At 50.0% G+C, this 255,959-nt stretch overlaps 2 protein-coding genes and 3 long non-coding RNA genes across 6 annotated transcripts in view; 2 read left to right on the top strand and 3 right to left on the bottom strand.

Moving 5' to 3' along the window:
* Nucleotides 1-4,581: 4,581 nt before the first annotated feature.
* On the bottom strand, nt 4,582-12,334 carry LOC311588180. The gene is made up of 2 exons (XR_014776102.1): nt 12,182-12,334; nt 4,582-5,066 (listed from the first exon to the last, which is right to left on the bottom strand). It is a non-coding gene; the product is annotated as an uncharacterized lncRNA (long non-coding RNA).
* A 4,735-nt stretch (nt 12,335-17,069) lies between these two features.
* Nucleotides 17,070-20,100, bottom strand: LOC311588467. The gene is made up of 3 exons (XR_014776208.1): nt 20,077-20,100; nt 17,601-17,688; nt 17,070-17,165 (listed from the first exon to the last, which is right to left on the bottom strand). It is a non-coding gene; the product is annotated as an uncharacterized lncRNA (long non-coding RNA).
* Nucleotides 20,101-45,337: 25,237 nt separating this feature from the next.
* MICAL3 (microtubule associated monooxygenase, calponin and LIM domain containing 3) lies at nt 45,338-228,432 on the top strand. The gene is made up of 42 exons (XM_084766098.1): nt 45,338-45,495; nt 115,979-116,320; nt 118,148-118,355; nt 120,389-120,505; nt 120,882-120,983; nt 121,367-121,522; nt 122,605-122,705; nt 125,242-125,499; nt 125,703-125,818; nt 128,152-128,278; nt 129,700-129,796; nt 132,173-132,320; nt 134,310-134,506; nt 137,202-137,314; nt 137,411-137,473; nt 138,114-138,287; nt 139,766-139,849; nt 142,144-142,242; nt 143,937-143,993; nt 146,438-146,545; nt 149,175-149,282; nt 149,902-150,088; nt 156,205-156,293; nt 156,893-156,980; nt 179,741-179,936; nt 187,363-187,604; nt 189,062-189,151; nt 190,961-191,098; nt 192,478-192,540; nt 195,796-195,906; nt 196,797-196,943; nt 197,484-197,566; nt 198,554-200,354; nt 200,837-200,931; nt 206,164-206,214; nt 207,498-207,608; nt 208,521-208,614; nt 213,879-213,929; nt 222,157-222,222; nt 224,758-224,857; nt 224,998-225,071; nt 225,163-228,432. The coding sequence occupies exons 2-42, from the start codon at nt 116,057-116,059 to the stop codon at nt 225,345-225,347; spliced, it is 6,759 nt and encodes a 2,252-aa protein (XP_084622224.1). The 5' UTR covers nt 45,338-45,495; nt 115,979-116,056; the 3' UTR covers nt 225,348-228,432.
* On the bottom strand, nt 160,965-165,286 carry LOC311588466. The gene is made up of 3 exons (XR_014776207.1): nt 162,616-165,286; nt 162,376-162,457; nt 160,965-161,892 (listed from the first exon to the last, which is right to left on the bottom strand). It is a non-coding gene; the product is annotated as an uncharacterized lncRNA (long non-coding RNA).
* A 13,298-nt stretch (nt 228,433-241,730) lies between the features above and the next one.
* The window catches only part of BID (BH3 interacting domain death agonist), a 21,263-nt gene continuing 7,034 nt past the window's right edge, over nt 241,731-255,959 (top strand). Inside the window, exons 1-3 of one of the 2 annotated variants that reach the window (XM_084766803.1) lie at nt 241,731-241,879; nt 253,599-253,664; nt 255,448-255,658. In XM_084766803.1, coding sequence (XP_084622929.1) covers nt 253,653-253,664; nt 255,448-255,658 — 223 coding nt within the window. In that variant the 5' untranslated portion in view covers nt 241,731-241,879; nt 253,599-253,652. Of the gene's footprint in view, nt 241,955-253,598; nt 253,665-255,447; nt 255,659-255,959 lie in introns of both variants that reach the window. The other variant, XM_084766804.1, reaches the window with a different exon arrangement.

The following is a 255,959-nucleotide window of genomic DNA, read 5'->3' on the forward strand; positions in this document are numbered from 1 at the left end:
CTCACTTTCGGGCTGCTTTGTAGAGGTGCAAGAATAGATGCTGGAATACCTGGATGGGGCATTGATTGGTCCAAGGAACAGAGAACACAGGTGTAGATGCGATGGATGGAGTGGGGCTGCCAGCCCACCAGTAAATGACGATAGTAAAATGAAGCGAAAGCGAACTTAAACTAGAGCTCTGTGAGATCTAAGAGGAGCAAAAGGTTGCTGGTCTGGTTTAGCCGCACTTCCTACCACCAGACTTTCCACAAATGGACTTTCCACGATTTCAGTTACCTTTGGTTGGAAATTACTAAATGGAAGATTCCAGAAATAAATAATTCATATGTTTTAAATTGCTGGCTATTCTGAGTAGCATGGTGAGATTTCATACAGGCCCCCTCTGTCCCTTTGCATGAGTTATGCTGGTGAGATTTCATACAGGCCCCCTCTGTCCCTTTGCATGAGTCATGTGTCTTGCCCTCGTATGCCTGCTGTAGTGCATGTGTGTACAGTTACCAGCATTCCTCGCTGTGATATGACTGAAGATTTTTTTTTTTTTTGGACTGGCAGAAGCACTCTTCAAAATCAGGATTTCAGTCTTTTCCTGAGCCCTGATATTCTGTAGAGAATCCTGTCATGATGCCTAGAATGGGTGGCCCACAGGCAAGAGACACTTCGGGAAAGTGAAACAAACAAACAAACTTTGAAAGTAGATGGGGTGGAGTAAGACAAATCAAGGACTGTGATTTATCTGAGTCTGAGTTGTCTGATGGAGAACAGGAGAAAACAGAGAGCAGAATGTGGAGTTGAGTCTGAAGCCCAGCCAATCAGATGTGAGAGCCAGCATCCACACAGTCCTGCAATTCACCAGGCTGGCTGGATAAGACTCCTGAGGGGAGTGTGCACGGAGAGAAGGAACTCTAAAGTGGAAAGAGAAAACTGGGGCTGGAAATCATAACAAAGAAAGAGCTTCAAAGCCAAGCAGTGGTAATCCCAGCACTTGGGAGGCAGAAGCAGGTGGATCTCTGTGAGTTCAAGGCCAACCTGGTGTACAGAGTGCATTCAAGGACAGCCAGATCTACACAGAGAAACCATGTCTTTAAAAAAGAAAACTAAAAAAAGAAAGGAAAGGAAAGGAAGGAAAGGAGATGGGGGAAGAGAGAAATGAGAGAGAGGGGGAGAGAAAGAGAGAGAGGGAAGGAGGGAGAGAGAGAGAGAGAGAGAGAGAGAGAGAGAGAGAGAGAGAGAGAGAGATCTTCCAGCTAGGCAGTGGTGGCGCACGCCTTTAATCCAAGCACTCAGGAGGCAGAGACAGTTGGATCGCTTTGAGTTTGAGGCCAGCCTAGTCTACAAAGTGAGTCCAGGATAGCCAAGGCTACACAGAGACACCCTGTCTCAAAAAACCAAGGGGGGGAAAAATCTTCCTCCAGCTGGAATGTGAGCTGGGCAGGTAATTGACACAGATGAGAGCAGCTGCGGGTGGGGTAAGGCCGGTATTCATAACGATATTACTGAACTACTTATTGTTTCCTTTTTACTGAGGATTGAAGCCAAGGCCTTGACCACGTCAGAGACTCAGCTGAACCCCTCACTCTCCTTTTATTTCTTATTTTGAGGGAGTATCTCATTAAGTTGCCCAGGCTGACACTGGCCTTTCAATCCTCCTGCCTCAGCCTCCTGAGTAGCTAGGATTATAGGCCTGTGCCACACACTCTCTATCTCTGTCTCTAGATGTGCTGGAATCAACCCCCGTATTCAAGGTATGTATTCACCACTCAGCTATGCAACCCCCCCGGCCCCCGATTTTTCTTTAAGTTTAAATGATGAGAGAGAAAGAGAGATTAAGATTTTTTTTTTTTTCAGAGAGAACAAGATGTCAAAACCAAAATCTTGAGGAGAAAAGGGATGGGTCCCAGAGTCAAAAGAGAGGATGACAACAGACAGAAACAGACAAGAGCATAGTGAGTGCTGCTAAAGCAAAGAGCTGCCATCTGCGAGGTGTGGGGGGCGGGGTGGGGGGCGGGGCTGGGCGCAGGGTGTGTGAGTGATGGGAAGAAATAGGTCCCTTCTGACCACCTGGTTATTTTCCACAAAGTAGGAAGCAAGGTCCTTATCTCATGTGAAACACAGGGGAGGAGGCTAGAGATTTAACAGAGCGTGGTCCTGACCTCTCCAAAGGCAAGAGGGCTGACTGTGGCGGTGGAGTCTGGCGGGTGGAGACACTGCATCTCAGACTACCTCTCCCAAGGGCTGCTGTGCCACGGGCTCCAGTCATTTCAGTTGAGCAGATGTTTTGTGAGTAGCTTATCTGGGAAGGTAACTGAGTGCTGTAGGCATGTTCTAGTCTGTTGAAGAGAGAGTTGTTGTTGTTTGGTTTGGTTTTTCAAGATAGAGTTTCTTGGCTGTCCTGGACTCGTTTTGTAGGCCAGGCTGGCCTCGAACTCACAGAGATCTGCCTGCCTCTGCCTCCCAAGTGCTGGGATCACAGGCATGTGCCACCGTGCCCAGCAAAGAGAGAATTTTTATAATATATTAAATACCATTTACACTTTGAGTGCAAATAGAATCCTTTTTGGAGATGAAAAGTTATACTATCAAGAAGTGTACTCCCAAAGCAGAGGAAGTGGGGACTGGCCATGGGGTGGCCTTCCAGGGAGGGGAGTGAGAGCCAGGACTGGTGCTCAGATTTAAGGAGCAGGTTCTGGAAGCCCATCCTTCCCAACACCAGGGACCACCATTACCTGTAGCCGTTAGCTCTAGCCCCTGGACATGTCTCCACCCTGCGTTTTACCCCAAGAGTGCTTTCACCAGCCACCTGTTCTATCTGATGACAGGCCATCTATGTCCTCAGTAGATGCAGCAGCTAGAGCCCTCGGGAGTCTCCTGGGAGTTCTGTCAGGTCACAGACCGCCTCCTCCTAACACTGTAGAGCACATGGCAAAGAGCTAGCTGAGAGACTCGGGGAGAAACACAACCAGAAAGAACACGGTGACCCAGCCACACAGTTACTAACAATTATCCCTCACCTCCAACTCTGAGGCCTTGGGGACCCAGCCCGGCAGAAGACCTGTGTTGTGGCAGGCTAAGGAAAATGGCTGGAGGACACTTGGGTCTTCATAACGCACCAGAGAGAAGGAGGCAAGGCTTTGCTCTGCCCCAGCGAAGTGAATTCTGAGCCTGGACCTGCTGGTGAGGCCGCTTCCCTAAAAGGCAGCCCTAACCCTATCTTCGACTTGCCTTTCCCTGGAACTCTGGCTCCCTGCCACCGCCCTGCTACCAAGATTTCTTCAGATGTCGTGGGGGCAGGGTTTCTCTCGTCCACTCCCTAAGCTCCATCCTTTGACTCCCTCTTGACCCCTTGCCAGCCACCCAGGATAAGACAAAAGAATCACAAAGCCGCTCCGACCAAACTCTAGAAAGGCAAACAACGTCTCCTGTTATATGGAGTATGAAGCCCATAGCTTCGGGTTCTGGTTTAGTCTCCAGGATTCGGAGACACACACACCCCCGCCCCCCGCAAAATTCTTCATTCCATCCCAGGACTCTTTAGAACCTAAACCCCAGTGTGACATGGTCTCAGCATGTCCCTGGTCATCCCAGGTCTAGCAGGTCACTTGGACGTGAGGTGAGCTAGGGTTGTGACTCTAAAGCAGTGTGTGGATCAGAGCCTAAGGGAAAGAAGGCTCAAAGGTGCTGTAAGTCTCCAATCCCATGCCCTCTGAAAAGTGACTGAAAAACAGGAAGAGGAGGCATAAGGGGAAGTGTCGCCGTTGCCGAGGCCTCTGGAGGCTTTCTTGGGTACGCACTGGGATAAGGACAGTGCCTCAGTCCTCCTGTGTACAACCCAGCCTTGCTACCTTTCTCTTCCCCAGTGCTGCCATGTACCCCAGAAATGAAGTCTCTGACAGGGCTCCCTGAGTTTCCAGGTCCCAGGGTGGGAGTAAGAAACGGGAGGGGTTTTTAATGAAATTAAACTGATGACTGAGTTGGTATGTGCAAAGGGACTGGAAGAAGGGAAGCCTGTTAAAGTAGCGCGGGATGTAACCGGGCGTGGTGGCGCACGCTTTTAATCCCAGCACTTGAGAGGCAGAGGCAGGCGGATTGCTGTGAGTTTGAGGCCAGCCTGGTCTACAAAGTGACTCCAGGTCAGCCAAGGCTACACAGAGAAACCCTGTCTTGAAAAAAAAAAAGTAGCACAGGACAGATAAAAACTAGAGAGAGATGGGTGAGGAGTGGCCTCAGCTAGCAGCAGCAAGCTGTGCCTGGCCTGCTGAGCCACACAAGCTCGTGTGCGTGTGCGCGTGCGCACGCGTGTGTGTGTGGTTTATCCTCTGGTCAGAAACTGCTCTAGCTTTGCGGGCCTTGCACAAGGAACTGTACTCTAGGTGCTCTTGGATCTGATCTAGCACTTGCTTAAGTCTTTTTCTTTTCTTTCCTTTAAAAAAATGTTTTTATTATTGAGAATTTCATACAGTGTATTTTTGATGACATTCATTCCCTCTGCCAGCTCCTCCGAGATCTACCCCCACCTCCCGACCCGCCTAACTTCCTGTTCTCTTTTCTTTTTAAGCCCATCAAGTCCAATTTGTGCTGCCCAACTTTTAAAAATTTATTTATTTTTCATTTTTTGCTCTTTCATTGCCTGAAGGAGTTACACCAATCCCAAATTAAAAATGACTCCCAAATGGTTAAATTATACAAGCTGTGAAAGCTGTGAAGTTTTTTTTTTTAACCTGTTTTTAAGTACATGACGAGACAGAAGGGAACCCCCACTTAAGCTTCAGAGAGCCACCAGCACTCAAAAAACATGAGCCTTCAGCTGGCAGTCCTTTGCCAGGCCAAACTCCTCCAGAGCTAGCATGTGTTCTTGCGCTGGGCAGCCTGTTGCTAGGTTCCGCCTCCATATACCGGATGCTCAGTTGCAGAACCACGGCAGTTGCACTTCTCGAGTAGCTTCTCGGCTCGCTCCATATCACGGTCATCAGCAATACCCTGGACCATAGTCAGGCCTTGCTGCCCTTTCTCCGTGAATCCTCAAGGCAGCAGGAAGCAGGGCCTCACTGTTACTTGTATCCAAGAAGGATCTGAAAGACAATCAGAGGAGGCCAGGTGGTGGTGGTGCTGGCCTTTAATCCCAGCACTCTGGGAGGCAGAGGCAGGCGGATCTCTGTGAGTTCGAGGCCAGCCTGGTCTACAAAATGAGTCCAGGACAGCCAAGGCTACACAGAGAAACCTTGTCTCCCAAAACAAACAAACAAACAAACAAAACCATAAAGAAACAAAGACAAGAAAAAAATGGTCATACTGTAGATGTCTGGTCACTTTATCACCTTTTTAAAAAGGACAAAACTGGGGAGATAGATGTTTCTTTGCAAGCACAAGAACTTAACTCAATCTCCAGGACCCACATGTCAGCCACAAGCTGGGCGTGTGTCACACACCTTTAATTCCAATACTTGGGAGGCAGAGGGAGGTGGAGTCTATGTGTTCAAGACAGCAGGTTCCAGAGGTAGACGCTTGTAATCATATCAATGGCAGTGGGGAATGGAGACAAGCAACTCCTTGGTGGTCAGTGGTTACCTAGCTTCACCTGTCTCAATTAAAAGTGGGAGGACAAAGGTTGTCTTCTAACTTAGACAGACAGACAGACAGACAGACAGACAGACAGACAGACACACACACACACACACACACACACACACACACACACACACACACACACCTCAAAGTCTGTCCCCCCAAAAAAGGACTTTTGGCTTTGTCATTTTGGCATTGTCATGCCTGGGGAGTGGCATTTTTCAGAAACTATTCCACCCCGAGGACTGCAAATAATAAAACATCATGACATCTGACAAGTAAAAGAGGTAGAAAATGTGTGTCTTACAGGCAGACAAGTTCAATGTACCACTTTAAAAATAGTCATTGAATTATTACGGCCCAGGATGCATGACATCTGTACCGATCAGTGTCTGTCAATTTGACACAAGCCAAGACAAATCTGTGAGGAGGGGGGTCTTACTTGAAAAAAATGCCCCCATTAGATTGGCCTGTAGGCAAGTCTTTGGGGGCATTTTCTTAGTTAATGATTGATGTGAGAGGGCCCAGCCAAGTGGTCCTGGGTTGTATGAGAAATCAGGCTGAACGAGCCAATAAGCATTGGTCCTCCAAGGCCTCTGCTTCAGCCCTGCCTTGGCTTTCCTCAATAGGCTGTGACTCAAGATAATTACACCCTTTCTTTCTCAAGTTGCTTTTGGTCATGGTAGGTTGATGTAGTTGTTGTTTGGTTTTTCAAGACAAGGCTTCTCGTGTAGCCTTGGCTGTCCTGGACTAACTTTGTAGACCAGGCTGGCCTCGAACTCACAGCGATCTACCTGCCTCTGCTTCCCAAGTGCTGGGATTAAAGGCATGAGCCACCACTGCCCAGCTGGCTGATTATGGTGTTTTATCACAGCAATGGGAGCCCTAACTAGGAAACATCTCTCACTTAATTTATATTATAACACTTCATGGTGGGTTTTTGGTTTTTCCTCCTGCAGACCAGGCTGACTTTTAACTATGTAGCCAAGGATAACCTTGAGCTCCTGACCCTCCTGCTTCTACCCAGAACAACTGCTGCCCTCAGCCAGAAGGAGTATTTTGTAAAGAAATAAGAATAAACTTGCAGAAAAGGGTTGGCCCTGAATCCAGCCAGCCTGACTGGCCTGACACTGCACTGGCCTCGGTGTTCTGGCAAGCACACTTTGCCAAACTCCCCTTGAAGAGCCTGCCTTCCGTCCCTCTCCTGTACCCCCAAACCCTGAACTCTCTAGCAGCCGCTCCCAGAGAGATAGCTGTCCGGCTTCTAGAGAAGAGCAAACAGCTTGCTGCCAGGGTGCCCAGTCTGGCTTGGAGAATAAAGGGTGGAAAAGTGCCCCAAGGGGAGGGCTGGGCTGTCCAGATGAAGAGAGGGACCAGGGATGAGCAGTAGAGCCTTGCTGTTCTTTGTCCACACGGGGAGGGGGTGGCCCTGGCAGTTGGCTTTGGCCCTGTCCTTGGCCTCCACTTCACTAGGCTCTTCTTCTTGCACAGCTGCAGGCTTTCAGTGTCCTGTTTTCAGGGTCACATGACCAAATCTTTGCACAGCTGCCTCGAGGAAGAGAGTGCGGGGAAAGGCTGAGACAGAACAGCCACTCGGAAGCTAAGTGATTCTCCTGGGCATGGCTAAAAGCTGTCACACAGAGCTGGGAGTGTGGCACAGTATGACAGGGCTCATCCAGCGTGGTCCTGGGTCCAATGTAGTGCAAGGAAAAAAGGCTAACCCCAGAGCACTCTTTCTCTGATGTGTTCTCAGGGCACACAATAAAATACCTTTCCCCCTCCTACTCCTGGCCTGTTCACGCCCACTGCATTCTCTGTCCTTCACATACATGCTTCTGGGTGGTTGGTTGGTTGTATTGAGGCAAAAACTCAGGTTTCATATCAAAAAAGAATAAAAGTCTATTCTGGAGCCAAATTTGAGTGACCATGACTCAGCAGCACGTTTAGGTCTCTGCAAACGCCTTCCAACATGAAGGCAGTTTTATGGAGTAGTTTGGTGGTGATGATTTTTTGTTTTGTTTTTTTAAAAAGATTTATTAGCCATGGGGTGGTGGTGCATGCCTTTAATCCCAGCCCTCAGGAGGCAGAGGCAGGTGCTGTGAGTTCAAGGCCAGTCTGTTCTACAAAGCGAGTCCAGGACAGCCAAAGCTGACACCCTGTCTCGAAAAACCAAAAAAAAAAAAAAAAAAAAAAAAAAGTAAGAGATTTATTGATTTATGTGTGTAAGTACTCTGCATGTACACTTGCATGCTAGAAAAGGGGCATCAGATCACATTGTAGATGATTGTGAGCCACCATGTGGTTACTGGGAATTCAACTCAGGACCTTTAAGTGCTGAATCATCTCCACACACACACGGAGGTGGTTTTGTTTTGTTTTGATTTTTATAGTAACAGAACAAAGAAAGTTATAAATCAAGGCATTTTAAAAATACAGTGGTAGGAAGCTGGGCATTGATGGTGTACACCTTTAATCCCAGCACTTGGGAGGCATTGCTGTGAGTTCGAGGCCAGTCTGGTCTACAAAGTTAGTCCAGGACAGCCAAGGATACACAGAGAAACCCTGTCTCAGGGGGGAAAAAAAACCCCCCACAGTGGTAGGGGCTGGAGAGATGGCTTGCAAAGACAAGATTTGTAGTAAATAATTATTTATGGCCTTGGTTTTGGTTTTTTTCCCCCCAACATAATATTTTTATTGATTATTTGGGAATTTCATACAATGCACTATGATCACACTCAATTCCCATTACTCCTAGGTCCATCCTCCACCCTTGTGCCACCTCCACCCCCAAAACCCACCAAGTCCACTTTGAGTTACCCACATACTCCTTGGAGCATGGTCAACCTTCCAATGGCCAGCCCCTTACAGAGTCCTTCCTCACCCCCTCTGCCACCAGAGCCATGGAAGAGCTGGGGTTGCTGCAGATGGACAGTTCAGCAGTGGGAGTGCTTGACTAACCTGTCCTAGGCTCTGGGGTCCATCCCAGAACTGCAGAACTGAGAACAGCAAAGACCGGTCTTAAATACTCAAATGAAGTCTTGTGCACTATTGAGAAAGGGGGACACTGGCTCTATTCCTTCTCAAGGGCGCCAGTGGGAAAGCAGCATTCATTTAGAGGTGAAAATGTGGACGTAATTTAGAAACTAGTGGCCTTACATTATAGACATCTAAGACAGTTTTGAAACATAGAAGCAGCAAGGCTCAGCAGAACGGACCTGTAATCAAAGCTACTGTGTCTCCAAAATCAAAAGAGCTCGTAATGTAGCTAAATGTATTTGCTTTGTCATATGCAAGGCCCTGGGCTGAGTCCCTTGTGCCATAAGAGAGAAAGTGATGGGAGGGGTGAAGGTGGGAAGGAAGGGTGGAAAGAAAGAGGCAAAAAGAAAGAAAAGAAAAAAGAAGCAAACAACTAACAAGCAAATGGTAAAGGCTCCTTTGCTCAATCCTTGGTTGATCCATAGCAACTGTATCCTATATAATGTTGATTAGCAAATTCCAGCCATGGCCAAATCCTGATTTAGTGTTATCTGCAACCCAAAGATGGGTTTATGTTTAAGAAGTCAAAGGCAGAATAGTATTTCTTGACATGTGAAAATTAGCCGGGTGGTGGTGGCAGCGCACGCCTTTAATCCCAGCACTCGGAAGGCAGAGGCAAGCAGATCTTCAAGAGTTCGAGGCCAGCCTGGTCTACAAAGAGAGTCTAGGACAGCCAAGGCTACACAGAGAAGCCCTGTCTCAAAAACCAAAAACAACAACAACAAAAAGACATGTGAAAATCATATTTATCCCCAACTTCAGTGTCCACACATAACAATTTATTGGAGTGCAGCCATACTCCTTTATTTACACAATCTTTTGTTCCTTGTGCAAGAGGACAAGTGTCAAGTGGTTGTAACCAAAATTGTATGGCTCTCAAAGCCTAAAATATTCACTGCCTGGCCTTTTACCAGGAACATTCACTAACTCTGCTCCAGGCACTGCTTTTCAGTCCTTTGTGTCTTTGCGACAGGTATGTATGTATCATTTACAATGAAGCTGGCTTTTCTAGAAACAGAAGCCTTTAACCAGAGTGGCCTTCAACAGAGGGGCTTAGTTTTCTCTCACATAAAGAAGTATGACTGTGTTGGGCGTGGTGGCACGCATGCCTTTAACTTCAGCACTCGGGAGGCCGAGGCAGGCAGATCACTGTGAGTTCGAGCCCAGCCTGGTCTACAATGTGAGTCCAGGACAGCCAAGGCTACACAGAGAAACCTTGTCTTGAAAAACCAAATAATAACAACAACAACAATAATAGCAATAATGAAAGAGTGGGGGGGTGGGGGCGGGGGAGGGAGAAGAAGTGTGGATGAGCTGGGGGTCTGCCTCCATTGGGAAAGTAGTGCCAGGCAAGCATGAGGTCTTCAGTTCAGATCCACAGTGCTCAGGTAAGAAGCTAGCCACAGCAGTGTACCTACAATCCCAGGGGAGTTGGGTCTCTAAGATAAGCTTAGTTATATGTGTTTTAAGGCTTGATTCATTCTTTCCACTCTCCCAGATGAAGAGGGATGCCATGGAGTGTGACAGTTCCACTTCTTGTTTAAACTGCCCATGGTTCCCTCTAATGTCTTAGAGTAAAATGGCTGCCATTGTCCAAATCTGTATTTCCTACAAGACTGGATTGTGGTACACCCTGTTCTTAGGTTACCTAGGTGATATTGCCAACGAGGCAGTTGGGAGAGAGTCTTGGATATCCTTATTATGCCATGTAGAGTCTATATTTGGAAATTTCTGCTCTGCGGGAAAACTCCTCCTGGAGATAGCTGTATTTCTCAGATGACCAAACCTGCCCTTGTAACCATCCCCTTCCTTCCCCTGTGAAGAGGATGCTTCAGATAGACCTCACCTCAGCCCAGGTATAGAAGCTAGGATCCAGGGCTGGAGAGATGGCTCAGAGGTTAAGAGCACTGGCTGTTCTTCCAAAGGTCCTGAGTTCAATCCCCAGCATCCACATGGTGGCTCACAACCATCTATAATGAAACCTGGTGCCCTCTTCTGGCATGCAGGTACACATGCAGGCTGAATACTATATAAATAATAAATAAATCTTTAAAAAAAAAAAAAAAGCTAGGATCCAGAACCTGGCTCAGTTGTTCTGCCAGCCCCAGAGGCTCCTCCAAGAAGGGCTTCATGTCTTTCTTGATGCTCCTCAGCCAGTGCTAGAGAGCAGAGCATCTGCAATCTACTTACCACTCTTGTCCTACAGACATTTTAGGGATGTTTTCCTTTTATTTTTCTTTTAAAGATTGTTTATTTATTATGTATACAGTGTGCATTAGATCATATTATAGATGGTTGTGAGCCACCATGTGGTTGCTGGGAGTTAAACTCAGGACCTCTGGAAGAGCAGTCAATGCTCTTAAATGCTGAGCCATTTTTCCAGCCCTTGGGGCTGTTTTCTAGAGGGTTATTTTCTATGTCCTTTCTACGTTGTTCTAATTCTGAGGTAGACTAGGGATTGGGGTTAGGGGCTGAATCTTGTCTTCTCTTCATTCCACAGTTTCTTGTGATCTGACCCCTCAGCTGTCCCTAGGGCTTTCTGCCCTCCATTTTGTGGAAAGGTGGTGAAGAAGACAGGAGATCCCAGGACCTTTTATCTTGATCTCTTCTGTCCCTTTTAAAAACAGTGTGTATTAGCCAAGCGGTGCTGGCACACGCCATTAGTCCCAGCACTTGGAAGCAGAGGCAAGTAGATCTCTGTGAGTTCCAGGCCAGCCTGGTCTACAGAGTAAGTTTCAAGACAGTCAGGGCTACACAGAGAAACCCTGTCTCCAAAAACAAAACAACAACAGAACGATAGGATGAAAAGGGATGTATTAGTTACTTTCCTGATGCCGTGACAAAACACCATGAGAAAAGGCAACTTGTGGAAGAGTTTATTTTAGCTTACGGTCCCAGAGGGATGAGTCCACCAAGGCGGGTAGGCATGGCAGGCATGGTGGCCAGAGCAGTAAGCAGAGAGACATATTCTCAACCGTAAACATGAAGCAGAAAGCACATCAGAAGTGGGGCAAGGCTACAAACACTCAAATCCTTGTCCCAGTGACATACTTCCTCTAGCAAGGCTCCACCCCCTGAAGGTTCCACAGCCTCCCCAAACAGTATTGCCAACCGTGGGCCACGTGTTCAAATACCTGAGCCTATGAAGGACGTTTCTCAAATCACCCTGCAGGATCTCACTATGTATTAGAAATCTTCCTGCCTCACCTGCATGTGCTGTCATTGAAGACATACACCATCACACCTGGCTCTCCCTGGTCCTGTGTGTGTGTGTGTGTGTGAGAGAGAGAGAGAGAGAGAGAGAGAGAGAGAGAGAGAGAGAAAGAGAAAGAGAGAGAGGAGAGAGAGAGGGGGGAGGGAGAGAGAGAGAGGAGAGAGGAGAGAGAGAGAGAGAGGAGAGAGAGAGAGAGAGAGAGAGAGAGAGAGAGAGAGAGAGAGAGAGAGAGAGAGAGAGAAGAGAGGAGAGGGGGATCTGGTCACTTTTTTAAGGGGAAAGTAGTTAACCCCTCCATCACACAGAACACATTGTTTCTCTCTGAGAGGTTGGGCTTTTATCATTAGTGTAAAGGATTAAAGCCTATCGCACCCAGTCTTCTGAACAGCATAGGCTCCATTCTGCATCCAAATTGTCTCATCCCTGCTGCCTCCAAGCAAGTAATGCTTCTTCTCATATTCATTTTAGCCCCCAGAGCCTAGTGCCAGAGTTCCCATAAGGAACCTAAAGAATGTGCAAGACCAGCATTTAGTCCTCTGGGTAGGAGAAAAAAAGGACCTAAATAAACATTGACCAGGCTAATAGGGACTCTTGAACTTCCTCTGAACTCACGTTAGAGTCCATTTAAGGCAGAGAGAAAAATGACACAGGACAGTTTCCAGAAATTACAACCAAAGACTCATAGCCTGGGGATAGAAGTGTGACAAGCCTTCTGGAAAAGCTAATTGTACCTTCTGAGAGATAGTCAAATCCTGCGTCGGAAACTGGCCTGTGCTAAGGGGTACAAAGGTCACCCCAAGAGGGCAGGTGTTAACTGTAGCACTTGCCTGGCTGTGGGTCAAAACAATTCCTTTAAGAGGAAAAAAAAATGACCTAATAGAGAAAGAAATGGAAATCTTAATTTACTTAATTTAAAAATGAATAAAAGGGATTTATAAATAAATAAATATAAATAAGCAAACAAATAAAACCAATGTCTCGTGTAGCCCAGGCTAGCTTTGGAAAGGGTTTGTGGCTCAGGATAACCCTGCCTCCACCTCATGAGAGCTAGGATCTCAGACATCTGACACCATGCCTTGTTGGAAGAGGCAAATTTCATCCTGTTTACAGGAGTGTCACCACTTACAGAGGTGATAAATCAAACACCAGGCAACGTGAATATACAAATTTCGCTGGGGACCAGAGAACTGGGAGGAGACAGTTTGGTTCCTGGTCCAGGCTCCCAGGAGTGGTCACCCCAACTCTTACACCCTTCTTCCTAATCCATGGGGATCAGTCACAAATGAAGAGCAGTGGACAAGGAGGAGGGCAGCAGGTAGAGGCACAGGCCTAAACTGGACACTTTGTGGACAAGGCCTACAGACTAGGTTTGCTAACAGTTTGTGTGTCAAAAGAGGACCCTGAGGTGGGGCATGTCACTTCCCCTGTTAGCATACACGGAGTCTCTGGGTTCAACCCCAGATGTGCAACAAAACAAACACACACACACACACACACACACACACACACACACACACACACACACTAAATAAAAGCAGAGGCCCCTGCATACCTCAGCCTCCCAAGTTCCAACCCAGCTGGTCCTCTGCCCTTCACCTGACTAAGGGAGGAATGCTTTCAATAGGCTGCAAAGCAAAAAAAAAATCTGACTTCTACAGCAAAGCATGGAGCGAAGGCATGAAGCTGAGTCCAGCTGTGGGCAGCACTGCCTGACAGCTGCTGGGCCTCGAGCGTCTGCGTCCCAGGATGACCTTCCTGGGGAAAGACAGAGAGAAGGCTTGTTAAGGAGAAATATCACAATGGGGGGGGGGGGCTGCAGAGAACATGCTGTAAAGGCAGAGGCAGCCATGCAAATGGTGACTCAGAGCTGCTGTGTGGAGAACGGCAGGAACTAGGCTGGTGAGGCAGCCAGGGCCCATCAGGGACTTTGTGGTTTTCCTTTTAAAAAGTGTGTGTATGTGTATGTGTACATATACATACATACATGCATATACATCATATATATATACATTTAAGATGGACACCTGTGTTACCAGGCTGGCCTTGAACTCCTCTCAAAGCAATCCTTTTGCTTCAGTTTCCAGAACAGCTGGGACTATAGGCACATGCCACAATGCTAGGCAATATTTTGTTCTTGACCTTGAGAACAAAAGAATCATATTAAATATAGGCCCCCCCATTAATGTGAGGGGGGAGAAAATAGACCAACTGTGTTGGTGATGAGAAAATAGGAAGCAGGAGAGAGATTAATGCTCAAGCTCAGACAACCTCCTCCTCCTCTTCCGAGCTTCAGAATCCACCTCAGTTGGCCTAATCTTCATCCCTGGAAGGTGTGCCCTTTAGTGCAGATTTTGTCAGGCCAAGAGGAACCATCTGGGCGCTACAAGGCAGCTCCCGGGGCCTGAGGAGAGAGGGGTAGCATGGCAGAAGCCTGCACGGGTGGGTGGAAAGGCATGTAGAAACCAGACTTGTACATCCCTGGCTGGCCAAAAGTCATGGTGCCAATGGGAAGAAGGCGACAGGAGAGGCCCTTAAAGAATGATTAGTCAGGCCCCGTGGATGAGGGTGGACCAGTCACCATGATCTAAATCTGATGGAATTTCCTAAGGTCTTCCTTCAGCCGGCTTCCTTCCGCGTCGTAGTTCTTTTAAGGGCTTGGAGGTGCAGGTCAGTGGGAAAGCACGTGCATTGGTTGGGTGGTACTCTGTCCCCAGCACCGTGTAGATACCCAGAAGGATACGATTAGTCCAGGCTCGATTTGATTTGATTCTGAGACAGGGTCACACTTTGTAGCTCCGACTGGCCTGGAACTTACTATGTAGACCAGGCTAGCCTCTAACTTTCCAATGTCTCCGTGCCTCTATCCCCGGTGCTAGAATTGAATGCATATGACACCATATCTGGCTCAATTCAGATTTTAGTCAATCAGGAGACGCTTTTGTCCCCACTCGTCCTGATCTTTGCTCCACGTGTTTGTCCCCATGATAGCATCGTGGGTGTGGGTTCTCTCATAGGAATGAACTTCCTCCTTGATTTCTCTCTTATTCATGTGTGTGTGTGTGTGTGTGTGTGTGTGTGTGTGTGTGTACACGTATATGCCACATCCACACCAGAAACACTGTTTGTTCCTACAGAAAAATCATACCCAGACATGAAAACACAGACACAGAAGGCCTCTTCTCCACAAGTGCAGCAATTTATGACTGTGCTGCAACTGAGGAAACTGAGGTCCTCTTTGTGGCCTGTGGCTTGGGGAGCCAGGCCCTTCTCGGGCTTCTGGAAGCTGTAAGGTGGAACGGGGCAGGGAGCGCTTCACGGTTCTGAGGAGCAGGGCAGACAGATTAGGAATCTGCAAGGAGGCAGGCCTGTGAGATAAAGTCCTCCACTGTCCTGGCTCCTGGCTCCCTGCCACCACATCACAGAGGCCATTAGGACGGGGAGTGTCAACAGCTGGCCAATCAGATGAGGACTGAATGCTGATGGGGGAGGGGATGTAGAAACGGCTGTCCTGGAACCCTGGGTGGGGGTGGGGGTGGGGGGCACGGAGGACCTGTGTGCTTATGCAAAGCCAAAGAAAATCCTGAGGGAAGAGGAGGCATGTAGACTTGTTCTGTTTGTTCTATGACGACATGCTTCCGACTTTCAGCATCCTGAACGTAATGTCCCGATGAGTGTATATATTAGCTTGTCTACAGACACGCATTCTTACCTAGCTGCGTGTGTGTTAGCTATATGCACCCATGTAGAACAGCACTGACGGCGCACGCGCACACACACACACACACACACACACACACACACACACACACACACACACACACACTAATGTCCTCCAGGCAGCGTGGAGACGGCACAGATCTGGGCGCATGTAAACGGGTGTGAGGGCAGTGATGGGGGAGGGACAGGCTGCGAGCTACACTTTGTGTCAGTCTCACCTTGACAGTGTTTGAGCACAGACTCTTCCTGTTTGCTGGGAGGCTTCTGACTGCCTGTGACAGCGGTAATGCCTCTAGCCAGTCTTCCTCAAAGCCCCTCCCTGTTAAGGAAAGGAGGAGCTAAGGCACTCTAGCCAACTAGGGTTCAGTGCTCTGCTCAGAGGAGGGGGAGGGGCAGTGCAAAGGTGGAGGCTGCCAGGAGCCTGAGCCACAGCTCCAAAGTTTCCCCTTCGGACCTTTGATTTAAGGACTTTCGAATCAGAGCCAATTTTCTTGCTTAAGTCCATTGAAAAATCACAAACTCTTGCTCACTCCCAGTTCTTTCTTTAAAAAAAACAAAAAAACAAAAACAAAAAAAATACTTAATTTAATTTTTTATTGGTGTTTTGTCTCTATGTCTGTGTGAGGGTGTTGGATCTGGAGTTACACACAGTTGTGAGCTGTCATGTGAATGCTGAGAATTGAACTCAGGTCTTCTGGAAGAGCAGTCCTGTGTTCTTAACCGCTGAGCCATCTCTTCTGTCTCAAATTCGGTACTGCAAGCACGTTGGTCTGTTCAGTGACTCCCGGACATAACTGGAGAGTCCCCGCTCTGTGGCTCGGCTTGCTCCAGAATGCACCTGGCCCCCTGGCCCTAATTCCAAACAGCAGACCCTTTCCTCTGGAAGCCTTGGCAGATGGAGAGCAAGCTCTCCCTCCTCACTGAGCTTGTTGTCAGTGGCAGTGAGGTACTGGTTGGAGACACAGTTACCCAAAGCCGCCCAGGGATTCTTTCCAGAGACACAGGTGAAGGCCAGGCGTGGTGGCGCAGGCCTTTAATTCCAGCACTTGGGAAACAGAAACAGGTGGATCTCCATGAGTTCAAGGCCAGCCTGATCTACAATGAGAGTTCTCTGTGTACAAAGATACACAGAGAAACCCTGTCTCAAAAAACCAAAACAAAACAAAGCAAAAAACAGTAGCAACAACAACAAAAACCAGAGACGCAGGTGATGCAGGATTCTTGACTGTGCAACACAAGAGACTTTTGAGAGGAACCAGTGTGAAGCAGAGTTGAGCTTATTATAAAGAGAATTGTTGTTGGCTTCAGTCTCTAACAGACTTAAGCACAGTGGTTCATAGAAACAATCACAAACAAGTTACACGAAGGTGGGGCACTGCACTCCAGAGAGAGAGAGAGGGAGACAGAGAGAGAGAGAGAGAGAGAGACAGAGAGACAGAGAGACAGAGAGACAGAGAGACAGAGAGAGACAGAGACTTACTTAATTTTCTTTACAATTATCTTACATGAAAGTTTGGTAAGCTCTGAACTTACATCTTAAGGGGTTGCTAAGAAACTTAAGTGAGATGAAAGGGTGGCTCCTGGAATGTACTGGATGGAATTACATCTGATGAGGTACAACCCAAAGTCCTGGAGATTGCTGAAAAAGTTAAGAGATTTTCATTGTAAATAATAGTTTGCTCTTGTTTGGAAATTTTCAGAACATATGTGGGAAAGGGAGAAAGTCATGTACACTCGCCACTGTTGTGTTAGTATTCTTATTAGAATGTTTGGTTGTTTGCTTAATCTTATTTGGTGTTTTGAGAAAAGGGCTCAGTATGTAGATCTGGCAGGCTGGCGCTCACTATGTTGACCAGGCTTGCATCCATCCCCCCACTCCTGACTCCTGAGTTCTGGGGTTACAGACGTTCATGTTCGCATTTAGCTGAAAATATCTCTATAGAAAAAGAATGGCATCTGCTTGTAGGCAGCCTTCACAGTGAATTCTGCCGAAGTGCTGGCCTCTCAGCTGGCAAAAGACAAGATGACGGGGTTCTTTCCCCTCCCATAAACCTTCATTTGCCTGTATTCCTACCTTGCCTCTTGCCTCTTGTTTACAGGACTCTCACCACTAGCCAGTGGGGATCACAAAAGAGTTGCTTTCTTGACCATGTGCCCATCTCCTGAAAGCAGATAGTGAACTCAGCTTCCTCATCAAAACCTGCCTGTGTTGATCAGACACCCTGCTACTTCGGCTTTCCCAGGCCTAGAAAGTACCCTGTGTCTGTTTCAACCAGTTTCTTAGATCCAGTGCCATTCCTTTAAAAGGCTGTGCAGGCTTAATAAAATAATTACGATAAAAACATTGCCCCTCCAACCACACGTGCCCACTACCAACTTATAACCAACAGTTTACTGATTGTCTCTTTCTTCTTTGAAGTACCTCAGGAAGAAAAGCCTAGTGCCTCTTCGGTTTGGTTGTTGTTGTTGTTGTTTGGTTTGGTTTGGTTTTTTTTAAAGATAGCATCTCACTGTGTGGCTCTAACTTGCAATCAGAAATGAAAAATCAGAGTATACCCCACATAATACCTTAAGCCTGGCTTTTATGATCTGATCCATGAAGAAAAATGAATTGTCTCCAGCCCAGAGGTGCACAGAGGCCAGGATCATAGGATATGACTTTCTGGCTGGTTGCTTAAAGCCATAAAACCCCTCAGCTCTCCACCTCTCCGCCCCATGGGGCCTCTTACAATGGAAGATTTATCCCATCTCAGGCAAACCTGTGCACAATGGAGGACAGGATTGACTCCAGACTGTGTGGGAAGCTAACTGAAGGAGGATGGATCTCCCAGGGCACACCCTCTGTTTCTCTCGGTCCTTGAGTTTAGCTATGTCTAAGAGCAACAGGAGCAGGATTCCTGGCACAGACCTGTCTCTTCCACCCTGCCCTGGACAAAGCCCTGGGCAGGGCTGCATCCCAACCCTCTCTCTACCTGGCAGGAGATGTCTTCTTTAGAAAGCTCTTATTACTGGTCTGAGTGGGACACGCCTATAGTCCCAGCACTTGGGAGGTAGGGGCAGGAGAATCAGAAATTGAAGGTTACCTTTAGCCTGTTTAGGGCACATTAGATTTTGCTTGTAGAAAAAAAAAGCCTGAAGAGCTCCCATTATGCACCTTCCCTGCCGGTGACCTGCAATGCCACACCCTCCAGCGGCAGCTGGACATCCCCATCCACCCCAGCGGTGCAGCCCTATGGGGAAGAGGTGTCTAGAAAAGCCAAGGCCAAGAGGGAAGAACCAGTATGGAGTGAAAGGACAGGGAAGTGTTGGTAGGCTCTTAAAGCTAAAAGTGTTGAGATTCGTTTATTTTAAAACATTTACCAGCTGGTGTGGTTGCACAGGCCTGTAATCCCAGCACTTGGAGAGGCAGAGACAAGCGGATCTCTGTGAGTTTGAGGCCAGGCTGGTCTACAAAGAGAGTTCCAGGACAGAGAAACTCTGGAAAAGCCAAGATAATAATAAAATTAATAATAATAATAATAAAAACCACCACCATCACTACCACCACCCTCCAGCATTTTTAGGAAAATGAAGAGCTTGTAGGTTTGGAGAGGAAATTAATTGCTAAGTGGTATAAAAACAGGCCATAACCACCGCAAACAGATGTGAGTCACCCAGAGGCTTGGGCTGGTGTCTTTCATTCCAAGTCCCTGAGCCAAGCAAATCTGGGACCAGCTTGGACAACAGCTTGAGCCACCAAGGCCTGGAGACTGGAGCCCGGCAGGTCGATGTGTGTCTCCAGGGAACAGAGAGTGAATGGAAAGATGTGCGGTAAAGGAGACCCGGTACCACCTGGCATCTTACTATGAAAAGGCAGAAGTCAGGCTGGATTTGGGATCCCTAATTGATGAGGTGCACTGATGGACAGTGTGCCCGAGAGCACAGTACCAGGAGCACAAACCTAGCATTGAGTGCTTGAACTGAGTCTCTGCAGAAATCACCTAGATTTCTGCATCCTGCATCCTGCATCCTGCATCCTGAGCAAGTGAAGTGCCAAGCACTGTGGCTCGGTTTGTTGTTTTGTTTGCTTGCTTTGATTTGGTTTGTTTTGGTTTGGGTTTTTTTTTTTTTTTTTTCAAGACAAGGTTTCTCTGTGTAGCCTTGGCTGTCCAGAAACTCACTCTGTAGACCAGGCTGGCCTCCAGGGCAGAGATGCCCCTGGAGCCTCTCTGAGTTCTGAGTATGGTGTCCCACAACAGAAGAAAGCAAGCCCAGGTCCTCTGCAGTGCAGATGGGTTGAAGACACAAGCCTGCTCTGACAAGATGAGCGCATCCACATCCACATGAACGTGGTGGGCGCTGGCACCCACAGCCCACTGCAGGCCAACTTCAGGCTGCCTTGCAGAGAGATGGACCATACGTCCTTTCAGAACCAAGACTAAAACCCTGGCCAGGACATTCCTTCTACCAGAGCCCACCTCTTACTCATAAAGGACGAGAGATGGGGGGATGGGTGACATTCCAATGCTGCTTTTGAGAATGTCTGCTTACTTAAAACAATGAATACCCACCATAGATGAATGAATGTGTTCCTGTGTTGTTATTGGAGTTGACAACGAAGAAAGGAGTTGTTCCTGCTGGGAAGAAAGATTAGCACCCTGTATAGGTGTAGTCTTCACGCACACTGTTAACATTTCCTAGAAGAATAAGAATCGAACATCACAACAGCCGGGCGTGGTGGCGCACGCCTTTAGTCCCAGCACTCGGGAGGCAGAGGTGGGCGGATCGCTGTGAGTTCAAGGCCAGCCTGGTCTGCAAAGTGAGTCCAGGACAGCCAAGGCTACACAGAGAGACCCTGTCTCGAAAAACAAAAACAAAAAACAAACAAACAAAAAAAAGAATCGAGCATCACATTGTCTCTGTGTCCACACTGAGTGGCTTTGATTTACATTCAGTGTCCCAGGGCTGGTGAGTTGGCTCAGGAGTAAAAGAGCTTTGCCACGCATGCGTGAAGGCTGAGATAGATTCCTGAAACCCAGGATGGAAAACTCTGGGACGTAGTCCTCTGATATCTACACACACACACACACACACACACACACACACACACACACACACACACATACACACACACAAGTCCTCTTAACCACTGAGCCATCTCTCCAGCCCCATAAATAAAACTTTTAATAAGGACATTTTGTGGCCTGGGTTTTGAAGTCAGGCAAGCAGTCTATACTAAACTGTATCTCCAGCCCTGAGACATTCTCTTAAGGAAGTTAAACTCTGAAAACAATATAGTAACATTAAAAAAAATAACATTAATTTTTGTAATTAAAAATTCAATTTTTCATAGCTCTATTCTGTAGGAGGGAAAAAAAGCTATAAAATTTTACAGACAGTTTGTCCATTCCATTATCATCAATTGAGTTTCTGAGTTTACTCTGTTATCCAAAATTGCCTGACATTAGTCTTCTATTGAATATGGTTTTTCCATTCAGAACTTGACTCATAAGACAATTTATGAAGGTTCTGTTACTATGCCACATTACCTCCTAGCAGCTCTGCGACAGCCTTCAGCCCCAGTCAAGAGGCCAGCCTGGCATACACAGTGAGACCCTGTCTCAAAAACAGGGCTGGGGTAAGGAAGGAATATAGTTCAGTAAGTACAGTATTTGTCTACTAATTTCCCTCTTTGGGCCTGGCCTAGTTTTTAGAAATTAATTTTCAAAAGATTCAAAAGCGATGGCTTCTTTTTGTGTGTGTGTGTGTGTGTCTCACTTCCTGTGGTCATGCCCTTTCCTCCTGGAGAACTAATTGCTCAGAAGGCTTGAGGAGGTTGTGCGGGAGCGAGGCGGCACCCCGCTTCGGTCCTAGCCTGTGTGCCCCGTGTGCATCCCTGCTTTCTTTTCCTCCAGAGACCTACATCTCACCTTGGCACGGTCTGTGACTCGGGGCCAGTACACTCTGCCTCTTACCACAGAAAGCTCGCGTCATCCAGTGGATTTGCCTAGTAGCTCCATCACGCTCCCATCCAAGCCCAGCCCTTCCAGACAGCAGCCTTGTTTGTGTAATGATCGAATCAGTGGTAAACAATGAAATAAGAACATAGAGATAAAGCCGGGCGGTGGTGGCACACGCCTCTAATCCCAGCACTCAGGAGGCAGAGGCAGGCGGATTGCTGTGAGTTCGAGGCCAGCCTGGTCTACAAAAGTGAGTCCAGGACAACCAAGATAGCACAGAGACCCTGTCTCGAAAAACAAAAACAACAACAGCAACAAAAAAGAACGTAGATATACAGCTCAGGGTAGAGCCTGTGCTCAGTGCTCAGCTTGTATGAAGTCCTAAATTCAACTTATACACGCACACACCCACGCACGCACACATGAAGTTTAATATCAGAGGATAACCAAGGGTTAAACCAAGGGATTAACCAAGAGGATAATCATGTAAGATTTAGTGTTTTGTTTTGTTTTGTTTTGTTTTGTTTTGTTTTGAGACAGGGCTTCTCTGTGTAACAGACCTGGCTGTCCTGGACTCACTTCGTAGTCCAGGCTGGCCTCAAACTCACAGAGATCCACCTGCCTCTGCCTCCCAAGTGCTAGGATTAAAGGCGTGCGCCACTATGACTGGCTTAGTCTTAGTCTTAGTAATGGGTTAAGGGCATCACTTGAGTCAAAGTGGAAGAAGTGCCAAGACCCAGCCTCTGTGCTTTTCTTTTGGGACCTGGAAAAGCTCATTATTTCCTCAAAGCCACTTCCTCCAATGTTCCCTCCCTAAAACCTGTTCTACTGCTTCTTGCTTTTGAGGACCTTTAAACAATAAGGGAATGCATGTTTTTTTTTTTCTTAATAAACCAACAACAAACCTACGAACAAGTCACTGCAGTGTTCCAGAGAATTTTTACAAGATACAGTGTGGGCTTTCCAAACACATACGATGGCTGTACCAGTTTGAGGGGCAGATGGTAAGTGAGAAAGAGAAAGGTTAGAAAGCTTTAAAGTCTAAAAATGTTCATGCCAATTGGATAGAGTGGTACCTGCCTGTAATCCCACTACTACTTGGGAGACTAAAAAAGAAGAATTTTTGTTAAGGTATGGTCTTACTATGTGGCTCTGGCAGACTTGGAATTCACTATGTGGTCCAGGTTGTCCTTAAGTACTAGGAGTGTGAACGACCACATCTTGTTTTGAAGCAGAAGGATCAGGCCAACTTGGACTACATGGTGAGACCCTGTCTCAAAAACAGAGGAGGAAGGGAATGTAACTTGGTTTGCCTAATGATTTCCCCCTTTCTACCTGCCTTATATAATACAAAATGCATATGGAATATAAATTATGAATTATCACATATGTTAGGTACTGATTTTGGTTAGAGTCACTATTGCTGTGATGATACACTATGGCCAAAACAACTTGGGAAGGAAAAGATTTATTTGGCCTATGCATCAGATCACATTATAGATGGTTGTGAGCCACCGTGTGGTTGCTGGGGATTGAACTCAGGACCTCTAGAAGAACAGGCAGTGCTCTTAACCACTGAGCCACCTCTCCAGCTCCACCCAGTGCTTTCTTATAGAACCAAGACCACCAACCCAGGGATGGCACACCCACAATGGACTGGGCCCTTACCCCATCAATCGCTAATTAAGAAAATGCCCCCTCAGGCTTGTCTATAGCCCAATCTTATGGGATTTTCTAAGTTGAAGTTCCCTCCTCTAAGATGACTTTCGCTTGTGTCAAATTGACATTAAAGTAGCCAGGACAATATTACGCATCACTTTAAATAATGGTTTTGGTTGGTGTTAGGACACAGGTCCTATCCCCAACAGCTCCTCAGTTCCATCCAGTCTATCAATACCACATATATCAGCACAGTGGCATGCACCAGTCATCACATGATTTAGGAGGTGGATGCATTAAGAACAGAAGTGTTCAAGGTCATCCTCAGTGAGTTCATATTCCCTTTGGCCAAGTACTCTTCTAGGATTCCATGGCAAAGAGATGTGCACAAACATGGGCAAGAGTTATCAGGGGCAGAGGTGGGGCTCGGCATTCTTGTTGCCACTGATTAAAATTGGAAACCAATGTGTAATAGAAGAGAAATTATGCTGAAGGTTGAAATCTCAAAGATCAAAATTCCTAACATTACAATCCAAGGACCTCAGAAATAGAAACAGGAAGGTCTCTGGGCGTGGTAGCGCACGCCTTTAATCCCAGCACTCAGGAAGCAGAGGCAGGTGGATCACTGTGAGTTCGAGGCCAGTCTGGTCTACAAAGCGAGTCCAGGACAGCCAAGGCTACACAGAGAAACTCTGTCTCGAAAAAACAAACAAACAACAACAACAACAAACAAACAAAACAGAAAGAAACAGGAAGGTCAGCAGTTCAAAGCTCGACTGACTCTATCTCAAACTCGTGATCCTCACCTCTAACTCCAACACTAGAGGCAGAGGCAGGCAGATCGCTGTGAGTTCGAGGCCAGCTTGGTCTACAAAGTGAGTCCAGGACAGCCAAGGCTACACAGAGAAACCCTGTCTCAAAAAACAAACACACACACACACACACACACACACACAGAGAGAGAGAGAGAGAGAGAGAGAGAGAGAGAGAGAGAGAGAGAGAGAGAGAGAGAGAGAGAGAATAAAACGTAAGCCCACGGGCACTCTGAACCAAAGACCCTAGCTGATACAGGGCACCCTCAGCATGCAAAGCACAACAAATGACAATCTTCTCTCAGTCAGGAACTCAGCTATCAAAGCAGATAGATCTCTTACATTTCCCAACAAACGTGCATAGAAGTAGTTCAAAATGCACTTTGGCTAGCACTGTCCTCTCTGTTTTTTATCAGATATAAACAATTCATGTCCCGCAGATCTGAAAATTTTGAAATGTATTTCCTCAATCATGTATTAATGACTATACAGTAAATGACTTTATAAAGTATTTGAAGGTTTGGTGAATTTTGTAGAAAAAAAAGGAAGGGTTCATTTCAAATGAATCTGTAAATCATAATGATAGGTTTGGAATTAGGTATGAGCAAGCCTTTGGTAAATGAATGTCAAGGTATTACCAATAGAGTTTATTTTTGTTCCACTCAGCCCAATGCATTTGGCAAGTCAGATGAGGGAGGAAAGAAATATGAAAACTTCATGTAAACAAGCTTCATTTTGCCCAGAACTCATGGGGCAGAGGCAAGAAAACTCAAGTTTGAGATCAGCCTGGACTACATAGACTCTGTCTTTATTTTTTTATTTTTGGTTTTTCCAGACAGGGTTTCTCTGTGTCACCCTGGCTGTCCTGAACTCACTTTATAGATAGACCATGCTGGCCTCAAATTCACAGAGATTCTGCCTCCCCAGTACTGGGATTAAAGGTGTGTGCCACCACACTTGGCTCAGACTCTGTCTTTAAAAGAAAAGAAAAAGTCAGACATGGTGGCTCACATCTCTAATCCCAGCACATAGGAGGCAGAAGTAAATGGACCTCTGTAAGATTGAGGCCAGTCTAGTCCAAGACAGCCAGAGCTATATAGAAAGACCCTGTCCAAAAAAAAAGGGGGAGGGTGGTGGCAACAGCGGCAGCGCACCCCTTTAATCCCAGCACTCGGGAGGCAGAGGCAGGCCAATGGATGTGAGTTCTGAGGCCAGCCTGGTCTACAGAGTGATTCCAGGATAACCAGGCTACACACAGAGAAATGTTGTCTCAAAAAAAAAAAAAAAAAAAAAAAAAAAAAAAAAAAAAAACAACTAAAAAAAGAAAAAGAAAGAAAGAAAAAAAAAAGGACCATTTATCTACATTGGCATTCCACCCAGCTGATGAAATTCCAGGAGCTTCTAATGAATTAAAAGCTGCATTAGCCTGAAGAAGCCAGCCAAGTTTATAACTGGTTAGAAAATAATTATATGCACAGTAGGACAAGAAGCCACTTAAGCAACACTGTGGCTGCTCAATCACTAGCTTTGTTTCTGCCAAATCTGTGGTCTCTGTACGAGAGCACGCGGAGTGGATGCCATATGCCCAAAACAACACAGATGCAGGCCTGGGAGATAAGAACATTCGATAGGGAATGCTCCTGCCGCTGTGCATAAAATCATAGGGGAATTTTCAAAAGAGCCCTGGCACATGGACGATGGGTGGGGATGGATTATCTCAGGAGATCTGTGCGTCACCACGATGCAGGACTTTACGGTTAACGATCGTGGGAGGCAGGCAGCTTTTGTGGACTACTTGCGCGAAATTGCCCTTGATCTCTGTTTAATTATTTTCTTATTAATATTATTTATTTTGTGAGGAATATTGGGAGTTCAGAGGACTTAGGGTTCCATTCTCTCCTACCAGGTGGGTCCTGCAAATCACACTCAGATTGTCAGTCTTGGCAGCAATGACCTTTACTTGCTGAGCCCCTTGAACTATCCTCTCTCTCTCTCTCTCTCTCTCTCTCTCTCTCTCTCTCTCTCTCTCTCTCTGTCTCTCCTGTGTATGGGTGTTTTGCCTGCATGTATGTATGTCTATGCACTATGTGCACAGAGGCTAAAGGAGGGCATTGAATCCCTGAAACTGCAGTTACAGATGGTTGTCAGCCATGAGGTAGATGCTAGGGATCGAACCTAGGTCCTTAGGAAGAGCAGTCAGTGCTCTTAATCACCGAGACTTTGCTTTAGTCCTCTGATCTATTGTTTAGTTTTGTATGGTTTTTGTTTGTTTGGTTGGTTGGTTGGTTGGTTTAGTTTTGGTTTGTTTGGAGGCAAGGTCCCACTATTCAGCTCCAGCTGTTCTGGAATTCACTCTGTAGACCAGGCTGGCCTCGAACTCACAGAGAAAGAACCACCTGCTTCTATCTCCCAAGAACTGGGATTAAAGGTGTGCACCACTACACCTGGCTGGATCTATTTTGAAGTACACTTTTTTTTTTTATTCACCAAATTTGTCTTTAGTTTTTTGTTTTGTTTTTCTTTTTTCCCATTGTTGGATGTAGAATCCAGGGCTTTATACACACTGGGAAAGACTCCACCTATTGAGTTGCCTCCCCAGTTCCTCACTTAAAATTTTTTCTCCCTATTATTTTATTGTTGTTTTTAAGTTATCTTTTTGAGGGTCAGGAGTTCAAATAGTTAAGTTCTCCCCTAATTATTAATACACAGAAAATTCAAGGCCAACCTTTTGTATTTGTCTTTCTTCTTCTTCTTCCTCTTCTTCTTCTTCTTCTTCTTCTTCTTCTTCTTCTTCTTCTTCTTCTTCTTCTTCTTGTCTTTTGATTTTTCGAGACAGAGTTTCTCTGTGTAGCCTTGGCTGTCCTAGACTCACTTTGTAGGCCAGACTGGCCTTGAACTCACAGCGATCCACCTGCCTCTGCCTCCCAAGTGCTGGGATTAAAGGCATGGGCCACCATGCTTGGCTCTGTATTTGCCTTTTAAAAAGGAAAGAAGAAAGAGAAATCGAATCGTTTTTCAGAAAAATTATATTGTTAAGGGGTTAATCTTCCAGGGGTTTAGAATGTAGAACTATTTTATCGTTTAGGATTATGGCCTATGGGTTGTGTCTTTGGGAATCAAAGCCTGCATTCACCACCGTCACGATCATAACACTGTAACAAGAACAACTTAATTTGATAAGCATTTTCTAAGGCAACTTTGTGTCTTTCGTAGTTTAAATCAGAGCGGTTGAGAGACCTGCTCATCACCATCATGCTTGGTCCCCTTTCCTCGCTTCTCGAGCTCCTTCGCAGCTGTCACCCGCTGGGAGTTCTGTTTTCTAGAGGGATCCTAGCAAACATTCCGCTCTGTGTACAGCAGGATCCTCTGGGGCAGGGAGCCTCGGATAGTACTGGAATTTCTAGTCGTTAAGCTATTCCTATGTGTGTTGACTGGAGAGGGAGAGGAGGAGAAGAAAGACAGCAGCGGTGGTGTGGTTTGGATTTGAGTCTAAAGAACGTGTTGTCTGGGGGGTACCGTGCAGGAACTTCACTGTTTCGATCACTTGAGGCTCAACCGATGCCCAGGAGAGAGGCCAGTGCGTCATCGCTTACCTTTTCTCCACAGCCTTCCTTAGTCACCAGGGCAGGCGCCTGCTCCTGGTTACCGTGGCAACTGCGAGGAGCCCTAGCCAGCTCTGCGACGGCACTGACTTCTGCAGCCCTAGCTGAGATGCAGCGGTGAGGACACAAATCCCGGGTTCTCCTTTCCTTCCTCGCTGCTCCGGACCCCGGGAGAACAGGGGAAGGCACAAGGATGAAAGAAGTGTGCTTTGGGACCACCGGATGAGAACCTTTGGTGGGATTCGAGCTGGAAGGTGGAGCCGCCACACTTAGGATGCGTGCAGCCACAACAGCAGCACCTGTGTCCTGAGGACCAGCCAGGCTGGGGAGGCAAGCACTCACCGGCGGGGAAGATGCGTGTGTGAAACACCAGTCCGTGAGTACCATTAAATCTTTCCCTGGGTGAGCAAATCCCTTAAAGAAAAGGGTTTTGTGTCTTGATTGCCGCCTTAAAAAAAAAAAGTCACATCCTTCCATTGTTTATGCTTTGCCTTGCCTTTCTGATATATGGGGAATCTTAGAACAATTCTGTCCCCTTTAAATGCCTTGCTCTCTTAATCAGTGGGAGCTACACACCGGTATCGGCGCGTCCTTTACTGCACAACGCCCTACCAGCGGATACTATGCACCACAAGCACACGCCCCAAAGACAGAAACACAGCGTTCGGTTTCTCAGCCAATACCATGAAATTTTCTTTATGCTCTTACTGCCCAATCAAAGAAATAATATCCTTGGGCAAGGCAGTGGTATGCCAGATGTCAGAGAGCTGCCCGGGGATCCCCAGGGCTCCGTGTCCTTTCTGCGAGCTCAATGTGAGTCCATTAGCTCATCCGCAGGCGACAATTGTTACACTCCGAGAGACATTTCTTTCAGTCCAGTAGAGGGCGCCGGCGCTCGCCTACAATGCTCGGTAAACAGTCCAGAGATGCCATCCCGACACGCGTAGGCATGCACGTGCCCCTGGCTGCGGAGGATTCAGCCTCTGTCGATCGTTAACAAAGGGATGGTTATGTTGGGTCCCCTCCGCCCCTGGAAGTCGAGGGAAGGGCGAAAAGACTTCCGGAGCACTGTGTTTGTTTTCAGAACCGAGTGAGCGTGTTTCCAGGGCAAAGTACTTTTCTGTGTATCCATCAAGTACTCTCCATCCCGGTTAACCCCTCCTCTCCTACCCCCTAGCCCATTCTTAAGACCCTAGCACTTTGATGAAGTGTTTAGAATCTACAGTGTCTTGGGAAGTCAAGAGGAAAATGGGGAGACCTAGTTAGAATGAATGATAACCCAACCGCTGCACCGCTGGCTCCCGCAGTGGTCCGCCCGAGCTGCATATTGAAAGGCCCGGGGTCTCTCCAGCACCAGACAGTCTGACTTAGCTCCCAGGTGGTTCTGAAGCACCAAGATTGCCAGCCACCATTCCATTCCAATAGGATGACGTATTTCCAGGTGAAGTCGGTACTTGGTTTAGCCTATCAAATATGCTGCTGCTGGAGGGCGTGTGTGTGTGTGTGTGTGTGTGTGTGTGTGTGTGTGTGTGTGTGTGTGTGTGTGTGTGTGTGTGTCGGGGCGGGGGCTGGGGCTGGGGGCGGTAGGGGTATGTTATTACTGTCATGCCTGACTAGCCCCTTGTGTGGAAGAAAGCACACAGGACTTTTGACTACCTGCAGCAGCTGAGGGTGAAAGGGATGTTTCGAAGGAGGGAGGGCGCGACTCTTTCAGAATGGGCTCCTTCTCTGAAGAAAATGTTCTGACCTATAGTCCAGATCAAGGAGAAAAGGAAATGTGGGCCTCTGCCGCACTGTAGAGAGAAAACTGCAGCTGCTAGTGTAAATAAATTCCATGTCTGCGTGCTTACCAGCGTCATACCTGTAACTGTGCTGCTCTCCAAATGCGAGGAGCAGAGCGTGGCTTCTGGAAAGAGCAGCTGGAGGGGGCGTGGTGAGTCTTGCCTATAACCCCAGAACTGGGGAGGTGGAGGCAAAAGGACCATGGGTTTGAGCAATTAGTTGATCAACGGTTGAAGGCCCGCGTCAGCTATAGCAAGTTTGAGGCCATCCTGGGCTGTGGTAGACCTTGAAGAAAGAAGAGAGTATCAAAAGGAAGAGAGAGAAGGCAAGAATATGGTAGGCACTTGAACAAAGGAAAAAGCCGACAAAATGACCTAGAAATTACAGTCTTAGCCCTTTCCCAGACTGAATTAACTATGGCTTTAAATTCCTCCTGCACCTAAGGGAAATGATTTTTAAAAAAATTTTTTTTTCCCTCTCACTGAGAATTGGAATACTAGGGTGACTCCCTCTTCATAAACACACTTGCCGACCATGAAGCAAAAAAGCTTCTTCTAAACTTTGCCTTCTAAAGCTATCTCATGAATATTCATAAGTCATAAATGCCGGGAAGCAGGTGGGAGGCAGAACCTACAAGGCAAGTTCCCCAAAGCCTGCTGCCCTCACAGAAATTAGGTAAGGCCTCAAACTCCAAGCCTGAGAAGTCAGAATTGTAAACAGCTTACAAAGCCAGGCCACCGCCAAGGTGCTGCCTGCCTGTAAGCCCAGCGCTGGGCAGGAGTGGCGGGAAGATCAGGAGCCGTTCTCCACTGCATGTTGGGTTCTAAGCCAGCCTAGGCTACATAAGAGTCTCAAAACAAAAACAAAAACAAATAAACAAACAAACAAACAATGAAGTTTGACCAGGGGCTAGGACTTTTCCCATCACGATTTTCTAAGGCTCTCTCATTAATTTTGATTAGAATGAGAAAGGGTTAAAGTCTTCTTTTTTTTTTTTTTTTTTTTTTTTTTTTTTTTTTTTTGGCGGGAGGGGAGATGGGTGCAAATGACAGCCCTGCCTGTTCTGAAAGCCTGGCCTCTGTCATTCACTTCATAGATTGGAAGGAGAATTAAGTAGCCACATAAAGAGCACCCACCCACCCAGCCAGCTGGGATCACAAGGCTTCTTATGCCAGGCCTGGGGGGGGGGGCAGCGATACCCACACAGAATGGCCACAGCTCTCCCACATGCTGTACCAGAGTACTTTGTCTCCACATTCCCAGCTAGTGACTGAGACAAGCTACTCCTTGTGCTTACTTAGCAAGCAACTCCAAACAGTTACAAGCACCTCCTTCCTTCTTTTTACTTATTGTTCTTCTAGTCTTGTTACATCACACACACACACAGGCACACACACACACACACACACACACACACAGAGGCACACACACACACAGGCACATGCATGTGCGCAGGATTATGTTGCCCTGCTCTCTGGAGACAATGCCTCCACTGCCCCTGGGGCTCCTACGGGGTTTCCCCAGCACTCACCCAGCACAGGGGCCCACATGTGGTCATCCTTTGCCTGGGTATCTCTTAGCCTGGGCATCTCTTAGTTTTCCTCACTGACCTTGGGCTCTTCTGATAAATTCTGCCAGACAGGGTGGCTCAGGGAGGCTTAGGGTAGCTTCTGATCTCCAGCCCTAAGCCCTTTTTCTGACTGGTCACCTCAGAGATGACCCACCTCACAAGGCAGGACGCCTATCCGCTAGCTGGCTAAGGCAAGGACGGTTTATCTGTGTCTCATCTCTTGCCACCCTTCCCACCACACCCACCAAGAGCTACTCCCTGAAAATGCCAGCTTACGTACGCTATAGCTCAGGAGAGAGTGTGCAGGAACCTGGCTCCAAGCATACCTCAACTTACTCTCAGAAAGAGCTGCCCAAACTCAGAGGGAAAGCCCCAGGAGGCTCAGGTGCTTCATTAAAAGCACTAGTTGACAGTTTGGCAAACTAGACTGTTACTCATCAGTGCGCCAGGAAATCAATTTGGTGGGTAATAACCAGAACTTAAAAAAAAAAAAAATATATATATATATATATGTATATATATATATATATATATATATATATATATATATATATATATATATCCCAGTATACCACATACTGGGGGGTGTTATTTCCTGAAATTTGCTGGATTTGCGCATATGTATATTTGTTGTATGCTGAGTCATGAAGCGTTTGTTTTATTTATTGTTGGTCATAGGGACCATGCCCATACTAAGCCACACCCCCAGACACCACAAGTCAATTCTTTGCGAGGGTCACAATCCAGCAGTCACTACGATCATTTCTTTGCAGTGACCACGGAGGGAAGCTAGAACCAAATCAGGAATAGCGAGGAGCCAAATTCTGGAAGAGCTGACAAAAGATAGAATTAAATATGTTTTTATATTGATTTAGTGCTAGGAATTGAAGCCAGGGCCGGTGTATGCCAAGCAACCATTTTCCCACTGACCGTGGGCTGACTCTGGCCTTTGGAACGCCCAGTTCTGAGAGGCCTTTGTCCTGCTGCTGTGAGAAGTGTGAGTTTCCAGGCTGCAACCCTTCTGTGTACTCCTCTTTTGATGTGGATCCAACCCTCCTAGTTTGCTCGCTTCTTTTTTTGTGTAGAAGATCCCAGAACTGAACCGGGGCCTCGGCTGTGCTAAGCATCAGCTCTGTGCTGAGCAAAGCCTAGACTGCAGCAAACTTTTGAGAAGGCATTTTGAGTGGCACAGAAAGGAAATCCAAACATTTCACTATATTTTCACATTATGTAGAGAGGGACATTCACATGTTCCACATGTTCCACAGTGCTTTGTGCAGAGGTCAGGAGGCAACTTTAAGAGTTGGTTCTCAAGCCTGGCATGATGGCACTCGCCTTTCATCCCAGCACTCGGGAGGCAGATCGCTGTGAGTTCGAAGCCAGCCTGGTCTACAAAGTGAGTCCAGGACAGCCAAGGCTAACATGGAGAAACCCTGTCTTGAAAAACAAACAAACAAACAAAAAAGAGCTTGTTCTCTCCTTCCACCATATGGGTCTTAAGGATTGAACTCAGGTTGTCCACGCTTGGCCACAAGCACCTTTTACTCACTGACCCATCTTGCTGCACCTCATATAAAACATATATAATTCTATAACATTATAATTCTACGCATATCTACCCACTGCATGTTCTAGTTGTACGCTATTCCATAAATGGTTTTTATTTTTTACTTTTTTGGCTTTTTGAGACAGGGTTTCTCTGTGTAGGCCTGGCTGTCCTGGAACTCATTCTGTAGACCAAGGCTGGCCCTGAACTCACAGAGATCCACCTGCCTCTGCCTCCTGGGTGCTGGGACTAAAGGTGTGCACCATCATGTCTAGCCGATTGAGTTTTTAAAAAACGTTAGCAGGGGTTTGAAGTAGGAGTATTGCCACAAGTTTGAAGCCAGTCTGGCCTACAGACTGAAAGCCTGTCTCAAACAAAATATCAAAGCAAAACAAAACAACAAAAGCAACCTTATCACACAATGCTATGGTGTTTTAGGGTAAAACTATCTATCTATTCTGAAGTATTTTCTTCACTGGTACAGGTTGGAGGGGATGCAATGCGACACTACATAGGGAAAGCCTGGGCTACAGCCAGAGACAATATTTCAAAAAATAAAAGTAGCTGGGCTGTGGTAGCCCACAACTTTAATCCCAGCACTCGGGAGGCAGAGGGAGTTGGATCTCGGCCAGCCTGGTCTACAAAGCAAGTCCAGGACAGTCAAGGCTACACAGAGAAACCCTGTCTCAAGAAACTAAAAAATTAAAAATTAAAAAATGAAGCCAAAGCCAGGTAGTTGGTGGCTCATACATGTTACTCCAGCATTGGGGGAGCCAAAGGACAGCTGCTTTGAGTTCAAGACAGTGTGAGCTGCATAGTGAGTTCAAGGCCAGCCTGGGCTATGGTAAGACCTTGTCTCAAAAAAACAAACAAGCAAACAAAGAAAACCTCACAAAAAACAAAAACAAAACAAAACAAAAAAACAAGTAACAAAAAAGGCAACAAAGGAGGAGAAAGGGAGCTAGCCATCTCTCCTGCAAAGTAGCCGGTTTCCTTGTGTCATTTCCATGCATACTAGATTCTGGCTGACCTTGCCCTGTTTGTACCTCATTTTCATCATCCCAGAGAGGGAAGGATACCCTGGCTCTCTTCCTTCTGTGAGTGTACACTTATGTCTGCCTCATGTTCTTTCGTCCTCAGGGCATCTGAATTTCTTGGTAGACATTCCATAGAGGAAACACTGAGAAATGTCCCGGATTTTGTTTGTTTGGTTGGTTTTGGTTTTGGTTTTCCAAGACAGGGTTTCCATGTGTAGCCCTGGCTGTCCTGGACTGGCTTTGTAGACCAGGCTGGTCTCGAACTCACAGAGATCCACCTGCCTCTGCCTCCAGAGTACTGGGATCAAAGGCATGGGCCATCACACCCAGCTTGAAACAGGTTTTAAAGCTTGATGTGGGGACCATTGAGAGGACTCGCTGGGTAAAGGCTCTCGCTGTTAAACCTGAAAACCAGAGTATGATTCTCAGGACCTATGTGGTGGCAGGGGAGAACTAGCTCCTGGAATTGTCGCTTGACTTCCACAAGCATGAATGTGTGTGTGTGTGTGTGTGTGTGTGTGTGTTGTATTGTATGCATGTGTAATTGTGTGTGTGTGTGTGTATGTAGTGTGTGTGGTGTGTGTGTGAATGTGTGTGTGGTATGTGTGAACATGTGTGTGTATTGTGTATGTGTATTGTATGTGTGAGTGACTGTATATGTATATGTAGTGTGTGTGTGTGTTGTATTGTATGCATGTGTAATTGTGTGTGTGTGTGTGTATGTAGTGTGTGTGGTGTGTGTGTGAATGTGTGTGTGGTATGTGTGAACATGTGTGTGTATTGTGTATGTGTATTGTATGTGTGTGTGACTGTATCTGTATATGTAGTGTGTGTGTGTGTTGTATTGTATGCATGTGTAATTGTGTGTGTGTATGTAGTGTGTGTGGTGTGTGTGAATGTGTGTGATATGTGTGAACATGTGTGTGTATTGTGTATGTGTATTGTATGTGTGTGTGACTGTATCTGTATATGTAGTGTGTGTGTGTATTATATGTGTGTGTTGTATTTGTGTGTGACTGTATCTGTATATGTAGTGTGTGTGTGTATTATATGTGTGTGTGACTGTATCTGTATATGTAGTGTGTGTGTGTGTATTGTGTATGTGTGTTGTATGTGTGTGTGACTGTATCTGTATATGTAGTGTGTGTGTGTGTGTGGTATGTGTGAACATGTGTGTGTATTGTGTATGTGTATTGTATGTGTGTGTGACTGTATCTGTATATGGTGTGTGTGTGTGTGTGTGTGTGTGTGTGTGTGTGTGTGTGTGCTGTGAGAGAGCTGGGCAGTGAGAGAGACCCTGAGATTCTCTCTGGATATATATAGAAGCAGCAATCTTTGGACTAGATCAGGTGTCAGTTACTCTGTTCCCTTCACTATGTGGGTGTAATTTGCACTTGTAGGGCAGCCAAACTAACCAGTGCGCACCCCAGGCAGGCACTTGTGTGTCAGCACTTCCAGTGGCCCTAGAGAACTCAGAGAAGGCAGCATTGCTCACCCCAGTTTTCTCATCTGGAGTCCTTGCAGTTCTGACACAATAACATGGCTGGGGTTTTTACACAGAATATAGGAAGGCAAATCATCGCTCCCATCATGCCTTTCTACCAAAATTTGGGTTCAACTTCTGACCATGATACTCACCAGTTGTGTGACTTTGAGAAAAATCTATTAATGTCTCTGTAGCTCAATTACCTTATAGTACCTTGTGGGCAAACAGAGGCGCCAGTGACATAAGGGAGGTTAGTGGGGTGAGGGCAGTTGTTGGGAGTGGGTTGCAGACAACAGAGATAGAGGCTTAAGCTAACTTTTGGAAGGGTAAGAAAAGTGAGGGAGCGAGGCTGGGAATTGGCTTCATGACCCATACTCCCCAGATGTCAGGAAGGATGGGTACCTAAGCTAGCCAAGGGGATTCAAATAGGAAGACAACTTGCCCACCCCCTCAGCATATTCTTGGTTGGAAGAACGCTTTCTCGTTTTTCCATGGCTCTGTGCTTCCCACTCAAATTCTAGGGAGAAAGGTCAGGGTGCCTTAAGCCTGGCTACCTGCTGCCAGCTCACAGATAGGACAGCAGGACCCGGAGCTGAATGCCTACCTTGCGGAATTCAGGTCCCGTTACTGGGTGTGGTGGATGCCGGGTGGGCAAAAGCCACAAACATCCAGCACGAAGCCAATGCCAACAAACGTCCCAGTTCAGGAGTCAAAAGTGCATGGCCTTGTGAAATCCTAGGTCCGTGTGTCATGTTTCAGCACACACAGAAGATATTTGGACAGCACTCTGGGGTAAACTGGCAAGGAGATCCAAGAGGAAGATCCTGGCAGAGAGGTTCTGGCTACCTCTTACCTTACTGCCCCAGCAGGCCTGGGGACTGATGGCAACACTGTAGGGTACTGTTAGCAACCAACGGGGCAGAAGCTTGTTGAGCTCACGTGGTAAAACGTCAGCTCGTATGACCACTGCTTTTCTTCTCCAAAGTATTTTTCAAGTTGTTGCTTTAAATTGTTGAGTTGAGTGACAGTGGCGCACGCCTTTAATCCCAGCACTCAGGAGGCAGAGACAGGTGGATCTCTGTGAGTTCGAGGCCAGCCTGGTCTACAAAAGGAGTCCAGGACAGGCAAGGATACACAGAGAGACCCTGTCTTGAAAAACCAATAAATAAATAAATAAATAAATAAATAAATAAATAATTAGTTCTCTCTTTCCACCTTATAGAGCCTGGAGTTTGAACTTAGGTCATCAAGCTTAGTGAAGTGCCTTGAGCCATTTCATGGGACCTAACCTCAAGTGTCTTTTGTTTGCTTTGGTTTGATGATTTTTTGTGACAGGGCTTCTCTGTGTAACAGCTCTAGCTGTTTTGGAACTCCCTCTGTGGACCAGACTGGCCTCGAACTCACAACGATCCGCCTGCCTCTGCCTCCCGAGTGCTGGGATTAAAGGCGTGTACCACCACGCCCGGCTCTTTTTCTTTTTTTTTTTTGTTTTGTTTTGTTTTGTTTTTCGAAACAGGGTTTCTCTGTGTAGCCTTGGCTGTCCTGGACTCACTTTGTAGACCAGGCTGGCCTCGAACTCACAGCGATCGCCTACCTCTGCCTCCCGAATGCTGGGATGAAAGGCGTGCGCCACCACGCCCAGCTCGTTACTGAGTTTCTTACGGGGTCTGTCTAGACACGATAGATAAATATTTTGGGGCTGGAGAGTTGGCTCAGCAGTTAAGAGCACTTGTTGTGGGTTCAACTCCCAGCACCCACATGGCAGCTCACGACCGTGTGTAACTCCAGTTCCAGGGAGTCAAGCACCCTCTTTTGACCTCAGTGGGGCACTAAGCACACATGTGGTGCACAGACAAACATGCAGGCAAAACACTCATATACACAAAATAATAAAATATGTTTGGCTTTTTTTTTTTTTAAAGAAATGTTTCTGTACTCACCGGAACAGCTCTCTTCCTCAGAAACACATCCGCTCAGGGAAACCCCTGATCCTGCAGATGTCTCCAGAGCTGAGACAGTTCTGACTCACAGAGGACACCTCACTGAGTATAACTTGACAATGATGCTTGAAATGTGCCGGTGCCCTAGCATCCTTGGATGACTTGTAATGTGATCTAATAAGTCGAGGAATTTTTTACCAATTATGCTAAGTTCTTTCTTCTCCTGTCTTGGAGGATAGTTACAACATAAAGATATAAATATTGTGATGAGGTAGGCGTGTGATTTCAGAGGAAATCTAAGCACCATTTCCACCTCAAGGAGAACCAGTACAACACTAAGAAACAGACTATGGCTGGAGAGATGGCTCAGCTGCCAAAAGCTAGGCATATTCCAAAATATAAGGATCAGGCCAAGGCAAGATGAAGGGTATAGTGAGATACTTCGTTCATATTATTTATAGGGCATTTAAATCATTTTTCGGTAATTTTCTTTAACCTTCTCATCACACCTACTCTAAGTGTGTAACAGTGGAAGGAAAGAACATATGGCACCCTGAAGTTTCTCACATCTATTACCTAATTGTCTCCTTCATTCTGTCAATCGGTGTCTTTTTTAACACTTTTTATTTGTTTACTTATTTTTTTGTGTATGGGTGCTTTGCTTGGTTCCTGCTGAGGCTGGAAGAGTTGTTAAATGCCCAGAACTGGACTTAGAGATGGAGTAGCGAGCTGTCATGTGGGTGCTGGGAATCGAACCAGTGTCCTCTGGAAGAGCAATCAGTGCTCTTAACTTGGGAGTAGCAGTAAGTGCTCTTAGCCGCTGGGCCATGTCTCTCGGTCCAGTTGACTTCGTTTTTATATTTTTGTTATTATATAAAATGTATCTTTTGGTGGTTTGACTTTTTTTTTTTAATAGAGACTTTTTCTGGCTGACCTAGTTTTATTTGATTTTTATTTTTAGATTTGAACCTGTGTCAAAGAAATCATTCTGAGTTCTGTCAAATGCCACAAAAACATTTATCATAACAAACTCCTTGTGACTAAAAAAAAAGAAAAAAAGAAATCACATTATGTTCAAATTTAATGTGTCAAAGGATAAGGTTAGGGCCAGTGAGATGGCTCAGTGGGTAAAAGATGCTTGTCACCAGACTTAATGACAATTCCAAGAATCCACATGGTGGAGGGAGGAGAACTGACTCCCACAAGCTGACCTCTGACCTCCACTTGAGCACTATGGCCTGTGCCCCCTCCCCCCCACGAAAAAATAAATAAATGCTTAAAAAAATAAATAAAAGGGACAAATTCAGGCCAGCCAATCTGCATTTTAATAGGATTTATATCAGATTGAAGCCCTGGCTGGTCTTGAACTCACAGAGACCCACCTGCCTCTGCCTCCTTAGGGCTGAGATTAAACATGTGTGTCACTTTGCCCAACCTCAAAAGCATTTTAGATGAGGAACTTGCCTACCTAATTATAAACACAGTCACCCACATGGGAAGGCGCTGCTGAACCAAGAATGCTTTCCAGTGCCTCGGAGCTAGTGGGGTGTGATGGTCACTTGCGGTAGGTCACATTCCTGGCTAGTGTGACAGCTCTGAAGAATGTCCCTGTTGGGAGTCTTCAGAACCTCATACAAAGCAAGTCTCTGGTGAGTGAGCCAAGGATAACACGCCTTCATTCAGCAGCACCTCTCCTTGGGATTCTGCCTTGGGAGTGTTAGCATTTTTTTTCCCCACAATGGTAAAGCACACATATTAGATCTGAGGCATAAGGTACAGTACCGTGTGCCCATGTTGGAACTTGAGGTGGCAGCTGTGAAGGCCTCCTTGTCATTGACGTAGTTCACGAGAGAAAGCAGTTCTCTCATGAGGGCCAAGGACGGTCTCTGCATGGACAAACTGGAGGATAATTGCAGAAAAAAACAAAAAAACAGCTGAGACCTTTCCATCTGCTCGACTGCAGTGTCCGAGTGCTGCAAGGTATCCTGGGACAGGGTGCTGCTGGATAGGTTATTACACTATACCCTTAAGTTCTTTTCCAATGTTGTTTCAGATCACTCGACAATTCCAATACCTTTGTATTGTCTTTGGAAAAAAAATTAAGGTTTATTGTCCCCCCACACAAAGTGTGTGTGTATGTATGAATGACTGCTTCTTCTGCATGTAGGCATGTGCACCACTGTAGGTGCAGTGCCCATAGAGACCAGAAGAGGGCGTTGGATCTCCTAAAACTGGAATTACAGGTTGTTGTGAACTGTCTCATTCGTGCTGAGAGCTGAGAACTCAATGAACCCAGGACCTCTGGAGGAGTAACAAGTGCCATTGAGCCATCTCTCCATCCCTAGCCAACAAGATTTAACACCTTTAATTGTCAGGTCAAATGAACAGGTGAAAAAAGTTACCTAAGTTAAATATGCATTTTTTTTACTGGAATTTGGGGTAACAGTAATAATGATAACAACATCAACAAAAAATATCCCTTTTTAAAAAGTGTTCTGAGCTTTGGGTTCAGTTTTAAAGGATCATATGTGCTAAAGAACCAGAGTTCCTTCCCACTTCAGTTACAAATCTCCCACAATAACCAAAGAATCTCGTTAATTATGTTGGAAGGACCCCAAGGCTCTCTCCCTGACTCCATCTGGAGAAGGTCTTTAGGCATAGATGCCCCTAACCACATTTGATACATGGTCCTTGACACAGCTCCCTGCTAGCTCTCTCCTCCCTGCCCTATAGGATAATTAGGTACTGTGTTCCCATTCATATGATTGGAGCGTGCTGCCAAATGCAAAACAAGCACCTTTAAAGTGCCTGGTTTCAACCAATTATGTTCACCTATCCTGGAAGCCCCACCCCCACCCCAAGGGCTGTATAGCCTTTGTTCTCCCTGATTAAAGTTGCACTCGCTCCTGGAGTGGTTCCCGGAGTGGTTGATCTCCATCATGCTCACAGCCTTCCAAGCCCTGGGCCTCGTCTTCTGTTCCTCTTGCCTCAATGGGCCGGTGGCCATCAGGCCCCGCCCCCCCCCCCCCCCCCGTCCCCCTTCGCCCCAGAGAAGAGGAGAACCACATAATTTGTCAATAATTCTTGGAAGGCCACCCTCCTTGCCGTCCCAGATGGCAGTGCAGGAAGGGGGCGCTGCTGCCCACACAGCAGCACTTGGACATTCTCCCACAGCTGCGGTCCACCGGGCCAGCACTACTCCCGGGGCCATTGCAGGGCCCACAGGCCTGCTGCTTCCTCTGCACGCAGATCCTCCTCGGGGGGTCACAGGATTGCTGATATTGTAGCATAGGAAAGCGACCAGCAACCCATGCTGAGACTGTGGGGGAGTTCCTGCTGAGCCTGGAGGACACAGGGTTCGAACCAAGAGAGCAGAGTAGCCACCAGGGCCACACACCCAGGCATCGTGGAACTCCCCTAATGTGTTTTTGTTGTTGTAACTTGAATTTTGTTCTTTTTGAGACTGGGTGGCCTAGGCTAGCTTTGACTCTGACCCTCCTGCCTCAGCCTTTGAGTGCTGAGATTAAGGATCTGTGCCACTACTTATGTTTTACTAATGTGCTTAGATTTTAACACTTGATCTTATCCAAGAGGTAGACAGGCAACGTGTTCATCTTGGTATTATTATTCTATTTGCTATTTTGTGTATGTGTGTGGGCACGCTTGTGGAGGTCAGAGGAGAACTTAGGAGGGTTGGGGCCTTAGGGCTTGTGCCTGTACTCACTGTGCCATCTCTCCCACCCTTAGTGCTTTTATTTAAAGAACACTATCCTAAGCAAGTAGAATTGGAAACCCTTAACCGGTCCTCCCCCTCCTCATGAGGATGGGTTTATTTGTGGTCTCTGTAAGTACCTAGTACTTAGTCTGTAAGTACCTAGTACTTAGTCTGTATGGATGTGAGGACCAGGCACGTGTGTATCTATGAGCCCACGCCCATACTCAGCTATAAAACAATGTTCTGACATGCAACTGCACGTGAAGGGCTGAGGATGCATGCAGCTCAAACCCTTGGTTCTAGCCTCAGCACCACTAAAATAAAAACAAAGACGTAAGCCCAGGAAAACAAAAAAAGCTGCCAGAACCTGCTGGAGCTGGCTTTGGGGAAGTGTTTCTGGGAGGCTAATGGGATTCTAGGATTCTGCAGTGGAGGGTGAGGTGGCAGCTCTAGACTGCACAGTGGCTTTGGCGACCACTGCTTGCTACTGCACAGTCCCATCTTGGTCACACCCACCACTGTTGTACAGAACTCTTGACTACTACAAAGCATACGCGGGCTGGTGAGCTTGAGGAGCCCTTTCTCAGCATTGGGGGTTATTGTACTGTGAGAATTGGATGCAGACATAGACGTGTGATTTTTGTCAAGTTGTATTTTAATTTCCTTTCTGCTGTCAGGGTTAAAAAACTTGCGAGTTGGGAATTAAAAAGTAAAAGGTGGGTCGGGCATGGTGGTGCATGCTTTTAATCCCAGCACATGAAAGGCAGAGGCAGGCAGATCTCTGTGAGTTCGAGGCCAGACTGGTTTACAAAGCGAGTCCAGGACAGCTAAGGCTACACAGAAAAACCCTGTCTCAACCCCCCCTCCCAAACCAACAAACAAAATAAACAAAAAACCAAAACAAAGATGAAATAATTAGCTCAACCTGTATTTTCAGGGTTTTGTTTTGTTTTTTTTTAAAAAGATTTGTTTTATATATGTAAGTACTCTATCTTCGTGTACACCTGCATGCCAGAAGAGGGCATTAGATCACATTATAGATGATTGTGAGCCACCATGTGGTTGCTGGGAATTGAACTCAGGACCTCTGGAAAAGCAGACAGTGCTCTTAACCACTGAGCCATCTCTCCCGCCCCCAGGGTTGTATTCGAACTGCCAGCGGGGCTGGATATTTCACTAAGCATGTGGTTCCGAGGCAATGCACCCTGCTCTTCCTCATGCGCCTAGAACCCATCCCAGCTCTGAGCATGCAGGTGGCAGGAACACTTTTCCTCTGCTACTGATGGTGCCAACACGGCTGAGACAGAAGCTCACCCTAAGCACGCCTAATGCCACAGCCGCTGAACCTTGCAGCCCGCGCACTTTGCTATTGTGTATTTCTTTCCTCGTTGCTTACAATTGTTGCCTAGTTGTTACATGTTATAAAAGGATTGTGAGGGAGTGGGAGATTGCAGTGGACAGAAGGTACACTTTGGGAAACCAGGCTCCTTTTTTTTTTTTGGCGGTCTCAGGATGGAACCCAAGGCAGAGTGTACGGTCTGTAATGACTCTGCCACTGAGTACAGCCCAAAGCCCTGCTTTTTCCTCAGGCAGGATCTCAGAATGTACATCAGGCTGGGCTGGAACTTGCAATTCTCCTGCTTCTGCCTCCCAAGTACAGGAACCATTATTTGGCAGCCTTCCTAGCTTTGTGAGCTGTAGTGTCCTTCCTCGTGTAGACAAACTTCTGTCAGTGCTCCACACGGTCTTGTTTATTTGTTTGTGCTTTTATTTTTCGAGACAGGGTTTCTCTGCATAGTATGGCTGTCCTGGAGCTGGCTCTGTAGACCAGATTGGCCTCCAACTCACAGCGATCCACCTGCCTCTGCCTCCCGAGTGCTGGGATCAAAGGCGTGTGTCACCGCCCACCCGGTAGCACGCAGTCTTGCTTTGAGGTTCAAATGATATTACAAGCAGAGAAACCTAAGTTATGAAGTTATCTCTCCTTCGTCCCACCCTTGCTTTCCTTTCTCTCCCCTTCCTTCTCTTGCTGGGCGGTCAAACCTGGGGTTTCAAGTAAGCTAAGCATTCCCTCTTCCACAGCGCCCCACCCCCCTCAGCCCTGGCATCATCTTTTATTGGAAAGAAGTAGATTTATGAAAAATAAGAGACAACGTTTGTCTTAGTTTACTTTCGGTTGCTGTGATAAGACACTATGACCAAAAGCAACGCGAGGAAAATGTTTACTTCAGCTTATAGTTGTGATCCACCGCCAAGGAAAGTCAGGGCAGAAGCTGACACAGAGGCCGTGAGGGAGACCTGCTTACCAGCTACTCCCCCATGTTTCCCAGCCTGCTTTCTTACACACCGCAGGACCACCTCCCCAGGGGTGACACCGCCCACAGTTGGCTGGGCCCTCCTGTACCAATCATTCATTACTCAAGAAAATGCCCTATAAAGTTCCATACAGGCCAGTCTGATAATGGTCATCCTTATTTGATCCTGATCGTCCCTTTTCCCAAATAACCCTGGCTTGTGGCAACAAACCAAACCAAACCAAACCCCTACCCCTACCCCACACAGTGTGGTGCTGCAGCTGAGGCTTCCAGGGTGGTCACTAGAGTCAGGCCTCTCTGTGCCTTGTGCAAGTTAGTTTTTCCACACTTTTTTCCCCTTTCTCTCAGGAGGAATAACAGAATAGGAACAACGCACTTTGTAGCATTGATGTGAAGCTGGAACGAAGTGGCGCACACAAACCTTTCCCAACAGCACCCAGCACGTAAGACACACTACGTTTAGTCAGCCTCTTCACAGTTATGACAAAAATACCCGACATAGACCGTTTAAGGGAGGAATTCTTTTAATTCATGACTTCCGTCTTTGGTTCCTGGCTCTGTTGACTTGGAGCCCCTGCAGAACACCATGGCAAGAGGAACGTGTGCACCTCACGGTGCATAGGAAGCAGAAAGACAGGAAGAGGCCAGGGACAAGCTAACTCCAAGGCCTGGCTCCTAATGACCTGCTTGAGCCAGTCAGGCCCCACCTCCTAAAGTTTCCAGCACCTCCCAAAATAGCATGCCAGCTGGGGACCGAGCATCAAATACATGAGCCTTTGTGAAGGACACTACTTATCTAAACCATAATAGTTAATAAACACAAGCGGCAGCAGCTGCTGGATATGAGGGGGAGAGAGGGGTCACATCTGGGGCAGAGGGGTCGTGGGGCCACAGGGGAGAAATGGGCGTTCCTACATGCCAGTAGGTACGGTTAGTGCATCCAGGAAGGCCATCCAGGAAGGCCGCAGAGCAGAACTGGATTTTCTGGCTGTCTTTGGACAACAGTTGGAAGATGCGTTGTCTAGCAGCAAGATGAACTCTCAGGAAAGGCATCCTGAGTAGTTAACAGTTTGGGGTGCAGGCTGAAAAATTCTGAAACGAACTGGAGGGGCCTGTGAGTTTGATCCCCAGAACCCACGGCAGAAGGAGAGAACAGATTCCTAAAAGCTGCCCTCTGCCCTTCACATGTGCCCCAGCACCCCCACATCACCCCATCCCACGCCCACTAGTACGTTTGAAAATTGTAAATAGAGTGAAATTAGTCTGTGCTGGCCCTTGCTTCTCTGGAGTAAAAAGGAGCGGACTCGGCCTCCAGGAATGTTTGCAGGCTTTCAGCTAGACACGGAGGGTGACTGTCAGTGCAGGGAGCCAGAAAAATTGTGTGCTACAGGCTTCAGCCAGGAACAAATTCTTCAGCAGGGCCCCGGGGTCATCAGCCCGTGAGATTTGTTGCTGAAGGCCGGAATCCAGCACAGTCCAGCGGACAAGTAGAGAATTAAGTGATTCTGGAAGCACCGACTCTAGGAGGCAGGGACGGTCTACACACCCGGATAGGAAGAATGCTCTTCCTTGGAATATGAAACGGCCTCCAAAGACTGTTCAATCTGCCTTCCAGCAATAAGAGACTATATACGGTAATATCTGTAAAAATGTGGTGTTAGTAGGTCTACCGACTTTCAACCAAAAACTTTTTTTTAATGCCCGGAATTGAAGAGATTAGCAATCTCGAGAAAGGGATGAGGAAATAAGAAAAAAGGTTTTCTAGAGATCAAATGTGGTCTAACATCCTCACCGGGTTGAAAAGGAACCTGAGGTAGAGAGCTGGCGTTACCCACACAAAGTCAGATAGATACCTAGATTCAATTCTCAGAAGGTTTCTAGGGCCTTTCTCCCTAAAACCCAAGACTTCTCTACTTTGTCTTATCTGGATGAGATCAGGACAAAAATTCCAGCCTTGTTTTCTGGCGGCTTCTGAGAGCAACAAACAAGTCCCCTTTAAGGGTGTATTCCCGTCTCGTCTCTGGCCGGCTTCGCTATGCCCCCGGCGTTATCCCGTTGGCCGTTTTGTGCAGCTTCTTGCCCCTTCCAAGATTCCCAGCCAATCACCGCTTTCCTCGCCTACCCTGTTGGGCTTTCAGGAATATACCATATGGTCCGTGCAGAGGGGGGGGAAAGAGAGAGACCAAAAAAGAGGGAGTGGCAGCTTTGCATTCCTTTACTTTCTACTTGTGACCTGTGAGATTTTAATAGGACCTATCCTGGAGATGGCAACCAGGTCTTTGAGAACAAGAGGCATGAGCGAGCTGCGGGAGCACTGCTCACGCCCGCCCCTTTTGGGGTCCGTGGTCCAGCCTGGAAGGCCGCAGCCCCCGCCTTCCCAAGTATTGGCCCCGCCCCGGCGGCGCCGCTCCTGCCGCCACCGCCGCTGTTGCTGCTGCTGTTGCTGCTGCCGCCGCTGCTGCTGCGCCGGACGCTGCGGGCTAGCGCGCGGGGGCTGCGGCTGCGTGTCCGGGCGCGCGGCTGGGTGGCCCCGCGGGCCACGAGAACACAGCAGCATGAAGCAGAGGTGAGCGCGGCGCTCCCCGTGAGCAGCTACATCCCACCCACGCTGCACCTCGGTGTGCCGGGGGTCGGCGGCTCTAGCGCGGATGGCCCCGGCACCCCGATGCGTCGATGGAGAAGTCCCGCTCGCGTTGCCCCGGGGTCCCGGTCCGCCCTGTGCCCGGCGCCTCCCTCTGGCGAACGCGTGCGCCCGGAGTGCTGGTGGAGCTGCGGCTCCGGTGAGGAAGCCTCTCAGAGCTTCCCGCGCTGCCGGGCCCGTGTCCGGGTTCCTGACCTCCAGTAGTCGGGTGCTAGGTCAGGTCGCGCCCTAGGAGAACTTAAAAGAACCATCTCGCTAGTAGGAGCGGGACTGAGCGGTTTGGACTGGGTGTGCCCAAGGAGGCTTTGTAGGGGCGAAGACCCAGTCTAGGGAGTAGGACTGCGCTCCCCATTTCCCTAGTCTGGAGCCCAGCAGGCGCAGTGTGTAGGTTGCTGAAGTCGTTATGGCAGGTGGCCATGAGAGAACTCTTGACATTTCCGTCTGCTGGTAGACTGAATGGGGGTACAGGCAGCCACCGAGGCCTCTTATCTCAGTGCCGCCCCCCTCCCTAACTGCCTTACCAATTGACAACACTGTTGGAGCTCCCAAGTGGCACATAAGACATCCCAAGCTTAAGAATAACCTTGGAGAGCCCTACTCAGATATGGGCTTGTCTGGTATTCTCAGACAGCCGGCGTGATGGCCGATTGCAGGTTTCTGGCGTCTCTGCTTGGCTGGCATCGTCAGCTCTTTCACAATTGTTGCTGGGAAGAAGGGGTCCTTGAGGCGCCTCAGCGCAATAGGGGGCGTGGGTCAGCCTTGTATCTTGGCTAATTTTACTCTGGAGACAAAGTTATTTCCAAGAACACACACCGCATCCGTATTGCTTTGATTTTGGTGTTTAAGTCAGGCATTAATTATGGCTTCTGGGACACGGATTAATGCAGAGCAATGGAGATCATACAGATAGTGGTTTTTGTTGTTGTTGTTGTTGTTTACTTAAAGTGTGCCGTGGATGGGGAGAATAGCACTTAAATAACCAAGACATTCGTGTGTGTTTGGGCCCCATTTGGCTGCACGTACACAGTCATTTAGGCTGACGGGGAGAGAGAGTGAGATTTTATGATGAGAAAGACATCTTACAGATTGCTGCTGCCATCAGAGTAAGTTCACTCATGACCGGGTCACAAAGGATGCTGTTCCTCGTGGCCCGCCTTCTGTGAGCACTTCTCCCAGGGGCCTTGAAGAGGATATCATAAATTCCATGTTTGATTGCCACATGCACTCAAGTCAGTTATTTTAGCCCTCCAGTGAGCTTTTCTTATTCTTGAGGTTGCAAAAGTCTTAAGCTGGCTTTTAGTGGTGTACTAACTAGCACGTGTTGATTTTTCAGAATTATAGCTGAGGCAGTTTGGTCGGTCCTGCAAAGAATCGTCTAGAACTTGGGCCTGGTTCCTCAGCTTTTCTGTGTTTAGCACAGCACTAGTGTTTGAAAAGTCTAAGACTTGACTGCCAGCTGGTTGGGGTTTTTGCTCCACCAGGATGTTTGTATTGTGTGGTTTCTAGGTGTGGGAGAGAAAATGGCCTTGGAAATAATGCCGGGAAAGTGCTGAGCACAGGGCCAAGCACATAGTAGGTGTTCAGTTAAAAAAAAAAAAGACTTTTCCTCCCTCCTTGATTGAAGACCTGGGTGGGTATGGAGTTGGGCCTCATACCCGCTCTTCGTCCCCATCCCCCAACTGGGAGATCAGCTTCGCCCTCTTTTTCCCACTTCCTGGTTTCCAGACATTTTAGTAGGAGGTTGTCAGCGAAATACTTCTGGATTGGGAGAAATTAAACAAGGAAAATTGAGGTTTTTTTTTTCCATCTGTCTTGTGTATTTTCTTGTTATTGGTTTGGTTTTGGTTTTTCAAGACAGAGTTTCTCTGTGTAGCTCTGGCTGTATTTGAACTCATAAAGATCTGACTGCTCCCAGCACTCTGGAGGCAGAGGCAGGTGGATCCCTGTGAGTTTGAGGCCAGCCTGGTCTACAAAGTGAGTCCAGGACAGCCAGGGCTACACAGAGAAACCCTGTCTCAAAAAAAAAAAAAAAAAAGATCTGACTGCCTCTGCCTCCCAAGTGCTGAGATTAAAGGTGTGTGCCATCACTGCCTGCCTGGCCTTAAGTTGCTAAGTAACCCAGGCTGGCTCATTTTTTTTCTTTCTTTTGTTTCGTTTTGAGATAGGGTCTTGTATAGTTTGGGGTAGCCTTGAACGTCTTTTCTTCTTCTTCTTCTTCTTCTTCTTCTTCTTCTTCTTCTTCTTCTTCTTCTTCTTCTTCCTCCTCCTCCTCCTCCTCCTCCTCCTCCTCCTCCTCTTCCTCCTCCTCTTCCTCCTCCTCCTCTTAGATTTATTTATCCATCATTATGTATACAGTGTTCTGCCTGCATGTACACCTGCAGGCCAGAAGAGGGCACCAGATCACATTACAGCTGGTTGTGAATCACCATGTGGTTGCTGGGAATTGAACTCAGGACCTTTGGAAGAGCAGGCGGCTCTCTTAACCACTGAGCCATCTCTCCAGCCCCTAGCCTTGAACTTCTATACAGACAAGGAGGACCTACCTGATCCTGCTTTGTGGCAGTCGAGCTCCTGAGTCTCCTCCTGCCTCTGCTTCCTGACCACAGAGATTGCAGGTGTGACCCACTACACCCAGCAGCGTGTTGCATTTTACAGATTTATTTTTTTATTTTACAGGTATGTGCATGAGTGTCTGGTGTGTGTGCCACCTGTGTGCAGGTGCCCTTGGAGGCCAGAAGAGTGTATCAGGTCCTCTTGAGCTCTGGAGTTAACAGTGGCTGTGAGATGCCTGACATGGGTGCTGGTAGCTGAACTTCAGGTCCCTGGGAGAGCAGCAGCACGGGCTTTTAAACAGCTGAGCCATCCCTCCAGATGAGTGCTGTGCATGAAAGGATGGTGTGTGCGCCAGAAGAGATCCTAGCTTCCAACTCCCAGTAGGCTGGCGGGCGGGGGGGACACGGCCGACGACGACAACGACGACACCCTTTCTTTGATCTGTTGATTACGCCTGTAGGTGAGGGTTTTACGCCTCAGATTGACATGCCCCAGTGGAACTAGAGTCACCACTTCATGTTTCCAGGCAATGTCGTCTGAGAGGAGGCCAGGATGGCTGACGCTGGACTGGCAGGCAGGAGTAGCCGCTTAGCTTTCGTGGACTCTGCTCTGGGCTCGGCAAGGAGCCCACGTTTGCCTCCTCCCTTTATGCAACTGGTTGTAATCGCAGATTAAAAGGCTATCAGCGCTAATGTACTTGGAAAAGTAAGACCCATCATTGGTTTGTTTATGTTGTGTGATATTGGGTGTGACGTTTTTTACAGAAGCCAGACTCTGGCTTCAATTACTGCTTTTTTTTTTTTTTAAAGAAGTGAGCTTCTTTTTCTTCCTGCTTGGTCCTCTTTGGAGGCAGGTGCTTGGGCCTTTCTTAGCCTGGCAAGTGCTCTACCACTGAGCCACACTCCCAACCCCTAATGTATAGATGAAGAAACAGAAGCATTGTGATTGGCTCTGAGTACAAATTCTTTGATCCTTCCATTGATACCTTTGGAGGGAAACACCTGTCCCCACCCCTCTTGTTTTCAGGTGCTGAAAGGTTTCTGGCAGGCAGGCCACTGTACCTTCCTGAGTGCTGGTGAGCAGTGGCACCACTCTTTGACTGCTCATCAGTGCCTGTGCTAGGTGCACATCATCCGTTTACTCTTCATAGCTGTGTATAAGTTTTTCAGCCGGGCGTGGTGGCACACGCCTTTAATCCCAGCACTTGGGAGGCAGAGGCAGGCAGATTGCTGTGAGTTCGAGGCCAGACTGGTCTACAAAGTGAGTCCAGGACAGCCAAGGCTACACAGAGAAACCCTGTCTCAAAAAACAAACAAAAAACCAAACCAAAACAAAAAACCCAACAACAACAAAAAGATTTTTCTAGGTTTGACTCCTGTTTCATAGATGACAAACTATGGTCATCTATGAGCTCCCATGGCAAGGAGGAGACAGAAAGCTTTGGCTGAAGGCAAGGCTGGGGTCAGACTTAAGGTCTTCTGGCAGGCACGGTCCCAGCCCCATGTCTCTCGGTCGGTGATTAGTGGGTAGATTTGGGAGTCTTGACAGTTATCTCTTCTCACTGCCAGTGAGACAGTCATTACTTCAGAAAAAAAATAATGATAACCATAACTGAAAAAACCATTTATACCTGGAGGGTGTGACATACTTTATAAAACCGGACAGGACAATGAGGACCAGAGAGAATGGAAATAGTTTAAGGGTGGCAGAAGTGCTACTCAGACCTATAGCCTACCCTTAGTGCTTTTGCTATTTGGTTTTGTTTTTTGTCTTTCGAGACAGGGTTTCATTGAGTGGTCCTCCTGGCTTTACTGGAACTTCCTCTGTAGACCAGGCTGGCCTTGAACTCACAGAGATGCTCCTACCTTTAGGCATGCACCACCTTGCCCACCTGGCTAATGCTCAGGTTTGTTTGTTTGAGATAGGACTTCTCTGTGTAGTCCTGGTTGTCCTGGACTTGCTTAGTAGACCACGCTGGCCTTGAGCTCGCAGAGATTTGCCTGCCTCTGCCTTCCTGAGTGCTAGGATCATAGGTGTGCGCCACCGAGCCAGGAAAATTATTTATTTATTTTTATTTTAGGTAGATTGGTGTTCTGCCGGTTTGTATGTGTTTGTGAGGGTGTCAGATCCCCTGGAACTGGAGTTAAAGGCAGTTGTGAGCTGTGATGTGGTTGCTGGGAATTGAACACGAGTTCTCTGGAAGAGCAGCCAGTTGCTCTTAACCATTAAGCCATCTCTCCAGCCCTGAGACCTGGCTTTTGTGTTCAGGTCTACTTGGGTTTTGTAAGGCAGCTGCTTTTTTTTTTTTTCCTGCTTTAGCTGGGAAGTTGGACACCTGCTTCTTTTTTGGAGTTTAGCTTTCACAGATAATACAGCACATTATGGGAGTCATGTGGGAACTGGCGGGGAGGGCATTGTTTGGAAATTTACCTAAATTCATCGACCGGACTTTCCCTCCCTTTCCAGTCAACCCACTTGTCAGTCTTTGGCTCCATTGATCAGAGTCCTCTGATGCCGTGGGATTGGGTGGGGTGGGGTGGATGTCACACACCTAGGTGCTTGGCTGCACCGTTGGGCAGAATGGCATTGCAGTGCTGGCGAAGGCTCAGCCATGCGTCATCATCTGTTTTCTTCAGGTGGTTTGTGTGTCTGAAGGCACACAGAGGTGACCGCTGAAGGCAGGAAAGCCGTGCTCTCCAACCCTGCTATTGGATGAACTTTTTCCTCATTGGCTGCTTAGAATTGCCCAAGAGGACAGGGGACTGCTACATCTTAAGAAAGGAAAGGAAGGGGCCCTCAGAATAAAGACGGGAGAAGGAGGACTGCAGCCTTTACCTCCTCGAAGGAGGCGAGGATCGAGGTTTCTGCTGAGCAGCGGGAGCCTCTGTGAGAGCAGAGTTTTTGCGTCTTCCCTCTATAGTGTCTCGCTCTGGTTGAGACTGGCTGTGAAGTTGAGGAGAGGGGGTGATGGCCAGCAGGGGGGGGGGCTTTCGGCACTGGGAGGGTCTGCAGGTGCTGTCACATTGTCTATGTAACAAAAGACTCATTTTGGGGAACCAGTCACTGCTACGGACTTTTCCTTACAGCTTTAAAATAAATAACACAGGGCTGTGGGCTGGTCCTTGGTAGCCCACTTGAACCCCCGTTTAAACTGACAGAGTTCTACTTTGTTTGGCCCAACCTGCCCTCTCTTTCTTGCCTCTGCCTCTGGAGTCCTGGGAGAAGAGGGAGAGGGGAGGAGTACCTCCCCTCTGCTCCCCCTTCCTCTAGTGGCTCTGTGATTGGGGGTTTCAGGGTTCTGGAATGGGAAAGGGAGAGGTAGAGAGAGAAGCCTGCAGGAGCTTTGAGGCTAATAACAGTCCTAATAAGAGGTCAGGTGATCATGGTGGCAGACACTGACTGCAGACTCTGTCTTGAGTTCTCTGCAGAGTCCTAAGCCTGCCTGGGTGCAGCCAGCGTGGCTAGTGTTGACACATTTTTAAAAGCTTTTTTATTTGGGTTCTTATATCTCTACCTCCGTTCAAACCCTTTTCTCCCTGATCCCTTCCAACTCCTGGACACTAAGTAGGAGAGAAAGGCTAGAGGGGGAAGGTTGTAGACCTCTGCCTCTGTAGGCTACTTCCTGCTGCTAGGGATGTAGCGCTCCTTGAGACGGTCCAGTCTTCATTGTCAGAATCTCCAGCGGTCCAGCAAAACAGAAATCCAGCAATAGCAAATGCAACAACAGGGGCAGCAGCTGCTGCCACAGGCCCTCTCAGGGCTCCCCCATTTATACCCTCTCCAGAGTCTCCCGGAGGAGGCAAATCATAATCACCTGCTGTCAAACAGCCTCTTATCCCACAACCTGGGATTAAAGCAAAACCATATTCACATAACATAACTGGGTTTTTAAAGAAACCAAAGCTCTCACTACAGGGTTGGGAGCAGGCTGTACCATCCCTCTTTCGATTGGGAGGATGGTGGCCTCAGGCCTTTGGCGCTGCGCCTGTGCCCTCATAGACTCTCCTGTGTCTTTTAAGAACCGTAACCACACTTTTCCCTTCCCTCTACAGTCCCTTGACGGAAATGCCACTGGGCAGATGAGTTAGCTAGCATCAGATTTAGTTATTTATTTAATTATTTTCTTTTCCTTTTTTAAAAAAAGATTTATTTATTATTATGTATACAGTGTTCTGTCTGCATGTATACCTGCAGGTCAGAAGAGGGCATTAGATTACATTATAGATGGTTGTGAGCCACCATGTGGTTGCTGGGACTTGAACTCAGGACCTTTGGAAGAGCAGGAGGTGTTCTTAATCACTAAGCCATCTCTCCAGCCCCCTAACTTACTTATTTTCTTTGTGACAGGGTCTCACTATGTTATTCTGGGCCTGAAACTGGTTATTGTAGACAAGGTTGGCCTTGAACTCAAAAGATCCTCCTGCCTCTGCTTCCCAAATAAAGGTGTTGGGATTAATTGTGTCCCACTGTGTCTGGCCAGGTTTTTCTTAAGTGTTCCATTCTGGAGCAATTGGAGGACCGACATAGTCCCTAGCATATTTCTCAAAGGGCAGATCAGAGCAGGAGATGTTGAGTAAGCCCTATTCATATCGTTTTCTTCCTCTATTTGGACTCACATGAGTTTTTCTTTCTCCTGAAATTTTTCAGTGATTATATTTTCTGTTACTTCGTGTGTATGTATATAGTGGTTAGTGGTGTCGTGTGTGTGTGTGTGTGTGTGTGTACACACAAATAAAGGTAAGAGTTGGCAGTTGGCTGGCTCCACTCCAGTGGTCAGGTTTGTGCAACAAGCACTTTTATCCACTGAGCCATCTCACTGGCTGTGGTGTCGGTTTGTCATTCCCAAGGCTCAAGCCCAAATCGGTTGACCCTGCCTTAGTTTCTTTATGGATAAGAGGTCGTCTAGGGAACCCACCGCGCTGTGTACAATTAATTGGCAAGTGAGCATTCAGAGTGGAGCCTTTTACCCAGTTAGGCCTGGACCAGTTGAACTCATTTATTTCCCTGTGAAAGTGGAAAAAGGAAGTATTTAACTAGAGACTTGAATTCTGTCAGGCTGTTTCCAGAACAGATAGGCTGTTCTCAGGACCAGTCTTACAGAGGTGGGGGGGTGGGGGTGGCGGTCAACTTTATGCCTTTAGTGTTTGCCTCTGAACAAGTGTGCCCAATGGTCAGTGATAGGACAGCAGCCACCATATTTCCTAGTTACCAGAGTGACCATACTCTGGGGCGACTGCTTCATGTACACACGCCATTTCCTCCTTGCCCCATTTTACAGAAAGGATGCTTGCTGTTCCAGAAAGGTCATATCCATAAACCCAGTAACTTACGTAAGCTGAGCCTATAATTATCATCATACAAGATGAACTATTAAGGATGTAAAGGAAGAGGGGTTGAGGAGGAAATAGATGGTGGTAAACTGAGTCAAAAGCGTCGGGATTCACTGACTGCTGTGTGGTGGAGAAGGTACAAAAGGAGTGCTCCTGGCCTTTGTTACACTCCAGGGAGCCAGAGAACAAAGAGCAGAAGGGAAATTCCCTAAGGGCTTCTGGTGGTGACACACTCACATTTGATACGGTTTTTTAAAATTTTGTTTTAAGTTTCCATATTTGTATGGGGCAGCACAAAAGCAGTAAGCCATGCGGTATAGTGATAACGTGATTTAATTGGCCAGGAGCCCTGAACTTGGAATGGTGACCAAGCGAACTCTGCCGCAGCACAGTACCCTCCAAGGCAGGCTGGGTTGCTTGGTCTCTTGGCACGTTACAGTGAGGCGTTCCAGACTTCACCTGCCCCCTGTGGCTGTGGCTGGGATGTTTGTATTTTGCCGGCAGGGTCAGGTTGTTTTGTAGCTCTTCCCCCAGGACCTTGGTTGCAGGAAGGGCCGGGCCACCTCCCCTTCCTGGAGACTGCCATTGGGCCCATCACCACTGGCGATCTCTTGGCTGGTGCTCTTGTCCTTGTCCAGCCTCTGCTTGCCAAGAAGAGCGACAGGTAGTCTAATGACAGTGCAGGCCTTCCTGGAGGACATGTTGCCGGCCACACCCTCTCCCAGGTGTTCTGACATTCCTGGTCCCAAGGGCCCCCTCATGGTCACTTTGGGGTTTAGAACCGTGTTTAGTTCTGCCAGGGCGCCTCTCTGCGACACTGCCCCTGCCGTGATCACAGAGCCTGGGTGGAGCCTTTGGCCCTCCACGTTTTTGTTCTTTTGAGGTCACTTGCTATATTTGGAGGCTGATGTGGACAAAGGCCTACTTGGACACTCTTACTGCTGAGTGTGCTCAGTGAGACCCAGGTTTGCGTGCGTTTTGATCCTCTGTTTGCTAAGACCTTTGGGTCACTTCAGGCCCGTTGCAGTGGACATTGCTTGTACATCCTGGAAGCAAGCCAAGTGTCTTCCAGCCTCTCTGCTCCTCGTGGAATGACTTGGTGTCAGTTGGTGACCATGTTTGCTGCACCTGTTAGGAAGAGTTTTCACTGACCAGCGATCCCAGAGAAGTGCTCTCGGCCTTAAAATGTGCCCCCTCCAATGACAAAGTTCCTGTCTATACTTCTTGGCTTAAGTAGACTCATCACAGTAAAGGACTTTTGTGCCGTAATTCTTTCTGTAGTAGGAATATGGCAATTTTTTGTCTGTCTCTGACCTTCCAGCATTCTGATCTTCCACCACTGGTACCAATGACTGCCTTATCTTTTTTGTTTTGGTTTTGGCTTTTGAAACAGGGTCTTGCTATGTGGCCAGGCTGGCCTTGAACCCAGCTTCCGGAGGCCTGGGGTTACAGTGTGGCCACCTCCCCGGCTTGCCTGTCACTTTTGCCTGCCTTTCTCTCTTTATCCCACTGTTCCATATGCAGCCGCAGGGGCGCAGAGGCCGCTGGTCTTGGCCTTTGTGGCTTCCCTGGCCCCGGCACCTTGGCTTGCTGGTGTGGTAGAGCTAGGTGCCGTCATGGGCTGTCAGTCAGGGTGTATGCTGTGCTGGCAGGGGCTGGCTGGCCCAGCTTGTGCTCATGCACTATTCATCATCAAGACGCCAGAAGTTGTCTGTGCCATCTTCTCCGACTGTGCTCATGCGCTCCCCGTACAGTCGCCTGCCTTTTCTCTTTGTTTCCAGGTTATTTTGGCAAGCTCTTGCAGGCTCTAACTTGAGCATATGCAACAGGCAGGGCAATCAGGGGGCGTAGATAGGTCTCCCATAGTAAAGGAGTCCGAGGGACTTGGCTGAAAGTGTTAAGAGTGGGTTGGAAAGGGATCGCATCTCCTGGTGCCTATTTAGAAGTGCCCTTCATGTTAAGTATATGTAGGGATATGATACCCACTGAATAGGTTGGGAGTGTGAAGGCCTGATGAGGCGAGGTGACTCACTTGCCTGAGCTCTCTAAGCTGATACATAGTGATTTGAACTCAAGAGTAGAAGCACCAGATTATGTGGTAGCTAAAAGTGTGGGTTCTGGAACTAGACTGGATGGAGTAGGACCTCATGTGTGTTCCCTAACCTCTCTGGGCTCAGTTTCCTTATCAGCATCTATTAGACAGCATGCCTGACAGGCCCGCTTCATAGTTACAGGCAGGCAGAATTCCACCAGGCACAAGGTGAGCACATAGTGGCCTTCTTGCCCTGTGCTCCTGGAAGTTGGAGTGCAGGCCTGAGGCTCTGGGGTTTCCTTTCGGGTAGGGAACCGCCCTGGGCAGCATGCGTGTGTTCAGACTGTGCGGTGAGCTAGGAAAGGAAGCTTGCTTGAGCAGTAGCCGGCTGCAAGGAGGAGCTCACCAGTCGCTGGACCCCCTCCCTTGCCGTCCCACCCAAGGTTGACTCAACCCTGCTCCCTTCTCATTGCCTCCCACCTTGCTTGCTCTCTGATCCTCGTTCCCTGCTGCTCAGCATTCCCTCTCCTACTAGTAATCTTTTAAACTTCCTGAAATGATGTATTCATTAACTTATTGATCACACCTCTTGACCTGATTCACCATCCTGGGTTTTAAGGGCAAGGGCGGCTCTTGGAGATATATGTTGTCTCTGCACTTGTGTCTACCTGCTTCAGAAGATATGAGACTGACATAGACTGTGTGTGTATGTGTCAGTGTGTGTGTGTGTGTGAGTGTGTGTGTGTGTGTGTGTGTGTATGCATGAGTGTGTATATATGTGTGAGTGTATGTGTGAGGAGTGTGAATATATGTGCAAGTGTATGTGTGGGTGTGTGTATGTGTGAGTGTGTATATATGTGTGTGAGTGAGTGTACGTGTATGTGTGGGTGTGAGTGTGCAAGTATATGTGTGAATGTGTGTAAATGCAAAGATGCTACGGGCCATTGATTTGGGGGAAACAAGGATGATTATAGCTATAACCCTCCAAGAGTCAGGTGTGTGGCCAGTGCTTGTTAAGTGTTACATGCGTGGCCAGGTCTGTGCCATCTGAGCTGCACAGGTGAGGACACAGAAACCCCAGGATGTGTCTAAGGACACTTAGGACATGAGTTTGGACCTGCTCCACACTGACCCCTGCCCTACACAGGAGGCGTGGTTCATATGCATCGTATAAGCCATTGAGAAGATTGATTAGGTGACAAGAGGGTATTTTGATTTTCCTTTTAAATCTTTGATATTTTTTATATAAGCAGTCGCTCACTTAATAGTTACAGCCTTTTTCACACTTTTTAAAAAATTTGTTTTTTAAGAATTTTGTATAATGTTCTGACCATGTTCACCCTACCCCAACTCCTCCCATATCTGTATCGCCTTCTCTTCCCACCTACCCTCCTAACTTTGTATTCTCCCCATCAAGAGTATCTGTGTTGCACCCCCTTTTCCTAAGGCGCAGGGATCATGGCTATAGAAGGTGTGGGAAGAGTATGAGAGCCGGAGGCTGTGATGAATACAGGGAAACAGTGCTCTCCAGACTCAGGAGGCAGCAGCCTTATGAACTCCCAGCAGTTATGACAGTGTGCACAAGCTCCATGTAAGATCAAGCCAGACCAAATGCCAGCATAGTGAGGGGAGGTGGATGTAAATCCTACGCCCCTAGCCCAGGAGCAATTAGCAATGATAGTTTCTGGGAAGAGGACAATTTTAAGGGTGTTGGCCCTGGTAGGCTGACTGTGTTCCAGTATAAGACTATGTAACCATGTAGCACAGAGGAGAGGGTACATAATGTAAGAGGTACCTTAGCACCGAGGGCAAGCCCAGGACATCCTAGGCAGTGAGGGGCAGCCCTGCTTCCTGAGAGCTGAGCTCAGTACCCGTGAGCCTGAACCACTGTGCTAGGCTCTGCCTGGGTGCCTGGAGCTAAGATGCATTCCTCTCCCTGGAATCTTGGTGTAGCCGGGGAGACAGACACACAAATAGATGATTCCCTCGTACTGTGGCTGTGATGAGGGTAAAAGTAGGGTGCTGTGGAGGCTGGGTAGAGGGATCCAGGAATTCTTCCCAGAGCCTTGAAAGGCAGGCCAGTGGGCATTCTAAAAGACGAGAAGAGCCACAAGCAAGCACACGGAGCCAGTCTGTTCCGAGGGCCTGGGTATGCCTCAGCACACTTTACAGACAGTGAGTTCATGGAGGTGGGGTGCGCCCAGTCATGTTGGAAGTCAGGTAATAGGGCAGGAGAGATGAGGGAGCAGGACTGTTGTGGAAGGGGTCGGCACACTTTCTGAAGGGGCTTGGGGAGTGAGCACTTTCAGGTCTGCCTCTGTGACTTTTCCTGGCAGACTTTGACTCTCCAGGGAGACAACTACCGACCAAAGAAACGTCCTGTATGTTCGTCTTGAGAATACGCTGGGCTTGTAGGAATATCGCTCATCCCAAAACAGTTGCATCACTGTAAAGTTCCATCTCAGTAGGGCCGATGGCCTCCCCAAAGCTGTATCCGTGAAGTCCTGCCTCACCCCAGTCAGCCTTCCACTTCTGTGCTGCACTGTTTTCCCACCACACACAGCTGGGGCCCGATCACGTGCTGCTGGGAATCCCCCCACTTCCACAAGGGAGCGTTAACAGGCCCAATCTTGTGAGGGTCCCATTATGGTAATGGCTTTGCCCATACTTAGGAGCCTTCCAGGAATATTGTGAAAGGCGCTGAAGATAATGCAGGGCAGATGGGTGTGGCTAGAGGCCAGGAAGCTGTAATTTATGAAATATGAATTTCATGTAATGTTCATCTATTATAGAATGAATCTTGATTCCCCTCAATCTCCTCCCCCCCCCCCGGCCCCTCCCCAGGGTTTCTCTCTGCGTAGCCGTGGCTGTCCTGGAATTACACTGTACACCAGGCTGGCCTCAAACTCAGAGAACCTCCTTCCTTTGCCTCCCAAGGGCTGAGATTAAAGGCCATCATGCCTGGCCCCCTCAATCATTTAAATATGTAAAAAACATTGTTTACTTGGAGGTTGGATGAGTTTGCCCACCCCCAGCAGTTAGTAATAGTTCAAATGTAATCTGATGATGGTGGCACATGTCTTTAATCCCAGCGCTCCAGTGACAAAACTGAGTTTTTGTCTGAGGCCAGCCTGGTCCACAGACTTAATTCTAGGACAGCCAAGGGTACACAGAGAAACCTAGCTGGAAAAACCAAATAAATAAATTCAGATGTAGCATGACAAAGGCCTGGGCCAGATAAAGAGGAAGGGACCCGATGCCAGAGACCTTTTGGAAAGAGGATTCTGATTACATAGCAGCGAGGAGAGGGAGGAGGCCAGGCAGAGCAGAAGCTCTGGTTAGCTGCTTCCTGGCCCCTTTCCGTAAAGCCGCCTCTATTTCCATGTGCCAAGAGCATGTGTCAGTGCTGGGGAAAGCCCAGGATGGCAGTCTGTCTGCCTCCAGGTGCTTGTCGGCGACGTGTGACCTGCCTGATGTCTCTTTCATGCCTCTTTGCCTGTCAGCGTCTTTTGCTGTCTTGGTTTCGGGTGCATTGGAGAGGGGGTCCTGCTGTAACCGTCTGCTGGGGCTGCCAGGGGAGCTATAGGGGGGGGGCGGGGTATCTTGGCAAATTTTCCTATTTAGGAGGAGCTGCCGGAGCAGCACTCGTGTGAGTCCCTGCTGCCTGTAGTCTTGCTGTGTGTATGTTAGATCTCACTGTTTACATTTTGCCCCGGTTGCTTTACCATCGTGCCTTTCCCTTCAAAATGCTTCAGTGCAGATTGATCAAGAGTAAGATTCCGTGTTCCATGGCCACAGTGCAGGGCACCGTGCCCTTAGCATCCATGAAGAATTGTAGTCTGGTTGTTTTCGAAGCTAGTGCCCCTCCTGTAGCTGTCATTGCTAGATGACTGCCGTACTCAGACAGTAACAGACTTTCCTCACGGGAATGCCCGCCAATAGTCCTAATGGCAGGGATTCTCCTGTATGTCAGTGCCCCCCCCCCCACCAGGACAAGCAGTAGCTTGGAGGGAGAGCAGTGTGGGGCCGGAGGGTCACCTGCTATTGCTGTCTTGAACTTGAGCAGTCATTCTCGACCTTTCTAGTGTTGGTGACACCCCTCCCCCCACCGTAAAGTCACTTCACTGATGCTTCAGAACTGTAATTTTGCTGTTATGGATCATAATGTAAATCTCCGGTATGTGACCCCTGTTGGGGTCGTGATCCCCACTGAAGTTGAGGGTCAGTACTCTGTCTTTGCTCACATAGCTCCTGCCTTGTGAGGATGTGGCACATGAGATCTGGTGTAGTTGCAGCACATCTCCCTTTTTACTCTCTTCTCTTCCCCTGCATCTCAGTCTCTGCAGCATGACTTCTTCTAAGATGCACAACCTCCCCATCCCTCACCCCAGGCTTTATCTGAGAAACAAAGTGGAATTAAATTTCAGTAATTTACTTCGGAAATAAAGTGTATATGTGGGAGAATCCTAACATTTCTGACTTGGGCCCAAGTGATTTTCTTTTCATTACTTTAAAAAGACTGGCACGGAAATGGGGCGTTTAACCGCACGCCCCTTGGTTCCTTTGGGGTAGCTTGCACAGCTCCGTGGGATGTGACTCTGGGTGTTCTGCTTGGGTGGGGGAGGAGGGAAGGAAAGGAAGGTTGTCTTCTGAGTGGGAAGTAGATGACCGCTGCAGTGAACTGAACGCCGTCACCGCACTATCTGCCTTTGCCTTTGTAGATTTGCCCGGTGCCCTTCTCTGGGCTTAGTCATTACCCACCTCGTCAGAGCTTGTCATTCAGGCCGTAGGGAACACAGGTCAGGAGTCCCTGTCATATGCAGGGACCTGCCAGGCATTGAAAGGCTGGGCAGCCGCCCGTGAAGAGGGGGGTTATGGCACCTCTGCATCTTCTGTAACCTCTTTCCCCATTCCTGGTGCTCTGTGGAAAGTTCAGAAGTCACCTGGTGATTCTGTCAGGGAAGGTGTGGGCTACCAGATGTGAGAGCAAAGTCAGGCAGCTGTGCTCTGAAGCGGCCTGAAGTGCCCTTCGCCTGCTGCTTCCCCAACACAGATGGGGACACATGCTCAGCACTCAGGCAGGAGTGCTGGTGTCAGGGTTCATCAAGCTGCCCTGCATGTCCTCCCGCACCCAGTAGTCCACGGAGTCTGCAAGGCCACACGCATACATGTGGCAGCATCAACTTACCCAGAGGCTTGGGGATGGTGTGTGAGTGTGTGTGTGTGTGTGTGTGTGTGTGTGTGTGTGTGTGTGTAGAGGTTGTGGGCTCTGTTTTCAGAGTTCACAGCTCACTCTGGAAGCCAATATAACACAAAAGAGTAGCTAGTGAGCACCAGGAAGAACACAGAACCAGGTCTAACTTCATGGACATTAGCCTCAAAGGTAGCAGTTGCTGTTCCCCTTGCTCAAGTGACTTAGGTTTGCTTTGGGTAAATTCCTGGCACGCCCCTCCTTCAGGGCCTTCTCCTCCAACAGAAACAATCGCCACGAGACTGAGAACCTAAAAACTCCAAAAGCGCAGGCCACCCAGTTTAAACATTCAGTGTGTAGAGGTAGTGTACTGACTTGGTGCTGTAGCCCTCGCTACTACAGGAGGACAGTCGCCTGAACTCAGGAGATTAAGACCAGGCTGGGCAACTATTGCAGGGAGAAATAATCTTAGCATGGCGGGGCATGGTGGCACATGCCTTTAATCCCAGCACTCAGGAGGCAGAGGAGAGGCAGGCAGATCTCTATGAGTTCGAGGCCAACCTGGTCTATAGCTTGAGTTCTAGGACAGTCAGGATGACACAGAGAAACCCTATCTCAAAACACAAACAAACAAACAAAAAACCCATTTGTCTTACAGCCCCTGTTACATTCCCCAGAGTGCCAGAGTGCCAGAGTGCTTGCCACAGACTGGCATGCTGGATAATTTGTTATTGGTGTTATTGTTTTGTTTTTCAAGACTGGGTTTCTCTGTGTAGCCTTGGCTGTCTTGGACTCCCTTTGTAGACCACGCTGGCCTCAAACTCTCAGCAATCCTCCTGCCTCTGCCTCCCACCTGGCCGCATGCCAGCTAACTTCTTTACGCTCATTGACTCATTGAGAGGCTGTCATAGCTTTGGGGCTAGAGCAGAACCCTGGCTTTTGATCTTGCATTCACCATTTACCACATGTGTGACCTTGGTAGGTTAACTCCTCTTGCTCTGTCACCTCATTTGTAAGAATAATACGTAACTCCAGGTTTTTGTTAAGGGTTGTGGCTTGCTGCCGCTGAACCGCTTAGTCAGCACCTAGCACAGAGTCAGTGCTATGTAGGTGTTTGGTCAGGAGAGCTTTTTTGTGTTTCCTCCTGTTAGCATGGAAGCTTTGTGAGGTCATCCTGTCACCTAGTCTATTAGAGTGAGTTTTAGGACAGTCAGGGTGACACAGCCAGAACAGCCAGAAAGGAGGCTGAGAGGACGCACTGAGGGAGTGAATGGGCTGTGGGCCACCCTGGCCTGGCAAAGTGGCTGGGAGTGTCAGCATAGCCCACCTGGATGCCCTGCAGCTCAGCTGATAGGGGCTGGGCTAGCGGGCTGCAGCATGGGAGAAAATGGTGTGCAGTGGTATGAGTACAGCCAGCCTGGCTGGAGCAGCTGGAGCGGCTGGAGCAGCTGGAGCGGCTGGAGCAGCTGGAGTGGCTGAAGCAGCGGGAGCAGCTTCAGCATGCTGGTTCCTTTCCTTCCTTAGTGCCTCTGGATGAAGTGATTCAGACAAGCCCCGAGTCGAGGTTCACAGAGGGGGGCAGAACAAGATGTTGGGTAGACAGGTGTGGTGCCACAGAGCAGCCTGGAGCAGCTCTTGAGGCGCTGTATGTTGCTAAGCTTTTATGCTAAGTGGCAGGTTTGGACTTCGGTGTATGTGGTAGCCTAATTTTGTTCTAAATTTAGGGATGTTCAGGGCTAGAGGGATTCCTGTTTACTCCGTGCTGAGAGACAGATAGACCCATTTGCTTTTTACATTTTTTTTTTATTGTTTTTGAAAATTGATTTCTCCCCAGTATCACCTGTAAGGTATGTGTTGCATCCCTGGACTTCCCAGTGCCGCCTCCTCCTCTTCCTCCTCCTCCTCCTCCTCTTCTTATTCTTCTTAATTAAATAATTTGAAGTGAGAAGAGCCATCTTTTATCCGGATCTTTTGAGGTGAGAAGATTACTTTTAATCTGGATTTTTTGAGATGGAAAGATCCACCTTTAATCTGGGCCACACCTTCTGCTGTCAGCCTCTAAAAATAAAGGCCTTGGAAGAAGGAGGCTCGCTCTCTTTGCCTGTTGCTCTCCATATGGCTGCCAAGTCCATCCCTTCACTGGCATTGGAGCCCACTTCTTCGGGATTCTGGCATATAGTGAAGACCAGCTGAGACATCCAGCCTTGTGGACTGAACAACTGGTGGATTCTTGGACCTTCCATTGGTAGACAGCCTCTGTGGGACTAGCGGGACCACAGTCTGTAAGCCATTCTAATAAAGATATACACACTAATAATTCTAATAACCATATATACACATATGTATGTAAATTTAAGTTTTGTTCTTCTAGAAAACCCGAGCTAATACCGTCTCCCAGATGATGTTTTTTCCCTAATCCTGGGAATGGACTTGCTTAGTAAGTGTCCTACCACCAGGCCACACACAGCCCTATAGCCATTCTTAAATAAGAAAATAGCAGGTTGTGACGAGTTTCGGGAGGGTGGGCCTGGGGCCAGGAAGGCAGACCTGGCATCCCCATCAGCTGGGCCTGGGCCTGGGGCGGGGAAGGCTCTTTGCCTTCTGTAGACTGAGCTTGGATGAAAACTAGAGGTGGCATCCCATCTTCCCCAACGAAAGCTGGAGAACTTTGAGGACTGCCGTACTGCTCTCCTCCCCAGAAGACCTTACAGCTCTGAACAGCATCTGCATTGGAGACCCTGCCCCCACCACCCTATCGCTCACACCCTGGGCTTCTCAGGTTCACACTCCTGCCTAGGGGTTTTTGGTTGCTACCTCAGCTCACCCTCACCCCCACCCCACCCACCCCTTTGCCTTCCAGGGATGTGATAGTTCAGTGAGGGAGACGGGAGAGCACCTCAGGCGGGCAGCAGCCTGTGGGGGAGGCCAGGCTGGGAAGGGTGCTGCACGCTGTAGGCTATGGGCAGGGGTGACTGTTGCTAAATGATAAGGAAAGAGAAAAAAAAAAAAAAAGAAAGAAAGAAAAAAAGTGGGTGTGACCAGAGCTTGTGTGGGTCATGTGGCTGTCCTTTTTTTTTTTTTTTTTTTAAACAGACCTGTGGGCTGCTCACTCCCACAGGCATTTGAAGGCTGAGTGGAGAGGAAGGCTATAGTATTCTTTGGCAAAGCAAACACATGCCAACAAATAGCTGTCTACTTGGACAGGCTTTGGTGGTGGTTTTCAGTGTGCCAGCTGTCAGAGTGCCCTTTGCCCCCCAGGTATGGGTTACATGGGGTGGGGGCAGCCATGTGTAAACAGTAAACAGTAACAGGGTGGGTGTGACAGAAGGTGGTAGGGAAAACTGTCGCTTCTGATAAGAGAAGAAGGCCCCACAAGCAAAGCTGTGCCTGCCAGGAGTCCGTGCTTGTCAGTTCTGCCTGTGGGAAAACCCCCAGTTAGGGACTAGCGCTTCTCCCTTGATCATCAAGGGCAGTGAAAGGTGCCTCAGAAATACACGGTGGCATCTGGTATGGGGGCTCACATCTGTAACTCTAGCACTAGGGGCGTGGAGGTAGGAGAGTAGGAGATGTTGTCTTTAAACAAGAAGGAAAAAGGAAATAAATGATACTTTTTCATATCCTTTTGGAAGCCACATATTTGGTTAGATGCTAGGCCTAAGTTTGGGGGTGAGCTAGGCTAGGAGAGTGAGCTGAAATAGGGCTCCCATCTCTTTTAGGTAAGGACTCTCTTAATGAAAAGTCACTGAATGGCGCTACGGAGATAGCTCAGTGGGTAAAAAGCCCTTACCACGCAAGGGTGAGGGCCAGAGTTCAAATCCCCCAAACCTAAGTAAAGCTGTACTCCATAGTGTGCATCTGTAGATCTAGTGCTCCCACGGCAAGATCGGAGTCCTCGCCAGGAGCTCATGGGCCAGCTAGCCTGGTGTACAGAGCTGAGTACAACAAAGATGAGACTGAGCGCATGTGCACACAGACAGACAGACAGACAGACAGACAGACAGACAGATATTTCCTTAAAATAGTTATTAGTTGCATTGGGGATTTCTCTTAATGAATTCCCAGCACCAACATGTTGGCTTACAGCCTTCCGTAACTCCAGTTAGGCCCTCTTCTAGCCTCTGCGGGCACCTGGCACACACATGGTGCAAATACATGCATGTAGGCAAAACACTATATATGTATAGTGGTTTTCCGTGTATTCAGAGCTCTGAAACACTTACTGAAACCGATTTTTTTTTTTTTTTTTTTTTTTTTTTTTGTGATCCCCAAAGCAGCCCTGTACTGTTTTGCTTTCAAGGCTTTGCAGTGTTTGTTGCCTGGAAGTCTAGGGAGGTGGATTAGCCTCCACCAGGCTCCAGCTTTTTCATCTCAGGAACTTGTTGACTTGGATTTAGATTTTGGAAACTTAAAATCCTGTGCAAGCAGAACCGAGGCCATACAGATTTTTAAGCATCTTGCTCAAGAAGCCTCTGATAAAACAAAAACCAGGTGTAAACCGATTCCGGCTAAACATGGTGGCTGGGGGCCGGGTTCAGGGTTTAGCTGGGTTTGCGGTTGGACACAGGTGTTCTGAGGTGTGTGTGTGTGTGTGTGTGTGTGTGTGTGTCCCCAAACCTGGAGAATGGAGCATTGCTGTTGCCTGCAGATCCCTGAGAACGCTCATGTCACCTAATGGCATTTTCACATCACGTGCTCCAGGAAAATATACAGCAGCTTAGTAATAGTAAGTGCACCTGAGTTATGTGGACAAAGAACCAGAGTGAAAGCTTGAAACTATCTACGCTCCTGATCCCGCCCAAATACTTAGCAGTCCAAAGAAAACATGTCACCTACACAGTGACATTCTGCTGACTGTCATATTGGCTGCTCGCTTTGTGTCACATGGCCTGCTACGTTCACTAGTAGATCTTGGGTCCCATGCAAGGTGGGGAGAACTAGGGGTGTTCAGGAGAGGCTTCTTGATGTACAGGGTCAATGTAGCTCATTAGTAGGTAGGAATACTGGGTCCTTCTTTTGAGGACACAGTTGGGGTGACTTTTTTTTTTTTTGAGACAGGGTTTCTCTGTGTAGCCTTGGCTGTCCTGGACTCACTTTGTAGACCAGGCTGGCCTTGAACTCACAGAGATCCTCCTGCCTGAAGCCTCCCAGAGTGGTGGGATTACATGCCCTGCTTGGGGTGGCTTTTAAATGTGGTACTTCACAGTCTCATTTCTTCTGTGCCTCTTCATCTCTGTGCCTAAATTGGGATACGTGGATGCGTGGGATGCTTTTCTTTGCATGTAGTCTGAACAAGCAGTTCAAATCCCATAGCTGGAAAGCGAGGATGGTGGGGTATGTAAGGAAGAGGAGAGCCAAGTAAGGAGAAGGGCTGAGTACGAGTTCAGTCTCTCTGAAGACAAGGAAGTTGTAGCATCTGTGAAATAGGAAGTCAGTCACGTAGGGCTTGGGACAGTTGAAGTGATACAGTGCTTGGCTAACTAACATGCGTGAGGTCCTAGGTTCAGTTCTTAGCACAAAATAAGTAAATTAAGAATGAACTGAAGGGCTGGAGAGATGTTTCAGTGGCTAACAGTACTTGCTCATTTTTTTGGTTCCCAGTACCTACATGGCTTCTCACATCCACCTGTAACTCCAGCCCCAGGGCATTCGATACCCTCTTCTGGCCTTTGTGGGCACCAGGCACACATGGGGTGCACATATGTACCTGTAAGCAAATATTAAAATAACATTCCCAGGTTTGGTCATTTAGCGTAAGCCGGCAGGCGTCAGCATCTATGGAAGGTTGTTTCGCAGTATGATTTGAAGTGAAGCCTGGTCTCAGAGTCAACTCTCATTCCAATGGGAGCTGCTTCGATCAAGTGGGTGACAGTGGGTGACAGTGGCGTCCAAGGGGCCAGAACTTAGGACTTTCCATCCGGTTCTGTGATCACAAGGTTGACCTGAGTCTGACAGTTCTTTCCAAGAATCACTCTTGGGATGGCTTTGGCTTCTGTGTGTTTGGTGCCTGCCGGGGACATAGTTGCGTATGTTGAAGATGAATGTGACACAGTTAAGTTCGGAGACCCTAGGGTCAGACCACTTGAGTTGTTTCTTCTACTACCGCTAACTTGTGTGTCCTTTACACAAAGTGGCGACTGATACCCACCCTGTGACACTATTGTGAAGAGTCAGTGAAGTCATGCCCCAAAGAAGAGCCTGTGAACATGTGCCTCTCAGGAAGTAGGTGCCCATGGAAGGCTAGCTGCTTCTACTGTTTTTTGTTTGTTTGTTTTTTGAGACAGGATCTCTCTGTGTAGCCATGGCTCTCCTGCACTCACTTTGTAGACCTGGCTGGCCTCAAACTCAACACTGATCTGCCTGCTTCTGCCTCCTGAGTGCTGGGGTTAAAGGCGTGTGCTACCACGCCTGGTTGTTTGTTTGTTTGGTTGGTTTTTTGAGACAGGGTTTCTCTGTGTAATAGCCCTGGGTGTCCTGGACCTCTGTAGACCAGGCTGGCCTTCAACTCACAGAAATCTGCCTGCCTCTGCCTCTCAGAGTGCTGGGATTACAGGCGTGCACCACCACTCCTGGCTGCTTCTACTGTTAGTAAGCAGACAAAGCTTTAACACGGACACACAGCCTTCTCCAGCGAAGGTCCTCAGATGCTGTAGCAGTGCTGCAGTGACACAGAGTGAAAACAGCAGCGCCACTGCAGACATTTGTAGTTTGTTGAGCCTCCTCATGTTTTTTAGGACCCTTACCTCGGGCTTAAATGACTGTGTCCTCATTTAATTCTTGCAGCCATGTCTCCCCAGCCTTGCTGGAGGCGCACGCTCAGAGTTGGACGGCTGCTCGCACACCTTGCACAGCTACCTTCCTTGTCTGTGTTCACACCTGGAGCTTAGGAATAGGATAGTCATTCTCTGCCTAGAGCTGGGGAGCTCGGCTGCTTACGTGAGCCCTGCCTCAGAGGGAGGAGGGATTCCGAACCCTGGGTCTTCTCTGGTGACTATTTTGCCTTCTGGGAGAAAGTCTTCTGAGGACTCGTCTTTTGAAAAGCCCCAGGGTAGGGGTAAGAACGGAAGGGTGGCTCTTGACCCACCTCTCTGTGTCCGTGTTGTGTCTCTAGGGTCTGGTCTAGACTCGCTTAGAAGCTTAATTATGAAGGCTCCAGAAACAAGGCTTTTCAGTGAGGCTGTGTCTACGCTCTTCTCCTCTCGGTGAGCTGGGCCTTTGTTGTCGGTAGTCTTGGGTTTTTTTTGTTGTTGTTGTTTGGTTTTGTTTTAGCTTTTTGAGGCAAAGGTCACATGAAGTGCTGGTGGCCTTTTGAACTTGCTATGTAGAGAGTGACTTTGAAGTCCTGGTCTTCCCTGCCTGCCTCCACCTTCCAAGTCTTGGGATTACAGGTTTGCCCCACCGTACTCAGTGGGACAAGGACTTGATGCTAGGCTGTCCTTGAACTGCTGCCTCCTGAGGGCTGGAATGACAGGTATGAGCCACCAAGCTTGCCTTCTAGTCACCTTTTTCTTTTCTTTTTTAATTTGTATATATGCTTGTGGAGTTCGTTCTTCACTTCTACCATGTGAGTTCTGGAGATCAACTCATGTTTTCAGGTTTAGCCGCAAGCTCCCTTACTTACGCTGAGCCATCTTGCCCTCCTCCTCTTTTCATCTTCTTAGTGGCGTCCTTTGACGCCTGTCACTCCCCAGTTTCTCCATGTACAGTGAGGCTTGGCTGGCGAGCCAGCGGATGCTACCAGATGGGAGAGGCGGGAACGTCGATAGCCTTTAAGCCCACGTGCGCACATTTCTCTGTTTTTTCTTGTACGAACCGGCTGCATAAACTGTGGTCATCCACCCGACAGGGAGTTAAGATTAAAAAAACCCCACAGTGGGCAGGTGTGGGTGGAGGCAGGCTGAGGGTCTGCCAGGAAGAACTGGGGCCTGCCAAGCCCGTTGTGGGCCCGGTGCAGGCTGGCCTGGGCACCAGGTGAGCTTCACACCGCAGGGTGTGGCCCTGCTGGGCAAGTGCAGACTTAATGGGGGTGCCTGCACGGCAGGTATGTGGGGCTGGCGGGAGCTACTCGGTGTGCGCGTTGGCATGATAGGTTGCTTTGGTTCTGGCACTGCCAAAGGCTACATACGCTGACGGGTCAGGTTACTGTTGCTGTGGGAACCATGACCTTTGAATTTCCTGGCTTATGCCTGGAATTTTGCTTGCATAATGCTGCAGCAACTTGGGCTCCCCCCTCCCCCTCCCCCCTCTCCCTTCTCTTTGGCATCTTTGGTTTCTCTCTCTCTCTCTCTCTCTCTCTCTCTCTCATCTCAGCAAATCATGGCACTCTCTTCTTCCTCCTCCTCCTCTTGTGGCAAACAAGTCTTACCTGCTTTCTTCCTAAAGCATGTCAGCTGGAACTGCAGCCTGGAACCCTGGCACTGCCCAGTTCATACATCTGGTCTCCTAGGGAGAGCTGAGCTGACAATGGCCTGGATGTTGCTGTGTGTGTTTTAGGGTGGGCGCAGCTGTGCTCCCATGGATCTCCTGTGAGCACCTGTTCTCCCTGTTTCTGTACTTGCTTGCCCTGCCCCGTGTGCTTGCCCAGTGCCTTGACCATGCTACCCGGTTGGCTTAGCTAATTCTTTCCAGACTTCAGCTTCCACCTGGGGTCTCACCCTCTCTGGGGAGCCTGTTGACAAGTCTTACCTTGAAGGTACCCTTTCTAGTGAGCTGCATCATGCTAAAGGAGCCAGGTGTAGCCTTGGGATACGTCTTCTTGTCTCCGGTCCCTTTTATTTATATTTTTGGTTTGGGCTGCGGCGGGTAGTCGGGTTGTTCATTTCCATAGAGTTGTGCAGTTCTTGAAGGCTACGAGTTTTAGGCGTTGGTTTACTTGTTGAGTAGTCATCAGTTTATAGTTGATGTGTCTCTTATCTTCTCGCTCTCTTGTTTTCTTCTGAGACAGGGTCTCAGATCGCCCCCAGCTGGCTTTGAACGTCAAATCCCCCTGCCTCAGCCTCCTGAATGCTGAGGTCACGGGTGTGTGCTGCTGTGCTCAGCCTTTTTATTCCCCTGCCCTCTGTTTCTCTCCTGTCCTCTGTTCTCCCTTAGAGATGGGGTCTTGTCATGTTACCCAGGCTGCCCTGGAATTCCTGGGGTCAAGCAGTTCTCTCTCCTTGGCCTCCCAAGTGCTGGGGTGCTGTGTGTGTGCCGCTGTGCTCAGCAAGCATGTGTAAGTGTGTCTCGAGGAAGGCCTTGGCCTCCGGAGCTCTGAAGGACATAAGAAAAATGCTCGTATCCAGATCTTTGAGATGTCCAGCCTGGCCTCGAAGAGCCTCACCTGCCCTGCTGCCCTCCGCACTGGACTGTAAACCCACACTGGCTTTGTTCCCGGAAAGCCTGAGTCTGGGTTTACTGGGTGGCCTGGGCATGCGTGTTTCCTTCTACCTCCAGCTCAAGTTTCTGCCTTTGCTTGGCCCAGCCATGTCATGTGAGGCAAAGCAGCACTCCCCTTACACCTGAGCCAAGGAGGACCATCCAGGCCCTTTCCTCAGCGATGGTGGTTGTTTTCCTCAGAGACCTTTCAGGGCACACAGTTCTGCTTATAGGGAAGGGCAGTTTTTAAACTGGCTGTGCTTGTACCTACCTCCCTTTCTTTCTTTCTTTTTTTTTTTTTTTTTTTTTTTTTGGTTTTTCGAGACAGAGTCTCTCTGTGTAGCCTTGGCTGTCCTGGACTCACTTTGTAGACCAGGCTGGCCTCGAACTCACAGCGATCCGCCTGCCTCTGCCTCCCAAGTGCTGGGATTAAAGGCGTGCGCCACCACGCCCGGTCTACCTCCCTTTCTTAAGGGGAGAATTTTATTCACTTTGTGGGCTCAGATCCAACACAGTACCTTACACCCAGTGAACTCAGTGGATGCCGGGCGTGGGGAGTTTCTCTAGAACACACAGAGAAACGTAAGACAGCCAGCAGTTTATTTATGCTGCTTAAGTCGGCCAGGCTTCGAGGGGTCATCTGAGGCACCCCTAGACATAAAACTGAAATTTCGTTGACCTAGGCTCTCCCCCATCCCCCAACCTCACCCTCCTTTTGTCCGTTTTTGGCTTGTCTGAGAGTGATTTGAGGCAACCAGTGTTCTTGATTCACGAGGAGGGCGAGGCAGATTATGAGTCTGGCCTGTGGAATCCTAGACACTTGTTTTGGGACTCATTTTAGGACACTCAGTTTTTCCTAAACTCATAGAGTCGTTTGTGTGAGAGACAGCCTGGACTTCTGGCAGAGCAGAGAGATAGCAGCCCAGTTCCTCCTCTGTGTTCTGCATGTCCTGGCAGCTCGGGCAGCCATGTGCCTTTTTCTGGTTTCCTGAGGGATGCTCCTGGGCTCAGCCTTTCCCTCTGCCCCACGGGAGCTACCTGTGAGAGCCTGTCAGGAAAGAACCCGAAGGCTTGGTGAAGTAATGTCTATCAGGGTGGCAAGAAAGGCTCTGTGTGGCCAGTGCCAAATCACTAACCAGTGGGGTCACTCACCCTGGATCTGCTTGCTGCTGCCATGCCACCAAAAAATGCCAAAAGGAAGTGCAGTGGCCCTCCCACCCCTGCTGCCTCAGGACCTCCGGACACAGTCCTCAGACTCTGGTCCTGCATGTTCCGGGCCACAGAGCTCTGACAGCATCTCCCAGATAATGTCTGTCTGGGATCTTCGCTTCTGCTGCCTCCTGTTTACCCCTATAGTCTCAGAGCCATCCACACCATTTTTCTTAGCCTGAGGAAGGGGCTGGTGAGGTGTTTTTAGTAGTTCCCCCCCCCCCCACATTGTTGACCTGGAATCAGGTGTTGATGCCAGAGTTCTGAGTTTCCTATGTGTAGACTAAGCCTCTTTCTCCATCCGTTTTTCCAGTGAGCTGTTCACAGCTGTGGAGTCTGTCTTCCTATTCCTCAGCTAGAGGTCCTTTGAGGGTCTCTGTGCTCGGAACTGTGTCCATTTCCTTGCAGTGTCAGATCATCATATTTGCTGTTGCGTATCACTTTCCCCTAATGTCGCATAACCGTTTGCTGTTCCTGTGCGCTGAGGGTGACAACCAGGCCTGGTGTCTTGTCTGCTACAAAGACACTGAACCGTAGCTCACCCTCCACCTCCATCTGTTTTACCGCGGGGACGTGCAGGTCTGTCTGACCTGGCCAGGGAGCTGCAGCAGTCTGGAGCCTCCAAGATTTACAGTGTCTCCTGCCTTCCCTACCACTTGCCCCTGAGAACTGTAGTCTTGCAGTGTCGCACGCAAGGTCTCCAGGGTCACATCTTCACCCTCTGCTCACTGTTCCCTCCCAGGTAGCCTCAGTGTCCGGCCTGCCTCCTGTTTCTCTTCGCTTACTTTGATTCTCTCCTCTCTCGCCATACCTGACTTTGAGGGTCCTCAAGCGCTCCTCCTGTGAAACTTACTTATTTGTTATTTATTGTGATACTGGGCTGGAATCCAGGGCCTCTCCAGTGCTGGGTAGCTGCTCTACCACCGAACCATGTCCTCAGCCCATTTTGTTCCTTTTTACAAGCATTAAATGTGCGTGCGCGTTTTTCAGTTAAGCTTATTGAGGGGTTCGGACTGGTGGAAGTCGTTTGTCTAGTGTATGTATCTGTTTTTGAGTATGTTTTCTCCCTCCACCATGTAGCCTCTGAAGAATCAAACTCTGAGTCAGGGTTGGCGGCAAGCGCCTTTACCCACTGAGGCATCTGGCTAGACCCCTGTACGTCTGTTTGGAACTGATGTTCCAAATATCCAAGAGGTGTTTGTTCGGGGCTCCTCATACTAGGAGTGGTTAGTGTGCCCGTGTGTGTGTAGGGCAGAACCATCGAGGGTTACAGCTTGAGTGAACGGGTGTCCTAGACGTGTACGTCCTGCTCTCCTCACAGTGTGTAGAGAGGCCGTTGTGAATACCAAACCGAGGAGCCCGTGGGGAAATGTTGAGTCCATAGTAGCTTTTGATTGCTGGGCATTCTTCCAGTCAGCGGGCTGTAAGGAATAGTCTGTTCCAGAAAGATAAGAAATTGCTGATGGCAAAAAGGAGCTTTTCTGCCAAAAAAGGCTGGATTCTGTCGTGGCGCTGTCTGTCGTCCCTGCATGGTGGGTTGCAAACCCTGCAGTGTGACCTTTTCTTAGGGGATTGACGTCGCTTGGAGTACGGCCTTCAGCAGTGCCTAGTAGTCACAGAGCTGGGTCATGCCTCGGGCCTTATTTCCTCATTCCACTGGGGGATTTTTTTTTTTTTTGGTCTCAACTCATTGTTCTCTTTTTTAGTTTTTACAAATATCTCCCAACCCTCATACTTCCTTGAGCTAGTCAAATGGGACAGCAAGGCATGTTAGGGAAAGTGGGAGACATTGCGAATTGGAGTTAGAACATTCCTGTGCAGACATGGGGTGGCAGCAGATCTTTGGGGTATTGGAGGTGAGCCTTCTGCATGGGAGAGACAGGCTGGTGAGGAGAGCAGACTCGAGCCATCCGGTTTACCCTTCACCTTGTCTTCCTGGGGGTGGCAGTGGTGCCTGCTGAAGTCCCACATCGGCTGGTGGAACCTCCGAGTGTGCCACAGGTTGAGAAAGTGCGAGCTGTAGGGGGTCAGACAGCTTGCTGGACTCCTGGCCCTGAAGCTGCCTAGCTGGACGGAATCATCTTGCCTGCGTTCTTCCTATCTGTGGATTTGCAGACAACTGTAACCTCTCATTATGTGGTTTCTGGATTAAGATAGTAGCAGACACGATTCCAGAAGGCTGTTTAGTATATTGGTCATTGGCCATAGACTTCCCCGGGGTCAGATTCCAGCTGGTCTACCCCTCTGTGACTGTGGGCAAGTTATTGGATCTCACTGTGTCTCCCTTCCTTTCAGAGAGATCCAGGCTGCCATCTGCACCTCACAGAGAGCATCATGTAAAGGCCCGATGGACTAGGCCGCGCACGCACACACACACACATGTGCTTCTTCACACCTATCACATGTAGTATTTGATTACTAAATAACAGTTGCTTTGTAAAAGTTCTATTTTGTTTAGAGAGGCTCTTGTGTGACCTATGCTGGTCTCAAACTTGCTTCACAGCTGAAGATGACCTTGAACTCCCGGCCCTTCTTGTCTTCACCTCTCGGGGGCTGATACTGAAAGCTGGGGACACAAGCATTCAAGTACTAGGCCTGGCTTGACAGCTGCTGTTGCTGCTACCACTGGCATTTTCATAACCTCCACCGTACTCATATTTAGGGACAGGAGACTGAGGCACAGAGTAAACCAGGTGTGCAGTAGAAAACTGCCTGGAGCCATGGCAGAAGTGACGTCGTCTCGAACACTTGTCCTAACTTTGAAATTATAATCACACTGTGCTAATTTCAGAATCTTTAAAAAAAAAAAATCCAAGCCGGACATGGTGGCGCACACCTTTAATCCCAGCACTCGGGAGGCAGAGGCAGGCGGATTGGTGTGAGTTCGAGGCCAGCCTGGTCTACAAAGTGAGTCCAGGATGGCCAAGGCTACACAGAGAAACCCTGTCTCGAAAAACCAAAAACCAACCCCCCCCCCAAAAAAATTCAGATATTTCTGGGCACAGTAGTACATGCCTTTAATTCTAATGCTCCCTGAGGCACAGGCAAGAAGGTCTCTGAATTGTTGGCTAGCCTGGTCTACATGGTGAGTTCCAGGTCAACCATGGCTACATAGTGAGACCTGACTTTAAAAAAAAAAAAGTTTGGTTATTACTGAAATTCTTAATGTTATACCTAACCTGGCCATGGTGGGCCTGGCTCTAACCCCCATGTCCAAGAGTCTGAGGCTAGGAGTTTGAGGCCTACTTGGTCTACAGAAGGAGGTCCTGCCTCAAAAAACCAAATAAGGCAATCACATGTTCTCTCAGGCACACATGAGAGGAGCTCTCAGTCAGCAAGTGTCCTGCTCCAGGATATGGGGACAGGCCAGCCTCTGGACTTGCTGCAGGACCTCACACCCACACTGAGCCTTCCGCTCCTCTGCCTGCTAGCTGTGTGTGCGTGTGTGTGGGTCTCCTCTAGGCTGTTGACCTCTGTCTGTCCCAGTTCAGGCTGGCCACCTTTAGCCTGAGCAGTGTAGTCATACTCAGGCTGTGCAGCCAAAGGCAGAGCTTAAGGCCTCTGGGTTCCTGTTCTTGGCCTTGGAAGAGCAGCCATGTCTGGGTCTGGAATGTATCTGTGTAGAACAGTTCTTTTTTTTTTTTTTTAAATGAAACTCAAGTCATTGAACCTTGTCCTCTGTAGATGAGGTGAGAGTGACTTTCTGAGGATTGGCTCAGACTAGAAACCAGCTGCTGTTCAGTGGCTATAGCCCGTGAAGAAGGAACATCTTCGCTGTTGAAGCCTGGGGTCTGCGACCGTCGTGTGTACTGCAGCTGGTAGAGACGGATGACAGCTGGCACAGTTTCCGGGAGGCGTCATCTCCCAGAGGGTCAGCACTTCAGTGAGCTGATCCTCTCGACACCCTCTCCCACACAGCCGAGGTAGGGGTAATGCCTGTGCGCACGAACTTTGTGTGGAGACGCAGAACAAAACCCAAACATGTAGGTAACCCAGACACATACTTTAGTTACCAGGGCAGATGGTCATCTGGTGACCTGGTGCTAGCTGTGGTGTCCTGGGTAGAGGGATGTCCTCAGTTGGCAGCTGTGTTATAGATGACTTCAAGATTGGGCTTAGAGGGTATGCCTACACCGAGTGTGACGGGGACAGAAATGCCATTGGGATGCAATGGGAAGGCGGTGACAGCCTAGTACAGCAAAGCTGCTTTTCTTGGCTTTGCCATGCCAGGATTTCCTGCTTGAGCCGAGGAGGAGACACTGGGGTTGGCACTGTTGTCCAGCTCCTTGTGAGACACAGACCCCCAGTGCCCTTGCCCCACGGGGTGAGGTGATGCCACTTTGTTTCCTCTGTTCAGTGGCATGTGGCCTGGATTGGAGAGCTGGCTTACTCACTCCCCTTGGCCAAAAGCGTGCAAGAGGCTCCGGATTTTAACTGTAAGTTACAAATGCGGTACAGTGGGGAGTGCGTCCTTAACATATGTCCCTAGGAAACTTGTGCCCATATGAGTGAGCTGGCTGCCTGGTTGGTTAAGTCAAGAGCACCTGCCTGGAAAGGGGTTTTCTTTGGGCCTGGGTTTAGGTGAGTGGCGTCAAGATGCCTTTCCTGTCTCTCAGTGCTTTGGAGTTTCTCAATGAAGCCTGGCTTCCCCCAGGCACCAGCCCTGAGATGACACTGGCCTGCCCTTCTCAGGCTCAGATGAGTGGGAGGCCTTATGTGAGCCCCTCGGGGTATCTGAAGTCAGCTTGCTGTCCTCGCCTCTTTGGGTTCCCACAGAGGGAGGGTAGTGCCTGCCCATGTATTCCAGTTTGGATTTTGAGTGTCACCCCAAACCCCCCATGTTAAAAGGCTTCATCACCGGCTTGAGGTGGCAGAACCTGGAGAGGTGAGGCATGATCCTAGTAGTAGGAAATTAGGCCACTGGGGACATGCTGGCTCTCCTTTGCTTTTTATCCGCTGTGAGATAAACAGATTTCATCTGCCTCACGCTAAGGCTGTGACGTCTTGAAACACCACAGGGTCCAGAGTGATGGGGCCAAGTGATTGTAAATGCAAACCTTGGAAACTGGTTGATTTTTTTTTTCCAAGTCTCTGTCGCAGCAAAGGGAGGCTAACACCATGGCAGAGTGAGGAATGGGTTATAACAGACCCAGCGCATTAACAGTCACCCTGCTTTACTACTTGGGGAGGTAAGGCTTGCCGGAGCTGCTTCTGTGTGCATGAAATGTAGGAGAGAGAGAGATGACGTCACTAACATCTCATCTGCCTTCCCCATGTGAAGCATCCCCAGCAGAATCCTCTCTCTAAACCTTGAGTTCTTGGGAATGTCACGGATAAAGCACGTCATTGGCTAGAGAACTGTGCGGCTGCCTTTCTGCTCCCTGGGCAGGCTGCCGAAGGTACAGTTTTGTGGTGTGCCCTGTGCCACCCAGTCCACTCTTAGTTCTTTGAGAATCTGTTGTAATTGGTGCACAAAATTTGCTAGATGGCCCCCACACCCCCACCCCTTTTTGAGACAGAGTCTCTCTACATAGCCCTGACTGTGCTGGAACTCACTCTGTAGACCAGGCTGGCCTCGAACTCACAGGGATCCGCCCGCCTCTGCTTCCGAGGTGCTGGGATTAAGTTGTGCTCCACCAGGCCCAGCTGATGGTATTTTCTTTTTTAGCCTTGTCTCCCCATGGCTTTGATCTGGCCCGCCTTCATCCCAGCAACTGCTCATGCCTGCTTGATATCACCTGGCCACTTGGATGTTTCTGGGCGGTATCCTCTTGGCTGGGCTCTGGCCATGCTGCTGTGAAGGCCACTGTGCTCCCTGGCTCCCAACAGCCCTGGAGGAAGCACTTCCCTGTGCCTTGACTGTGTGACCCATTTTGTCCTGTCCTTGGGGATCCTGACTCACTAGCTTGGCACACCATCAGCCCAGTGCTCAGAAGAAAAGGTGCTGCTGGTGTGCCACAGCCCTTAGGCTCAATCTCTTCCTGGTTGGGAGTGGTGCCTCACTCTGTGTGTGCTGCTTTTGGCTGTTTTACAAGTGAGCGTCGAGCAGTGGCAGACGCTTGGTTGGGAGACCTGCCACTCCGCTACTCAGTGGCTGAGGAGACTGTCAGTGGGGAAGGACTTCTGGTCTACCTCCTTGCCTGTTCCTTTTCCTGTAGGTCTTTTAGTCTGTCTCAGTTTGAATGTTCATGCACAGGGTTGTGTGGAGCAGAGCAGTGTGTCTCCTAGGTGACTGGTGATGCTGGCTCCCTTTGCTCTGTAGATGGGTACTGAGGACCGGTCAGGGGTTGGTGCAGCGGGGTAATGTGGCCCGAGCCACTGACTCAGAAGTAACTGGCAAAGCCGAGTGTGGCTGGGGCATGAACTTTCTGGTTTGCTTTCTTCTCCCTGTCCCCTGCTCCTTTGCCTGCTCCCTGAGATGGGGCCACCTTCTGATATGTGGAGGTGTACTTGCCTCCTTCAGGAGCACTCAGGTGCCCGTATGGGAAGTGTGATGTGTGCTAAGAATAAGGTTTATACCTTTAGAACTCTGTTCTTCAGCCTGGTGTTTTGGGGTGGGGGTGGAGGTTATAGGGGTGGAGGGTTGACACAAGGTCTCTCTCTATAGCACTGGCTGGCCTAGAACTTACTATGTAGACTAGACTCAGAGACCCACCTGCCTTTGGCATGCTGGGATTAAAGGCATGTGCTCTCACACCCAGCCAGCTGTCTTGGCTAGGGCAGGTGAAAGATGGATTGATTTGGGGTCAACAGACATGTGGGAAGACAAGAAACAAAGTAGGTGGGAGGCTGGCTTGGCCTGCCCCACGTGGAGAAGGACCTCTGCCAGGGACGAGTGCCCTGCTTACCCAGGATTGACCTACTCCTCCACACCCTGGGAGTGCCAGGGTCAGCCAGCCCGTTCTTCCTCTAGCTGGCCCCAGCAGGAAGAGATGCTTGTGTGTAGTTAGTTTGTTTCTTCCTTTCTCAGGTATGTTCTTAGACCAAGACTGTCAGGAGGGTCATGCCTGTCACCTGGCCATACCTCATAGCCTGCCCCACCTGCCCCCAGAGCCACCTTCTGCTTTTTTCATTCTGCCTGCCATGGGCCTCTGCAGGGAGGGGCCTCTGTACTGGACAAAAAGCTAACACATTCATAGAGCCCCATCCCTCCCAGCCTGGCTGGCCTTCTCACTGACCCCGTTTCCTGTGGGGTGCACACTGCCCCTTGTGCTGCCAGCCCCATAACTTGCCCCTTCATTTCTCTGTGTCCCAACACTCCTGTCTGCCCCCCCCCCACCTTGCCCTCCTCCACAGTGTGTGCATGTTGCACTTCTTGCTAGGCCCTGGGTGTGCTTACGTGTGTCTCAGCTCCTGAGAGCCGAGCCTCCAGGGGTACAGAGTATCCACTCTTTTGTCCCTAGCACCTGACACTTAGGGGCTGGACACCAGGTGTTTGTGAAATCCTTGTGTGTGTTGTACGGTATACGCACATGTGTGTGGGTGTGTGGAGGCGGCGGACAACCTAGTGTTCCGCTCTTTTATCTTCTGTCATGTTCTCTTGAGACAGGCTCCTTCACTGAACCTGGAGCTAGGCTGTAGCCACTACATCCTAGCAATCTTTCTGTCTACCCCTTCACCTCCTGTGTTGGGGTTTCTGGTATGTTTGGCCATGCCTAGCTTGTACTGTGGATGCTAGAGATTTGAACTCTCAACCTGTTGCTTGTGTAGCATACTTTCTTAACTGCTGGACCAGCTAGCTACCCAACCCTGTCAGCTTCTTTCACAGACTCTGTTGACCACACGTGCATGCGGGTGCCCGCACGCACACACACATGTATATTTACACACACATATGCAGAGGCGTTCATTGCCTAGTGAGGAGCAGGAGCGGTGTTGGAGATGGAGGACCACCAGGAGGACTAGATTGTATAGCAGCTGGCAAGGAGGGAGCTGAAAAGATCCATCCTGCTAGCAGGACATAGTCCTGTTCCACAGCCCCAGGCCCAGAGCATCTCTGCTCACCGCTCTTGTATTCCTTCTGCTTCTCCAGGGGAGAATGGAGGATAAATGGGAAGATGCAGCCTCCTTGCTTAATGCTGGGCTTTTTTTTTTTTTTTTTTTTTTTTTTTTTTTGGTTTTTCGACAGGGTTTCTCTGTGTAGCCTTGGCCATCCTGGACTGACTTTGTAGACCAGGCTGGCCTTGAACTCACAGCGATCCGCCTGCCTCTGCCTCCCGAGTGCTGGGATTAAAGGCGTGCGCCACCACGCCCTGCTTAATGCTGGGCTTTACCACTGAGGGCCTGTTACATCACAGATGGAAGAGCCCATCTTGCTTTAGGTTTTCTCTCCCTTTTATTTACCTTTAGTTTTCTGTTCCAGGAGGATCCTGCTCACACACAGTTAAAAGCTTTTATTTCCTTAACCTGTCATGCTATGGTGATGATAAGGTGGTGGGATGAACTCAGGGGCCCCCAAACTCTCGGCAAGTGCCCTCTGTCATGGAGGCACAGCCCCGCCTTGACCTCTTGAATTCTTGCTGCCCCTCCTCCACTAGCAGCCGGCTACCACAGGCATGTGCCCCTCATGGGCCCACGTTTGGGTCAGTCCTGCCTGCTAGCTGCCGTTTGCTTGTGCTGTGGCCCATTCCACCAATGCTTGGCCAGAGTCACCTCCACTGCTTTTGCATTAAAGAAGAGACTGTGTTCCAGCCTCTGCAGAATGTGGCCGAGGCCAAGGAGGCTGGGCCTCATAGCCGGACTGGGGCTACAGGTCACTGGTCATTGTTTCCTGGCAGTGAGTTCACTTCATCTTTGGGAGCATTGCCTTTTAAGGAACCATGTATGGACCACATGGCCTGAGGCCCTAAAGTAGCCCTGGCCTGGCGGAGTCTCAGCCACAGAGTTCAGGAACCTTAGGCTAGAGGAGCTTCCTGGTGGCCAGGCTTTTCTGCAGGAGGTGACTGCAGGAAGCCAGCAGCCGGCAGTACCTGTGCACACTGCACATTGAGTCACCCTTAGATGCTTTGGGACCACAGTGTCTTGTCAGATGTCAGTCTCTCTGGTCTGTTGGGATATCTGCATGCATTCAACACTTAGAGCTTTGCACTTTGAAGCATTTCAACTTCAGGTTGTCAACAGGGGTGTGAAACAGTATTCTAAAGTTGTTGAGGAGCCCCTGGAAGTTTCCATTATTCAGGGTCCTCTCAGGAGGACACATCTGTGGTCTTGTGACATGTAAGAGTTTAAGTTGACCGAATTTCATACCCTGGGACATAGGATATTCTTCAGGTTACCTTATGGCCAGGTGTGGGTGCTGGATCCCCAGCTGTCTTATTTCTGTCTCCAAGGAAAACAAAAAGACAGGCGTCTTAGTCCATTTTCTATAATTTATAAAGAATAGAAATTTAATGAACTGTTTGTGGTGATGCACAGCTGAGAACCAGCAGTTCAAGGTTATCTTCTGCTGTGTTGCTAGATTAAGGATAGCCTAGGCTACGTGAGACTGCTCCCCGTAACCCCCCCCACACACACACACACAAAATAAAGTTTTAAAATTTTGGTTCATGGCTCTGGAAGCCAAGAACCATAAAAGTGACATTGGTATCTTTTCAGCAGCTGGTGAGAGCTTCTTGCCTTGTCATGATGTGACAGAGGCCACTGGGTAAGACAGAGCAGGCACACCAAGGAGACGCCAAGCTCTGAGTTTATCTAGTCTCAGTTTCCCTCTGGTGGTTCTGCCTCAGGGCACACGAGCTACCTTGTCACAAGTTTAAACCAGAGCAGGAAACAGTTGGAAGACAGATTTCTCTGGGACATGTGGATGGTTTGCTCTTTTAAAAGTTCTTTCTGGAAGACACATCCATGCCTGCTGTCTCATACCCGGTATCTATAGAACAGTCACGCTAGCCTCAAGGGAGGCTGAGAAATGCCATCCTTCCCCTCAGTTTTGTAACCAAGCAGCTTGCTGAGCTGGAGTTCTCCTGTAGTGCGTGCTTATGTGCTGGGCTTGGAGTGTTGAACATTGTCGCTTCCTGCCCTTCCTGGTTTTTCTTCTGTGTCCTCGAGACCTGGAGAGGACCCAAGCACACTCTTCATGCAGACCCACCGAGTCTGGAAAGCCATATCCCTCTCTTTTGTCCTTACGAAGGTCATTTGGAAGCTGTAGGTGAAGTCTCCTTGGTTGCCAGTGACAGTGTGCCTCTACAACTGCGTTGTGATCTGTGAGACCGGGTACCACTAAAAACACTGGAGCCACTGAGCACAGTGGCGCATGCCTGTAATCCCAGAGCTCAGGGAGGCAGAGGCAGGTGGATCGCTGTGAATTCGAGGCCAGGACAGCCAAGGTACCTGTCTCAAAAAGACAGAAGAAAACAAAACAAATCAACCCCACCCCCAAACAACCACTGGAGCCCCTTTTTGTGCTCCTTTTATTCTGCTTTGCATGTAAACAAAGTTTCCTAACACCATTTAATGGCCTAAAATACAGATTTATGGCTCAAACTGGAATCATTCTTCTCCCTGCACCCTGGGCCTTAGGAAACCTGGGCCCTGCACCTCTACTCAACTAGAAAAGTCTCAGGTGCCAGCCTTCTGTGACCTCAGCCTGGGGCTTGCAAGCCCGAGATGTGTTTCCACTTCCTACCACCCTTGAGGTGCAGAGAAATAGAGCTGTCAAGAGAAACTTGGGGTTCTGATTTGCCTTCATGAACAGTGCTCAAGAGTGGCCTGAGAGAGCGCCCACCTTGAGACCTATAGCATACTAGAGTGAGTTGGATGGCATGCTGGGCGTGGGCAGGGGTGTAGGCGAGGCACTGGGGAACACTGTCCCATGCGCCAGTTTCTTCAGTGAGTGGAAGAGGGGTTAGGCCGGTGTGTGTTTGACAGTATGGTGGGTGGGTAGGAGCTGGGCTAGACCGGAGAGTGACAGCTGCCCCTAGTAGCCCTTTGATTCCTTGCTGTGGCCACTTAGGGAGAGTGTGAAGGCACCGGCAGGGGAAAGCTAGGAACCCATAGTGTTCGTTTCTCAGAAATTACCGTGCGCTAGACATCCTGTGAGGATTAAATCATTGCCACTTATCCCAACAAGAACCAGAGAGGCTGAGCGGTTTATCACAGTCACTCTGCTTCTACAGAGCTGCACAAAACGATCCGAATCCAACTCCGTTTGACTCAAAGCTTTTGGCTTGAACCATATGGGATTTTTTTTTTTTTTTTGGGTCTCCTTTTCATTCAATCAAGCGTTCCAGGCACAGTTTCAAGAGCTAAAGATAACAGCAGCAAGCCAAGCAGACAAAAATTCCTACCCCCATGGAGCGTGCCTCCCTTCCCAACTCTCAGATCCCTCGGTCCGGTTTTTCTAACCCCACCGTTGGTATGAATATCACAGCCTTTCTCCAGTTCCTTAGGGGGTGTCTCTACCTGCATCCACTCAGCCCAGAGAGCATCAGGAAGGCTCCCACATTCTGGAGTGTCCTATGGGGTGTGGTTCTTTCTCAGCCATCCATGGAAAGGAGCTGCTTGGCCATCCCAGCATCCTACGTTAGGCTCTCAAGGTGGGGCACCCAGGGCTTGCCGTGAGCTGCTCTTGGGCTTATTTGGCAAGTCCACTTGCTGGTGCTTTTCCTTTGGGCCTGGGCCTTGTGGATAGAGGAGGTCAGTGACGTGGTTTTGTCCCTGTGGGGGGTCAGTCAGTGCCTGAAGGCTGGCGCTTTCCTTTGATTCTTGGACAGAGGAAGGGGTGGGCCAGAAGAGCACTTCCTGCCATCCTGTGTTCTAGGCCTGCTGGGTGAGAGAGCTCCAGGTTTGATTTTGCCCCCAGTTTGTTCAGATGTTGGAGTTCGACAGGAATTGTAGCTGTTGTCATCGCTAGCTTTTCACGTGTTACTACCTTCCTCTGAGGTGTTTTTCCCCCTTTAATTTTTTTTGTTTTAAGTCATGTGTATGGCTGTTTTGCCAGCATGCGTGTCTGTGTACCATGTACATGTGCATGCAGTACCTGCAGAGGCCAGAAGAGAGTTTGGATCTTCCGGCACTGGAGTAACAGGCCACCTTGTGGGCTCTGGGACTTGAACCCGGGTCCTCAGGAAGAACAGCCAGCGCTCTTAACCACTGAGCCATCTCTCCAGCCCCTCACATTGTCTTCTTTTGCCATCAGGAAATAGGTTAAGAATCCCCTCAGAGCCAGGCGTAGTGGCGCACGCCTTTAATCCCAGCACTCGGGAGGCAGAGTCAGGTGGATCGCTGTAAGTTCGAGGCTAGCCTGGTCTACAAAGTGAGTCCAGGCCAGCCAAGGCCAACACAGAGAGACCCTGTCCCCCCAAAACACTCCCCCCCAAAAGAATCCCCTCAGGTCAAGGAAGGCTCATGGTGTCTTCTGAACTTCACAGTCGCCTCTCACTTTTCCACCGGCACTCTCTAGCCCTCCACTGTGCTGACCAGCTTGTGGGTCGATTTTTCTATAACTTTGCAACAAACCACAAAATCTTAGGTAGTTCTCATGACACGATATTGTTGACTGGTGAGCATCTGAGCATCATTGTATTTCATTCTTCCCTCCTTTCCTTCGTTCCTCTGCCTCCCCTTCCCCCCCCCCCCCCCCCCCCCCCCCCCGGCAAAATGTCCCCAGGTTGGGCAGGCTCTGCCCCAAGGCCAGAAGTGCAGCAGGTTTGAACAGACTGAGCGGAGTGGGTGAGGAGTCTGAGGATGAAGGTCACAGCTTGTCTTGTGTCTTAGTTTATTTTCTACTGCGTAGTCAGTACCATAGCCTGGCACAGATCCTGAGGCCAGGAAGTCCCAAAGTGTGGAACCCAATCAGAGGGCCTTCCTGCTGCTGTATTATCATGTGGCAGAGGGATGACCTGGCAGGTACCAGTCAGAGGAAGCCAGCCCAGTCTTTTCTCGGGGACCCATCCTGTGACCATCACATTACAGTCATTCATAGCGGTGGAGGTCTTTTTTTTTTTCTTCTTCTTCTTCTTCTTCTTCTTCTTTTTCTTTTGTCTTTTCTTTTCTTTTCTTTTTTCTTTTTTTTTTTTTTTTTTTTTTTTGAGACAGGGTTTCACTTATAGCCTTGGCTGTCCTGGACACGCTTTGTGGATCAGGCTGGCCTCGAACTCACAGCGATCCACCTGCCTCTACCTCCCAAGTGCTGGGGTTAAGTGTGCACCGCTATGACTGGCTAAGAGTGGAGCTCTTAAAGGCCTTTGTTAGTTTGTTTGTTTTTGAGATGATCCATGCTGGCCTGAAACTAGTGATCCTCCTGCCTCAGCTTTCCTTGGGCAGGTATTGTAAGCATGAAGCACCACACCTAACCCCTAATCCACCCCTATTTGTGACTGTTAAGTTTCAACCACAGCCCCTGGTTCAGAGCTAATAAGTGTGTACAGAGAGGCTTGCCTGGGGAGTCCTAAAAGAAAGCAAAGGCCAAGTGTGGGAAGAGTCTGGAGAGGAGAAGGAGCTGCAGGGAGCCTGGGGCATCTTCCCGCTTAGAGCAGCTTGCTCCAGGTTGGAGGGGTTGGCTGCCTATGAAAGGTCCAGTCCCATGGATCTCACTCAACCTTCCTAACACTGTGGCCCCTTAATACAGTTCCTCCTGTTGTGGTGACACCCCCCACGATGAAATTATTTCATTGCTACTTCATAACTGTAATTTCACTACTGTTATGAATTGTAATATAAATATCTGATGTGCGTTTCACCCAAAGGGGTCTCGACCCACAGATTGAGAACTGCTGCTCTTACAGGAAGTGGCTCCAACCCCAGCATAAGGTACATGAGGGATTGTGGGGTCTGTGAGCCCTGGGACTCCCAGCTTTTCATTCGGCTCCACTTTGGGATTGCAGTTGTCACCCAATTCTTGGGTTGTATGTTTTTTGTCTCTGGCAGGGCACCCCTAAGAGATGTTACTATTGGATTTTTCTAGAAGTGAATTAGTATGGCTGTCTTACTGTACCATAATGGAAAAGCATTTGACATTATGATAATCTGTAGCAATTGTTTCTTTCCTCAGGTGGATTTGAGGTTGGCCTTGAATAAGCAGGTAGTTTCTTTGTGTTGAGCTTTTCCTCTTGAGTAGAAACTACTAAGCAGAGGTGGATTTGGAGCAGGCCAGCCATTTTTCAATGTCAGTGCCCCTGCCTCAGGTCTGTCTCTAATTCTTAGTACATATTCTGTCCCCAGGCCTTACCTCTTTACACACTGTGCACTGCTGGCTGCAGTGGTCTGAACCCTTGGGTAAGGGTAAATGCCACCGTCTGAGACAGTGAAGGAAGTGCTCCAGCCAGGAAGCTGACAGCATCACTAGATGGCAAGGCCGCTGTTCCAGCCCTTCTCCTGGGAGACTTGACACAGGGTGGAACCAATGATGGGGTTTCTTTTTCTGTTCACTTCAGACGGTGGGAGTTGAAGGGCAGAGAGCTCGCAGAACAGTCTGACTGGTGGCCTGGTGTGTGTGGAATCCATGGCTCTAAGCCTTGGTGCCAGTGGCGGGTGCAGTGGAATCCATGGCTCTAAGCCTCGGTGCCAGTGGCAGGGTGCAGTAGTTCATGTTCTATCTCTAAGACACTGTTGCTTGGCCTGTGGGCACCATGTACCGTGGTGGAAGTGCCCAGTGGGAGAAACCAGCTCTCTTCATGGTATCTGGGAAGCAGAGATAGGAAGGGACTAAGGTCTCAACATCCCTTCCGAGGCCATGCCTTCAATGAGCTAACATTCCAGCAGGTCACACCTCCTAATAGTGCCATAAACTGGTGACTAAGGCTTCAACACATGGCTTAGTCATGTCCAAGATCCAAACTCTACTAAGCAGGGAAACAATGGGTACATTTGCGTCTTTCCTAATATGCATCTTCCCAATATCTTTCCTACTTGGCGTCTTTCCTCCATGCCCTGAATGGTGAGCATTTGTGCCTTTCTTTACCCATGTGTCCTGTCCCCCGCCTTTCCCCAAGCCCTGAACGATGAAGCATGTGTGCTTCCTGTTCCCAAGGTGTCTTCTCTCCCTCCTCACTTCCCAGTGGTGCGCGCCGTCCCCTAGGTCTCCACACTCTGCTCCGCCCTGACTTCCCCATCCGTACTCCAGCCCCTTGCCAGGCAGCAGCAGGAACAGGCTTGTTAGAGCACAGCCTTGCATCGTGCCCTTGGACCTCTGGAATCCAACCGCGCCATGCAGGACACACTAATGAGTGTCCAGCAGCGTGGCCTGTGCAGCCATCCTGGGCTCTACTCATTTCTCACCTTTGATACCGAGTTAGGTGCAGTTTCAGTCTCTTATAGGTCCCTTTTGTTTGGGTCTCTGCGTCCAGGGCAGTCTTGGTACAGAGCAGGCCCCAATCAATACCTGCAAGTTAGCATCACCGTTTATTTTCTAGAACTCTATAGATGCATAGAGGTAGCTGAATGACAGATCATGACATGCGTGCCCATTTAAAAAAAAAAAACAGCAAAGAGTTCCCAGTACGTTTGAATTTACTGAGTGATGTTGTGTTGGGAGGGCATAGGCGCTAGGACCAGCCAGCCACCGAGTCTCCATTGCGTCATGGCCCTTGGGAGTTAAATGGTCTTTTCTGAACTGTAATTTAATTGCCGGGCCTCCAAAGTGAGGGTAACCCTATATTTTAGAGTGTTATTCCAAAGACAAAAATGACCTAATGCACGTCTAGCACACAGCGTTGTTTGGTACATAGGTGCTTTGTAAGCGGTAGCTGATGAATGTATTCATGCGCTCTGCTGTAACTGGTATTTTCAGGTACCTCAATCAGACCCTCGTTAATACTTGTGATACCTTCTGTTTTATAAAGGGAACAAAATAGAGACAGTCTCTGAGGCCACGCTCCATCTCTCTCTCTCCTTGTATTGTTTCCTAGTTTGAGAGGAGCAGGATCGGGGACTTGTGTGGTCACACGGTGCGGAGAGGAGCTCAGGCTGGGTAGTAGTCAATGCAGCCTGGCTGCTGGGTGAGGATTTGGGAGAGACTGAGGGAGAACATCCCTACCTTGCCAAGCTCCCTCTTAAGGGCATCAGTGTTTTGGCGAGTGCTCCCTGCCTTTCCTCTCAGAGCTGGCACAGAAGCAGTGCCATCGTTCCTCGGTGGCAGACACCAGAGAATGAGGGAGAGCAAATCATCAAAGGGTTTCTACCCCAGTGGCAAGTGGGGGGGGGGCGGGAGGAGGAGGAGGGTGGGCTGGTACTGGCTCCTGGTAGATCATCGCAGAGGTCCGTGGCTCGCACCTACCTGGCGTGAGCAGGAGTGAAGAGTTGCCTAGTTGGCACTGATGACTTCAGTTGTGTGGAGTTCGTGGCAGAGGACACAGTGTGATCCTGATGAACTCACATGTGCATTGCATGGTGCTTGGAGGAAAAAAAAAGTTACACCCGCCCGCTATCATTTCCTTTGCTCAAGGTTAAAAAGGAAATCCCATCTTATCTGCATGGTATCCATCTCCTTTGTTGTGCCTAAGTCTTGTTAGGTACTGCTAAAATCCTCTGATTCTCTTCAGGGGATCAAGGTGCCTGCATTTTCAGGTTTTAGAGTGCTGAGTCAGTCCGACTCAGCCAGGATGAACAAACCCCCTGCAGTCGACTATGGGGCGAGTCTGTGACAGCTGCACATGCGTAGAGCTGTGAGCTTTAGTGAAAGGAGCACAGCATGGTAAGGGGTCTAGGGCAGTGGCTGTCAGCATTCCTATGCTGCGGCCCGATAATATACTTCCTCATGTTATGACTCCCTCCCAACCATAAATGATTTTCATTACTACTTCATGACTGTAACTCTGCTGCTGTTATGACTCATGCTGTAGATATCTGATATATAGGATATTTATATGCTGTCCCTGTGAAAGGGTTGTTCCACCTCCAAAGGGGCCGTGACCCACAGATTTAAAGCCACTGATGTAGAGGATGACACCACAAGCTTCCTCCCTCCTCAGAGAACCACGCCATAGAAAGCGGCACCACCGCTGCGTGCCTGGAATTGCTTTCATCCTGTCCGGTGAGTGACTGCTGTCTTGGTGGGCAGAACCTCAGCTGCAGAACACAAGGTATAGTGTCAGTCACCGTGGGCAGGGATGGGGGGCCAGGCCGGAAGACGAGCTCGGCACCACAATGGACAACAGATATTTCGTGCACTGCTTCTCTATGGCCACGTCGTTTCTTGCCTTGTGAAGTTAAAGTATTTCTTCCCCCTGTTTCTGGTCGAGGTTCTCAGTCTATACTAGGAAGTGTGAGGCACGGGGAGGCAGTGCTGAGGCTCCTGCAAGCCCTACCTTCCTACTCAGTGTCTAGCTCCTGCTGGTGAGCAGTAGGCCAGAGAGCAGAGCGAGGGGCCTTCCCTGGGGAAGAACGCAGGAAAGACCAAAGGCTAAAAATAGGCGGCTGTGAGAACCTGGGACTGCTCTCTCAGACCAGCCTTGTACCTCCCATGATGGCTGTGCGCTATGCCCAGCTGTGCTTGGGAGCTTGTTAAATAATACCGCTGGCCCCCTAAGTGTAAGCTTTTACTGCTGACCGCCTGTCTAGGGATGCAGAAGTTCGTGATGTCCTTGTGCATGTGTCCACATGTGTGCAGCCGATGTGTCTGCGTGTGTGTGGCACCCAGAGGCCTTGCTTAATCTCCCACATAGCCACTTAATAGTGAGCCCCTCAGGCGCAAGTAAAGCGGTCCTCCGCCCCACCCCCCGGGCTAGGTTTTGGGAAATGTGTGGGCAACCTCAGTCATGGGCTGCTACACAGGGGGCCACACGCTGTAGAACACAGGATCAACGGCGTGCTGTGCTAGCTGTTCTAGAAAGTCTTGACCCACAAGCTGCCACGTTTCCCCACGTTTCCTTTAAGAAGTAGGGGTTTTCCCCACTAAGGTAAGGAGAATAATCAAACCTTCCCAGGCTTAAAGCAAGGTAACTAGACCTGCCATGGCTAAAATGGCAAGAGTTCTTTCTGCGCCTTCTGGCCATCTAGAGCTTTCTCTAAGGACATTTATTACAGCTCTTTATGACACCTGTTTTAGAGGATTTGCACATCACCAGCCTCCAAATGATAGAGTCCCCTGTCTTCTGTCCCAGCGTCCACGTCTGTGTCCTTCTGTGGGTCCGCCTTTCGCCCTAACCTGGGAACGTCCTGTTCTTCAGTTGGCTGTCCCTGGCTCTGCTCTGGCCTGCTGTGGCTTCTGGTGGGCCGACCCCCATGCCGAGCAATAGCTAAGCGCTTGAGCCGCGCTTGGCTTTGGTGACTCATCTCGTCTCTTTTATCTTGGCCCACTCACTAAATATAGCCTCCCTTTTCGCTCATCCCTTCTTTTCCCCATCTCTGGGCAGAAAAAGAGCCTTGTTTGGGGTCTTTGATGTGGTGGGCTAGGCTGACAGCATTCTTGGTGAGATTGGGGGGTGGTTTCACACTACTGCCGCCAGGCTGGTGTGGAGGACGCCTCAGTCCTCAGGTCTCTTGGAGCAGTAGGTCCCTGTTACTCAGGCCAGCCAAAGGTTAGGGTACAGCTCTTGGGGACAGCTGCCAGTTCTTTGTGAGACTTTTGTTTTATTTGGGAGGATCTTGGGGGCTCAATAGGAGTGGATGGTCTTAGTATAGGCTCGTTTGGTTTTTTTTTGTTTGTTTGTTTGTTTTGTTTTGTTTTTCTCCTCTTAGGGTAACTTGTTATTCTCACAGGGCCCCAGGGGGCTAAGAATCAGAGAGCAACACCAGCAGGTGTCGGTTCTGCCTGTCAGTGAAGGAGCCTCACCCTAGCCTGGGTCACAGTGAACTTCAGCTTGGGCCCAGAGCCCCGAGGTGTTCCTTCCCTCAGAGTTTCCCATGCATGGGTGTGTGAATGCAGGCCTTTGGATGGTCTTGTCGCATTGCTGGTCCAGCTGAGCTGGGGAAGTGACATCCCCTGTAGGGAAGACAACTTGAGAAAAAGTAACCACTGAGCCGAGAGTGTGAGAGGGAGCCAGGTCTTTCCTTTTGGGAGCTGTGGAGAATTACAGTCCACAGGGATCGGCCCTGAAGTGTATCACCTCTGTCTAGCTTGTAGTAAATATTAGATTCTATATTTATTGTCATTGTCTTTTTGTATTTCTGAGGCACGGTCTCAGTTATGTAACCCTGGCTGGCCTGGGGCTTGCGACATAGACCAGGCATCGGATTCTAAGTCTTGCTCTGCTCTGCCTCCCAAATGCAGGGATTTTAAAGGCATGTACCACACTCATACACTCAGCTACATGTTTATTGTTTTTTTGTTTTGTTTCGTTTCGGTTTTTCAAGAAAAGGCTTCTCTGTGTGGCCTTGGCTGTCCTGAACTTGCTGTGTAGACCAGGCTGGCTTTGAACTCACAGAGATCCGCTTGCCTCTGCCTCCCAAGTGCTGGGATTACAGGCATGTGCCACCTCGCCCAGCTTTATTTATTGTCTTAATTTTGCTCCTATTACCTAACTTTTATCATTGTTTATTTGTATTTCCAGTCTTGATCAAGTTGGCAGGGAACTCATTATTTAGGCCAGGTTGACTTCAAACCTGCCTCAGCACTGAGATTATAGGTATAGACCACCGCAGCCTGCTAGTCCTTTTTTTTTTTTTCCCCTAGACAAGGTTTCTCTGCAGAGCCCTGGCTGTCCTGGACTCTCTTTGTAAACCAGGTTGGCCTCGAACTCACAGAGATCCGCTTGCCTCTGCCTTCTGAGTGCTGGGATTAAAGGCATGCGCCACCACACCCGGCTCCTAGAAATGTCCCGCTGTACATGAGTAAAGACATTTTTATTTGATGACATTTTAAATATATATTAGTGGCATAGAGAGAGTTTTAGGAGCACAAAGGTGTACGGTGTTGTTAAGTATCTGAGCAGTGATATCCATGTGGCTGTTTTGAGAGCCCTGTTCTTGTCCAGCTGTCTTCCATCTCTCATCACCATGGGTGCTGTGTAATAACTTTCCCTTAAGGTGCTCGGCCGCACCCTGAAAAACACAGTTGCTCAGGGCCGAGGGTGTGACACTTGCCTAGCTTTCATGATTCTTGGGTTTGTTCCCTAATACTTCAAAAACTATAGCTAAAAATGAAGACAAGCAAAAACCAAAAGAAAGTATTTAGCCTGCAGGCTTTCTTCTGTGTCTTTGGTGGCCGGTGTGGGCCCATGTCTTGAACCTTGTTCCCTTCAGCCTGGCCGCTGCTGTCTCACACCCAGGAGTCTGTCTGCGTGGCTGCTGGGCAGATCACACAGAGTGCTTTGCCGAGCTCTGTGCTCCCTGCCTCTGATTTTATTGTATAGTGCTTCATGTAATAAACACTATGATGTCTTGGTGGCGGAGTGGGGGTGGGGATGCCGCTATCAGCACAGCTTTGCTCTTATAAACAGTGTTGCCTCTGTAGTTTTCTTCTGGAGCCCTGTGCCCGCTGCTTCTCTCTCTCTCTCTCTCTCTCTCTCTCTCTCTCTCTCTCTCTCTCTCTCTCTCTCTCTCCCTCCCTCCCTCCCTCCCTCCCTCCTTCTCTCCCTCCCCCCCCCACACTTTTGTATTCTAATTTTGGCCATATATCTTCATTCATAATAAGATTGCCAGGCCCCAGGTCCTAAGAACCTTCAGTGGTGATGTCCCACTGGAGACAGAATCTGTGTGTTGGCCATGTTCTCGTCCTTGTCTTCCCTCCTGCCTTTGATGCCTGGAAGCCCTGTTGAAAACACACCTACACACGTGCGTGAGCAAAAGAGCCAGCTTTCCTGAAACGCTGGCTGGCTCCGTGCCTGGCCAGGAGGAGCACTGGGAAAGATGTCACTGGCTGCCTCCTGGAACAAAGGCTTCCACTGTCAGCAGCAGGGGGGAGGGGACAGGTACGCTCCCTGAAGGTCTGGGCCGCACACCCAGGGCATTTTAGGTTTCTGATTTTCTTTTTCCCTAGTGAGCATCTCCGTGTTGCTTCTCAGCTTTCTTCTACAGTTTCACACAGAGACTGGGGTGGGGGTGGGGGTGAGGGTAGAAAATACCCACTTCACACCTGCGCAGCCATCTGACTAAGGCAGGGCAGAGCGCTGTTCACAGACAAAACCTGCTCCACCTTGTCTGTGGTGATTGGTGGCTGATGATGTCATGGCATAAAACTCAGCCTCATTGTTCCGTCTGTGGGAAGGCCCCAAGAAGCGGGCGGCAGAGCTCTTGCTCTTTTGTTCCCGTCAATTGGCTCCCTCAGCTGAGGTGGGAAAGGTGGGAGTGGAGCCCCTGTGGCTCCCTTTGACTTCATCCACAGAGCCCAGACTCCGATGATGCTGTAGATGCAGCTGATGTAGAAAGAGCTAAAAAGACGGTGCTGGTCATAGGAGTTCATCATCTATTGCACGGAGGAGATTTTGTTCTGTCTGTTTTAAGAGGAGGCAGGCCTTCTGAAAGAAGCCACAATCCTCTGGCCCAAGAAAGGGCAGGAAAGGGTGTTTAGGAAAATAAATAATAATTATTAATGTTTTGTTGTTGTTCTTTTTTTTTTTTTTTTTTAAATCCAGGGGGAGGGATACCGCAGCCTGGGCAGAAGGCCTTGTGTGCATGAGGCAAGCGCTCTATTGCTCAGTTACAACCAAGTCCTTTTGCTTTTTATTTTGAGACAAGCTCTCTGTAATTCGCTCTTTTGTTCTTGGAGGTGTTGCTGGTGACTGACTGTCTACGGACTTGGTGAGGTCTCCGATCCTTACTCTTTCATGGTCATGAGTTAGCACTCACTCCTAACAGCCACGTCCAGGTGGTAATTAGCAAAGCTACCCCCTCCCACCAAGTAGGCGGTGTGGGTGCATCTGACAGGCAGGCGGCTCAGTTGGCAGGACAAGAGGACTGGACAGCAGTCCCTCCCTCCTAACCCTCGGGGCTGACCTTGGTGAGACTCAGCTATATTTGTTCTTCCTTGGGTACCCACAACTTTGATTTATTTGGCGGAAGACAGCCCAGAGCTGGCCGGGCGGCCATGACGACTCAGTCCATGGTCTTCCTGCAACCCACATGGGTCGCATTGGTGCTGGGGCTCCTTTGCAAACCTACAATCACCGGGCTATCTTTGGATGTGTGTGTGGTGTAGCTTTGCCTCAAAAGAGACAGGATGGTACAGCTAGCTGGTTTACTTCTTCCTGAACAAAAAAACCCAAACCCAAATCATACAGGTCGTTTTCTTGAATTCTTTGGCATGTTGCGCAACAGTCGTTTAGGCGGATCTCTCCTGCGTTGCTGGTGTTTTCTGCCTGGAGGAAGCGGAGATTTGCTGAATGGGTGGTGATGTGTATGCAGGTAGAGATGCTTGGCTCCAGCCACTCAGATCAATGTGTGCTGTGTCCCCCTCCAATCCCCTCTCCTCCGTCCCCTGTCCCCTCTTCTAAGCCTGGTAGCTGTTAGGACTAGTTGGGGTGGAGAGAGAGACCTAGACCATGTCAACACAGAGATCTGGATTTCCTGGTCACTAGAGTTTCTGCAGTTTATGATTCTAGCCAACCTCATGTCCAGGTGGCTGAGCAGCCATTGTTTGTCTTTCTTCAGTCTTCACAGTGGATTTACCCCAGCAGTGGCATGTATAAAGCACAGCGGCAGTTTGGGCGGGTCCCTCAGTGGAGGAGCACTGTCTAGCATGTGAGAGATCTTGGGTTTCATCCCCAGTATAAATTGAACAAGGAAGCAAGCAACGTGGTTTTATTCTTTTGCAAATCGAGAATTGTTTCTGTGTTATAAACAGTGACCACTGATGCCTAACATGACCCTTGAAAAGCTCATCTTAACTGGTCAGAACTTCCGTCTTTGCTGGAGAGCCCCACCTCCCACGGAGAACCCAGCTGAGGGTGCTACTAAGGGTCTTTCTAAGCAGCTGGACTCCACCTCTAAGCCTCAGGCCCATTTCTCCAGAAAACTGGCATGAGAAAGTGCTGAAGACCTTGGCTTGATACCTTGCTGGCTGTCACCAGCTGATGGACAGGCAGGTCCCCCACACCTCTATGCTTGGTTTTCACTGTAGCTGATGTCAATGCCTCTATCCCTGTCTAATTGCAGTGTCTCTTTGGGATTCAGTCTTCAGAGTCTCAAGGCAAGTTCAGGCTGGAGAAAAGTCATGTGGAACAGTTGTGACCCTTTGTCCCCCGCCTGCCCCCCCCCCAACCACACACAATGAAAATGGGACTCGTGTAGGACAAGGGTCCCCACATGGTGAGCAAGCAGGTGCCTGTCCTGCAGTGTTGCAGTGGGCGATGGGGGGGGGGTGTGTCTCAGTTTTGCCCACTTATCCTTCACTTAACCTTTGGCGATGAATGGGGAGCAGTGGGCTGCCATTCTGTCACGGGGTCAGCTAGCTCGGGAGTGAACAGGGTTTTCGGTTTACCTTGCATAGCCCGCCTACTTGGGTCAAATAGTTCTCAGTGGACATCTGGTACCAGCCTGCCCTGAGATGTGGGACTCACAGCTTTTCCTGCAGGGACTCAGGCTCACGGATGTAGATGAGCTTCGGTTGATGACTGTGATGCCTAGTTCCCTCTCAAGCATTTGTGTTTATACATCCTTGGGTTTCTGTCGTCACTCTCTTTATGGTGGGTTTCCTTTTATTCTTTGCCCCCTCCCTTTTTAATTAAATTTTATTATTCAGATTACATCCCGATTGTTATCCCCTCACTTGTGTCTTCTCATTCCCCCCTCCCTCCCTCTCTCACCCTGTTTCCCTCCCCTAGACCTATGACAGAAGGGGACCGCCTCCCCCACCGTATGGCCATAGCATATCAGGTTTCACTGAGACAGCCTGCTTCCTCTTTCCTCTTGAGTGCCACCAGGCCTCCCCGCCAAGGGGAAGTGGTCAAATAGGGGGCACCAGAGTTCACGTCAGAGTCAGTCCCCACTCTCCACACAACTGTGGAGAATGTGCTGTCCATTGGCTGGATCTGAACAGGGGGTTCTAGGTTTACTGCGTGCATTGTCCTTGGTTGGGACAACAGTGTGTGCAGGCCCCGCTGGGCCCCGATCCGTCAGCCTTGATGGTCTTCTTGTATGGCTCCTGGACCCTCTGGGTCCTTCTATGTCCACATCCTCCCATACCACTCTTACCTGGAGTCCCAATAGCAAGTCCCAGCATCTGTCCCGATCCCCAGCTGAGTGAAGACTCTCAGAGGACATTAATGGTGTTGCTCACCCCCTTTTTATCTCTTGCCTTTGGATGTTCATGGGACCTAATCTCTCCCTGCTCCCCTGGAGGGTGTCTCAGAGGACCTGCTCTCTTTCTTACACTGCATGAGTTCTTTCCAGGCATTGGAATTGTGTCCAGTTGGCCCAGGGAGAGCAGGCATTAAAAGTGGAAGCTGATTGGTTCATTGGAAAAATCAGGCTTCAGCACTCCACTGTGGTGTTATGAAGTCCAGAGGCCATTTCTGAGGGTCTGAGGCCTATCTGACCTGGGAGCCACACAGGACAAGTGGCTATGGTACTGCGACGCTAGGGACACACGTGGCCTGCATGTATTTTTGGTTCTAGTGCCTTTCAGATTGGGTGTCCCTTGTGGCTTGAGTAGAGCGTCTTCCTGCAGTAGGCTAGATGTCGTGGATAGGCCCCGAGGACCGGGATTGCTTTAGGATAGTACAAAGATAGGATCCTTCCTTCCCAAGTCCCTCCCCTGACTTTCCACGTCTTTCATTTCTGAGTGTGGGAAGAAGTGTTTGTCTGGCTCCTTTAGACGTGGCTGAGGTCATCCTGCAGAAGAGGACAGATGAGTTCTTCAAACGCTGCTGAACCAGACCCTGGCTGAAGTCACCGCTCACAGTCTCATTCTGCCTGTGTCAAGACTCTGACCCTAACTTGTAGACAGGTCCACACTGAATTTGGTGACTCTGGGCCCCCCTACTTAAAAAAAAAAAAACGGAGCCCTCTTCTGAACTACAGAACGTGGCACAGGGAGTGGAGAGAGCTTGCTAGGCAGGGAGCGTGTTTATAAGGCTCACACCCCTGGCTCTGGTCAGAAGCCGCACCCCACTGGGCTCCCAGCTGTCTGCCAGATCATATGCCAAGCAGTGGGTCAGTGCTTCCCCAGTGTGCGATGTCCAGGGTGGCTGCCCTTCATGCATGCTGCTGGCTGTCCCTTAGTTGTGCTTGGGACACTTAGAAGATATCCACCTGCCTTTTATGTGCTTGCGTAGTATCCGAATTGGGTCTTGAAGAACTATTTTGGGTTATGTGTATGCATGTGTCTTTGTGTGGCTGGACACAGGTAAAAGCACAGGTGCTCGTGGAGACCAAAACAGGAATAGGATCCCCAAGAGCAGGAGTTACAGGTAGCAGTGAGCCAACCAATGGGGGTGCTCAGAAGAGAGCTCAAGCTTTGAGCAATGAGCCATCGTTCCCAGAACAGACAGGACAGGTCAGGGGAGCCAAGCCGGTGAGATGGTAGGGATGGAGGACGCGTGACTGGTGTCTGTCTGTCCTTCTGTAGTGTGTGAGGAGTTGGGAAATCGGGTCTCTAGACGTAGAGGCCTGTGTGTAGGTTTGAAGTTTTGTTAGTTTTTAATCCTTAAATAAGTGGAGTTATGCCATACCGTCCTCCTGTATCTGTCTTCTCTCATGGGACGTCAGTCTGTGTACCTCGTTTGCGTCGTTCTGTGTCACAGTGCAGGGCCTGATGTGCATGGACGTCCTCCTGTTCCCTAAGCGGTGCAGTAGGATATTCACTATGCACAGACTTAGTCAATATTCCTTAAACAACACACGATAGCCGCTATTCGCATAAGATTAGCATTGTGTTGTGCTGCAAGCTGTCTGGAGAGGATTTAAAATATGTGGGGTGCAGCTGAGCGTGCAGCTTGGTCGATAGAATGCTGGCCTACTATGCAGGCGGTCCTGTAGTCAGACCCCACCATTGCACACACAAACTGACGGGTAACTGTTCCAGGAGGTGGAGGCAGGAGGCTGCCGAGGTCAGGGTTATCTCACCTACGCAGCCAGTCTGTGGTCGGCCCGGGCTATGCTAGGCCCTGCCCTAAGCTGAGCAAACGAACGGATGGATAAATAAACAGTGGGTAAGTGAATAAGTGAATGAATAAATAAGACCTTTGGAAGGCTTCGCATAGATTATCTACAACTGTTGTGCTGTGGGGGACTCAGGTATTGTGGGGTTTAGCACTGGGGTGGGGGGGGTACCCTTGTTACTAGTCCTGCCTGGCTTCCAAAAGACAGCTGTCTTTTTTTCTTTTCTTTTCTTTTTCTCTTCCCGAGCCCCCCCACCCCCCTTCTAGATAATACTCTGTTCTGCGGTTTAGTTGCAGTGACTTAACCATTTTGGTTGCTGTTGGTCATTTGGGTTATTTCCGATTTTGGAGTACTAGAAGCAAATAACTGACATGAGAATATTACAATAAGTGACATGAGCATATTACTGTGCTGTCCTTGGTCAGCATAGACTTAAGTTTTCTTCTCTCCCTCTCTGCCCCATGCTACAGTTTTTGCCCTTTCTTAAGTTTTGTTTTTGTGTGTTTTTCTTAAGTGTTGTTTGTTTGTTTGGGTTTTTGCTGTTGTTGTAAGGTCGTTGTTTTAAAGTCTTTTTTTTTTTTTTTTGTCTTGTTTTGTGTGTGACCACTGGCCTGCTGCTCACTCCGTAGCCTCAGGCTGGCCTCCAGCTGAGTGCTGGGATCACAGGCCTGTCCCACCATGCCTGGCTCACACTCATCCCCGTTGCCTGTTTCAACAGGAATGGAATTGCAGTTTCAGGTGGGTGTATGATGGTTAGCATCCCTTGACGCTTAGCAGTTTCCCAGAGAGGTTCCAGGCCTGTGTCTGAGTTCTGGCTGCTCCCTCTCCTTGCCTGCTCTTAGCATCGTCAGTGTTAGTCATTTTCCCAACTGTGTAATAGGTCTCCTGGCTTGATTGACATTTCCTGATGTCAGTTGTTGAGTACTGTTTGTTCACGTATGTTGAGGGGATGGATGGTTTCACATTTCTACGTCCTTTAGCCTGTTTTCTACTTGTTCAGACATAACTGTAACAGCATCATTCAATCACCGAAAGGTACTCATTGGTGGGTGGATGAATGGATAAGCAGGAGGCAGTGTTGGCCATGGTGGAATTTTATTCCACCACAAAAAGGGAAGGAATGCAAGAAAACATACCAAGTCAAATGAACCAGAGGTAAAAGGCCAAATACGGGGGCTGGGGAGAGCACCCACTGATCTTGCAGAGGACCCGGATTTGGTTCCTTGAACCCAGTTCACGTGGCTTATTGCCACCTGTAACTCCAGTCCCAGGGGGATCTGACACATACCCACACATAGACACATAAAAGTTGCTCACACTTAAAAACAATATATCCTATTTTTAAAGGATGAATGCATAATTCCACATACTGGCAACACCTAGAGTTGTCAAGTTAATGGAAATAGAAAGCAGAATAGAGATTTCTGTGTGCTGGAGAGGTGAGGGAATAGTGGGAACAAAGGCTCTGGTGGGCATGATAGAAAGTTCTGGAAGCAGGCGATCATCATACATACAGTATAGCCCCTAATGTGCGCTTACAAACGGTTAAAATGATAGCTTTTGTGGTAAATCTTTCTTACCACCAAAGACAAACAAGCTGAACAACCATTCTCAGGAAGAGCTGCATTTAGGAGCCTGTGCCAGAGCTCAGGGGCTGGTTCAGTACAGTGAGGAGAGAAGAGGGGAGAGTCTGGGAGAGACGTGAGGAAAATGAGCAGGAGTGTCTCTTCCTCCTCACAGAACTCAGCCAAGCAGAAGCTAGACTCTGGGAGACATCACCATTCCCGAGTGTGGCCAGAGACGTCCAAGGCAGATCTGGAGAGAGCCCAGCTGGGATGTGCAGCTGCAGCATGCCCACCCGACCCCACCCCCACCCCTAGTCCTCTGCCACTGTGGTGGCCGAGGTGCCCGCAGCAGTGGCTACTGATACTGCCGCTCCTTCCCCTCCCCCGTTTACAGTTTACAGTGTATGGGTATTTTGCCTGCATGTATTTCCATATGTGTGTCCGGTGTCCATGGAGACCAGAAGAAGGCGTTGGTTCCCCTGTCACTGGAGTTACAGATGGTTTTGAGCCCATGTAGGTGCTGGGGACTGATCCCTGCGCCTCTGGAAGAGCTGCCAGTGTTGTTTTGTTGTTTGTTTGTTTGTTAGTTTGTTTGTTTGCTTTCGTGACAGTGTTTCCCTATATAGTCTTGGCTGTCCTGGACTCACTTTGTAGACTAGGCTGTCCTCGAACTCACAGTGTCCTCCTGCCTCCGCCTCCTGAGTGCTGGGGTTAATGATGTGCGCCATCACCGCTTGGCTGCTGTCAGTGCTCTTAACCACTGAACCATCTCTAGTCCCCACTGTGGTCTCTTGGTTGACCTTAATGGAGTCACATGGCCACTCTGGGGAACCCCCATTTCATGTGCTCGCAGGAGGGCAGATGGATGAGGCGCTGTGTCTCCATCCTCACGTCTAAGCCGTTGGCTTGTTCATTGGGTCTGTCAGGCCAGTTCAGGGCTTTTGATGTCACTGTCCCTTCCTCGCTGCTTTTGCTTAAACTTGTACATGGAACCAAACTGAGGGCCTGGGCCAAAGTCAGCCTCAGGATGCAGGACATCTGTAAGGCCCTGTGGCTGTGTGGCTGCATCAGTTAAGATGCCTCTGCCTCAGGCTAAAGCTCAAAGCACTCCCTCCCCCTCCCCCCAATAAATTTCATTGTGTTTCTTTGATCAGCTATTTAGCAAATTATGGGGCTAGGAATTGACAGCCTGCCACCGCCCTTCATTGTGCCTAAGAAAGTGTACAGTCGTTGGGAGGAAGGGACATCACCCGTTTGAGGCCTTATCTGACTGCCATGGCTCTAATACTGAAAATCTCTCGTGGTAGAGAGATTTGTGTAACACTCAGATTGGAGGGTAGGGGGTAGGGGCGAGGTGGCCGAAGCAGACAGGATTCTGTTTCTTTATTTTCTTTTGAGAGAATGTCTCTCTGCATGGCCCAGGCTGTCCTTGAATAGTCCTGCCTCAGCCTCCCCAGTGCTGGCTTCCAGGTGCATGGCCCTTGGCCCATACTAAGGAATTCTTTCTTTTTATTTGAGAAGCTCTTCTTCTACTACTTCTTCTTCTCCTCCTCCTCCTCCTCCTCCTCCTCCTCCTCCTTCTTAGTAGTTAACTTTTTAGCAGATTGCATCAGGCAAGGTAATTCAGTGGTAAAGGCGGCCAAGCCTGATGACCCAAGTTCAGTCCTTGGTATGCACACGGGGAAGAACTGTCTCCTGCAAGTTGTCCTCTGAGCTTTCCGGTGACCTAAAAGCAAGGTGCTCAGGTGCCGCAGGACCCAGAGACTAGTTACCCAATGTGGTTTGTTCAGACCCCATGATTCCTTTCACCATTGTCTCTGTATCTGTGGATACCAAGAGTCAGGTGTGTGGGATGTTTGGGTAACCTGAATTCTCACAGTCTGAGGGGATACTTCACCCTGTAGGTAGGCAGTGATTTCAGCTGTCCTATAAGTTCCCAATGTCTGGTCCCCCTCTCCATTGCTTATCCAGATGATTGTAAGCAAAGTGACACCTCTTTCCTGCCATCACCTCAGATGCCTCATGGCTCCCAGGGGGTGAGAATAGCAACTGTGGGTTGGTGTTAGCTTGCCACGGATGCTCTCTGCGGAGCCGTAGCTTCCTCAATGGCAAAGCTTCTTTGTTGCCCGAGCACACTCTTGTCATTTGCTGGGAGCGATGTCAGGAGAGAAACTCGATTGAGGAGAGGCAGGCAGAGTCCCATGGGCTGCCCTTTCTCCTCTGTTAGCCTGTGGCTCCTGGGCTCTGGTCCCACACTTCTGGATCCACTGGGACTTTTGAGATATCTCCGGTAACATGGGGTCACTTATTTTAGACCTTTGACAATAGTACCGTATGACAGTAGTTTTTATATGTGGGTCAAACACTGAGTTGAACAGCATGTGCCCTCTTTTCCCCAGGTGAGTAGTATTCCTGAAAGGTACCTGTTAAATCTGTACCTGAACTGGGGGCTAGGCACATTCAGGTCGGCTTGCCCATTCCTGGAACAATTTTCTAGCTGTGGTCCTTGGCGTAAGTGTTGATGCTGCTCAGGTGGCACATAGGAGGATAAGTGGTGGGGATGTCTGAGAGGGACCACAGTAGCTGAGAGGGAGTCACAGCAGTGACACTTCCCAACACCCCCTCTCCAGAACACATGTGCGCTCCTAGACTTCAGATTTCAGCCTATTGGACAAGAGTGTTCGCCCGGTGTAAACAGGAGCCAGCAGCATCCTGCTACTCTTAGAGTTTTAGAAAAGCAAGTGGTGGGCCACCCCAAACAGGGCCCTAGCCATCCGCATTGGCAATTTAGGATGTGGCAGACACGGACTGAAACCTGTTCCCTCTTCTGGGTCTGCGCTGATTAGTCTTGTTGGTAGCGAAGTGAGTCTCCCACAGAAACCTGGGAGGTGTCTGGATTAGAGTTCAGAACGGATGGAACTTTAGAACTCAAAGAGCACGGTTGACTTTTGGCAACTGGATTTTAAGAGAAAAGAAATACAAGTTTAAGCTACCCTTCAGTGTGGTCCTGGGGTGGGGGTGGGGAAGTCTTCTTCTAGGAGGGTCCCCGGCAGGAAGGGAAAGGTTGTAGCCTATGCATTTGCCATACCCGGGCACAGCAAGCTGGGGTGTCACTGTGGGAGCAAGAGCCCTGTGGGAATGGGAAGAGTGGAAGACAATTGGCCCCGACAAGCACTTGGTGCAGAGGAAACTTCTGCTTCCCTGGTGACATTGTGGGGACCCAGGCTTCGTTGCAGCTAGAACTGGGTTAATTCGGTTTGCAAGCTGTGGGTGTCACAGGAGACGCACGTGACCTTGCTGGGGCGCTCAGGTTTGCCCCTTGCTAGCTGCCCACCCCTGCCAGCTTTGTCCTCCCCTGGCCCTCCCTTCCCAGAAGCTTGCCTGTCCTGACTCTTCGTGTTCCGTCCTCTGCATCTCTAAGAAGCCCGTAGAACATTTGGATAGGCCTCTCTGTAGCCCTAGTATCGGGAAAAGTCCTAAACTGTCGGGTGAAAACAATAATCCTTTTCATAATTAGGGAACATCCTGCGTGCCTCAAGGAACTCAACTTTAGTCACTTCCTTGTCCTCTTGCCCCGTAAATCAAGTTAATAGCAAATTAACCATCATGCAAATGCCTTCCGTCCTTCTTACAGTTCTGTGACCTTTGACATTGCCTCCCAGAAAACCTTTCTTTCTTTTTTTTTTTCTGTCTCCTCCTCTCTGGTACCACTCTGGCCAGCATCAGCTTTTCTTTCAGAATCTGTAATAAGTGCAGATGTGAACCTGACGATTGGAGACACTGCCACAATTTGCCAGAGCTGTGGTGACTGTGCCGCCCCGCCTCCCTCCCTCCCTCCCTACTGGGAGAGTAGACACTGAGCAAGATGCCACTGGCTGCCTGGCAGGTGGTGGGTGGCATGTCTTAGTAGAATCTTGGACCCTCAGCAGGGGTTTCTAATGAGCAGGGAGGAGTGTGCCAGCACAGGTGTGAAGTATATCCCAGAAAATGTGACCAATGAAGTCTGTACTCTGGGAAGCACAGGATTCACGCTGGCACTGGGGCTCAGTGGGACCTTGATCTTTGCTGAGAGTCAAACTGTCTCCAGAAGGCAGTGGAGGAAGGAGATGCAGGAAGAGTGACCGCTCCGACATTATGTAGTGCTGGGTTGGAGAGGGGCTAAGGTGCTGTTTCAACAGTTCGCACTGGCAGTCTTGAGTACGTCATCAAGAGAGTACAGAGACGAACCTTACAGAGTGGAGGTTCTGGTGGGTGGAGTGAAGAGCAGAGACCAAGGTGACTCTGTTTCCACCTGGTGGGTGAGTGGTGGAGGCATTTGGTGAGGAGGAAGACGTGTATGACCCGGAGAATAGAGGTCTTCACTTTGGGACTTCTCTGTGTGGGTGCCTGATGTGGGGGGTGGGGTCTACATAGATGTACCTCAAAGCATTTGGTTTTCAGGAGCATAGGCAGAAGGGTGAAACTCAAGGTCATCAGGCTGTCCAAAGAGGAGAGAAGCAAGAGGCATTCCTGGCCTCACAGAGCAGGGCCGGGAGTTTCCAGGAAGAGCCATAGCGAGGGCACAAGGGAGATAATGACGGAGCCTTTCCTCAGAAAGCCACTGTCGCCTCTGTGGAGTGAGTGGTGGAGACAGAAGCCAGATTGCAGAGGAGATGAATGCAGAAGGGTTGTCCTGGGGACGTGGCATGAGAAGTGGTGACAAGAGCCGATGTGGTAGCCTAATCTCTCGGGAGCTAGCACTGGGAAGGGCCAGTGGCCCAAAGGGTATAGGGCGAAGGGAACCCTGGCATGTTAGTGTCTGAGGAGGAAGCTAGCATGAGAGGAGGTCTAAATGTGTGATGGTGGGTGGTGGTGATGGTTGCGTGTTATTTGAGTGTTCTTAGTGGGAAGAAGTTGGGGGAGGGGAACACATGGTAGAGATGACGGGGAACCGCATTCCAAGGAGACTATACAGGGGGATGAACTATATATTTTTGACAGCCTTCTCTGAGGCAGGTGTCGGGGCTGGAGAGCAGGGAGCCCTGAACCCACTTCTTCAGAGAGAAAGGGAAAAGGCCACAATCTTTTTGTGTGAGAGATGAGCTCACTGGGCGGTGGGGTGGGGTGGGGATGGAGCAGGCCACTTGAGTCCTAGGTCAGGAGAAGCCAGGGACCTAAGGAAGGACCACTGGGTACCATTGCGACCCCGCCTGTGGTGTGCCTGTGGCTCCTTCACTCATCATTACTAGGAGTCTGCAGTCCTGCACCTAGGCTGCTTCGTCTTCTGTCTGTCCTGCTTCGGAAGCCAGTGGTCCTGGTGTTAGCCGGTGGGCCTGGTGTTAGCCGGTGGTCCTGGTGTTAGCCAGTGGGCCTGGTGTTAGCGGTGGTCTTGGTGTTAGCTTTCTGTCTCATTTTCCAATGTATCAGAAGCTGAATTTTGAGATGCATGATGACCTTCCTGGAAAGACAATTCAGACGTGCCCCCCCCCCCAAGCTTATGGCAGTGCAGTGGGCTTTTGTTTTTGTTTTTTTTTCTGACACAGATGTTAAACATATAATTTGGAATTAGAAATATTGTGAGTCCTTCACTTATCTTATGGGAAGCCGGCTGGTGTTCAGCAAACACTGACACCACTATTGTTTTCTGGACGTAGGTTCTTTCTGTAGGGGCGGTAATTCCGAGGTGATTTGGCTGCTGAAGCAGAGCCGCTCCGGCTCCAGTCCTGCTCGCCACCCCCCGCCCCTCCCCCGCCCCCCTGCAACCCCGCAAGCCATCTCCCTTAAATTTCAGGCAGGAACAGGATCTGAGCCCGGTAAGGGGTCCTGGTGACAGAATCCCTTCTCCTCGTGGATTCCCAGTTTTCTATGTGTTCCTCCCAGCCTGGTGAGTTTCTGCCTAGACCCCGGCACCTTGGCACCGGGGCTGGAGTAGCTTGTGTTTTCAAGTGCCAGTTATTGGGTGCTGCTTAGGCCTGCAGCTGTTCTAGGCATGATGACAGGGCCTGCATTGGGGGTTGGGAGCTACAGAACAGCAAACAAGTGACATTTACAGCCTGTCAAATCAGAGTGTATACTTCAGAGAAAACCAGGGAGATGGCACAAAGAGTGTGGTATCTGGTGATGGCAGTGATGATGACCCCAGGCCTCAGCACATGCTAGCTGTTGGCTCTCCAACTGAGGGATATCGCCAGCCCAGGATAAGAAATTCTAAGCAGTGGTGGTGTGTGTGTGTGTGTGTGTGTGTGTGAGAGAGAGAGAGAGAGAGAGAGAGAGAGAGAGAGAGAGAGATGTTGCAACAGAGGAAACACGACAGCAGATCGAGAATCCAGCTGTCCTCTTGGACCCACATTAAGAGATTTGCAAAAATGTCAGACAAAGATACTTTCCTGTTTTAGAATAATAATCATTTTCCACATATATAACAGATTGTTGTTCTAAAGGAGGTTGTAAGTACTGACTTGTCAGTCACAGTTTCAAGAATAGCAAATATTGATCACCATGATGGGTCGAGAATAACTAGGCTTGAAGCCTGGCCATTGGGTTTGATAGTGTGAAAGTCAGTCAGGACCACTGCGCAATTCCTGTGCGGTAGCAGGGATGTCAGAGGAGAGTGGGGGAAGAAAGCTGCGGCTGCAAGCACAGACAGCTTGATCGGAATTGTTGTAGAGGGACCGGAGTGAGCGAGTTATAAGGAATGGGGGCATGGTTGAGCTTTCAAGATGAGAGGGCTTACGTGGATGGGAGTGGTCCCTGTTGTGGCAGAGGAACTGATGCAGGGGCCAGTGTGAGGTGCTGACGTGCTCAAGTGAACCATGGCTTCAGATAAAGCCCGAACACGGTTCCCCTTGAGTGTCACGGCAATGCAGAGGAGACAGGCATAGCCGCTGGTTAATAATAGAAGCTCATAGAAGAACATTATGAAGGTAAAGAAACTGGAGACTATGTCAAGAAAAATGGCGGAAAGAGCCGAAGAAGGTATGCAGATAGCTGTGTGTGGCAGTAACTGATAATGGGCCAATGTTAATACCTCCAACGGTAAATTTTGGAGTGTCGAGTGAAAACACTATGGTTTCCTGCATAACAACAGCATCCTTGAGAAGTTAGCATCTCAAAGTGCCCAGTGGCAGAAGAATCACTTGTCACTTGGGGCAATATATTGAGCATCTTGGATGAACCGAGGCATGTCTGCCAGACTGAATATCTCTCACACTTTCCAGCCTTGGCCGTGGTATGTTTTAAGATTCCATGGTGGTTGCCGGGTGTGGTGGCACATGCCTTTAATCCCAGCACTCGGGAGTCAGAGGCAGGTGCATCACTGTGAGTTTGAGGCCAGCCTGGTCCACAAAGTGAGTCTAGGACAGACAAGGCTACACAGAGAAACCCTGTCTCGAAAAACACAAAACAACAACAACAACAAACCCCAAACAACAAAAACAAAAACAAAACAAAACAAAAAAAGATTCTATTGTGGTCTTACTAGGTGGACCAAACCACTGAGAACCCCTATATTTTGTCCAAGTAAATTCCAGTTATTTTAAGCCTTTTTACTGCAAGACAGAGAGGCCATTTTACCTAGTTCTCCTTCCTCTTTTTTTTTTTCCTTAAAGTGCTTTATTTTTATTTCATGTGCATTGACATTTCATTGACCTTGAGTCACAGACACTTGTGAGCTTCCCTGTGGGTGCTGGGAATTGAACCCAGGTCCTCTGGAAGAGCAGCCTGTGCTCTTAGCCAGTGAGTCATATCTCTAGCCCCCAGAGAGGTCACTTTAAGGCAGTCCTCCTAAGGGCCCATGGCTCCCCCTTGCCTCCCAATGATGCCTTCAGGAGGTATTTGTGTCTCTGGAGCATGGCAGCTCTGTTCCTTGAAGTCTCCTCATCAGTTGCCAGCCTCTGTGTAATTAGAGCCACTTGACGGCCCACTATTCCACAGGACTTAATGAAGTATCTCTCTATTGTGTGCCTGGGACAGGATACATAGTACAGAGCAGATAAGAGCCGGCTATGTGGAGAAGGAAGCACTCAGAATTCTCTATTGCCCGTGTCCCCTGCCTCTCTCCCCCTTCCCCCACCCAGTGACACTGTCCCCAGTCAGGCCCTCCCACTCCTCTCAGCCTATGTCATTCTGCTCTGTGCATTTGACAGAAGGGCGGCTGAAAGTTCTGCCTGCCTTGAGTTCCTGCAGTGAATAGGGGTATATGTGCTGGAGCCTGCTGGAAAATGCCAACAGGTCAGTCGTAGTGTTTTCACTGCTTAGCCTTTCAACAGCCGAGAGGGGGATTCCTGGGCAGCTGGCCTTCCCTCGCTTCCATTCACGAGAGGTTCCATTTGTAAAGAGCAGATGCCAGGACAAACTGTGATACGAAGAAGAATCGTGGTTTTCATGCCCTTGCTAAATGGACTTGAAGCTGCATATCCAGAGATACGCAGGTTGATAACGTAGACAGGACACCAAAAATCCACCTTCCAGCAGACGTCCTGAGCTGAGCTTTTATTTCTAAAGCTGCACTTCCAAGTGGTTTTTAAACCGGCTAAGGCCATGGATGGGTTCTATAGAGGCAGTTCCACCTTGATCAAGGCTGAACTCCTCCTTGGGGCTTTTTGTTTGTTTGGTTAGTTGTGGTTTTTGTTTTTTTAACACATGGTTTCTCTGTGTAGTCTTGACTGTCCTGGACTTACTTTGTAGATCAGGCTGTCCTTGAACTCACAGTGATCCGCCCACCTCTGCCCCCCAAGTGCTGGGATTAAAGGCGTGTGCCGCCACCGCCACTCGGCTCCTTGCGGCCTTGTAATGTTGGTTTGAGTGCCTACCTGCGTATGCGTGTGCTGGGTACAGGAGGAGACTAGAAGAGGGGTCAGGTCCCTGCAATTGGAGTTACAGGTTGATTGCCATTTCCTATGTGACTGCTGGGAGCTCAGCCTGAGCCCTTTGGAAGCGCAACAGGGACTTTGAACTGACGCCTAACGCCTTTAGCCCCAGACTTCTTGAAGCTACGATTTACCAGGAACAGAATGAAGGAGCGAGGGCTGGGAGATTGCCCAGCGTTTAAAGCTCTTGCCATGAATGGAAGGTGTCCCAGAGTTCAGAGCTCACAGAACTCCCACGGGTGCTGGGTAGGTGTGGTGGGTAGGTAACTCGGGGTCAGAGGTGCGTAGACACAAGAGACCCCTGGAGGAGGCTGTCTTTTGGGACTAGTCTCGTTGAGGAGTTCTGGGTTTGATTGAGAGACCTTGTCTCTAAGAAGGTGGAAGAGCATGTGAAGATTTTTCGGTCTCAGCCTTGGGCCTCTATGACATCGACATTCAGCACTGTCACTGAGGAGACCTTGCATCTGCCACTTGGAAGAATGGCCGAACTCATAGGGATGTCATTCTTTTAGACCCTCCCTCAGATCGCCATCACCGCACTTTCTGGAACCAGCAGAGAAGACAGTGACAGAGCAAATGCAGTTTGAATTGTTTTCCTTTCCTTCATACCCCAGCCTGTCCACTCTCTATTTCTGTTACATAGGGTTAGCCCTTCGTGCAGACTGAAGATAACCTTCTGCTGGCTGAGGAGACCTCTCCTGTGATGACTACGCCTCATGGTCAGCCGGACTCAGTTAGACTCACTCGGGGGACAGACCTCGGTTCGTGGGGTTTCCAGAGAGTTTTAACTGAGGCAAGGAAGCAGACCCTGGATGTAAGCAGTTATCTTAGGAGACCCTGGATGTAAGCAGTTATCTTAGGAGACCCTGGATGTAGGCAGGTGTCTTAGGAGACCCTGGATGTAGGCAGGTATCTTAGGAGACCCTGGATGTAGGCAGGTATCTTAGAAGACCCTGGATGTAGGCAGGTATCTTAGGAGAGCCTAGATGTAGGCAGGTGTCTTAGGAGACCCTGGATGTAGGCAGGTATCTTAGGAGACCCTGGATGTAGGCAGCTGTCTTAGGAGACCCTGGATGTAGGCAGGTATCTTAGAAGACCCTGGATGTAGGCAGGTATCTTAGGAGAGCCTAGATGTAGGCAGGTATCTTAGGAGACCCTGGATGTAGGCAGGTATCTTAGGAGACCCTGGATGTAGGCAGGTGTCTTAGGAGACCCTGGATGTAGGCAGGTATCTTAGGAGACCCTGGATGTAGGCAGAGATCTCAGACTAAATCAAGAGGGAAGACAAGAGGAGGGGCTTCAGTGTTCACCTCCTGACTTTCCCAGATGTGAGCAGCTCCCTTGCCACAGCTGGGAGATGAATGCTCCTGCTGCTGCCTTTCCCACCCTGAGAGACTGACTGTGTCCTCTGCTCCATGAGCCACAGTAAACCTCCTCCTTCACAGGCTGCGTCCTGCCAGGCATCCGGTCACAGCACTGAGAAAGGCCGTCAGTATGCGTACATTGAGCTGCTAAATGCGGTTGCTGATTGCGCCTCGCCGTGTGCCTGGGGTAGTACATTTTATGTTCATCACCTCGGTTTCTTTAAAACTCAGATTTCTTTCATTTTTACAGATAAGAAAGCCGCAAGGCACAAAACTTACAGACATTTTCTTCTCGATGACTTAGTTTTTACGGGTTACTTTGGGGAGCATTGGCTGTTGGTAGTGGTTGTGGGTTTTAGGGCATTTGTTTCAGTGTGTGCTTTGGGCAGCAGAACCAGAGGCAAAGGTCAGTTGGTTTTTGGCTTACGTCATGTCTCAGCTGGCAGAGAAGCAATTTTAAAAAAACGTAGAGAAGTTATAGCAGAGATAGGGCTGTTCCTGCAGATTAAAGCCTTGAAAGAGAACTCAGAGGTCACGTGATCCCAGCTTTGGTGGGATATCTCTAGGGAAAGTCTGGTCTGTCACGTCTCCCAGTTCTTCTTGACCATCTTCTCAGCCATGAAGGCTCAGATACGTGCTTTACCATAGGGTCACTCCCGTCACTCTGTCGAAGCTGGGGCTGCGTGACTCCTGTCCTATACCAACCAGCTCCACAGGGATATGGCGTGCACCCATTACAGATCAAGCTACGGCCACCAAGACGTGGCTGCGGTTGTGAGACAGCTTGCTGTTAGTTAAGAGATGTCTAATGATGTGTTTGCGGAATGGCAGGGCATTGATGGCTACCAAGTGTGAATAGGATGCACAAGACGGGGCGGGGCACCACGGGGCCGGGCACCACGGGGCAAGACTGCTTTCCTGTTTCTTAGTTCTGTTGGACGTGAATTTGCTGCTAAACAGCATGAAAAGCCAGAAAAGATCCTACAATAGAGCACATTTGAAACAAATAGGTGTGGTTAGGTGACATCTCTGAAAACCTTTAACAAGCTAGGAGCAGAAACTACCTCAGCTTCAAAGAAGACACACATGGAAAAACTCACAATAGATGTATATCACCCTCACTAGTGAGGACACGGTACATGCTCACTGGTGAGGTGACTACACAGCATGCTCACTCTAGTGAGAACACAGTACACACACACCTTGCTCACTAGTGAGGTCATAGTACATAGTGTGCTCACTAGTGAGAACACAGTACACACACACCTTGCTCACTAGTGAGGTCACAGTAAATAGTGTGCTTGGTAGTGAGGACCGGGAAGCTCTCACTGCTAAGGTCAGGATCCAGGCTCAGCTGCCTACCCCACTGTTTCTGTCTAGTGTAGTGTTGGAAGTTAACCAGGGCAATTTGGTAAGAAACCGCCCACACTGAGAAGGTAGGTGATAGACTCTCATGCTCAGGGAACCACAGAGATCCCACCAGCAAAGCGCAGGAGGAATGAGGGACTCATGAAAGTAGCCGTGGAAGGCCAACTGTGTCTCCACCCTATAGGGAATGACCTGAGAAAATTACAAAAGCAATTCCATTTACAAGAGTTTTAAAAAGAATGAACTACTTGGGAATTAACCAAGAAAGGAAACACCACATACAGTGAAAACCACAAGACATTATTGAACGACCATAAACGTAAGTGAGAGTCTGCCCTACATTCTTGTGTTGAAAGATTTAAGATGCCAACATTTTCCAGATAGATAATTACAAACAAAAGCCTAAACTTTTTTATCAAATCCTAGGGGCCCTAAATATCCAAAAACAGTATTCCTGTTCCCCTATTTTAGAAATTACTACAGAGCTACAGCAATCAAGCCAGGCCTGATGGCACACACCCATAATTCCAATACCTGGGATGTGTAGGAGGCAGGAGGATCAGCGGTGTAAGGCCAGCCTCGGTTACATAGTGAGTTAGAGATAGCCTGAGCTAAATGAGACGCTGTCTCAAAAAAACAAAAACAAAAACAAAAACAAAAAACAAACAAACAAACCAAAGAGGCTGAGGCAATGGCTCAGTCAGTGAAGTGTTCTCCGTGCAAGCGAGAGTCCCTGTGTTCAGGTCCTTAGCGCCCGGGAGCCTTGGTAGCTCCACCCTGTCTAGCCAAAACTATGCAACCACCAACGCCATGCATCTGTAACTCCATTTCCCGCCCCTTCAGGCCCTAGCAGCCACTGTTGTGCTTTCTATGTCTGGTTTTCCTCTATCCTAAATATTTCACTGAAATGGAGTCATGGAGCAATAGCCTTTGATCATGGCAGTGGTTACGAGAAGGGAGTCACGCGTAGCCGAGGCTGGCCTAACCTTCCTGCCTCCCAAGTGTTGGGATAACAGGCATGCGTCACCACTCTTGGTAGTATGTGCCTTCTTGTGCTTGGTTTATCTTCCTTTATCCATGTTGTGTAGTATATTCCAGAATTCCCTTTTCAAGATTGAGTAATAATAATAATAATAATATAATATGTGCTCGCACGTGTGTACTATTTTCTTTTCTAGTCATAGTAATAATAATAATAATATATGTGCTCGCACGTGTGTACAATTTTCTTTTCTAGTCATCATGATGGATATTGGGTTTTCTTCCATGTTTTACCCATCGTGAATAACACAGCTGAAAGTAAGAGCACCCAGATCTTTGAGATCTTGCTTTCAGTTCTAAATTGCGTCATAAAATATTTCTGCTTCTAATTCTTTGAAGAGCATCCATACTGTTGAATTTGAGCTTGCTCCTTGGAGCCAGAGCCTTATCTAAGAGCTGTGAGCTGCGTAGCTGAGCACTTAGAGGAGACAGGAACCCCAGCCCAGAGGTCCCCCAACCAGGCCTCTGGCTGTCCTCAGGCCAGACAAAGCTTCATTGTCTGTACCCTGCAGCCCAGTCACTCAGCTGCAGACAAACTGTTTGAGAGCACAACCATCCTGGAGACTTGGGTGCTATTTCAGAGCCAGATCACAACCACGGAATAATCTGAAATGCACTTGGTGCGTGTTTCCTCCTAACAGTGTTCCTGGTCACCTCCTTCCAAGATCTGTTAGGACACATTTGTGCCCATGGAGTGGACCTGAGAGAGGAACGCTTCCTAGATGGCCTTTTGGGTTCAAGATTTGTACACGTGCTGGCACAGGTCCTTGAGGTGGGCCTCTACGCTTAGGCTGTGATTCTTTCCCCCACCCCCTTGGTGTTTTCAAGACAGGGTTTCTCTGTGTAGCCCTGGCTGTCCTGGACTCACTTTGTAGACCAGGCTGGCCTCGAACTCAGAGATCCACCTGCCTCTGCTTCCAGAGTGCTGGGGTTAAAGGCGTACGCTGCCACCACCACCAGGCTAGAGTGTGTTTCTTATTTTTATTCTTATACTTATGGTTTTCTCTCCCTGTTCTATTTTTATGGATCCGTCTCCTCCCTCACCCTCCCTACCATCTGTTCTAGGAGCCAGGGCAACCTTTCCTGTTAGGACTGAAAAGCACCCTGCTGTTCCCTGTGCTCTTCCAGCCTGCTGCCTCCCCAGGGCTCTCCTCCACAGCCCAGGAATGTGTAAACGACTGAGTCAGCAGTCGGCTGCCTCACGAGACAAAACACACAGGGTGTTGTCATGTTGTCGTCGGCTGGCAGAGCCACACAGATGCTCTGGGAACCTGAAAACCTGGCCTCTTCCTGTTTCTTCTTCCTCGGGCTCCTTACTTCCTTGCCGCTTTCTGCCACACCTTTAGCCTTTCTACCCCTTCCCCGCCCCCAGGAGTTCTGGCACTTTCTAGCCAGATTTCCTGCTCTCTAGGTTCCTATGATTATGAGTGTTGATTTTTCCCAGAATACTAGGGTGGGTGGCACAGTGGGTGAGGAGGAGGCAGGAAGGCTTGATGCAGCTTTGACCTTCAGGACGAGGGAAGTGACGCTGAACAGGCTAGGTCCATCTGTCGTTCCTCCTGGCCCTTTTCAGTGTGAGTCACAATGCTGGGCAAGTGCCCTGGGGAGTGAGACAGCCCTGGTACAGCGTAGCATAGGTGTATTAGCCGGGCAAACAGCGCCAGCCACCCTGGGCTGCCTTCCTGCTGTTCTCACCTGGCTCACAGAGGTGGAAAGGAAGGCAGCCCAAGGGACTGTGTCTCGTGTAGTCTTACCCTGGGTGCCTGTTGCATTGTTCTGAGAACCGACCTACTTCTGTTTATCTGGTGTCATTAGTGCCCTGCAGGTCACGATCCCTTAGCCCGGGCACCTAATACTTTGCCTGCCACTCCAGAGCAGACACTGCACCCTTTGGGGAACTGGGCTGACTATGCTCATTATTAGCGTAGTGTTCTCCACTCAAAGAAGGACTGGGATGGCTGTCCGTGAAGGTGTTCAGCCCTGATGAAGTGACCCTGTGGTGCTCAGCAGCTCCAGGGAAGGGAGTATTCACTTGAGAGTAGGCAGTGCTCAGCCCGGGGAATGTCAGCTCTGTGCCTAAAGTTGTTGTCATGGCCAGCATGGTGTTCAAAGGGAAGTGTGAGCATAACGGGTACTTTAGAAGTCAGTGGTGTGAGCCGGGCTTAGTGGTGCACACCCTGGGAGGCAGACAGAATCAGGCGGCTCTTTGTGAGTTCGAATCCAGCCTGGTCTACATAGTATAGCCAGAGCCAAATAGTGAGCCTGTCTCACAAAAACAAAAAGAAAGAAATACATGGCGTGGAATCTTGAGTGTGCTGGATTTAGCAAGAACTACAAGGTCCTGAGCACACTGAATTCTGCCAAGAGGTAGTCGGTGGCTGCCGATTAGGAACAGAAAAAAACCTTCTGGGCAAAGGTAATCAGGCCAGGTGTGTTGAAAACTTCAGAATGTTGCATTGTAACTCCGGTAGCACCAAGGTGGTTGTGGACATAGGGTGAACATAGGTTGTGGACATAGGGATGGGGGTTGGGGCCGGAAGACGTGGGGCAGTGCCTGCCCTCTGAAATCTGTTGATGTTCAGTGGTTGTTTCTTGCCACCCTTTCTTCTGCCTCATCATAAAAGCGTCTGGGTTTTTCTGTACTTACAAGCTGCCTTTTGACTGGCTACCATTTCTAAGATAAGCCTGGGCTTGTAAGAAAAAGAATGGACTCTTCAAAATAATTTGCTTGCTGCCATGACCTAAAATAAACCTTTATTTAGGGGAAACCAGAGGTCGGTTCTGATTAATTCCAGGATTTCTTTGTTTTGTTTTGTACTTCTTTTTTATTTTGGGGGTTAGGGGTGGAACCCAGAGTCTCCCACATGTTAGGAGGTGCTCTGCCATTGAGCCACAGCCCCCAGACAATTCATTATTATTATTAACTCCTTGGTCACATGGATAGTGAGACAGGCCATACCTATTAGTAATGTGGTCTCTACTCTACAGAGGCAGAGGCTGTTGAGTAAGGCACAGTGCTGTGGTTAAAACGCCAAGTCAGTGTGGGTGGTAAGAGTCACCATCTTGAATACTTTCCAGGCTTCTCCTCTCTCCGGGGAAACGGGAGGGGAAATGCTAATCCCCGTCCTTCACACAGTCTCTTCTGACGTGGTCTCAGGTGCTCTGATTTAACCTTATGAGGTTTCAGAAGGCTCTGTAGGAAAGCAGAGCATTCCTGCATCACTGTGGGTGTCCGGCTGCTCAGTGATTTGTCCAAAGAAGCAGCTTCACTCGGTCTTGGGGTTATCCATATCATAGAGTTTAGGGTCTGTCTCTGAGAGTTGGGTCCGTCGGCACCGACAGCCTGGTGGCCCCCACCAGCTTGATTCCATCCACTGGCTAGCCGGCCGCTCCTTGCCTACTGAGTACTAAGTACAGTGCATCTCCTCAGCGCCTTCCATCGCCCCACCCCCCAGTAAAGCTTCTTCCTGGCAAAGCTCCAGCCGGTCTCATTTATCCCAGAGGCAGCTGATGATGAGGTGAGCCGTTCTAACTGGCGCACTCCAAGAGTGCCGTGGCCAGAATTGTCTCAGCATCAGACTTAGGACTTCAGAGCTCCCTCAGAGCTGCCTGAGGAAGACTGACTTCCCAAGGGCCACGCGGCAGCCAGTGCAGACTCCAGGCTGCACTCCTCGTTGTATGTCTCTAAATAGTAGTTCCAACAACACATGGCACAAAAGAGATCAGAAGAGGAGAAATACATAAGGGTGCTGTTTCCACCTGTTCAAATGTGTGTCTGCACGCGTACGGGGAGGTGGTGGCGGTGATTCCTAAGTACTTGGTATGGATAACACCATTGTTATTGTACAGTATGAATGTGGGCGATGGAATGGCCATAAACCCACTCTTGGGAAGCTTTGTGAGCCTTACGTGCCAAGTGACTCTGCTGTGTCTCCTGCTTCTTAGCCGGCTCTGGCATGGCCCCTTTGGCTTTCTTCAGCCCCCTCTCTACTAGTTCTTAAAGTAGTCTTTTAAGAGGGTGCCCTATAGATGAGTGCTTGTGTTTTTTTGTTTGCTTGTTTGTTTGAGACAGGGTCTCTCTGTGTTAGCCTTGGCTGTCCTGGACTCGCTTTGTAGACCAGGCTGGCCTTGAACTCACAGTGATCCACCTGCCTCTGCCTCCCGAGTGCTGAGATTAAATGCGTGTGCCAGCACGCCCAGCTCATGCTTGTGGTTTTAATCTCTAGGCCTGCTGTACTTTCTTAGTGGCCTCTGTCCTGGAACCCACTCTGTAGACCAGGCTGGCTTCGAACTCAGAGATTTGCTTGCCTTCACCTCTCAAGTGCTGGGATTAAAGGCATGCGCCGTCACCACTCAGCGGGAGTCACTCTTGGCTGATGACTCTCATGGGGCAGCCGGAGTGACTTCCCTGCCCAGTCTTCCACGCTCCCCTTGCCTGACTGAAAGCCTCCGCAGTCCCTGAATTGTCCACTGTAACACACTCTGTCATCATGTAATCAGCCTCCTAGACTGTCAAATCCCCAACACCCTGATGGTGCCTGTCAAGGACAGGAGTGTCACCACTCTTTGGGAAGGAGCATGTCTCCTGGGAAATGCTCAGAAACAGATGCTGACCATCTCGTTCTCTTCCTTGTTTTCCATCAGATTAAGGTGACAGTGCCGGGCGGACCAGCAGCCATCCCACTTGCCCCGTCTGAGGGGCTGTGCCAAGAGCAGGGGAGCATGGAGGAGAGGAAGCAGGAGAGCACAAACCAAGCTCACGTCCTCTTTGACCGGTTTGTCCAGGCCACCACCTGCAAGGGAACCCTCAGGGCCTTCCAGGAGCTCTGTGACCACCTGGAGCTAAAGCCTAAGGACCACCGCTCCTTCTATCACAAGCTCAAGTCTAAGCTCAACTACTGGAAGGCCAAAGCACTCTGGGCCAAATTGGACAAGCGGGGCAGTCACAAGGACTACAAGAAGGGAAAAGCATGCACCAACACAAAGGTGAGCCACGCTGTTCTCAGGGAGGAGAGCCAGGCCCTGGGCCAGCTGTTACCTGTGTTCATGTGACACGTCTGCCCACCAGGCCCTACGCCAAGCATATTTCATGTACTCAGCTATCAAACGTTCAGAGTCTGAGGGCAGGTGGGTAGGAACTTCTGTATTTTTCGGAAGCTCTCTCCACTAGCCTCACATCGTCAGTAGGATGCGGGTCCCTTAGCAAGGCCATGTGAGTGTCCTGTCTGAATATGATGTCATGGTTCTTGGCCTGTCATCTTTCTAGTCATCCTTCCACTTTCAGCACCTGATAAGGATTCATCACAAGTTCCCGGCTTCCTCCCAGCCATAGTCCAAAGGCCTGATGCACTTCACAGACAAGGACCCTGTAAACGGAAGCATTTCTATTGCTGTCTTCACGGTGTAGAAAGAACAGTTCCTGTGAAATAGGCTTGGGCTGAGACCTGAGATGTGCACTCACCTGCGTGGGAATAGGAGTGAGGGAGTGAGAACGTGTTACTCACTGAGTCGGGAGAGGAGTGAGGAGTGAAAGGGACAAAGGGATTTCCTGACGTCCCCTTTGAAGAGTGCCCTCTGGGAAAAGGTTAGGGAAAGTTTGTAAGCAAATTCCTACTGGCTGTGTTATTTTGGCTTTTCATGACTTTTACTTCATCCTGTCAGCTACCCAAGGAACCCACCCCATGAAGATCATAAGGCAGGATGTTCATGAACGACTATGCTTTAATTTAAAGTAAAATAAGGGGAGCTCAAGGGTAGACTATTTGCTTCACAGGCCTTGAGTTTCCAGCTTCAGCATCTCCTCTGCTCACCCCCTAAAAATCACACACACCTGTGAGCACATACACGCACACATACACACTCACAGGAAGAGAGATAGAAGGAAAAAAAAAAAACAAAGTCAAAGTGTTGTGTGACTTCTGCTCATAAAGCTCAGGCTGTTTAAGGTCAGTGTCCCTCCTCTGCGGTGGTTCTCTAGTGTGGGTTACCAAGAGCATTCCCTGGACTTTTGTTGGTCTAGAATTGATTTTAGAACCCACGTCAGGGGCTAGAGGGATGGCTCTGCTCTTGCAGAGGACTGGAGTTGAGTGTCCAGCACTGACCCTAGGTGGCTCACAGTCATTCAGCCATGATTCCAGCTCCGGGAGATCTAACAACTTCTTCTGGCCTCCTTGGGCACCTGCACGCCTGTACGTGTGTGTGTGTGTGTGTGTGTGTGTGTGTGTGTGTGTGTGTGTGTGTGTGTGTGTTTAAACAAGACAAAACAAAACTCTAATGTCAGGCCATCTGATGCCTCTTCTGAAGGAGTAAACAGCTGGTGTACATACATACACTCAGGCTTACATACATACATTAAATAAATAAATGATAGGTAGATAGATAGATAGATAGATAGATAGCTTTGGGTCTTGAGCATTGCCTCCTGGGAGTCATTTGCGTGACAGACCCAGACTCAGTGGCCTGGATGCAGCTAGGAATCTTTCCTTTGGACAGCAACATGCTTCCGACTTAGCAACTTCCAAAGGGCCCTGTCTTGAAAGACGAGACATGATTTCCATGCTGTTTGTTGAGATGCTGCCCCGATTACATCCTGCTCATCTGTGGGTTCTCTAAGCTGCTCAAAACATTTCAGGGGCTCACGCTTCTCCTCCCAGCAATCCTGAGCTCTTCCTTCAAGCCGCCGCAAGTGTTACGCCGTCCTAGGCAGGCTTCAGGCGTCTTGGTCCTAGAGCATGGCCCTAGGACTGAGTGGTATAAGTGTGTTTTGAGAAGTGTGGCCTTGGCCTTAGCCCTGAAACACCCGTTATTTTTCAGTGTCTCATCATCGGAGCTGGTCCCTGTGGCCTCCGCACAGCCATCGACTTGTCCTTATTGGGAGCCAAGGTGGTCGTGATTGAGAAGCGGGATGCCTTCTCCCGCAACAATGTCTTGCATCTCTGGCCCTTCACCATACATGATCTCCGAGGTCTGGGTGCCAAGAAATTCTACGGCAAGTTCTGTGCGGGAGCCATCGACCATATCAGTGAGTAACACCAAAACTTAGTGCTCCCTTGTTCAGTAGACAGAGACAGGTAGGTTAACTGAGGAATTCCTCCTCGTCCAGGGTCTGCATCTGCCACCAGTGTTCTGTAACCTGGCTTCTTAAAGATTATTAGCTGGGGGGCTGCAGAGATGGCTTAGTAGTTAAGGCCGCTGACTGCTCTTCTAGAGGACCTGGGGTTCAAATCCCAGCACCCACATTGCAGTTGACAACTGTCAGTAACTCTAAGATCTGACACTCTTACATAGACATACATGTAGGCAAAACACCAATGCACATACAATAAAAATAAATAAATAAGATTTTTAAAAAGTATTTTAAAAAAATAGATCCTTAGTTGAGGGCTGGCCGGTGGTGGCGCACGCCTTTTATCCCAGCACTCAGGAGGCAGAGGCAGGTGCATCTCTGTGAGTTCAAGGTCAGCCTGATCTACAGAGTGAGTTGCAAGGCAGCCAGGACTACACAGAGAAGCTCTTGTCTCCACAGATTTTTGGTTAGGTCTTGGACTTTTGCTGAATACCCATGGTATGTGCCGTTCAAAGGAGGGGCAAGAGTAGGCATTGAAAATAAGGTGGACAGTTTAGATTTCGACCCTCTGATGGTTGTGTGTTCAGTGGAAGAAGTACACAGGCTTCAGCTTTGCACTGTGATCATGTGTGCCTTCTACTAATGCAGGAAAACGGTACCACGGGGACACTGACCTGGGAAACCACACACACAAAAGAGTCACAGCTTAGACACATATGCTAAGTCCACAGTGAGAGTCTGTGAGTCAGAGGAGAGGTGGTAAATGAAGGCGGTGCTTTGTGCTTTTCATAAGAAGGTTCTGTCTTCTTGACTGTAAGTGGCTCATCTGAAACCAGTTTGGAACGGTGTACCATCAAGCTAGAAAAATCTCTTCCCTGTCATTAATTTAGTCGGGGAAATGTTAGTAAGGAGCATTTGTTCTCAGCTCCTCCCAAGGTATGTGACCTTGGGAATACGTTCAGCCATTAGGCCTTTCGCTGTTTGGAGTGGTAGTACCAACTGATCCAACACTAGCTGGCGGCTGCCACATTCCACTGGCAAGAGGAAGTGCTCTGCCCATCTGCCAGGCTGTAATTTGTAAAGCATCTCAGAACCCACAGTTGTCTGCAAAAATAAAATGTGTGCTAGCTCAGGTCTCAGCGAGTCTTTGGGAGTGTGACTCAGAAGGGCGAGGATGTGGTCAGCTGAGGAGAGTAACCAGGCTGACTTAGCAGGGAATTTGCGAGTGCTCATAGCTCATTAGTCACAGGCTGCAGGTAAATTTAGCCTTAAGAGAGGACCAGGGGTCGTTGACTGACTGGATCTGTGGTCCTTCCGTGTGGCCAGCTTTATTTTAGAGCATAGGGTATTTTAGATGAGGGAAAGGATTCCCATCTCTCTGGGACCTGGTGTTGGTTCCAGATCTGGGTGCAACTCATTAGGCATCGAATATGTTTATTACTATGCTTAATGAACAGGATTGTCAGTCCTTTAGGGCCTTGGTTTCCACAGCTCTAAGTCACTGGTGGTGGAAAATAATAAGAGATATGGTGTCCATCAGGTAGGAGTGGGTGAGGTCAGCGAGGGGTTAGAGTGGAAAGCGGATGCTGTGACATCTTACCTGTGGGTACACCTCGCCCATAGCTTGCAATAAGTAGGTGACTCTGAAGACTGGATGCTGCTAATAACAGGGGCTCTCAGTGCAGCCAGGAGGTAGGAGAGTGGTTCTCCTCGGCCACAGCCCTCTGTTGTCTCTGTCGTCATGTTTATTTGTGTGGAACATCAGGTTCCAGAGGTGGGGTAGCCTGGTCGATCCAGAGTGTTTCTTCCATTGTCTGATGTCACCTTTACAATGTAGAGAAAGAAAATGAGACGTTCTGAGACATGTCTCTGCTATGGCATCCTTTGGGAACCTCAGCAGACATGGACGGGTGGCAGCCTGCAGGTGAGCACCACGGGGCTCTCCCCTTCCCCTCCCCTTCGCCACTGAGACCTCTGTGTTCCCCTAGGTATCCGTCAGCTCCAGCTAATCCTCCTGAAAGTAGCCTTGATTTTGGGCATTGAGATCCATGTCAACGTGGAATTCCAAGGGCTGGTTCAGCCTCCCGAGGACCAGGAGAATGAACGTGAGTGGGAGTGGACGGAGGAAGAGGGCGTGAGGGCTCCGAGTGGGTGAGAGCAGATGAGATCATGGGAGGAGCCAGGAGGACTTGCAGGTGGTTTTCAGCGCTGACTAAAGGGGCTTTGTTCATGCAGCCTGGACTTTTGAGGACTTTTGGGTTACCTCAGAGGCCTTTGGCACGGTATTAGGCGTGGTGGGCATTTGTATTACAGAAAGTGCGAAGGTAAAGAAAGCGTCTTTGTGAGCTCTCTTGTTAAAACTTTCTGCCTGAGGCCACCCCTTGTTCAGTATTATGTGTACCACTCTGAATTTGGTGTGATCTGTATGTCTGGGTACGATTTAGTCTGTGCTGTGACCTTCGTGTTGCTTTTGGTCCACAGGGATAGGATGGCGAGCATTGGTGCACCCCAAAACTCATCCCGTATCAGAATATGAATTTGAAGTGATCATCGGTGGGGACGGACGTAGGAACACCCTAGAAGGTACCGGCTTTGGCCTCCTCTCCTTTGCCTGGCTCATCACAGATTGAAGGCTGACCTGCCCCGGAGACCATATCCCTAAAAATTTGCTTGTGTGCTGTCCAGTCAGTGCTGGCTAGGGATATTTCCCACAGGACACAAGGAGACAATCCCTTTTAGCCTGTGCACCAATGTGCGGGGGCTCACAGCACCCCCCACACACACACACACACTTTAAGGGTAACCTTTAGTACTGAATAAAACGTTGTTCGTGATAATGGGCGGGACTTCCCTCCTGAGTTGTTTCATTCCTGTTGGGCGAGCAGCTTACTTTCCCTGATTCTGCCCCCCCCCACACCCCCCATATTCTCATTGGAAGCCCTCACCCCTTCTCTTCTTCCCGCTAGGATTTCGCCGGAAGGAATTTCGTGGCAAGCTGGCCATCGCCATTACGGCAAACTTCATCAACCGCAACACAACAGCCGAGGCCAAAGTGGAGGAGATCAGTGGTGTGGCTTTTATATTCAACCAGAAATTTTTCCAGGAGCTAAGAGAAGCCACAGGTTGGTTGTCAGTGCCTCCGGAGCCCAGGGCTTGTAGGTGTGGGTAGCCGTGGATGTCAAGGCTCAGTCCTTCGCCCTCTGTCCTTTTGGTCACTGCCATCCTTTGTTTTTAGCGTGTTCCCACACGACTGCAACTGCCAGTTCTCAGCGCTGAGGTGACCAGGCTGCTCTGTTTTTGTTTGGTTTACCTTCCGCCAACTCATCCCCCCCCAGCCCCTCCTGCTGCTACCTCATGAGCCAGGTTTGCTGCCAGCTGAGCAGACTGCCTGTTGGCTGCTTTTGTTGACCTTTGGTGTCACTATTGGCCTTGTCTGAGGTCATCTGCAATCATCAGCGGCCATTGCTGCAGGGGAGTGGGACTGTGTGTGACCATTTTATGATGGATTGAGCTAGATATTTTGCTGCACTAAAACAAAATTAAACAGCAACAACAACAACAACAACAACAAATACCTCCATTCTGCTTTCTAGAGCTTGATTTCCTTGCATTCCATATATCTTTCAGGTTAGCTGAGTAAAAAAATTCAATATTCCTCTCTCTGCGTTTAGGCATCTATCCTGCTAGAAATCTAGGAGATGCCTCCAGCTTCCGTGATGAAAGAGGTTTCACCTGGTAAATAAGCCATCATCCGCCAGGTCGCACACCTGTAATCCCAGCACTCATGGAGGCAGAGACAGGTGGTTCGCTGTGAGTTCAAGGCCACCTGGTCTACCAAGTGAATCCAGGACAGCCAAGGCTACACAGAGAAACCCTGTCTCAGAAAAAAAAATCAATCAATCAATCAATCATCCCCTTTTGTAGATTGGCCTCTCCTTTGTTTTACTTTTCCCATTGTGGTGTCTTTGTTTACTATTGGTCGTTGTTTCTAGGATAACCTAGGATGCTGAGTGAGTTATAGGGCAGCACAAAAAGAAAACAAACCTGGATCTCCGTGTGCTGTGCAGGAAGTGAGGGTCTGAGCCTAGACAGCTTCCCTGCCTGGTACTCTTCAGCCCCTTTCTGTGAGCCCTGTGTCCAGCCTTGTGGATTCCCTAATGTCCCAGTCTCCACGAATCCTCACTCGTCTGTCTTCTGGTTGCAGGTATTGACTTAGAGAACATCGTCTACTACAAGGATGACACTCACTACTTCGTTATGACGGCCAAAAAGCAGAGCTTACTGGACAAAGGGGTGATACTGCATGTGAGCACTGGCTTTCTCTCAGGCCACAGTTTTGTTCAGCTGCTTGGTGGCATCACTAAGAAGAATGTTATAGTCTCATGGGTTTTTCCTGTAAGGGAATAAAAGTGACACTGAAACACATCTGGAAACCCATGCTATTTATTAGTTTAACTTAAAAATGTTTCTATTGGATGGGTGTGGCGGCGCACGCCTTTAATCCCAGCGCTCGGGAAGCAGAGGCGGGTGCACCTCTGTGAGTTTAAGGCCAGCCTGGTCTACAAAGCGAGCCCAGGACAATCAAGGCTACACAGAGAAACCCTGTCTTGAAAAACCACAAAAACCCACAAAAAAACAAAAAACAAAAAAAGCAAACAAACAACAACAAAGCATCATATAAAAACTTGAAACTGTAAGTAGGAGAGCTGACAGGGCCTATGTGGCTGTGATTATGATTAGCTTTAACAGTTCCCAACATGGCCACTATTGTTTAATGAGCCCAGCCCCTTCCTCTCTCCCCTCTCCTGCTCTTCCACTGTGTTCTAGTAAGTGTTAGATACCATGTCATGTATAATTAGCCAGGTTAACTAGGTACAGTGGATTCCATACATGACAACCATCGATCAGTCTGCCCTCTCACACCCACTACTCCCCCCACACAGTGACGGGGACCGAGCCGAGGGCCTTGTGCATCTCTAGGCAAGAACTCTGGCATGGAGCTACCTCTCTCGACAGGCTCTTTTCTAAGGCGCTCAGGCTGTCCTCAAAATAGCTCCATAGCCCAGGCAAGCCTTGAACATGTAATCATCGTGCCTTAACCTCTAAGTAGCTGAGATTATAAGCCTGCACCTCCAGGCCCCACTTTAGTAAGTCTTCTGTGTGTGGGGCGGGGGGCAGTGCAGGGTGAGGAGTGTTGGACCAAGAAGCAGCACTTGGTGTTTATAGGAGCCTGACAGGAACTCAGGTTTTACTGTAGATGTGGTTCCTAGAGGTCCAGGGCACACTGACCTGACCAGATTCGGGGTATATTTAAGGCTCTTTCTAGTTGACAGCAAAGGCCTACTGTCTCTCCTTAGCCCATTGCAGCTCAGCCCTTTTTCTGGGGGACTAATTGCATGATCTACCCTGAGCTGATGACCTGCAGTCTACATCCCAGGGTGGCTCCTTAAGGAGCCTGGCTGGGTCTCACTTGGTCTCACAGATCTGGATGTGAGGATTAATTGTCTCCACGTGATGAATGGATAGGAGAAGCCTCAAGTGTGCTGACTTGGCCCTGTGCAGTTCCCACCAGCCCCCAGTCAGCTCTTAGGGAGCTCTTTGTGTGGCACATCAGACCCCTTAAGAGTGAGTCACACTGCTGCTCTATCTAAAGCAGACTGGGGAGAGAGGCGACAAGCACGTGCTTGCGACACAAAGTCTCCTTTCGGTGGTGAACGTCGCGTCTGCATCTCAGCGTGGCAGCCCCGTGGTGTATGGAGAGCATTGAGACAAAACTCTTGGTTCAGAACACCCTGCCAAACAAAAGCAAGGCGTGTTTGGCTAAATGCTCCATACAGCTGGCTAGTTCATTAGCTGGTCTCTTCTATAGCTGTACAGCAGAGGTGCCTAAGGACAGAGTGAAAACTCAGACCAGCCGTCCATGCAGAGCTGAGTTACCAGCTAAAACTAAGAGCAATCTGGAATGCTGGGGTCTGGTTTACTTTGCACCCCGTGCCCCCCCATTTCTGTAGTCTAACAGGATCCTATTGCTAAATGCTAAAGCCATCGTGGCCACTTAACACTAAACAAACAATGTTTCCAGGACCGACTTGAGCATTTGTGGTTTGGCTTTGGACAGCTCATAACTGTAATTGAGTGCCATTAGGGGACACCCGGGGGCCCCTCTTTAGGGGATTGGACAGGTTCACAGGAACCTCCAAAGCAGAGCAGGGGATTCTCAGACTTTATGTGGAAAGCCCCTTTTGTGCTAGTGTCCTCTTTGTTGGCTGGTGGATGTTCATAGAGCCTTGCACAGTCCTCCATACACGATTTGGAAATCTCTGGTTCATTGTCAGTGTGAGCCTTCTCATCTTCCTGGACCTGGTCTGCTCCATACTGCACTTCTCTTTGCACTAAAGCTTACAGGTTTTTCCCCCCCTTGGTGGAGGGGTGATAAGTCTGAATTTCTTGCCGCCAAAAGCTGTCAGACACCCAGATCGAAGTGATGATGGAAACTATCACAAACTTTAAAAATGCCCTTTCAGTTTACAAGGTGCCACTCTGTGACTCTTTTGTTGGATAACTGTAACAGCTGTGATAGGTCAGGATCACAGTAGAGATTTGCTCCAAGTGAGTGGAAAAGCCAGATCTTTTTAGGCAGCAAAGCCCCCACCCTCCCTCATTCCCCCCCCCCCAGTTCTTTTTAATTGGTATAAAAGGTCCAGTTTAGAATGTAAAACCATCTTAGGGAGGAAAGCACCATGAGATGAGGTCATGTTTGGGGTTGGTTGTGGGGTTCTATCTGGCCACGCAGCTTCCCTTCTTGGGCTGCTCCATCTCTGCCTTTGCTCTTCCTGCACAGGACTATACAGACACGGAGCTGCTGCTTTCCCGGGAGAACGTGGACCAGGAGGCCCTGCTGAACTATGCCCGGGAGGCTGCAGACTTCTCCACCCAGCAGCAGCTGCCTTCCCTGGATTTCGCCATCAATCACTACGGGCAGCCCGACGTGGCCATGTTCGACTTCACCTGTATGTACGCCTCTGAGAACGCCGCCCTGGTGCGGGAGCAGAACGGACACCAGTTACTAGTGGCTCTGGTTGGGGACAGCCTCCTGGAGGTGAGTACTGAAAAGGGGCGGAGAATTGAGTGGTAGATCGAGGGTGGTAAATAGGTCTGGGTGTCCAGGGATGTGGGTGGGCAGAGACCCTTACAGGGGCTGCACCAGCAAAGAGAGCAGTGAGGACGGGCCCTTGGGCCACTGGCTTACTTCCGCTCTTTAATAGCTGAGGTACTTTAACTCTGTGTCTATCACCTTTGCAGCCTTTCTGGCCAATGGGAACAGGAATAGCCCGGGGCTTTCTGGCTGCTATGGACTCTGCCTGGATGGTTCGAAGCTGGTCTCTGGGCACCAGCCCCTTGGAAGTCCTGGCAGAGAGGTAATGTGAAAGAGCCATGGGTGCCTCTTACAGGACTGGGGAGTCGGCCCAGTTACTTACTCCTCAGCCAAGTGCAAGATCTTCTGCCACCTTGTTCTTTTGTGCTTTTTTTTTTTTTTTAAAAGATGCTTTCATGTCTAAGTAGAGGAAAGACAAGGTACTGTTTGGTTAAAATCATAGGAACCTCAGGGCGATCTGCACACACTGTTCTTGTAACTGCCCCCCACCACCTCATCTACTGTTGACATATGATATCTGCACCTTTGTGCACCATTGACTGGTCCTGATTCCTTTCCATTAATCATGTGAGCAAATGCTCAGAGGCAGCACATTGGCGGCTGTGTTCCGGAAGCCAGCATGGCGGTGGGGACACGCTGGTGACAAACATTGGAAACCGGCTGAAAGGGAAGCCCCAGAGCACTCAGGATTGTCTCCTGAGCACCCCCAAGAATGTCAGGTGTTTGGAAGCAGACGGTTGTAAAATGAGGCAAGGACACTAGGGTTTACTTCCTGTTTACCCTGCACAGGAGAAACAGAGTGTGGGAATTCCTGGATGAAACTGATAATTGATGTTACTCTGTGTCTCGGTGACATTTTTGTTGTTGTGACAAAATACCATGGCCAAGGCAGCTTACAGAAGAAAAGGTTTATTCGGGGGCCATACAGTTTCAGAGGGACCGTCAAGGCAGGGAGCATGGCATCAGGCAAGCAGGCATGGCGCTGCAGCAGGAGCTGAGGGCTCACATCGGATCCACACGCAGGAAGCAGTAGTGAGAGCTAAATAGGAAAGGCTTGGGTTTTTGAAACCCCCAGGTCCACCCCCCAGTGACACCTCCTCCAACAGGGCTCCTGATCCTTCCCAGACGGTTCCACCAGCTAGAGACAGACAGAGTGCTCAGACATAAAAAGCCTTTACGGACCATTCTCATTGAAACCACCACATTTACTCCCTGCCTCCCGTAGGCCTGTGGCTATGTCCTAATGCGAAACACTCCCATTTATCCCAAAATGTCTATCACAGTCTCAACACTGTTTAAAAAGATTCAAAGCTGTCTTTTAATTGTAAGCCTCTATAAAATCAAAAAGCAAATTATATACTTCTGACACAGAATATACATACCATTCAGAAGTGACAGGATGGGGGTATAATGGGGAAATACCAGACCAAAGCAAGACCAGGTACCCACAGGACAAACACCAGCTCTTGTAGCTCCATGGCTAATGGCAAAGGGTTTGGAAAGCTCCATCCTTCAGCCATGCTGCCTGCAACCCAAACTGGGCCGCTCTCCCTGACAGACGCCCCAAGGTTCTGTCCCTTCCAGCATCCTGGGATCTTTAGCACACAGCTCAGCTTCACTTCCACAGCTTCAGGCGCCCCCCCTCCCCCCCCAGGGCCTGCGTGCAGAGACACCCATACCATATACCTGGCCTCTACAGCTCTCCTTAACCTCCGAGGAAGATGGTACAGTGCCTTTACTCTGTACACCATATACCCTTGATGACTCTAAAGCCTGGGCTTGGAGGCTGATGTTGCCAAGCTCAGCTGCCCACCTGGGATGGAGCCTGGCCCCTGCTTTCGCCACATCTGCAGCAGCTTTGACTTGTTGCTTTTTAGGAGCAGAAAATTCCTTAGGCCTTTTCCTTTCACCAGCTGCTGGGTAGTGGGTTGGGACGTCGCCCTGAGGGCACCATTCCCCTTCCCCATTTCACACCAGGCCTCTCTTTATCTCGGTCAGCACAAGCCTTGGTGCCAACATTAAATTTTCTTGTGCTCTTATTCTCCTCAAACTGTATATTTTGCATTTCTTTCTTTCTTTCTTTTTCTTTTAGATTCCCCCCACACACACCCCCCGTCCGTTTGCTCCCTTTCATTGTAGAGCTGAGTAAGAATGGTTACTAATAAGCATGTGACGGAGTCATTTTTAGGCTGACTTGAAATCTCTTCTGCCAACAAAATTAGTCCCAAACTTTCCAATTTAGCCTCAGGCAGACTCTTAGGACAAGGGCAAAAAGCCCTTTTTTTTTTGTTGTTTTTCACCAAAATATTATAAAAATGGCTTTTAGCCCATTGCTAATATTGTTCCCCACTGAAGCCTCTTGAGCTGGGCCTCCTTAGTGCACATTGCTCTAAGTGCTATTGTCTTCTTAGCTTCTACTAGGATGGCCTGTTATGCCTTGCGTGCAGTGCTCAGCTGCTTTCCTAGTTCAGAGTCCCAAAGTCTTTTATACTTCCCTGCCTTGGCTGCCTTGTCAGGTAATATGGTGCTTGTCACTGCTGTGGGCACAGTGTTGTATGTCACTGCATGTGAGCACAGTGCTGTTTGTCATTGCAGGGAAAGCATTTACAGGTTGCTGCCTCAGACCACCCCTGAGAATGTGAGCAAGAACTTCAGCCAGTACAGCATCGACCCTGTCACTAGGTATCCCAATATTAACATCAACTTCCTCAGGCCAAGCCAGGTAAGAGCCTTCTTGTCAGTGTGTGCACCTCGGCCTATGTTCTGGATGCTCATAACTCTGGTCCACAGACCGGATAGGGATATATATGTAAACTGCATGTGTTATCATATAATATATAGCCCAATAGGGATGCCTGCAGCTGTGTGTTGTCATATAATATATAGCCCAATAGGGATGCCTGTGGCTGCATGTTTTGTCATATAGTAAATATTCCAACAGGGATACTTGCAGCTGCATGTGTTATACAACACACACTAAGTAATTCGAATTTATGTCTCTAGTGTTGAAAGCAATTATTTCCCATTAACACATTCATCACGGAGGGCCAGTCCTTCCTTCTTTGTCTTTTTGGCTCATCAGTTAAGAGTTTGGGATTGGGTTGGGGCGGCCTGAATGTGCTGTAACCCAAGCTCACTACAAAGCCCAGGCTGGCTTTGAACTGGTGATGATGCTCACGAATCAGCTTCCTGAGTGCTGGAGATACAGTCGTGAGCCACCATGCCTGGCTAAGCAAGGGGGGGGGTTGTTTTTGTTTTTGCTGTTGTTGTTGTTTTAATGACCTGTAGATCAGAGTGACAAAAGCAATAGACCTAGAACTTCACCCTGCACCTCCTAATTCCAACCAGAGTATGGGAAAGGGAACCAGCCAGTTCTGTAGTCGGGATGGGTGACTGTCACTGACGACATCACACCCACCACCCGTGGGTTTCTCTCTCTCTGCTCCTAAGTTTCCAGCTGAGACGTGTAGTGATAGCCCCTGCCTGCCCACAGCATCACTGTCAGGCAGGTGAGACTGCTCTCTGAAATGGCTTTGAAAGGCTGAGGTACTCTCTGCAGGAAGGTGGTGTTGTCAGCATTTGCTAGCGTTAGTACTGAGTCCTCCAGACTCCGTAAAGCGGCCTGCTTGTGGAGAGTGGCATCCTACGGAGCGAGCACAGCAGCCTCGAGGAGCAGGACGCATCAGGAAGCGGCTGCTTCCCACATCCATCCGTGTTCTAGAGGAGTTTCTTCTTTGCCCCCTGTCTGCATGGTGTGCACAGGTTTCTGTATCCGTTTAAACAGCGCTTATAAATATGCCGAAGGCAGGTGGCACCAGAGTAGAGTCACCGCCACGGCCACCACGTTCAACACAGCTGCTTACGTTGTTCAGGTTTTGCGTGTCTCCGTAACCTCGTTTGATTGAAGCTCTAAGGTCATCGCGTAGATTCTGCCTAAGCTTTACCATGAGACGTATAGCTCCACTTAGCCATGCCAGACCCTAACCTCAGCCCCCAGCGCTGCCAGAAAGTAAAAAGAAATATATAGACTTTACTCCCAGCTTGCTTTTATAGCCTTCCTTTGGGTCGCTCTTCTTTTAAGTGAGGTTTGTTATTCAGGGTTTGATTTTCCTTTTCCTTTTCCACCTTTCAACTTTCTGCCAGGTGCGCCATTTATATGATAGCGGAGAAACAAAAGATATTCATCTGGAAATGGAGAACCTGGTGAATTCCCGGACCACTCCCAAGCTGACTCGCAATGGTGAGTCCCAGTAACGGCCAACCCTGTTTAAAGAAGTCGGTACTCATCTGTCAAGCCATCTCGGTGACAAAGGGCCTGGGCTGCGGCCAGTGGTTACACCCCTGGGGGCCTTAGACGGTTGCCTATGTTACCAGGGTATGTTTTGACTGTCAGGACTGGGGTAGGTTTGCTAGTGGCATCTAGTGGAGAGAACTCAGGGACGTTGCTTATGCGTCCTGAAATGCTCAGAACAGTCCTCACACACAGAGAACTACTGTGGTCCAACGCAGTGTAAGGATCCCAGCAAAGAAAGAATAAGCAGGCTACCAAGATGAGACTTGATAGCCTATGACCATATAGTGGGGGAGGAGGTCCCCCTTGGTCATAAACCTAGGGGAAGGGAATAGGGTGGGAAGGAGGGAGGAATGGGAGGATACAAGTGATGGGATAACAATTGAGATGTAATCTGAATAAATAATAAAATTAAATTTTAAAAATTAAAAAAAAAAAAAGAATCCCCAGCACTCAGGCAGAGGCAGGCAGATCTCTGTGAGTTCGAGGCCAGCCTGGTCTACAAAGTGAGTCCAGGACAGTCAAAGATACACAGAGAAACCCTGTCTTGAAAAACTAAAAAAAAAAAAAAAAGAATACAGAGGTAAATTATTGTTTCATGAACTCTTCCTGGGGAGATACAGGGAACCAACAATTGACAAAAGTAATGAGTCCACTCAAGCGTAGCCCTGTGAACCAGTGAATTATTAAGCTTACCTACAGAGACACTGGTGACCTTTTCAGTTGACCTTCTGCCTCCTTGATGCTCTAGCATCCCCTAAGACTAAGCACCTGGGACAAAATTCTGTAAAGCTGGGAGGAGGTGTCTCCTTCCTATGAGGGGACATCCGGACCTTGGCAGCCCCGCCCTTAAGGGTCTCTTGCTGGTAACCACGGCTGCTCTGGTGAAGACCTTGGAGGATGGTGGCCCACACCAATCAGTTACAGATCCCGTAGATGGTGACAGAGTACCCTCACAAAATGCACGCAAGCTCCTGGGCACCCATGCACACAGTCAAGTTCTGGCAGAGGACTTGTAGAACATGTGGTGGCCTTTTAACTGGGTCTTGAGGCAGCACCGTCATGCCATGGCAGATGTGAAGGCCGTTCTGTACTTTGTGTGTGTTGATGGGCTGCCAGAGATTATCCTTGGAGAGTGGCATCCAGTACAACTGGTTGTGTGCCTTAGAGCAGACTGAGTAGGGAAATACACTCGGTCCAGGAAGGCCGTTTAGGAAATAGCTCCGTAGTCTCTATGTGATAAAGGCCAGAATCTGGGGCAGAGGCAGTGGATCACAGAACCAGGAGAACCTGGACTTTGGAGCCAGATACAAGCTGCTCTCAGTCTCAGCTGTGCTATCCGAAAAGTGTGTGGCCTTGAGCAGATTAGTTCAAACCTCAGCACCTCAGTTTTCTTGTGTCTGATCTGGGAGGAACAACACTGCTCTCGGGTTGTGGTCGTGAGTTCTCTGGCATAGCGCTCGCCACAGTGCTTGGCACGTGGTGGGTAGAGACAGCAACAGTTTGTAATAATCATTCATATTAAAAGTTTGAAGGCGCCACAGTGGATCAGCATGGACAGTCGTTTTTTAATCTGCTCACAAGTCACCACATAACGTAGTGCAAAACTAAATGCCAGCTGCCTTGGGGACAGGAACAGCCTTCTCGAACACAGATCAGTGCTCAGAGGCTGTCTTAAGTGTTAGCAGAACTCATGACACATGCACACCTGTGTGTATGCGCGCGCGCCTTTTCATTGTCTCCACTTGTGATGGTGTATAACACAGGTTGCCAGCCTGGGCCTCGGACTGTGCTGGTCTGTCTGGCTTTGTGTTTGTCACCTACAGTCTCTTCCCTTGGTGCTCAGCCCAGGCCTTAGGAAGTGAGACTAAGGCTTTGTTTGCTTGGGTTTAAGGTACTACAAGGGAAACTTTTTCTAATCTAATCTCCTGGGTGTTGCTGTGGACGCAAAGGCTTCCTCAGCCTGTTGCCAGGCAACTCTCTAGGGAGCTCTTGACTGTTGCCAGTGAGGTATCAGCTCAGCAGGTGGCATTTTGCCATCCACTTGTCTGCAGGAGTGCTGCTGGGACATGGCTTCAGTGTGGCGGGTCGTTGTCACCCTGTCTAAGGCGTTGACCCTGGAATCGGATAGGTTGATACCTAAAATTGTACTATCACGATACCAGTGGCATAAATGTACGCCTCACTGCTTTCTTCTGAAAATGGTACTGACATTTTGTCCCTACCCTCCATAAAGTTTTCAAAGTGGATGTGTGTCCTGCAAAGTGAATGCTTTGTCAATGGTATGAGGTAAGCACACTTCAGTAACTATTTTTATTGTTTTAGAGTCTGTAGCTCGTTCAAGCAAACTGCTGGGGTGGTGCCAAAGGCAGACAGATGGCTATGCGGGAGTAAATGTGACAGATCTCACTATGTCTTGGAAAAGTGGCCTGGCCCTGTGTGCCATCATCCACAGATACCGCCCAGATCTAATGTAAGTCATGACTAATTCTGTGTTTCCTTTTATATTCACCAAGGGTCCCAGAGCCCCTTATGCAAATTTTATACTTTTTCCTCCTCTGAGTTACAATGGAAAAATGCTCTCTTCAGAAGGCCCAACATTAATTTTAAAAAAGCTAGCTTTAAAAAATCGCAGCATTCAGAAAGTCAAAAACTAGTTTTAACACCCACCTGGGCCTGTTAACTTTTCAGAAAGGAAAACTGTTTATTGGCCCCGGATTGAACTCTTCATTTTTGGCTAGCTCTCTCCCCAATGCTATTGGTCACAGGGGAAACCTGGCTAGAACACTTGGCTAGCTCCACCCAACAGAAAACAATAGATATGTCCTGATTGATGATGGTCTTGGTCATTTTCTTTGTTAAAGGTTGTACTTTTTCCAAGCACTCTCCTCTGAGCCTCACAAAACATCAGCTTACCTACTGTCCCTCTGATACCCGTTTTCCACTCATCTACAGAACAGGGTGGCCTCAGGTCAGCCGCATGAACAAAGCGCTCAGACCCCGCCCCCAAGGCACTAGTTACTATGGAAGCCAAACAGATTCAGAGACAAGCACAGCACGGTGATTATCTTGGCGGCCTTCCTTTTTATCATTAGGTTCACTCAAGGGCCCAGGTTTTGCCTGTTGTTTCAGTGATTCGTTAAAGAGTCCTGGAAGACAAAGCCCCTATTTTGTGATGTCAGCAAGCTGATGCTGCAAGAGTTGGTAAAACCAGCTGCGCATGGTATAGGCCCTAGGCTTGAGCCCTAGGGCCACAAGACAACTAATTGTAGCCAGGCGTGCCTGCAGTCCCAGCATTGGGAGGCTTAAGCAGGAGAGATAGGAGTTTCAGGTTGAAACTATCTCCTGAAAAGAGTAAATAAATACGGAGAGGTTGCAAGGGTAGCCTTTGCCCAGCAGACACCAGGCTTCAGGTTTGATTCCCAGGCAAAACTAAAAGGATGGGGAAATTTCTGATGCAAAGTAAATGGCCTATGATGCTCATCCAGAAGTTGATTTTTAAAAAAAAAGTAAATGAAAGTCGCATTTTATCATTCACACTGGAGGAGAAAGGTGAGGAAGGAGAGCAGTGTCTCTGAAGCTGTGGTGGGTGGGGTGGGGTGAATCACTTCTGTCTCAAAGTGAAGGGAAGGAAGAAAAAGGAGTAGTGAGGCGGCTGGGGGCCGTGGGGAGGAGGAGGTAGAGGGTCCGATTAGATCATCCACACGGAGCCTGAAGAAGGCCTGAGGGAGCGATTCGGTGACGTTTGGACTATATTCAGGACCGAGTGTTTGCGGTTTAACAGGCTTAATCTAAGAGAAAGGTAATTTGTTTTAAATGGGGGGAAGAAATTCCATGAGGTCAGTAGGTTAACACAAAGTCAGGGCTGCCGGGACAGCGTGAAGTCAGCTGAGGGGAAGCCTCCGCGGCCCCTTGAGGAGCAAGAGCTTAGAGCCTGGAGGGAGGGCAGCTTCCTAATGGAGATAGTTGGGAAAGCACAGGGGGTTCCGCAGCGGAAAAAGCTTTGAGGAACGTTTTTAAATTTCCCCACAGGAGAAAGCTGAGTAAAATTTACCAGAACTGTTGGGACAAGTGACAATCTCAGGATATCGAGAACTCTGTCCAGACAGGGCTGTGTCACTGTTGGACATGAGTTTCCTCTGAGTTTTTTGGACAGGAGTGTGGGAACACATATTAGGATGGTTCCCCTCCTGAGTTTACATTAGAGTAACAAGTTGGTGTCCCTGGAAGTTATCTCTGTCCTCCTCCCCCTCACCTTCTAGTCATTTCCCCCCAAAGGTGTTGTGCAGTTCCTTAGTCGGGGGTAGGGGGCAGGAAGAATGGGGCTCCAGAAATGCTCTTCTGCTCCCCGATCCAGGGATGATGCCCCGGAGCTGAGAGACGACAGCAGCACAAGGTACTGTGTTCCGGTTTGAGGACAGTTAGCCCAACTGATTCCGTGTCTCCTTGTCCTGTTTGTCAGAGACTTTGATTCTTTGGATGAGCAGAACGTGGAGAAGACCAACCAGCTGGCCTTCGACATCGCTGAGAGGGAGCTAGGCATCTCCCCCATCATGACCGGCAAGGAGATGGCTTCCGTGGGCGAGCCCGACAAGCTGTCCATGGTGATGTACCTCACGCAGTTCTACGAGATGTTCAAGGACTCGCTCTCCTCCAGCGGTGAGGACCTGCGAGCTCAGGGGTGGGATCCCAGCTCCCTCCCTGCGTGGAGGTCTCTAGAGCCTTGCTTCATGAGTTCCTTCTCAGCAGTGTGTTCTTAACCGGATGCTGTTTTCAAAATCGTTCTCACTCTACCTATGAGGATGCAAACCCAATCTGCCCAAAGCTTTTTTCCTCAACTCTGCCACCTTCCCCCAGCCTCTCAGACTCATTCCTTCTGCAAAGGGGGCGCCTAATGAACTTGGTGTGTGTGTGTGTGTGTGTGTGTGTGTGTGTGTGTGTGTGTGTGTGTGTGTGTGTGTGTGTGTGTTCCTAGGGTCTCGTGAATATCAGGTAAGCTCCTTATAACTGAGCTACATCCCGAGGCCTCTGTTTCTCATCTCATAGACCTGGTGTTCCTCTAGTCAGTGCCCTGCAGTGATGTCCCTTGGTGCGCTCTCTCAGTGGCAGCTTCTGTGATGCTGTGCTGTGCTGGGTTCTCAGTAGTTCCCTCTCTCACGTCCCTTGCAACTTCTCCCTCTTAGAGAGTCCCAGAAATTTTTCCTTGGTCCTCCTCAGCCTGCTGCCTCAGCCAGCACCCAGTAAGACTCCAAAAAAGTATTCCTGTCGCAACCTGTTCTAGTTTTCTTTTCTGTGGCTGGGATAAAAACTATGATCAGAAGCGATTTAAGGGAGGGCAGGGTTTGCTTGGCTTATACTTCTAGGCCACAGTCCATCACTGAAGGAAGTCCGGGTGGGAACTCAAGCAGGAAGGAACTGGAAGGCAGGAACTGTGGAGGAACACTGGTGGCTGATTTACTCTCTCATTCATTTGCTCACAGGCGCATGGCTAGCTAGCTTTCTCGTACAGCCCAGGGCCATCTCTGCTTAGGGATGGTTCCACCGACAGTGGGCCTGAGTCCTCCTGCATTAATTAATAATCAGACAGTACCTCACACACGGGCCAGTTTGATCCAGGCACTTACTCACTCGAGGCTTTCTCTCAGAGCATGCTAGGTGACGTTAAGTTGACAAAGCTGCCTAGGACACCACTTATGGTCAAGTGTTGCACTTCAAAGTATTGAGCACAGTGTCTGACCTGGGTTTTGTTCCAGCGTGTCCCCTGTTTCGCTGGGTGGGCTACTAAATTTCCTTACCCTTCTATCTCCCTGTATGTAGAAAGAGTGGTGGATATCATTACACAGTGTTAAAAGCTAACCTTGGCAGGTGAGCACTGAACAATTAGTTAATTAGTCATTATTATTTCCCATTGCTAGTCTCAAAATCGAAGTTGATGTTTGTACAATATGAGAATGATAATCAGCAAGATGGCTCAGTGGGTAAAGGTGTTGAGCACCAGACAGTAAGAACCTGACAACGTAACTTCAATCCGTGGACCCCACAGAAGGGCACAAGGAGAAAACTGACTCCACAGAGTTGCCCTCTGACTCTCCCACATGCTTGGGTGTCCCCCTACAGATGATGAGGATGAGGATAATAATAGTTATTATTATATGTGTGTGTGTATATATATATATATTGTTGTTGTTGTTGTTGTTGTTTTTGTTTTTTTCAAGACAGGGTTTCTTGGCTGTCCTGGACTCGAATTGTAGACCAGGCTGGCCTCGAACTCACAGGGATCTACCTACCTCTTCCTCCCGAGTGCTGGGATTAAAGGCGTGTGCCACCACTGCCCAGTTATTACTAGTACTATTACTATTACTACTATTATTATTATTATTAGTAGTAGTAGTAGTAGTAGTAGCAGCAGCAGTAATTAGAATCCACAATTAATTGTGTCCTCTCCACACTGTCTTTAAGTCCATACACCCTTATAGGCACCAGTGTCTTCCTAACTAGAGGTGCTTTTTTTTTTTTTTTTTTTTTTTGGTTTTTTGACACAAGGTTTCTCTCTTTAGCCTTGGCTGTCCTGGACTCACTTTGTAGACCAAACTGGCCTTGAACTCACAGCGATCCACCTGCCTCTGCCTCCCAAGTACTGGGATTAAAGGCATGCACCACCATGCCCGGCTTTGGAGGTACATTTCTTACAACACAAACCCTGAACCTTGAATAGCCCTATTCATTGAGAGCCCCTCTTCAAACACAGCTAAGAGCATGGTTTCTGCAGGCCACCCCCAAAGCTGACATCCTTCTTTCTTGTACCTCTCAGCCCTCCACCCCAGCCTGAAGTCTTCTCCATCAAAATTGAACTTCGGCAGTCTACTCTGGTGGTCATAGGCAGAGTCCAGCCTTTACAGAGCAAAAGTGTGGGCTGCTGCAGCTGAAGTTTAAGGCAGCGGGCTGCAGAGATGGCTCAGAGGTTAAGAGCACCATCTGCTCTTCCAGAGGTCCTGAGTTCAATTCCCAACAAGCACGTGGTGGCTCAGGACCCACCTGTAATGCGATCTGGTGCCTTCTTGTGGCAGGCAGATACACATGCAGGCAGAATACTGTATAAATAATAAATAAATCTTTGAAAGAGAAAAAACTGCAAGGAAGGGTTGGCTTTGTGTGCATGCATGGAAAAGAAAGTGTCTGGACCTACGTGTGTGTTTTCTTTCCAGTGTCTGCTGGGGAGCTGCATGCCTTGTCCTAGTCTGTAACCCACTGGAGATATGCGAACTTCCTTCTTGCCGATCCCTGTATGGGGAGTGTGGGTCTGCTCAGGACTTTGGCACTGGCCTTAGTAAACATTGCTCACTCCTGTTCACAGACACCTTGGACCTGAATGCAGAGGAGAAAGCCGTCCTGATAGCCAGCACCAAGTCCCCCATCTCCTTCCTGAGCAAGCTTGGACAGACCATCTCTCGGAAGCGTTCTCCCAAGGCACGTGCACTCCAGTGTCCTGTCACTAGTAGCTGCAGAGCCGATGGCAAAGGGAGGTGATCAGGCTGATGCTGTCTGCGTCTTCTCTTGGTGCAGGATAAAAAGGAAAAGGATCCGGATGGGGCTGGAAAGAGGAGAAAGACCAGCCAGTCAGAGGAGGTAAGAGTTGTCGTGGTTGGTTGGTTGGTTGGTTGGTTTAAATGTGTGCGTTTGTATGCCTGTATGAGTTTATTTGTACCATGTGTGGGCAGGTACCTGTGGAGACCAAAGGGCAGGGGGTCCCGTGGAACCGAAGGTACAGGTTGTTGTGAGCTGTGTCTTGTGGGTGCTGGGACTAGAACCCTGGCTCTTAACCACTGAGCCGCCTTCTTCTGCGACCTGGTTTAAGTTAATAATTCTCAAACATTAAAGACATTGCTAGGTCTTTGCATAATCATCATTTATGAGAGGTTCCGTTTCCGTGTGCTTTTGCCTTCATTTTATTTTCCAGAAAGCAGCAAGGGGCGCACGTGCACACACGTGTGCTTGGGCTTTTCCTTGACGGGATCACACATTTGGCAAAGCACAGTAGCTCAGCTGAGAGCTGGTGACACCAGCACAAGTTTGTGTGCCCCATTAGTGCCCTGCATCCTAGGATCTTGCTAACTCCACACGTTAGAACTCTGCAGGGTGCTGTTCGATAGCCTAATGCTGCTGCTGCTGCTGCTGCTGCTGTGCACTTCCTGCCCACACACTGCAAGAAGAGCATCACAGATTCCCTGTGCCCCATCCTGACTCTTCGGTGCTTTCTACTGGGCAGGAGGAGCCTCCCCGGAGCTATAGAGGAGAAAGACCCACCCTGGTGAGCACCCTGACAGACAGGCGAATGGATGCTGCCATCGGGAACCAGAACAAAGTCAAGTACATGGCCACTCAGCTGCTGGCAAAGTTCGAGGAGAATGCGCCTGCTCAGTCCACTGGCGTGAGGAGACAGGTAAGCCCTAAGCTCAGCTCCTGGGTGGGTCACGTGATACAGGAAGGAAGCTCTCACTGCAGTGAGATGTGTCCTGCCACAGACCCAGACTCCTGGGCTGGGCCTGCTCTTATTTGAATATTACACCTTCAGGGCTGCGTTAACCTCACTTCAGGTCCAAGGAGTCTGTGACCAAAATCAGTAGAGAGCTCTAAAACACATTTCTCTGGAAGATTTTGAACGTATGTATATGTACACACACATACACACTTGAATCACAAAAGTTGCAGCTGGCGTGGTGGTGTGAAAGCAATGCTCAGGGAACTGAGGCAGGAGGATTGTGGGTTTGGGGCCATCTTGGGCTACATCTTGATACACCATCTCAAGAAAAGAAAAAGAAGATTATGGGTTGGTGGAGGAAATCTGAAAAGTATAACAGAAGCGACTAAGGCACCTACAGTTCTGCTAATTTTATCTCATTTCTTTCTGGACTTTTCTTCGGGACATTCTTGTGTTCGCGGTGGAGGCCGTTCTGAGGACGCCCTTCCTTTTCTGCCTTTTTTTTTTTTTTTTTTTTTTTTGACCATGGCATACCCCTGTGTCTTCTTAGCTCACAGGCATCCTCCGAGTGTGCGCACCCCATGCTCTTCACCGTCTCTAGCTATGGTGGGCGTTTTAGTTGCTCCTCCTGTGTAATAAGATAGGACCAAACACAGTTCACGGTCTTGGGAATAACCGTGCTCCCATGAGAAACGAGTCTTTTCCAGGAATGTGAGCCATTACGGTGTTCTCCGTAAGCCACATGTGAGAATCTGACAGCGCCTGTCCTGGAGTGGCCAGGGTCTTGTCCCTCCCTTGCTCTGCACAGGTCTCTCTGAACTGTGTTACGATGCACCCCGGTAACCTGAAGGGACATCGAGAGGGCAGGATTCACTCTCTTTCTTCGTCTTCTCCATTCTCACAGACCATAATTCCCCATGGGTGTGGCAGGCAGCAGCCCTGCTCTTGCTTCTCATTCCTGGCTTTGGGTTAGGGACTCCACTCCTGTCTTTTCTGTGTGTCACAGCAGAGGTGTTAGCATTCCCCCAGAACTGTAGAGATTGCTGCAGACTCTGCACCTCAGGGCCAGAGCGCCCTCCAGTGGAAGGTTGTGTTCCTCACTCATCAGGGGTGGGGGACGAAGGGGGAGTTAGTTTTCCAAATCATGTAGTAGTCTAGACCCCAGAGAACACTGTCTGGGAAAAGGACAACAAGAACAAGAGCCCATCCCATCATTCCACCCCCCCAACCTCCATTTCTGCACTTGCTTTTAGTTTGGGGGACACTGTTATTTTCCTTTCTTAATGTAACTTTCTAAGAGTTAAGTTAGCCTGCCCACCTCTTCAGTTTTCAGATGTGTGTCCACAGGTACCTTTTTTTCGTCTTCTACCTTAATGTCTTTTATTTTGTTTTGTCTCCATGTCCTGCCCCCACTCACACGTGGCCTGGGTGTGTCATAGCCGACACAAGAGCGTGGGGTCAGCCAGCCGTCCTGCTGCCTGCCAGAGCAGGGTCGCCCTGCTCCCATCCCCCAGTGGAAACAGGTAAAAGAACTGCTGGGGTTTAGAATGGGCTGCCACTGGCCTTCCACCCCATCCCTGGCCCTGGCTCTGGCCCACCTGAAAGCCTAGCTCAGCAGGCCAGGAAGGCTCTGGACTGTGAGGAGTGGCTGGCTTTGGGAAACACTTGACAGGCGATGCTCCTCTGATTCCGTGACCATTGCATTAAGGAGGCTCTTAGGAAGGCTTTTAACATGGTAGTGAAGGTAGTTGGAGGGATGTGCGAACTAACTCATCAAGGTATGGCACGTAAGCCCTTGGGTTTTTACTGCTGTAGCATTGCTCCCAAATTGGCTTTTTAGTAGCCTGTCTCCATGTGACGTTTGTCATCCGGGAGAACTGGGGAAGCAAGGCTTTCCGTATAAGGCAGGAAGATGGAGGGGAATAGGTGAATTCTAAGCTAGAGTTTGGAGCTATAAAGTCTTATTCTTCCCAGAAAGGGCCTGAGATTAAACAGAATAGCAGGAAGGTCGGGTGTCACCTGCAAGCGGGGACGTGTATGGCTCTGTGTGTGGCCTCTGCTGGTGCAGCTTTGTTGGTCCTGCTGGGAAGGAGACGACAGTGTGTGTGGCCCAGAGAGCCTACCGAATCTCAGCCTCTGTCCTGGTGAAGACCAATATGGCAGCTTGAGAGGTCACAAGGAACCTGGTTACACACAGGCTACTCATGAAACTAAGTAGCCCATAGCCTTGTGCCAAGTCCCATATAGAGACTGCGTTGTTGTTGTTGTTGTTGTTGTTGTTGTTGTTGTTGTTGTTGTTGCTGCTGCTGCTGCTGCTGCCTGTTCAGCTTGTCATCTGGCTCCTTTACTGTCACCATCAATGCAGTAAGATCCTGGCAGACCCAGGCTATAGCAGGATGGAATGAAAGATTAGTCAGAAGAGCCCATGGGCAGGTGATATGAGCCTTGGTGACCCTGAGCAGCAAAAACACTTTGTTCTTTGGGCTACATTGAGCCGGGAATTAGACCTAAGGGCCTAGAGGGGTGGCGCTGACACACTGTCCCTCACATTTTGTCCCTGTGGACTCTTGAATATTCTCATTCATCACTTTCAACTTTACCTTATGGCTTTGGCCTCCTAGATGTAGCTCCTAAAAGCTCGAGATGTGTCCAGACACTCCAGAGAACGGGGGCTCAGAGCCTGGGGGGCCCCCTGGGCCACTGCTGGCTGGCCACTCATCTCCGACAGGCAGCCGCACCTCACCGTGACTCACTGTTACGTGTCTCTTGAAGTGGTTCCTACTGAGGCAGGAGGTGTGGCAAGCATGGCATCCCTCAGCAGAGTTGGCACAAGAACCTGTTCCTGCTTAGGTCATCGTGTGGAAGGAGGAACATGGCTAACAGCTCTGCCTGCCGATGGTTTGGGGCTGTTCTTTCCAGTATAAACACTGCGGCTCGTCCTTTGCCCTTCCCCTTCCCTTTTGCTCTCAGAAGTACATCCCACAGACAAACTGCCATGAACCAGCAGCCTAGTTTTTGGGAGCAGATTGTCATGTGAGGCGGGAACACACAGTGGAGATGTTTCTCTGACCTTACAGCTGCCCCCCCCAACCCCCTCATCCCCCCCCATCCTCCCCCACCCCTCCCACCCCCCTCCCTGTACAGCAGTCTGGGTACAGGAAGCTCAGGCTCTCCTGGAAAGTACCAGAGAGGCCCAGCGCAATGTATGATTGTTTCTCCAATACTGGGAAATGTCTTTCAGAACCACGGACCGACCCTCGGAGAAGGGCGTATGTGGTACAGGCAGAATGAGGAATGAGCTTTCAGCTAGTGCTTAATTTGCGGAGCCTGTGTCCTGGCATTTGTAGTTTTTAGAACTTGTGGGTGTGTGGGTGAGGGGCTTAAGAAAGCGAGGCACTGATGGGGTGTGGCCACAGATGGCATGGGGGAACATGCTTTGCTATAACGTGACCTGGTGTGCGTAGGTCATGTGATATCCCATGGGGTCTGCCTTTTCTCTCTGTTTACGGTCATTTTTTGGGTCCCCATCTTCCCTGATAAAGTCCTTGACCCTTGACATTAGAGGGCATTGCAGCCAACTTCTCACCAGCCGTTTAGTTACCCAGGCTACCTGTGCTCTGATCCAACGATAGAACTAGAGACTGTGATAAGCCGTCACCCCTGAACGCAGAGCTAGGTGTCACGGAGGGTGGTCAAGGAAGGGGCCTCTTGAGATGCTTCGCAACTATGCAAATGCGCCTCATCCCTCCTGGAGCCGTCTCCACAGGGGCCCCTGTTTCAACCATGTTCTTTCTGTTTGTGTCTGTTGGTGTAAAAGCGACAGGAAAAGGAGCGTTCTCGGACCTGCCCCAAAAAAGTGATCACTCTCTCTCCTCCCCCTACTCCACCTTCCTGCCGGGCGCGCAGTGGCCAGCAGGTGATCCTCTCCGCATGCTCTGTGTCCTGTCCGTCCTGCTACCTGCACTACACATGTTAGGGACCACCCCGGTAACCCCTCTTATCAAAGATACGTTTTTCAAAGATCACTTGTGGCGGAGGCAATCTTCATTGCTGCAAGCGAACACTCCCTGTTGGGACCTCAGGTTAAGGCCCTGTGCAGTTAGATCCTGCACGTTCTGGTTCTAGTACGTGTCGTGGGAGGACAGCCACAAACCAAGGCGTAAACTATACTCATCTCAGACCCACCGCCCAGACGTTCCAAGAGGCACACATTTTTTTACAGGGCCCCGCTTAAAGTAGCCACATTTCACTTGCTGTCCCTTCTGCAGTAACGAGTGAGATGTGCGCACGATAGCTCCAGTGGCCTTCCTGCATGGGTTTGGTTCCTTCTGGTGCTGACAGCCTAGCCTCTGACTTACACAGCTTCGTCTAACCAAACCAGCCACCCGTTCAGGCTCTGGGCAGATCACTGAAGAACTGCCTTTGAGAGTGTGTGGCTATTGACCGCACACATTTATGGCGGACACACCTATACAGTTGTGCACACACAATGGCTTTGCTGACCTTCGAGCTGAAGCCCCATAAAACAAAAGGCCACTTCTGAGGGCAGGCTTTGTGAAAGGACATTTTCATAATGAAGGGTAGCCTATTAAAGGTGACCACTAACGATGCATCTGGTTTTATAGGCCTTCTTCATGCCCCTGGGCCTAAGAACTAAGCCACGCTACCCACTGTGGCTGCCCAGTGCCTCCTCAGAATACGAGCTCACAGTCTGAGCATTTGTTCTGCCCCACACAGGATCTCACTAGTTCTCACAGTAATTGTGGGCCAGAGGCCACCATCAGCTCCACTTTACAGTCTGAGGCATAGGGTGGCGATGCCAAGGAGTTGTGCAAGACTGCAGGTGAGCAGCGGGCCGGAACTGAACGGGAGCCGTGAGAAGTCTGGAGGCAGGCTCCGGGCTCCTGCTACCTGTGGCAGCATGTCAGCGGCAGTGGATGAGGGCCGCAGCCACCTGGGATGCTGGCTTCCACTTCCCCAAGGATGAGCATCTCAAGTCATCATTAGTGGATAGTATGGTCTTGCTGGCCCCACAGTTGCCATCTTAGCTCTTTGCTCAGCTCACCGAGGCCTGTCCTAGGAGTCTCCATGATCTCCCTCAGACCCATGTATTAACTGAGAGAGCTTAGTCTCCATGCACCTCTCCCTCCAGGAAACTGTGCCTTGCTCCCGTGCTCCTATCTAGGGCTTCCTCTCCACCCCGGAGTTTCCTCTGGGCTCTGTGACTGTCCTTTGTTCACCCAGTTTCCATCTCCCCACCTTTCCTTTCTGAGGGGTCCTGCTGTGGAAAAGCTTCCTTGCCAGCCTGCCTCCCCTAAGCCTTTCACCGCACGCCTCCAATCTCACACCACTGTTTGAAAGACACATTTCGTTCCACCTTTGTACTAACCGTAGTGCTTTGTCTATGTCGGGGGCCTCACTGGAGGCAGATGGGGGGGGGGGGGAAGCTGTACAGAAAATTGTTCCAGATCACGGGTTATGGATAGTCAGTTGGGGAAATCTGGGGCTGGGGATATAAACTCTGAATTCTTGCCTAAACTTCCCACTGTTACTTAGCGGGTCCAAACAGAGTTGGGATGGAGCTTTAAGTTTCTATTTTGTTGCCAACAGATGTGCAGGGATCTTCACGCTGAGAACCGTGGCAAGCAGAATCCCCACCATGAGAGGGTAAAAGAGCATGAGCCTGTGGCATGGGATGCTGAGAGCCACCAGCTGGGGCACGCCGTGTGGTGGGGCAGAGGGCAGGGAGCATGGAGAACCGTCCCTTCTCCCGGCTTTTTTTTTTTCACACTTGTCACCCAGCCAAGAGCCAGAACTCTTTGCTAACAGCATTGACCCACACAATAGCGTTAGCTGCCGAATGTCCATCTGCAGCGCATCCTGGCTGGGTGCTTTTGTTGTTACAGCGGGCCATAGTGGCTTTCCAGATCTTATCACTTCTATTCCCAAAATCCCCGGAGGAGCCAAGAAGCGATTGGTGGTGGGGAGGACTTGGAAAGGGGTAGCCTCAGGCAGACAGGCAGTGGGTCCGACAGTCTGAGCTCTTGAAGCAGAAACATGAAGAGGAACTGAGGATCTTGCCAGAGTTTGGGGAAGAAGTCAGATAGGAAAGTTAGGAAAAGGAGGCACTGGCAGGACGGGGTGCACAAGGCAAAGCTGTAGTTGATCTTTTCTTTTAAAAAAAAAAAAAGCAGAGAAGAGGTGTCACCGACTAAAATGGACCATCATGTCATTTTTTTTCCAATGAATGTGGTGACGAAGCCCCCAGTCTGCTCATTTTTTTAAAAGATTTATTTTTATTTATTTATTTAAATGTTTTGCCTGCACATACAACTGCACACCAGTAGAGGGCACCAGATCTCATTATAGATGGTTGTGAACCACCATGTGGTTGCTGGGAATTGAACTCAGGACCTCTGGAAGAACAGGCAGTGTTCTTAACCTCAGAGCCATCTCTCCAGCCCCAGGTCTACTCATTTTTACATTGATCCTGTCCTTAAGGATCTCTAGTGGGCTGGTATCTTCCAACTCACAGTGATTTTTAACAGACGTCTTCCCTCCCACCTCTGTTCTCTGAGAGATGTGCTAAGGTCCGAGCAGTAAGTGAGGTCACATGTTGGGCCCACTAGGAAACAGATGGTAGGACCATCTTCTTCACCCATGGACCAAGCTGCCAGCAGGACAGGGCTAGACAGGAGAGATGGGATGGAGGCGGAGGTGGCTGGCCTGTGCTCCCTCCCTGTCACTGACTCTGTTTTACTGCTGCTCAGTAGGGGAGTTGGTGTTGATGGTTTTTTAAAATAAACAACATCAGAAAAGGAAGTGAGGAAGTGAATTGAGGGTAAAAGGAAGCTGGACAGGAAACTGTGTGACATCCAGGACTGCGGTGCCCCAGCAGGGAGAGTAGTGGCCCAAGCGACAATAAGGCATACAGGGGCTTTTCTTTTCCCTAGAAGTTGGTGTTTATAGATTCCTGAGTGTGGAGCTCAGGCTAGACCTTGGGGGCACTTACGTTCTTTTCCAGGGCTTGTCCCCACTCCACAGTGCAGGGCCCCAGGACTGCCTCGCTCTCTGTAGCTCACCTGTACTCAGTCCCCCACTCCCACTGTTCCACACTCCCCGTGGCAGGGTGGCCAGTCAGCTCTTCTGATGAATGGTACCCATCCACAGAGATTGCTGCTCCTTGTCCCAGGTTCAGATGACTGACCGCATCCAACTGCTGTCCTCAGGGCCAGGAAGCTGGCTGGGCATCCGGAGCAGAGGGTAGGGGATTCCCAGATGCCTGCCATTCTACCTTGTCTCTGCCATGACACCGAGATGGCAGCTAAAATGGGGATGCACAGGATCTCCTTGGAGCTTGGATGGTACCTCTGTCCCCACTTCCCTGTAAAGGTTCTATGCAGACTGACAGGAAACTAAGACCGACATTTGTCAAGGCTGCCAGTGACCTCATTCTCTCTAGACCTGAGTTGCTGGCTACTTGGGCCAGCATCGAGGAAGACCTTGGCCACTATGGCTGCACCAGCTGAGGCCAGTCTAAGGAAGACAAGGACAATTTACATCTAGACCCTGGATCATGCTTGCAGAGGCACTTTAGCAAACAGAACAGCCCCGAACATGATCGCAGATAGAGCATCCCTGAGCTCTGGTCACAGGAGGGGGAGAAGGCGTTGGGCACTGTCCATAGGACAAGGATATAGCACACTGAGGCTCCCGGTCCTGCTCTCTGCACTGTCAGGAGAGAGCTAGCATGGGTGTTAGATCTCCCTGCACAGATCAGCAAGGGGCCTGGGAGAAGCCGGGGCAACCTGTCAGTAGTGGTGATGGCTGCACAGAGGGTGCACCTAGTAGGAGCCCCAAGCCAACGTGCTTATACCTCCAAGATGTGCTCCAGAGCCAGCCCAGCAATAAGCACTGGGGAGGAGCAAGTAGGAAGTGGACAGGAGCCATAGAGGAAGCCCATTTGTTTCTGGAAATTGGAAGGCCTGCTTTTATTTACTACATATATTCTGCCACTAAAGAGCAAAGCCGTCTGAAACTCAAATTTCCCATGTTTGAGGAAATGACTTCTAACATTCTCTGTGCTTTTTTCTCCACCTTGTATTTTATAGCCAGAGCCTGAGCCTTCGCGTCGGTTTTTTGTTGACCAGTGGGAGCTCTCCCTTAGTCTCCGTTCCTCCACCCGCCCTGCCTCTCCCTCCTCTGACTCCCTCCGACAGGTAGCATGGCCTGGACTTGACCAAAACCATCCTCTGCAGCCTCTGCTCACTCTACTTTCACAGGTGTCACCCACCTGAGGGAGGCTAGGAGGTCTCCGCCTTTGCCTGGCTCTCAGAAGCGCTGTGTGTGCGCGCACGCGCGCGCGCGTGGGGGGGGGCTGCCGCAGACACCTGTGTTAAAGAGGCTGCTAGCTTTCTTTGAGTGTTTCACACATCACAGCCTGTCAGAGTGAACCTGCTGTTAAGCTGTGTCCGATATTGACAGCAGTTTTCAACCTTTGACTGAAGACCGTTTTCATAGTCACGTGCTGCAGAATTTGGACCATGCCGCCACTAACTTTCTTAGTAAAATAGCGAGTGCACAACATTCTCAGGGCTTCTTGTACTTGTGTGTGGAATGTACCCGGCCCTCCCCACCACCCCACGCTACCTCACCCCACTCCACCCCACCCTGTGGCTTCGACCCAGTTCTAAGGAGTTTGTTTGGGATGGGACGGTCTGTCGCCTGCATTAGCCGGTCTAGAGATGTGTGGAAGCACATGCACGTGTGTGGTGTGCAGTGGTGTGCGCCCCGAGATTGTGTGACCCCCGAGATTGCCGCACGTCGACTCCCTCTTGGGAGTCACGCCAGAGACAAGCAACTTGAGTCTTCACCTCTCGGGGGATGCTCGTCCATGCTGCTACGTCACAAGACTCTGCACGTGCAGCCCTAGGCCATGGCTGATGAGGTGGTCTCTGGGCACAGTGAGGAAAATGGAAAATGTGACTTTCTGACCCTTTGAGGGCAGCTCTTTTTTTTTTTTTTTTTTTTTAGTGGTGGCACCTGCCTTTAAAGATTTATTTATTTATTTTTATGTATACAGTGCTCTGTCTGCATGTACACCTGCAGGCCAGAAGAGGGCATCCGATCACATTGTAGATGGTTGTGAGCCACCATGTGGTTGCTGGGAGTTGAACTCAGGACTTCTGGAAGAGCAGTCAGTGCTCTTAACCTCTGAGCCATCTCTCCAGTCCTGAGGGCAACTCTTAAAGGAGAGCTCGGCTCTCGCTTCTGCTCTCCTCTCGCCGTGTTTGCCTGTCCCAGGCATGCGCTTCTCCAGGTCCCTCATCTAAGAGGCCTGTTTTCCTTACTTACCGATGGACATCATCTGTGGAATTAACAGCAGGTGAAACCATATCCTAAGAAGTCTGTGTAGTTGAGTTGGGAAATGAAATTGATTGCGCAGCTCCAGCCAGGACTTGGCTGAGACTAGTGAGAAGTCTGTTCTTCAGTGTGTCCATTCCCACACTTAACAGAGCTTGGCCCCAGAGAACCTGGACATGCCTGGACGCTTGGGCCACTGGCCCTTTTATGTGGCTTTATAGATTTGTCCTTGAGGCCACTTACTAGGGGGCTGATGCATCTCTGGGATAATTGTACCTGCTGTAATTCTGCATCGGAATTAGCGATAACCTCTCCCGCTTGCCTGGGAGCCTCCCATCCTGCTGTGAGAGGTGTAGCACACACTGTTTCTACTGTCTCTCTAAAAGACTGCCCACACGACTGACCGTGGTCCCAGGACAGGGTCCGAGCTAGGCCATAGGGTCCCAGGCCTCTGTGAGCAAGGGGGCTCTCCATGCAGACATGGCGTGTCTCCTGTTTGTTTCTTCGGCATTACCGAAATGAGGGTGGGGGTGGGGGGTGTCACATTAGTTTGATTTGTGTTGAGGAACAGGGTTAGATTGCCTCACTGTGTAGTCCAGGCTAGCCTTGAGCTCATGGCAATCCTCCTGCCTTAGCTTCCTGAGTGCTAAGATTACAAATGTGTGCTTTGGGTTTTGTCTTCTTTGGTTCAACTTTAAAAAAGCAGTTCCCCCAGGGCCAGAGCCTCCTGATTTCCTGGGGGTAAATGAGCAGCTTCCTTCAGGGGAGAGCATGTGGCTTGGTGCCTCCTACTACCTTCCAGCTTCTACGTTTGGGCAGATAGATGAGCATCGCCTTTCAGGTCTCAACCCTGCACCACCACCACCACTACCACCACCCCTAGCCAGTCATCAGTGGGGAAATGGCCAGAGGAGGCTTCTTCCCAAAGAAGTCAAGGGGCAGATGCTGTGGGTTGGACTGTGAGGCAGGGGGGGCGCCAGAACTCTTCACATCTGTGGCCCACACAGGACACCAACCTCTGCAAGGCTCTGCCTGGTTTCCTTCTCAGCCTGAGGTAGTCGCCTCATTCGCAGAACTCCATGGGCCCTCTCCTAGCTCTTGCCTGGAGTTGACCCTCAAACTCTGTGAGCGCCCCCGATACAGGCCCCGCCCCCTTCCTCTTCCATTTGCTTCCCTTTTGTCTTCTACCTCCCAGTGCCCAGAACTGGGCTCTTGGGAAAACACGAAGGACCAAGTTCTTCCCAATGCTGCTGCTGCTGCTGCTACTCAGTGTGCACTGACCACCGTGTGGACCCTGGCACAGTGTCTCACTCACTGCCCACTTTCTGCTTGTGGGCACTGTGTTGGCATGGTTTGCTGTTGCACTGTATATTCAGTTTACACCTCTCAAAGATTTTTTTCCTCCCCTGTCTCCTCAATTTATTTATTTTTTTTTCCCTTCTCATTTCCCTTCATTTTGATCATTGTGTAATCTCCAACCAATAGAAGTATATAAAGATGTACACGGGCGGAGTGAGCTCATTGGCTGAGCAGATAGCCAATCAGCTTCAAAGGAAAGAGCAACCTAAAACCCTTCTAGACAAGAAAGAACTGGTAAGAGATATTCCAGGGGCACTTTGTCTAGCCGTGGCACTCTGGTGGCCAACCCTCACCCGCTCTGAGGGCCTTACTGAGTTCTGTAGCCACCTGGATTTCCACATGGTAGCTTTCTTGATAGTGGTCTCGATTTTGATGACTGAATTTCTAGGACTGTGGTAGACATTTACAAATGTTCTGTGGAAAAGCACTTTACTCTTTAAAGAGGGTCCCTCCAGTATGCGGGGATGCGCACACGTGTGTGCATGCACATGGGCACCAAAGATGATGTGCTTTCATTCTATCCCTGAGGCAAAACCCTGGCAGACTAGTTGGTTTGACTGCTACGAAGTTCTGAAAACTTGGGTCCTTCACCAAGGGCATGTCTTGGTTATTGGTCATCAGGTTCAGACCCCGGCTTGTACTCAGGGTCCTCGGGAGGGGCTTTGTGGGGTGAAGCGGCTACGAGAGCTGCTCTTTGGGAGAGCCACAAATAGAGCATTTGTAGGCATTCAGAACCCACAGTCTGTGTCCACATGACCTGAGTCATCTTCACCCACAGAGGGCTTGTATGGCCCTGAGAGAGGCCGCAAGTCTGACGTACGCCTCCTCTGCTCCTCCCCCCCCCCAAAAACAGGGCTCCATAAAGAAAGAGTTCCCACAGAACTTGGGGGGCAGCGACACGTGCTACTTCTGCCAAAAGCGGGTCTATGTGATGGAGAGGCTGAGTGCCGAGGGCAAGTTCTTCCATCGCAGCTGCTTCAAATGCGAGTACTGTGCCACCACACTGCGCCTGTCAGCGTACGCCTACGACATCGAGGACGGTGAGTCTTCCTGCACATCGGTGACGTCGGCAGCTGAGCGGGACACCACTTGCTTCTTCTGAGCCACAGATGCTTGGGCCCTTGCTGTATTTTTCTCTTTTTTGTTTTCTCTATACTAACCCTTCTTGGCCATCTCTTTCCTTTTTTTTTTTTTTTTTTTCTCCTGAGACTCTTAAAAATACTTTTTGCGGTCACCAGAACGATACAGCTCTGCCTGACAAGGAGGTGGTGAGATGGTGGCATAAATGTCACCTCCCTCATTTCACACACTCACTTTCTTACTCACATGAGACTCTGGAGGCTAAAAGGGCCATGATAAGGGTCCCTAGAACTTACGGTTCTTGTCTAAGATTGATGACAGCAACCAAAATAGATCCCAGACCTTATGGAGCAGATAGAAATGCCCAAGCCGAGCCTTGACACCTCCCTCTGGCTTTAGCACGCATGGGGCCCAGGTCTACTGGCTTGACTGGAAAGACCTTAGTTAGAAGGTGAAGAAGTGTGCCAACAAATAACAGCCAGCGGTCATCTGAAGAGTCTTTGTGTGTGTGTGTGTGTGTGTGTGTGTGTGTGTGTGTGTGTGTGTGTGTGTGTGTGTAAGACAGGGTTTCTTCTAGACCAGGCTGGCCTCGATCTCACAGCAGTCCTTCTGCCTCTGCCTCCCAAGTGCTGGGATCAAAGACGTGCGCCACCCGTACCTGGCTCTCTCAAGATTCTTAAAGGAATGCCAATAGGTACCCAAAGGCATTTATGAATTCTGCGGCCATCCCTACAGGATACTGAGGAATCCGAGGGAGGTGGTTTAATTTGTCTAAAAGTAATAGAGAGACCAAGATGAGCAGGAAAGGAAACTGGATCCCCATGGGGATGGTGCAAAGCCCACGGCTCAACAGGCGGTATGTTTACTGAGACCAGAAACCGATGGCAGAGAGAGCCCACATAATTAACGTCACTGCGGTCACCCAGACCCTCCTAAGACCGGAACTCAAGACAGCTACTGCTCTGTCACAAAGAAAAGGCAGGGCCAAGTGCTGAAGTCTGAGCATCACAGCTGTGAGGGGCCAAGTGTTGAGCTCTTAGCATCCCAGCTGAGGCCTTCTTCCTGCATTAGCAAAGATACTGGTTGCTAATCCGAGGAAGGTAATCTGTTAGCGCCAGGTTTTCCATTCCGCTCTCACGCACGTCCTTTCTCTCTGGTCAGCACCTTTGATTCCAAGGAGACAGGTTGACAGGTGGGACGCCACCTGTCCTTGATACCCAGGTCATTTTTGTTAGCCTTTTACCTTGGCGTGTGCCTGGGAAGAAGATCCCTCGGGGTCTAGCCAAGTTGTTCATATTGATGGTTTTGCCCATAAGGACACACTCACCTTCTCTTTTTTTTTTTTTTTTTTTTTTTTTTTTGCCTTCTCTTGAGAGAATAGATAAAACATAAATGTGCTTCTAGGGATAATCAACTTATATAAAAATAAAACCTTTATTTTGGCTCACAGGTTAGGTTTTAGTCTACGACAGTTGGTCTTCTCTCCGCTGTGGCAAGGCAGCAGGAGGCGGGCGTGTACAGCAGAGCAGGTGTGCTCACCTCATTACCCAGAAGCCAGAGAGCGAGAGAGGAAGGGACCACAGTCCCACTGACTTAATGTCTCCAGGAGCCTTTGTTTACCACACAGCCTGGCACACTCGGTTTGGGTGCACACAGCTCACATGACACCAAGCACACGGATCTCAGTTTCATCCCCCAAGACACCATTATGCCACAGGACCTTGCTTGAGCTGTCATGTTGGGATGGGCTTCTTGGCCTTCCTGTCCCCACACGCCCTCTCCCCCCTCAGAGGTCTCTCCAGACCTCAGGCCACCTGCTGCAGGTGTGCCCACCGAATTCCAGTGGCACCACCTGCTGCAGGTGTGCCCACATGTTTACTTCTTATGCATGCTGAGCCACGTGTCTCTGCACCAGCCGGCTAAAGTGCTTGTCTACCTTGATGGAGACCCAGCGTCCATGTTACCCATGTCATTAAGTGACACTCATAAGCAGTTGGATAAATGCCAGTTCACACTGGGCCTGCCTGACAGACACCTGTGTACTCCCTTTCCCGGGCAATCAATTTGATTGTCAAGATTGCTCACTTTATCGAGTAGTCTATCACTTATAAGGAATCCACGGTGTCAGCCTAGCGGGCTTTCCTGTGACAGGAGCCATAGTGCAGTGGCAGACAGTGCAGGCTCTGGAGCCAGTCTTGAGCCTGAGATGCTCGGACCAGGAAACCTTGGCAGCTTAGCCAGGTTGTGCCTCACCCATGAAAGGGCTGTGTGAGGATTAACTGAAGGAATAGATGTAGAGCTATCAGAATAGTGTCCGACACACAGTGGATGTTAGATAAAAATTAGAGGGTTTTTTTTAAAAATAATTCATTCAAAAAGCACAAGTAATTGAGTTTGGGAAAGAGAATAAGAAACTGCATTAAAGCCAGCTATAATGGCATGTTCCTGTAATCCCAGCACTTAAATGGTGGGGGCAGGAAGGTGAGGTTCAAGGCCAGGGTGGGCTACATGAATCCATACCTCCAAAATGAAGGAAGCATTAGTACTTACTGGAGCACATACAACTCATGGCTGTGACAGAGAGCCAGGTCTGTCCGTCTCCTGTGGCAGGAAGTGAGCTCTACAAGGCTGGCTAGACTGAAGGTTGGCATAGTGCCTAAACTGAGATCTCATGTCAGCTGTGCCCTTGCACCGTGTCCTGCCTTCCTAGAGAAAGCGGGTTTTCTGGAACGTTCTTGGAAGTTACCTTTTGGCTAGGATCTGAGCCTTGTTTCTGAAACTTAAACCCTTGTATTTTGTTACGATATGGAGCAAGGTCCAGTGCTGGCCATCTGGGAGTCAGAGTTTATAATCTGGGGTTCTATCTTAGAGGCAAAAATATAAAGGATGCAACAATAAGTAACTAGTGTCCTCTCACTGTGAGCCTCGGGCCAGTGAGAAGGCTCAGCTGGTGGCGGAGGTGCTTGTGGCCGTGCTGACGACCTGAGTTTGATTCCTTGAGACCCATATGGTGGAAGCAGAAAACCAATTCCTAGAAATTGTTCGCTGACCTCCACACGTGCCCACCCATGTGTACCTCCACACAAATACACACACACACACACAAATAAGTAGATAGATATAAAATTTTTAACATTTTAAAAATAAGCAAGCTTCATGATTAAAAACTGAGGTCAGACTGATGTGTAAGCTTTAGAGTTATGTCTCCCTTCTAAGTAACAGTCGCAGAGAAGGCCTTCTTCCTTCAAGATCACAGCAGTCCCCCATAATGGCCATGGCCAGTCTGGCCTCAGTCACATGCCCGTCCTGGAGAATGGGTCCTAAGGTGACTGTGGTGACCAGTCTAGTCCAGTTATCTTTTGTGGTAGCCCCATCACAGTCCCATGAAGGAATATGGAATGAAATAGAAAGCAGATCCAAAACATAATGGACGAGGCAGACACTAGTGTATTTCATCTTCTATTTATTGGGGGCAAAACCTCAAAAGAACACAGTGGTTTATAACAGATTATATAAAAGGAATGGTGGATAAACTAAAAAAAAAAAAAAAAAAAAAAAAGCAAACAAAAGACAAAAACAAAAAACACATGAATAAATTCTGCTCGCTCACTCGCTCATAGAGAAGCACATGGTAAATGCCCCGTTGCCTGTCTCTTCCCACCCCCACCCGCCCTCCTCCCGCCCCCCTCCCGCCCCCCTCCCGCCCCCCTCCCCCAGTGCCAGGTTTTTAAGTCCTGGCTGAATGCCAGCAGCTGGTGAGAAATCTGTTGGGGGAAATGTGCCATTTCATGAATCCATGAAATTCACTGCGGTTTTCCCACCATTGGCTTTAAATCCAAAGTCTCCGGGTATAGTCCTCATCAGAAGCTCGGACACTGGCCGCTTGGCTTTTGGAAGGCAGCTGGCTCATGAGGGCTCTGCCCTCAGGGAGGCAGAGGCAGGCGGATCTCTGTGAGTTCAAGGCCAGCCTGGTCTATTAAGCCAGTCCAGGACAGCCAAGACTACACAGAGAAATCCTTTCTCGTGAAACCAAAAAAAAAAAAAAAAAAAAACGAAAGAAAGAAGGAAAACTGTAGCCACAGGATGAGCCCTGGAGAGATGTAGCTTGTCCCTGACCTCTGCCCCATGCATTCTCTGCTTCTTACCATCTTGAAGGGAGCTTCTCTTCCCCCTCCACCGTGATGCCCTGAATCAGCAAGGCCCAAAGCCGTAGGACCAAGTAACCTTGTACTGAGATTCCTGAAATCATGAGCCCAAACAAACATTTCTTCCTTTAAGTTGTTTTCCCAGATATTTGACAAAGCTGACTTAACATAGTTTAAAAAAAAAATGCAGATAAGCTGGGTGGGGTAATGGTGCACACCTTTAATCCCAGCACTTGGGAAGCAGATTGGTCTCTGTGAGTTGGAGGCCAGCCTGGTCTACAAAGTGAGTCCAGGATAGCCAAGACTACACAGAGAAACCCTGTCTTGAAAAAGCCAAAAAAAAAAGAAAAAGAAAGAAAAGAAATGCAGAAAAAGGGATAAGTCAGCTACTTTTCAAAATGAAGATGAGCATATGGCTCAGGATGTAAGAGCACTTGCTCTGCAGGCTCACAGATCTGAGTTTGAGTCCCTAGTACCCACATAAAAAAGCCAAGCATGGTTGCATGCCCCTGTAATCCCCCAGCATGGGGAGCAAAGACAGGCAAATCTTGGCGTCTCCCTGGCCGGTAGCTGAAATGACAAGCTTCCAGGTCAGCGAGAGACCCATCTCAAGACAATAAAACAGAAAGCGACAGAGACGAATAGACCCTGGTTTCCATTTCTTGCACCTATGCACACACCTGTACGCTTAACGTTGGGCACCACGCACATGAAATTCAGGAAGATACGGCCAGGTCACCAGGGTTTGTCCATCCCCTGGGTTTACCTTTGTTGTAGTCGCTCTTGGCAGATGACAAGGGAAAGCTGGCAGCTTCTGATGCAGCTGTTCTTAGGATGAGGCTCACGTTGAGCTCTCGTACCTTAAGTTAAAGGAGAGATTCAGATAATTTGGCTCTTAGTTTGTCCCAGCACACTTGTGTTAGGAAGGGAGATGGGTCTTTCAAAACTTTTTGGCCGCCCTCTCTTCAGGAGAGAGCATCACACTAGGTAGGGCCCAGAAAACGGGTGTAGACGTGGCTGAAAGTCCTAGCAAATGGGACTTTTAACCCTGATTATATTGAAGCATGCTCTATTTATCCAGTCTGTTTATGCTCCAGGGAAGACTTTTTGTTGTTGTTATTGTTTGATGTGAGTGTGTGTGTGTGTGCACAGTACACAAGCATGCATGCCTCAGGCCCGTGTGGAGGTCAGAGAACAACTTTTGGGAGTTACCTCCATCCGCTCTCTTACTGTTTCTGTTGCTTTGCTGCATAGGCCAGGGCAGCTCGCCCACAAGCTTCTGGCTAGTTCTCCTGCCTCCACCTACTGTCTTTCCATAGGAATGCTGGGATTGCAGATTCCCATCACCCCATCCTGTTTGTTGTGTGGGCTCTAGGGATTGACCCCTTTGCCTCTAAGCCACCTCTCTGGCCCCTTGTGCTATTTTCAGCACACCTTAGGGTTGCAGCCTGCCTTAGACCGGCCCTGCCAGGGGAGGGGAGGAGTAGGAGTCTCTGGCTGTGGAAGGGAGCAGAGAAAGTTCTTTCGGAGTTAGTAGCTAGCACCGCCCTAGCCCTGGAAGCCTTCCTGCCTCCGCCCTGCATTTGTATTCATTCTCGTCTTCCCCAGAAATGCGCCTGCACTTTCCATGTGACCGCATCTTTGTCCTCGCACACTACTACTTTGTTTGCTGGTTCGGTCACACAAGCCTCACATCTGTGCTCTGGGCACTGATTGGTGGCTGCTCGACAATTTTCACATGCCCAAAGGCCTCTGTATCAGACCCAGGGAAAGGAGGCTGGGGGCTGGCCTTTCTGGATTGCTGGGGGGGGGCGGTGCTGGGAGCTGAGGGGGGGTGGTGGTTATGCAATGGCATCCTGTAGCCAGAGAGTCAAGTTCACAGTTGTGGAGTTTTGCTCATTCTTCTATTCCCTGCTCCTTGCTGTCCGCAGGCAAATTCTACTGTAAGCCGCACTACTGTTACCGACTCTCTGGCTACGCGCAAAGGAAGAGGCCAGCGGCGGCTCCTCCTACTGGAAAGGTAACAGCTTCCTTCCTGTGTGTGGGACCGTCAGGGTTGTCTGTCCCCTGTGTGGGCTTGAGAAGAACTGCAGTTGGCTACAGATGCGCCAGGCTGGCCGTTCTCGGAGGTGATGCTTAGGGCTCATTCTGAGCAGATGGGCGCCCTGCCATTCACCCTAACTGTTCCTTCCCTGAGGTCAGAGCTCTTTTCCTTGTAGCTGGGGAATAGGCAGTCTCGGGTGTCCCTCCCTGTCCTTAGACCAACACCCCAGGCATCTGAGGGCCAACCCCTGCTCTTTATAGTGCCACTTTTGTACGGAACCTGTACAGACTTTTGTCCTTTAAGCAATACAGTACAATAACCATTTACACTGTACAGCAGTTGTATTGTTTATTATAAGTCATCCAGAGAACATTTAAAGTTGGCGAAAGGATGCGTCTATGTTACGTGTGAATGCATCACAGATTTGCTATCTAGGACGAGCAAAACCTTCGTCTCCCTGGACTACATACAGTTCAGTACTGACAGACAGACCAGCCGGGCTTGGGCTCATTGTGTCCTGAGTTGGAGGGCAGCAATCAGAGTCACTGTCCTTTTGTTCTCATGGACTCTTCTAGGAAGCCACAGGACCCCTTCACGATGGCCCCACTGCAGATGCAAATGGACTGGCCAGCATCGCCGCCAGCTCAGCTGAGAGAACTCCAGGTAGCCTCACTTCCTTGTTTGGCTGGGTGGTGCATCACTCTCTTGGCCTCTGTGACAAGGCCAAGGGGATGAGCCAGCACCTGCAAACCAACATTTCTTCGATTGGGCACCAAGTGGTCCAGAACCCCCTGGACTCCTTTTTCATGTGTCAGCTGCTGGCGTTTGGAGTCCCCTTCCTCTATGGCCTGTCAGAGGTGCTGGTGCAGATTGGAGGGGAGTTTCACTGGCAGACTGTGAGCCAGTGACGTGCCAAATGGTACGTGGGATTACCCCACACCCCCAACACACACCAAGGTGCTTGGTGCAGACCCTAGGTAAACAGAAACCCAAAAGAGGCTGCTGTGTCCTTGATCCCAGGGAGAGCCCAGAGTCATAGGCTTCTGTGTGCCCCCCCTCCCCGCACAGTCTGAATGTGTTCACTGTAACTTGAAGTTTTTGACCCCCCCAGATCGTCCGTGTGACAGGAGCCACCCTATCCTAACCACTTTAGGCATCTGAGTTTCCAGTAAGGGTCAAGACCCACATGTCCCACTCTCATTACCACTTCCTGTGTCAAGAGCTTGTTCCATCCTCCTACCTCAAAAAAAAAAAAATTGCTGACTCTGTCCATTGCAAGGACAGTATGGGGAGTATCAGGAACATGAGGCCTATAAAGAACTGTCTTGCTTTTTTTTCCTTAAAATTTCCCCATCTGCCCTTGTAAAACTAGCCACAGTTCTGTGCACTCCTGAGACGTCCAGAGGTCCCTTTGGTGGCTCCGGATATCTCTCTGGGGTCACTCTTTATGTATGAAGTCTACATATTTCTGCATGTGCACACGTTTTCTCTTGTTTATGGCAAGTATATCTTTTTTACTTCTTTTCTCCCCCCCCCACCTTTTTTTTCTTTTTTGTGTGGTTTCTGGCTATATTCTGGCTAGCCCTGGCTAGAACTGAATATGTAGACCAGGATAGCCAAAAAATTCATAGAGATCCACCTGCCTCTGCCTCCCAAGCGCTGGATTAAAAGCATGCATCACTATGCCCAACAGCAAATATATCTTACATAGCCAGGTACAAACTCAAATTAAAAATGAAAGATTACCAGCCAACGCCAGAAGCCACAGAGGAGCTGAGATATACTTTCCATGGTGGAGGAGGGGCGGAGTATTTTCTTAGCTTTCAGATAGAGCCGCTTCTGTTGAGGAAGTAAGGCGCTGACACAGCCCTTGGGCACTTGTGCCAGAGGAGGGAGGATGTGCCTGGGGCTTGGCAGGAGCACTGTGGGGGTGGGGCGTGCTAAGCCTCCGAGGCACAGAAACCCCAGCCAGGCCCTGTGAACATGACTACTTTTTTTTAGATGCCCTTCTGGTAGGAGTCACAACTTATAGCCATGCCCAAGCCGTGAGTGACTTTAAGCCCTGTGAAGCCTGCTGGCCCTGGCTAGTTCTCACTAGTTGACACTCCCCGGGCACACACTGGCCCCAGACACAACTTGGCCTTTACACTGGAATGCGCGTGCAAGCAGGTGAGAGCCCCACCTAGTAGCTTTGCCAAGGAGCCACACTACAAGATCAGAAAAGTTCCACTTTCCCTATGGGTAAAGGGTATAAGAACACTCTTTTTTTTAAAGAAAATATCAGTGATTTTGCTAGCTCTCTTGGCTTGTTCACTTTGCCTCTTTGCCTGTCTAAGGAAAACACAATGGGTTTCAGATTTTTAGAGCCTCTCACAAATTAAGGGAGCCATACGTAAGGAGAAGAATATTCTATAAAACAGAGAAAATGGACTTAAAGGATCAAAACAACCGAGAAAGGACCCGAGGTAGACTAGGCTTACAGAACAGCAGGAGAGGGTCAAGATTCGGCACCCCCAAAGTATCCCAGGCTGAATGCTGAAAGGGGGTGCAAAGCCCTGGCACTTGCTCTTGAGCTAACCTTTGCTAGCCACTGAAATGGGGTAGGGGCGGGGCACAGAATTATGAGTGACATTTTACAGGGGCCGTGAAATTGGTTTCTGTTTCTTCTTTGGTGGAATGCCTTTGCCAAACCCCACCTTACCTTTGAGCACTTGACTAAACTCCGTACGGAGAGCTTCAGACAAACCTGGTGCCTCTGGCCTCCAGAGTGTGTCACAGAAGGGTCCATACCCTCATCCCGGTGTTATCCCATGCTCCCTGGGACCCACCATGGAGGAGGAGCGGGAAGAGCCTGTACTTTCTGCCCCTTCTTCTTGCCATAGCCCTTTACTCTTCTCCCTTCTGCTCGGTCCCCTTAGGCAAAGATTAGTGCTGTTACAACAGCAGCAACAAAAATACCCCCGCGTGGCAGTATAGCCCGACCTAACCCCGCGCAGGCCTGGTTTAATGCATTGTCTCTGTCCGGTAACCTCATCTGCAGCTGCTGCTTTTGACCCACTGTGTGAGACACTGTTTATATGGTATTTCTGTTTGTAATGTGCTTTTAATATAGAACTCCTCTTTTTGTCCTCGAACCTGTAAATGCTTTGTTTCCGAGCCGCCTCTTCTCACTGCTGCGGATCAGTGGGCCTGGCACAGATTTCCTTACCCTGGCCTCACGGTACCTGCCTGGAGTTTAGGAAAAGTCTGGAAAACCCTAGATGGGATGGCTGTTCTCTCGGATGTGAGCCCTTGATTCCTTTTGGAGGTAGAGGAATCTCGTTGTGCAGAAACAAAATGGAGGCACAAGGCACGTGGGTGGGTAGGGAAACTGGGGGGAGTTTTCTCCCAGTGCACAGTATCAGGAGCATTTGCAGTGTAGACAGCAGAGAGCAAGCCGAAGGAGCAAACTCCCCCATCATCCAGTGAGGAAGTGTTTTTTCCTGGAGAAGCTGTAGTCACAAGTGGCACTGGCCTGTACCCGGACCCACACACTCCTTACTTGGTACCCACTGGCTGCCACAGTCGGATCCCAGTGGACTGTTCAGAAACACAGGCATTGCCCACATTGGCCAGAATAGCCACGCGCTATAAAGAAAGAATGCCTCTCATCCCTAGGCCTCTGCCTCATGAGGAGGTTAGGGATCCTCTTATGGCTTCTTAGGGCCTCTTCCCTTCTCAGCCTGCTGTAAATCCCAGCAAAGGGAGCACAGTGGAGCAGCTGCCATGCTGCCTGCCACTAGAGCCAAAGCTGAGCGACTGTACTGTGTGGACGCTTGTGTGTGCACACCTCTCAATGTATATTCGTCTGTCTGTATGTGGATGGGTTTGAGTTCAGTGTGTACATAGACGCTATTTAGATACACTGTGCCCCGAATGGTAAATGGTCACGGTGAGACTGTTTTTAAAGCTACCTGTTGGTCTGAAAGCCATAGGAACTTTCTCTGGAAGCCTGTCCCGGCTTGACTTCCACCTAGACAGGATTCGAAGGGAGCCCAGCAGCTAGGCATGACCTCATTGGAGGCATAGATGTAGGCCTGGGTCTCTGAGGAGATGGGTGGTACACACCTCCAAACTCAGGTGATCAGTTTTCCTAGTCAGCAAAACAACAGTCTTGCTGGTGGGGGGACCAGAGAGTCACGGCCACCTACTGTCCCTCAAGGCAACCTGGGCTCCATGTTGGATCCACTGTAGCCATCTCAGCTGCCCATTGTCATTTAGTGTTTTCTGTGCCTGGCTGCTTCCTTTAGGACAATGGGGTGGGGGGAACCCTCTTAGGCCACTGAATACTGGCCAGTGAAGTAAGGGGTTCACTTTTAATCAGGGTACTATTCCCGTGGGGTGAGGCAGGAGGGGGCAGCAAATAGTGCCCAAAGCTTTGGTCCATAGAAGCCAGAGTGAGGAGGGTTAGCTGTGCCAAGGAACACTTTGCCTGTCCACTCTGACCTTTCCTAAAGCTTTTAATTTGCCCCTGTTTTTAATCTCTGCTATTGTGAGTGCTTTCGGTGTGTTGCTTTGTGAGTTTTTTAATTTAACTGTGTAACTTTGTTTTTGCCATTACTGTGAAACCAAGGTGTTGTGCTTTAAGGCTTTTTTTTTTGGTTTTGGTTTTGTTTGTGTGTTTGTTTTGGTTTTTTTTTTTTTTAACAAATGTTACATTCTTATTTAAGAGAATAAATTCCAAACACTCTTCAGGTTTCTGAGTTTTTCTTTTCTTTCTCTTTTTCCTGATGGGAGGGTGGGAAAGGGGAAGCTCAGGCAAGTATGGGACATGGGCTGTAGAAGCCACTGTCCCTCGGGGCCTTCTCTTACGCTGACAGTAGGGAAAGCACAGATGGTTGTGGGGACCAGGTTATCTATCTACCGAGTCCTGCTAATAGAAGGACCTTGTGCGGGGTATGGCACAAATGCAGAGCGTTTTGCTGTAGAGAGAGAGAGAGAATAGAGAGAAGAAAATGTCGCCTCCGCTCATGTGTCCCCTGTTTGGTGAGCTGGCGTGAGGCCAGGCAGATGGGAAGGTAAATTTCTATACAGAGCCTACCTATCGAGGTGACATAGCCCCAGGTGCCATCCTCAGCAGCACCGGAACCTTCCTTTCCCATTGGTGCACTTGCTAGGGTACTCCCCGGCATGGTGACTGGCGTCCTGGTAACTGTGGGATCCTTCCTCTTGGCTTCCACAGCTGTATTAGCAGGAACTCGAGTTCCACTGTCTAGTTCCCGTTGAACTGCCCTCACATGTGGAGAGGCCAGCCTGTTCCTGCTCACACACGCTGCCTCTAGCTGAGGAGTAGTGACACGTCTGCCATGTCAGCATGCCAGCCATGGGAACACAGACCAAACAGGGGCAAAAGTGGGCACCTTGGTGGGTAAAGTACCGTGTACTGAGTTCACCCCATTGGGTCCTGGCAAGTCTGGAGGTCGTTCCTTACTGACATCTGTCCAGCCAGCAGCAGACCTCTGGGAAGTTGAAGAATGCAGGCTTCTTCTCTGCCTCACTAACGTGCCCCTCCTTCTCTGAAGTAGCGTTCCTGTGCCTGTGAGAGGAGGAGAGAGAGGAGAAGGAGAGATGGCAGGTACACGGATTGACTCAGAGCCACTGACAAACGTGTCAACCTCCAACCCTTAGCTGCCCTTGTCATCTCAGACCTAGCCCTAAGGGGAAGAGAGCCATGGTCATTAGGGCAGTGTGCTGATTTGCCTAATAACTGATGTGATTCTGTGCCAGCCCTTTTGAAGGTCCTGGGAAGTCTCCAAGGGAACCCCGTTTTTTTTTTCTGAAAAGTCTTGAAATTTTGTTTTGTTTTTTAAAATACATTCCCTGCTTTTTTTTTTTTTCTTTTTTTTTAATTAAGATAACTCCATGGCACAGAGGCTGGGCACAGGCATGGAAAGAGAACAGATTATACAAATGGCCACTCTCTGTTTTCATGCTGAAATGGAAGGCAGGATGGTGCCAGGCAGGAACGCACACCAGCGGCCCTCTAGAGTGGAGTAAGAAGAAGAGGTGGGGCTCTCACCTCAGAGCAGGCGGAAGTTTCAGGAGTGCTGGATTCCAACTCCACGCATGGCCTTAACTCACAGCTCACGTGTGGCAAGCATCTAGCAAGCACCAACAAGTAGATTAGTCATAATGAACTAGGGGTAGTGCCACACTGACATTTGGACCTAGGCTACGTCACAGGACTGCCAGTTCCTCCTGTCCCCACCCAGGGTGTTTACCAAATGTTGGCAGGCCCCCCTGCCTTACAGTCACTCACTGTCTCCTCGTGGCAGAGTTAGTTCCAGAGGGTGTAGGCTTGATTGTGCAAAAGCACCCTCTGTACACCTGAGGAAGGGAGGCGGGCCTCTAGGCGTAGGGAGCAACCTTCAATTACTTCCGGGTGTTCGCAGCCACGTGTTCACCATCTCACTTTTACTTCCTATGGGCCATCTTCTCAGCTTTGCACAAGCGGTTTGTAAACATTTTTTGCACATGTCTGAGGTGCTTAATGGGTCTTTAAGGATGGTTGGCGAGAGACGGAGTTGCTGTCAACATTGAAGCCTTAAGTCAAGCTGACTAAACTCAGCCTTAGTAGCCTTTTTCCTCCCAAAGAGGTGGGCTCAAAATGTAGGCAGAGGGCTCTCCAACCGTTGGTAGTAGGGGAGGGTTAGGAAATCTTAAAGGAATGCAGGGCCACAGGTCTGGCCTGCTCCACTCTGGGGCAGGCTGGGATAATCATTGTTAGGGTCTGTACAGGTGGAGTTAGGATTCCTCTTGGCTGTTTCTGGTTGCTTTGCTTTAGGTTTTGTTTTTTTGTTTTTTTTGGGTTTTTTTCTGTACTTAGTTCTTTGTAATTGTACATGAATGTGTTAAATCGCCCACAGTGGCCTGTGACTAAGTGACTGTCCTTCTCTTGTGATTCTGTGAGATACCAGGATTAGCCCCTCTTTATCGCAGTTACAGCATAGGAAATGTAGCCTGACTCCTCGTATGTCCTCACCTGACTGTTCGTCCTTAGTAGTTGACTTTATGGTTGTCCCTGTCATTAGAACCCTCCGTCTTTGTGCCAATGTCATATACCTTCCTGAGTCTCTAAGGCCGGGATCACCAGGTTTGCCACCCAACGTTTATCGCACCTCTTCTGAGGTTTGTTCCTTGAGAAAGGCGACCTTGGTGACAAGTGCTCCCTCATATAAAAATAATTACATTAGACCAGTGTTAGGATTCAGTGGGCCTTGTTTTTCCTCAACAAACACATGACAAATGTTTGGAGAAAATTCTAGAAAGAGGAATTCCCCTTGGCATTCAGTATCTGCTCAGGTTGGAACTTGAAAAAATGAGAGTTGTGCCTGGCGCCACCCGCATACCTGTAATCCCAGGAATCTGGGAGGCAGAGGCAGGCAGATGGCTGTGAGTTCAGGGCCAGCCTGGTCTACCAACCGAGTTCAGGCCAGCCAAGGCTACCCAGAGAAGCCCTGTCTTAAACCACCACCACCACCGCTGCTGCCACCACCACCCCCATAAAATGAGAGCTGTGACTTGGACTAACTGGAACCTTGAAGAAGGGAGCTTGTCTCTGGCCTTGGCAACCCTTGAGGAGATTATAATGGCTTCTGTGTGCTTGTTTCCTCCTTTTCTAGGACTGCCAGGGCCCAGAAAAGCAGGTTAGAGAGACCACCTGTGTGGTTTCTTTCCCACTGTTCTGCCACCCAGAGACCAGGCTGGTGGGTTCTGTTTAAAAGGCAAAGGCTCTCCCCCAGAGTTGAGTCTGATGAGAATGAGTAGGCCGCCAGCTGCCTTCCTCTGTGGTGGCTCATCTCCCTGAGGAGTTGACACTGACAGGAACTGAGTGATGCTGTGACACACGGAGGAAGGAAGGGGGTTCCAGGCAGGCCTGGCTTGAGTCTGTCTGTGGACTCTCTGAGAAGCAGCTGGACTGGTGTGGGGTGAGGGGACTGACTAACGGGGTGCACAAGGCCAAAGCCAAAACCTTCCTGTTTGCTACATTGCCAGGAGCAGTCTTTGGGTTTGAGTTCTGCACCCCCTGGCGAGGGGCTTGGCTGTATTTGCAGCCATTCCTGCAAAGGATTACCTTCACTAAAACGGCAGGAAATTGGAGGTGTGCTAACCCTTGCTGTCTTCCTCCATGACTGATGCTCGTTAAGTGTACCTGTCACAGAAAACAAAGCTGGAGGCTAGAGGTAGAGCTTGAGTGGTAGAGTAGTTGTTTAGCCTGCTCAAGGCCCTAGATCCAATCCCCAATACCATTTAAAATTTAAAATTTAAAAAAAAAATAGAAAAGATAGAAAAGAATATGATCACTAAGCCAGGTGTGGTTGATTACATCATGAGTTCGAGACCAGCCTGGGCTACCTAGCCAACAAACAACACCATCTACATAGCAAGACCCAGTGTCAAAAAAGAAAAATTGTGGGGCAGTGTGGTGGCGCACGCCTTTAATCCCAGCACTCAGGAAGCAGAGGCAGGTGAATCTCTGAGTTTGAGGCCAGCCTGGTCTACAAAGTGAGTTTCAGGACAGCCAGGACTACACAGAAGAAACCCTTTCTCAAAAAAACAAAAAAACAAAACAAAAAAAAAAAGTAAAATGAAGTAGAGAAATAGGGAGTGCACATATTGGTAATGACTACAGCAGTGCCCATGGGTGACATTTGCTGGATGCCAGACCCTGTCCAGATACTTTATATACAGGCACTAAGCCCTACAGTGGTCTGTATTAGAACCAGACACAGAAGCAAGGGCACGCAGCCCAGGAACTACGATCAGGATGCGCCTGTGTGCCCACGGTGGTGTACACAGCTTCCCTTTGCCCCGTTCTGTCACCTCACACTCATGGCACATGAGGAAAGAGCACTCTCAGAGCAAGAGCTTTCCCCTGAGGGGTTCTGTGAAGGTGTGGATCCCCCTTGCGCCGCCCCCCCTTTCATCCCCTATATGTCAGCAAGGATGCATGTCTTTATTGCGGGGGGGGGGGGGGGGCCACGACACAGTCCCTCTTTTTTTGAGTAGTGATTCCCAGGGCTGGGACCATGCCTTTGGGGGCTCAGGAGACAAACCAGCCGAGGGTTTAATCACTGATGTGTGTAAGAGGATCATGAAACCGAGGAAGGGAGCAATCAACTGAGTTTACCCAGCAAGGGTGTGGAGTCACGGCAGATACTCAGGCCTGAGGCCATAGGATTGACAGTAACCTACCGTCCACGCCTCAGGGAGAAGCCCGTCCTGCCCACAGGCTTACAGATCCGGATCCCTTAGCTTCACTTCTTTGGTTCTCTGCCTCTCATGTTACTTTTCCAGTGCTGGGGGTGGAACCCAAGCCTGCACCCATGCGAGTCACGTGGTAGCCATGTACCGCTGAGCCAGCGCTCCATCTTCCATTTTTAAAAAGCTCCAGGGATGATTTAAAACTGCCATTCACAGCCCTCATGAGAAACCACTCTCCCTGGCTGCGTGCACTCTCGGAGTACAGGGAAGGGGAGATGTGTGTCTGAACTGAGAGTTCGAGGCAGATCAACTGCAGCAAGAGAAAAAGAGAATTTATTTGTTTAGGTGCTGGGCACTGCCCTGGGGTCTCTCGCTTGCTAAGGACACTCTGCCGTGGAACCACACTCCATCCTGTGGACATTCTCTCCTCTAGGCTTGAGACAGTTTGGTTTCAGAGCTCTTAAAGTGACCAGCTGCTAAATGTTGGGCTGGGTGTCCCTGTCATCCTGGTGAGCGGCTTTGGTTGTGCCCTGTTGGATGAAATTTGGCCAAGCGTAGAATGCTTACAGGAAGTCTCCTGAACATGTCCAGACATGGGCTCACCCTCACCTTGGAAAGACGTGCCACAACAGAAAGCCTCAGAGCTCCTAGGCAGAAGGTACTTCGAAAAATGGAAGAAAGAACAGCTGAGAGAATGCAAAGAGAAGGACATGTTTTCTCACGTGTGTCCACAGTCCCTCCTGGGTGTGGTGGGAGGGCCTGCTATAACATGGGGGTTCTTCATTCATCAGCAGGCTCGTGGCACCCCTGAGAGAAAACAGATTAAGGGGAGCAGTTGACTAGATGCATCTCTCAGTCCCTAGAATTCCTCCTTTGGGGTTCTCACACAAACCATATCTAGAAAGAGGGTAGGGGTGTTTAAGTGGCACTGTGGGGGATGGGCACTCACCTTTGGAGGTGAGGTGGGGTGGGGCTGCAGGTGGTGAGAGGCATTTGCATCACGTTCTCAGTGTGTTGCACTGAACCACCGCCTGCTTTAGTCTCCAGCGTCTCCGTTTGCCTCTCCCTGGACACGAGCCCAAAGGCTGTCTCTTAAGCGTGGCAGGCCTCAGTTGACTGGTCCCCTCCATATCCTGCCTTCCGTTACTTCGGTGATTTGGGTCAGCACCGTGGGGGAGAATCCCCGAGCTCAGTGCTATTCTTGCTTCACACTCCAGTCAAGCCGTACTCACACCTAAATGGCTTGGTGGACCTGTTTTCTCTGAGGTCAGAGGTCATTTGGTAGAACTTCTAAGCCAGGGTTCCTCAAGCTCAGCACTGTGGACATTTTGGACTGGATAGTTCTTTGGGGGGGGGGGTCATCTTGGACACTGCGGGATCTCTGGCTTCTCCCCCTTAGAGGCCAGTAGCATCCTCTTGCCTAAGATGGAATGACCGGGCAATATCTGTAGATGTTTGCCAGTTGACCCATGAGGAAGAAGTCACATTGGGAATTACCTACGGGGACGAGACACTGATGATAGTACACAATAGAAAGTCGGGAACAAGAGGAGCTAGGGCTAAGCAAGGAAGATGGATATAAAGTGTCACTGCCCACAGCAGGACCTCTGGGTTTTACTATCCACTCCTCTGCAAACCATCAGCATATTTCCCAGTGGGCACATGCTCGCTCACAAGGAGGGGCCTCATACTGATGCTGTGCACTAAGGGCACAGACAGCACACTCCAATTAGAAACCAAAACAGAACTCCCACTACTCTTTCCCTGCACCCCAGGGGGCTGGCTATCCCTGCACCCGCAGAATGTGTTCTTCCTGTGTGGTGACCACAGCCTCAAAGGGCTGCAACTGTTCAGGTAGAACAAGCAAAGGTCTGACGGTGGCGCCTTCATCTGACCTGCTTGCTGCCACCTATGGTCCACCCCATCTTCTGCCATGGCCTTCCTGCATCTTGTTGCTCGTCTATGGGGAGAGGGAAGAGAGAAGCTCTCTGGTCCTCTCACTGTCCTAAAAGCCTTTTTTTGTAAACAACAGGGAGCCAAATCCAATCCATCCTGGTTGCTTTAGAAGCATCTCAGAATATCAAGAATGATTATCATTGGAAGGTTCCAGAAAGTGGCAGAACAGTTGGAGTGGGAGAATAGATTAGGATTGGTTCCACTGGCTAGCTGATGGGTTCCCTCTGAGGCCAAGGCACCCTGTGGGCTTAGGCAGGATTGCCTAATGGTGTACTCCTTGCCAGCAGAAAGAGACAGGTCAGTTCGGGACTCTGTAGTCCGCAACAGTGCCAGGGGCATTGGATGCCAGCTCTTTGGGAGATGATTGGCTAAATCTGACCTTACTGCACCTTCTCCCTGCATGGATAGGGTGTGACATCACCAGCTGATTCCATGACACCAAGAGTTTAAACAGTTCCCCCATAGGATTTACATTCAACTAGATCTATCTATGGTTGACCCGGGGAAAACCTGTTAACAGTCCCCAGCATCCTCGATGACCTAGGATGAGTCACCGTGTATGGCCTGTGTGCGTCTGTACTAGCTCCATACACAACTCCATACATGCCCCAGAGCCTGGGGTTATCTCACGGGCCCATTTGGCGTGGAAACCCGAGCGAGCTACAACAACTACAGCATCCAGCTCCTCTCCCTCCACAGTAGCAATCACAGAGCAGGCTTCTCCACAGCCTGGCTCAGTGCACCGTTGGTCCCTTGGCCTGAGTTCCTAGAGTCTATTGGCTTGTCGGGAACCTGGACACCAGTTCTACTAGGTGAAGGCAAAAGCATCATTGACAACACATGGGTCTCAGGTGGAAGTCGTGGGTGCTGCAAAAAAACAGATTCGGCTCAAGAGTGCAGTGTATGAGATTTGTTATCTTTTTTAAAAAATATTTATTTACTTATTACTATGTATACAGTGCTCTGCCTGCATGACAGAAAAGGGCATTAGATCACATTATAGATGGTTGGGAGCCACCATGTTGTTTCTGGGGATTGAACTCATGACCTATGGAGGAGCAGTCAGTGCCTTTAACTTAACTCTGAGCGTCTCTTGGGGAAAGGAAGGGGGTGGGGGTGGGGAGAGGCATTGGAACCAATTTCAGGGATCTTTTCATTGACCTGTCAATCTCAAGATGTTATAAATCAGTTTCATGAATCAGAACCAAGTCTTCTCTGGGAATGTCAGAAGTGTCCTGGCTTCTATGTGACTCAGCAGGGGAAGACTTGCCTGGCACCACAGAAAGCACAGCTAAGTAAACAAGCCTGGCTGGCATCTTGGGGAAAGCCCATCGGCACAGACTTCCTTTCTCACTGTCTCCCTGGTCATGGGCCTCTGGCCTTCCACCACCTCCTCCTGTTACTGTTGGTCTAGCTAATTTCTAGTGTGCAAGCTGCATCCTGGAACTAACTCACTGTGAAAGGAAATAGCGATTGTACTAGCCAGTGGCTTGCCCTTCTGCAGGGCCTGGTATCTGCCATTGTTTCCTGGTGCCTGTGCACCACCGTGCGATCGGCTTCGGAGACTGTCTGAGGTTCCTTTATCAAGATGAGGGAACTGAGCTCACAGTGTGATGAACTCGATTGTTAGACTGATACCCAGGCACTCTTCGGCTCTATCCTAGGGTTAGCATTTGTTCCTTTGTCTTGTGTGGAAACACATTAGCACCTGGCTAAGGGCTGGAATACCCCTTCTCTAGCAGGGCTTGTGGTTTGGGGCGCCCCCAATCTGTGAGTGGGAGGATAACAGATGAGAGCCCTCTGACAGAGCGGGTATGGGGCTGCTCATAGAATTAGGCCCAGACAGTGGAAGCAGGAGCGGAGGGCTGGCCTTAGCCTACTGTGTTGAGCAGGCCTTTCCTCCCTGCGGTTGCACAAATCTCAATGGGTCTCTCATAACTGGTTTGGGAGATACAGACACAGCAGAGGAGCCTATTGCTTGACAATTACTGGGTTGGTTTGTTTGTTTTGCGGGGGGGGGGGGGGAGGGAAGGGGGTTCTTGAGTTTCATGAGGGCGGGACCAGATAAGGAAGGGGAGATCTTAGGTAAGATGCACTTATCAACGGATTTAAGAGAATACACTTATGACTCTTGATGTTTTGGCCACCTCCCCCCTCTCCCCCCCCCCCACACACACCCTAACTACAAACATGTGGCCCTTCTGCAGTCTGACCTAGCTAATGGACAGGGGCCGAGTTGAGATTTATCTGTGAGATCGCATGGCACAGGAAAAGCATAATTTCAAGAGAGCTTCATGATATACGAGCAGTGTGGTTGATGGAGGAAAAGTCGATGCTGTGCTTTAGAAAATGCCCTGCTGCCTTCCCCAGCTAGAATGATGCATGCCAGGAGTTCCCATTGGCCAGATACTATCACAACAACTGAAAAGACTATTCAGCATTCCTTAAGACCATAATCCCGTGAGACCATGCAGACTGAGAGCCCCTTGGCCCCCTAGCAGCAGCCAGCGATGAGGAAGGAGCAGGAACTGAGGTGCACTCAGTATCCCCGAGACAGCGCATTCCGGCCCGTGGCATCCCCATGGCCTTTCTGGATACGCTGCTAATTTATTCCCTTTGGGGTTGCACCCCTCGGCCTCTCCACCGTGTTCTGTTTAACTCCAGAGCTTCCCCAACTCTTGGTAATCTCCTGTCTCTAAAACAGCTGCATTTCTCCTTGGACCCAGGAGAGCTACTTCTCTCAGTGCCTCTACATGAAAATACTTTTCCCATCAGACAAAGCTGAGGATGTAGCCCAGTTGGTAGGCTGTTTGCCTAACATACGGAATGGCCTGGGTTCCATCCCCAGCACCAAATGAAAACCAGACATAGCGGTGCGTGCCCATTGTGATCCTAGCACTTGGGAGGTAGAGATGAAAGAGCCAGAAGTTGAAGGTCATCCTCAGCTACATGGAAAGTTTAAGGCTAGCCTGGGCTACCTAAGTCTCTAGTGTTTTGGTTTGGTTTTATGCTGTGTATGGTGATAAACATCTTTAACCCCAGCAGTAGGGAGGCAGGCAGGTTTATGTGTAACTTCCAGGACTAGCTTGGTCTACATAGCAAGTTCCAGGACAACCAAGGCCACAGAGTAAGACCCTATCCAAAAAGATAGATAGATAGATAGATAGATAGATAGATAGATAGATAGATAGATAGATAGATAGATAGAAAACCACAGTTTTCCCACCAGGTACAGTGACTCATATCTGTGATCTAAGCACTCAGGAGGCTGAAGTGGAGAGATGGACAGTTTGAGGTCAGCATGGGCTATGTTCAGCAAGATTTTTATCTCACAAAATCAAAGTAAGACAGCCAGGCAACGGTGGTGCACGCCTTTAATTCCAGCACTCAGGAGGCAGACGCAGGTGGGTCTCTGCAAGTTTGAAGCCAGCCTGGGCTACAAAGCAAGTACCAAGACCAAACAAACAAAGAACAAAACACACCAAAAAAAGAAGAAGAAATAAAAATGAAATAATCTGTCCTTACCTGGGATGTAGGTATGTGATGCACTGCTTGCATAAGGCCCTGGATCCCACCCCAGCATCACCTCCCCCTAAAGCATCACTTCCTGTTCTAGGTGACTGGAAGTGGTACTAGCTTTGAAGCATTTGCTGAGCAGTTAGTCTTCACACCACTGAGACCCCTCAATATCACACATCCATCCAAAATCTAGAACCTTCTAAGCATAAACACAACATCACGAGTGGACAATCCCATACCAAGACATTGTCATCCACAAAGTTATTTGGGGGGGGGGGGCGTTGAGACAGGGTTTCTCTGTGTAGCCTTGGCTGTCCTGGACTCACTTTGTAGACCAGGCTGGCCTCCAACTCACAGCGATCCCCCTGCCTCTGCCTCCCAAATGCTGGGATTAAAGGCGTGTGCCACCACGCCCGGCTCACAAAGTTATTTAAGCTGTCACATAGAGTATCCTGAAGCAATGCATATGAGGTAAACACGAAGTTTAAGTGAATTTTGTTACCATCCCCAAGGTATTTATTTCATGATATGTAAACCAAAAAACAGGCAGACCAAAATACCTAAATCGGAGTCATTTCTGGTCTTAGCATTTCACATAAGAGGCATTCAGCCTGTTGTTGGTTTACGGGGTGACGGTTTGGTGGCTGTTGTAGGCGGTATTCTTGTTGTGGTGCCTGACGTGGAAGGTAGCTCAGTAAACACCTCTTCACCTGCCTCACAAGAAACATCTCTTGCTGTATGATGTGGCAAAGTTGTTTGAGCGGACCCCTGGCTCCTGTTCAACGGAGCTGTGTGAGGAAACTCTGTCTCCCACACAGCGATGCTTGCAGTCTTGGTGTCCTCTTAGAATCAGAGGGAACCTGTGAGAGGCAAAATGGGTGAGCTTAGCAAACAGCCCCGCCAAGTGTGACAGATGAGCTCAGATGACCCAGGAGAAAAGGAAGGTTGCCTACCCCATAGTTAACAGTGGACAACCTCTGAAGGCTGCAGGGGCCTCCAGCCCTCTCCTCCCATGAATACATGGCCACCTGCATGGGTGAAGCAGTCCTGAGGCACAGAGTGACTATCCTTTACTTCAAGACTTGAGGCTAACATGCTTCCCAGTGGGATGCTGTTTGTTCCTTTATTCAGACAGCTAAGCAGGACTCCTACAAAAGAAGAAAAAGGGTGAACTGCTATCCGGGTTGATTCTTTGCTATGTTGTGACCAGCCCAGCTCTGGTCACTGGAGTCTAGCTGCAGCTTGGTGCTGTTAAGTTTTGGTGTTGTTTTCATAGGGAGTCTTTTGTTTTGATATTGATTCTTCCTTTATGAGACAACCCCCCCCCAATATATGTTGAATGTCCCCAATGACTGAGCTCAAAGGAATTCTCCCACCCAGCTTCCAGCAACTTGTGATTAAAGGAACAGAGGATGCTACAGGTGGGTCTCAAGGAAAGGGAATACTTTATATTAACCAGACTTGAATTTGCTCTTTGGCACCAAAGAAAGAAAGAAAGAAAGAAAGAAAGAAAGAAAGAAAAAAGAAAACCCACTTGAGGGAGCATCTCTGGATGGTAAAGTAGTAGGCCAGTGTATCTCAAACAGACCAATCATTTCAAAGCACAAAGCCACTTTTTTTTTTTTTGACAGGTTTTCTCTGTGTTATCTTAGCTGTCCTGGACTTGCCTTGTAGACCAGGTTGGCTTCGAACTCACAGTGATCTGCCCTCCTCTGCCTCTTGAGTGCTGGGATTAAAGGTGTGTGCCACCACGCCCACCAAGAGCCACTTCCTTTTTCCTTTTTTCTTTTTAATATTTATTATTGTGCACACTGTGTTCTGCCTGCATGTACATCTTCAGTCCAGAAGAGGGCATCAGATTGTGAGCCACCATGTGGTTGCTGGGAATTGAACTCAGGACCTCTGAAAGAGCAGCCAGTGCTCTTAACCATTGAGCCATCTCTCCAGCCCGGAGAGCCACTTCTTAACACGGCTCCAGCTGACATCCTGAGTCCCCATTCCTTCCTAGCAGCTGTGTGTCCAGTATTCCATCAGAAAGCAGACTCCCCGCCCTGGTGCAGAGGCCTGGTTGGCTGCCTTTGACACTGGTAACCTGGAGGGGGGGGTTCATGAAGATGGATGGAGTTTGTGGTTGGATAAGTGGATTTGGGGAGCCATGTTGCCTTAGGCCAGGTGGGATGACCCCAAAGAAGACTTGTCTTGCTTCCCTGTGCCTTGTCTCTACCTCTCATCAAATTCATGGCTTCCCCAACAGAAAAAGTTGATGTTATCCAAACATAAAATAGAACAAATAACCAGAGGAGATAGAGAGATCAGGTCACCAGTACCCGTGCGGCCAGAGGGAGTGGCCAAGTGTTCTACAGCCGGGAGGTCACCATGGTTCACACCGCATTATGGACATTATGGCACCCAAAAAGGAGCTAGAAGAGAGAGGTCCAAAGGCTCCCACAACACACAGCATACGTATTTGATGAGGTAGAAATTACTCATTGTTTACCTGTATAGAAAGATTACACTGTACCCCATAAATATGTGCAGTTGTTAAATGCTGAATTATTGGTAAAGTTTTATTAGGAGGAAAAAGAATTTGGGAAAATGAGGCAGAATGAATTCCGGACCAAGAAAGAGAAAGCATCAAGATGGTGTTTTGTGTGATACACAGTTGCTTAAAACCCCAGCCAGCACTGGAGTTTTATGAGCACTGCAGGAAGGCCAGGGAGGAGGAGGCAGGGAGAGCAGGTACCGCCGAGGCCCCGGGAATGCCAGGCCAAAGCCTGTCTGCATCGCTCACACTCTGTGAATCAAACAGCTACAAATAAAGGATGTGGCGGCTCTTGCACATCGGCCGAGAGCAGGTTGTCCTGTTTGCAAGCTGCTTTGGGGATGATGTATGGAGCTCCCGTGGGCAGTGACTGTTCCAAAACAGAGCCTCGGGTCAGGCCCAGGGCCTTTTTCCTATTTAGGGTGCAGCCAGATCCTGGGAGCTCATTGCTTTTGGTATGCATGAGGCTGTAACTGGCCTCCCTGCGGCCTGAGATCAGCCTGTCCCGACTTAGAAACGAATCAACCTTGGAACTGAGTCCAGGGCCTTTGGTCCACTTTTAGCTGGGAAGTCCCTCCACTCTTGCCACTCTGATGAAGCAAATAATGTGCAGGGCAGGTGGCCATCCATCCTGACGAGGCTGGCTAGGCCTTACCTGCCTCAGACCGTCTGCCAGCCTCGTGTTGGAGCTTGTTTAGAAATACAGTGTCTGTGTCTTACGCTGGTATTCCCGCCTGGCCTGAGCAGTCCTACTGCCTCAGCCTCCTTAAGTGGCTGGCAAGCATCTTGAAGCATTTTAAATACCAGTGTTGAGAACTGCAGCTGCTGTTGCGGCTGCTAATTTTCATTCCTTGCCTCTGGCGGTTCCTTCTCCCAGGTGCTTGAATGTGTTGATGGGAGAAGGTGTTCTAGTCCAGTGATGGTGTCAAGGTCACCATGAAAGCCCCCACCGCTCCACCACTTCTTTCTCTGCCTCTGTCTTCACCGCCTGTCTGTCAGGTAGCTCTTTGGTCAGGACAGAGAATGAAGGACGCTGATCTTGATTTATTTGCATCCTGCTTACCGGGGCATTTTCGGGTTGTAGGCTGGAAAGGTGCCTCAAACGTTAAGTGTTCTGTGAGCATTGCTACACTTAGCCAAGTATACTCTGAATGTCATCTTCCCTCTGGGAATACTGAGTCTCTGTGAGATCCTAATCCTTGGGATTCTCTGCCTAAGTAGTCCCTTGCCATTGAAAGCTAGAGTGAGCTAGAACTCTATGTGAGTGGCAGCTGGGTGGGCCAGGGGGTAGAGACTGTGCTATACCCTCCATCTTACTGTTTATGGGTGGGTACATGGATGGATGAATGGGTGGATGGATGGGTTGGTGGATGGATAGATGGATGGGTGGGTGGATGGATGGGTCAGTGGATGGATGGACGGACGGACGGACGGACGGACGGACTGGTTCATTTCTGAGCCAGGGTCTCTGGGCCAGACCAGCCTGAACTCCTTAAACAGCCCAGAATGACCTTGAACGGTCTGCTCTCTCCCACCCCTGCTTCTTATGCTGCTGGCCATTGAATATCTGAGCCTCATAAATGCTAGGCAAGCGCTCCTCCCGCTCAGCTACATCCCAGTCCTCTACCCCTCTCCTGCCCCCTTTTGTGGGGTGTGTGTGTGTGTGTGTGTGTGTGTGTGTGTGTGTGTGTGTGTGTGTGTGTGTGAGACAAGGGAGCTGTTTTCATTTGTTTGTTTTTGAGATAGGGTCTCACTGGGTAGTCCAGGCTAGACTCACAGAGCTCTGCTTGCCTCTGCCTCCCAAGTGCTAGGATTGAAGGCGTGCGCCACCACACCCAGCTTCACCTTCATTTTGGTTTGACGGTTTTGTTTTTGAGACAGGGGCTTGCTGTGGAGCCCAAGCTCAGCTCAGTGCTCCTCTTCAGCCCCCCAAGTGCTGGGGTTATAGCTGCAAGCCACAAAGTCTGGCCTCCTTTTTTTGTTGTTTGTAGCCTCTCTCCTCCCAAGGGCCTCACAGGCTCTGGCCTTGGACTGCCAAGTTCTGATGCTTGACGATTCCTTCGTCTGCAGAGTTTGTAGACTCTCCAGAGAAATAACGCCAGGCAGACGGCAGAATGTCTGCCATTCCAGCCTCCAGTTCCTCTGCTTTAAGACATTTTGTCCTATCAAGAACCACAGTGGGACAGTACAGTGACACTTCAGAAGGAAGGACACAAAGACTAGGACTCTACAAGTGCCTTCTCTTTGTGTCACAAGTCCAAGGATGGCGTAGTGGTCTCCTGCATTGCTTGTTATCCTCCCAAAGTTCAAATCTTAGTCTCACTACCCACAAGCTGTGTGATGTCGGCTGGCCAGCCTTGCAGAGTATTGGAAAAGCTGGTTAACTGCATCGTCCTCAGGAATACCCAGGACACGACACTGCTTTCTTACACACTGTCATGGCCCATGAACATGCACCTGTCACAGTACTTGACAGCTTAAGCCTGACATGCTGCTCACAAAACTGTGTACAAATGGAAAGGGATTTCATGTGTCCTCTTCCCCAAGGCTCTAATGGAGTCCCCAGCACAACGTAAGCGTCACCACGACCCGGACCACTTCTCCCGTGGGTTTCTGCGTGGATGTCAACTCACTCCACCTTGGACTTTGCTAGGGTTAAGAACTGATGGGTGGTAGTTGTTGGCCCTGAAGCAATAGTTCTTACTCTTGTTTTTCTCTCTCCGTCTGGAAGAAATAGAGTTGTTCTTCCATAGTAATGGGGTTCGTGAGAGGGGAGCTTATACTTAGGGAAGCGCGCGCTTCTTGTTTGTTCCTCTATTTTTCATGTCAGGGCAGTTGTCAGGCTTATACCGAGAAAGAATCTCTCTATGGGTGGTCAGGGAGCCCTTGGCTTGCTCGTGGGTGTTAACGTGGGTGTTACGTGGGTGGCTGGTGGGTGTTGATGAAGAAGGGAAGGATGGATGAACCAGCATCTGGGAGCCTGTGCCCTCCTGAGGCCTGGGCAGACAGCTTTGCTTTGGAAAATGAGGAGGATCTGCTTGCTTGGCTGCCTGCCCCGCTCTTGTAGTCTGTGTACTTAGCTCCCAGACACCCTCATCCAGTGTGCCTGTAGCTTACGCTTTCAGGGCTATGAACTTAGTGTGGAAAAGATGGAGCAGGGTATTTAAAGTGATACTGCCGAGGGTGAGAGGACTTGGGAGAGGTGAACCCAAGGGCGTGTGGTCAGACCTCATCAGCACACGCTTGCCTGTGCACACAAGTACAGCATTGGCTCTTGCTTTTCAGTAAAGAGTCTCTAGTCAGTTTAAAGCTGGTGCTATAGAAGAGCTTGCAGAAGGTTGCAGCTGTGCTAAGACTGTACCCTGTACCTGCCTGTGTTCATAGACAACCTCTCAAGTGAGCCGTGCGTGGTGGTGCTCGCAGGCGGATCTCTGTGAGTTTGAGGCCAGCCTTGTCTACAAGGAGAGTTCCAGGACAGCTAGGGCTGTTACACAGAGAAGCCCTGTCTTGAAAATCCAAGAGAGGGAGGTGGGGGAGAGGGAGAGGGAGAGGGAGAGAGAGAGAGAGAGAGAGAGAGAGAGAGAGAGAGAGAGAGAGAGAGAGAGAGAGAGAGAGAGAGAGAGAGAACCGCTCAAGTGCCACAGCAAAGGAGTTGAAGCGGGCCAGGCTGTAGCTCAGTGTTTATGCAACATGCATGAAGCCCTGAGTTCAATCCCCAACACCCAATGAACTGGCTATGGTGACACATGCCTCTAATCCCAGCACTTGGGAGGCAAGAGGATCATCCTTGGCTATAGTGAGCTGGAGGCCAGCCTGGGCTAGAGACCCTGGCTTTAACAACAAGAAGCTGTACAGAGCAGAAATGTCAGCCCTCAAAGCATCCTATACAGGTAGACAGAATGCCGGAGCTGCTAAAGGAGTTTTCAGGTCTGCCTGAGAAGACACCTGTCAGCTCACGTTGGGTTGGTATGGCACTGCGTGCAAAACTCCAGTGTCGCCTGCTTAGAGCATGACAGCAGCCAGGGACCGGCCCTAGTCAGAACCTGCCGTCGCTCCTGACCCCTCTCACCTGGGCTCCACCTTTTCTTGTTAAAAACAAAACAGAAACCAACTTCATTTATTACTGCTGGGTGTATGTACAGTGTAGGGGGGTGCACATGTGGAGGTCGAAGGCCAGCTTCAGGGACCTGCTTTTCTTCTCCCACCGCTCCATAAGGTTCTAGGTTGAACTCAGGTGTCAGGATGGTGTGAAAAGTGCCTCACCTGCTCCGACCTTTTCTTTGTTACTGCGTATGGTAAAGCACAGGGGTGTGTGCATTTAGCCTCGGGCTGCTACCTCTTCCTGTATGCCTGCACTGGGCGACTGAGTTTATGCTCCAGAGCAAATGGAACGCCAGTGTGTGAATACACACCACAAGGACGCATGCGTCTTAGTGGGCATCAGCTCTGTGGCTTCACCCAGCTCTGAATGCTGCCTTATGTGAAAAGAGGAGAGTAACTGAGATGCTGGGGGTCCAGAGTTGGTACCCTCACATCCATACCAGCCCTGGGAGGCAGGCATCATCCTGTCAACATGCCACGGTATGACTTTGAGAAGAATATAATTTTTCTAAGATCTGTCTGCCACGTTCACTGCTCTAGAAGCAGTGTGACCTGGGGAAATGGAGCCTAAAAAAATGAGGCAAACTAATAGTCTTATGCAACAGCCAGCTTTATTCACAGCACCAGACAATTCATACTCTGAGGGTTAAGAAAATCACTTGAGTAAAGTCCTCATGAGCTCAAAATGTATAGTCACAAGGACAAGCTTCACGTGGCAAAAGCATGTTTTCCTGTAGAAGCATATAAACAAATAACAACAGCCGGTTGTAATGAGTGATCTGAAGTGACCCCGCTCCTATCTGCTATACCTGAGAGGAGCGCGCATTCTAAGAACAATTCCTTGTTTTGAAGAAGCTGAGGTCACAAGACTCTTGTTTTTCTTGGAGTCTTCTCACAAGCACTCAGAATTCTCCTCACATGACTCCGTCCTTGGACCGTGTTCCGACACTGCCAGTCATTGGCAGACTGAGAGTCTGATCTGGGTTTGTCTGAGTGTGCCTGTGAGGTGTCACGACGTGGCAGGCACACACTACAGAACAAATGAGGGGCCTCTGACCAGAACAGGGACAGTGAAGACTGCCAGGAGAAACTGTGGTGCTAAGAAAGGAGACAGGGCACCTGCTGTGGATTGAAGGCAACTAAAGAGATGGGGATGTTCCGTATCCCATGTTTTAAGTTTTAGACACACTGTGAGTCTATAGGGTTACTCAAAAATAATTTGAAACAAGTTATGTTGTATAAATGGTAGAATTTTTTTTAAAGTACTTTCTAGCAACCCCTATCATTCTAACAGGCAGTGGTCATTGACAGATGCCCATCATTCTGACTGACAGGCAGCGCTCATTGACAGATGCTCAGACCTGAGTGAAAGAATGTCAGGGGCAGAGCATTGTTGACTTGACTCAAGAGGTGACTGTTTACAGGGAAAGTGTACTTGTGTGCAGGCATGGTGAACGGACAGCGTCTGCCCCACACTGCCAAGCCTGGCTCCACTCTCCACTGAGCAGCCATGCAGAGGGCTCAGACCCCCACAAAATATTTACCAAATACATGGCAACAGGACACAGGCAGAACCTATGTAGCATGTCTGCAGGACACCTTAGCAGAGTCCCACCAGACCTCAGTCCATCTCGGGGGCCACCTGAAATACGACGCCCTCTCTGGCAATCTCTTAGTCCCTGGTGATGAGAGACCCACCTAAGGGCCCCGCACAGACCCTTTACCCCAACCCAGTCACCGTTCCCCGTCACGTGGTAACATCCCATCTTGACTTGGCTGGGAGAAGATGAGGGTGTGGGGCCTTTGTGTCTCCTGCTTAGGAGAGTGTCGCCACACTTAGCAGCATCACTTCCTGTCCTCAGGCCAACCCACAACCCTTTCTGCTTTCCTTTGCCCATGCTCTGATTTCCAGGAGGGCTATGTATCTCTTCCTGAGAAATGAGTTCTGGCAGCCCCAGTGGTCCATGTCCCCTTTCATACAGCACTAGCTCCCATCATCCATTGCTGGAGTTCAGCTTCTGCCCTTCCTCCTCAGAGTGCTTTCTGTTTGCTTCGCCCACAGGTTCCAGCATGAACGGCCTGGAGGAGCCCAGCATCGCCAAGAGGCTGAGGGGGACCCCTGAGAGGATCGAGCTGGAGAACTACCGCCGATCTGTGAGGCAGGTCGAGGAGCTGGAGGAAGTACCCGAGGAGACGCAAGCCGAGCACAACCTGAGCAGCGTCTTAGACAAGGGCACCGAAGAGGATGCGGCCAGCAGGTCAGCCGATGCCCAGGGTTTGCCTGGCTGTGGGGTTCCTGAGCCAGTGGCCTTCCGAGCTCTCCAGACTCAGCTGGCAGCAAAGGCGCCCAATGAGCAAGGGCACGGGAGCCAGTGTGATTGGCTTGGAATCTCAGTTCTTCTGCCTCTCAGTTGGGAAGCCTTAGACAAGTCCCTCGGTTTGCTCATGCCCAATGTACCTCCACTAGTGCCTTCCTCATAATCAGTGTGAAGGTTAAGGAGCAGATGGGAACACAGTGTTTAAAATGGTCCTTAGAGTATCTCAGTATTTGGCGTTTCCTCTGGTGCTGCTGATCCTGTATGTGTTCGTGGGGATCCTAGGGATGGATGCGGGTTGTGGGTTTTGTCCCCCTGTAATGGGGGAACTGATGGTAACTTTTCCCTGTTGCCCTGTGATCCATTCTGCCTACGTCATCAAGGTCCTGGCCTCTAAATCAAGGTCAGCTATGGTTGCTATGTGATCCTTAAGTCTAGAGCAGTGTAGCTAGCCTGTCACTAGATGGAGCAGGGCTTGAAAGGGTCACAACTCTGTAAGATTTCCTGAGCACAGCCCACTTCCTTGACCCTTTGGGAGTCTTTGAAAAGGGAGGTCACCCTTATGACCCACCAGTTGTTGCTTACAAGTCTGCGGGAGGGCAAAGACCTTCACAGGAAGGAAGGCAAGCCAAAACCAGCATGCCCTCACGGAGCGGGTGCTTCCACAGAGGGCACCAGGCTTGGAGTAGAGGTGACTTGGCTGCAGGTTCTTTCTTCTAAAGCCTTAAGGAAGCAACTTCACCTCTCTGGGGCCCTTAAGGCCTCCTGTGGGTAAAGAGAGGGACAGAAACCTTGGCTGCCAGGGGCCACACACAAGAGGTGTCTGGCTTCACCAGTCAGTGTGCGACCAAGTATGCATCCTGTCACCCCAGCAGTAGAGGAGGATGTGAGGACGACAGCCTCCCCACCCCCCACCCCTGTGCCGAGGGTGCTTGGCTCATACAGAGCTGAGGTACTAGACCAAGAACTGTCTCTTAGAGGTGATGGGCAGATGTATCTCGATAAGACAGCCCCGAGAATGTTTCCCAGTGCGCATCTCTGCACAGAGCAGCTTCCACCTGCATCCCAGCAGAAAGATCTGGGGCAGGCGCTGTGATGAAGTGCCCCATGGGCTGGCCCCACAGACAGCCCCCCTTGCTGGTTCAGTTCCAGGGTTTTTGTCAACCTCAGGCTACGGTCACAAAACTGCAACGTGTCCAGAGTGCCCATGAGGACACTGCTACACTCCTGCCCTCGGGTGGAAGAGAGCCATCAGCTCTCATTCCCAGTCCCACAGTTCTGCCGAGAGCATTGATTATCCCTTGAGCAGAGCAGGTGGCTTAGCCCTGGATTGAATAGGGGATCGAATACAAAACCAGAATCTATAGAATACAAAAATGCCCATCTAAATTCTTTTACGGGAAGAAGAAAAACACAAGAGCTTAGGTATGGCGTGACTCCCTGGGAATACGTTTACATGATCAAACTCTATCTTTGGCACTGCAAAAATAAATGAAAGGTCTTTTACTAAAAAATGCGAAAACAAGCTGGGCGTGGTGGCACACTCCTTTAATCCCAGCACTTGGGAGGCAGAGGCAAGTGGATTTCCATGAGTTCGAGGCCAGCCTGGTCTACAAAGTGAATCCAGGACAGCCAAGGGTACACAGAGAAACCCTGTATCAAAAAACCAAAATACATGAGAGAGGGAATTTGCTAGTCTAGCCAGGAGCTTGTTCTCCACTAATTCAGAGAATTTGGCTCAGCCATCTCTGTTGTGCAGTGTGGTGTGATATTTTAGAACTTGGCCATGGAATCGGACTCAGCTCAGAAGCCCAGCTCTACCACGCAATGGCTGTAGGCAGATCACTTATCTTGTGTGCCTCAGTTTCCCCATCTGAAAAGGCCTTTATATGTCACAAGTTTATTATGAACATTACAATGAATGAATGCCTGGCACCCAGTGATCACCAAGGTAGTGTCAGCAGTAACTGTCACTACTCACACATCCATCGCAGTGCAGTACCCATCTTGAGTGGAGTAGGCCAGGGGTGTGGGTGTTGGCTTCCATCGCCAGGTGGGTTAAGAGCCAGAACCTGGTTGGCTCAAGCTTACCCTGCCTCAGGTACTGCATCAGCTTCTGTATCATAGCTACCTGTGTAGCAGGTGGCTAGGCTGAGGGCCAGTTCTGCTCTTCTGGGGTATCGCCTGAGAGCCTTGCTTTTAGTGGTAATGCTGGTGTCAACAGCAGCTGTGGATACTGGTTCCCAGGGTATCTGGGGTCTGCAGGACTAGAGGACATACTGGGAGATTTGTACCATCACCTCATGGCTCAGTTCACATAGCACCAACAAGTCCTAAGCCATGTCACAGACCCTTGACAAGGCCTCATCAGCTTTCTAACTTCTGGGAAGGAAGTCTCCAGGTGGCACTTTCAGAGTGTGTGTGCATACGTGTGTATGTGTGTGTGTGCCTGTGCGTGTATGTGCATGCATGTATGTCTGTGTGTGCCTGTGTATGTGTACACCCTCGTGTGTGTGTCTGTCTCTGTGTGTGTGCATGTGTGTCTGTTCATGTTTGTGTGTGCTCGAGTGCACGTGTGTGTGTGTGTGTGTCTGTGTCTGTGTCTGTGTCTGTGTCTGTGTCGGGGTGGGAGGGAGAACTAACCCCACGTCTAGGAAGGCGTGGCCTGTGCACAGCCCAGCTGCTGTGTTCCTCATTACCTGCTCTGCTAGTTCTAAAGAACACTCAGAGGCTGGAGAGATGGCGGAGAGATGGCTCAGTGGTTAAGACCACTGTTGCTCTTGCAGAGGACCCAGGTTTCATTCTCAGCACCCACATCGGGGCTCACAACCCTCTATAACTCCTGATGCAGGACATCTGATGTCCTTGCCTGGCTTCCTTGGTCATATCATGGACAAATACTTGAGTAAAACATCCGTAATGAAATAAAACAAATATTTTTTTAAAAAAGAAAAGAAAAAATTGATAAATCTTAAAAAAAAAAAAAAAAAGTCAATGAGCCCCTGGAGCAAACACATAACTTTTGCACATGGGCCAGTCAGGGTTTCAGAGGACTCCCCAAAGTCAATGGCACTAGCAGAGTAACAAGAGGAAAAGCCACTCTCGGAGCAGGCCATGAGTAAGCAGGAATCCCTCTCTGCCGTCAGCCCCTTTTCCAGCAGAAGCAGGAATGCAAGTCCTGGCTGATAGTGGTGCCTGGTAAAGAATGGCAGGTGCCTTCTTTGGTCCCTTGCTTGGCAGCACAGTATTGTCAGGGCCAGTGGGACCCAGGGGCGTGGTGGAGCGGACTGCAGATGCTGAGGAGAAGCTTAACCTGAGAGTCAAAGCCATTCTCCACTTCCTGTTTCCCTCCTAACGCAGTGGGAAGGAGCTGAGGGTGTAGTTCGGTTGGTAGAGTGCTTGCCTAACACACATAGAACCCTGGATTTCATCCCAGGCACTGCAGTCCTGTGCTGATGTAATCCCAGCACTCGGGAGGTGGAGGCCAAAGTATCAAAAGTTCAGTTGGTGCATGCCTTTAATCCCAGCACTCAGGAGGCAGAGGCAGGCAGATCGCTGTGAGTTTGAGGCCAGCCCGGTCTACAGAGTGAGTTCAGGACAGCCAAGGCTACACAGCGAGACCATGTCTCGAAAAAAAGAAAGAAAGAAATAAGGTGAGGAGGAAAAGAAAAGAGGTGGGGAGAGAGGACCCCAGGGAGCCGGCACGGAGCCGGCACAGAACTCAGTAAGATCTATCTTCTCAGAGCTGGGCATCTAGACCAAATTCCTGCACATACCACCCTGATCCTGCTGAGCACCCGGGGGAAACACTGGAAAGCCTGCGCTCAGGGCTGGGAATCCTGATTCCCTTAGGTCTTAGTTAGACACGCTCAGATGTGAGCCTAGCTGGGCTGCAGAGCAGCCATGTGACTAAGGGACGGAGCCCAGAGGGAGCCCTGAAAGATGAAAGAATGCTGACACAGGAAGTACCCTGCTTCGGGGATTGAACCCATGGCTCCTGCACACCAGGCAAGCACTCTGAACTGAATTATTATATTAGACTCCCGATCCTCATTTTTTTTTTAACCACCGTATTTGAGATGGTGTCTCACTCAGTTGCCCAAGCTGACCTTAAACTCACTATGTAACGTCAGCAGGTCTTGAACCTGGTACTCTCTGACCTCAGCCTTCTGGCCCTCATCCCTCCTAGGAGGCTGTACCCCTTTGTTGGAAGGAGGAAAGGTGGATTTTTTTTTGATGCATTTTTTGCTACTGTTTGGATCCTTATCATTTAAAATGTGTCCGTGCTGTAGTACAAAGGGGTCCACCCTTCTGCAGGCTCCTCCCCTCCAGCCTCAACAGGCCAGGACCTGAGGTTCAGGTGCCTGGGTAAACAGGGGGGAACCTACAGTGAGGCCTGGAGCCTAAGGTACCACGCTTGCCAGCTTGCCAGGCATGCACAAGTGCCTGGATTTACACCTTGAATCTCACGTGATACAGGAGCTGGGCAGCCCTCAAACTGGCCCTAAGGTCCTATGATAGAGCTAGCCTGAAAAAAGCTTGTACCAGCTCCCGTGGGCTTCTCTCCCTGCAGTTATGGAGGCTGCTTTGCAGGCGCAAATAGAAATGCCTCTTGCAAGCGCGTTTGCTCACAGCCCGTAGAGGAAAGGGGGCTGACCTTTCCGCTCTCCTTGTCGCGCTTTCACAACCCCTGCCCTGTCATGAACCAGCTGGAGTGGCACTAACAGCCATCATGGGGACATCATTGTCCCCATCACAGAAGGGTAAATTCATCACCCAAATTATGCCCTGTACATCCATGCTAATGATGTGGCACGGGTGAGGTCAGGCTCCACTGAGGCCCCTCTCCTGGGAAGCTTAGCATGGTCCCTCCCAGCCTGTCTAGACAAGCCACGGGACACACTGAGCCATGGCGGAGGGACAGAAAATCTAAGATGAGTGCAGAAGTCTCCATGTCCCTCCTTCAGACATAAGCAGCAGTAAGTGGCAGTCCCAGTGCACTTCATTAACGAGGAAGCAAACTAGTGAAAAGCCGGAAATGGAGAAACATGGGGCAGTCAGGGTAATGGCGGGAAGTGTTCAGAGCTCAGGCGCCAGGCTTTCCATCATGTCTATTTTATTTTTCCTCTTTTCTTGTGTGTGTGTGTGGTTTTGTTTGTTTGTTTGTTTGTTTGTTTGTTTAGACAGGGTTTCTCTGTGTAGCCTTGGCTGTACTGGACTCCCTTTGTAGACCAGGCTGGCCTCAAACTCATAGCAGTCCACCTGCCTCTGCCTCCCGAGTGCTGGGATTAAAGGCGTGTGCCACCACGCCTGGCTCTTGTGTGTTTTTGAGACATGGCTTCACTTTATAGCCCTGGCTGGCCTGAAACAGGCTAACCTTGAACATATCGTGACCTTCATCTCTGCCTCCCAAGTTCTGGCATTGAAGGCATGCACCACCATACCTGGCCAAACTCTGAGGTTCACACTTTGCCGTTCGCAGTAGTCAGAGAGTATGCTGCACGCAGAAGACTCCATCTGCCCTAGCTGAGTGTGTGTGTGTTCATTGGCTGAGTTGTGGCAAGTCTCGGAATGTTCTTTGAGCAGTGTCTGGTAGTACACACCTATAACCCCAGCACTCCAGATGACTGAGGATTTGGGCCAGCCTGGGCTACATAGTGAGACCCTGTCTCAGGGGGGGGAAAAAGTCATGAATGAATGAGATTATGGAAGTGAGTGAACAGTGTAAGAATGGTGACCATCTGGGTGAGATTCCTAGCCTTCACCACATACCTGGGAGACTGGCATCACATAGCCTGCCTGTCGAGGACCACAGTTCCAACAGCTCATCTGCTTGAGGGGGACTCAGAACTTGCTGGAAGCTGTCCTGCACGTGGCTATGGCCTATCAAAGTCGGGGGGAAGAAGAGGCAGGCTGGGGGTGGGTATAGACAGCAGTAGATGACAGTGTGTCCCTGTGAGAAGTTTGCCAGGAGCACCATGAGACTCGGCCACCTGAGAGGGACTCAGAACTTGCTGGAAGCTGTTGTGCTCTGCTACGGCCTATACCGAGGGGGAAGGATACAGAGGCTTAGGACTTGACCATGGAAAGAGTGCCCTCATGGTAGAGTCCAGGAAGCAACCAGACTCAGAGCTTCCCTTGCCCTGCTCCTGGGGAGGCAGGACAGCAGCCTTCCTGCCCTGGTTTCCGAGTGTGACGTCATATTCACTCAGACCTGGCACTTTGGAGTTTTTATTGGGACTCCGTTATGTACACAGTGGTTTTTGATACTCCATGTGGTTGATCTAGTCGTCAGGTCAACCTGATGCACCCCCTCCCTCTGCTTTCCCCTGATTTGGGGGTGGGGGGGGGTGACCAGTTCCTATATTTAGACCAAGTGTGGCCAGACTTCAACGTATTTACTTCTGTCAAACAGACAGCTCTCCAAATGAGCACCGTTGCCTGCCTTCCATTGTGTGCTTTGACTCACTGCCACATACAAAGGAGCTAACACCACCTTCACAGGAAGCCACCACACTCCTCCCCACCCCCACCCCCGTGGAGCTTGGGTCCAGAGTCCAGTCCTGTACTTTCATTCTAAAGGCAGATTTTTCTCTAGCCTGGCCCGGTGCATACCTCTGACAGAAGACTGAGTCTCCCAGCTCGGTAACCTCTTTAGCAAAGCCACATGTGACTGCATCCTGCATGTCATACGGCGTCCTTTGGCAGGGCCCAAAGCAGAGCAGAGGTCGTGTTTTTGTCTTTGCAGAAGTTAGTGAATGTAGCACTACTTTCATCCCAAGCTGAGCTGGCCTTGTGCTGTGAAGCCAACAGGTGGGGGAAATGAGGGATGACCCTGGGAGGTGGGGCCTTTTCTAGGGTTCCTGCCATACCTGTGCTGGGTGCGTGACCCTTACTGCGTTTCACTGGCATGGCATGCTCTATAGAGCACCTTAAACACAGAGAATGGGGTCCTCGGCTCCTCCTACACACACACACACACACACACACACACACACACACACAAACTGCCTACCAGTTTAGCCTCTTGGTACATCTTTCCCATCTCTACCCACCCGTGGTTCTCACTGGAAGCTTATAGCCAATGGTATTAATTCCAATTGAGCTCTGCCAGCCAAGCAATGCTGCATAGTGAGTAGCCGCTGTGCCCCTCTGGCCAGGTTGTCCCCACATGGGTCTGCATAGGTATTGTACGTCTGTCTGTCATCCTGCTCCATTGGTGCATTCCTTTCTGTCCCTTCGCTGGCTGGGGAAGGATGGCTGCCTGGCCTGCTTCCTCTCCTTGCTTTGTTGAGAACTGCTGCTCGTGACCGCAGCTCCGAACCTTCTTCCTTCCTTCACTAAGGCCGTGTGACTTCTTTTCTCTCAGCAGTTCTGAGTCTGAGATGGAGGAGGAGGAGGAGGAGGAAGACGAAGATGACCAGCTCCCTACCTCCGACCTGGGCGGGGTTCCCTGGAAGGAGGCAGTGAGGATTCACGCCCTTCTAAAGGGCAGGAGTGAAAAGGAGCTAGAGGCCTCCAAGAACCTGGAGCCTGAGGAAGAGGAGGAATATGAAGATGAGGAAGAGGAGGAAGACTATGAAGAAGAGGAAGAGGAGGAGTCCAGCGAAGGTCAGAACCATCTCCTGTAGTCCTGGCCCCGTCCGGCCTCCCACCCCTTCACGTGTTTCCAGTGTGAGTGTAAGAGGTCGCATAGATATTAGAGCCTGGATGCGCCCTCAGGACCTGAGGTTTTTCTAGCCCTCACTCGTTGCAGAGCTTAGGTAGAACAGAGGAAAGATGTTGTGTCTGCCAAGCGGAGAAAAAAAACGTCCCTCGTGTGTACAAGGGCTCGTCTGAGCACCATGTCCAGATTAAGTCGCTGTCACTTTTTCATGTTATCTCTTTTATTCCCCTTCGGCTTCGTGTAGAACTTCATTTCAGTAAGACAGAGAAAGTTGGCTCCTCCAAGTCACCTAATGGTGCTGGGGATCTGTGATCTTAGGTGCTCAGGAGACTAGCTCCAGCCACAACTAGTCAGTAACCTTTGGGGCCTGCAGAAAGCTCATTTGAGTATCTAGCCATGCCACTGCTAAAACTCCTCTTTCCTTGGCCTTGAGATTTTTCTGTCCAGCCCCCTGTCTGGCTGTGACCTGAAGGCATACGGAACTTGGCTGTGATGAGACCCTCACTTCCCCCCACCCCACCCCACCCCTGCTGCAGAGGGCCCCTGGGGATGGTAAGGAGGGAGCCTCAACTGGAGCCAGGAGATCTGACTCCCCAGGGAGAGCCATGCTCACTTCCCAGGGGATCACAGAGCCCAAGGGGAGGGGGTTCCTCCAGTGTCTGAGTTATGCGTTAAATTCCAGGCAGTGTGGGCACAGAGCCTTAGCTCTCAGTGGCAACGTTGCTTGTCTTGGGACTCTGTGTGCTCGCTCCCAGCGTGCTCAGGGTCAGTACACTTGGTGGTGTTTCAGCACCTTCCCCAGAGAGCATCGTCTCTCACCCTCCTCCACTGACTCCTCCGAAGGCCAAAGTGGAATCTAGGCTGACGTGCTGAGGTGCATGAGTCATGAGGAAGGAATGTGCTAGAGAGAGCCTGGCATTGGCCAGAGCGTGTGGCTTGTCTCTTCTGTCATGTCTGCAGTACCAAGCTGGCCCACAGTCTCCTTGTGTTCACATTCGTCAGACTGAGCCCATCCCCTTCAGCGCTCCCACAGGGAAAGGTACTCCGTGTGAGGCACGAGATGCCATTTCCTCCTAGTGATGTTGAGTACTTAGCAGCTTTTAGCCCCAACACAATTCTGGGAGAGTTTATCCTACCTTCCCTTCATGAAGACTTAACTTCCCAAGCTGGGCAGGTCACAGCACAGTCAGCCAAACCCCCGGATGGTCCATTGTCCCCAGCGTGCAGTGCATGTTTGGGGCAGCAGACCTGAATGCCCACGTGGACAAGGGCAGGACACTCTTGCTTGCAGCTGGGATAACTCTGCTCTCTGTTCTCTTTCCTCCCTCCATTCCCTTCTCCACTTGGTCCCCCTGTGGGATTCTTGGTGCTGTCTATGGGTGTCTGGCTCCCCCTGCTGTAGAAGGGGAGTATTGCCCCTGGGACAGAGAACAACTGCAAGGCCAATGGCTCCAGCATCTCTCAAAGGAAGAAGAAATGGGTACATGTGAAGGTACCCGCTTTGCCCGCTGCCCATCTCCACCCCGGCTCCCAAACAGCCATCCAAAATCTGCCTCCAAGAGCAGGTCCCACATGGACTAGGTCTTTTTTGCTTAAATCTGCTCTCCTACCTAGCTGGGTACCTGTCCCTGACCTGGCCTCCCCAGACAAAGCACAGACTGGCACATGAGTCAACAGATTAGTAGAGGACAGAGGACAAGGCTTATGGAATGTGGCCCCACCTCTGTCCCTGTAGCTTTTGCTCTCAATTCCCTTGATCCAGTTAAACCTCACTGCCTAGCCGCAGTTCTTCAGTCTATCCCCCAGTGTGTCCACACTGCTGATGCTGCCCCCTCCCCAGCCCCCCCCCACACCCACCCACCCCCCACAATGCTGCAAGTGTTGGCAGAAGGCAGAGCTGTGCTCAGAAAAGGCTCAACTCTTCCCTTTGTTGCTCAGAAGCCAGAGAAAGGAGCATCCTTTTTCTCTGTCTCACCCTCCCGGGGCCTGACACACCTAAGCTGGTTTGCCGTGGTCCAGCGCTTGCCAGCACCATCTGGGCAGACGAACTCTGTGAATCCGTAGAGATTAGGAAGAGAGTACATGGGGCCAACTCCCCATGTCACACAACAGTTTAGCATCCACATAACAGGCGGCACTTGGTCTTTGACACACTACGTTACAGAGCTGCCCCGGTGGGTGGCAGCAGGTGGTGTCCAGCCAGGGGTGTCAAGGGGAGGAGAAACATACAGTCCCAGATGGAAGCCGGCTTCCGGCTGAAGCCGGATGCAGAATCCTTCAGATCCGTGGTACCTGCTCTTACTGCCTGATGGCTGCCCTCCCTTCTCGGTGCCCACCCCCAATGCTACTTAGTTACTGGCTGCCCCTTTATCTTAACCCTCCCGTGTGGCATGATCCAAGCACTAATCATAGGGTCCTGCGGAGCAGGGGCTGCATGGGAGCTCCAGGGGGCGCTGGTGAGGTCTCACTTAGCCGAGAGGCAAATCTCAGGCCCCATGGGGTCAGAGGTATTCTGGCGGGGGTTTGTAAGGAAGGGCCTCTCACCCAACAGTAGGGCAGAGGTTTTGGTCTCACTCCTGCCTGAATGCTGGAGTTCCAGACCTCACAGGACAGATCTCTGCTTCGTCTCCTAGCTGCCGCCTCTCCCCTCACCCTCCCTCAATGACCACCTCCCCCATGTCAGTGCCCCTGCCATAGCGCCAGCATGCAGCATGTGGCCCCCTGGACAGAGGGCTTTTTCCTCCTCAGCAGCAGCTTTACTGCAGAGGGTTAAAAAAAAAAAGAAGTCCCAGAAAAGAGCGCATCTGTCCTGGTTAGTTGCCTGGCTCCTGGCAGGGCGCCACCATCCTTGCCCACCTGTGACTGACAGGAAGAGTGTCCTCAGGACCCGGTGCTGTGCTAGCTAACCGCCATGTCCTTGAGGCCCTGGAGTGACAGTCCTACTGGGTGAGGGTCATGCATAAGTGAGGGTCATCTGGCCTGTTCTGCCCTGGGCAGTGTGGTCCCCCGGATCCATTTCACAATAGAGATGAGAAATTCCTTCTAATTCGGAGGTGAAGTGTGTGGACTTCACTGAACTGAGAAACGTATGCAAAGCTTAACAATGACTAAATCGTGTGTGTACGCGGGCATGCGTGCGTGTGTGCGTGTGTTCTCAGTCTTTACCTCTTTCTGATTCCAACCAGCCCTGGCAAACACTGTAACTCTGTTTCTCTTTCCTGTGCTGTCTCTCCTTCCCTTGACTGTTCACATTGCCTTCCTGTCCTCTCTGCACCTCCTTCCTGGGGACCTGGCACCCTAGCTGGGAGCAACAGGCTGCAACAGATCATAACCACGGCAGATCCCTTGGCCATCCAGGCTGATGTGCACTGGACACACATCCGTGAGAGAGAGGCGGAGGAGAGGATGCTCCCTACCTCCGAGTCCTCCACTTCCAGAGGTAACTGCTTTGAGCCCCATTTGTCATGTGCATCCTGAGCACCCATCCCGGGGGCCCCTCCCGTGGCTGCAGAGGCGCTGTCCGCTGGGGGAACACTGTCCTTGGTTCTCATTCAAGGATAGCAACCTCTGAACGATGAGGTTGCTGGCTCTGTCGCTACCAATGCAAGACAAGAGGGCCTGACTAACGGGCCCTAGAATCTGCCGTCTTCTACTTTTCCCAGCAGGGCACTCTTTATTCCTCTTCAGAGTGTGGTGGCAGAGCGGGTGCCGCATGAGTGTGTTGGCAGAGCGGGTGCCGCATGAGTGTGTTGCAGGACCAGAGAGGGGAGCATAATTAGAATTGAAAGTAAGGAGAAGTACGTCAGGGGCCTCCTGTGTCACTGTGTCATGTTCAACTCCAAGTTCTAGGTGAAGTGGTCTGTTTCCCACTAAGGTACAAATGTGCTTTATTCCGGCTTCTGTCTTGTTTTGTTTGTTTGCTTGCTTGTTTGTCTGTTTGTTTGTTTGAGACGGGGTCTCACTACATATCCTTGGCTGGCCTGGAACGTCCTATGTAGACCAGGCTGGCCTCGGATTCACAGAGACCTGCCCTCTTCTGCCTTCTGAGTCCTGGGATTAAAGGTGTGCACCACCGTACCTGGCCTTCTTTCCTTCCTTCCTTCCTTCCTTCCTTCCTTTCTTTTTCTTTCTTTCCATCTTTCTTCCTTTCTTATTTTTTAAAGACAGCCTCCCTAAGCTAGCCAGGCTGGCTTTGAACTCAGGATCCTCGTGCCTCAGCCTCCAGAGTGGCCGGCCTTACAGCTGCTCCTCCCCTCCCCCTCTCACCCCATGTCCAGCCTCTGGCTTCTTCTAAGGAGTAGCAATAAACATAACATAAGACCCACTTAGAGGTGTGGTGGCCATAGGTCAGTCTCTTTGGCCACCTGTCTTCCACGTAGGCACCGCACCCTTGGTAGCATCACCTTCTCTGGCTCAGGTGGTGCCACTCAGAGATACCTGCCCTGTGAGGCTCTGAATCTACACAGGGTCACTTCCGGTCCGTGGGAAAACTTGGGCTTTCGTGTGACGGGTTTTAATCCTCTAGGACATCAAGATGATCGGCAAGATGAGGACAAGGGCAGCTTGGCAGCCCTAGCCACAGCTGCCCTCTCTCTGGTTCTGTCTTCTCTCCTCATCCCAAAGACCTGTCACACAGGCCAACATCGGATCACACACAGACACACAGGCACACGCGCGCGAACACACACACACACACCCTGTGTCGGTGCCAGATGGCTCTCGGTCCCCTCTGTTCTGAATTTTAGGACTGACTTCATCTCTCCCTGATGAGAACATACCAATGTCTAACATTACATTTATCATCTGTTTTAAATTCAGTGACCGGCCTTCCCTCCGTACGCCGCGCAGCAGTGCAGGCCTGGCTGGAGACTGTCTCCGGAGGTAGTCTGGTGATATGCGACACGCCCTCCCCTCCATTCATTATAACCTCTTTCTTTCGGCAGCTCGGCTGGCGCCTTAACTCTAGGACTCAGCTCCTGTCGCTGGTGCATGCGAGGGCAGAGCCGGTGGGCGGGGTTAGTGCATGCTTAGTCAGGCAGCCCACCTGTGCATGGACCAGAAATGCGTTTCCCCCATCCTAAGGCAGACTTGGAAACCAACAGTGGAGGCAGGGCGGAGTCACACCATTTAAAACATTAGTTAGCAGTCGGATAGGAAACCCGAGGTAAAAGGAAGATTTTTGTGCTGAAGTTTTAAACCTGTAGGTGAAGTTGGGTAAGCAGTGGATGTGGAGTGAAATGAGAGACTGTCCCACACGCCTACCGGTGTGTCAGAGGAGCAGTCGAAACAGGACTATGTGGAAAGTTTGCCTAAGAGAAGAGGCAAGGACTGGTGGGCATTGCTAAGCCGTGCAAGATATAGCCAGGTGGCATTGGAACGGGTCCCTAGAGTAAGTTAGAGTCTCTTTCAGCACACAGGCCAAAGTCAACCTATTCCTCAAGGACAGATGCTTGGCCTTTGGGTAGGACAGTCCTTCCCACTGCAGGATGTCTTGTCCCTGGCTTCTGCCCTCAGTGCTGAGCTGTCTCCATCTAAACCCCAGGAGCCCCCAGAAAGGAGACAGCACCACCCCATCCGATCCCCCCCCCACCCCCCCACCCCCCCACCCCCACCCCCACCCCCGTTGAGAACCAGTGTCCTGGTGGTCACTCCTAGGACCGGCAGGGATAGTGCTGGTGGACCGTAACCACCTCCGCCCTCATGGACCTCACTAGCAGCTGAAAGTAGATACATGTGGCAGGCGGGCCCACAGGTGGAAGAGGATGCAGAGTCTAGTGTGGCTAACCTTGATCGATCGATCACTCGTTAAGCTAGAGGAAGGAGGAACAGGGCTGAGGAGGAAGGATGTCCTAGCAGGCAGCGGCAATCCATGGTGACTCCCGGCTTCCGTAGTGCGTGGCTCCTCACTTGTGTGGCTGCTTCCGGCACAGCGCTCCATATTAACCAGAACTCCATCCCTCGGGTTCCATCGCTCTAGCCATGTCTCTGCACACATCCACTACTGCCGCACAACAGCACTCAAGTGTCTGCTTCTTGTTGTGTGTGAGATCATCATTTCTTTCAAGGTATTCCAAGGAGTGTAGGACCGACCCCGCCCCCTGCCCCCCACCCTTCCGACTCCACAGCAGATGTTTCTTAGTAGGAAAACTGTGGGACGGACCAAGAGACCGGGACCAGGCCAGGCTGGTTGGAGTCTAAGCCAGCCTGGGAAACCGGGGAGTGGTCTCCTTTGTGCTGCCTCCAGCTTTCTTGCCAGAGAGGGTGTGGTTAGCACCTCAATGTCAGGCATTCCAGCAAGCGTGCTATGCACAGAGGCCTCTGGAACGGGCCCAGATTCTTTTTCCAGCGGCCTCTTCTTCCCCAACATGGCAGAGTACGGTGATGAGCTTACCATCCCAGTACAAAGCTTAGCTTTGAAGTGGGACCCAGAGGTGTTGTTCAGTGGGTGTCTGCGTCCCCAGAGTCACAGTCACACACACCTTCTCTGGAGAATGTCTCCCATGAGTGGCCCAAAACGGTAAGATCACTGGAAGATTTTATACCTGTGGGGATAATGGAGGAGTTTCTCTCCGGTGTCTGTCCCAGCAAATGCCATCGGCATAGGAGAATGTCATAGCACTGCCCACCCCCGGATTGCTCTGGTGTCTCAGAAGGAGCAGGGGGGTTGAAGCTCAGCATGCCGGGACTTTCCTCAGGAGTACAGCCACCTAAGCCCTGAGCTGACCGCAGCTTTCCAAACCTGTCTGCCGTGGCTCTCCAGCTTCAGCTTTGACAAAGCTCATCTGGGTGTGGTGGCGCACACCTTCTTCCTTCAGGAGGCAGAGGCGGGTGGGTCTCTGAGTTCAAGGCTGGCCTGGTCTACACAGCAAGTTCCAGGCCAGCCAGAGCTACATAGTGAGAACCCTGTCTTTAAAAAGATAAAACGAAATTCTTCATAGATTTAACTGCCATCATTTTATGAATTACATGTTAAAAAGTTAAGTGTACAATATGGGAGATTCAGTCAACACTTAGACAACTGCCTCCACCTTCAGCAGGAAATTCAGCATTCCCAGAATCTTCAAGGTGCCTCTTCCTACTCATGGTCCCTCCGTAGCACCACTCCCTGAGCCAGCCTCTTCCTCGAGTTTTGCCATCACCTGAGCTCAGTGGCCCATGCTGACTTGCAGCACAGCTAGTAGTCTGACCTGGCCTCTCCCACTTGCCCTCCGCTTCGAGAAAATCCAAATGTGCTTTGATGCTTTGTTCCGTGGACATCAAAAGTATTGCCCTCCGGCTGACAGCGTCCTGAGGCAGAGCGTCTGCCCTCTCTGCTCTGCTTCTGTGCTGTCCGTGTCCACCTCAGGAGAGATGGCGCAGATGAGTGCCTTCCTTTGGTTTGCAACCCAAAAGAGCAATTCTTGAGTCCAGAAAGGGAACTTTTTTTTTTCTTTTTAAAGACAGGGTTTCTCTGTGAAATAGCCCTGGCTGTCCTGTAACTTACTTTTGTGGACCAGGCTGGCCTCAAATTCACAGAGATCTGCCTGCCTCTGCCTCTGCCCCTGCCTCTGCCTCTGTCTCCCAAGTGCTGGGATTAAAGGTAGGTGCCACCACACCCAGCAGAAATGGAACTTTGCATAACCCTTCAGGTCCACTCTCCTGCCTTAACAAACGCCTCTAAGTTGTCTCCAGAAAAGCATTGGCCTCTCCATGTGCCAATGCGGGTGAACAGCAGAGCCCTGTGTGAGTCACTTGACCCTCAGGCCTAAGCTTTGTCACCTACAGGTGGCCATGAGAAACAGGGCCCTCTGGCTGGTACATGAAGTGGCCAGCACTGGGCCTATATTAAAGATGTCAGTGATGGCCTCCCAGCATCCTTCGTTATGACCGACTTGAAGATCTCATAGCAGCAGCCTCCTGGGGGGTTGGGGGGGAGAAGGTGATACTTCCAGGCTGGAAGCTGCTCTCCTACTTCCACTTGGCCCTCCTAGAGTGCAGAAGTGGCTGCGGCACCCGTACTGCTTATAAAGTCCTCTCCATCTCTGTCCGGGGGCCTCCCTTCTCCCCGCGGCCTATGCAGTGCTGCCTCCTTATGTCCTACATAGCGTTTGTCTGTCTGTCCTTTTCTTCCTGGTCTTGAAAGTCTCTGCTTTACAGCTCCTCTGGATGAGAATGATCTAGAAGAGGATGTGGACTCTGAGCCAGCAGAGACCGAAGGGGAGGCTGCAGAGGATGGAGACCCTGGAGACACTGGTGCTGAGCTGGATGGTATGGGGGGGATCAGCCTCCCTTCTCTACCTCTGTGACCTTTTACACTCTGGGGACTTGACCAGAGTGGGTGGAACTCACCAAAGATACTTTACACCAAAAGTTTAGGGAGGCAGCCTTAGTGGTAGTGGTTGTTGGTGGAGGGAAGGGGGGGTCTGGGATTAGCAAAAGAAAGGGGAAGGTACTTCCACAGGCACCCCCAAAAGAGGTTTTATTTTTGTTTTTGTGTCATAGTCTCTTGTGTCATGGTCACTACATTTAAAAAGCAGACAAGCCAGGCTTGGTAGCACATGCCTGTAATCCCAGCACTTAGGAGGCAGAGGCAGGCAGATCACTGTGAGTTCAAGGCCAGCCTGGTCTACAAAGTGAGTCCAGGACAGCCAAGGCTACACAGAGAAACCCTGTCTCGGGGAAGGGAGGGGGAGGGGAGTCGAGAGCACAGTGGGTAAAGTGCCCATTGATAGCAGCAGGGCCTGAGGTCAGCTGCCTAGCCCCCTTGTAAAAAGCCAGTCATGGAAGAGGATGGAGAAAGGCGATGTCAGGAGCTCACTGGCCAAGCAGTTAAGCTGAAAGGCAAGCTCCAGGTTCAGGGTAACCTTGTCAAAAAGATGAGGTTAAGAGCAGTTGGGAAACACGTAGTGTCAACCTCTGGCCCTCACACAGGTAAGAACACAAACGCCACACTCAGGAAGTAAGATGCTTTGTGTCAGATCTGCCTCTGGTAAGAGGCTTGGTTTGCAGGGGCTGCCAAGCCTGCTTCAAACTTCACGCCCCAGTGGATCGCCCCATTGAGCAGTTCTCTAGGGAAGCAAGACACACACAGGAAAAGAACACACGCACGCCAGAGCTCCAGACATCTTAAAGATTTGCATCTTGCCTACTTCCTCCAGATCAACACTGGTCTGATGACATCCCATCCGATGCCGAAACGGAGCATCGCTTACAGTGCCAGGTCAAGGTGAAAGCCGGGCTGGAGCTGCGAGTGTCAGAAAACGAGGAAGAGAAACCATCTGATACACCACAGCAAGAGGAGAGAGGTAGGGGGACAGGAGGAATGACTTCCAAAATGCCAAAGACCACAGAGCCACGCTGGTAATGCTAGGTGAGGGTCGTCAGCGTAGAGCCTGCGGGGCTTAGCGGTGGCCCCACCGGTCCCTGTCCTGGTCCTTGCCTGTCTAGGGCCACTGATGTCTACAAACAGCCTCAGCCAGTTATACCTCTCCTTGGGTTGTTTAGAGTCATTAGAAGACAGAAGGCATCAGAAAGCTTGTGACCCAGAGTACAGCCTCCACACATACGACCAGGGCCAGCTGCGGAGCCTGCAGGCTTTGGGTAGTGCCTTCCTTGAGTCCCCTCACCTGGTTTTTTTTTTTTTTTTTTTTTTACCTAGCATAGCCTGAGGGCAGACCCAGGAACACAGTGCGTGTTAGCCTACCCGAGCCCCTGAGCCCCTGCCTTAGCAAGGGGCTGCCTCCAGTGTGAGGCACTCCATGGCTTTGGCTGCTCCCTACTCCTAGTTTATGTAGAGCGGAAAGGACTTAACTCCTGTGACAAATCCCTGTGTCCCTCCTTTTCAGGTCCTTCCCAAGTCTCCAGCCCCAGCCAGTCCCCTCAGAAGCAAGCTGTTCTGTTCTCTCCACCCCACAGCCCTGCGGCCGAGGTAAGTAGCACTGTTTAGGGGGGAGGTAGGGTGGCCAATGGGAGCTTGGGACCTTGAGGAGACATGACCCTATCTTAGGATCCACGATGTAAGCTCCACAAAGGGCTTACACAGAGCCCTATAGCCACCTCATTTTGTGACATTTTAAAAAATTCCTATCTTGTGCTGGGCAAGGCCCTTGATGCAGTGTGGGCTTCAGCGGCTACCTCAGTCCCTGTGGTGGGCAGGGTTATCTTTAAGTTGATGCAGTGATACTTATGCATGGATAGGTTTTAACAGGTATATTTTTTTTTATGTTGACTGTGTAATGAATGTGGTAAATGAAGAATGTGCCTCTAGACCGTTAGCAGTATGTGAGTCACTTTAGAGGGTGGCCCGTGTCCCGCGCATGTCCAAGGTCCTTAGTCTGGGAAGTACCATGTGCTGAACAAACCTAGAAGGAGTCAGAACCCAGGCCTTGGTCTTTGAGGCTCCAGGCAGCGTGGCACTGTCCAGCAATTAGGCTGAGACGTGAGAAACACTGGGGTGGGTGATAGAAGGGTTCCGTGTGCATCTCTGAGATTCCTAAGAGGGATGGTGTGTGGAGAGCAGGCTGTGCAAAGGAACCACTTTTAAGTCCTCTCATGGCATTGGCCCCATGTTAGTCCCTCAGGGAACCCCAGGGCTCGAGGTGTTGTGGGTAGAGATGAAAGCCGAGTTCGTTAGTGCCCTTGGCCAGTCAGTGTTCACGTGAGTGGACCAAGAAGCACGATGTGTGTGAGACGAATCAACCCTGAAAACTCAGGCAGTCCAAGCTAAGTGGGGAGGGTCTGCAAAGTTAGTAGGTAGAGCAGAAAGTGTGGAAGTGACTCCTGCAGCTCTTTAAATAATAGGATGGAAAGGATTTTCTTACAAGTGCAGGCCCCTTTGAGAGAGGATGCTCCTGTCGCCAGGTAACGGCTACTGAAACCCTCATCTCTGAACCTCTGTTCTCTCCTTCCTGCGCAGGGGGCCCAGGCTTCCCTTGCCTCCATTGCCACCAAGGTGAAGACCCCAGAGGAGCCCCTTTTCCCTGCACCTCTGCTCCCCAAGGAAAAGCCCAAAGCCGAAACCCCCGAAGATCAGAAAGCTGGACACTCGCCCATCCGATCACAGCCCGTGGCCCTGCCAGAAGCCAGGACGCCTACCTCACCCACCAGCCGACAGCCCCCCGAGTCTCTGCTGGCCCCTCTCACCCCTCCCTCCACCCAGCTCCCCATCTGTTCCCAACCTCAGCCTTCCTCCGATGCCTCCATCCCATCACCCACCGAGTCCCCCATCCGCTTCCAGCCGGTTCCAGCCAAAACATCCACACCCCTGGCCCCAGTCCCTGTGAAGAGCCAAGGAGACCCCAAAGACAAACTAAGTGGCCCTCTGGCTGTGGAGGAGGCCCTGAAACGGAGCGATCTGGTGGAAGAGTTTTGGATGAAGAGTGCCGAGATCCGCCGCAGCCTGGGCCTTACTCCTGTGGACCGGAACAAGGGGCCGGAGCCCAGCCTCCCCTCGCCTGCCATTAAGCCAATATCCCTAAAGACCTACTCAGTTGACAAGTTGCCTCAGGATGAGGGGCTCAGCCTTCTGAAACCTCCACCTGTTCCTAAAAGGCTGGGCCTGCCAAAGTCAGCTGGTGACCAGCCCCCACTGCTGACCCCAAAGTCGCCCTCTGACAGGGAGCTGAGGAGCAACCAGGAGGAGCGCAGGGACCTGTCCAGCAGCTCGGGTCTGGGCCTCCATGGCAGCTCCTCCAACATGAAGACCTTGGGCAGCCAGAGCTTCAACACCTCGGACTCCACCATGCTCACTCCACCTTCCAGCCCACCCCCGCCCCCACCCCCCAACGAGGAGCCCGCGACCCTGCGAAGGAAGCCCCATCAGACTCTCGAGAACAGGGAGGCCTCGGCTGTCCCACCTCCCCCTCCCGCCACGTTCATGCGGCCGCCACGGGAGCCAACCCAACCCCCCAGGGAGGAGGTTCGGAAGTCTTTTGTGGAGACTGTGGATGAGATCCCCTTTGCTGACGACGTGGAGGACACTTACGACGATAAGACTGAGGACTCGAGTCTGCAGGAGAAGTTCTTCACGCCCCCTTCCTGCTGGTCCCGGTCAGAGAAGCTCCTGGCCAAGGAGAACGGGCGGCCCCCTCCCCTGGAGCGCAATGTGCAGCCACAGAAAAGGGGTCTCCCTCAGGTCTCCGCAGAAGCCAAGGAGCTGGCCGAGGAGCGCATGCGAGCCCGGGAGAAGTCTGTGAAGAGCCAGGCACTGCGAGATGCCATGGCCAAACAGCTGAGCAGGATGCAGGCCATGGAGATGGCAGCCTCCAGGTCCCGGACAGCGCCATCCCAGGCCAAGGACCTAAGGCCCGAGTCCACCAAGCGCCCAGGCCTCCGAGGCTCCCAGGAGCCCACCCTGAAGCATGAAGCTACCAGCGAAGAGGTCCTTTCCCCTCCATCAGACTCAGGTGGCCCCGATGGCTCTGTCACCTCATCTGAGGGCTCCAGTGGGAAGAGCAAAAAGAGGTCGTCCCTCTTCTCCCCCCGCAGGAACAAGAAAGAGAAGAAATCCAAAGGGGAAAGCCGGCCCCCAGAAAAACCCAGCCCCAGCCTCCCAGAGGACGTGGCAGCTAAGCCCAAGTCCCTGTGGAAGTCAGTCTTCTCTGGATACAAGAAGGACAAGAAGAAAAAGAGCGATGAAAAGTCTTGCTCCAGCACCCCGTCCAGTGGCGCCACAGTGGACTCCGGCCAGCACAGGGCATCTCCGATCGTGAGAACAGGTATGCATAGCCAGAGGATGCTCACGGGGTTGGGTGAGCAGTGCCTCCTTACCACTCGGTCCTCAGAAGATTCATTTCACCACCACCAGCCTTGCCCCCTCCCCCACTGTGCTGTTCCCACAAGGATTCTTAGGAGAAGGGAACAAGCCGTGCACACCTCAGCCCCATCCGCTGCATGAAATAAGGTGAACGCCAACTTGAACCTCAGTTGGGTAGATCCCTGTTGGTACTCTTCCCAGTCACACAGCCCCCAAACATGGGCCTGATTTTGAGTGGAGCAGAGAAGAACCCTGCCGAGGGGTCTTGAGCAGGTGTCTGGGTTGCCATTTATCTGGTGCTGGCCCATTGTCTTTGGGGACAAGCGCCCGTTTTCCTTGTGTGAGAAGAGAATCTTCCAGAGACCCGCCTGTGGCTGACCTCCCATAGCAGGGTTCCATGGGGTGCTGGCTGCTGTCTTTACTTGGCCTCTTCTCACCCCACAGAGCTGCACCTCCGGCGCCAGCTGAGTTTCTCAGAGGACTCAGACCTGTCCAGTGATGACATCCTTGAGAGGTCTTCCCAGAAGTCCAAGCGAGAGGTGGGTGGGCCCAGTCCCTGAAGGGCTTCAGAGAGCTGGTGGCAAAGTGCCAGTTCATTCTCTGATTGAGCAGCAGGTGGTGAAAGCTAGTCTAAAGCCACGGTGGAAAGCCAGGGCCCACTCTGGTCTCCTAGCAGACAGACATTGGCGTGCTCTGCCAGCCCACAGCCAACAGCAAAAGCCACAGAGAGGTCTCCCCGGCCTTTGAAATAAACAGCTAGGGACATTGCCTCAGTCTGAAGAAGCCAGGGTACTCTGTGGGTTAGCAGCTTGTCCTGAGCAGTTACGCCATGAGCAGCAGACAATGGGATCCATGCTGGTATGGTCTGGGCACCAGGCATGGAGGGGAGATAGGCCAGTGGCTCCCTCAGGAATCGGCCTGGTCACGCTCACTCTGGTGATTTGTTCAATAGAGGGGACAGTGTTTAAGAATTGACCCTAAGGCCGGGCGTGGTGGCGCATGCCTTTAATCCCAGCACTCGGGAGGCAGAGGCAAGCGGATCGCTGTGAGTTCGAGGCCAGCCTGGTCTACAAAGTGAGTCCAGGATGGCCAAGGCTACATAGAGAAACCCTGTCTCGAAAAACCAAAAAAAAAAAAAAAAAAAAAAAAAAAAAGAATTGACCCTAAGGGCTGGAGAGTTGGCTCAGTGGTTAAGAGCACTGTCTGCTCTTCCAGAGGTCCCGGGTTCAATCCCTAACACCCACATGGCAGCTCACAACTGTCTGTAACTCCAAGATCTGACACTCTCACACCAATGCACATCAATTAAAATTAAATAAAAATTAAAAAAAAAAAAAAAAGAATTGACCCTAAAGCAGCATTAGTCAGAGGCACTGATGCCAGGTCATCCACTGGGGCACGGGCAACCAACCAATGGCCATCCCCTTCCTGTACCTTTTGTGACATGGCTTCTGAAGGCTTGGGCTTAAGTCATCCCCTCCGTCAACAGCCTTGGACTGTAGACCAACCAGGGCAGGCTGCGGTAGCTCTGCACCTAATATGTGTCTCTTCGTTTGTGGTCGTGTCTTCCTATTTCAGGCCCGTCCTCCAGCCTGACTCAGTTCCTCTTTTAATAACTCAACAGATTAGAAAACAATCAGTTTACTCTTACCTTATTTCCGCTTATCTGCATATCCATCATGTCCTTCTAGAATGTCTCCCTAGGCAGGATGGTAATTCTTCTCTACTGCCCTAGTCGCTGAGAACCACAGACACCACTTTCCCCTCTCCTCCTCCATCACCTGCAGTCAGGCCCCATTTGTTGCATCAGGAGTCTGAATGTAGGTGAGTATGCCCCCTGAGGTCTGCCAGGCAGTGACGCTGGCACTGAGCCAAAGATGGTGTGTGGGTATGCACATGAGTTTCCACTGCACCCCAATACTAGCAACCCTGGAGGAGCCTAAGCAAAAGAGAATGTGGCCCAAAGTCTCCCCTGCCTCCATGGCGAGCTTGCTCGTGTTGAGGCAGTTCCTGTCACATTGGCCAAGTCTTCTATCTCTGTTTGCCATCGCGGTCAAGTCACACGGCCTCTCCACGAGTTAATGTGAGACGTTGTGCCACTGTGGGGAGTGCCAGATGCCCCCACTCACTGGCTATGCCAAATCCATCCTCTTGGTCTAAACCGCCCATTGGCCACAGGCCTGAAGAGCAGAGGAATTCCCTCCTCCCTCCCCAGCAGTGTGAACAAGTCAGGCACAGATCCCTAGAACAGGACACTTTGTGTACCAGTCGCCCTCCCTAGGGACAAGATCCTTCCCTGGTGGTCACATAGGGAAGGCTGAGGACAAGCGGGGCCTGGGCAGTGGCAGGCATGGCTCTTACATCTCACCGAAGGAGGGCAGGGCATGGTATTTCTTAAAGCATGGAACCCACTGGGCACTGTGATTCCGTGCAGCTCTGACACTCAGGAGGCCGAGGTAGGATTGCACAAATCCAAGGCCAGCCTGCGCTACCTAGTGATACATAGCAAGACCCTGTCTCAAAAACACAGGTGAGAGCCAGCCGTGGTGGCGCATGCCTTTAATCCCAGCACTCAGGAGGCAGAGGGAGGCAGATCACTTGAGTTCGAGGCCAGCCTGGTTTGCAAAGTGAGTCCAGGACAGCCAGGGCTACACAAAGAAACCCTGTCTCAAAAAAAAAAAAAAAAAAAAAAAAAAAAAAAAAACCACAGGTGAGTGAGAGAAACAAATATGGACTCTAAGTGGGAAAGAAACCAGAGCAAAACAACCACAAAACTGTAAAGGAGGGCCGGATGTGGTGGCACACGCCTTTAATCCCAGCACTCGGGAAGCAGAGGCAGGCGGATTGCTGTGAGTTCAAGGCCAGCCTGGTCTACAAAGCGAGTCTAGGACAGGCAAGGCTGCACAGAGAAACCCTGTCTCAAAAAATCAAAAATTTAAAATTTAAAAATATCTGCAAAGGATACTTTGCAACCTTTGGTTGATACTTAATGGTGAATGGCAAATATAATACGTACTGGGTTTTTTTGTGCCATCATCAAATCAGTGTCAAGAGCCTAGCAGGTGACACTATGGTCACAGGGAAGATGCACCTCTTCTAAGGAGGAAATGCATGCTGACGTTCCTAGAGACTGGGTGGGTCTCTGATGCCTAAAACCAATTCAGTGTGAAAGAGCGCACAGTGTGAAGCTCATGCCCTTGTGCGTGCCACGGCGCTGCCATCTGGGAATCCCGGTAAAGGGGGTCCTGACGTCGTTGGCTTCCTCCTTCAGTGTTTCCAGGCTTGAGCCGTTTCAGAACTAGGAGTAGAAGGAGCAAGGGGACCAAGGGTAGGAATGAGCTTTGGCTTGTCTGAGAGGGAGGCCTCCTGCCACAGTGTGGTGTAGGTGGAAGCAGGCCCCTTCCTGTCTGTCAGCTTCAGACTCTGAATTAGCACTTAAAAACAAGAGCCTGGTTTGGTTTGGTTTCCATAACAACGTGTGTTTGTGTGTGTGTATGTCTGTGTCTGTCTGTGTGTCTGTCTGTTTGTCTGTGTGTGTGCATGCGTGCATGCGCATGCGTGCACACACACACAGAACCAAAAAAAAAAGTTTTTTTGTTTTGTTTTGTTTTTTCAAGACAAGGTTTCTCTTTGTAGCCTTGGCTGTCCTGGACTCACTGAAGACCAGGCTGGCCTTGAACTCAGAGATCTGCCTGTCTTTGTCTCTGGGATTACAGGCAAGCACCACACGCCCAGCTCCAAAACCTTGTTTTTACTTAAATGGCTATTATAAGTTATTTAGGGGTTGTATGATTGTATTCGTATGTGTACAAGCACATGTATGTAACATGCATGTGAAAGGCTAAAGCAGAACCTTGAGTGTCTACCCACCTTCATGTGTGTATGGCACAGAGCTCATGTAGGCTAGACCAGCTGTCTAGACAGCAAATCCTGGGAGGCAGGATCCACCTGTCTCCACCTCCTGAGCTCTTAGGTTACAAGCGCACCCCACCAAGCCAATCTTTTTACATGGGGTTTAGGGATCGAACTCAGGTCTTCGTGCTGGCAGAACAAGTACTTTACTAACAGAATTACCTCCCAGCCTAACCCAGGTGTTTCCAGCAACCTAAAGCCCTGCCAACAAGAGATATCTTGCCTTTGCTTCCATCTGACTCTAGGTTGCTTGGCTGGTTATCTCGGTTTTTTGAGACAGGATTTCTCTGTGTAGCCCTGGCTGCCCTAGAACTCTCTTCATAGACCAGGCTGGCCTCGAACGCACAGAGATCCGCCTACCTCTGCCTCCCAAGTACTAGAAGTACAGGTGGGCTTCCATCTGGCTTTTTTTTTTTTAGATTTCTTTATTTATTACATATACAGTGTTTTGCCTGCATGTACACCTGCACACCAGAAGAGGGCACCAGATCTCATTACAAATGGTTCTGAGCCACCATGTGGGTGCTGGGAATTGAACTCAGGACCTTTGGAAGAACAGACAGTGCTCTTAACCTCTGAGCCGTCTCTCCAGCCCCCTTGTCTGACTCTTAAGTGCAGCCTGACCAGCTACTTCTTTGCCACTGAGGCCCACTGTGGCCTGCCCTGCTCTCTACCAGCCCCCTTATCCTCCTTGGAACCCCTAAAGCAGCTCCATAGCCAGCTAGCCATGCTCTTGGCCCCAATTTTCCCCAGCTCACCTGAAGTATGTCACCATTTTCCTCCCATCACTGCCACTGCAAAGTTGGTACCAGTCCTAGCAGTTAATGAAGGAGGCTGCGGTGGCTCCTTGCACTGGCAGCAGCCAGGGACAGGTGTCTGGCAGCAGCCAGGGACAGGTGTCAGCACTGCTCTTGAAGTGTGCCTATGGAGGCCGTTGGGGACCTCATCTGTAGTTTTCCTTTTTAAACCGCCCTGTTCTGCATGAAGACTTCTCACGGTCTACCTTGTTGGGGAGGGGAATCGAGCAGGCAAGATGCCCGTGCTCAGAGCTAAAAGCAGCAAGTTCATTCCCCAGCCAGCATGCGTGTGGCATCCTGTGTGGGTCCCCTACTGTACCGCCCTCAGCATCCCACTGTCCTTCACAACACCACGTTCCAGTTGCCTCCCTCCCTGGGTCCGCAGGGACCTTTAGGGGCTTCCTAGGCAGAGGAGACTGGCCGAGGCTGAGAGCAGCTCTGGTCAGTGTGTGTGAAGTGAGGTTTTCCATGGTTGGCTCGGCACTGGTACTTTCGCTGATGCACAGTGATTTGTGCTGTTTTGCTTTTCTTCGCTGGGTATGATTCTGAAGTAGCAGGTTTGCCCAGTCCCGGGGCAGCTGGGCGTCACATTATAAAACTGTGTGACCCCGGCTCAAGAACACTGCCAGAGTGGAGGACCTGTCAAGAGCGTGTGGAAGGGGCGGTGCCCGTTTCCCGCCTTCAGCTTCCATTCCATGCGAACCCAAGGGAAGGGGCTGCTGTGGCTGAGAAGAGCCCAGTCACCACACGTTTCCACAAAACGGGGGTTACAACAAGGAACAGACACAGAAGGATTCAGGGTATGGCGTTCTGTGAATAGAAAAGTGGACCCCAACCTTATTCAACAGTGGGGTCCTACAAGACTCTGCTGCTAGGGTCTGTACACCCCAGTTCCTTCTTTGTGCAGGCTTGTGTGGCATTGTGGGTAACGATCACGTGATTAAGTCTTGTGTTTGTTTTAAACCTCTGATTTTTGTTTTCTGTTCTGTATTCTGTTTTCATTTTTTAATCATCATTATCATTACTGTTCTGTTTTGTTTTCCGTTGCCATCCCCTTAAAAGTCGATTTATGTACCACACGCCTTGGCATTCAGGAGAGCCTATTCATCAAAGGTAGTGTCTCATTCCCACTGGCCAGTCCTTGCATGCCTGTCTGTAATTAACCACTTGGACAGCCCTGCTGGGCCCTGCAGCCACGTCCTCACTAACTGTGTCATACGTGCATGCAGCTGTCACAGTCAACCCTTGTTCAGTTGTGTCACAGAAAGAGGAGACGGTCACTCTTCTGTCGGCTGGAGTGCATGTCATCACGGGTCAGGGCAGAGTTGCCCCTGTGGGTCTGGGGTAGCCTGGCAAGGTAGGGTCATCGGCCTGCACTCAGAACCATTAGGGCACTGGGTCACTGTGACGGTACTAGAGACCAACCTCTTCCTGTTGACCTACTGTCATTTGAGCTTGAGGACCCAAGCTGAATATTGGGTGATTACAGTAAAAAAAAAAAAAAAAAAAAAAAAGTCTCTTGGTTTTCTTAGAGGAAATAAAGAGGGTCTCCCAAAAGAAGACAGTCTCCCCCTCCCCAACCCCCACCCCCACACTTGCCAGTGGCTGCCCAGTGTCTGACCAGGCACCGACTGCTTGGGAGTGTGGTAGCCCCTGTGTATAGGTGCCTGGGACGTCCATCTGTGTCTGCATGGGTCTTACCCAGCTGCCTCCTCCAGGCTCACAGGCACCACCCCAACTAACCTGCCAGGTCACTTCTACCATGGCCTCTGAAGACCCAAGCAGTCACTGTCACTGTTCCTTTTTCCACCTGTGTTAGACCGGATTCACTGAGATTTAAGATGGAGGCAGCCATGTCTTCTTCAGATGGTAGCTACTAAAATCCTTTTGAACCCTCCCCACCTGGAGAAAGTAATCCCAAACAAGAGCTGGGGAGGAGCCCTCATTTTCCAACCCTTTTCTTTTTCTTGTATCTCAGAAGTAGGAGGCCTAGGGAAATCTTTTACAATAGTGTTTTGTTTTTGTTTTAAATCACCAACATACCTTTCAAAACCACAGATATCCATCTGTGGCATCAGTGATCTCAATGCCAAAGGAATTCCTCTCTGTGGTTTGATCTCCTACCGCTTAGTCCCCATTAGGCCTCTTGTCTCTGTCACAGAGGCAACTTGTCTCACATTGGGGTCTCTATCTGTGCCCTATGGCGTTCCAGACTTCAGCAAGGGCAGTTAGCGTCACGTCTCTCTGGCCCAGCCTCACCCACCAGGCCCAGCTGGCTGCCAGGCAGCAGCTCCCATGGAGGGGGCCAGTCCTCCTCATAACCCTCGCCAGCTCGTCACCCAGCCAGCCTCCACCTGCATGCAGCTGGCTTAGGAGCTCTCTCTTACCCTCTGCAGCCCAGAACCTACACAGAAGAGGAGTTGAGTGCCAAGCTGACCCGGCGCGTACAGAAGGCAGCGCGGAGGCAGGCCAAACAGGAAGAACTGAAAAGGCTGCACCGAGCCCAGGTATACACGCTGCCCATGGGCTGCCACAGGCAGGTGGAGATGAACCACCACCCTGTGTCCCGGGGGGGCCTCGTCGACAGTGAGGAAGGTGAAGAAGATAGGGCGTTCTTGTCTTCCACCATGGCAACCTCAAAGTGCTTCAGCACCATGCTCTAGAGAAGCCTCACCTTTGGGGCGCCGTCTATAAAAACGGAGGTTCATGCTTTTAGTCTCCTGAAAGCCTTGGTCTAGAGTAGATGTCGAGTCAGCAAGTTCACTTGTAACCAGACTGTCAAGAGTCAGTTTGTGGCCTGAACCTCAGATAAGAACGATCAGGGATTTCATAGGGAGAGCTCCAAAGTGGTACCCTCTGGTCATCAGTCTTCATCCTCAGGCCTCATCCTAGATGAGTGGTTCTCAGCCTGTGGGTTGCAGCCCCTTTGGGGATCTAACAACCCTTTCGTGTATCATATGTCTCACATATCAGGTAGTCACATTACAGTTCATAACGGTAGCAGAATTACAGTTATCAAGCAGCAACGAAAGTAATTTTATGTTGGCGTCACCGCGACATGAGGAAGTGTATTGAAGGGTCCCAGCGTTAGGAAGATTGAGAACCATTGGCCTAGACTGTTCTAAACACGTCTTTTTCCTAACTTACTGAGACACCCCATCTTACTTCTAGTCACCCCATCCAATGCTTTACATTCTTCTCACCGTCAAGGTTTAATGAAATCGTTTTCAGATGCTTTCAAACTATTCCGGGGAAAGATAACGAACCCCAGGATCCAGCTGCATGCAGCGGGCACACCACACTGACCGTAATGCCCCTTTCAGCATCTTGATACTATTTCATCTTCTCCCTCTTTGGGTCTGCAGCCTGATTCTCCTCTGGGAGGCCGGAGGCTTATTTATGCTCTTGTTTTTCCGTAGATCATCCAGCGGCAACTGGAGCAAGTGGAGGAGAAGCAGAGGCAGCTGGAGGAGAGAGGCGTCGCCGTGGAGAAGGCGCTGCGAGGCGAAGCAGGTACCGTCCGACTTCCTCTGTGAGGATGCTTGTTCTCAAAGAGAGAGCCTAGCTTGCTCACCAGGGCTAGCCCATTGGGCATCGCCTCTGCTGGGACTCGGCTCCTTCTCTGTCAGGGTTTTCTGAGTTACTGGCATCACCTTATGTCCGAGCAGCCCATTCCTCAGCTTGCTGTTGCCATGAGGAACGAAACCCCAGGCCCTGTCACCTGTCGGTGGCAAGCCCCGGGCTTCCTCTTCCTCTTCCTGCTCCTTCTCCTTCCTCCTTACCATTTTCTGTAGAGGAAACTATCTAGGAATGAGGGCAATTGTCCCACAAGGAACCATCACAGAACTGTACTGAACAGGCCTCAGCCTGCTCTCCCCTGTGCTCCTCATGCTCCCAATTCCCTGGGCTCCCTCCAGCCCATGCTGCACAACCTCAAAGCCTGTACCCTCTCCTGCGTGGGGCTTCTGGCCTCCCTGGGTGAGCCCCGGCTTGTGTCCACCAAAGGCCAGTCACAAAGAGCAGTGCTGGAGAGACTCGGGCTTGTCATCAGCCATTGTGGCATAGGCATGCGGAGCTATTTCAAGGGCCATGTGGTTGGAGCCTGCTGGGCTTGACAGTGGTGGGTAGAGAGATGATAAGAAGGTATCCAGGCTGTCTCTGGGTCCAAGGTCAGCCCAGCTTTACGCATGGAATGATTGGCCTCTGCCCCCTCAAGATCCAGTCCCTGGATGGGACCCTCTTATGTCTGCAGGTGGCCACTGGCCTATGGGCTTAGCATTCATAGTATGAGGCAAGGAAAAAGGGAGGTCGGAGCCTCTTCTGGCTTCCTTCCAGACACAGCGAAGCAAGCTGGTAAACTCCCTGGCAGGCAAGCTAAAGAGCAAGTAGGAGGTCAGACGGGGCCAGCGCTGCCACAGTGGCTTTCTGAACCCTGGCCAGTGGTCTAGCCTCATTTCAAGGTGTGGGCCTGGTGTCAAGGATCCAGGTTTGCAACTGGCATTGCCAATAGAGGAGTCAGGGCAGGCACAAAAGCAAATCTCTCAGCCGGGTGGTGGTGGCGGCGGCGGCGCACGCCTTTAATCCCAGCACTTGGGAGGCAGAGGCAGGTGGATCTCTGTGAGTTCGAGGCCGGCCTGGTCTACAAAGCAAGTCCAGGACAGCCAAGGCTACACAGAGAAACCCTGTCTTGAGAAACCAAAAAAAAAAAAAAAAAAAAAGCAAATCTTTGTTGAGGCCCTTTAAGTCACAGAAATTGTGCTCATCAGTCAGCTCAGTCATGATGGGCAGGTGAAGATGGGTTGGGCCTCACCTGATGCTTGACCTAAGCTTGAAGCCCAGGCTGCCAAAGGGAGTGCAACAGCTCAAGCTACTTTGTGTCCAGTTAAGAAGACTGGGAACCACTGGTTCAAGGAACACTGGCCGCATGCTGAGCAGCGAAGAAGGGTTTCACCCACACATTTTCTTTTTCTTTTTCTTTCTTTTTTTTTTTTTTGGCTTCCTAATGCACCACCATACCAATGGTGACCCCACCAACCTGCACGCCTCTGCCTGCCCCACTTCCTGAGCACTGTGAATGGGGTTAACCGTCCCTCGGGGATCCCTGGCAATAGAGCTGTAAAGCACTGTCCTCTCCGCTACTCTCGTCATGCACGAAATGCCAGAAGGGATCTGGAGCATGCCTGTCACCTTTCTGCACATGACTTCAGCTAAGGGGCAGCTATGTCCCACACCAATAGTCTGGCGCATGGGTGAGTTTCCCAGAAGTGCTCTGCCCCTCCCCACTCTCAGAGAGCCGTTGCGGTTGACCGTTTTTGGACTACGCTTAAGGTTCCATGCCACTGAAGCCTGTTTCTATACTGCACCGCCTCTGTCAAAGGCACTTCCGCTCCAGCTGCTGCCCATGAGCCAGAAAGTGATGCCATGGAAACTTGACAGAGAGGCCAGAGAGATGGCTCGGCAGTTAAGATTGCGTGCGTACTGCTCTTACAGAGGACCAGAGTTCAGGTCCCAGCACCCATATCAGGTGGCTCACAATAGCCTGTAACCCCAGCTCCAGGAAATTGACTCCCTTTTCTGAACTCTGTGGACATTGGTGCAGACAGACAAACAGACAGACAGACACACATACACACACACACACACACACACACACACACACACACACACACACCCTGAAATCTCCTAACTCAGTGGTTTTCAGCTTGCTTTGTCAGGAGAGCTCGTTCTTAGCTGAGGCCTAAAACCCAAAAGAATTATTCTAAAACAATTTCTTTAATTAAAAAGCCATAATAAGCGTATAACAAGGTGTGGTGGTGCATGCCTTTAGTATCAGCAATTCACCTTGCTTTGGCAGGAGAGCCCATTGTTCACAATTGTTAGCTGAGGCCTAAACTCAAAAAAAAAAAAAATTTTTTTTTTTTTGAAAAGCTGGAGCTGGGCGGTGGTGGCGCACGCCTTTAATCCCATCAGAGGCAGGCAGATCGTTGTGAGTTCGAGGCCAGCCTGGTCTACAAAGCGAATCCAAGACAGCCAAGGCTACACAGAGAGACCCTGTCTTGAAAAACCAAAAAAAGAAAAGAAAAGAAAAGCTGTGCACACACACACAAACTTGAAAGGACATGTTCCAGCGAGAGCTGCAGATACTTGGAAGCCTGGGGGCAATGCTTAGAGCATCCCGGCAGGTACATGTGCTTGCTCTAAGTGGGAGCCTTTTCTTTTTTTAGCAGCTCACACCACCTGGAAATCTCAGCACATGCAAATACAACAGATGCGGGTGCTCACACATAGAGCAGCCGAGCCACAGACAGCGATTCATATTCTTTACAGGATGGAAAACAAGTATAAGGGCTAGAGAAACGGCTCAGCAGTTAGGAGAGCTTGGAGGCCAGCACCCGTGTCACTGCTCACAACGGTCACACGATCTGTAACTTCCAGTTCCAGGGGATCTTGTTCCCTTCCACAGGCACCCGGCATGCATGAGGTATAAGTACAAGCAGGCAAAACACTCGTATACATAACAATTATAAACAAGAAGGTCCCAAACATAAGGAGAAGCCCCAGGTATGCTATGGTGCACTGGCATGATACCCTAGCCACCTGAGGGACCGGCAGTGTGCTCTGAAGCCAGCACCCCCTAAGCCCTCTAGGGACCCTCCTCAAGCATCCCTATACAGTGGCACACGATCTTTGCCATTGGCAGCAGGACTTATTAATTAACTCCTTACCAATGTAGTTATTTATTTATTTATTTTTAAAGATTTATTTATTTATTATGTACATAATGTTCTGTCTGCCAGAAGAGGGCACCAAATCTCATTATAGATGGTTGTAAGCCACCGTGGTGGTTGCTGGAAATTGAACTCAGGACCTTTGGAAGAACGGCCAGTGCTCTTAACCTCTGAGCCATCTCTCCAGCCCCTTACCAATGTGGTTATGACAAGCTCAGCTTTCTTGACCACGAAGCAAAAGAAAATCGGACCTGACTGCCCCCACAGAAGCAGGCTTACCTGGAGGTCTTCGGTAGGTCAAAAGTTGACATGTGAAACACTTGAGCAAGCTGTGCCTTGTGTCTTCAAAAGTTAAAAGTCACTATGGGCCAGGTTTCTGGGGGACCCCCTGGAGCCCCTCTTGAAGAGCCGCAGGATTCATCAGATGTTTGAAAGCCATGTTCTCATCCAACTCTGACTATAGGCAGATTTTGCAGAAAAAAACAACCCTGGACCAGAAGGCGAGGCTATCTCGGCAGGTGCACTGCGGAGGCTCTGTTGGGACATCTCCCTATGATGACATTGTGTCTCCAGATACACTCCTTTCCATTTCTTATATTTAACACGCCGCACGCAGCATTGGTCTAGTGTCAGTTCCCAGTGACCTTGTGCCTTCCCGGCAGAGACCGTTCTGGAGATTGAGTGTACACAGCGGCAGCGGCCTTCTCTGGTTCTCACTCCACTCCACATGTCAGTCTTGCTTACCTGGCTGAACAAGGAACACAACAGCTTCTAGCTTCACTATTTAGCTCCTTCCCTGAGCTAACCGGGCCAGAACCTGCCATCCTTCCTCAGGTGACTGTTTCAAGTCTCCATTGCTGTCAGTGGGGTCACTTTTTTGTTAGCCAAGATGCCCTTCCAGAGAAGAGATGTGGTCTGGAGATGCTGTCAGGTGATCTGTGTTCGTCGAAGCCTTCTGCATACACAGGCTGCGCGGATTAGCTCCAGGGTCCTGGAGACTAGAGCAAGGCTAAGACTTGGGGGGATTCTTGTCCCTGAATCCAAGGGGAGCTTCTCTGTTTCTAGAACTCTGACTCAAGCTTAGAACCACTGGACTGGACCTCAAACATGAGCTGGAAAGCCCCTGGAGGGCACTCAGCTCTCCAACAAGTCCATCCTTAGAAGGTTGTGGTTGCCGGGATCAGCATGCAGACTGTGAGGTGCAGAGAATGGACAGACATTTTGGTGTGCCCTAAAAACTGGGCCCTAAAAACTGCCAGCTCAAGACCCACTTGCCACCTTAGGTGCCTCAGACAGGATGCTGCTGGATAGTGCCAACAGCCAAGAAGTAAGGAAGGCTGTGGCCACAGCCTCAGAGCATCTAGGGTAGGTTTCTGCCAGTGTCACAGCTCATTTCTTATCTAGAAAGAAAAAGTTCTCTGAAGATGGGGAGCCTAAACCTCAGAAGACATGGGACCTTCATCTCAAGTCCTTTCAGCAAAGTGGTTTCTGTAAGGAGACCACGCTCGCCACTAATGGAGTCACTTGCAAGTTACTTGGTTTCCAGAGATTTCTTTTTCTTTTCTTTTCTTTTCTTTTCTTTTTCCTTCTCTTACTCCCCACCTAATGATCATCTCTAGAAAGCTTTGCCTTGGAGCCTCTAATATTCAGAAACTAAGAGAGTACCCCATGGTCTACCCTTAAACTTTCTTAAATCTTAGGCGAGGTTGCCTTCCAGAAGGGCTGGAGTTCCCAGCAATGCCAAGTCCCATCCTCACTGAGTCAAGGTGCTCGAACAGGAACAGGAATCTCCCTGATGTTGGCTGGCAACTCCATCCACAGTGGTGTTGGACTCACCCCGTCCCACCTCCCATATCAAGAGCTGCGGAGATGGCCTGTGTGTGTGCATGCCGCTTTCCAGGCATGCACGCTTTCCAGATGCTGCACCGGGCTCTCTCACGCTACTTCCGTCTGTGTTGTATGTGCCACGCCCTTGATAGCTTTTGGGTCGGGGTGGCAGCAGGGTCATCTGATCCAGTAACTCACGTCTTCACCGGTTCCTTGTTGTAGACTATTGGGGAGAGTCTTATTACAGTGGCCTCATCGACTTGCACCTGGGTGGTACGTATAGTGCTGCTGCCACTAACCCCAAGACGCCCTTCCCTCTTGTCCTCCATCCCAGTCCCTGCTCCTCAGTGAGGAGACGCCAGCCTGATAACCAAATGGCAAAGCACCAAACCCTTTTCCAGGCTCAGTGTCAGAGCACTCGCTTAGTATGCGCCAAAGCCCTGGGTTCCATCCCCGGCACAACCAAAGAGAAGCAGCGGATATGTTTAGGATAGCTCTTGCTGCTTGAGGCTTTTCTAAATTTTTATTAAAAAACAAAATGCACAGCCGCCGCCCCACACACCCTGCATCTGCATCCTGGTCCCTTGCGTGTTCTGCCTTTGGGCAGCAATTCATTCACACTCAAGTCAGGACTCTTCACGCCAAATCTCGGCCCTTGCAGTGTGTAGGTTCACATCCACTAGGATGCCCACTGCAGGGGTGCTGCCGATGCAAACATGGGCTGGGGGGTGTGACTCAGTGACAGAGCCTTTGCCTAGCACGGCCAAGATGCCATCCCCAGCAGCCAGAGACACAATATGTTTTTAAATTTTAAAAACAGCGGACTCAGCTTCAGCTGTTTCTTACTTCAGATGTGTCAGTCCCTGGGGCCTGAGAAAGGCTTTGCTGTTGCTGCCTCTGCTCAGAGTCACAAGATTTAATTAATCACTTAGTTGAATCCGTAACGTGCCCTCCTCACCATGTCCGGGGGACTCAATTCACACTGACCCACTGATTGCTTGAGGCTTATTAGACATGCAGATTCTCAGACCCCAGCCCAGACTCACTGAGTCAGAAACTCCACACACAGGAGGCCTGGGCGTCTGTTCTTAGACTTCCCTGCTGGGCTTGATCCCTTGAAAGCAGGAGAGGCCTGGCCACATGGGCCTGACTAAGCATTTGTCATCATCCTGTGCAGAGCTCAGCAGAGAAATAGCCTGTCTGGAGTCTTGCTCCTAGAAGGCCACCACTGCTGTAAGACGAGTGAGTGTCCAACGACTGGCTGTCAGGTGTGGCAGAGCAACTGGCGGGGCGGGGAGGCTTCTCCTCAGGCACCCTGATTTCCTCATCCACCCTAGGGGGTGCCAATCCTCCTGAAAACGTAAGTGCAGGACAATAGGAACTTTCTTCCTCTTCCCCACCCTTTCTCGATAGAAAGGCACTTCCCAGCGCCCTCATTTAAAAGCAAGTGGCGGCTCACACCTTTAACCCCAGCCCTTTAAAATAAATCTTTAAAAAGGGGGACCCGGCTTAAAAGAGCCGGGTGTGGTGGTGTGCGCCTTTAATCCCAGCACTCGGGAGGCAGAGGCAGGAGGATCATTGTGAGTTCAAGGCCAGCCTGGTCTACAAAGCGAGTCTAGGACAGCCAAGGCTACACAGAGAAACCATGTCTCGAAAAACCAAATAAATAAATAAATGCAAGCCACCCTTGTCTACCTAGTGAGTCCCAGGCCAGCCACAGCTACATAGTGAGACCCTATGCGCAATCTTCTCTTAGCACAGGGGAAACCTAAGAGGAGGCTTGACATGAGTTTGAAGCCAAGCTGGGCTAGTATGAGACTGCCTCAAGAAAAATCCCATAAACAAAAATATATAGAAATAAAACCAGAGGGGCTGGAGAGATGGCTCAGTGGTTAAGAGCGCTGCCTGCTCTTCCAAAGGTCCTGAGTTCAATTCCCAGCAACCACATGGTGGCTCATAACCATCTGTAATGTGATATGGCGCCCTCTTCTGGCTTGCAGGAGTACATGCAAGCAGAGCAGTGTATACATAATAATAAATAAATAAATCTTAAAAAAAAAAAAAAAGAAAGAAAGAAAGAAAAAGAAATAAAACCAGAGCCAGGAGACGACTCAGTCATCCCAGTCAGCATCTGCCATTTAAGCATGAGGAATTGAGTTCAAGTCCCCAGGAAGGACCCACATTCAAAAATAAAAATGAAATAAAAGTCAGGCATGGTGCTACACACTTGTAATCCTTGTGCTGGGGAAGCAGAAACAGGAGACTTCCTATGGCTTGCTATCCAGCTAGTCTTGCTAGATGCAGTTTTGAGACAGGGTCTCTTACGGCGCACCACAAAAATACACACAACTCTCTCTTGATTCCTGTGAGGTCAGCACCACATCCATAGACATGCCACTGACCAGGAGGTAAGGACCCTTGGCTCCTCGTGTAGGTGGCATGAGTCGGCCTCTGCATCCTTCATCCCAGTCCTATGTTTCCAGGGATGCACTTGTTCACAGGCCCCTCTCAGGATCCCCCTCATGGCCATTGATGCTGAAAAAGGGCTGATGCTTGCTCCCAGTTAACAGACCTCCGTCTTGTCTAATACGCTGACCCCCTCCCCTTACCTCCTCCTAACAGTTCTCTAAGTTATGTCGATGCTGAGGTCATCTCTACACGTGAAAAGATAATTTACGTTCGGGTCATTGTGGAGAGAGTGGTCCAAACCCACTTCTTGCCACATAGCCCACACCTCCCGCTTGAGATACTGGCTTTTGCCCCATAGACTGTCTCCGTGTATGTCTTGAATGTTGTCTTTAACCCACTGCTCAGGTAAGGGAGTGCAGTGGGCTGTTTTCTGTGGCTCCAGACCTCAAATTCTAACTGTGGATTTAGTATGCTAGGGGACTCTGGGATGAAACGAAAGAAGCAAAAAAAAAAGAAACTCAGTTAAATCTTTGAAATTTTCAGACCACCCCCCACCCTCAGTCAGACACCTTGCTGCTTCTGATCCTCATCCCAGAGCCTCGTGGCTTCCCCTTGTCGGCCTGACTTGCCTGTGGCACAGACGCTATGTGGGTTCTGCCGACATGTAGGCAGACACTGCTGCCAGATGAAGGAAGATGCACTCCTCTTTGAAGGGAGGCACTTGTGTACTCAAAGAAGGAGCAGGGGTCATGAGGCTGTCCCCTCAGCACACCTGAGAGGCCGACAGAAATACCACAGTTGACCTTGTGCAGAGTCTGCTGGTGTTTTCCCCTTTGGGCACAGATTTTTTTTTTTAAAGATTTATTTATTATGTATTCAGTATGCATCAGATCACATTATAGATGGTTGTGAGCCACCATGTGGTTGCTGGGAATTGAACTCGCGACCTCTGGAAGAGTAGTCAGTGCTCTTAACCGCTGAGCCATCTCTCCAGCCCTGGGCACAGATCTTAATATTCATTCTTTGAGGACTAATTGTCCTTTTGAAAGCCAGATCTTGAAGTGGAGAAGCTGGCTTTCTCTCCACTCCTGCTTCCCTGAAGGGCCGTGTATGGACCGTGGCATCACCTTACTGGGAAGAGAGCTCTAAGCAGCACGTGTAGTGTTAGGAACTCCGTTTCTCACCCGAGAAGGCCAGACCCCGACTCCTGCCCTTCGCCGTGCCTGCCCACCACAGTGCCTCAGCAGGGTCCTCCATAGCTCTTAGCCTGCCGCACACAGGCTTGAGACTCACATTAAAAGTTTCTTCAGGCCAGGTAATGGTGATGCACATCTTTAATCCCAGCACTCGGGAGGCAGAGGCAAGAGGATCTCTGTGAGCTCAAGGCCAGCCTGGTCTATAGAGTAAGTTCCAAGATAGCCAAGGCTACACGGAGAAACCCTGTCCCCGCCCCCCAAAAAAAACCCGCGTAACTTCTGGTTTCATAGACCCTCACTTCTCACTTCATCTCAGAGGGGAGTGGAAGGTTTAAAATGCGGCGTGGAGGACTGAAAAAGGATCAGCGGTCAAAGTGAGTTGGACAGGGGCCTAATATGACCTGTTGGTTCGCTCCTGAGTGACTTCTGCCCACTTATTTCCTCTCCTTGGACATTGGTAGATCTCTGCCTTTCTGGTCAAGCTGAACATTTACCTGGCTCAGTTTTTACATATTTTGAAGTGTGTGTGTGTGTGTGTGTGTGTGTGTGTGTGTGTGTGTGTGTGTGTGTAAGAGAGAGAGAGAGAGAACTCGGGTGCACACTCACATCCACGTTGATCTCAGGTCTCACATGTTCTATTTCACCAATAGTCTACAGATTGGTTCTCGTTAGCACAGGCATCTGCTGGCCCTGTCACACACATGTCATCTGTGCCAGCAGCCTTATCTGTCTGACACTTCTGCACCAGCCACCTGGATCCCCAGCCTGGGCCTCAGTGCTTATGATTGCCCTGGTTGGGCCTGGCCCTTAGCCTTGCTACGCAGGCCCTTCCCTGCGCTGGGGAAGGCTTTGGTTCTGGACAAATAGACTTGAGGTTGGGGAGTAAGAGCAGTTGAGCATAATCTCAGCCAATGAAGATTTTGCCTTTTGTTTTTGTTTTGGGGACAGGGTTTCTCAGTGTAGCCTTGGCTGTCCTGGGCTCACTTTGTAGACCAGGCTGGCCTTGAACTCACAGTGATCCGCCTGCCTCTGCCTCCCGAGTGCTGGGATTTAAGGCGTGCGCCACCAAGGCCCACTACCATTTTATATAAGACAGAATTGACTAGTAACAAGAAGCCATTCTTCACACCCAGCCTTCCAGAAAATTCTCTAGGCCTAGGCTGTTACTCAGTGGCAGATCACGAGCAGCGAGAGGCTCTGTCCCCAGTAACAACAAAAAGAGGCCAAGCATTCTAGGCTACATAGTAAGTTCCAGGTACCCTGAGATATGTGAGAATCTATTCGGATAATTAATTAGTCAGTCAATCAGTTAACTAGGCCAGGCATGATGTCGCATGCCTGTAATGCTGACAGCAGAGGATTGTGGGTTTAAGGCCAACCTGGGCTACCTAAGACCCTGTCTTGAGAGAGGGGAGAGAGAAAAGGGAGCTGGAGACATAGCTCCATTGTCAGAGTGCTTGCCTGGCATGCACAGAGCTCTGGTTTGGGTCTCCAGCAGTGCAGAGATTGATCATGGTGGTGTACGCCTGCAACCTCAGCACTGGGGAGGTGGAGACAGGTGCATAGAGCAAGCCAGAGTCCCAGGGACAGGAGAAGGCTGCCGGGAAAGAAGCACCCTTCTCCCTGGCCCTGACACCTTCAGTGTCTCATGGTCCACAGCAGGAAGCGTAACTGGAACAGAATACTCTTAGCCCTGGGCCTCCCCTGACTCTGTGGATGAAACTTGCCGCAGCACATCAGAAGGGAAGGTGTGGCGCCGAAGCTCATCCTGCAGTAGGGCCACGACTGACAGTTGCAGGCTGGGTGTTTAGAACTCCACACTCACATGGACAATACCCAGCTCTAAAATGAAAGACGAGTTTCCTGGCAGTCTAGACAGGGCGGGGCTGGTGTGTCTGAAATTCGATAGGCTAGGACTTGTGGGGTCTTGCTGACAAGGACTCTGTCCAGCCTTAAGCTTGTAGTGATGCTCCTTGTCTCAGGAGCCTTGAAGGTGTCCAAGATGGATACAGCTAGGAGGCCTGATCCCCAGAATTTTCTCCCAGCTCCAAACCAGCTCCTTTACACCCAGGAGTCCTTGGATCTGGCATGCCCACTAGCTTTCTTGTGGTAACCACTCTCCTCTTTGTCCAGTCAGAAATGCCTTCCTGTTGGGTGGTGGTGGAGCATGCCTTTAAATCTCAGCATTTGAGAGGCAGAGGCAAATGGATCTATGTGAGTTCGGAGCCAGCCCAGTCTACAGAGTGAGTTCCAGGACAACCAGAAATACACAGAGAAACACTGTCTCATAAAACCGAGGGGTGGGGGCAAGTGAGAAGAGAAGAAATGACACCTGCTTTGGATTGTAAAGAAAATAGGACTATCTGGTGACACAGTCCCTGTGCTTAGCCAGGGATGACCTTAACTTTCAATCCTCCTGCCTCTGCCTCCTAAGTGTTGGGTTGCGTGCATTCTCCACCATGCTCAGGTTGTAGACATTTCTCCCATAAATTATTCTCACCTTGTCCTTAAAATAAGCCCATGATCCTTGTAGGTATTTCTGGCTCTTTGTGATATTAGCTGCTTTAAATGTATCCGGGCAGAACTGAAAGGCTAGATGAGAAATGGGGAGCACAGGTCATCTCCCCTGACAGCCCATGCTGTCCCTGATGGGTCTTTGAGCTGTGGGAGTAGAAAGGGCCAATGTCTTAGCCCCTCCAGGCTTGGCTAGCACACTCTCTCATGTAAATAAGACACTCAGCCCCTCCTCTGCCTCAGCCTTGCAGTCACAGCCCATAGCAATTTGAACAATAAAAAGACCAGCGTGCTCTGCCTAAGCTCAGGGTGTTGCAGGTTTATAGCTCAATGGCAGAACACTTGCCTAGCATGCTTGATGTCCTGGGTTCAAACCCTCGCGCCGCAGAAAGGGGCAGGGAGGAGAGACTAGATCCAGCAAACCAAAACATCTGTTGCTCACTCCTCCATAAAAGGCAAAGACGTTGCTATCAAAGTCGGTGCCCCTGTGCTTTGCTTGCATACTCTATTCAGATTCTGGTTTGGAATGGAATTCCCCATTAGACTAGTTTTTCTGTTCCATTTCTTCTTTCTAAAATAGCACCTATTAGGTTTCTTTTTTTTTTTTTTTTTTCTAAGTGTGAGTGATAGGTGTTCACCATGGACACGTTGGAGGCTACAAAGCAAGTTGTGTGGGTGAAGCCTTCCTCCCTACTCCTATTTTTAAACTTTTGTTCTCAAGATAAAGGTTGTACAAGGCATGTGATCAGGATAAAAGAGCGTAGGATCTATTGGGTGATGTCCAGGAAGTAGTGTATGTCTTTAGGTCTATATATCCATTTTAGCATTTGTATGTGCGGGCGCCTGCCTGACTTCGGATGTGTGTTGCTTACATACTGCGTCACTGCCCCTCGCTAGTGAGTATGGCGTCGTACTGGCTATACGGCTACCTACTCGTGTGTCACTAGAGTCCCAGGAAACAGCAGAGAGAGTTGACGTGATGCTTATGGCATTTCTCCAGGTTTCTGAGCCCCAGACAGACTTTATGCTCCAAAGCCAAGTAGGTCAGTTATGACGGAGCAATTTTTTTGGGAAAAGACCCAGGAGGCATCAGCTCTTCGTGGCTGCGGAGATGGGATAAAAAGCACTTTACACACTCTGGCTTTGGTTTGGAGGTTGTGCCCAGTATCAGGTTTCCTGTGCCCACAGTACTAGGTAAGACGATGAAAGGCTTTGAAAGAAAAGGAGACTGGGGTCCCTACCTTTATCCCACTGCAGTGTAGAATGGCCAGTCCAGCAGTAGCTAGATGTTTCAGCCCTCCTGTTAACCCGAGCCTTTCTCGCCATGGGCCACCTCTCTCCCAGTCCTCCCGTGGCCAAAGGCCTCTCCTTCTGGGTTTCCTGTTTCCTGTGTGTGCTCCTGTGGTTCTGTGATGGTCCCTTGCTCCGCTCCTCTCCCTGTTCCTTAAATGATCAGGTTTGTAGAGATCTCTGCACGCTGTCTTCTCAGTTGCCCGTCACCGCGAGTTGTTGACTTGTCCTGTCAGCTCACCCCCCTTTGGGTCTCACAGTCCACAGTGTGACTCCACCCCTCAGCTGTGGCATTGGATGCCTCCAAAAGGTGGAAGAGCCCAAAGAAAAGGGAGGGTGGTTGGTTTTCCATAGCCCATGGGAGGGGTAGTGCTGCTGGCTCTTCGAAGTCACGTCCTGTGTTCGTGGTTTGTTTCCCCCTAGCTTCCCTGGTTTGGAATGCAGGGCAGTGCACAGCTGTCAGCCCCTACAGGCCTATGGCAAGATTAAGACGCCACTTGTGCAGACTCAGGGTTCCTGTGGGCATGGTGATGGACCCTCCTTGCCCCTTAGAGTTGTGGAGAAGCTAGCTTAACCTCTTGCGCACCTGTCAGTGCTGACATCTCAAGAACGTTTTATGTAGGTTTTTTTTGGTGACCTCAGTAACCTGCACACCTAGAGGCAGTGTCGGCTGCGTATTTAGAAAGTCTTGTTGCGTGGAGGTAGGCAGACCTACCCAAGGCCACTGGCCACCATATGATAATGTCCCAAAGTCACTATATACCCTCAGCAGCCACTGCTGCCTGCAGCCTGGGCCAGCTCTTGTTCAATTTCTGTGCTGAAAAAAAAAAAAAGGGACTTAATTTCATTTGTAGACTTTGTTCCCCCCCGTTTCTGCCTCTCCATTCTTGTGGATTTTTTTTTCTTTTCTTCCTGTTGTTCCTCTCTCACCTTTTCTGTTTTTTGTCCTCTGCCTGTTTTTATTCCACCTTCCTCCCCTGCCCCCTCCCCCGTCCCTCTCCACCTCCAAATTCCTCGCCTCCTTTCCCTCTCTTTCCTTCTTTGTCTTTCTCTGTCTCCTCTTCCTCTTCCTCGTTTGGTCCTTTTTGAAGTTGAGCCCAGTGGCGGGACTCCACGGCGTAGACCTCTCTCCTTCTGCCCCTGCTGTGTCCAGGAAGGTAACGTAACCTCGTCCACCTGTCCCCCACCGCCTCCTAGGGGCCGCAGCCATCATGATCCAACAGGGAGCCAAGGCCCGGCAATTGTTCTCCTCTCTCTCTCTCTCTCTCTCTCTCTGACTCCCGAAAGCCCTACCTCAGAATGTCATGAGTATGTGGCAGTTTCTTACAAGGCACAGTATCCCTTTGACTGTCAGAGGGAGGATGGGTACAGAGGGAAAAGCCAAAGAGCCTGTGGGCTCCAGTGTCTGCAGGGTACCATCCTGCCTACCATCGCTGCTCAGGGCCTTGGAGCCAGTAAGCCAAAGGCCAGGAACAGGGGAGGAACCTCGTCTGTGGCAGCGGTTTGTATCGGTCGAGTCAAGGAATACTGTCCTTACAAAGACTGGTCTACACAAATGCCCCTCCCCCCCCGAGTTTTGTTGTTGTTTTCCTCCAGCCACTAAAATCAAACGTCTTTACCTTATGTCTTGCTGCGTGTGTCTTGTTTTGTTTTAAGTTTGTCTGACTTGAAGTCTGTTGTGGTGATCAGATTGTCATTGGCAAGGCATGTGGGCAGGGGACGGGCAGTGTGGCCATGACTAACCCCTGCTAACCTCTCCACGGCTCTCCTATGTGACCACCCACCCCGCCACATCCCCTTGCTCATCGGCCATGACCAAGCTCCAACATGGCTCATGAGCAGTGTCCCAACGTCCCATCCCTTTCCTCCTCCCCCTCCCCCCCCCGGTGGAATTTGGGGTCTTTACTTGCTGGGATGTGGGAAGGAGGGGGACAGACTTGGTACGCTCACGGCTTGCCACTCTGGACAGCTTGCATGCCTCAGGACTTCATCTCCATGGCCACACGGGCACACTGTGCAGAGACGCTCCAGAAGGAATGCATGGAACTGGGCTGGAGGCTGTTTTAAAGCCGAAGACCCAAGTCTATTGGAGTGGGGAAGGAGAGCTTGGGGCCCCGGACCTGTAGGCAGGCTCGACAGGCCGAGATGGAGGTGCCCATCTTTTGAGAGTAGAGCTCGGGGCCAGGACCCCCGTGTCAGGAGTGAGGTGCATGTGTGCCTGGCACAGTGCTGATACTAACTAACTCTTGCTTGGGTCAGTTCTCTCTCCAGGGTGTGGTCACTGGCTAAAGACTTAGGCTTAGGCCTGACATGTGTCTGTCATACAGTGAAAGAGCTTTGGCCCTTGACTAGTGTGAGTGAGTTGGGAAGAGGCAGGGTAGAGCAGGTGTGAGTCCGACACGGGAAAGGCACGAGTATGTTGTCAGTATTCTTGTGCTAGGGTGTTTCTCAGACCTGGACCATCCACCCCAAGTAAGCGGAGGGGACTTAAGGAGTCCCAGTCTGACTCCTCGTAACCCGAGGCCTGTGAATGGACCTCAGGAAGCCCTCAGACACCCCAAGCTCTGTGTAAAATTACTTGATGTAAGGATGGGAGGGTAGTTCAGTGGTTGGGGCATTGCCGAGTCCATATGCGGCTCTGTGTTCCACCCTCAACACACAGAACACTACTAAGGAAAGTCTGTGTCCACATGGGCAAAGAGCCACTGACACAGGGTGCTTTCGAGGCAGGGTCATTGAGCAGCTTTGTAGGCTACGCAGGACTTTGTTACTTCCGGGATGGTTTGGTTCCTGAGAAAGTCTTTCCTCCGTGCTCCTGCTGCAGTTAAGCCTAGGGGTGTAGCCACTCATGATGGACACTCAAGTCAGCAGGTGGCAGAAGAGTAAGAACAGCTACCTTCCTCAGCCCCGGGTCCCACTGGTGAGAACCGTGACAGCCACCTTGATGCTGGGGTGTTTGCCGGGGGCTGCGTGCTAAGAAGGGGTCTATTAGGGTGGGGGTTGTAGCTCAGCAGTAGGGCATTTGCCTGGTAGGCACGTGTCTAGGTGAGTGCACAACAACAACAACAACAAAAATACGGTGTCTTCGTGGTCAGACTGGGATGCGGTGGTGAAGTGTCAGGGGCCTCTGAAAGAGACAGCTGCCCAGGAAAAAGCAGGGTTAAAAGAGGAAAGAGCAAGTGTAGAACTGGGCGTGGCGGCACACAGGCCTGTAATCTCAGACCGTGCAACGATGGAGAAGAGGAGGATGAGGAGTTGAAGCCCAGCCTGGGGATACAGGAAACCTTACCTTAAAGACAACGTACAATTTATACATTTATACTCCTCCCAGCTATGAGACTGTTTTCCTCCACGGGGGCCTAGAAACGGAGAGAACAAGCCATTTCATACACAGCACACAACACTGTGCATAGTTAAGCTTGTAAGGAGCAGTCGCTCAGCACAAGGCCCGGGCGGGACTGATGGAAAGTCTAGGTCTTCCGGGCCCTGGGGTGGACACGACGCAGCAGCGACCTGTCGTTCTCTGCCTCCTGGTCCCCTTCAAGGCTGTAGGCAAACTGTGGGCCTGGCTTGGGACTGTTCCGGCAGCATCTTGCTTGGCTCTTTGCACATTTGCCCCAGTGTGACAAATCCTTCTGGGCTGGGAAACCAGAAACTCGATCCCCTCGAGTGATTCTCAGTCTCTCACACAGGCATGGGCAAAAAGGATGACCCCAAGCTGATGCAGGAGTGGTTCAAGCTGGTCCAGGAGAAAAACGCCATGGTGCGCTATGAGTCGGAGCTCATGATCTTGTGAGTAACGCTGAGAGTCAGGGAGCAGCTGCTGCAGAGGGCCGCCCGTGCTTGGTGCGGCACAGCAGGCACAGCTGTCCTTGTTGGCAGGGTGAGAGGGCTGTTCCCCAAGTCACTGTTGCTGTCTCTCCCCACCTCAGTGCCCGGGAGCTGGAGCTGGAAGACCGGCAGAGCCGGCTGCAGCAGGAGCTGAGGGAGCGGATGGCTGTGGAAGGTAAGCAGAGGAGGGGGCAAGTGTGTGGGGACGGTGACAGTGGGCCACTGTCCCAGGCCACACACGCCTAATGCCTTCGGCCACTCGGCAGATCACCTGAAGACCGAGGAGGAGCTTTCAGAGGAGAAGAAGATCCTGAACGAGATGCTGGAGGTGGTGGAGCAGAGAGACTCCCTGGTAGCCCTGCTAGAAGAGCAGCGGCTGCGGGAGAGAGAGGAGGACAAGGACCTGGAGGCTGCTATGCTGTGCAAGGGCTTCAGCCTGGACTGGTCCTGAGCCTGGCTCCCCTCGTGTTGGGTAAATTGGCACCCACCTGACCTGGCTGCGTGCTCCCAGACCACTTGGATCCAGGTTCACAAAAGGCCCGGGGCATCCCCGGAGGGTAGTGCTCAGGCACCTGTGCCCTGGGAAGACCCCCCAGGTGAGGGTTAATCCTCTGAGGTGACTCCACCTCCTAGGAGAGGCCACCCAGACTTCCCACCCAGGAGGGGAGGCGATGGGTGTGTTTGATGTGTGCCCCAGGGGAAACTCTTTCAGGTCCCTGAGGGCTTGCTGCCCGGTACCTCTTTCTTCCCTCTGCTGGTAAGAGAGAGATTTGGCTCCTCCTCAGAGCCGCTGCCACCACAGAGCATCTGCTGAGCAGAGCAGCCACTGCCCTCATCGCTCCCTGAAGCACCACCAAAGTCACAGAGGCATCTACAGAAAAGGGCCATGGATGGAGATCCAGCAGGGAGCCAGCCACACCCATAAGGGTGATACCTACCCTACAGTGGTTGCCAGGGGAAGTCGGACAGTAAGCAGGTTCATTATGCAAGTTAGGAGGGTGCAGGAGGGGTCTGCCCCACCACACACTGGATCCCCAGTGGCCAAGTGCCCCGGGGCCTCTCACATGGGCAGTGGCCTGAGGCCCATGGATTGCTGTGTTTTGCTTTTAGTTCACAACTATTTTTGACACTGGAAAGTACTGACTTTGGGAGAGCTGACCGAGGCCCTATGTTTCAACCCCTCCCCCTGTCCCCGCCCCTCCTGCCCTCATTGACAGACAGGCACCATTCCTGGTCAGCACCCACATCAGTTCAGGAGATGGTTCTCCTTGACATTTTCCTGTGTTTGCACCTTGGAACGAAACTGACAACCTGGCTAGACACTCAGCCGCTTCGGACCCCTTTTTGTCGATTTTAACTTATTTTTGTAATACTTGAAAGTAAGCAGCGTCATTTTTATACCTTTACTAGAGACACTGGTTGCCTGTCACCTGCGTGTAGGAGTGCCTGGGAGGGCACCTGATGCGAACGTGACCCAGCTTCTTGTTACATGCATCTATTTATTAGCCTTCTCAATAGTGTTACTGTACCTGGTCGGCATCAGGGAGCAGCTCAAGGCCCCGTGGGTTCTTGCTCACGGCTTTTCTGCCCCCTCCTCCACCCAGCACCCTGTTCCTGTCTCCACTGGACTTCTACAGGAGAACTGCCTCTCTGCAAGGATTCACTTTAGCACCAGGAGGCCAGGCAGGCACCGAGACGGATAAGCTGCTCTGTTGTCTCCTGTTGGGATCTTGGCTCCGTGGAACCTACTTTGTCCGGTTTTGCTGCCAAGGTTTTACCTCCTGTACATAACATATGTTAAGGGTTGAGGCGCTAGCCCCTCTTCATGCTTGCTGGGACCAAGTAGCCTGTGACCTCATCCCTAGCCTGGCTGATGAGAATACCCCAATCCAGCTACACAGGAATGTATGTGCTGGTCTCCCCTCAACACACTGGCCACTCTAGTCTTCCCTGCCTATACTAGGGTTTTTCTTGGCCTGGCAAGAACCGATAAGCACCATGTAACCTGACCCATAAGCCAAGCTGTTCATTTCTCATGGTTCAGCCAGAGACCAGTGGTGGAGGCCAGGGTGCTCCTCCTTCAGAACAGAAGCCCATGGACCACTCCGTTGGTGCCATACCAATCTGGGAAGGGCGTGCCAGCCCAGCCTAGTAGGAAGGGCTGCTGTGGGCAGCATAGCCAAGGGCCCACACTGATCCTGGACTTCCCGTGGGAACCACACCGTGCCTCAACTTGAACGTCCATCTAAACTTCAGAGGAACAAACAGTTGTCTCTGCTTCACCTTGTGCAAAAGCTGCCATCTCTCCTGTGGAAATCCAGATGCACCGCTGCTAGCAACCACCACGGCTCTGGACATCATCACCCCCTGGCCTCCGACAGGGCGGTATTGCTGTTTTTATTTCTGTCTGGAAGGGGGAGAGGAGGATGTTCTGGATTCCATTTTCAACCACAATCTGCCAATCAAACCGGACTTAGGACAGGACCTAAATCGCCTGTGTGGCCTTCTCCTGAACCCTGTCCTCGTCCCCAGTGCCACTGGCAACCCCAAGCAGCTCAGCCCTGTCACACCTGCTAACCCTGGACAAGGAAGCCGTTTCCAGAGTGACTCCAGAAGCGTGCAGAGGCCCGCTGCGCCTCCTGTGGCCTCACAGTGGAAGCACCCTTCCGCTCTGTCCTGGTCCGGCGCCATGGGCGCGTGGATCATTCCAAAGCACACACTGCTTCGTGCAGTCATGAGAAAGGGGACAGAAGAAAACTTTACAGGGGGGGTCTCAGAAATCCACCAGCCTGGGAGGCGTCTCCCAGCTCTCCAGCTGTGACAGGATTTCAGGTTCTCCTTTCCACCCCCCACCCCACCCCCCAGGCTCCCGGTTTGTAAGAGCACTTTCCCCCTCCCAGCCCACCCCCCAGGGCTCCCGGTTTGTAACCACTAGTATGCAGTTGATTTCATTGGTCCCAGGGCCACGGCGTGAGGTGTTCTCCACCTCGCCTGTGGAAATGTGTGCAGCTCCGATCAGGTGTTCTTCCCAGGAGTTAGGAAAGAGAGGGATGTGTACACTTCATACGCGCATGAGATGCTCCAGCGCGTCTGAACAAGCCCAAACTCAAGGCTAAGCACAGAGGCTCCAGCCTGTGTCCCTGGAGGGCAGGCAGAAGGCAGCCCCTTGCTCCCAAGTAAGAGCGTGGCCAGCCCAGGCTCTACCCCTGCTCAGTTGGTATCTTTGGACCTTTGCCCCCAGAAGCCATCCTTAAGATAATTTTGACCAGCAGCTGTAGACTTTAAGAGATAAGACATTTTTCATTGAGACAGGAGAGGAAAAGGGTAGGCCCAGGCCAACAGAGATCAGGGGCTGCAGTATAGCTCAGTGGTAGAATGTGTGCTTAGCATGCGTAAGGCCCATGGTTCAATCCCCAGTACCATATTTTAAAAACTTTTTTTTTGGAAGATGGTAACATGACCCACAAGAAGGAATGGTCTGTTTTATGCACAATAAAGGTTTTTTTTGTTTTGTTTTGGTTTTTTTAAGAAACAAAGTAATTCTGAAGTCATTTTTTTCTGCTCTTGGCATTGAGCCAAGACACATTTCTATATCATCGGGTGAGTAATGTGTACACAATCATTTGGCCAGTGATTATATTATAGGTGAGTGTATGCAGACAGGGTTGCTCAAAGAATATAGCTTTTCATTTGGTCTGTGGTTTTGAACCCTCTGTGTTATTCTGACTTAGCCATCAGTAGCTAGCACTGGGGAAATCCTCTGCAGCGGTTCTGCAGCAAAAGCACCGAGGGCGGTGGTGGCCGCAGCTCACACGTTTAATCCCAATGCTTGGGAGGCAGAGAAAGGTGGATCTCTGTGAGTTCAAGGCCAGTCTGGTGCACATAGCGAGTTCCAGGACTCCATCGAGACCCTGTCTTAAAAAAAAAAAAAAAAAAAGACTGGTGAGCCAGGCGTGGTGGTGCACACCTTTAGTCCCAGCACTCAGGGAGTCAGAGGCAGGCGGGATCACTGTGATTTCGAGGCCAACCCAGTGTACAAAGTGAGTCCAAAACAGCCAAGGGCTACACAGAAAAAGCCTATCTCTAAATAAATAAATTAATAAATAAGTCAATACTGGCGTCGCTAAAATTCTTAAGGTCCCAGTGACAAGCCAAGACAGGATTCCACCAAAGTTCATTCTGGGAAAGCCGTGTGTTTTAACTGCACTTAAAGGGGTGTGGGTACTCCTCCCCTCAAAAACACTATATCTGGAAGGACTTGCCCAGCAGAGATGAGGGCTCTTCCCTACAGCCACGGAGATGGAGTCCTCCGCGCATCTTCATCCTGTCTCTATAACTAGCCCCTCCCCCAGGCCACATGCAAGCAAGGCAGAGTTGCATACAGCAGGTCGTTGGCAACAGCTGGGTACCCAGGTGAGTGGAGTACCCAGATACCCTTCCCACCTCTCTCCTTGAGAGCCTGAACCGTCAGCAAACCTACCTGGGACGATCTAACTGAACTCGTCAAAATGTCAGTGACTTGGTTCAGAGGACAGCCACTCTGGACAGCTAACTAATCTAGAGTCCTGTTGGCCAGGACCCATGTGTAATGGGAGGTGAGAAAGGAGGGGAAGAAATAGAACTAGAGCCAGCTCACGAGGGACATGCTGTGGCACTAGACTCCGGAGAAAAGCTGCATCACGGCCTTCGCCCTTTTGAAAGGAAAGTGGAGCTGGGAGGGCACCTGGGTCCAATCATCTCCCTGCCCCCACCCCCCCCCACCCCCCCAGAGGCTTTCTCATAAGACTGAGAAACAGGTGTGGCAGTTGGCCAGGCTTCACAATAACCCCAGGTGGCAGGAAATGGTAATTTTAGGCAGGCAGCCAGAAACAGGCTCCTCCCAAGAAACCACTGTTCCTAGCCTCCGCCAGGACAGCTGACTCCTGTCAGAAGAGTGGATATGTGCCCCTATAAGGTGAGTGGTGGCTGGGCACCGTGGCACGTGCCTGTAATCCCAGCATTCAAGAGGCAGAAGCAGGCAGACCTCTGTGAATTCGAGGCCAGCCTGGTCTACAAAGTGAGTCCGGGACAGCCAAGGCTACACAGAGAAACCCTGTCTCAGAAAAAAAAAAAAAAAGGAACTCAACACCCCCTTTCCCTCCATCCTTCCTTCTTGCCTACCCTAGTGTTAGGGTGGAGAAGGGTGGCAGATGTAAGAACCCAATATAAAGTAGCCCAAAGGCCCCACTACAGCGATGTGCACTCTTAACCACCAAGGCACCCCTCCAGCCGCAAGGTCACAACTCTTTACATATATAGAAATTTGGGGTTGACATTTAAAACATTGGAACCAGACTGGAGGTGGCATTGTGTCAGGTACATATGCCCCACACATAGGCGCATACACCCAATTTAAAATAGAAATAAGGGACAGGAGAGATGGCTGTCTTGCATCTCTTGCAGAGGACCTGCGTTTGATTCCCAGCACGCACATGGCAGCTCGCAATCATCTACCTCTAGTTCCAAGGGATCTGACAACGATCTGACACCTTCTTTCCGGCCTCCAAGGGCACAAGGCATGTTCATGGTACACAGACATACATGCAGTCAAACAAAAGTAAACCTTTTAAGCAAAGTTCTTTAAAACATTGAAATCGCATGGGTGGGTTTTCTGGAAGATTTAAAACTCAACAGCTCAGATGGTAGAGCACGTGTCTAGCATAGAAGCCCTGCACACACCTGGAGTCCCAGTACTTGGAAGGTGAAGGCAGGAGGATCAGAAGTTGAATTTCATCCTTGGGTACGTAGCAAATGTGAGGTCAGCCTGGATGGTGTGAGACCCTGTCTCAAAGTCAAAAGTAAATAGATGTCATCGTATGTGCACATAGGCAAGACTGAACTGTCACTCGTCATCAGACCTTAACCTGCCAGCAGCTAAGTCAGAGGCCATCTGTATCCAGACATCCCTGGCTAGCCCCCAACCAAAACTGAGACCCGGCAATGTAGGAGGGCTAGCCTGAGACAGGCAGGCCCTTTCATTTGCTGCCTCTCACTGGAAGCTGAAAGCCAAAACTGAAACCATCAAGATGGCTCAGTCAGCCAGGCATGGTGGCGGACACCTTTAATCTCAGCACTCAGGAGGTAGAGACAGGTAGATCTCTGAATTCGAGGCCAGCCTAGTCTACCAAGTGAGTCCAGGACAGCCAAGGCTACACAGAAACCCTGTCTTGAAAAACAAACAACAACAACAACAAAAAGATGGCTCAGCTTTAGCAGGCAAAAGTACTTGCTTTATAACCCTGTTTATTCCTCAGACTCACAGGAGAGTCTTGTCCCTCACACACCCATAAATAAATACAAACTTAAATAGAAAAAAAAATACTCTTTACTTAAAAAAAAAAAAAATTATTAGCTGGGACTAGCGAGATGGCGCAGTGGTTAAGAGCACTGGCTGCTCTTCCAGAGGTCCTGAGTTCAATTCCCAGCAACCACATGGTGGCTCACACCATCTATAGTGAGAGCTGGTGCCCTCTTCTGGTGTGCAGGTGTATGTGCAGATAGAGTACTCATATACATAGATATATCTGTAAAAATTAATTAGCATATATAATGGGTTTTAGTATCCCATTTTTACACACACACACATATAAATATATATATAATATGTACATATAGACATAATGTATTTAATTGTGGACCCATGGTTTAAAACTCCTTTGCCTCAGGCCAATGGAGGCTTTACGGAGGCCCTTCCTCTGTTCTCTTATGTCTGCTAATGATTTCCCGTGGGTCTCTACGTCTCTCCAGGAGGAAAATGTTTTGTAGGGTCACTTGGCCATGTTACATGAAGAGCCTTAGGGATCTGATTTGACATCTGCCCAGTCTGGCAACTACCCAGCTGACTAATCCTGAACTTGGCTCTCCAAATCTGTCCCCTATACCTTTTTCCCGTAAAGCGGTGGTGGGACAGAAAGAGCTAACGGTGCTTGCTATGTGCTGCGTGCCTATCTCTCAAGCCTCTGAGTCATGGTCATCTGCCAGTCTGGCCCTGCTCAGAGCCCAACCCAGAAGCTGGCCCTGCTCAGTTTCTTGGAATTCCTGAGGACATCTGGACCTCAGTGCGGAGTGTGAAGGAGAGGAAGAAAGTCAGGGTTTGGATTGGATATGGGGCAGTCCCAGACATCCCACACAGGAATAAAGAGGACAGAAATAGTCATGTCCACGTCATGTAGCAATACAAACCACAATCGCCAACACCCAAGGGGCAGAAGCAGGAGGGCTGACATGAGTTGTAGGCCTGCCTGGGGCTTAAAAAACAAAAACAAAAAAACACTAGGCAGTGGTGGTGCCTTGGGAGGCAGAGACAGGTGAATCTCTGTAAGTTGGAGGCCAGCTTGGTCTCCAGAGCTAGTTCCAGAACAGCCAAGGCTACACTGAGGAAACCCTGTCTTGAAAAAATAATAAATAGAGTTGGCTTCAGAAAGAGCAGAGCAGTACAGAAGATGGTCTGTGGGCCACGGTCAGACCCACTATGGGGCCAATGTTTGGCAGCCCGGCTCTTTGGAAAAGCCATCCCTGGGAGCCCATCTGAGCTGTGCCAGCTTCTCTGGGGCTCTGCTTTTGTTTCCTTGAGCTGCACATCCTCACTCACTGTTAGAGCAGATCAAAGAGTCCCGGGCACAGTTAGGAGATGAAACGGGAAATTCCACACTGGGCCTCTGACTTACCGTAGGCATTGAGTCACAACTGAGCTTTACCCATCTTACACTTCCAAAGCAGAGCACTGTGACATTGCAACTCAGGTCTAAGTGGCAGGAGTCTGTTTGCTTGCTTATCTGCTTGTTTTTCCCCCCTTGACATATCTTTGTCCAGGATCTTTTGAACCCACCTGTCTTTCAAGTCCTGCAGCATGGGAGAAAGGCACCCTGGAAATGGTGGGGGACACTGGCCCAGCCTCTGAACACCTTTCACCTTCGCAGTGGAAGGTCTCAGCTGAGGATTCAGGGAGATGCTGAGATGGACCACAGGGGACATGAAGGTTATTACACTTATTAACAGGCATGCTTTTAATCTCAGCACTTGGGAACTCTGAGGTTGAGGCCAACCTGGTCTACATGGTGAGTTCCAGGCTAGCCACATAGTTAAGATCCTGTCAAAGCTTGTTGGGAGACAGACAAGCAGGTCAGGGGTCTTCGAAGAGAGGCAATCGGGGGGCCCCACGTGGCAGAAATGGGAGTCTCTTAAACCTTTCTGAGGATGGGGGTTTTTCACCACACAAGCCTGCCTGCCATCAGACTCTTAATTCTTATTCAAAGGCAAAGAAGTGGGTGAGGAGCAGGATGTGTGGCCTTGGTGTGAACTCACTTCCATGGATAAAAGAGCCCACCCAGCACCCAGCAGTCTGTAGGCCAGGGACAGGAGGGCTGCTATGGGTACTGTGGCCCTGAGTGGCCCATTTCCAACATGGCAACTCTTTCACCCAAAGCAGACAGTATCCTTCTCGGATGGCCACTGCTTTCTCAGCTTCCAGCACACTTTCTCCGCCTACAGCGGGCACCTTGCTCTCAGTGTCAATTTCCAATCAGCCTACTGTCCACCTAACAGGGTGTAACACTGGTCTGTCCCTTCCTTTGTGTCTCAAAACAATCCCGGTGGCTTTACTTGGGCCTTGGTGGATGCTGTGGTTTTGACAGATGAACTCTCGCCATCTTCCCTCTGTCAGTCTGGTGTTGTATTAGGAGCCCTTGAGTCCCAGGGCTATTCACAGTGATCAGTTAAAAAGGACCCAGCGCAAGAGGGTACCAGGACACACCTGGACTCCCGTGACCTATACATCGATGTCTCTGTGTCACTTTGTGACTAGAGCTGGAGCTTGCTGTCAGTGTTTCACCCAGGTGGAAAGGGGCCAGGCAGGATGGAGTAAACTTTGACCCCCCCCCCCACAGGTCTGGAGGAGGTGGGTCAACTGGCAATATCCGGGTACACAGGTACACCCAGTAGAAAAGCTAATTACCAAGACAGAGTGGGGTGGGGGTGGGAGTCGGAAGAGCAGCTGAGGCCCTGTGGAGCTGGGAGGTTTTGCTGGGAATAAAAGGACAAGTGGCACAGCAGTGTAAGGGGGACGGAGCTAGGAGAAGGGCTCAGTGGTGGAGTGCTTGCCTAGCTTGTGTGAGGCCTCGGCTTCCAAAGCCTGTGCTGCAGAAAGCGCAGCTCCCCAGGATCCTCATCGAGGACGAGGAGCCACATTCAGTGGCCATGCCTGCAGGCCCAGCACTTAGGAGGGTGGAGGCAGGGGAATCAGTCATTCACTGTCAGTGACAAGCCTGAGGATTCCCGGAACTCACGTGGCAAAAAGAGAACTGACTCGGCGACTTGTCCTTTGTCTTAGTCAGGGTTGTCTAAAGGAACAGAAGGGACAGAATGGAGACAGATAAAACTAAAGGAGATGTATTAGATTTGACCTACAGAATGTGGCTGTCTCACGACGGAGGCCTGGGTAGTAGATTAGGCCCTGGGGCAGTCCCAGTCTGGAGCTGGGGACCTGGAGAGTTACTGTCTCCTTTGGAATCCAAAGAAGTTAGTTCTAACATGGGCAGAGAAGCACAGGGCAAAGCAGGCACGAAGCGAAAGCTTCCTTCCAGGTCCTTACTGTGGGTTGCCACCGGAAGGCGTGGCAGGGATGAGTGGGTGTTCCCACCTCACAGAATCTCCCACAGGCTTACCCAGCAGCTTGGGTTTTAGTCCGTTCCAGATGCAATCAAGTTGAAGACCAAGATCAGCCATCATGTATTCTGGCCTTCCACTAGAATGTATTTACTTATTTATAAATATATATATATATATATATAAATGTTTTCACTGACATACTGGACTTTATATATGGAGTTCTTAGACAGCGTGACATATCTGAGACATTTGGTGTTGTTTGTTTGTTTGTTTGGCTTTTCAAGACAGGGTCTAACTATTAGCTTTGGCAGTTCCAGAACTCACTCTGTAGACCAGGCTGTCCTCGAACTCACAAAGATCTGCCTGCCTCTGCCTTCGAGTACTGGGATTAAAGGTGTGTGCCACCCCCACCCAGCAAGACACTGTCTTAAAGCTGCTTCTGATGGCACAGGCCTTTGATCCCAACACTCAGGGAGGCAGACAGAGGCAGGAAGATCTCTATGAGTTCAAGGACAGCCTGGTCTACAAATCAAGTCCAGGACAGCCAAGGCTACACACAGAAACCCTGTCTCAGAAAAAAAGAAAAAAGAAAAAAAAAGGAGGGGCCCTAATATCTGGGTCCCTGACCCTGGAGTCCTGCTTTCCAACCCCCATGGCCACCCCACACAGAGCTAGCAGAAGCCTGATAACAATCAAAACAGAGTAACAGCCACATTCTGTGAACACTTTCTATACACAAATGAAGTGGTTTCTTACTCATAGCATGCCTAGGAGGCCGACTAACATCTCTTTTGATAGGAAGGACACATAGAGGCTCAATTCTATTTGACTGATGGTGGAGCTGAGCTTAGGACTGTTGAGGGATTGCACCTAGGGTCACCAAAGGAGGGAGCTATGACAATAAATTCCAAAAGCTGGCCTCTTCTGCTCCCACCCTCCTCCTAAGCTCCTGGGGGCAGTGCTGCCCAGTGCTCTTCCCCAGGCCCTGCTGCTGTCAACTTGCAGCATGTCTCTTGCCTGTGGGACCACTGCTTAGTATTTGTATTGTCCCATGCAGGTACGGCCTTTCTTATGGTAGTTACGACTCCTGGGAGTCATGTCAAATTGTGTATAATCTAGCCCATTCCTCCTTCTCACGTGCTTTCTAGCTGTTTGTGGGTCATGCTCTTTTACACCATGAGTGCCCCTGAGTAACCTCCGTCTTGTCCCCCTCCCCATATGGAAACTATAAATGCACAAACCATGAGAAAGGAATGTGGGGCTTTAGAACCACACCCCGGTGCCAAGAATGCACCAGGCCTCAAAAAATTCACTGTGTACTTGAAGATGACCTTAGTTCTTAACCCCAGCATGCACTTAAAAAAAAAAAGTCAAGTATGAGCCCGGCGGTGGTGGCTCACGCCTTTAATCCCACCACTTGGGAGGCAGAAGCAGGTAGATCTCTGTGAGTTCGAGACCAGTCTGGTCTACAGAGTGAGTTCCTGGACAGCCAGGGCTGTTACACAGAGAAACCCTGACACAACAAACAAACAAACTATGAAGCAGGCATGGTAGTGTATACCTTTCATCCCAGCCCTCAGAAGGCAGAGGCAGGCCTGGTCTATATAGCAAGTTCTAGGTGGGTATGTCATAGGGTTACACAGTGAGGCCATGTGTGTTTCATTCTTGGGGCTCACTGGCCTGCCAGCCTAGCCTGAACAATGAGCCCCAGTTCCTAGTGACAAACTCTGCCTCCAAAAACAAGGTGGGGCCAGGCATGGTGGCGCACACCTGTAATCCCAGCACTCAAGAGGCAGAGGCAGGCAGATTTCTGTGAGTTCGAGGCCAGCCTGGTCTACAAAGAGAGTCCAGGACAGCCAAGATAACACAGAGAAACCCTGTCTCGAAAAACTAAAACAAAACAACAACAACAAAAACAAAAACAAACAACTAAGGTGGGGCTGGCAAGAATGGCTCAGAGGGAAAGGAACCAGCTACAAGGCCCAATGGCCTGAGTTCCATTCCATATGGCAGAGAGAAGTGAGACCTCCAAGTTGTCCTCTGACTTCCATATGCTAGCTATCACACACACGCACACACGCACGCACACACTCACGCAGGCACGCATGCACGCACACAATCATTGTGGTTAAGAACAAAACAAAGCCCCAGAGGCCCAAAGGCACATCGGCTCTCCTGGTGCTGGAGTCACAGGTGGTGCTGAACTACTTAGTGTGGGTGCTGGGACTCAAACTTCTCTCATCATGACAGAGCAGTAAGAACCCCGGATCACTGGGGCATCTCCAGTCTCCTATAGAACCACTTGGCAACCTGAATCTTTTAGTGGAATTAAATGTTCCCTGACCCAGAATCCCCACCCCTAGGTATTTTATCTGAAAGAAATATAAGAACATCAGGCATGGTGACATGGCATGCCTGTAACCCTGGCATGTGGGAAGCTGAACTAGGAGGGTTGCTAGGAGTTCAAGGTCAGTCTGGGCTATAGGATAAGACTATAAAATAAAAACAAAAACCCCTCCTCTCCCCCCCTAGAAAATGAAAACAAACATTTTTTAAAGGAGGGGGGAGTTAGGTAAGAGTTTTTGTGACAGTTTTGCATACCAGCCTGTGAGGGTTTGAATGAGAAGGATCCTGTGCTGGCTGGGATAAGAATGGCCCCCATGCCGGGCGTGGTGGCGCTCGCCTTTAATCCCAGCATTCGGGAGGCAGAGGCAGCCGGATGGCTGTGAGTTCGAGGCCAGCCTGGTCTACAAAGCGGTCTCAAAAAAAAAAAAAAAAAGAATGGCCCCCATAGGCTCATATAGTTGAATGCTTAAGTCACTAGGAAGTGGAACTGTTTGAAAGGATTACAAGGGTTAGGAGGTGTGGCCTTGTTGGAGGAAGTGTGCCACTGGGGGCCACGTCAGGCCCAGAGTCTCTCCTCTGCCTGAGGATCAGGATGTAGAGCTATTTCTGTCTGCCTGGGTGCTGCCATGCTCCCTGCCATGATGATAGCGGACTGAGAAAGCCCAGCTAAATGCTTTCTTTTATAACAGTTACACTGGTCGTGGGATCTGTCCTGGCTTGTTTGTGTTGAGGCCTGGTCCTTTTGGCATAACTATAGCCATTTTTGTTTCCCACCTAAGAGCCACATCATCCCAGCTTGTTGCTGATAGAGAGAAAAGTTCTCTGTGCAAGGTCAGGTTGGCCAAAAACCATGTTTATAGTCAGCATACTCTGCAGCCTTGCTACTCCTATAAATTCCCTGGTTATAAAGTGCAGCTGGCCCCTAACTATGAACTCCACTTGGGACCAATCAAATTAAAGGTCAGTTAGAACTGCTTTGTCTAATTAGCAAAAGTAACTTGAGTCAGAGGTAATAATTACCTGTTCCACTGCCCCTCCTCACACCCCCAGTGTAAGCTAATTGCAGTTTTTGCTTTTATAAGCTAACTCTACTTTTTTTGTGTGGGGGTGGTTGGTTTTTTTTTGAGACAAGGTTTCTCTGTGTAGCCTTGGCTGTCCAGGACTCTGTAGACCAGGCTGGCCTCAGACTCACAGAGATCCACCTGCCTCTTCCTCCCCAAGTGCTGAGATTACATGTATGTGCCACCATGCCAGGCTGTAGGGCATTTTCTTAATTAGTGATTGGTGGGGGAGAGGGCCCAGTCCATTGTGGGTGGTGCCATCCCTGGGCTGGTGGTCCCGGGTGCTATGAGAAAGCAGGCTGAGCACGCCTAAGCGGCAGACCTTCATGACTCCTGCATCAGTTCCTGAAACCAAGTTGCCACCCTGTTTTGAGTTCCTTGCCCGACTTCCTCCAGTGATGGAAATTTAAGGGAAGGATTAGGAGGTGTGGCCTAGTTAGAGAAAATGTGTCACAAAGCCTACGCCAGGCCGAGTTATTTTTCTCTCCGTTTCTTAGCTGCAAATAAGGATGCACACTCTCAGCTACTCTCTAGTGCTGTGCCTGCCTGTGTTGTCAAGCTCCCTGCCACAAGAGTCATGGACTCTAACCCTCTGAAACCATGAGCCCCAATTAAATGCTTGCTTGCTTGCTTCCTTCCTTCCTTCCTTCCGTCCTTCCTTCCTTCTGTTCCTCTCTCTCTCTCTCTCTCTCTCTCTCTCTCTCTCTCTCTCTCCAAGACAGGGTTTCTCTGTGTAGACCTGGCTATCTGTCCTGGAACTCACTCTGTAGACCAGGCTAGTCTCAAACTCAAGAGATCTACCTGCCTCTGCCTTCCAAGTGCTAGGATTAAAGGGGTGTGTCATCACCACCTGACTAAATGCTTTCTTTTATAAGGTGTCTTGGTCATACTGTTTTGCCACAGCAACAGGAAAGTAACTAAGACACAGCCATATCTGAGGTACATACATTTATAGATGTACACTTACACTTTGTTTTTTTTTTTCAATTTACCTTTATTTTACGTGCATAGGTGTTTTGCCTGCATGTATGTCTATATGAGAGTGTCAGATCTTAGAGTTACAGACAGTTGTGAGTTGCCATATGAGTGCTGGTGTTTGAACCCAGGTCCTGTGGGGGAGTAGTCAGTGCCCTTAACCACTGAGCCACCTCTCCAGCCTTATGCTGTGGTTTTTGATTACCTAATAAAGATGGACACATAAGATAGTACAGCCTGGAGTTATAACTGCATTTTATGGCAGAGAAAGTCATGTTTGTAATGGTGCCCTGAGTCACCAAAGAGAAACAGCTTTTCAGAGAGTTTTTTTTTTTTTAACCAGAGGGCAGAGGAGTCTGCAACCCATCACTCAAGGTTTGTGAGCCATAAGCCAGGCTGGTGGCACAGGAAGATCATACTTCTAGGCCAGCCTGGGCTATATAGCAACTGCCCCCCCCCCCCGCCCCTGTCTTAGCCCCTCCCCCTTGCCCCAAAGAGTGAGCGGTCTGAAGTGGTGGGAGCGAGAGCTGAGTGGTGCTGAGGTTGGAAGGTATTTGTTAGAATTTAAACTCTTCCCAGCACTCGGGAGGCGGAGGCAGGTGGATCGCTGTGAGTTCGAGGCCAGCCTGGTCTACAAAGCGAGTCCAGGACAGCCAAGGCTACACAGAGAAACCCTGTCTCGAAAAAACAAACAAACAAACAAACAAAAAAGAATTTAAACTCCTCCAAGCAAGGATATGTATCCAGAGCCTGCAAACAGCTTCCAGAATATGCCTGGGTCTGTGTGGTCCTAGAAATCTCTAGGGACAAAGAACACTCAGCTTGTGTGAGCCAGGTTCTGCTGGCTGGGTGCAGAGTGTGTGCAGGTGGCACAGAGCTTTCCGCCTCTCCCACCCTAGCCACCTCTATTCCTTTCTGTCATAGGAAGTATAGAACTGTGACCACCCAGGTGATTGTTCTGTGATCTCAAACATCCAGGTGTGAAATGCCCCCTTCACACCAGTCCCCTCTGCTCACACCAGTCCCCTCTGCTCACACCAGTCCCCTCTGCTCACACCAGTCCCCTCTGCTCACACCAATCCCCTCTACTCACACCAGTCACCTCTGCTCACACCAGTCCCCTTTGCTCACACCAGTCATCTCTTAAGAAAATACATTTATTTTAATGAAGCTTCTTCTGCCCCAAACTGCTAGATCCTCCCTTCAACACTTCCTAATTTAGAGACTATTTAGGCTGCACATAAAAACTGGACGCTTCACTTAAAGCTAAGTGGTGAGCTTGGACTCATTTACAGTGAAAACTGGTAGGTGCCATCTTTACTTCGTGAAGTTGTGAAATTAATCTTCCTTTTTTGTTTGCTTTGATTGCCAAGCACCTCAGAGATAATCTCAGCTAAAAATATTATTTGTTGGTGCCAGGCATGGTGGCACACACTTTTAATCCCAGCACTTGGAGGCAGAGGCAGGTGGATCTCTGTAAGTTCAAGTTCAGCCTGGTTTACAGAGAGAGTCAGAGCTGTTATACAGAGAAACCCTGTCTCAAAAAAAAATTTATTTGTTCAGGTCATGATTATACATGCCTTTAACCCCAGAGACAGAGACAGGAAAATCTCTGTTTGAGATCAGCCTCGTCTATACAGTGAATTCCAGGCCAGCCATGGCTACCTACATATTGAGACCCTGTCTCAAAAATAAATAAATAAATAAATAAATAAATAAAATCTTCATTATTTTCTACTTTGAAATCTAGGTAATTCAAGTTATATTTTTGAAATCTAAAAATATTTATTATACTTTATATGTTTGAGTGTTTTGCCTGCATGTATGTATGTGTACTGTGTATATCTACAATTCCAACATGGTGGGGAGAATGGAAGGTTCCTGGAGCTCACTGGCTACCCACCCTGGGGAAATCCATGAGCTCCATGTTCAGGGAGAGACCCCATTTCAGAAACATAAGGTGGACAGTGTTGGAGGAAGACTGACTTCTGGCCTTCCTCCACATCTCCCTCAACATCCCCCCACAGATACACACAGGCATTGACACTCACACGCACAAGCAAACATTTACACACACACACACACACACACACACACACACACACACACACACGAACATCCCTGCATTATGTTAACATAACCATGTGGCTTTGGGTGCCAACCTCTTTGTCTTCTCAGATCCAGTTTCTCTGCTCAGGAACAGCAGCTCTTGGTCCTATTTACTTCCTCATACTCCCAGCAATTCACTTTCTTGTTTCTCTTTCTCTTTTGTCGCTGTCACGTGATTGTCCTTTGGGGTAGTCCCTGGCCCATAAGCACTGCACCGGGGCTTCCTCTGGACCTCGGAACTAGTTAGCAGTTTGGATTCTCTGGTAGCCACCTGATTCTTCTCACGGTTTTCATCCTTGCTGGTCCTGCCCATGACCGAGAACCCTACCCCCACCCCGCCTTCCCTTTAAGCTTAAAAATAGCTTAAGGATTCTGAAAGCAGCTGCCCAAGGGAAACCTTAAAAACCTCCCAGCATCTCTGATAGGGCCGCTTCTGACAGGCCACTAGTCTGAGTGGGCCAACCGTGCCAGGTAGTGAACCAAGACAGTGCCATTTTTCCAATGACCAGTGTGTACGAGAGGGAGGGATCAGACACGACACCCATCCTCTGGGGGGGGGGGGCGGGGGGGACGGGCAGGGAGCCTAGGGTTGGAGGACCAGGGGGCGCGAGTGTATGTTCCTTCCTGTCATCCGCAGCGGGGGGTTGGACCCTGGGATTTCCACAGGCTGCGGTCAGCCGGAGGGCGGAGCATCCGGAGGGCGGAGCTGCCAGGGACTGGGCTAGACCGACACCGGCGGGCACGAGGAAAGAAAGCTGGTGGAGTGCGCCGCGCGTCCGAGCGTCGGTCGGCGAGCAGAGCCTCAGCCTGAACCCCGGCTGGTCGGTCACGCCGCGGCGTCTGCGTGGTGAGTGCGCCCACCCTCCTGGGCGCGCCCTGACCCTGCGCTCCACTCCGGGGGTTCGGCCGGGAGCTCAGTTTGGTAGGCGTTTGATCCTTTCAGGTGGCGAGGCTTCTGCGCCTTGGTAGAGGCGGGGTGGGGGGTGCCAGCCACTGGGTGCCACCGCGGAACTGTGGACGAGACACGGGAGGGCCAGGGGCGCGCGACACTCGCGCTTCCCCTCAGCGCTCGGTCCTGGTCCGCTTCGGGGCAGGCCTCCGGGTGGACCCGGGACCCCGCGGTCGCGCGCCACGGATAGGTGCGCGCGGCGAGGGAGCAGGCAGGCCCCGAAGTCATGCTGCGCCCCGGGCTAAGGCGTTCCGCCTGTGCTCTGCGGTAGCCACCCACAAAGATGAGTAAGGGACGGCTAGAGCCCACAAATGGGACCCGAGAAAGATCTGGAACCCAAACCAGGACACAGACCTTGGATTCAAGCGAAGGACACCTTTCCTACATCCGTAGGTGCCACCGAACCCACAGCTCACACTGACTCCTAAGCTGTGGTAAAGTGGCAGCACCTGCCGCATCTCCAGGACCCAAAATGGTTTCAAAGTGTACAGAGACTGGTCGCTGGTGTTTTTAAAAAGTTTATTGAGTGGTTGGCCGGAAAAACGCTAAAGGATTCCAGAAGTAACCCACAGCCCTCAGCCACCAAGTGGCCGGGCCCATAAGGACTCACTCATTAACTCACTAACTCGTTCATTCATTCTTTCGTATATTCAACCAATGAATGTGCACGAGGGGCGGGCCAGCGTGGAACTGTTGTGGGTGGTGAGAGGTTGGAGAGAAAAACACAGCGAAGGGCCAGGTGTCGCTGAGTGTGGGCCTGGAGGGTGAGGTTGGCCTTCAGCTGCTAAACCTTAGGTGAACAATAAAGAGGAGGCCCAGGGCTCCCCTAATTTCCCAGGCTACTGCCTGGTGCCATGGCCAGACTTGCTTGCCCTTCCTAGAAGACTGCTTTGAGGCCCGGTCTAGGGTGACTTGGCTGTGGAAGGGAGTTGGGGGGAAATGCGAGAAGGGTGTGTGGACTTGAGACATCGCATTCCCACCCAGCCAGGACACTTGGAAGTCCTGCGGGCTCCCTTATTAACCTCTGGGTGGCTACGGCAGAGACTCCCTCAGGGGGTCTGATGTGGTGCTGGGGCAGGGTCCCCCAGAGGCTCAGCCCTAGGAAAGTTTTGTAGGTAGAGAGGACAGAGCCAGAACTCCTGTGTATCCTGGCCTCTGCTGGCCCTCTTGCCTAGAAAAGGAATGCCAGGTGGGGTTGGCTTGGCACAGCTGGGGCTAGCAGGCTTTTCACCCACTGGGTGCAGGTTCCTGAGGAGCCAGGTGTTATGTCCTGGTCCCTGTGGTGTGTGGGGTTGGGTAGACAGGTTTTGGTGGTGGCGGGTGCAGGGAGCTGCCTAGATGTGGCCTGCCCTTGTAGTTGCTCTAAAGAGATTTGGGTAGACTCAAGGTGGCCAGGTTACTGGGGGGCTCTGAAGGATGAGCTGAGGGTGTACCTGAAGAGAGGGCCATTCGGGCAGTTACTAGGGGTGCTGGGGGAGGGGAGGTGACCCTCACAGCTTGAGGTTACCTGGTTCCTCTTATTTGCAAGAAAGAAGAGCCTACCCGGGGCCCCGGAAGGAAGGCTGGATGACATGGCCTTTTGGACCTTTTGAAAAGCAATGCATACTATTCCTGCTGCCCCTTTTTCCTCTCTGGTGAAGAGTTGAGGCGTGAGGACCCACCTCTAGGCCTGGCTCAAGGCCAAACAGCCATCCTCACCAGGGAAATGGTGAATCTGGTGGTTCCTGAGATGTGAGCTGGAAACAGCCCCTGCTGTGGGTCCAGCGATCATTGGACATTTGTTCTGTGGTTGAATCTCTGGCCATAGCTGTGCCTGTGAAGGGTAGCTAGTGTTTCTTTTTTGGCAACCCTGACTGGCTGGCCACCCTCAGAGGCCATGTGTCTTTCCCCATCGTCACAGGCCTGAAAGAAGACAGCTAAAGTGAGGCTGCAGGGTGGAGGATGGTGAAACACCATACAGAGCTCTCCGGGCTTGATAGGCCCACAGAGAGCACTTTTCTTTTCTCTATGTATGTATGTATTTATTTTTTTATTTTTATTTTTATTTTATTTTTTGGTTTTTCAAGACAGGGTTTCTCTGTATAAGAGCCCTGGCTGTCCTGGGCTATTTGTAGACCAGGCTGGCCTCAAACTCACGGTGACCCGCCTACCTCTGCCTCCTCTATTTATTTATTTATTTATTTTTGGTTTTTTGGGTTTCTCTGTGTTGGCCTTGGCTGTCCTGGACTCATTTGGTAGACCAGGCTGGCCTCGAACTCACAACGATTCGCCTACCTCTGCCTCCCAATTACTGGGATTAAAGGCATATGCCACCATGCCCGGCTTCATATTTATTTATTTTTTTAAGGCAGTATGCCCTCCCAGACTAGTCTTGAACTCATACTCAAGGGCACCTCCTTGCTGGGAGGTAGTGGCCCACGGGTTTAATCCCAGAACTCAGGAGACAGAGGTAGGCAGATCTCTGAGTTTGAGCGAGGGCTATACAGAGAAACAGCAACAAAAAGAGAGTACCTCTATGTCTCTGCCTTCAGAGTGCTAGGACTATAGTGTGTAGCACTTACATCAACTAGCTCGTTTCATCTTAGTAATTAGAGACTAGATTAGTCCTGCCTTCTTCAGATACGTTAACTGGGCAGAGAGAAGCTAATCAACTTTCCCAGTCCTAACTGTCCTCACTCCTTCTCAGGCCAGTTTCTACTTCCCACGGGAGGCTCATCCTCAGAGCGGGCTAGACCTCAGGGGGAAGGGGCAAGGGGCTGGCAAGAGTCTTGTTTGTTTCTCAGTACTAGGGACAAACCCAGGGCCCGGTGTGTGGTAGACGCGCACCCTGCGGCTGAGTCCAGCACTCACACCCTCTTCCCTTCTGGCAGCCGGAGGGAGACGGCGCAGCTGGTTCTATGACTAGGGAGCTGGAGCTTTTGTGCCGGGACTTTGTGGTGGGGTTTCCCCCTGAGAACGATGCTGGCAGACGTCCACAGTTTCTCCTGCTCAGGGTTTCTAACCCTCTTACTCGTCTCTGTCTGCTTTCCCTGGTCCAAACAGGGATATTTCTGACAAAAAGGGAACAGTATCTATGTGAATGAGCTAAGAAGCAACCATGTCTAGAGGTGCTGCCATCTTAAAAATTGAGCCCTTAGTCAGTTTTGTGGGTATTCGTCCTCATGGGTGTGCCAGACTTCAAGGAACAAGCGAAACTAACTGAAACCAAACAAACAGAAAACAAAGGCTATTTTGATGTGTGTGTGTGTGTGTGTGTGTGTGTGTGTGTGTGTGTGTGTGTGTCAGACTTCTCACTTAACCTGAGCTCTAGGGATACACCGGTCTCTGCCTCCCCAGCATTCGGATTATAGGTCCACACTACTACACCTGCTTTACGTGGTGCGTGCTTATATAGGCATATGGTTTACCAACTGAGCCATTCCCCAGCCCCGGTTTGTTTTAAATTACCATTCTACCTCAGTAATGCAAACAGACATTAGTAAGTAAAGTACTTAGGAGCCAGGTGTTTCCCTGTGGCTCCTAGGAAGAGGCTTCTGGCGTTATGCCTGGAAGGGTGTGGGTGGCTCTGGTGGCAGCCTTGGCTCAACTGGGCTGTGTGGAAGCAAGGCAGCTGAATGTAGGGAGATTACCCATCCGTGTTCCTGGGACACACCCCAGCTCACAGTACAGATGCTTTATTACAAAGTCTTTTGCAGAGATGGGTCCTCTGGTCTGGATGGAATCTCCTGGCCTGTAGTGAGTCTGTGCTGGCCACCACTAAGGCAGGGCTGTACTGCCTTAGGCTAATGTGTTATCTTCTTCAGTGACAAACCTTTGGGGGTTTTGGTGGTTGTTGTTTTGTTTTCTGAGACATGGCCTCATGTATCGCAATCTGGTTTTCAATTACATAGTGGTCACTTTTCTTCGAGGGTGTGAGCGACAGGAAAACTGCTGTTACCCAATGCAGGCCCAGTGCCATGGTGTAAACAGCCCAGTCATCCTCCATTGTATTCTCTGCGGGGCTAGGTACCCCCAGTCACTCCTCTATGACTAAGCATTTAAAAAATAAAAAATAAAAAAGGCAAAGCATTGGGGGGTAGCGTGGGAAGAGGGCAAAGGCATGAGCCATCTGTCTGCCCCTGCTGCCTCACCCTCAGGACATCTGACTCCCTTTCTGCTAGCCGTCTTGCCCCACCCAATGCATAGATCTTTCAGGTTCTGGGCAGGGAGGGGGGAAGCAGGGGGCTTTGTCTTAAAGTCTCAGAGATCCAGGATGGCTAACTTCTCAGGGCCTAGTGAAGCCACAGTGATGGGACAGCTCAAGTTACACTGTACACAGACCCCTCTCTCATGCCACCCTTCAGTTATATTTACTTTTTTTTTTCAGTGCTAATGGTTAAATGCAGAACCTTTTGTCTGCTAAGTGATTGCTGTACCACTAAGCTACTACTCTTCTCCTCCTCCTCCTCCTTCTTCAGATTTATTTACTTATTATGTATCCAGTGTCCTGCCACCATGTAACCTGCAGGGCAAAAGAGGGCATCAGATCACGTTATGGTTGGTTGTGAGCCACCATGTGGTTGCTGGGAATTGAACTCAGGACCTTTGGAAGAGCAGCCAGTGCTCTCAACCTCTAAGCCATCTCTCCAGCCCTACACTCTTGTTCTTAAAACCATCGTATTGCTGGTGGGATGGCTCGTGTCTGTAATCCCAGCGCTTGGGAGGCCAAGGCAGGAGGAGGGTGAGAACAAGTTTCAAAGCAAACCTGGACTACATAGTAAGAACTTGTCTTTAAAAGCCCAAATAAGGTGCTGAAGCTACAGTGCGGCTGGCAGAGTAGTTCAGTCCCCAACATGGCGTAAAGCAGGCACTATGGTTCACATCTGTGTCCCCAGCACATGGACAGTGGAGGCAGGAGGATCAGAAGTTTAAATCATTCTCGCCTGAATATCAGGTTCCGGGCCAAGCTGAGGTCCATGCGCGACAAGTGTCCTACTACCCGAGCTGTGGCCGCCGCCTACGGATGTGGGGGTTTTGCTTGCACCACTTTGATACCTGTTGGGCAGGGAGGCCAGAAGAGGGCGTTGCATCCCCTGGAACCGGGAGCTACAGACATTTGTGAGCTGCCATGTGTGTCCTGGGAAATGAACCCAGGTCCAACTAGAAGAGCAGCCGTGGTGCGTTTTAACAGCTGAGCCATCTCTCCGGCCCAGACTGTTTTTTATTCAACGTATCCGTTTATTTTGCATGTGGAGAGCAGATGACAGCTTGTTGAGGTCAGTTCTTTCCACCGTGTGAGTCCTGAGGATTCGATTCAGGTCACCGGGCGTGGCACACATGCCTTTAGCTGCCGAGGCATCTCAGCGACCACTGACATATTCTTCCTACCTGTCCCTTGTCAAATGCTTTGTAAACAGTTTCTCCCCAGGCTGCCTTTGAACTCACTGTGCAGATCTGGCTGTCCTCAAACTTGAAGCAATCCTCCTGTTTCAGCCTCCTGGGTGTTGAGGTTGCAGACGTGCTGCGCCATGCCTGTCTTCATTTTATCTTCTCGGCAGTCTCTTCTGAACCATAAAAGTTGTCAGTTTGGAAGACTAATTTATGTGATTTTTTTTCCTTCTACTTGTGCCTCAGGGCTATGTCTAAGATATTTCCTGAATTGAGATGTTCTCCCATGTTCCTTTTATTGATTTATTGATTTATTTTGGTTTTTCCAGACAGGGTTTCTCGGTGTAGCTTTGTAGACCAGGCTGGCCTTGAACTCATAGCGACCCTGTTTTTTGTTTTTTTTTTTTAAGGTTTGTTTATTTATTTATTTATTATGTATACAGTATTCTGCCTGCATGGCAGAAAAGGGCATCAGATCACATTATAGATGGTCACGAGCCACCATGTGGTTGCCGGGAATTGAACTCAGGACTTCTGGAAGAGCAGTCAGTGCTCTTAATCTCTGAGCCATCTCCAGACCCCTTTTTAAAATTTTGTATTTTATTTTAAAACTTATGTGTATGGGTGTTTTGACTGCATGTCTGTGTATTGTGTGTGTGCCTGGTGCCCCAGAGGCCAGAAAAAGGCATTGGATCCCCTGAGCCTGGAGTTACAGTTGTGAGCCACCATGTGTATTCTAGGAATGGAACCCAGGTCCTCTGGGAGAGTAGGTAGTACTGTTAGCTGCTGAGCCGCCTATCTCTCCAGCCCCATTGGTCTCTTTTTTTGGTTTTTCGAGACAGGGTTTCTCTGTGTAGCCTTGGCTGCCCTGGACTTGCTTTGTAGACCAGGCTGGCCTCAAACTCACAGCAATCCACCTGCCTCTGTCTCCCAAGTGCTGGGATTAAAGGTGTGCACCACCACACCCAGCCCGTGTGTTCTCTTTAAAGTGTTATAGGTTCACTCCTTCACTTAGGCCTATCTTTTTTAAGAATTTGTTATTAGCCGGGCGTGGTGGCACACACCTTTAATCCCAGCACTCGGGAGACAGAGACAGGCGGATGGCTGTGAGTTCGATGCCAGCCTGGACTACAAAGCGAGTCTAGGACAGCCAAGGCTACACAGAGAAACCCTGTCTCAAACAAACAAAAATATACACACACACATACATTCATATATACATACACATGCACACATATTTACACATGCATATACATACACTACTCGGGCTGGAGAGATGATGATTTAGTGGTTAAGAGCACTGACTGCTCTTCTAGGAGACTTGAGTGTGATCCTCGGCATCCACATAGCGGCTCTCCACCCTCCCACCCTCCATACCTCCAGTTACACTGGGTCTGACACCCTCGTCTGGCCTCTGTGAGCCCCAGGCACACGTGTAGTACACAGAGATATATGTAGGCAAAATCCCGTGTACACAAAATAAAAAAACGAAATAATTCGTTATCATTTAATGAACCCATCTGTGTAGTGTCAAGTCACTTCCTGGGGCCTCTAGCACCCTGAATCTTCTCAGCTCTTCTGCTGAACTTGGCTTCCACCAGGACAGACTGCTTAGGGAGTGTGTCAGAATGCCAGAGAAGCCTGCTGTGCCGCCTTGTGACGGGCACAGCTGCAGCCTTGTTTGTCGCATCATTTGGCGGTGTCTGTCCACTGACAGAGAGTCCGCTCAGTCCCTCGTAGGTGACCTATAATGACTTTGTCAGAGTCACCTGGGTTCGTCTGCAGAGGAAGTAGACCCTCTGCTGATGCCCTGGTGTGGTGTGCCATGCCCTTGCTGATGGTGCCATGGCACCCCGAAGTTTCCCGTCCTCCTCAGCCTGGATGGTATATCCAAAGCTAGTGTATGTCCGATAAGAAAGAGCCCTGTCGCCTATTTTTCAAACTTATTTTTTTTTAATATTTTTATTTAATTTTAATTTATGTGCATTGGTGTGAGGGTGTCAGATCTTGGAGTTACAGACAGTTGTGAGCTGCCATGTGGGTGCTGGGAATTGAACCCGGGACCTTTGGAAGAGCAGACAGTGCTCTTAACCACTGAGCCAACTCTCCAGCCCCCCAAACTTATGTATTTTTAATGTGTGCAACTATTTTCCCTACCTGTATATCAGTGTAGCACATGGGTGCCAGAAGACCCCCCCCCCCGGAACTGGAGTTACAGACAGTTGTGAGCCACCTATGAGCTGGGGCTTGAACCCAGGTCCTGTGGAAGAGCAGCCAGTGCTCTTAACTGCTGAGCCATCTCTGCAGCCCTCTTAGCATTCATTTTGAGAGTCTTTTGTATGACATCTGGCAGAGGTACGGGCCCGTGCCTTTGACAGTGGCTGGCTGGTTGTCCCAGTTACACCTTTCTTCCCCCGGTGGTGGCCCCGCAGTCAGTGGTTGGCGAACCATCGCTGGATGCTCTTGTGCTGTTCACTGCTCTCTGTTTCTCTTTGACCAGGCCCACATTGGCATGACTTATCTAGAGCTATAGTAAGGTTTGAAATCAGGAAGTGCAAGTCTATATCTGTTTTGTTCCTTTGCAAAACTGGCTATTTTTTAAAATGTCCTCTGCATTCCCTTAACAAATTTAGGAATTGCTTGTCACTTTTAGCAGAAAAAAGTCAGCCGGAGTTGTTTTTTTTTTTTTTAATAGGAATTGTATTGAATCTGCAGATCATGTGGGGACTGCTGTAGTCTGACAGCATGATGTCTTCCAACCCAGACAGGTGCTCGCCTTTCAGTTTTTCTTTTCAATAATGTTTGTAGTTTGTTTTTAGGGTGCATGCCTGGCACTTAGGTGAAATTTATTCCTAAGTATTTTTTAAATGTTTTGTGTATTGTTTTGTTTTTTTCCACGGCACTGGGGTGTGACATGTTCCGCCTTGGAGGTATAGGCTCAGGTCCTAGTATTTTCCATTACTTGGTACCATAACAACCATTTATTCTTATTTTGGGTTATTAGCAGTGTATAGAGAAAGAGCCCTACGGGTTTGTTTATTTATTCTCGGCTTCCCTGCTCTCCTCGTGAGTTAGTTCTGAGCTTGTCCAGTGGGTTCCTCAGGTGCTGTACGTGTAAGGTCATGCAGGTCAGTGTGTTCAGGGCCTCCCGCTAGATTCCAGTGTGCAGCCAGGCTTGAAAATTACCGAGTGCGCTGGGCGCCGCAGCCCCTGCCTGTCTTTTCAGTACCTGGGCGGTAGAGGCAAGAGTAGAACTTGCCTGCCAGCGTGCCTGGCCCCCCTGCCCTCCGTTTTTAGATTTTGTCTTGGCCCATGATAGATGAAGTGGTCTCCTAGGTGGCCCGTCGAGGATTTACGTCTACAGGTTTAGCGTGTGTTCATCTTTGTGAATGGGCGGGCACATCTGTTCTCTGTTGAGAGAGAGCATCTGGTCACTGCGCTGTTTTCTCTTGAATCCTCAGTCTCTTGAGCTCAATTGAATTCAGTTTTGTGTTGAGTGGGAGGAACAGCGTCTGTTATCTGGACCTGTGAGTTTGGGTCTCTCTCCCTCCTATCCCTCTCCCCTGGGGGGTGTGTGTGTGTGTGTGTGTGTGTGTGTGTGTTGGTTAGTTTTTTTTATATAAATTTGACACAAGCTAGAATCATATGGGAAGAGGGAACCTCAGTTGAGAAAATGCCTCCATCAGATTGCCTTGTAGGTAAGCCTGTAGTGGTGTGGGAGGGCTTAGTCTCCTGGGGTCACGCCACTCCTGGGCAAGCAGAACAAGCCCCGAGGAACAAATCAGTAAGCAGCACTCCTCTATGGCCTCTGCATCAGTTCCTCTTTGCAGGTTCTGCCTTGATGTCCTGCCCTGACTTCCCTCAGTGATGGTGTGTGATCTGAGAGTCAGAAGCTGAAATGTGTACTTCCTTCCCAGTTTGTTTGTGGTCCCGTGTTTCATTCCAATAGAAAGTAAATGAAAACCCACCCTCCCCCGCCCCATCCCTTAGAGTGACCCAAGGCCTTGTGCATTCTAGGCAGCCTTGGTTTATATTTGTTTTGAGAGAAGCTCTCATCAAGTAGCCTAGGCCAGCCTTGAATTTGTGATCCTCCTGCCTCAGCCTTTTGAGCAGCTGGGATTATAGCCTGCACCACCTAAACTGAGGCACCTGTAACTGAGAAAGGCCTTTGCCACTTGTGTAAAAGTGAGAAGTTGCTTTAGTCGCAGGTTTAGGCTGTGGGGTGTCTCACATCAAAGCGGCACTATCTGGATGGGTTATTAATGCAAAGCAAACATTCCTAGGGGTTTTTAAAATTGCACTTCTACATTTGGAGTATGAATGAAAAAATGAAATCGTGTCAGTATGCCAGGTATTTTAGATTTGGGGGATACAGTTACGAACTGGAGGTCTTACATCATACGCTCTGTCACCCAGTTCCTCTTAAAACAAAACAAAACAAAACAAAACAAAAGTCCCAAAGCCCTCTAATGGAAACTACCCGGATTGCAGTGACTCTGGAAAGCAGAGTAGCTTTTGCTGCTGTGTGTTGCTTTATGGTGCTCTGGTGGTTTCAGACATGGGTTGGGGGTGGGGAGTACAAAGCTCACAGCTTATGAAACAGTCAGGGTTTTTGTCATTAATGGATAACCAATCTATTCTTGGGCATGTGATCCTGTTTCAGTCATGCGTCCTGCTGCCTTCTGTGTGCTTCTGACAGCACTTTAGAAAAAAAATTTATTTAGAAAAAAAAATAACTTTATTTGCTTATTTATATTTTGCACACTGGAGAGGGAATACTCAGGGCCCTGCTTGTGTAAGCAATTGTTCTACCATCAAACTGTGCTCACAGCCTTTCAGGAGCTTTGCACCTAAAGCTGTGCTTGGGCAACTCTGGGAAATCTTAGATTTGGCCATTTGTATTGTATAAAATAAAAAAAAAAGAAAGGAGGGCTAGAAACTGAACCCAGGCCCTCTGGTAGGATAGCCAGAGCACTTAGCCATCTCTCCAACCCGTGTGTGTGTGTGTGTGTGTGTGTGTGTGTGTGTGTGTGTGTGTTTACATGAGTGTCTTGTCCACAGAGGCCAGAATAGGACATCAGTTACCGATGGTTGTGAACCACCTGGCGTGGGTTCCGGAAACCTAACTTGTGTCCTCTGGAAGAACAAGTAGCACTCCTAACCACCAAACCATCTCTCCAGGCTCCAATAGTCCCTTAAAAAACATACGCCCGCCGACCCCACTGTTGGTCTGACCGGGGCCACAGGCGCACTAGGCCCTGCTGAGCTCCACGCCCATGGCTGGGGGTTTTAACCCCTCTACCCTCTAGGTTATCTCCATGCTGTAGAATGCAGAAAACCTCCGTCCAGCGGACTGCAGCTACCGCCTTACAGCAGTCCCGGGTGAGGATGCATAAGTTCTTCTAGTCCCGTCAGCTCTGCATGTGGGTCTAGTATTCATTCACTCATTTTTACGGAGACAAGGCATCGTGTTGTCCAGCCCGGCTTCCAGTGTAGCTGAGGATGACCTTGGACTTCTGCTCCTCTCTTGTTCTACTTCCTGAGTGTTGCGGTTACAGGTGTGTGCCATCACGCCACGGAACCCAGGGCTTTGTGCTCAGCTGCACAGGGTCTCTCAGTGTAGCCTTGACTGTCCTGGACTTGCTTTATAGGCCAGGCTGGCCTCGAACTCACAGTGATCCGCCTGCCTCCGTTTCCCGGGTGCTGAGATTAAAGGCGTGCCCCACCACGCCGGGCTTGGAAATACTTCTTAAATTCAGTTCCTAAGTGGCTTTGGTCCAGACAGTGTGTGGTGGGTCAGAAGGTGTGAGTGACGGGCACACTTTACCAGCCGAGCTGTCTCGCCGGCTCAGAATGATCCTCCAAACTATATTTTCTTCCCATTAAGTCGGAATGCACACCCTCTGCTCAGCCTCACTGTGGGTGGAAAGAGGAAATGGGTTGGTGGTTTGGGAGGGCTGTGATCCTGTACTGGAGATGCCCTGCAGCCTTGCAGGTCTGTGTGGCTAGCCGGGAAACCCACTAGCCAGTGGGAGGCTTCTCTGTGGTGATTGGTGTGGGAAGTGCTGGTTGGCCTGATCAGTCTTACCGAGCGTGAGTAGCAAAGCTGAATGCTGGAGGACCGGCCTGGGGGTGCCCAGTTCAGCACCAGCTGAGGCTACAGGGAGGAAGAGATGGTCCTGCGTCCTGATGGGGCCCCACTGGACCATCTGGGAACAGCCACCTATACTGTACGTCTGTCCTCTTCCAGGTTCTTCTCTGGACTCTGTGAGCCAGCTGTGGTTGGAGCGGCACAGTTTGCGTCATGGACTCTGAGGTTAGATTCTGCATCTTTTCATTTTGTTCTTTCCGGATGACCCTGTTAATGCTGGAGCCTGGCCCCTCATTCAGCAGGCCTGCAGAAATGCACCTCAGGTATCCAAGGGAAGCCGTCTCCATTGGCATCTGATAGGGGCGTGGAAGGGAATGGGGAAGTCGGTCCAGAAGGATGGGATGGCATGACCGTCAGTCTGCTAGACACGGCAAGGGCAGCACAGAAGCTAGTGTGGACAGAAAAGATCTGGGAGGCTCCTCCCACTGGTCCCAGTCCGGGGCTGAGTTGGGCGTGGGCAGTTGTGGTTTCTGAGCCTTCCCACGTCTTTTTTCCTTTCCAGTCAGCCACAGTCTGCAAGTCAGCGCTCCTGTCTCTTGCCATGCTGCAGGGCCCCTAGACAGTGGTTCCCTCCTGTGGTCCTCCCCAGCGGCAAGGGAGATCCTCCCCAGGGGGAAAGGGAGACTTGTTCTCGCCCTTGATTTTTATCTTCAGAGCAGGAAAGCTGAGTCACAGAAGTTAGGTAGTTTGCTCAGTGCCCACAGGGTTAATGACATTTTTTAATTGACATTTTTTTCTTACATCTTGGCATTTGACCCCTTCCATCAGAACTGGTATCTTATTGTAGTTGTTTCTGGAATTTTTTTTTTAAATTTCAGGTTGTTGTTGTTGTTTTTGGTTCCCCCCCTCCCCCATTGGTTTTTTAAGACAGGGTTTCTCTGTGTAGCCCTTGGCTGTCCTGGACCCACTTTGTAGACTAGGCTGGCCTTGAACTGACAGCAATCCGCCTGCCTCTGCCTCCGCCCCCTAGGTGCTGGGATTAAAGGCCTGCGCCACCACGCCCGGCTTCAAATTCCAGTTTTTTATGGTAAAATAATGTAGTCATTGGCATTTATTAAAACTATTGAGAGCACAGTTGAACGACGTTAAGAGAAGCAGGTTTTGTTTCTAAGCTTTGTGGTAAGGCAGGGCCTTGTTGTACAGGCATTGCTGTCTGAGTGCTCCTCCCCAGTGATCCTCCCTAGTTATCCTCCCCAGTGCTGCTGCTCCTTAGTGCTCCTCCCCAGTGCTGGTACTCCTCCTTAGTGTCCCTCCCTAGTGCTGGTACTCCTCCCCAGTGCTGGTGCTCCTCCATAGTGCCCCTCCCCAGTGCTGGTGCTCTTCCTTAGTACTCCTCCCCACTGCTGGTGCTCCTCCATAGTGCCCCTCCCCAGAGCTGGTGCTCCTCCTTAGTACTCCTTCCCAGTGATCCTCCTTTGTGCTCCTCTCCAGTGCTGCTGCTCCTCCCCAGTGCTGCTTCCCAGGTGCTGCTTTTGGATACACCATAGATCTGCAGCAAAGAGCAGAGGGGCCCATGAGCAGGACCCTCCCTGCCACCTCCAACTGTGCACACGTCCCTTGAGGGCAGAGGCAGAGTCTGACCTGGGTCACTGCTCCCTAGAGTTTCTTAAATAGCCTCTGCCTGCTCCTGAAGGGCATGATGGGGAAGAACTGCTTGCTGCTAGGAACAGAGCCCATGCAATCAGGCTCAGCCCCGTATGTAAACGTGGATGGAGTTGACATTGATGACATTTTTCTGGCTTCCCTGAGACAGCACACAGATCTGGGTGTCTTCAGCAGTGGTTCTGTGGAAGGTGTCACAGATCATTCCTCTGTCCTTAGGCCTCTTACTCTAGGGCTTTCGTATGCTCAGACTTACTGCTTCTCACGGGCCAGTGAGACTCAGGTCCAACTGTGGCCTGACCCAGGCTCCCCTGACTGAGCCTTCCTGACTCCCTTTTCATCTCAGGTCAGCAATGGCTCAGGCCTGGAGACCGAGTGCATCACAAACCTGCTGGTGTTTGGCTTTCTCCAAAGCTCTGGCTATAATTTTCAAGAGCTGGAGAAACTGGGTCAGGAACTGCCCGTGCACGTTTACCCCGAGGCAGACCTCGAGGACGAGCTGCAGACGGATGGCAACCGGGCTAGCCGCTCCTTCTACCGTGGAAGGATAGAGCCAGGTAAGCCCTGACCTTGTCTGCCTCACCCCAAACCTAGGCTAGCCCCAGGAAGCTTTGGGGCTCAGTCTCTTACCCCACACGTCAGGCTCTTGTTTGTGTGCATGTCAGGTGACTCTGGTCTTGTGATCTGTGCTTGATTGCCCCTGTCATGTCCTGAGTTCTTTTCCGGTCTGGACCTGAGTCACCTCTCTGGACCAATATTCAAACGTGTTTTGTTTTTTTTTTTAAAGCCATATGTCCCAAGCAGTTATAATATAGCCAAAGATTGGAAACTGGTCGCGTTTGTTTGTTTGTTTGTTTG

The sequence above is a fragment of the Acomys minous genome (assembly GCF_964271855.1).
Source record: "Acomys minous genome assembly, chromosome: 17".
In the NCBI taxonomy this organism is placed as follows: domain Eukaryota; kingdom Metazoa; phylum Chordata; class Mammalia; order Rodentia; family Muridae; genus Acomys; species Acomys minous.

Coding starts and splice junctions, on each gene's coding strand:
- MICAL3 (XM_084766098.1), top strand. CDS start 116,057: ATGGAGGAGAGGAAGCAGGAGAGCACAAACCAAGCTCACGTCCTCTTT. Junction 125,500..125,702: donor TTGGGGACAGCCTCCTGGAG/GTGAGTACTGAA, acceptor TCACCTTTGCAG/CCTTTCTGGCCAATGGGAAC. Junction 222,223..224,757: donor CCCCTGCTGTGTCCAGGAAG/GTAACGTAACCT, acceptor TCTCTCACACAG/GCATGGGCAAAAAGGATGAC.